Source organism: Schistocerca cancellata, chromosome 11 (assembly GCF_023864275.1).
Source record: "Schistocerca cancellata isolate TAMUIC-IGC-003103 chromosome 11, iqSchCanc2.1, whole genome shotgun sequence".
NCBI lineage: Eukaryota > Metazoa > Arthropoda > Insecta > Orthoptera > Acrididae > Schistocerca > Schistocerca cancellata.
Genome location: NC_064636.1, coordinates 146,036,524 through 146,305,437, shown reverse-complemented (window position 1 = coordinate 146,305,437; position 268,914 = coordinate 146,036,524). Strand labels below are relative to the sequence as shown.

General features: G+C 41.7%; 1 protein-coding gene across 1 annotated transcript; it reads right to left on the bottom strand.

The window, feature by feature from the left end:
- Window positions 1-40,583: 40,583 nt before the first annotated feature.
- LOC126108369 (piggyBac transposable element-derived protein 4-like) lies at window positions 40,584-220,261 on the bottom strand. The gene is made up of 2 exons (XM_049913583.1): window positions 218,949-220,261; window positions 40,584-40,860 (listed from the first exon to the last, which is right to left on the bottom strand). The coding sequence occupies exons 1-2, from the start codon at window positions 220,259-220,261 to the stop codon at window positions 40,584-40,586; spliced, it is 1,590 nt and encodes a 529-aa protein (XP_049769540.1).
- Window positions 220,262-268,914: the final 48,653 nt, after the last annotated feature.

Here is a 268,914-nt window from a genome sequence, read left to right as displayed (position 1 = left end):
TCCCTCATACTACGTCCTCTCAGCACATGTTGTGACATTTTAACTCATAAATGGGATTTGTAGTACACATTGCATAATTTCATTCAATACTGCACCATTATGGCACATTCTTATGTGGTCATGCAGCTAGGGTCGAACAATTGTTTATTCTACAGAAACGCGCAGTAAGAATATTGCGTAAAGTTGATAACTAAACACATTACAGAACACTGTTCGAGGACCTAGGGATACTTATGCATACATACCAAAACGTCTACTACATAATTATTTTACACACATCAAAAAAATTTTGCATCCACCCGGTTCCCAGAACTCTTGAAAAGATACGTAGACTGTGGATATTGTATCACAGACACAGTCCCTTTGACTGTTCAGAGATGTCACAAACATGCATGAGCAGTGCCTATCAGATGGACGGGGTCCGACATCCGATCAGTTCCAGTCATTCCACCAGGAGGCATGTGGCTCGTGTTGTCTGTAGTTCAGCCGTGCCTAGACAGTCAATACCACGATGTCCACATTGTTACTTTGTGCCAGGAAGGGCTCTCAACAAGAGAAGTGCCCAGGTGTCTCGGAGTGAACCAAAGCGATGTTGTTTGGACATGGAGGAGATACAGACAGACAGGAACTGTCGATGACATGCCTCGCTAAGGTCGCCTAAGGGCTACTATTGCAGCGGATGGCCACTACCTATGGATTATGGCTCGGAGGACCCCGACAGCAACGCCACCTTGTTCAATAATGCTTTTCATGCTGCCACAGGATGTCATTTTACGACTCAAACTGTGCACAATAGGCTGCATGATGGGCAACTTCACTCCCGCCGCCTGTGGCGAGGTCCACCTTTGCAACCACAACACTATGTAGTGCAGTACAGATGGGCCCGACAACATGCCAAATGGACTGCTCAGGATTGGCATCTCATTCTCATCACCGATGAGTGTCGCATATGCCTTCAACCAGACCATCGTAGGTGACGTGTTTGAAGGCAACCTGGTCAGGCTGAATGCCTTAGACACAGTGTCCAGCGAGTGCAGCAACATGGAGGTTCCCTGCTGTTTTGGGGTGGCATTATGTGGGGCTGACATATGCTGGTGGAGGTCATGGAAGGTTGCGTAACGGCTGTACGGTACAAGAGTGCCATCCTCTGACTGATAGTGTAACCGTATTGGCGAGGCATTCGTCTTCACGGATGATAATTCGCGCACTCCCCATCATGCAGATCTTGTGAATGACTTCCTTCAGGATAACGACATCGCTCGACTAGTGGCCAGCGTGTTCTCCAGACGTGAAGGCTATCTAAATTTCCCGGGATAGATTGAAGAGGGCTGTTTATGGACAACGTGATCCACCAACCACTCTGAGGGACTATGCCGAATCGCCATTGAGGAGTGGGACAATTTGGACCAACAGTGCCGTGATGAACTTGTGGAGAGTATGCCACAACCAATACAGGCATGCATCAATGCAAGAGGATGTGTTACTGGGTATTAGAGGTACCGATGTGTGCAGTAGTCTGGACCACCACCCGAAAGTCTCGCTGCATGGTGGTAGAAGATGCAATGTATGGTCTTCATGGGCAATAAAAAGGGCAGAAATGATGTTCGTGTCGATCTCCATTCCAATTTTCTGTGCAAGTTCCGGATCTCTCGGAATCGAGGTAATGGAAAACTTTTTTTGATGTGAGTATTTGTAGTTGATAGCAAGAATGAATTTAGGATGAACATAGCAATTCACAAGCACAATACTAGAGATAGGAACAATTTTGATATACTTGAAGGTGGCTCCTATAAGCTTCAGAAAGAATCTGAGTCCAATATAAGTACAAGAGGTGATCAGAAACTAAGGTTATGAGGCAACTATTCCTGAGTTTCGTGTGTTGTAGAGAAATTAGTAGTGTGTGGTAGTTGTGATACATGCGATTAGCGACCGTGCAGAGTTTTCAGCCACCCACGACCTACAGCACTAGTTGTAGGTAAACACCGCCTGTGGCAGCAGTTTACGGTGAGACTGTAATGAACACCAGCATGTCGTGGAACAGTGTGGAGAACTGCAAGGGGCCTAAACAGCACGGCATCGTATGATCTTAGCACAGCTTGCACAGAGGAGCTGCTTCGGGACAACAGGAGAATCACATTACGGCATACGACAGTAAAATTGGGAATGTTTTTCAGAAGCATTCGTCACGTTGTTCACGATATCCTGCTGTACTGGAGAGTTTGTTCACAATGTGTTCCACGATATCTGACCAACTGATGCAAGGACACAGGGGCAGGTCTGCAAATTTTGTGATCGTTCTCAGCGGAAGGGAACAATCTTCTTCGCTGCGTTGTCACGGAAGACAAAACATGGATCCACCACTACACCCCTCACCACACACCCCTGACACAAAAAAAAAAAAAAATCAGTACCCAGTCTTCAGTGGAGTTGAAATACCCCTCCTCTCCAAAGATGTTGGCAGATTTCTGCCAGGAAGCTGATGGCTACAGTGTTTTGCGACTTCGCAAATGTTATACTCGTGGAGGTTTCAGAAAGAGGAAATGCATCTTTTTCCAGCAGATGGCGAGAATCTTTAGGCTATTTTAGGTGATCTTGTATCTTCCGCATGGGTGTGTAAATTACTGCAATGTTCTGCTTTCTCAAGATTTTTCCTATGTGACCAAACATGTCCTTAATGAATGGCAGGATAACTTTTGATTTCACTGGCGTTGACTATCACTGTGATTTCTACGCGGTTGTCTTAACGCTGTCTTCATCTCAGTGTACGAATAACCAATTTTGAACAATGCACTGGTGAGAGGTTTCAGTTCTGCATCAAGCAGCTCTGGCTCATAGATATTCCTTGCTCTATCTGCAAATGTTTTTATCATGCCTCGCATTTGTTGTGGATGGTCGTTCGAATCGCAGTGTAGGTAAAGGTAGGTGTGTGTGTGTGAGTGTGTGTGTGTGTGTGTGTGTGTTTTGGTAAACTGTGTGGCCCAAGTTTCCATCTTTATTTCTTGAAATCTAGTACATGAAGGAAATTTAATCTTGCACCTGCCTCCTGAATCTTCGGACTGATCTCGTTCAGGTGTTTGTGAAAACGATCCAGTTCCTCCCTGCCATGCCGCCACAAAACAAGCATATCATCTACATAATGGAACCAAATATTCAGTTTCTTGTTCACAGTTTCCAATGCCTGCTTCTCGAATTTTTCCGTAAAGAAGTGTGCTATAACCAGGCTTAAGGGGCTCCCCACCTGTTCATGGGACTCTTAGTTCTATTTGAAATACTTTTCTCAGTGCTCTTTTCGACAGAGGACTTCTTTAGCAACTGCTTAACACTTCTAAGAACTTTGTCAGTAGTGTCTTTAGTTAGTTTCCTATATGTTTGCAGATCTAGTAAGTCATTACTCTTGTGACGATAGTCAGTCACATTCAAAATAAATGTTGCCTTTCCCTTGCCAGCAGGGAGAATGATAACACTATCATCCGCACTCACGCATTTTAAGGCATTCCTCTAACCCACAGTTAAATCCCTTTTTGGAGGCTTTGCACGAGACTATACTCTTACGGCTTCTATACGGATTTCTTCAGCTGTAAGCTTGTCCACACTATGAATGCCTGATTCTACACTGGCTATTATTTGTTCCGTGGGCACAACCCGTGGGCTAATGGCAAAATTTCCGTCCTTGGAAACTAAGTAAAGACCCCACTGACAAAGTTCTAAAAACTGTTACGCGGTTGATAAACAAGTCCTCTGTTGAACAGAGCATTGAGAAAATTCTGTTCAATTCAGTTGTGTGAGCACCGAGACTTTACGGATTGCGGAAGATGCACAAAGAACATGTTCCTCTAAGGCTTATAGTGAGTGCTGTTGGTTCGCCTACTTATTCGATTGCCAAGTTCTTCACAACATTACTATGACCGTATGTGGGCCAATGGGATTCGTATATCAAGAATTTGACACATTTTATTAGTAAGTGAAATGGCATAGTGGTACATCTGGAGGACATATTAATTTTGACGTGGTGTCGCTATTCACTGTGTTTCCACTCAGTGAAGTGTTGCAACAGCTGAATCGGATTTCTTCTCCCAATATTGGGAACTGTTTAAATATTGCCTCACAACCACGTACTTCAAATGGAACTGAGAGTTCTATGAATAGATGCATGATGTTGCTACGAGGAGCTCCTTAAGGTCAGTTGTAACTGTGGTGTCACTGCCAGACACCACACTTGCTAGGTGGTAGCCTTTAAAACGGCCGCGGTCCGTTAGTATATGTCGGACCCGCGTGTCACCACTGTCAGTGATTGCAGACCGAGCGCCGCCACACGGCAGGTCTAGAGAGACTTCCTAGCACTTGTACCCAGTTGTACAGCCGACTCTGCTAGCGATGGTTCACTGTCTACTTACGTTCTCATTTGCAGAGACAACAGTTTAGCATGGCCTTCAGCTACGTCATTTGCTACGACCCAGCAAGGCGCCATATTCAGTTACTATGAATGTATTCTGAAACAGATAATATTGTGAATCATGTACCGTCAAGAGCGACGTTCATCATTAAAGTTAAGTATCAAACTAATTACGTCCGCTTTCTGAATTCTAATTCCTTGTCATGTTCCAGACCACATGTCAGTATAGTTCTTCCCTCCTCACGCCAGCCTGCGTGAGCTAAAATGCGTGCATTTCGGCCTCCACTCATAACACAATGTTGACTCTTCAGCTAACAAAAAGTGACTAACTTCTTAATAGAAAAATCAGCGAAACAGGCACTGGAAACTGCGAACAAGAAACCGAATATTTGGTTTCGTTATGTGGATGATGCATTTGTATTGTGGTGGCATGACAGGGAGGAAGTAGTTTGTTTTCACACACATCTGAATGGAATCAATCTGAAGATTGAGTAGGCGGGCGGGAGATTAAATTTCCTTGAAGCACTAGTTTTCAAGAAATAAGATGGTAGCTTGAGCAACACAGTTTACTGAAAACCTACACACCCGTTACCTCACCAGGATTCAAAGCACCACCCACAAGAAAAGTGAGGCATAATAAAAACATTTGCAGATAGAGCAAGGAACATCTGTGAACCAGAGCTGCTTGACGTGGAACTGAAACATCTTACCAGCCCATTGCTCAAGAATTGTTATTCGTTCACTGAGGTGAAGACGCTGTTAAGACCACCACGTAGAAATCATAGTGATGCTCAATGCCAGTGAAATCGAAAGTTTTCCTGCCATTCATTGAGGACGTGACTTAACACATAGGGAAAATGTTGAGAAAGTGGAATATTGCAATAATTTACACACCCACACGGAAGATACGAGATCTCCTAAAATCGGCCAAGGATACTCGCCAACAGCTGGAAAAAGCTGGAGTTATAGGATTCCGTGTAGTTGTGGGGAGGTGCACGTGGGTACTACAAAAAGAACTGCCAAAAAAACGACTCTTTAGTGCACAAGGGCAATTGCAGAGGAGGGGAGACTGACAGATCAGCTGTTGCGTACATCCTTTACAGCCGGGAGACCGACACATTCATTTTGACCGGACTCGAGTACTGGCAGCCACAAGTGGGTACCACGAAAGACTACACAGAGAGGCCATAGAGATTGTGAAGCATCCCAGGAATTTTAATAGGAAGGAGGAGGGGTTGTAATTGAATGAAATTTGAATTCCGGTGCTGAAGAAGATGTGTAGCAGTCTCCCACCACGGAGTGATAGTAACAGTGGACGACAACACTTGACAACGGCCGGTTGCTCTCGCGTATTCGAAACGTGTGACGTCACGCCACTGCGCGGAAGCTCGCAGTAGTGGAATTTTGCTGCAGTCAGTAGCGAGCCAGGTTGTGAATTGGACATTTGAAAAAACTACTATCCCTGATGAAAGTGTCCTCTGCAGATAGGGACGAGTTGTTGGGTTTTGAAGTGGCATAATAGCCAGGAATATTTGATTAATTGTGACAATTCTGGCGATGAAAGTTTACATTTTAGAAGGAGAAGATGGTTTCCAGTGTTCAAACTCATTCCACAAAGCAATATGTGCCTAAACTGATATGAAGGCTATGTTGAAAAATAACCTAAAGTATGTACTATCAGTCAGCTGTGTTGGTTATATAAAATAAAACGTTCATGCTTCACTGCAGACCTTGTCTTACTAACCACTCCTTCTACACTTTATCTGAATTGTTGGACCAAGGCATACAAATTCTGCCTAAATCTAATATTTCTATCTGATATATCACGTTTTTGACAGCACCCATACAGCTAATATTGGGCTACGTCAAGTTAAAGCGATTTGTTTTAAGTATTAGAGATTAACAGCAGCTTAGCGGTATGAGAAGAGGGTCAGTAGTTTGCTTCAAAGTATGTGTTTTCCTCCCAACGCGTGAGGGGTGAATGAAAAGTTATCATTTGAGGGCGTCGCTGCAGCGTATATGCGACACAGTGTGGCCCTGGTGCGGGTATGTGAGCAGTGATGTGTAGGCAGAGGACTAGTGTGGCGTTTGTATCTTTCAGGCACGCATATGGTAAATGTAGAAACGTGAACTGTGGTGACGTTATTGCCAAATGCATCAGAACAGGATCGACGTGCTGTTATTCTTTTCTTGGCTGCCAAAGGACAAACACCGGGTTGAAGAATGTGTATGTGGGGCAGTTAAGGAGAATTACTGTAGCGAGGGACGCCGCTGCTTCACGATAACTCGAGATTATGTGTCACTAATGTCGTAATGAAGTAAGTCTGCCAACTCGAGTGGGATATACTCGATCACACGCCCTGAAGTCCCGATCTCTCTCTGTGCGACTGTCGCACCTCTGGTCTTTTAAAAGAGGCTTCGAAGGCTCGACGATTCCTGTCGGCCGAGGATATGCGGCGAGCAGTTACAGACTTCTTCACGCAGCGGTACACGGTGTGTTACCGAATGGGTATTGTGAACGTGATGCGTCGGTGGGGTAATTGCCTTAATGCTCACAGCGATTTTGTCCGATTGGCATACTGATTCTGGACTGTGCGGCCTTCAAACGGGAACTTTTTGATCGCCCATTATAGATATATAATGTAATCTAGGAGTAATTACCACAGTAATCAGTTTGAGTATATTTGGACTGGCCGTAGTTTGTTGTCAGTAGGATGTACAGGAATAGCCATCGGCGGTTATTTCTGCCTGGTAATGTATAGCTTGTCTTCTTGTCCATCCCCGAAGTCTCTTCTCCGTGATAGTATCGATTAAAGCTAGACTGCAAATGAATGACTGAGTTGCCTAAGAAAATACCTCACAATTGTCGAGTCGATAAGATGGTAATATCTGCTAGAACAAACCTTTAGGGGAGTGGAATAATGTTACAACGGGATTTAATTTAAATTCTGACCGTTCTAAATAGTATTTTTTTTTTTTTTTTTTTTTTTTTTTTTTTTTTTGGCAGTGGCATGGTTATGATATGGAGAATGGGAAAAAAATTGATTGGACACTAACAAAGTAGCGGCATGTTATCAATAACATAAAGCAAAGAAACACAGTAAACACTTATCAACAATAGCCTGGTATTTGCGAATTTGAGACGTTCAGAGAAACATGACACAACTCACAAAGCAGTTAAATTACTGAAACCTACATTTTGCCTAAAATATGCTATAGATAGAAACATAAAAAAGAAATACAACTTTTTCAAGATTATTGGCTTATGATGCAAATGAAATCAGTGCCCTTCTATAGCAAAAACAAATGGTTCAGATGGCTCGGATCACTATGGGACTTAACTTCTGAGGTCTTAACTTAGTGGTCGTGCGGTTCCAGACTGTAGCGCTTAGAACTGCTCCGCCACCCCGGCTGGCCCTTCTATAGCAAAGATCCAGTATACGGTAGAGAGTTAATTATTTGAACTAATTGGAGTATGTGGGTGTTAGGAAAACCAGTTTATCCAAATAATCCATCTGTATACTTTTATTTACCACTATGAATTACATATATTTGTAATAACATGAATCTCTCTCATCATTACAAAGACAACTATGGTGGGAATGTATGAGTGACAGCCCAGTAAACAAGAAATATGTAATACACATTCTTATTGCATGTACAGTACATACATATGTAATTAATGCTTAAAAGTATCCTTAATGTTGCTCTGTCTATCCAAGCCTACCAGTTTTCAAGCAGCCAAGTCACACACTTTCTTTCAGAACAGATATCTGATACTGTTCACTTTCTTCTTGACAGTCGAACCATTGCAAGGCAGTACCTAAACACTTACTAGCAGCGAGTATACTTTCAATTTTATTTGCTGGATCACTAGTTGATGAGACACTGGGGCATGAGTTTGATCAGTAACAAGGTTTACAATTTTGCTACCTTTCATGTATTGAATCATATTATTTTTTCGTTATTTTCTATTCTTATATATAATCTACATGTAAACTGAACGGGTTATATAGACACCTTCAAAAGTAAATTAATGAGCTATTTTGTAGGAAGGGCAAGGTTTTGATGCACCATTAAATATCTGTAGGAAACAAAATAGGAAATATGCTCTTCAGTTTATTAGTTCCTTTATCTTCACCCTTTTGTTTTGATAAGTGGTAGTGTACAGATGTATGCTTGGCTCCTTCATACCAGTATTGTAAAAAATGTGAATTTCAACTGTAAATTAAAAGTGTTACGAAAAATTATTAGAAGATCAAAATTTATTCACACACTTAAGACGTCCATTCCTATCTGTTCATCATTCCACTTGTTGCCGAGATCCTACATCAAGAGATTCGGAGGAGACAAGAAGAATTTACGTGATATCCGGAGGAGCGATCCTGCATCGACATTGCCACAATCGTGACTAAACACAGTGGAATTAGTGTGAATCGCTACATAATGCAAATTATGAATATTCTCTTTGAATGTACTGATATTGGAGATCTGTTCATATTGGTATCGGTTAAAGTTCACCCAGGACTGTGTGCAGATTCATAAATTACCTTCAAATCTCTTTCAACTATTCTCTCCAATCAATTTTTCCAATTTTTTCAAGCAATTATTATTAATCAATTACCATCATTTAACATACATATTCAATGGCAACTGTTTAAAGGATGGCACTGAGCGAAATATGAGGTAAAAATTTTTAGATAAAGGAGTCATATTATTGTTATAAGAAACTACTGAAACTTTCGTTGTATTTGTTATATGTTGGTGAGATTTGGAATCGTAAAAACATTGAAGGAGCAAACTAAAATTAAATGCTGCTTACAAAAGAGATGAGCTGGGAATGCTGATTTCAGCAGTAAAGGTTGGAAGGTGCCACACTGTATGCTTATACGGCCGCGCTTGGCGCCGTCTCTCTGGCAGCAGATAATATGTTTCCTTCCAATTAATATTCTTTATGGACAGTGCATTTCTACAGAAAAGACGAAAATTTGTACAAAGTCATCATTAAAGCAAAAGACAAGTCTTTCAAATTCTATAAAACTGTCAGATAATAATCAAGTTCATTAGTGAATATGCAGCTAAACCTACTTTAATTGAAAAGTACCGATAGAGACAAAATATCATTTATGAAAAAAAGAAAATTTTATTCATAATTTTGTTAAAAACTATTCACAATTCTGTCAAAGGAAATGGGCGTTGTTGAAAATTCATTAAAAAATGCAATATGCCAAAATGTCGGAAATCTGAGCTCGGCAACAGTTGAAGGTAATGCGCCAACTCGTGAACTGGCCGATGGCAACCAAAACAGTGAGGTTGGCATCTCACTATCAATAAATGATGACACCAGTAGTATAACTAATCGTGATGCCACTTTTATGACCCTCAATGAGACAATTTCTCAGTTCTCAACTGGAAACATTTTTTCAAATAGTGAAACTGAAGGACACAGCAGTGAAAATTCCTTTGCTTGCTCACGTCATTGCAAACGCAAGAACAGGGAACAGTTCATAAAAGCAATGTAATTACTAGTGACACACACAAATAACACAACAGTTTACAAAACAACAGGAATTTCAGGAAAGTGTAACGCAACAAACAACAGTTTGCACAGCAAAGTCAGGCTTTTAAAAGTTTCAAGAGTAATATTAGTCAACAGTTCAGTGATGTGAGCAAGACTATACGCACTGAATTATCTGATGAACTATCCGGGCAGTTGACAGAGCTAGTAAACAACTAAAACAGGAAATAATTACTGACATAACCCACAATAGAAATACGTTAACAGAAAGAGTATTGTCGATAGACTATAAACGGGAACAAGTAGCAGGTGAGTTACAAAATCTCATCGAAGCACATTCCAAAATTCAGGAGACGCAATCCCAAGTGGATGCATCGGTAAAAAAATGTGGCGAACGCAGTCAGTGAGCTGCAAGATATGTGCAAAAACTTACCTACAGAAGTAACAAAAGTTAAGAGTAGACCAGTTTAGAGTCAAATCTTGCAACAAACAGAGACATGAGATATGTCCAGATATAAAGGAAATAACTGAAAAAGCTGAAGCTGGGATGGTTGATAAGGGCAGCACCCTTGCTGAGAAGGTAGTGTCAGGGTGCAAAAGAGAAAGAAAGTCAATTTATAGCTAAAATAGATTCAGGTTTATAGGCAGCAGAGGAGAGATTATGAGGCAGTATTGCTAAAACTAATGACATTCCAATACAACACTTGACAGAAAACAAACCCAAGCTTTTAGAGAAGTTAGATAGTTTCACTGGTTACCCACAATACGTGGCTAGCCCATCGAAGGAAAACAGCAAAGGCTGCAGAATGCAGCAACACCTGCTGGCAACTGTACCTGTCGAGCAAGCGCAATTGCCATGCGTTATGCCACAAGCAAACACAAACACACCTGTCAGTGACAGTGTGGCATGTTTGTCAGCATTACTTAGGCATTGACAATTTCCGGTATTTACCTCTGAAGGGGAAAGAACAAACTCCGTGGTCTTTATCAGAGCATGTCGAAATGTTTTACTTCATACCTGGACCGAAGCCCAGGAAATTAGATTTGTTGTTCGATACACACAGGGTGACATTCTGCTGTGGGCTACGGACACGGCAGAACGTTGCCTGTACTACGAACAGTTTGAGAGGGCCTTTCGGGATAAATATTGGTCTGACGCCATACGAGAGGGGCTCAGATGTGAAATATTTAACCCAGCTCCATTCAGTAGCAAACATGGAAGCTTAAGGGGCTATTTTGAAAAATATGTGAATAAAACCAGATACGGGACAAACCTGGTATCTCAAGTTGACGTACTGAAAATTTTAAAAAGATTTCTTCCTGCCCTCATTAGGGAAAAACTCATTACCATTCCGGAACATGACGCTGAATACTTTCTATCTGTACTGGACTCGACAGATATGATATATGAAAGGAGACCAGTACAACCCAAGTCTGTTAGTATGCGGATAGTGCCATAGAGATTTATGGATAAACAAGTGAACATCGGATTTGTAGTACAACTTGGATGGCAACCTTATCCCACACAGACCTATGGTAATGGAAATAGTAATCAAATCGGCAATGGCAAAATCCGTAAATTCAAGGATAGATATAAAAGAAATGGGCAAAAACTTAACAAATCAACTACACCAGCAAGTAGAGTATGGCCAGCCTCTACAATATGTACAGAATCAAGCTACCAGCAATAATCAGCTGATCACTTGGCTAAAACAAAACAATATCAGACCACCAAATAATCCACAGACAGCGGAATTCGGCCAGCAAAGTGATGCATGTATGCTGATTAACACGCAAAGGCAAAGAGAGTTTCAGTCGAGAGACTCACGGGATACTAATTGGCGTAATCGGACATCGACAGCCCGTATAGTAGAAGCTACACATAGCCCAGAAACCGATGCCACCACGACATCAGAAAACTTGAACTGGTCGCCGTAGGCCCCCATTCTGTTACCTGGCAGGAGAGTGGGGGCAGGAGCTCGATCGACACTTACTTTACCAGATACTATCGAGGCAGTGATGTGAAAGATGATCTGTATCAAAGTAATGGGGGTACACAGGAAAACTTGACAAAGAGCAAGGTACGAGCTACTATTAAAGCCAAAGCATTTGACCTTGATGTACCCATTGTGCTTCACACAGATGCTACAACCCATTTGATGTCACAGGGATTCTTTTAAGAACTGAAGAAACGTGGGTGTATACCTACACTACCAGTGCAAAATTGCAAGGTACAAACTGTGACCTGTCAGAAATCGAAAGGAGTATAAATACAAGCATTAATTCCCATCTAATTAGGAAAATTTTCTGTTCAATGCAATTTTTTTAAAGTAGAGAAATTAATAGTTAGTTGTTTAATTGGTATGGATACATTTAGGACATACCAAGTACAAATTGATATAGGCAAGGGCCAATGTAATTTCACTGAAAATAACCAATTATTTGCAATAGACCTAAGAAGGGGAAGTAATGATAGATATAAAACTGAAGTTACTCAGAACTTTGAGGTCCAATTGGTAAATCCCATAAACAACACATACAATAACGAACAGTTGGCAGCAGAAGAGGTAAACGTGAACACAATAAACACAAAAGTAAGTGAATCAAAGTGCTTGTCTCAAGAACAGCTAGTGGAACTTAGGGAACTGATACTTACTTATATACATGTATTTGGAAAAAGACCAGGTATCATTAAGGATTTTGTGTACAAAATGGAAGTATATCCTCATGAAACTTTTTGTTCTACCTCATACCATGGACAAAGAGGGAAGCATAAGAAAAGAGATAAACAGGGTCCTTGAGTGGGGCATAATACAACTATCATTTTCTCTTATTTTAGTCCTATTTTGGTTGTGAGTAATCCAGATGGCAAGGTGCGCTTGGTACTCGATGCACGTAACATTAATAAGATTATTGTACCGGTTCAAACATGTCTAGACAGTTTAGAAGAACAGCTAATGAAATTCCATGATGTTAAATTTCTTACTAGAATCGATCTCTGGTCCTCATATTGGCAAATAAAACTACATGAAGAAAGTTGGAAGTATATCACCTTTGTATGTGGGGGCACGTGCTTCGAATTTCAAGCATTACTGTTTGGACTGAATGTAACTGGAGGAGTATTTATCTCTGTGCTGGGCAAAGTGCTAGGGCCCAAACTTTTGAGTAAGGTAACCGTATACACGGATGATCTTTTAGTCATCACATCCACTTGAGTAGAGCTCTTCAGATTAATTGAACAAGTATTGAATCACTTTTCTGAACATGGAGTAACAGAAAATCTCAAGAAATCTAGTTTCTGACAAAAAAAAAGGTAAAATTTTTAGGACACATAATCTCTTTGGAAGGCATGCTGCCAGATCCTAAAAATCTTGATGCCTTTAGGAACTGTACTGTTACTCACAAGGGAACCTCCCCATCGCACCCCCCTCAGATTTAGTTGTAAGTTGGCACAGTGGATAGGCCTTGAAAAACTGAAACACAGATCAATCGAGAAAACAGGAAGAAGTTGTATGGAACTATGAAAAAATAAGCAAAATATACAAACTGAATAGTCCATGTGCAAGATAGGCAACACCAAGGCTGCCCACCTGGCAACATGGGTGCCGCTCGCTATTGTGCGTCCCAGGTAGCCGAGGATTACCGGCCGCCGAGCCGTCGCCGCCCGACATCCTACCGCGCCCGCCGCCTGCCAGCTCCCGCGCCGCGCCAGCCGTAGCCGTTTCGCCGTAGGTGATCGTGTTTCGTGTTTCAACGATTTGGTGAGTGCTCTACGAAAACAATGACAATGTTCAATCGCTCAAGTACGATGATTCAGTGCGCGTTTGATCGTGAACACGAACGGCCGTCCTCTTTCGATATAGAGGAATGGATGTTTCACGAACTTAAAATTCAGGAGGACGAGTTAGAGGGGTTGCAGCTTGATTTCACGCTGCTTAGCCTCTTTCTGAAGTTGAAAACGGACGTGAGATGCGAGACGCTTGTAAACGTAAGTGGCGGTGTGAGAAAATTTAAAGACAGAGATGGCCGCGTCAGCGATGTAAAAATCACGTACGCCGGACACGGCGTGAGAAACATCAAAGTCTATAACCTCCTTTCGAGGTGCCAAATGAGGAAGTTGCACGCTACTTCAAGCTGTACGGTGAGGTTCTCTCTGTAACGAGAGACTTCTGGGGTACCGGGCTCCCTGCCGCCGTTGGATAAGCAGCTGCAGCAGCAAGGCGTATACTCCTAGCTCACTCATTTGTTACATAGTTTAATTCTTAATTTCTTTGCGTGTTTTTGGTACTTGCATTGTTTAATTCATAAATTTCGGGCGTATTATAGTATCTGAGAGTTGTAGCATCGCGTTTTAGTACCTGAATAGTGTAAATTCGCGTAGTCGTCTGTCATCTGTTTTCGTTTTGAACGGCCAATGTCGGTTGGTCACAGTCAGTGTGCTCCCTGCCGCCGTTGGATAAGCAGCTGCAGCAGCAAGTCGTATACTCCTAGCTCACTCATTTGTTACATAGTTTAATTCTTAATTTCTTTGCGTGTTTTTGGTACTTGCATTGTTTAATTCATAAATTTCGGGCGTATTATAGTATCTGAGAGTTGTAGCATCGCGTTTTAGTACCTGAATAGTGTAAATTCGCGTAGTCGTCTGTCATCTGTTTTCGTTTTGAACGGCCAGTGTCGGTTGGTCAGTCAGTGTGCTCCCTGCCGCCGTTGGATAAGCAGCTGCAGCAGCAAGTCGTATACTCCTAGCTCTACCACATAAATTTCGGGCGTATTATAGTATTTGAGAGTTGTAGCATCACGTTTTAGTACTCGAATAGTGTTAAATCGCGTAGTCTCCTTCCGCCGTCGAGCAGTGTGTCAGCAGTGCACAAGTGGCAGCATTACTGCATTTACTAGGCAATCTTGTATTTTAATAACCGCTTCAATTTTGTCGTTTTGTTTGAGCTCTCTGTAGATTAGTTCAGACGTTCTTTGCACAAGTTTTTAGCATGGATAGGGACTGCAACTGCTGTGTTCGGATGCAGGCTGAGTTGGCATCCCTTCGCTCCCAGCTTCAGGCAGTGTTGGCTTCGGTCACACAGCTTGAGGCTGTTGCCAATGGGCATCACTGTGGGGGTCCGGATGGGGGTTTGTCGGGGACGGCCTGCTCGTCCCACGCATCCCCCGATCGGACTACGACTGTGGTTGCCCGGGATACTGCCCGCATTGAGGCTGATCCCTCACCTGTGGTAGAGTGGGAGGTCGTCTCAAGGTGTGGCAGGGGGCGAAAGACATTCCGGAGGGCTGAACGGAAGGCCTCTCCAGTTTGTCTGACGAACCGGTTTCAGGCTCTGTCTCGGGCTGATACTGATCTTCAGCCTGACATGGCTGCTTGTCCTGTTCCAGAGGTTGCCCCTCAGTCTGCAAGATCCGGGCAGTCGCAGAGGGTGGGCTTACTGGTAGTTGGGAGCTCCAACGTGAGGCGCGTAATGGGGCCCCTTAGGGATATGGCAGCAAGGGAGGGGAAGAAAACCAAAGTGCACTCCGTGTGCATACCGGGGGGAGTCATTCCAGATGTGGAAAGGGTCCTTCCGGATGCCATGAAGGGTACAGGGTGCACCCATCTGCAGGTGGTCGCTCATGTCGGCACCAATGATGTGTGTCGCTATGGATCGGAGGAAATCCTCTCTGGCTTCCGGCGGCTATCTGATTTGGTGAAGACTGCCAGTCTCGCTAGCGGGATGAAAGCAGAGCTCACCATCTGCAGCATCGTCGACAGGACTGACTGCGGGCCTTTGGTACAGAGCCGAGTGGAGGGTCTGAATCAGAGGCTGAGACGGTTCTGCGACAATGTGGGCTGCAGATTCCTCGACTTGCGCCATAGGATGGTGGGGTTTCGGGTTCCGCTGGATAGGTCAGGAGTCCACTACACGCAACAAGCGGCTACACGGGTAGCAGGGGTTGTGTGGCGTGGGCTGGGCGGTTTTTTAGGTTAGATGGCCTCGGGCAAGTGCAGAAAGGGCAACAGCCTCAACGGGTGCGGGGCAAAGTCAGGACATGCGGGGACCAAGCAGCAATCGGTATTGTAATTGTAAACTGTCGAAGCTGCGTTGGTAAAGTACCGGAACTTCAAGCGCTGATAGAAAGCACCGAAGCTGAAATCGTTATAGGTACAGAAAGCTGGCTGAAGCCAGAGATAAATTCTGCCGAAATTTTTACAAAGGCACAGACGGTGTTTAGAAAGGATAGATTGCATGCAACCGGTGGTGGAGTGTTCGTCGCTGTTAGTAGTAGTTTATCCTGTAGTGAAGTAGAAGTGGATAGTTCCTGTGAATTATTATGGGTGGAGGTTACACTCAACAACCGAGCTAGGTTAATAATTGGCTCCTTTTACCGACCCCCCGACTCAGCAGCATTAGTGGCAGAACAACTGAGAGAAAATTTGGAATACATTTCACATAAATTTTCTCAGCATGTTATGGTCTTAGGTGGAGATTTCAATTTACCAGATATAGACTGGGACACTCAGATGTTTAGGACGGGTGGTAGGGACAGAGCATCGAGTGACATTATACTGAGTGCACTATCCGAAAATTACCTCGAGCAATTAAACAGAGAACCGACTCGTGGAGATAACATCTTGGACCTACTGATAACAAACAGACCCGAACTTTTCGACTCTGTAAGAGCAGAACAGGGAATCAGTGATCATAAGGCCGTTGCAGCATCCCTGAATATGGAAGTTAATAGGAATATAAAAAAAGGGAGGAAGGTTTATCTGTTTAGCAAGAGTAATAGAAGGCAGATTTCAGACTACCTAACAGATCAAAACGAAAATTTCTGTTCAGACACTGACAATGTTGAGTGTTTATGGAAAAAGTTCAAGGCAATCGTAAAATGCGTTTTAGACAGGTACGTGCCGAGCAAAACTGTGAGGGACGGGAAAAACCCACCGTGGTACAACAACAAAGTTAGGAAACTACTGCGAAAGCAAAGAGAGCTTCACTCAAAGTTTAAACGCAGCCAAAACCTCTCAGACAAACAGAAGCTAAACGATGTCAAAGTTAGCGTAAGGAGGGCTATGCGTGAAGCGTTCAGTGAATTCGAAAGTAAAATACTAGGTACCGACTTGACAGAAAATCCTAGGAAGTTCTGGTCTTACGTTAAATCAGTAAGTGGCTCGAAACATCATGTCCAGACACTCCGGGATGATGATGGCATTGAAACAGAGGATGACAAGCGTAAAGCTGAAATACTAAACACCTTTTTCCAAAGCTGTTTCACAGAGGAAGACCGCACTGCAGTTCCTTCTCTAAATCCTCGCACCAACGAAAAAATGGCTGACATTGAAATAAGTGTCCAAGGAATAGAAAAGCAACTGGAATCACTCAACAGAGGAAAGTCCACTGGACCTGACGGGATACCAATTCGATTCTACACAGAGTACGCGAAAGAACTTGCCCCCCTTCTAACAGCCGTGTACCGCAAGTCTCTAGAGGAACGGAAGGTTCCAAATGATTGGAAAAGAGCACAGGTAGTCCCAGTCTTCAAGAAGGGTCGTCGAGCAGATGCGCAAAACTATAGAGCTATCTCTCTGACGTCGATCTGTTGTAGAATTTTAGAACATGTCTTTTGCTCGAGTATCATGTCGTTTTTGGAAACTCAGAATCTACTATGTAGGAATCAACATGGATTCCGGAAACAGCGATCGTGTGAAACCCAACTCGCTTTATTTGTTCATGAGATCCAGAAAATATTAGATACAGGCTCCCAGGTAGATGCCATTTTCCTTGACTTCCGGAAGGCGTTCGATACAGTTCCGCACTGTCGCCTGATAAACAAAGTAAGAGCCTACGGAATATCAGACCAGCTGTGTGGCTGGATTGAAGAGTTTTTAGCAAACAGAACACAGCATGTTGTTCTCAATGGAGAGACATCTACAGACGTTAAAGTAACCTCTGGCGTGCCACAGGGGAGTGTTATGGGACCATTGCTTTTCACAATATATATAAATGACCTAGTAGATAGTGTCGGAAGTTCCATGCGGCTTTTCGCGGATGATGCTGTAGTATACAGAGAAGTTGCAGCATTAGAAAATTGTAGCGAAATGCAGGAAGATCTGCAGCGGATAGGCACTTGGTGCAGGGAGTGGCAACTGACCCTTAACATAGACAAATGTAATGTATTGCGAATACATAGAAAGAAGGATCCTTTATTGTATGATTATATGATAGCGGAACAAACACTGGTAGCAGTTACTTCTGTAAAATATCTGGGAGTATGCGTGCGGAACGATTTGAAGTGGAATGATCATATAAAATTAATTGTTGGTAAGGCGGGTACCAGGTTGAGATTCATTGGGAGAGTCCTTAGAAAATGTAGTCCATCAACAAAGGAGGTGGCTTACAAAACACTCGTTCGACCTATACTTGAGTATTGCTCATCAGTGTGGGATCCGTACCAGATCGGGTTGACGGAGGAGATAGAGAAGATCCAAAGAAGAGCGGCGCGTTTCGTCACAGGGTTATTTGGTAACCGTGATAGCGTTACGGAGATGTTTAACAAACTCAAGTGGCAGACTCTGCAAGAGAGGCGCTCTGCATCGCGGTGTAGCTTGCTCGCCAGGTTTCGAGAGGGTGCGTTTCTGGATGAGGTATCGAATATATTGCTTCCCCCTACTTATACCTCCCGAGGAGATCACGAATGTAAAATTAGAGAGATTAGAGCGCGCACAGAGGCTTTCAGACAGTCGTTCTTCCCGCGAACCATACGCGACTGGAACAGGAAAGGGAGATAATGACAGTGGCACGTAAAGTGCCCTCCGCCACACACCGTTGGGTGGCTTGCGGAGTATAAATGTAGAATGTAGATGTAGATGTATAAAGTGGACTCTGGTGTTAGGTCCCTCAGGATGGTCCTACGAAAACACGTGCCGTCGTTTATTGTAATAGGAGGACACAGAGGTGTTGTCCAATATAGCGGACAACCACCGACATGCTCCATCTGCAGTTCGACAGAACACACGAGGAGCAGCTGCCCCAAAAATAAAAGAGTGGCTCAGCTGCCGCGCGAAAACGCGGACAAGGCAGCGGAGCAGGCGGCTAGTTACGCCGGAATTTTGTCGGGCCAGAGCCCGCGCGCCAACGACGAGCCTGCCGTAGCGGAAGCAGCGGTGGCTGCCGCGCCAGCCGAGGCCGCCCAGTCGGCAACACCGGCCCCAGCGGTGGCCGCCGCGGTCAGCGCAGGGGAGAAGCGGCACCTGAGCTCCGACTCGGACGACGAGACCACAATGGAGGCCGAGCCGGCGGCCGCCCCCTCCCCCGCCGCCCGGCGGGTGAAGGTCACGCGCGCCGCCGCGCCCGCCCAGCCGTCAGCTGAGGCTGTCACTCATGGCAGCCAGCTGGCCGGGCCCACCGCAGAGTCCACGCCCACCTCGTACACCGAGGCGCGCGAGATCGCCATCGAGAAGCAGGTGACCAAACTCGCCCGCATCTTGAAGGAGTCCGACGACGAACCGAAGGAGTCTAACGAGCAGCCGCAACCGGCGTCCGAAGCCAAAAGGCGGCGTAACAGGCGGCGAAGCCGCAGCAGCAGCTCAAACGACGAGAGGATGGAGACCTCCGACGGGGAAGTGTCGGACATCTCGCCCGAAAATGCGCGGAAACGAGCCACCGAACCGGAGGACCTAGTCCTACGACCGGACCGCCCACAGCAAGTTCAACTCCCGCCTCCACATAGCGCTTAAATGCAGGAACGCTCTGGCTATAACGTCATCACGTGCAATGTAAATAAAATGAATTCGGTCGTAAAGATAGACGCCCTCACGGAGTTCCTGCAGCACCGAGCTGTCGATGTAGTGATATTACAAGAAGTCGTCACCACGGACTTGGATCAAGTACCGGGATTCGACGTCTTCACGAACATAGACGCAGAAACGAGAACTGGCACTGCTGTAATGGTGAGGAATGGAATCGACACAGAGGACATCGAGACCCTGACTGACGGCCGTGGAATAGCAATCAAAATAGCTGGGACTTACTTTGTCAACATCTATGCGCCGTCAGGCACAGAAAAGAAGAGGGCCAGAAGCCAGTTCTTCAATGAAGATATTTGTGCACTCCTTCCACGCAACAACAGCAATGTTGTGCTAGGAGGCGATTTCAACTGCGTGTCTGCTCCGGAAGATCAAGTCCCGGTACCTAATCTGTGCACGGAACTGCAGGAACTCAAGAAAACTGAATCTACGCGACTCTTGGCGTCTATTATACCCCAACACAACAGAATTCACGTACTTCCACAACCGTGGAAGAAGCAGGCTTGACAGGATTTATGTGACCAGAGAGCTGGCCGCCTCTGTGTCACGTGTGGAAGTCTGCCCTGTGATCTTCTCCGACCACTGTGCCTACATTTGCAAGCTCCAGCTGCCGACGAATAAAATATCAGGAGGAAGATCAGCGTGGAAACTTAACACGCAACATCTAAGTGACGCCAAACTACAGCAGGAGATAGCGCTCACACTAGAAGAAAGTCTACAGACGCGACAACAATATCCGTCCACCACCCAATGGTGGGTCGCTTGTGGGAAACCACACATAAGGAAGACGCTGATAAGGCAGAGTGCGGAAAAGGCTTTCTGGAGGAAGAGCACGGCAGACTTTTACACGCAGTGTCTGAAGGACGCGCTCAACTGTCCTCCAGACGACGACCTGCTTCTCACGCGAGTCAGAGGAATAAAGGCGCGACTACTGAATATCAGGCGCCAACAAATGAAAGGCGTCGTCGTCCGCAGCCAGACACACGGCGCCACTGAAGAAGAACGTGCCACACTGCACCACCTGCATAGAGAGAGGGAGAGGGCACAAAACAGAACTGTAAGGGAGCTTAGCGACGCAGCTGGCCGCAAAATAACAACTAGGAGGGACATGATGTGTCACATAGAAGAGCACTTCTCTGAACTCTTCAAGGGAGAGGTACCAGATGACGCAGAAACAGCAAAAATACTACAAGAAACGCGCAGACGGCTGAACGACACCGATCGCGCCTTGCTGACCGAGGCCGTGTCTGAGGACGAAGTCAGATCCGTCCTCAAAACCTGCGCCAACGGCAAAGCTCCAGGAGCGGACGGATTACCGTCAGAATTCTACGCCACCTGCTGGGACAAAGTAGGTGGAATAATAACAGCAATTGTTAACGAAATTCTGGACGGGAAGGAGATACCACCTCCGTTCCTGGAAGGGACCATCACTCTGATACCGAAAAATAAGGCGCCCAAAACGTTAACAGACTTCCGCCCAATTACCCTCCTAAATGCGGACTACAAGTTAGTAGCAAAATGCGTCGCGGAAAATATGAAGCTCGCCCTCAAAAAAGCAATCAGCCCATTGCAGACATGTGCAGTGTTAGGCAGAAACATATTTGACGCCGTCTGCACGTACAGAGACGTTATAGCCCACGCCGCATCCAACAGAGCGACTGCAGCGATCATCTCCGTAGACTTCCAAAAGGCCTTCGACAGGATCGGTCACCGGTACCTGCTGAAGACCTTGGCAAGACTAGGTTTTGGCTCCGAATTCATTCAAGTCATCAAAAACATGTTAACAAATGCCACGTCAAGAGTTACTGTAAATGGTTGGACATCTACGCCGATAAAACTGGGGAAATCTGTGAGGCAAGGGTGCCCACTGTCGATGGCACTATTCACAGTAGCCCTCGACCCAGTCCTCAGGAAACTCGCTGCCTCCATCAACGGCTACAAGCTGCAAGACACCAAAGTAAGATGCATGGCATATGCCGATGACTTGAGCATTTTCGTGGACAGTAAAGAGGATATCGACAAAGCCCTCCCAATAATTGAATCCTTTGGGAAGGCATCTGGGGCGAAAACCAACCCTAACAAAACAGTGCTGCTCCCGATAGGGAACGGGAAACTGAGAGAGGCCAGACCATGGTACCAGGTGACAGACAAATATAAAGTCCTAGGTGTTCAGCTGCAGGCGTGCCCACTCAAAATGGCCGCAGAGAACTGGCGGAACATCCTGTACACCACCAGAGGGCTCGTCAGGACCCACGCCAACAGACACCTAACGTTGGATCAGAAAACGCAGCTGATCAACGAAACGATCCTGGCGAAGGCTTGGTACATGGCACAAGTCATAAACGTACCAACAGAAATAGGGAAGTCTATAAGAAGCGCTGTATACTACCTGCTGTGGAGGCGGGAAATTCTCAGTGTCGCAAGCCACCAGCACTCTCCCTAGAGAAGAAGGGGGGCTGGGCCTGACAGATGTCACGACAAAATGCGCGGCACTATTGCTCCATCGAGCTCTACAAATGGAGGACAGAAGTGTAGACTGTACCACGTCGTCTCTACTGAAGGAACACAGACCCGATTCCGGGGAAGCGCCGGTAGACGTCAGTAGAATACCCTACAAGATGCGCTACTTGAAGCTAATAATAATGGACAGTAGCTACATCACATCCACTCTAGCAGTGAAGGAGATGAGAACTGCAGCGAAAATCTATCGCGCACTGAGAGGCAAACAAGGAAGAAACAGAACAGAGACGAATCTTCCAGACCACGACTAGCCACAAGTCTGGAAGAATCTCTCCGAGAAAGCCATACCTCCGGAAGCTAGAGACTCGTGGTACAAAGTCGTACACAACAAGATACCGACGAACGAGCGGCTAGCGCGCATCAGCATGCGCGAGTCGCCGCACTGCGAAGCGTGCAACGAGATCGACACCATGGAACACCGCTTCACGTGTCCGACAAGTCAGGTGATATGGGAGACATGCAGGAAAATGGTGGCACTCATGAACAGGGCGGACCACCGAACTATAGAAGCCACAGCCCTCACGATCCCGGCTGCAAAATGTTTCCCAGGACCCAAACGCGTCGCGACCATGTGGACGTTCGCAATGACAGCGCACGCCATAATCGCAAAAAAACAAACGGACGGAGTGCAGTTCCTCACCGATCTCTGGGAGGAACACAAGCGAGCCAAGCGGAAAAACAACTACAGGCAGACGTTCCAGAACTACCTACAGATAGCGCTGGACGCCGCCTTCAAGGACGCCCTCCGTCCCCACACGCCGCGACCGCCTCCGACGTCTCCGCCGCCGGCGCTGCCGCCGCCGCCATCACACCACGCCCCCCCCAAGTCCTCCACGCCTCCGTCGTCGCCGATGCAGACCCTCCAACACCCCCAAAGTGTTGTGTGTTAAAAGTGAGTGCGGTGAAAAATTTGTGCAGTGCAATCACAGTGTCCGCAACGGAAAAAAAAAGTGTAAATATTATTAGATGAGTGCTATGGCTACACATATAGCGCATATTCAGGTAGCGTTTCATACAAATGTGCAAAACATCACTCGATACGCCGAAGATGACTATGTGAGTAGACTAAAAAAAAAGAAACATCTCTCTGCAATTCCTATCTAATCATGTTAACCTTACCTAGAATATGTTTTGTCCACTTATAGAGTTTTTCTTTAATTATGTCTCAAATGTGTTCCATATCGCCCTCTCACTCTATTTCGCTCTCTCACTCTCTCTCACTCTCTCTCTCTCTCTCTCTCTCTCTCTCTCTCGCTCTCGCTCTCTTCCCCTCAACCACCATCTAGTGGACACTTCGCAATAATATTCATTCATACATATTTGTCACTGTCCTTTGCCTCCTAGATGTAAGCCATAGCCAGTAAGACAACTCTAATAATAGTTACATGCCACATAATGGCACCAGACCAATAACTCTACCTAAAGTCTAGAACTTAGAAGTATTTGAATCAAACCCATAAAATCAACAAAAATGCAAAATAAACAGGAAAAAACGAAATATTTTGCTCCACTGACTTACAAATCAGTGCAACAGTGTAAATCAACCTGCAAATGCACAAAATATAACGAAACAAACAATTGCAACCAAGTTACATATCAGAAAAGAAAATAAAAAGACTCGATAACTAACAGAAATAGAAATTGAAAATACCTTGGAATCTCATGACTGTATTTGTTATTTTGTAAATAAAAGTTTATTACGTTAAAAAAAAAAAAAGGAGCGAAAAGTTTACTTTCTTTATTTTCGCAAAGTTATGATCTGTCCGTTCGTGCATTGACGTCTCTTTCCACTGTAATAAGTTTAATGTCTGTGTTTTGCGACCGCACTGCAAAACCGTGCCTTTAGTAGACGAAAGAAGGTGCCTCTCCAATGGGAACCGAAAACATTTGATCGCAAGGTCATAGGTCAACCGTTTCCTCCACAGGAAAACACGTCTGATATATTCTATATGACACTGGTGATGGCATGTGCGTCACATGACAGGAATATGTTGTCCACCCACCTACCTTGTACACTTGGCAAATGGGTAAAAAGATTCTTCTAATCTGCCCGAGTTAGGTTTTCTTGTGGATGTGATAATCACTCCCAAAAAAGTGATGAAAACATAAGAGTTTGTCACATAAACTGAAAATAAAAAATTAAAATTTTCACACAAGGGAAGATTTGAACCAAGAACCTATCGCGCCGCTGCTGCTCATGCTAACCACGGGACCAGGGCTCTCCGGAGCTCATCTTATCCTCGTGTTGCCTATGATGCGCATGGAATACTCAGTTTGTATATTTTGCTTATTTTTTCATAGTTCCACACAACTTCTTCCTGTTTTCTCGATTGACCTGTGTTCAGTTTTTCAAGGTCTATCCACTATGCCAACTTATAACTAAATCTGAGGGGGGTGCGATGGGGAGGTTCCCTTGTCAGAACAAGAGGTAATTAAAGGCATACTTATGCCTAGTCTCATTTTTCAGGAAATTCATCCCTAACCAACTTATGAACAGTGGTGCTTTACTCAATCTTCTCCAGAAAAACAGACCTCGGTTATGGGACAAGCTCAGACTGATTTCGAGAACATTATTTTATTAACACGTTTGCTGCGATCACAAGTGCAGGCTCTAATGCTCTAGGTGAACACTTGTGAGCTGAGAGCTGAAATCATACCCGTGCGAAACCTGTAAGTTCATGTTTGTGCACGTACGTAATATTGACAGCGAATATAAGGTCCGCGCGAGAGGTGGTGCTAGATATAGTAATACAAGTACGGTTTAATTGCGTGCCGATCGTGTGATAAATGCTGCATGCTCTCTGGCACTTATAAGTGTCATATGCATTTATTGCAAACAATTCTAACAATGCCTCTGATTTATTGATTTTATTCTAAACTGTAAAGAAAATGCAATTCAAATAAGAGATAAATCCGCTCCATTGAGAAAGAATTAGTCTGAAAACACCAATAGATTTATCAAATGGAGGAAAAGGAACGGGACTCATCTGCAATGTGGTGCTATGGAAACCCAATCCCATATAACAAGTAAGTTTTCAAGGTGTAGAGGTGATGTTTTTTTATAGCAAACCACAAATAAGACCACATACTGTACAGAAACCTCATGTTCTGAGCAACCAATGTAATAATACTTTACTCGGCTATCAAAGAAAACAAATACAATCACTTTATAAATCAAACGCAAACAGATCTTCCTCTGAAGATACGACATCCCATTACATTATGGATGTGTAATTGTGCAGCAGTTCAAACAGTATCCAGGTTTTTTTGGACATGTTATGCACATGTATGGTGTATCCCTACAATTGCCCCGTTCTGCACACATTGTAAAGTGCTTCCTCGTAACTTGCTTCTTCCTTTCAGTTGTGTCCTTCTTCTGCACAATGTGTATCTTTACCATATTTATTACGCACACCTTTTGTAACGTCCATTGGTGGAAGTTCTCCCTTTATTATTTGTATACGGTAATCATACTACATCATTTTATGCCCTGAGTATTTATTATACAGGGTGTTACAAAAAGGTACGGCCAAACTTTCAGGAAACATTCCTCACACACAAAGGAAGAAAATATGTTATGTGGACATGTGTCCGGAAACGCTTACTTTCCATGTTAGAGCTCATTTTAATACTTCTCTTCAAATCACATTAATCCTGGAATGGAAACACACAGTAACAGAACATACCAGCGTGACTTGAAACACTTTGTTACAGGAAATGTTCAAAATGTCCTCCGTTAGCGAGGATACGTGCATCCACCCTCCGTCGCACGGAATCCCAGATGCGCTAATGCAGCCCTGGAGAATGGCGTATTGTATCACAGCCGTCCACAGTATGAGCACGAAGAGTCTCTACATTTGGTACTGGGGTTGCGTAGACGAGAGCTTTCAAATGCCCCCATAAATGAAAGTCAAGAGGGTTGAGGTCAGGAGAGTGTGGAGGCCATGGAATTGGGCCACCTCTACCAATCCGTCGGTCACCGAATCTGTTGTCGAGAAGCGTACGAACACTTCAACTGAAATGTGCAGGAGCTTCGTCGTGTGTGAACCACATGTTGTGTCATACTTGTAAAGGCACATGTTCTAGCAGCACAGGTAGAGTATCCCGTATGAAATCATGATAACGTGCTCTATTGAGCGTAGGTGGACGAAACTAAAATGAGCTCTAACATGGAAATTAAGCGTTTCCGGACACATGTCCACATAACATCTTTTCTTTATCTGAGTGTGAGGAATGTTTCCTTAAAGTTTGGCCGCACCTTTTTGTAACACCCTGCATAGGTAATGGGATTTGAACATTAGCATGTCAACTACATGGAAGAATAGTTTCTTTGGCCAGCGGATAGTCTTTCATTCACATAAATAATACATCATCTTCTCCTGCCTATTGGTCCCAGACATACAACTATTATATCTGATAACTGGCAGTAGTTTTGAGACTATTTGCTGGTGTGCATTCAGCACAGGTCCCATTATACTAGGATATTCTTTGGAAATATGGGAGACCTCTCATCTATCCTTCCATTTGCCGATCATTACGCTGTCCGAATATCGTGCAATAGTGTCTCCTTTCCCCAGTTTTGTGCATACCCCTATTTACCCTACAGTCCTGGTGCAATGTGTTTCTGCATTCAACAGGGTTTTAGCTAAAGCAAAGCTATTTTAAAAATTGTCCGTGTAAACGTAATAGCTAATATGCAGCTTCTCTTCCAAAAGATGTAATACTATCTTTTGAGCATTCCCCTTTTCCCCCATATCACCGTGCATCCCCGTGTACACGGTGTATTTATTTACAAAACTGTGTGGATTATTTAGCATGTACAATTTGATGCCATATTTATTTCTTTTCTTCTTTATATATTGTCTAAATGACAATTGTCCCCTCCAAAGAATCATTGATTCATCTAAAGATAGATCCCTACCTGTATAATACACCTGATTATTAAAATAATTCAATATAGGGCATACCTTATATAGTCGATCATCTGGTTTTGGGTCTCCTGACTCGGGATTTTTTGTAAAATGCAGTGAGCGTAAAATGGGCAAATATCTCTCTGTGCCCATACTCATTGCTATTCCTCTATTTTCGAACAGTGGGTCTTTCTTCCAGTAGTCTTCCAGTCGGGCATATTTGACATTACCCATTTGTAATGAAATACACAGGAAGACTAGTATTTCTCCTATGCTTACAGGTTTGCAATTACTAATCCTAGAACCCTCTTTTATATTTTCGCTCACAAATATGTTGCGCCAGTTACCGTTTGTTTCGTCAACTACGAGCTACAGTATGCCATCTGTAACCAGTAGCCTAAAGAAACCCATTGGCGTATTGCCAGCAGGATTTATCTGCAAACATTCTGGTTTTGTAAACGGATGATATTGCATCCCATGTGGTTCTTCATGCCAACTCCCACCTGGTTTGCTTACTTCTGTGAGCGCGAGTTCTTTATCGTTGGAGATTTCCTCGTCATTGTCATCCGTATCATCCGTTCCGAGCTGTTGCGAAACATATTTGACAGTTCTGCTTCCACACTGTCATCACTATGGTATGTTTCTGCAATCTCCAAATTCCAGCCACCCTCCTCTGGTCTGTCCGCTCTGAACTCAACATCACTATCTTCTAACACATTCAGTAACTCACGGTCAGTACTTTGTTCACTCTTCCTACTCTTTTTTTGGTTAGAAGGCCCCGGTGTCGGTTGATTTGCCGCCATTGTAGACAATGCACAACACAGACAGCTAAAGACAAAAACACACAACTGCAGACAGGAAAACTTTACGTGATATTTCGTTGGTTGCTTGTACTAATATGAGTGCACAGCCGTATAAGCATCAGCTGCAGCGAATGTGCTAAATGCTAATTTGATCTCAACCTGACATGAAGAAGGATTTTTGTTTATGCACCAATGTGTCTTGTCAAGGTCTGGTTCCATGCCTTTTTCTAATGGTAGAAGAAGAGGGAAAACTCATCCCTGAAGTAATTAGCTTTGCCACCTTATCCGAAGCTGAACGTTCATATTCAGTTATGGATTTGGAGGGTTTGGCTGTAATTTGGTCCTTTAAAAAGTTTGAATATTTCGTATGGGGTAAACGCACAAACGTATGCTGTGAACATGAGCCCCTATCGTTTTTGTTAACTTGCAAATTGCTACACCAATGGATATCCAGGTGGTGTAAGTATCTTCAAGAATTCGATTTTGAAATAGTGTTCATAAAAGGAAACCAGAACATAGTAGCTGAGACAGAACACTCCGCCCTTACTATTACCACACGTGTAAACACATGGAGCAAATACAGCAGGAAGAGATAAACTGGAGTAAGTTAAGAGTGAAACTTATGCAAAACGGTGATGAAAAGTTAGAAAGTTTTTTCACTGTTCACAAAGGTGTTCTCTTCCATAGAAACCACCGCGAACAAGAACAATGGCATGTGTGTTAGCCAGAGGAATATGTGGATGATTTTTCTTACACACACACACACACACACACGCAACACTAGGGGCCATTATGTCACTGCAAAGTGCACTGACAAAATAGGTAAATATTGTTATTTCCCCAACCTTTGATGAAGAGTACAACAGGTGGTAAGAAAGTATATTTTCTGCCAGAAAGCAAAAAATTCTAACATCTCCAAACAGATTGAACTACATCCCGTTGTGACTAAGAAAACCTCTAGAAAAAGGTATTGTTGGATATGGCTGGATCTTATCTCAGAGGTAAGGAGGGAGTGAAGTATGTTGTCGGTCTGTATGATATTTTCACCAAATACGTAAAACTGTATGCTGTACAGAATGTTACAGCCAATGCAACTATACGACAAATCAAAGAGGATTACTTTGCAAGAGTAGAAAAACAAAATGTCATGTTAACAGAAAGTGCCTTATATTTTGTTTGATGTTAATGGAAAGAGTTTGTAGATTCCAACCAAATCAAACAAATTTAAGTGTATCCAGATTTCATCACGAGGCATTCCCCATAGAAAGGGTGCTGAAGGAATTCAACAGGTTTGTTGAGGACCTATATACCTTGTAAACATACCAAGTAGATTGAATATGTCACTCCCTTCTTACAAGATGATGGCAACCTTCCTCATACATCAACTGGATTTACACCAAATGAGCTGATGTTCAATTGCAAACAAGTGGACGAGTGGGAGAAACCAAAATACTGATAACGGAGTTATCACTGGAGGATAAAATTCGACAAGCAGCAATCAACCTTGAAACCAGGACCAAATATAGGAAAGAAATTTATGGCAGAAAGCTGAAACGTACAACACAATTTTATATAGGGCAAAAGGTGTTACTTAGAACACATACAAAATCCACAAAAATTGGGAAACTGTGCCATAAGTGGCAACTACTAAACACTGGACCGTACATAATTACTAAAAATCCCCTATCCGGGAGCATACCGACTGGTACACGTGAAGGTGTGTAAAAAGACAAGGGTCTTTACCCACACAAAACTTGAACATTAATGTATTGAAAAAAGGCCGTATACCCTCTAAATTGTTTATATGTATAATAATATTAGATTTAGGATGCTGGAAAGTCACAGTCCAGAATTTATGTTTTTAGTTGTTAAGGAAAATTTTTGTTTGTGTTTTTTCTTGTATGTCAAATGTGTAAACGATGAGTGGTTGTAACAAGGAAGAATGTTACTTTTATGTGTCTAGAGACACATACTCTAAATACAATACTGTGCCTTGTGCATATCCCAGTTCTAAACAAATACGTGAATTTCTGAAATGCACACTAGTGTGCAATGCAATACACTGTGACACCAGTGGTATCAGAGCGATGCAGCCCGTGCGCTCTGGGGAGCCAGCTAGTAACAAACCGCACGCTTGTGTGTGCCAGACAGGCACAGCTGGAAGTGTTGGAGCGCCCAAAACAAACAAACCTTATGAGCTACAGCCCTCACTGGCATTTTTAAAGCCTATTGAAGCCTATTGAATGAACAGGGACTTGAAAATTAAGAGAGAGTCTACACTACAACTACAACTATCTACACACACCCACACACACACACACACACACACACACACACACACACACACACACACACACACACACACAAGATAAGCTAAGTGATTATATACACAGGAAATGGACACTTAACTAAGAGGTATTTACTTAAGCTATGCTACTATACAGGGTGTTACAAAAAGGTACGGCGAAACTTTCAGGAAATATTCCTCGCACACAAATAAAGAAAAGATGTTATGTGGATATGTGTCCGGAAACACTTAATTTCCATGTTAGAGCTCATTTTAGTTTCGTCAGTATGTACTGTACTTCTTCGATTCACCACCAGTTGGCCCAATCAAAGGAAGGTAATGTTGACTTCAGTGCTTGTGTTCACATGCGACTCATTGCTCTACAGTACTAGCATCGAGCACATCAGTACGTAGCATCAACAGGTTAGTGTTCATCACGAACGTGGTTTTGCAGTCAGTGCAATGTTTACAAATGCGGAGTTGGCAGATGCCCATTTGATGTACGGATTAGCACGGGGCAATAGACGTGGCGCGGTACGTTTATATCGAGACAGATTTCCAGAATGAAGGTGTCGTGACAGGAAGACGTTCAAAGCAATTGATCGGCGACTTATGGAGCACGGAATATTCCAGCCTATGACTCACAACTGGGGAAGACCTAGAACGACGAGGACACCTGCAATGGATGAGGCAATTCTTAGTGCAGTTGACGATAACCCTAATGTCAGCGTCAGAGAAGTTGCTGCTGTACAAGGTAACGTTGACCACGTCACTGTATGGAGAGTGCTACGGGAGAACCAGTTGTTTCCGTACCGCGTGCAGGCAGTATCAGCAGCTGATTGGCCTCCATGGGTACACTTCTGCGAATGGTTCATCCGACACTGTGTCAATCCTCATTTCAGTGCAAATGTTCTCTTTACAGATCAGGCTTCATTCCAACGTGATCAGATTGTAAATTTTCACAATCAACATGTGTGGGCTGACGAGACTGCGCGCGCAATTGTGCAATCACGTCATCAACGCAGATTTTCTGTGAACGTTTGGGCAGGCATTGTTGTTGATGTCTCGATTGGGCCCCATGTTCTTCCACCTATGCTCAATGGAGCACGTTATCATGATTTCATACGGGATACTCTACCTGTGCTGCTAGAACATGTGCCTTTACAAGTACGACACAACATGTGGTTCATGAACGATGGAGCTCCTGCACATTTCAGTCGAAGTGTTCGTACGCTTCTCGACAACAGATTCGGTGACCGATGGATTGGTAGAGGTGGACCAATTCCGTGGCCTCCACACCAATTGTATTGAATCACATTATTTTTTCATTGTTTTCATTTCTTATATATAAGCTATATGAATACTGAATGAGTTATAGACTCCAGCAAAGGTAAATTACCGAGCTCTTTTGTAACAAGGATTATGTTTTGATATATTGTTAAATATCTGTATGAAACAATATAAGAAATTCGCTCTTCAATTTATTAATTCCTGTATCTTCACCATTTTGTTTTGATAAGAGCTAGCATACGGAGTATGCTTGGATCTGTCATACCAGTATTGTTAAAAATATATATTTCAATCGAATATTAAAAGTGTTATGAAAAATTATGAGAAGAGCAAAATTTATTGGCACATTTAAGACATCCACTCCTATCTGTTCATCATCTCACTCACTGCTGAGATCCTGCATCAGAGGTTTGCAGCAGACAAGAATAATTTATGCAATATCCAGGAAGAATGATCCCTCACTAACATTGTCAAAATTGAGACTAAATGCAATGGAATTAATGTTAAGTAGTACGTTACCAGATTGTGTTTATTGATCTTGAATGTATTGATATTGAAGGTCTGTTGATATTGGTATCAGTCAAGGTTCACCCACGTTGTGTACAGATTCATAAATTGCCTTCAAATTTCTTTCAACTATTCTTTCCAATCAATTTTTCCAATTATTCAAGCAATTACTAATCAAGTTCCACCTCCCCACCCATCACTACTCATGCACGATTTGGTGCCTTGGATCTGCATAGTCGACACCTGTCCATTCATAAAGTCTTCTTCATCACATTTGCAGCAATTGAATTCTTTTAACATATGCAGCATTTAGGGCATATCTTCTGTTCATTACTTTTTTATTGGACTTTTGAGATCTTTCCACCATGTGCAAAATTTTATTCCAGGCTCTCTTAAAACTCTCCTCCTTTACACTAACCCATGCTGCTCCAATCATGTAGGGAATATTTTTCAGATCAACATTTTTATGATTTCTTAACATACTTTCTTCTCCCTCCTCTTCTCTTTGAAACAATAACTTCTGTAATAATTCTTTTTTGTAATACTGTTTGAAAGTCTCAATGATGCTTTGATCCATGGGTTGTAATAAGTAGGTTACGTTACTTGGAAGAAACATCACTTTATGAACTTGTCCTTTCCATTTATCATACCACATGATGGATGATCTGGTGCACTGCCAAGGAGCAGTAATATTTTTTCCCATTTGCCATTCTTTAAGTGATGAGCTTTTACAGATGGTACAAAAACTTCCATAAAGCCTCTAAGACTTACTAAATTCAACCGCCTTTTCACACAGAATGGCGCCAGAGATACGCTCTGTTTGTGAACTTTTCTATGTAAACCACTTGCGAACAGAATCATACTGATCTGTGTTTGTGGGGAGCTTTATAGTTTTATGACTTGGTCCATCAGTAGTCTCATGTTTGGATAGAAAATTTGTGATTCTTGTCTTTGCTATTTTTATATCTATAATTGTCAACTCACCATCCTTGTACTTACTGGACAACTTGGCTGCAGATTAACCTTCCTCTTACCTTTTATTAAGCTCATATTTGTTTTGCACAGAAACGGCAACAAATTTACATTTAGGCATATTATATCACGTGTTTGCTTTACGTGGTAGAGATGACACAGGTGATCATAGCAGAGAGCAAACGGTTACTGCTGTCGGCAACTTAGCTCGGTCTGGGAGGGGCCGAGAGGGGGCAAGTCCGTAGCAGGCGAGCGAGTAACAGTTCATTGAAGTGGTCGTTTGGTTGGCAGACATTTGGATAATTGACAGTGTATGGTATTTCAAAAATGTTCTTGATGATTTCACCCATGAACAAATGTCAAATAATAACTGCAATAAAGAGTAAATGGAGTTACCAATCACATAACCAATCCTATAAATTCAGTCAGTTGTGTGCACCAGTGCAGAAATACTTTTAAGGAAAGCCAGGATAAAGTTCTATGAAACAATCCACATCCAAACTCTGTAACATTGAAGCGAAACTTGCAACAAAAGGGAAGCTCAGTTTTCAGAACAGGAACTTCTGTAAAGCAGTCCCCTGAAGCCCTGCCTCGCATCATATTGTCTCATCTCCTGATAGTGCACTGATTTGGTTTGCAACCAGTGAAATCTGTATTCCCCAAAAGCTCATGTTTGGTCTATACAGAGCAGAGGTCTCCAGCCTCTTAGCTTACCTGTGCCACATTGGAAAAAGATTAGTATTTTTAGGCTGCACATAATATACGTAACACTAAGATTAACCACTGAAGAAAAATAAAGATGGGAGGATGATGAGAGGTAGATACTTCACACATTTAAGTAATATATAATTTATTAATTTATGATCTTTTAGTCTAATAAAAGATGGTATTTGTTTGACATTTTATATATGAGATTTCACTGATATTTTTGCATATAAAAGGTGGGCAACTCTGCTTCCGCCATTTGCCGATAGGTGGCGACAACGGTAAGTAGCGGTTGAAAGAAACAGATCGCAGATGTCAGGCAGTTAGCTTGGACCTCAGTCAACATAACCTGTTTCAAACATTAGTCTATTTGTGTCTGCATCATAAAGTTGTTCTTGATTGAAAATGTCAGTTTACAAGCCTAATTCTCATCATTTGCGGGAGGTATTACTGTTTTGTTTCAGTATGAAGAAAGCAGCACCTGAGTCTCATCGAATGCTCTCAAGTACATACAATAAGGACGCTATTAGTGAAAGAACATGTCGTGAGTGGTTTAAACACTTCAAGAATGGTTATTTTAATGTCATACACCGGCATTGAGATGGAAGAGAGAATGTTTTATAAGATGCAGAACTGGAGACATTGCTGAGTGAAGACTCGCGTCAGACTCAAGAAGAATTGGCACGATTAGTGGGAGTGACACAGCAATCCATTTCAAAACATCTCCAGGCTCTGGGCATGATTCAGAAAGAAGGAACTTTCTTCCCATGTGAGCTGAGGGTGTTCTCAAGGTGTTCATCTGAAATTTTGTGTGTTTGTGAACAGTTGCTTCGGAGGCAAAAACGGAAGGGATTTCTACATCGCATTGTGACCGGGGACGAAAAATGGGTTCATTACGATAACCCTAAATGCAAAAAATCATGGGAATATCCTGGTCAAGCTTTCATGTTGACGGCCAAATCGAATATTCGTGGCTCCGAGATCGTGCTCTACATTTGGTGGGACCAGCTCGACGTCGTGCACTATGAGGTGTTAACCCAAGTGAAACAATCACAGGTGCTCGTTATCGAATGCAATTAATGCGTTTGAGCAGAGCATTAAAATACAAACGGCCCCAATACAGCGAGAGGCACGATAAAGTGATTTTGTAGCATGACAATGCTCGACCCCGTGTTGCAGAAGAGGTCAAAACGTGCTCGGAAAGGTTAAAATGTGAAGCCCTACCCCACCTGTCGCATTTCCCAGACATTGCTCCCTCTGACTGTCACCTGTTTAGATCAGGGGTGCATGGCCTGGCTGACCAACACTTCCGATCTCATGAAGAAGTCACAAATTGGATTGATTCGTGGATCGCTTCAAAAGATGAATAATTTTTTCAACATGAGATTCATACACAGCCCAAGAAAGTAATGGCCAGCAATGGAATATACTTTGAATGATACATATGCAACCAATTTCTTTCATTAAGGCCTCAAATGTTGGGGAAAAAACGGCAGAAGCAAAGTTCTACACTTTGTAAGTAACTACAAATCATAGAACTAATCTGACATTTGCCTTTGAATTTGGGAAACTAAGTTTAGGTTCAATTGAAGTGGTTGCAATTCTCAGGGTGTTCTCAAGGTGTTCATCTGAAATTTCATTCTATTTTTACTGCTGTGTGCTTTACTCTAGAAAATAACTGTTCACAAGGATATGCACTTCCAAACAAAGATGAGATATATAATGCATGAATGTCCAGCAATGGATATTTGTTTCTGGACAGGTATGGTGAGTAAAATTGCAACAAAGATATGTGATAAAATTGTTTCTTTTAGTTGTATGTCAGATTATAGCTCTCCATCTGAAAATCATCTGGCAACATATCCATATTGTTTGTAAAATGTGTCACATAAATACAAAACTTTTGATAATTTTTTTAAAAATCCTGAAACCAGTTTTCAAATTCTTGCATCAAATTGAAAATTGTGGCTGTGTATTTTATCCTGTCTTTAGTATTATGTCTCTAAATCTCTAATTATGCAGTTGTAACTGAAGTAGTCAGAAGGTAACAGATTGGCCTTTTAAAAAAAACAGGTCATATGATAGACCACATTGATACTTGCTTTGGGCTGCAAGTGGACCATAGGTGGGACACCGTAGATCTAGAGGTAAAGAAATTTTGAGTGTCAAACATGCAAGGTTTCTCAGTGGTAAAAATAGAATAATAATAAGTGAAGAACATGTTAATAAGGGCAGTTCAAAACCGATAATGTTTTCCAGTGACACGAGGGTACAAATTAAGGGTCCAAACTCAACCGTAGCAAACACAGCTCAGATAGCAGTTGAAAACAGGCCTACAGGTGGTACACAGGGAACATTTTAGGGCTTCATCTCACAAAAACTCATGTTATGCAGTCTGAATCAAACATTAGCAACCTTCTATCACAAGAATCAGACATCAGTGGTTACACACTGAATGAAGCACAGTGTATAAAGTTCTGAGGGGAATCAGAGCATGGATAAACTAATCAACAAGCTCTTTTCAACAAGATATGCCCTTAGTGTCTCCTATCACTTTTTTAACTGAAGGTAAGTGTGTTGGCTTACTTTGTGTATTTTCACTCCCTGTTATCGAACAGAATTACTTCTGCTTACTATGTTAAAGCAAATACATTGTTTATTCAGTAGAAGCAAATGGTAAGAATATTGTATAAGGCAGATAACAGTACATCCTGCAAGACATCTAATAAGGATCTTGTAATTATTAAAACTTACTTCCTGCTACATGTAGTGGTAAATGGGTTTTGTTGTGGAGTATTAAAATCAGCGTCACGTGAATTTTGATATACACAGCCACAGTGCAAGACACAAAAATAATTTTTGTTTAAACTTTATCTCTTTGCCCACGATTGACAATGGATCTTTGCACTGTGGTGACAAGGTGTTCGACAAATTCCTGCTCTGACAAAGTAAGAGATTGAAAATCACTGCAAATTCAAATAAAAATTAAAAATGTACCTCATTAACTACTTTTTTTGCAATTTATCTGAATATCTACGTTCAGGTATTCAAATTTCTATTACAAACAGTATAATGAAGTGTTTTTCTGGTTGGTTTAAGGTTTTATGTAGCAGCTTCTAACGTAATTGATGACAAGAATGCCTAAAGTTAGATTGCAACCTTCCCACTTCTTTGACACACGTAGACTACTTGGTAGGCACAGCTGATCGTCTTCTCTGGACAGCTGGCTATGTCAGTCTCCAAAAGCTTCTTCTCCAGAGAATGGTGCTAGTTAAAGGAATATATACGACACACTCTCTTTCTCTCCCTACTTGTGAAATAAATAAGTACTGGAGGCATACTTTTGGTTCACTGTCTGTATATTTCAACTTTCATAAAGAACAAAATTATTACTTCTGACATAAACATTTGACTTCTTGTAAGTCACCCGTGTCATCTCACATTAGACACAAATTGAGATACATTTACCACACAGTTGGTTGAATAACAACAGAAATCGTGAACATGCCTTGCCTCTAGCAAGTCTGTGTTAAAAGTTAACAAAATCTTTGCAAATCAATTGTTCTTCCATCATTAACAATAGTCACAGTTACAAAACAGCACAGAATAACACAGAAGTTCCTCGGTTCTGCCGCGTGCTTTCATTACGACTTCCGTGGACCGACCGACAGGTACCTGTCGGTGCCGTTCGACCGCCGTGTCTACAGTCTTCTCACGACAAAGTTCAGACCTGCACACACAGACAGGTGAAGCGCAGTAGACGCGCTCTCTCACACTTATATGTAAAATATTGTGTGTTTGAGACGGTAGAAGGCCGAATGGTTCTAGAATTTGTGCAGAAATTCTCGAGTCACTACAAGCTGGCTCACTCTGTGCAGTTGAAGCTAAGTCAGGACGCTGCATGAGATCTGTCATCCCACGTAATTTCTGATGTATTTACTCTTTTTTTTTTTTTTTTAAATCCATTTGCTGTAGTTCATTCTCATGAGGACAATGTCCTGCTAATCACTGCCTCTGGAATCCTGTGCGTAGCCGAAGAAGAGCTTGAGATCGTCACATTTTGCAGCTCTTACTCGAGCAAAACAAGATAACTTCTACTCATATCATGAAAACGCGTGTCCGCTACTTTCCTTTTACAAACACGTATTTCCTTGAATGGGTGTACAGGTCATTAGAGTGACTCATGAATTAGAGTATAACACAACTTTTCATATTACATATGCCTCGAAGGCTCAACTTGGCATCTAGGATTGCAATATATTTTATTTGTCATAACACCATCTTGTCTTTTGTTTTCATACTTGGAGAGTGTGGTCGCTCCTTGACGGTCAAGCCAATGCCAATCCACGACACTAAAATGTAAAAGGCTGTGCATGCAGCAGGTGAAGCTGTTTATTTGCCATGACACGTGGCCACTTTCTCACATTCCACACTTCCTGTTTAATGTCTGCACATCGGAAAATGAACCCCCGTGCACAGTAAATGTTTTGCAACTTACTGCCCACTTAATATTATTCTGCCACGATCATCTTTCCTTGTACTACACGAGGAGTGTGAAATGTCGTTTGCCTAAACGGCATGTAACATTTCAGTAAGCAACAGTTTTCATTATAAAAATGTACAAGTAATAAAATGTTATAAAAAGGACACTATTAATAGATGTAAAAATACTTCCAAAAATGTGATTGTATTCAAGCAAATATGAAGAAACAACTGCAGATAAACAGAAGTCTCGTAATAAAACTGGAAAGGTAGCAGCATTTATTAAAGTGACAGCTGCCTTACTATTTTACTCAATTAAAATTAGATTGCATAAATGTGCATTAAGCAGTATAATGTAGATAATTGTGAATGCAATAGCCTACTCAGATCAAGTCTCCATGATTTTCCTGTGTTTAATGTATGTCTTGACTCATTCCACATCCTTTAACATTCTCTTTCTTGGCAGTATCCTCAGAATATGAGGAATGAAATGAATGCATGCATCCACGCATGGTAAAAGATCTTGTGTTCTTATTATCCCACAAGGAAACTGATAGGTAAGGTTGTTCAATGTTTATCACTGTATTATATGAGGTTAATCCCAAAAGTAAGGTCTCCTATTTTTTTTTATAAGTACATAGATCTGTTTTTTCTACAATGGTTTACATCAGTTTACAGCTTGAACATTAGCTATTTTTTGACGTAACCATCATTTCTGTCGATTCATTTTTGTAGATGCTGTGGCAGTTTTTGTATGCCCACGTCATACCAGCTCGCGGCCATGCTGTTCAGAAAGTTATGAACCTCTTCTTTCACCTAATCATTGGAGCTGAATTTCTGGGACCACAATTAACGCCAACAGCTACTGTGAGACTCTGAAAAAACTCAAATGGGCAGTTCAGAACCGGAGAAGAGGAATGTTGAGCAAGGGCATACACCTTCTCCGTGACAATGCTCGCCTACACGTTGCTCGGCAAATCGTTGCTCGGCAAATCGTTGCTCTCCTACAACAGTTTCAGTGGAACATAATCACCCACCCATCCACCCACCCTATAGTCCTGACTTGGAACCTGTTCTCTAGGTTAAAAGAACATTTGGCCAGAAAGCGATTCTATGTACTTATAAAAAAATAGGAGACCCTACTTTTGGGATTACCCTTGTATGTTTTGCACTCTTCTCACTACACAATACTTATTGTTTTCGAAGGCTACACAGTATCTGGTGTAATTCTCTTTGTAATGCAAAAATCCATATTAGGGGAGGCCGGTAACATGTTGTTGTTGTTGTTGCTGCTGCTGCTGTTGTAGACTGGTTTGATGCAGCTCTCCATGCTACTGTACCCTATGCAAGCCTTTTCATCTCTGTATAACTACTGTGACCTACATCCTTCTGATTCTGCTTACTGTATTCATCTCTTGATCCCCCTCTAGTTTTTACCCCCCATGCTTCCCCCCAGTACTAAATTGGTGATCCATTGATGTCTCAGAATGTGTCCTACCAATCGATCCCTTCTTTTAGTCAAGTTGTGCTACAAATTTCTTGTCTCCCTAATTCTGTGTAGTATCCCTCCTCATTAGTTACATGATCTACCCTTCTGATCTTTAGCATTCTTCTGTAGCATCACATTTTGAAAGCTTCTATTCTTTCTTTGTATAAACTGTTTAGTGTCCATGATCCACTTCTATATATGGCTACTCCCAATACAAATACTTTCAGAAAAGACTTCCTAACACATAAATCTATATTCTAAGTGTCTTTAATTGTGCCTGTGGGCAACTTAGTATGTCATCTTTACAGTAAATAACAATCTACCTTTTCCTACATCGTTGATATTCCAACCCGGAGTTTCCATTGTCTTATTCATAAATGCTTTTCTTGCCCTTGTTAGTTTACATTCTATATCCTCTCTACTGCAGCCATCATAAGTTATTTTGCTGGCCAAATAGAAAAACTCACCTATTGCTTTAAGTGTCTTGTTCCCTAATCCAATTCCCTCAGCATCACCTGATTTAATTCATTTACATTCCATTATCCTTCTTTTGCTTTTGTCGATGCTCATTTTGTATTCTCCTTTCAAGAATCTGCCCATTCAGTTCAACTGCTCATCCAAGTCCTATGCTGTCCCTGACAGAATTAAAAAATCATCGGCAAACCTCAAAGTTTTTATTCCTTTGTCCTGAACTTGTGGATCATTTTTCAGTACTTTTTGTACGGTGGAGACACATCTTTAGCCCCACGAATTCCTCTTCCCTCCTCAAAATTTACCCGACGTATAACTCGTCCACCTACAGGTGTTCGGTCATTCATTACGACAGCATCTGGAACGGTTCCTCCAAACAGATCAGTGTCATCTGTGCTGACATCACTCTTCAAAAGAATGTCTGAATCAGAATTGCAGCCTCCTCAGTTTCGTTTCTTTTCTGTTTCCTTGCCACAGCTGTGGTCAGTCACAGGTGTAGCCTTCTGGCTCTCCTGCTTTTGGCCTGCTTCTTTTTTATGTGGAGGCTTTTCTTTTTCAGCAACGAGTTTACTGCCGGTGATGTTGTCCCTGTCAGTGGCGTTACTGCCGCGTGGAAAGGATGGTGACTCGTGGTCCACCACTGAGGGGCTGGTGGCTGGGCAGAAGGCAACAGCGTATCGCTTTTTGAACTCGGGCTGTATCATATTTTTATTTCTATTTCTGCATGAACAAATTGTGGTTGCCATTAATATATGCACTTGGTAATATGCACACCTTTTTCTGCACCTTTCTTCTAACAGTATGAAATCAGATTGGTTTCTACGCTTATGCCGTGACGATTTCCCAGTGTCGATCTCCCTCCTGTGATTTTTGAAACAGGTATTTGCTACTACTAGCAGTCATTCCCTGCAGAAGTCAGTAAGCCATTCACCTCTGTCATTACCCATTCTGAGATCATGGCTGCCTACTATGGTTCTGTCCTTCACTTCTCCTACAATGGGACTCCACTCGCCCATTACTATTTTACAGCATCCTCGATTATCGGCCATCACTTTCTCTACTACAATGGATATTCCTCTGCAAGATGAGCATTGTATCCTGGTGTTGGCATACGTGCTTGTTAGTCAATATATCTTTTTGTATTCCCTTCAGCTTTATGCTAATAACCGTGTCACTTTCATAGTTTATATTTTCTACACACTTAGCCAACTCCTTTGTTGTAATCACTTATGCCGCATTACTTCCTTGTATTTGTCTTCTCAAGTAGTACATTACATTATTCATCTACAATATTTAGATTATCAAAATTGCAGAACTCCTACCTAGTTTTTGGACTAAGGATGTTTAACAGACTAAATGCTGATTTTAAAGAACTGCCTGTAAATATTTTTAAAGCTAAATTATACAAGCTACTAGGGAACAATCCGTTTTACACCACTGATGAATTTTTTGAAGCTTAAAATACTGCATTCTAATGTGTACCTATTTTATGTAAACCAGTTTACATAAATATTGTAGTTTATGTAGAAATATATGCTCTTGGCTTTGTCTATTGCTGTAATAAGCTGAATGACAATAAATTATTATTATTATTATTATTATTATTGTTGTTGTCTGACTGTAACTCTCCACATCCTTCCAGTGTTACCTCATCAACTTCCTGCAAGTTTATATTATTATTTTGCATCTTTCTTTTAAGGTTTTCTAGTTTTCCTGTAAGTGGCAGTGTTCTGACATTCCAGGTATCCAAAATCGTTTTCATATAGTGTCCCCTTTCGAGTTGCCTCCTCTCCCTGGAGACCCAAGCTGGGGATTATTTTATCTGTGGATGCTAACTGATCACGAGAGGAGGCAACATTCTGCATATAAAATGGGGACTGTGTCATGCCTTCTGGAACTCAGGTTAACTCCTATAACATGGGATACAGAAGTCTTTGGCAGCCACACATTTCTGGGACAGACACTGCATTGCAAAATGTGAACTTCCATGGCCAAAAATGCCACAGTTAATGAAATGTTCCAGGCTGTTATGCCGCAGTAGAATGGATTTCACGTTTAAACCCACCATTTCATCCCCATCTACGGAGGACATTTCTGAGGGTGATTGCAGCTTTGTTGAATGTCCGAATCACACCCTGGGTCACTACTCACTGCAGCAAAATTCTGTTTGTGTGTGTTTCCACACAGTGGCGTGATGCGACATTTTGAATACCAGATCGCAACTGGCCTTTGTCAACTGCGGTCGTCTACTGTTGCTATTACCACGTGATGGAAGACTGGTACACATCTTCTTCAGCACTGGAATCCAGATGTCCTTTAATTTGACACCCTTCTCCTTCCTATTGAAATTTCTGGAGTGTTTTACAACTCGCAGACTAATGGTGAAATTTGCCCGCAGAAGAAACAGTAGCCAGTGTAGCAGCAGGCATTTGTAACGTGGACACGGTTACAGCTGAAGAAATCTGTACAGAAGCTGTAACAGTATTGGCTCGTACGAAACTTCCAAAAAGTATTTTAACTATGAGTGAGAGGAATGCCATGAAATGTCTGAATGAGGATGATTGTATTATCATTCTCAGTGCTGCCAAGAGAATGTGACTGATTATCATAGTAAGTTTAATGACTATTAGATCTGCAAACATATAGGAAACTGGGTAAGGACCCTACTGACAAAGTTCTTAGAACTGGTAAGTAGTTGATAAAAAATGCGCTATTGAGCAGAGCATTTGGAAAAGTCTGCTCACTTGAGTTGCACGAGCACCAAGACTTTATGGATTGCTGAAGTGCACAAAGGACATGTTCCTCTATGGCCTATGTTTGTGAGTGCTACTGACAACATTATTATGAACATATGTAGGCCAATCAGGTTTATATATCAAGAATTTGGCACATCTTATCAGTAAATTAAACAGCATAGTGGTCTAGTTGGAGGACATTTTAGTTAGTTTGATGTGGTATCACTATTTATTGTGGTTCCTCTCAGTGAGGTGTTGCAACAGTTGAATCAGATTTTTCCTCCCAGTATTGCTGAACTGTTTAAATATTGCCCCACAACCACATATTTCAAATGGAATAATGAGTTCTATGAACAGATGGATGGCGTGACTGTGGGGAGCCCTTTAAGGTCAATTGTAGCGAATTTCTTTATGGAAAAATGTGAGGAGCAGCCAACAAGAAAATGAATATTTGGTTTCAGTACATGAATCATACACTTGTTTTGTGGAGGCATACCAGAGAGGAACTATCTTGTTTCCTCAAACTTCTCAGTACTTTGATAAGACTCAAGTACTGGCAGCCACAAGTGGATACCATGAAAAGCTGTACAGAGAGGCAATAGAGATTGTAAATCATCCCAGGAGTTTAAGTAGGAGGGCATGAAATGGAATGATGTCCAGATTCTGATGCTTAAGGCGTGTACCAGTTTCCCACCATGTGGTGATGACAACTGCAGGGAAGCATACACAAATGAAATTTTGCCACAGTCAATAGCGAGCCAGGGTGTGAATCTGACACTCGAAGACCCTACGATTCCCCTCGAAAATGTCCTTCGCAGATGGAGGCAAAACGGGTTTAAATGTGAAATACATTCGACTGTGGCATAATAGCCTGGGACATTTTATTAAATGAGATACTTCACTGCCTCTCAGCCTGTAGGGGCATTTCGTTTCCCTTGTATTACCCATACCTGGGAGGCATTCCTCAATTCACCTCCTGGCAGAATACCCTCTAGGGATTGCAGGCTGCCCAGAAGGGAGTTATATATCAGTTAGTAAATAGTGACTCTGTCAAAGACAGTGACTCTGGTTGGTGCAGTAAGTATGGTGCACACAGTAAATCTTGAGCATACGAAAAGTCTGTCACACATAGTTAGTTTGTTATACGCAGTTAATCTGGCGCACACAGCAAGTCTGACACACAGTACTTCTGGTGAGGGCAGTAAGTCTGGAGAGGACTGTAAGTCAGGCGCTGGTGCACATCTTAACTCTTCACACACAGTAACTATGAAGCATGAGTCCACTGAAAGCAGTAATCCAAGTAAAGTCCAGCAAAGACATTTAATTTTGCCAGAAATGGTAGCTCTGGCAAATGCTGTAACTCTTACGAAGACTGTCTGTCATAAGGAATGTTTATTGTACATGGTAATCCAATTAAAATGCGAACAATGACATTGAGGCATAATTCGCATGACTGTGTGTCTAGTGACACTGGAAGGAAAGTGGCTGTAGGTGAATGTGGAACTGGGCTTACGAGTTAATGCATTATGTGTAGTGGAACTGCTAGCAGATAATGAAGTTTTGTATGCAGCATGTTGTTTAGAGATGAAGTATTGTACGTGTACAAGAGATAGACAAAAGTAAAGTAGTACACATCAATGTAGTTGATTTTAATGCCAAAGAGGTTAAGTTAGTGGAAGGAACATTGCTGGCCACTTTAGAAATTCTGGGTGAATTAAGATTGCCACACTCAGGGTGTGGGCCATAAGAGGACACAGGATGCTATTAGGACTGCATTTTGTGACAAATTGAAGCATTTAGAAGAAACAGAGAGAGTGAAAATGGAAGGGTTATTGCGGGTATTCCAAGAGCTGTTTTTTCCACAAGGCTCGTTACACACAGTGCCAGTAACTCGACAAAGGGTTCTGATGGGGGAGCACTGGAATATTGGAGACTGTACAGTATTCCACGATCACTGCAACCAGTCTTGGAGGAATTTGTAAATCAACAATTCTCTGACAGGGTAATACGAGGAGAGTAATAGCCCCTGGAAACACAGAAATGTTGATCGTGGCCAAGAAGTTGACTAATGGCTCGATGAAGTATCACTTCTGTTGTGAATGTCACCATTTAAATAGTAACACCATAACAGATGCTTAGCTGATTCTGAATATCTCTCAAACAATAGATAATCTAGTACAATGCCAGTACTTCTCAATACAGGCATCAATTAAGAAATGCGTTTAAAGAGGTTATGGGAGCTCATTTAACACAGGCTACAGAAAATTGTCGTTTTGCATTGGAAGAGGGAAACTAGTTAGGTCCTGTCATTAGTAAGATGGTGTAAGGACTGATCCAAGATTAGTATGTGCAGTGCAGGATTTTCCAGTACCTGAAACAAGATATAGCGTGCCTACTCACACAATTATTAAGAAAGGGTGCCAAGCTTGCATGTTTGGAATAATTCCAGGGAGTATTTGCAGAGTTGAAAAAAATCTGGTGTTGGTTTTTCAAGACTTTCAAAAAGAATTTATATAATCATGTGATGCATCTAATTATGCTCTGGGGTGTCTCTTAAGTCAAGAGATAGAAGGTCAGTAACATTCAGTTGCTTTTGCATTGAGATAGTTAAATGAGGCTTAAAGAAATTTTCCACGGTAGAGAGAAAAAAAGTTGAGCTTTGTATATGGTATAAAAATATTTTCATTGTTACCTGGATGGTAGGAAATTCAAGGTGGTTACGGACCATGCTGCTTTGAAATGGTTGCTAGTTCTGAAAGACCCATCCCGTAGATTGACGAGATGGGCATTGAAATAAAGTGAATTTTAGTATGAAATAATCCTGAAACCAGTGAAGAGGCGAGGATATGCATATGGATGGAGAAGAAAAGTAGTAGTAAAATGCACACCAGGTCAGGTCCTTAAGACTGAAGACAGCACAGAGCACCAAAAGGAATGTAAACAGATTGGCAAACAGCAATAGTTCAGGATGCTCAAAATGTGTCTTCTAAGTAGAGAAAATTACACATAGGGAAAACCCTTCAGTTGAACAACATTAAAAAGATGTGAATAATTTAAAAGATCTAAGAAATTTTCAGTATCTCATAATTAAAAATGATATTCCTATTTCCATTCCCATTTATTTTGTTTGATAATTGGTGAATGACCAGACCAATGCATTGTGGATGGCAACCATAATTGTTCAGTGATTTCTGACTGTAAAACTTCCATACAATATCAGAAAAAAACTTTTACATACTTTGATAACAAATTGGCTAGTTCAGCACACTTAACTTCCTTTAAACACTTGGATTTCATAGTTTTTTTATGAGTCATTTTTTACATTGGCATATCAGTGTAACATGTTTAATTGTGAGGAATGAGACTGATCATAGTCAGCTCTTAACACTTTAATCTTTGCACCTTGACGGAATCACTAGACTCTAGCTACAGCGAAACACGGGAAGTGACGTAGTTCACAGAAGTTACCACATCCATTTTAACTTTGAACTTGCATCTAGGGGATGCCAAGGAATTGGGTCTGCTGATTGGTTGAGGGTCATGACGTCATCAGGGAGACAGAATGTGTGTAGCAGTGCCGCCTGGTGACAAGGTGTAATGTGCTCTATTGGCATTAGCGACGTCGCTCACCCGTTGTTTAAAAACATTACATGTAGATCTGCACACAGCTGTCACTTTGGAACGTCAGATAAGTCCAGATTATTCAATGGAGCTTAACTTTTGGGAATTAAATGTAAAAACCTGGTTCAAATGCGAATAATCGCGAATGCGGTGACAGACTAACCCGGTTGTAGCTGTGGCAAATGCGGAAAAGTTACAAATATATTTCTTTCATTTTCTGCAGTTTATGTATGATATTGTTCATCATATGTATCAAAATATCCTTTGAATGCTTATTCATTAACTATATTTTCCGATTTTACCTTGTTCTTTTAGGTTTTATTGCGAGAAGTGCGATAAATATGGTACGTACCTTCAAATATAACGCAAACGTAAATATTAGGCAATCCCATATGTCCGTTTGTCACCATAACAATAATCCCGCACTCAAACTTTACGAGTTCCACAACTAACGAAATTATCACCCTTCAACTAACCTAGGATTCAGACAACATCATAGAGAAGCCCATAGATTTCCAGGGGGGGGGGGGGGTCCTAATATTGTGCTCCTGGCAAACTATGCTTCAATTTTGGTCGTTGTTATGTAAACAAAGAATTGTATGACTGTGTTATGCAGAAACTGAATCTTCCTATACCTTATCTAGTTTTTCAGAATCTGGGTTATGTTCATATGGCATTGTGATAAACAATACTGAATGAGGAATTATTAATAGATTAATAGGTCTAGACAATGCTCACATCTCCAAATCGTGAGACTGTTATAGATGTAGGTCACTGGTAATCGCAGTTTATCAGTTACAGTGAAATGTGTAACAAAACAATTAAAATAAATCACAAAGTTTCAGAGTGATACCGTATGTTTTAATGTATTAGACATTCACCCATAGTTCTTTTCTGTATTCTGTATTACAAACAAAGGGCCTAGTCTGCTAGCTACAATACGGTATGTGGTGATGGGTACCTTGTATGACATTTCTCTAAATTTTCTCAATAGTGTTCCATGTAAAGAGCATGTTTGTCCAAGGTTTTCTCATTTGAGTTCCTGAAGCATCTCCATAATACTTTCTTATTGATTGAGGCTACCAGTAAGAAATCTAGAAGCCCACTTCTGAACTGCTTGGTTTCTTCCTTAAACTGACCTGGTGGGGATCCCAAAAATTCAAGTGGTACTCCAGAATGAATTGCATCAGTGTTCAATACAGGTGGGTTTCTCTCAACTTGTAGTCTGAGCGACACTCCCCCCATTGCCAGTCTTCCCAAATGTATCCATCTTCCCGGAGGAAGGAACTACGAGTACAGAAAGCTAGAAATAGTTTTTTTACTCAACTGTTGTTTCCTCTAATAGTTCATACAAACCATTTTATAATTTTTAGAGAGCACCATCAGCTGTTCATATAACTGTAAAGTTAAATATCTGTTTAATATGAACATTACCGTTATCCAGTACATGCATCCTTGAGTCCAAACATTATGATTAATTATAGGAGAGGAGGCTAATGAGATACTCTTTTACTTTATATTTATATCATTCTCAATCACAATTTGAATTTATTTGTGGTCACTGGTTTTGACCACTTATGTGGTCATCTTCAGACCCATTGGCAGTGGTTGTGTGTGGAGCATAACTCCATATGGCAGGAAATCACTGTTTCAGAAATAATTACATTTATCTATTATTGGGATTTCCAGTTTTCTGTCTGATGCCTGTGAGCAACCTGTTAGACTAGAGGGTGTTAAAAGGAACAGTCATGGAGATCAGCGCCATCCATCACAGATAAAATTCTGATTTTGCACCAGAATGTAAATTCCTATTCTGAATCCCAGGCAAAGAAACAGTCTATGCAAGTATTATGGCATTTAATTTCACAAATAATCCTGAATTCACACTTCTTATTAACACCAAATAAAATTAGACGGTTAATATATTGACATGAGAGTGTAAAACCCAAGGACAATGAGGAGGCTTCTGTAAGATGTGAAACTATCACTTTTACACAATAATTTTATTCACGTGGATAAAAAGTTCTCTCATAAGATTCCACATAAAATCTGAATAGAATCCCATGCTTTTGGTTACTGGCTCCATCACTATTGTCAGGGGCCAAGTCTGACTGTCATAAAATTAATGAGGTTCACACTTATGCGCAGTGGACACAATGCAGTTGGCTAAATTACATCATGGAGAAAGCATATGATAAAGCAACACCCTCTGCATCCATAGGTCACATTTTTGCAAGCTGTCCAGCATAGCTTGCAGTGCCATCACTTGTAATAGGTGGTGAACTATGTGAAGTTTTTCTCTGCAATTTTTCTTTCTTTCTTTGTGTAATTATACTAACTAATTTGAAATTGTGTGAAAATATTGTGTTATATTCATATATACTGCCTCATGTGCAACATGTGGTCTGTTCTTGTATTAGAAAATAGCAAATAAATAAACTGATAATTACATAGCCAGAGTGTGTATTGTTGTGATCATGCAGTCTAATTTCAGCTGCTTCCGTAATTACAGAGACCCAACAGCTAGAAATATGGGCCAGATCCTCATCTGCTTAAAGGCTATCTTGCATTTACTCACTAAACAGTTCTGAGAAACTGCTGATTTTCATTTTTTCATGCTTGAGGTGATGATCAACACAGCAATTAACGGTAGTTTGTATAGGCTGTCTCACATAACTGATACCATACTCACACGGAATATTATAAATCCCTGGTACACTGAGCCTGAGAGTGTGTTTGTCAGGTCACAACCTTTCTTTAATTTTCCTTGGTGACAAAAAGACTCTTCTGATTCCTTGTCTCTTTACACTCTAACTTACCCATTGTACCACAGAATGGAAGCCATGCTGTGTCTTTGTCCTCATGGCTTGGCTGATGATTTCTTCAACAGATTTGACTTAATTTCATATACAGAATGTTTGTGTGGAGGGAGAGGGGGTTGGATTGTGCAAGAGCAATGGGAAGGTGAGGAGGTATGGTCAAGGATATAAGTAAGATAAATAGTGACTAAATGGTCGTGGCAAGATGGCGGGGGGGGGGGGTTTGGAGTCGAACAAATACAAAACCAGAAGAGATTATGTCATAGCATTATGACAAGACTACAGACTACATGTCATAAGGCACGATCCCAATTTATACAGCAGTGTTCTATCTGAATTAATAGCAAACTCACTTCCAACTGGGAATATGCATAGATAGCCGAGACATATATTACATGCCTAATACTGCAAAGAATGCAAACATTATAAACAATATCATGCTTTGCTGAATATGCAAACACATACAACAATTCAATAATAATCATGAGGATAAAAAACATTGTTTGTACTATATATATACATCAAAACACGTGTAGAAGGAAAAATGCCTTCAGCTGATTCCAGAATCACAGGGCAGGCTAGTATCACAAAGGCCATCATACTACACCTAACGACCGCCAATATCAATCATTATAAGATGATATCCAAATTTACCTATTAGTGTTGACATTGATAGCCATCAAAACATATAGAGGGTATTTTCTGGAGTGTAGTTCCACAATCAAACAAAGATATTCCTCCCTTCTGCTCTTATTTTGTACACCTCCATGACCCAACCCTCCTTCCACCGTGTTCTGCTTACATCTTTCCTTGATCACGAATGCTCACTTTACCATGTGCAGTCCACCCCCCCCCCCCCCCCCCCCCCCCGCCCCCACTGTCCCAATGATCTGTCTCAACGTTGACCCTTTGCCTCAAGTGATGCAAATGTGTTACCGACCGCCACTCATCCTATGGTTTGGGCAGACCCACCACATCAGATACACTAGAAGGTGCCTCAACAGCAGAGCCTATGGTGAAACAAATGATACCTGAGCTGTTCCAAGCAATGCACCAGTTTCTCCGCCACTGTTACACTTGCATGCAGCAGCCTGAAGACAGCTTACTGTAGTTAAAAGCACTTTCAGCTGATCATGAACTGCAGTCAGCTCCTCTTGTGTCTAGCACACACCCTATCCATCCTACAATTTCTAACTTAAGAATTAAACTATGAAAACAAACAAAAAAAAAGCAAAATATGTGACTTACTACTGTTTCACAGAGGCTGACAGTTTCTCAGCACTCGAATAACATTGTATTGAATATATTGTGTGTTCTTACCTAAATGCTGGAATAATTAATAACCTGTTTAGGCACTTTAAAGAAATTTCACCTTCAACTTGTTACATGTATGCGCAATACCTAATAGACTTACAGTAAGCTTCTATTCCCTATTTTAAATTTATTAATACCAGAGATTGCTGGTTCTCATTTACATAAGCTGAGATTAATTTGGAAGCCTCTCACTACATCCCCCTTGTCCCTTCCCTTCCCTCCGTCTCTTGCCCATACCACCTGTTTTAATACTGTACTTTTGTTCCAATGTGAACTTTGCACTCTCAATTGTGATTATTAGTTTTCCTAAAGGAATAAAAAATCATTTAGCATGATGTACTGTTTTTATGGTTTTTCAGTTGATTTTTGTTAATTATCTATCAAAATGTGACAAATGATCTCAGCACTTCTATAACCAAGTCAATTAGTGGTATGTTATAACAGCTAATTATGTGATGGCAGAATGCTGTGAGTTGAGAGCTCGAAAGTTATGATAGATAACACTTGGCATGATACTCTGAAGTAAAGTTTTTTTCTCTGGTATGTTAACTTATTTGCCTACGAATCTAAGTACGCTTAATGTGTCATACATATTTTGTGATGTTTCTGGACAGATATTCTGATGATGGGCAATGTCTGAAATGCATTACTAATTAGTCGTCAAAAGTGGCTAATACATATACTGTTGTTTGCTTAATATTTTCTGGTGATTTACCCATAATTATTTAATCCTTGCACACTTTTCCCTTTTGCATTTATTTTAAAAAATAAAAGTAAGTTCCTATACAGATATAATGGTGCATTGTACATGGAAATTCAATCTGTATTTTTTGTTTCTTGGTCCTGCTAGTGTTTCAGCTTGTATTTATTTTTAATTGAATTATTATATTTTTTTCTGTTTTCAGTGTGTTCACTTAAATTATGAATAATTTAAAAGTACATAAAACATGAATCATATAACTTGCTGAAACACTAAGAAGAACTTCCAGAATTTCTGTAGAATGGGTTAACACTATTATTCCGATCACTTTACAGAAAATTATTGAAACAATCATTTTAACTCTTTCACTTTACAATTTATTACTGTATTTGGTGGGATGAATTTGTATAAGATACATTACTTCTCGAAAAGCTGCTGGCAACCAAAACTTTTTTATTGAAAATGTATGTACAATAAATATTATGCAAGTGTTTATTTAGGCAAATAGTAATATTATTTAAATAAACTGAAAGTTAGTTGTTTCTGTACGCTGCAAGATTTAGAAATATATTCCAATTAATTCGCAAAATTTACTTCTTTTATGCAATTTTCAAGTGCATCTTTACTTCAATGATACTCTTTACTTTCACTTGCCTCTTTTTTTCCCATCATCTCAGTTAACTACCTTCATTTCTTTCTTTTACAAATGTCTGCCAAGTCATCAGGCGTAGCCTATCTAACCCGTAACCAGTGTGGTGGGGTAATATGGATGCCAGGGAATTATGTTTAGACTGAATGCTTGTAAAATTTTAGTGCTGTAGGTCTGCTTACTTTGCACTCTGAACTGTAGAACCAAGTGGCTGTGTTTAGAGCAGCTAAGTCTGGGGCCAGACTGACCCCACCACACTGTTTGTGGGATTTCTCTAATGAACTGTTTCCTGTTCCTACAGATTGAAACGATGTTATATTCTCGTAAAGAAATGAAAATAAGTGATCAACTCGATGAAAGGCTACAGTCTATCCTATGCACACTGATTAACCAGAACATTTTGACCACCTACCTAATAGCTGGTACGTCTATCTCCAGCACGGATAACAGTGACGATGCGTTTTTGCACGGAATCGACGAAGCCTCGATAGGTCGCTGGAGGGAGCTGGCACCACGAGTCCCCTAATTCGTGTAAATTCTGGGGAGTGAGCTCTGATGCCACGTTCGAGTTCAATCACGTGCCAGTCTGTGTGATGGGCAAAATCAAGTACGTCTGTACGATCACCCTGTGTGAGCGAGTTCTTAAATGCACGAGGTAGAAAACGAAGAGGTGTGGGAAGAGGTCGTATTTTGATCTAGCACTTGCCAGGCATTGGTACTGCATAGGTCTCCAAAATTCTTGTTCTGAACGCAGCATCTGGTCATTCCACGTAATGGGTAATATTTTCAGAGAAATTCTAAGGGCAATGAATGATTTTTTCTTCTTTTTGTGAATCCATCAGAGGTGGGATATAGGACTGCAGCTGGCTTCAAATTCTTGTGAAAAACCTTGTACCAAACAGCTGTTTTTCTTTTTATAAATCCTTTACTATATGCAACTAGTTTTGGCATCCCATTAATCTTAAGGCTATACATAAACCACCAGATAAATATATCACATAGTTGGTCTGCATTATGCAGGTGCCACCATTTTTTTTTTTTTTTTTTACTAGATTCCACGGACTTCTTCAGACTGACGTGGACACCTCGGTCGTAAGTCAACTAGTTATATTTCTACAATTATATGCACGTAATCCATTCTTTGACATCTGAAAGAACAGTCACCGTGCATACAATTGTATCTATACATAGCCTAGCTTGGCATTGGGGAACTTTCTTCAGTTCAGATACACTCATACACTCAGAGCCATTTGCAGGAATATCTCACGGATGCGGCGAGTGAGATGGACTGCTGTAGTGAGGGTACTACTGCAGTAGTAGTGACATGGAATTTTGGGTCAGATAGGAGACTTGCTGAGGTAATCCACATAGTCGGGATGGGCACTGTGTCTGGGTGGTGAAGTAGTCAGTGCAACTGCCAAGAGAGCATGAGACACGGGTTCAAATCCCGATCCAGTAAAAATTTTCTTGTGTCACCATTGATATAGGTCAACACAGCAAGAAAGCATTTAATAAAATTATCATAGGCTAATACTTTTATGTCAGAGGCATCCACATGGAACTGAAGGAGACATTCACAGAATCTAATAAAAAACTGCTGGGACCTTCACAGTGCAGACCAACTATGTAGACATGTTTATCTGGTGGTTTGCGTACAGCCTTAAGATAGCTACCATTGGGTCACCAAAATTACATGCATGTAATAACGGATTGATCGTAGAAAAACAGCTGTTTGATACAAGGTTTTTCACAAGAACAAATGAAAAAATTCTGAAAAACCAGATTATTTCTCCAACAGAAAATACCTGATTGGTGATATGTGTCATGCAATTTAAGGCATCTTGAGATTATTATCCTATTCAGCTTTCTTGAAGTAAAAATGTATTTACAATGATGCCTACACAAGTTTATCTTGTTGTCCATCTTTTCTATAACTTTTGCAAGCTTTATAATAAAATTTATATGAACCGTTTTCTGTATATGTTTACTTATCCTGTAACTACAGCTAATTGATGCATAACATAGAGCTATTGTGATGGATTTACTCATATGTTAATTCAACCAACCGGTTTGGTTCTTAAGGTTTCAAGAAAACATAACATTTCCATATATTATGCACATGTCCCCCCCCATGAACCATGGACCTTGCCGTTGGTGGGGAGGCTTGCGTGCCTCAGCGATACAGATAGCCGTACCGCAGGTGCAACCACAATGGAGGGGTATCTGTTGAGAGGCCAGACAAACGTGTGGTTCCTGAAGAGGGGCAGCAGCCTTTTCAGTAGTTGCAAGGGCAACAGTCTGGATGATTGACTGATCTGGCCTTGTAACAATAACCAAAACGGCCTTGCTGTGCTGGTACTGCGAACGGCTGAAAGCAAGGGGAAACTACAGCCATAATTTTTCCCGAGGGCATGCAGCTTTACTGTATGATTACTTGATGAGGGCGTCCTCTTGGGTAAAATATTCCGGAGGTAAAATAGTCCCCCATTTGGATCTCCGGGCGGGGACTACTCAAGAGGATGTCGTTATCAGGAGAAAGAAAACTGGTGTTATACGGATCGGAGCGTGGAATGTCAGATCCCTTAATCGGGCAGGTAGGTTAGAAAATTTAAAAAGGGAAATGGATAGGTTGAAGTTAGATACAGTGGGAATTAGTGAAGTTCGGTGGCAGGAGGAACAAGACTTCTGGTCAGGTGACTACAGGGTTATAAACACAAAATCAAATAGGGGTAATGCAGGAGTAGGTTTAATAATGAATAGGAAAATAGGAATGCGGGTAAGCTACTACAAACAGCATAGTGAACGCATTATTGTTGCCAAGATAGATACAAAGCCCACACCTACTACAGTAGTACAAGTTTATATGCCAACTAGCTCTGCAGATGACGAAGAAATTGAAGAAATGTGTGATGAAATAAAAGAAATTATTCAGATTGTGAAGGGAGACGAAAATTTAATAGTCATGGGTGACTGGAATTCGAGTGTAGGAAAAGGGAGAGAAGGAAACATAGTAGGTGAATATGGATTGGGGCTAAGAAATGAAAGAGGAAGCCGCCTGGTAGAATTTTGCACAGAGCACAACATAATCACAACTAACACTTGGTTTAAGAATCATGAAAGAAGGTTGTATACATGGAAGAACCCTGGAGATACTAAAAGGTATCAGATAGATTATATAATGGTAAGACAGAGATTTAGGAACCAGGTTTTAAATTGTAAGACATTTCCAGGGGCAGATGTGGACTCTGACCACAATCTATTGGTTATGACCTGTAGATTAAAACTGAAGAAACTGCAGAAAGGTGGGAATTTAAGGAGATGGGACCTGGATAAACTAAAAGAACCACAGTTTGTACAGAGATTCAGGGAGAGCATAAGGGAGCAATTGACAGGAATGGGGGAAATAAATACAGTAGAAAAAGAATGGGTAGCTTTGAGGGATGAAGTAGAGAAGGCAGCAGAGGATGAAGTAGGTAAAAAGACGAGGGCTAGTAGAAATCCTTGGGTAACAGAAGAAATATTGAATTTAATTGATGAAAGGAGAAAATATAAAAATGCAGTAAATGAAGCAGGCAAAAAGGAATACAAACGTCTCAAAAATGAGATCGACAGGAAGTGCAAAATGGCTAAGCAGGGATGGCTAGAGGACAAATGTAAGGATGTAGAGGCCTATCTCACTAGGGGTAAGATAGATACTGCCTACAGGAAAATTAAAGAGACCTTTGGAGATAAGAGAACGACTTGTATGAATATCAAGAGCTCAGATGGAAACCCAGTTCTAAGCAAAGAAGAGAAAGCAGAAAGGTGGAAGGAGTATATAGAGGGTCTATACAAGGGCGATGTACTTGAGGACAATATTATGGAAATGGAAGAGGATGTAGATGAAGATGAAATGGGAGATATGATACTGCGTGAAGAGTTTGACAGAGCACTGAAAGACCTGAGTCGAAACAAGGCCCCGGGAGTAGACAACATTCCATTTGAACTACTGATGGCCTCGGGAGAGCCAGTCATGACAAAACTCTACCATCTGGTGAGCAAGATGTATGAAACAGGCAAAATACCATCAGACTTCAAGAAGAATATAATAATTCCAATCCCAAAGAAAGCAGGCGTTGACAGATGTGAAAATTACCGAACTATCAGTTTAATAAGTCACAGCTGCAAAATACTAACACAAATTCTTTACAGACGAATGGAAAAACTAGTAGAAGCCAACCTCGGGGAAGATCAGTTTGGATTCCATAGAAACACTGGAACACGTGAGGCAATACTGACCTTACGACTTATCTTAGAAGAAAGATTAAGGAAAGGCAAACCTACGTTTCTAGCATTTGTAGACTTAGACAAAGCTTTTGACAGTGTTGACTGGAATACTCTCTTTCAAATTCTAAAGGTGGCAGGGGTAAAATACAGGGAGCGAAAGGCTATTTACAATTTGTACAGAAACCAGATGGCAGTTATAAGAGTCGAGGGACATGAAAGGGAAGCAGTGGTTGGGAAGGGAGTAAGACAGGGTTGTAGCCTCTCCCTGATGTTGTTCAATCTGTATATTGAGCAAGCAGTAAAGGAAACAAAAGAAAAATTCGGAGTAGGTATTAAAATTCATGGAGAAGAAATAAAAACTTTGAGGTTCTCCGATGACATTGTAATTCTGTCAGAGACAGCAAAGGACTTGGAAGAGCAGTTGAATGGAATGGACAGTGTCTTGAAAGGAGGATATAAGATGAACATCAACAAAACAAGGATAATGGAATGTAGTCTAATTAAGTCGGGTGATGCTGAGGGAATTAGAGTAGGAAATGAGGCACTTAAAGTAGTAAAGGAGTTTTGCTATTTGGGGAGCAAAATAACTGATGATGGTCGAAGTAGAGAGGATATAAAATGTAGGCTGGCAATGGCAAGGAAAGTGTTTCTGAAGAAGAGAAATTTGTTAACATCCAGTATTAATTTAAGTGTCAGGAAGTCATTTCTGAAAGTATTTGTATGGAGTGTAGCCATGTATGGAAGTGAAACATGGACGATAAATAGTTTGGACAAGAAGAGAATAGAAGCTTTTGAAATGTGGTGCTACAGAACAATGCTGAAGATTAGATGGATAGATCACATAACTAATGAGGAAGTACTGAATAGGATTGGGGAGAAGAGAAGTTTGTGGCACAACTTGACCAGAAGAAGGGATCAGTTGGTAGGACATGTTCTGAGGCATCAAGGGATCACCAATTTAGTATTGGAGCGCAGCGTGGAGGGTAAAAATCGTAGAGGGAGACCAAGAGATGAATACACTAAGCAGATTCAGAAGGATGTAGGTTGCAGTAGGTACTGGGAGATGAAAAGGCTTGCATAGGATAGAGTAGTATGGAGAGCTGCATCAAACCAGTCTCAGGACTGAAGACCACAACAACAACAACATGCACATGTCAGAACCATTTCAATGTAAACATTTAAATTATAGTGAGGAGTATGTGGTTTTTAAGATGCTTCACAAGTTTGATTTTAATTGCTTTAATCAAAGAAAACTAGGTTGAACCCCTTGCGCAGCCCACTTTTGTATATTATCCCTAAATGTCACAAAGTTGCCAGCAGCAATGGCAGATGGCTAAGCTGTGGCTGGTGTTGGCCTCACAGCACTTTACCATGTTAAGTAATTACCAGGCATTAACTGAATTATTGGGAAAAAACATTCCATTAAAGGAAAATTCCTCAGACAGACATTAGAATTTTGGCAGCATTTTTTAAACAAGACTTCTAGATGCGTATACTTCACACTCGAGGTCCCGAAAAGCTGTTAACACGTCGACTGCAATATTGTCTCTAAAAGCCACTCATCTGATGCCATATGCCTGGTGACAAAACATCCATCACAAAGCATGTCGTAACCAACATGTTAAATACAGAAAATTAGACCGAGAAAGTCAGCAAAATAGATTCTCGGGGACTGTTTTAATATAAAGAATAATAACTAGAACTGAATAAACAATTTCCAGTTTGGCCAAGAAAATTTTGCTTTTTGACTTCATTCAGTTGTCAACTGGAAAACATTCGTACTGTAGGATTCTGGTGAATATTCATACTTTACCTGTGAAAAATAGCAAAAGCAATTGAAATGACTACGTACATGGTCCAATTAATGTAATAGTTTAGTAGATATTTCAGTTACATTTTGTTAACTATATGCAATAGGATAAATGACTAAAAAGAAACACACAAACAGTGACAATTTCTTTATTAAGTACACTCGGATTTCCACGTCACCCTGAGGTACCGAGTATGATGCGTTACTCATTTTTTTTACGTGGCGAGTTTCCCCAGTAGGCCTGTAAACCGTGATACACAAACGTGCACACACAACTGTAGGACAGATAAATTTAATTCTTAGAGTATGTGTGATCAAAGCCAACATGTACACTCAACACTTCACTGTCACGTCGCACCAAAGCACTAGCAAACATCTGACTTTTCAGCCAGGGTTGGTTTACCAAAGACACTTTTCAGACTGAAGGTCTCTTTCTTTGGTGTTCGTTGAACTGGCACCTTCTCATTGGTGGCACAGTGTTGACCTCCTTCCTTGGAGTGAGAGTTAACAAGTGACAGCAATTTATTCCCACAGCTTCAGAATTTGCTCACTATCTCCCGGTATGTCTAAACTGTTCCTTTTGCTAAGAGAAATCTGTTACACATGAAACTGGATTCAAAAAAATGGTTCAAATGGCTCTGAGCACTATGAGACTTAACATCTAAGGTCATCAGCCCCCTACAACTTAGAACTACTTAAACCTAACTAACCTAAGGACATCACACACATCCGTGCCCGAGGCAGGATTCGAACCTGCGACCGTAGCAGCAGTGCGGTCTTGGACTGAAGCGCCTAGAACCGCACGGCCACAACGGCCGGCAAACTGGATCCCAATCTGGGGTCCATGCGTTGAGTCATAGGAAAAAAAAAAAGTTTCTACACAATTTATGGACAGTAAAAATAAAGTTTATTAATTACCCATTGTGGATTACAATGATTGTGACTTTTATGTCTTCTAAGACTAGGCTGTTAATACAAATAATCCTTTCATGTGAACTGAAAGAAACTTTGTAGTACAACATTGCACCAGATTACTGAATGCACGAAGAACGAAATTCCATAGTTTTACCAGAAACATTCCTACTATCGAATAGTAAAAACTTGTTATTATGCGGTGTTTCTTACCGTCCATTGACTGAAATACAATCATTTCATCCGCAGTTCGAAACATGTGCTTTTTCTCCACATGTGCTCTCAAATTAGCCAATGTATTGAAGGAATAGCTGCAGTCGTCTTGTGGGTACTTAATCTTACCTTCTGTATTTGGCTCTACATCGTGCATTTTCCTGATGTGGGCGTATAAAGTCTTTCGAAGCTGGAATGCTTTATCGCACACAAAACATGTGTTGGAATAGGCCTAGAACACACAACAGTGAAGTACTATAACCAGTTAGCCACACAGTGTATCGACAGACGAATGGCCTCGTTTAAAGAACAGCGCGTTTCAGAAAGTAGCAACGATCTGGATTGGCTGGTGTGGGAGCGACGTCATGGCACGACGTGGCCAATCAGCAAACCCAATTCCTCGGCGTCACCTAGACGCAAGTGTAGTGCCAGGGCTTCTACTGCCTGTCAGCTCCACGTAGTGTACAGGAGTGACGCTAGATGGCAGTAGCGGCCAGTGGTAGCGAGCAGTTAGTTCCGCTTAGTACCGACTGCCGCCAACGGAGGGCAGGCGCGAGCTGCAGAACGGATTTCACTGCCAGTTCAGACATCACGACGACCGATGAGAGCTTTTTTGTCAGTGCGTTTTCTGTCTTGGTGGGCATGTAGCGTGTACCAATGTGTTACGTATTTGACGTTAGGCATGTAAGAGAGAAAAAGTTTAAGGCATAAGTTTGGAACTGTGTTTCAAGTTTGTTGCCAAGTACTGTCATTACGAGAGACTGGGTGACTACAGTCTAGATAATTTGTGCAACATTCGAAGAAAAAGGTAGGTTTTCACACATCTCAATGTTTATTACGACAGTAAAGAAGTAAATAAGAAAGTCACGCCTAATGCTGAGGTTTCGTTAATGAACAGCATAAAAAAAATATTCTTCGTATCACCATTTGTGGCGGCTACCAGGGAGGAAAAGTTTAGTGGGCTTTCATTCTCCAATACAGGATGAATCAAGTCGGAGTATTTGCACGCCGTGACTCAACACGTGCAACAAGGCGTTGCATTAGTCCCACAACCTCAAGAGAAACACGCGGTTTCTAACTGTAGTCGTTGTCTTATTGCGTTAAACTTTTAACGTAAGATTCGATCTATTAAATTCAGTCAACAATTAAGCGCAGTAACGAAAATGGAAATTTTTGTTCTTCCCAGGAGCCATTACAAAGGCAGCACACGACTAGTATTAGGTTCTAGGTCATTCGTTCTGGTGCTGTTTGCCATGTTTTTGATTTCACAACTCCTCCTCGGATAGGTAGATATCGCTCCAGTTTTGTGCAACAAATTTCTAGACAATTACGACGACATAATTTGGACAACAAATGCGCAGATCGATATATTTGAGCAACTGAATCGATCATTTCGAATGATGGACGACGAGGGGAAGAAATGAATATGAGAAGTCACTCAATGATGTTTTGTTGTACAATTTTCAAAACCTTGTTGAATGGAGTAATAACAGTCTTTCCAAAAATTATATTTTTAAAGACTGACAATATACAGAACCAGTTCAAGTCAGAAAGTAATCCATCATTGTTATGTGTATTATTTGCTGAAATTCCACCACACATCTGTCTAGCTGCTGGCGGTTATCAGTAATATATCTTACGTTTGAAAGCCGCCTCTTTCTCTGACAAAGTAATGCTAAACGACACGGGGTTTTACAACGCCTAAAGAAGAAACATGTTTCAAGCTCAAAGGGACTTGAAAAATTCTCTATTTGTTGTCCTATTCTAATTACTATTAGGGTATTACCCACCGAATTATGCTCATACAAATAGAAACCATAAGGCTTTGCCATACGCTGAAGTTGTATTTGTTTGATCGCGACATCCAATATTTCTATAAATTGAATAGATTCACTAAAGAACTTGTGCTTGCATAATAATAAACACTCTTCTGTTTAGGCGTCAACAAGTTACAAACGATAGCGCCCTCTCTTCCTGTTCCGTTTCGCGACAACAATAATGAAAAACCGCGAGAAAATCCGACTTCTTCACCCGGAGCGCGCCGATACACGCCTCAACAGAGCACTACTTAGAGTATCAATCCTACACGACATTGTTTGCCTGCGTACTAAAACAGTACGAGGCTTCAAAAATTCGATTATTGAATTTTGACAACGTTCGAGCATGTAACGCTCCTGCTTTGTTACATATAGTATGGCCTACCAATACTTAGAACGAGTACGAAACATTCTCGTCCTCAACAAAAAAATCTGTGTTCCTTTTAGCAACATCATTGTCGAACTACAAATATGTAGTAATAAAAGATGAGGTTTAGTTCAGTGTCCCGGAGACCTTCAAAATACGAAATGAATTCAACTGCCGCTTCATGTTACCGAAGAAGGTGGCACGCAGCTACGGCTCTGTTCCTTGTTGCCGCCAACAGATGGCACGGCAGTGGCCAGGCCGACACGCAGCCACCTTTTGCAGCATAAAGGGGCAGTTCATTTTATTTCACAACTATAATATTATAGCAAACTTGGCATTTCAATCGCTGGGAATTGTTTATATATATCGGCTGACGGATGTTACTTAAAATCTCGAAAATTTATTAATGGATTTACTTCACTAACGAACCTCCAGGCAAATATCTATACGTAAAACAAACATAAGAATTCATCATCAGAGGGTTGGATCCCCTCATTCGAAGGCGTCCGATTCCACGGCCTGGGCTACTCCCTGGTTGGAATCTTCGCTTTCGAAGGTTGTGTTCGTCTGTCTGTCTGTCTGTCTGCCCGTCTGCCCGCCGTTTACTGTTGTCGCTGTTCGTCCGTCCGTCCGTCCGCCTGCCTGCTCGCTGTCCGTCTCCGCTGCTGCCCGCTGTCCGGCCGTCCGTCCGTCTGATCGCCGCCGACGCCGCCTGCTAATCGTCCGTCTGTTCGCCGCCGCCGCCGCCGCCGCCGCCAGCCGGTGCTCGCCGCTGCCGTCGCCGTCCGCACTGGTCGTCCATCCCTGGTCTTCGTCCGTCTGCGTCTTCGCCTGTTCCCCGCTGTGACCTTTCCTTTTCGTGCTGTGCGTTTTTTCTTCCTGTCGTCATGTCCGCCCCCACCACCACCGCCACTACTACCACCACCGCCATCGTCTATACATCCCCCTCCGCCGCCTCCACCACTATAACATGGTGTGCCCAGTCCCCACCCCCTCCTTTCATCCCACCTCTCCTCACTCTCCCTTCTCCCTCTGTCTTTGTCGCCCCTCTCCCGCTTCTTCCTCTAGCTCGTCTCGTTCTGAGCCTTTCCCCCCACTCCCCCAGCCTGTCACTGCAGCTCCGGCTCGGGTGGTGGCCCGTCGGGCCACTGTCCACGCCCAGCTCTCGCCGTCACCTTCGCCATCACCACCGCCACTGCCACCGTCATCGTCATCGTCGCCTTCACCGTCACCATCACCATCTCCGGCGCCGACTCCAGCCCCGGGACCTGCCCCTCCCCGCCACATTCCCGTTGTTCCCATCCCCCACACCTCCTCCACCGCCGTCAAGCGCCCCAGTGGCACCCCTGCTTCCTCTGCTTCCAAAAAGGCTCCGCCTCGTCCTCGTTCCCCCACCCATGATGCCATGGATGTCTCCCCTCCTGTCCCTGCCCCCTCATCCTCCTCCTCTACCCCCTCCTCCTACCGCTACCTCCTCTCCCGTCCTGATCCCTCTCTCCTTGAAGCCCGGAACCTCACCCTCTTCCTTCGCCAGCATTGTCCTGGTGCCCCCATATCCCTCCTCACTCCTCGCCGTGATTCGGTCCTCATCTCCTCCCCCAGCCCAACCCTCCACACATACCTCCTTTCCCGCATCCCTGTCACCCGCTTTGGCCCTCATGCCTCTCTCACCCCTGCTCCCTCACCACCTCCCTTCCGCCAACCCCAACCTCCGCGTCGCCCGCCAACTCTCACCGCCGTGATCACTCGGCTTAGTCCAGTGATCACGGAGGAGGAGGTGTTGGCGGAGCTCTAGGCGCATCCCCATTTGGAGGTGCGTGCGGTTCGCCGCATACATAACGCTGCCGGCCCCACCCGCCTTATGCGGGTTTTTTCTGAGCACGCCCCCTCCATTGACCGTCTCCTGAAGGAGGGTGCCCTCCTTTTTAACCAGCGGTACAAGGTCGACCCCTCCCGTTCCCCTCCTCAATCCCTGCGCTGCCAGAGGTGTCTGCGCTATAACGCGCACCCCACAGCTGAGTGCCGCGAGGCCCCCACCTGCCCGCATTGTAAACAAGCCCACTTCCTCAGGCAGTGCCCTAACCTCCAATCCCCTCCTTCCTGCAATACCTGCAATCTCCCCCATCCCACCTACTCCCAAAAGTGTAAAGCCTGACCCCCTCCAACCACTCCTGAACTCACCGTCCCTGTCCGTCCCCTGGACGCCCCCACCCCTCCTGGCAATTCCCTTCGTCCCCCCCCACCGCTGAGGACATCATCAGGTTCCTTACCATCGTCCTCCAGAATGTTCATCCCTTTCAGCGCCCCCACACCCTCCAGCAGATCTCCCTTGCCGCCCGTTCCATATTCCAACTCAAGATGTACGCCACCTACTCCAGCAACCAGGCCCATTTCACCTTCTCCCGCCTTGACACCCTCGTCTAAATCCCTATCATGGCGCGACAGCATCGTATCCTTTTCAACAACATCCGCTCCCTCCCCACCAACAGGAACCTCTTCCTGCACACCCTTGCCACCCACCGCGTGGATGCCTTCCTTCTTAATGAAACCTTCTTCCAACCCCACCACACCATTCACACTTCGCCCTACCTCGTCCACCGCTCCGATAATCCCCTCCCAATTGCGCGTGGCGGAGTTGCCATTGGTCACCACCGCCAGATCCCCGTTCGGCTCCAACCTCTCCTTCCCGACCCCACCGAACACCTGATCCTTAGTCTCTTCTTCCCCGGCCTTACCGTTACCTGCGCCACCATCTATGTCCGCCCCAACGCTCCTCTTCCCTTCGACTTCCTCTCCCACGTCGATCGTACCTTTTCCTCCTACGTGATCGCCGCCGACCTCAACATCCATAGTCGTTCCGCTGCCCAGTTACGGCGGTGGCATCGGTTCCTCTCCACCCTTCAAGGCGACCTCGTCCCCATCCCCCAGCATACCCGTCCCGAATCCAACTCCACTCCTGATGTTATCCTCTCCTCCCCCAACCTCCTTGGCCGCATAACGGTGGATGTCCTGGACCCTATTGGTAGCGACCATCTCCCTGTCCTCCTCACCATTTCAGACGGTCGTCGCCCTCGCCCCGACCCTCGTACTGATCCTCCCCCTAAGTATGTCCACGACTATTCCCGAGCTGACTGGAATGCCTACCGGGATACCCTTTCCACCCAGGTCGATAGCCACCCTCTCGCCTACCGCCACCCTGACGATGTCACCCATGCCGCCTCCTTTCTCCAGCAGACCTTGTCTGCGGCCGTGGAGGCCCACGTTCCTACTGTCGCCATCCACCCCCACCGTCCTACCTTACCCCCACAGGCCGTTCTCCTCCTCCGTGAATCCCGCCGTCTCTACCGTGCCTTCCTCCACACACGTGACCCGGACACACTACGACGCCACCGGCAACTCCAGCGACACGTTCGTAATTTGCTCGCGGCTAAGAAACGCCGGGACTGGCGACAGACATGCACCCGTTTAAATGCAACCCTACCAATCAATTCGTCCAAGTTCTGGTCGGCCTTCCGTCGCCTTACCGGAACTAAACCCTCCCCCTACTATCCTCTTCTCCACGATGATCACCCCTTCCCTGACGCCCTTAGTAAGGCCAATCACTTTGCTTCCTACCTCACCGATGTTTTCTCCATCCCCGATGATCCCCAGTTTGATTACTCCCTCTTTCCGGATATCCGCGATCGAACTGACACCTCTGTCCCTCCCCTCGCTCCTGGTTTCCAGTACTTGGACAACATTACACACACGGAACTCAATGCCCCTATCACTACACAGGATCTCATTGATACACTCCGCGCAAAACGCAACACCGCTCCTGGTCACGATTGTGCCACCTACCGTCACCTTCGTGAAGCTCCTGTCTCTTTCCTCTCCACCCTGGCCAGGCTCTACAATGTAGTCCTGTCCACCGGTTACTACCCCGACCTGTGGAAAACCTCCCGTATCCTCATGTTCCTTAAACCTGGCAAACCGCCGTCCGCCGTCTCCTCTTACCGTCCTATCAGCCTTACCTCGGTCTTCAGCAAGGTCCTGGAATCTATCCTCACCCGCCGCATCCACCAGCATCTCCGCCAGAACCGCCTCCTTCCCGTCACCCAGTGTGGCTTTCGGCCATCCTTCTCTTCCGACGATCTTCTCCTTCACCTCACTCATCTCCTTTCCGAACAGCTTAATTCCCATCGCTCCGCAATCTTCCTCTCCCTTGACCTCGAACGCGCTTATGACCGCATCTGGCATTCCGGTCTCCTCTTCAAGCTCCAAACCTTTGCCCTTCCCATTAACTACGTCCGTCTGATCGGTTCCTTTCTCTCCCGCCGTCCTTCCTACGTCACCATCCATAACACAGATTCCTACACCTTTTTCCCCTCCGCTGGTGTGCCCCAAGGCTCCGTCCTCTCCCCCCTTCTGTACCTTTTGTACACGGCGGACATGCCGCCGCCGTCACCCCCCGTCCACCTTCTCCAGTTTGCCGATGACACTGCCTTCCTTGCTCTTGCCCCCACCCTGCAACGCTCCCAACGCCTTCTCCAATCCCATCTTGACCGCTTCACTGCTTGGTGCAACCAGTGGTTGCTTAAGGTCAATCCCTCCAAAACCCAGGCGATCATTGTAGGCAAAACCACCCCTTCCTTCCGCCTCCTTGATTTTTATCTCACCGTCTATGGCCGTCCTATCGCCCTCACTCCCACCCTTAAGTACCTTGGCGTCACCCTCGACCGTCGCCTCTCCTGGACTCCCCATCTCCGGACGATCCAAGCCAAGGCACGTTCCCGCCTCTGTCTCCTCAAGCTCCTTTCCGGCCGTACGTGGGGTTTGGACGCCTCCACCATCCTCCACATCTATAAATCCCTCATCCGCCCTATCCTTTGTTACGCCCATCCAGCCTGGATCTCCGCGCCCCCTACCTTTTATAAATCCCTCCAAATCCTAGAACGCCATGCTCTCCGCCTTGCCTATCGCATCCGTCTCCCCTCCCCCACGCGGATCCTGTATGATCTCATCCCCTTCCCCCACCTCCTCCTTTTCCTTGAAAGGATACGGATCCGGTACACCTCCCGTAAACTTGATCCTTCTCACCCGCTCGTGTTCCCGATCCTCTCCCACCCCCGCCCGCTGCCGCGCCTGTATTCCCACATCCCACCTGGTCTCCATCTCTCCAGCCTCCTTACCCTCTCCCAAGGTGGCTTCCGCCAGCTCCCCCTCCCTGATGATGTCCTCCTCCCCTGCATCTACCCCTCCTATCAACTTTGATCCTTCCCCCCCACCTCCTGTGTCCTTTCCTTTAGGCACCCTCCCTCCCCCCTTTCCCTTCCCTTCTCTTTCCTTTCCCCCTCCCTCCTACCCTCTCCTCTGGGCTTCCCCTCCCCCTTCCTCCCTCCCCCTCTCTCCTTTGCCCATGGCATCTCTGCTCTCCCCTCTCCCATCTCCCCTTCCTCCTCCTCCACCCCCCGTCTTGACAGGTCCCCGGACTCGTACACGCTGAGTGAACATTCGCGCGCCGGGGGTCATCGCCTTCAGTGTATCGTGTGTGCCGTCGTGTTTAGTGTTCAGTGTTGCCGTCGTACTCCATCGTTCACCTGTGCCATCGCCATCTTCAGTGTTCGTGCGTCGTGACAACAGTTTGTAGTGAATTATCGTCGAGTGTGAACGGCTCCGTGTTTGTCTTTATGTGTCTCCTTTTTATTAACCACCGTTATGTCGCATTTGTGTATTCTTTCTGTTTTTTCTTATCTCCTCTACGGCTGAAGAGCGGCGTACCATGCTGCTGACAGCCTGCCTGTTTTGTACGGGTTTTAAAATAACAATAAAGGAAAAAAAAAAAAAACATAAGAATTGTGTTTCGCTAAAGGTGTACCCCATTTATAAAAATACGAATGTATATATAACGCCTTATCGAGAATTTGGGTAACAATGTTAAAAATTGTCTGGTCTCGACATAATAGTATAGAGCTTAAATATATTTTAACATGACAAACACATTAAAAGTATGTAGCCTATGTCTGTTTGAATGTTTATTAAAGTATCGAGTTAAACTTTGAAGTCAGACAGTCAAGATCTTATCGAGATTTTATAGAAACAACTTTGCCTCTTTAAGACAGTATGTATATATTTTCACGCCACACACATTGAAAACACGTAGGCTCTTTTACCTGAATGAGCATTAGAATGTGAGGTAAAAATTTCAAGTAAATTGGTGAACTACTTTTACATGTATCTGGTAACATCGTTAAACAACGATTTGTCTTTTTTGTTTTGAGTCACCAGACTCCTGACTTATTTGATGGGGATTACCATGAATTACTGTCCTGTGCCAGTCCCTTCATCTCTACAATCTTGATGTATTCCAGTTTCTGTCTTCCTCTAAAATTTTTACGCACTACAGCTCCCTCTAGCACCACGGAAGTTATTCCCTGTTGTTTTACCTGATATCCTACTGCCCTATCCCTTCTTCTTGTCAGTGTTTTCCATATATTCCTTTCCTCACCAGTTCTGCTGAAAACCTTCTCATCGCATATCTTCTAAGTCCATTTAATTTTCAACATTCTTCTCTAGCACCACATCTGAAATGATTCACGTCTCTTCTAGTCCAGTTTCCCCACAGTTCATGTTTCATTATTGTACAATGCTGTGCTCCAAAAGTACAGTATCAGAAATTTCTACGTCAAATTAAGGTCTATGTTTGATACTAGTAGACTTCTCACGACCAGCAATGCCCTTCTCGCCAGTGCTAACCTGCTTTTTATGTCGTCCTTGCTCCATCCATTACAGGTTATTTTGCAGGCTGGCTAGCAGAATTCTTTAACTTCATCTACTATGTGATCACCAGCCCTAATGTTCAATTTCTCACTGTTCTAATTTCTGCCCAATTCTCATTATTTTCATCTTTCTTGAGTTTACTTTCAATCCATATTTTGTACTCATTAGATTGTTTATTCTATTCAACAGATTAAGCAATTCTTCTTCACTTTCTCTGGAGACAGAAATAGGGACCGATGACCTCAGCAGTTTGGTCCCTTAGGAATTCACGCACGTCTGAAGATAGAAATGTCATCACTGAATCTTATCATTGATATTCTTTCAACCTGAATTTTTATTCCACTCTTTAGTCTTTCTTTTATTTCCCTCATTGCTTCTTGAATGTACAGATTGAACAGTGTGGGCGATGGACTACATCCCTGTCATACATAATTATTTTTTTTAATCTGTGCACATTTTGTTTGGTCTTCCACTCTTATCTTCCCTCTTGGATCCTGTACATATTGTATATTACCTGTGTTTGCATATAGTGTACCGCTATTTATCTGAGAATTTCAAACACCTTGCATCATTTTACATTTCCAGTCGCTTTTTTCAGGTTGACAAATCTTATGAACATGTCTTGATTTTTCTTCAGTCTTGTTTCCAATATCAACCACAATGTCAGAATTACCTCTCTGGTGCCCTTTACCTTTGCTAAAGCCAAACTAATCGTCATCTAACACATCCTTAATTCTGCTCTTCAGTCTTCTGTATATTATTCTTGTCAGCATCTTGGATGGATGAGGTGTTAAGCTGATTGTGCGATAATTCTCACTCTTGTCTGCTCTTGAAGTCTCCGGAATTGTGTGAACGATGATTTTCCAAAAGTTATGTGGTATATCACCAGACTCATTTACTCTACACACCAACGTGAGTACTCATTTTGTTTCCACTTGTCCCAACGATGTCAGAAATTCTGATGGAACGTTATCTATCCCTTCTGCCTTATCTGAGAATCTCACGAGCCTCGCTGAAATACACTTGCCACCTATACGCCTCTTGGCACTAGGAGTTTGCAATGCTTTATCAGGACAGCTCAAGAAATTCATTAAACTAGACCACTGAGAGAACTGGGACGAGGAAATGTCTATGGCCAGAGCTATGGGATGTGAAAAGTAGCGTTTCAAAGCCTGTAACAATAAAAAGGAAAGGAGGAGGGTTGGCAACTTCCTGTTCATGAACACAGAAAAACATATGACGAACCTTAAAAGAACTTTGAATGTGTTAAGAGCCTTTGTACAATACAACTATGACTAGTTGCTACAGATCTTCTTCTACTGCAGCGACAATGTTGTCCAGATCACAGTCCTTGTACAATTATGTGGAATGTTATACAGTGGTACACAGAAGTAGCTTAAGATAGGGCTCATCAGATTCCTGTATGAATCACGAGCAGCCAAAAACTGAAAGGTTAACGCAAGTCTGTCTGTAACTGTTATAAAACCTTTCACACTTGTAATGGTAACCACTTTTCAGATCAGTTGCTTTTAACAGAAGTTTTCAAACTTGTGTTTCTGCACTTTTGTATCCAGTGTCGCTGGCCGATGTGGCCGAGCGGTTCTAGGCGCTTCACTCTGGAACTGCTACGGTCGCAGGTTCGAATCCTGCCTTGGGCATGCATGTGTGTGATGTCCTTAGGTCAGTTAGGTTTAAGTAGTTCTAAGTTCTAGGGGACTAATGACCTTTGATGTTAAGTTCCATAGTGCTCAGAGCCATTTCAACCATTTATCCAGCGTCAGTCCACGAGCTAAAATTTCGTAAGCGGTTTGATTATTTAAAAGAAAAGAAGTAATAGCATCCAGAATGGCTGGTTTCTAATTTTCTTGCTACGTTTTTCTTTCTCTCTTACACCAGCCCAAAGTTTGGCTCAAAATGACTTGTCTGCGCAGGCATATAGTTGTAAATACTTGGATGACAAAGTATCTGTGCTCATTTCTTCATGCATTTGATGTAATAGTTACAACTCTGACCGTGTGTGTACATATCGCACTTACGAAATTCCTGGTTGTCTCATTTGAACACCTCTACATTCCTGTATGCAGACAAAGAAACCAAGTGCCTCTACGTCTGCATGGGACAACTTCCGGGCTAAAGTGATATAATACTGATCCACGCATTTCAGCTCTGCAGTGCTGTTGTCGGGGAAACAGGAAGTATAATAATAATAACTGCTTGTGACGAGGGCCTCCCGTCGGGTAGACCGTTTGCCGAGTGCAATTCTTTCGATTTGATGCCACTTCAGCGAATTGCGCGTCGATGGGGATGAAATGATGACGAATAGGACAACACGACACCCAGACCCTGAGCAGAGAAAATCTCCGACCCAGCCGGGAATCGAACCCGGGCTCTTAAGATTGACAGTCCGTCGCGCTGACCACTCAGCTACTGGGGGTGGAACAATATGCTGGGCTACAACGCAACCCTGACGTATATCACATCCACATAGTAGCAATGTGAACTGCAACCCTGTTGCAACCACACTTTGCCATAAAATATGGCCTGCAAAACCGCACCGTGAGAGTGTTTGCAGGTGATGCTGTCATTCACTGCCAATTTGAGATTGATTTGTTTACCTGTAAACAGCTGTGGAAGACTCTATAAGTTATAAGGTTCGTACCCTCTTTCTTTAGCCATTTTATATCCTCCTTTCAATTCTGTGTCTTAAAACATTTTCACCTTTTATGAGACTGTAGGCATTCTTCGTAAGGGGCGAAGAAATTTGGAGAGAATATATATGAAGATAGTAACTGTTCTCGAAAGAACAGATACCATTGATGACCGTGCAGCTTCTCTAGAATAAATGATAATTAATTGAAATCCTCAGCTGCTGACAGGTGTTGTTGATATACCTCGATTGGGACAGCTGAAAATGTGTGCCCTGACCGGAACTCCAACCCGGGATATCCTGCTTACGTGGCAGACGCTCTATCCAGCTGAGCCACCGAGTACACAGATGAACAGCTCGACTGCAGGGACTTATCCCTATCACACTTCCCGTGAGGCTAACATTCCCAACTGTCTACAATCTACCTGATATTTGCAATTGCACTCATTACTTGCACATACTAAGGTTTCGATTTCCTTAAAAGTTCGAGCAACCTGTGCGAATTCGCACAGACGAAGGTCAATGGCTGGGTAGCCTGTAACTATATGCCAGTTGATCAAAAGACCACGGAATAATGTAGATAGAGAGGTAAAAATTGACACACATGCTTGGAATCAAGTGGGGTTTTATTGGAACCAAAAAACAAACCAAAGTTCACAAAATATCCGACAGATGGCGCTAGACAGTGACTGCACATGTCAATCGTGTATAAAAGTAGCTGTAATGAGAGAGACAATCTACGGCAGATATGCACAATCCACCCCCGCCAGTCCACCTTCTCCAGTATGCTGATGACACTGCCTTCCTGGCTCTCTATCCTACCCTTCAACGGTCCCAACGTACCCTGCAAACCCATCTTAACCAGTTCACCACTTGGTGTAACCAGTGGTTCCTCCATCGCCGTGGTTCCTCTGTCGCTCTATCCCTCCCTCTCTCCACCTCCACACCCTCCTTCATCAGGGCAATTTCCAGCGCCTCCCCCTGCCGGATGACGAACTTCGCTGTGACATCTACCCTTCCTTCCAACTATAACCTGGCCTTGTCCCCCCCCCTCCCCAGGGCCCCCCTTTTCCTCTCCCCTCCTTCTCCCAGAGCGGATTTCCCCCCCTGAGACCCTGCAACCCATACTTGCCTCTTTCCTTCCCACATCACTCCCTACCTGGCCCTCTTCAGGGCGCCCCCTGCCCATCCCCCCCACTTCCCCTCCCTCCCTTCTTCTGGTCTCCCTCATCTCCTTGCGCCTGGCAGATCCACCGTTTTGATCGTCGTCAGTGTGCCATGTCTGTGTTGTGTTTAGTGCTGTGTCAAGAGGTGTGATTTTAATTGTGTGCTGCCTTGAGGTTCGCCGTCAGTGTTTGTTATGTGCTACGCCATCTGTCGATACTTTTATGCTCCGCTCATACTGTGCCTTGTGTTCTTTTAATTGTCCCAGTGTGTGGTTTTTTTTGTGTGCGCTACTTCTTTACGGTTTTTATCTCCATTTTACAGTCGCCCCTTTGTTTGACTATTGCCTTCCAAGATGTTTCCCCTTTTTTATATCTATGTTCACCATATTCTCTCCTTTGTATATTTTTAGGTATCTTCTATTGTCTGTTCTATGTCTTTTGGCTGAAGAGCAGCGCATATGCTGCTGCCAGCCTGCCCCGATGTTGAATTAAAATACAATAAAGAAAAAAAAAAAAAGAGAGAGAATCAGATGCACCAGCAGTCACAGCATGTTGACGTTACCTGGAAAGGCGCTTTTAGTGAAGTTGTATTATCATAATGGGAAATGTGCTATCCTATCGCCATAGGAAGGGTATTCGAATGGGTAAAGGTCCATTGACAAATGCAGCTCTGGCGAGAATGATTTTGAAGTTCGAAGCCACAGGTTGTTTAGACGATAGACCCCATAGTGGCCGACCGAGCACATGGATGTGACCTATTAACCAACATCTTCTTTAGTGAAGCTGTGCCATAAATTTCTTTTCCACAGAATTCTATACAGTAGTGTCATTGATTCGTTATATGCTATATACGGTACTGGCCATTAAACTTGCTACACCGAGAAGAAATGCAGATGATAAACAGGTATTAATTGGACAAATATATTCTACTAGAACTGACATGTGATTACATTTTCACACAATTTGGGTGCATAGATCCCGAGAAATCCGTACCCACAACGACCACCTCTGGCCATAATAACAGCCTCGATATGCCTGGGCATTGAGTCAAACAGAGCTCGGATGGCGTGTTCAGGTACAGCTGCCCATGCAGGTTCAACACGATACCACAGTTCATCGAGAGTAGTGACTGGCATGTTGTGACGAGCCAGTTGCTCGGCCACCATTGACCAGACGTTTTCAATTGGTGAGATATCTGGAGAATGTGCTGGACAGGGCAGCAGTCGAACATTTCCTGTATCCAGAAAGGCCCGTTCAGGACTAGCAACATGCGGTCGTGCATTATCCTGCTGAAATGTAAGTTTTCGCAGGGATCGAATGAAGGGTGCAACCACGGGCCCTAATACATCTGAAATGTAACGTCCACTGTTCAAAGTGCCATAAATGCGAACAAGAGGTGACTGAGACGTGTAACCAATGGCACCCCATACCATCACACCGGGTGATACGCCAGTATGGTGATGACGAATACACGCTTCCAATGTGTGTTCACCGCGATGTCGCCAAACACGAATGCGACCATCATGATGCTGTAAACAAAACCTGGATTCATCCGAAAAAATGACGTTTTGCCATTCGCGCACCCAGGTTCGTCGTCGAGTACACCATCGCAGTCGCTCCCGTCTGTGATGCAGCGTCAAGGGTAACCGCAGCCACGGTCTCCGAGCTGATAGTCCGTGCTGCTGCAGACGTCGTCGAACTGTTCGTGCAGATGGTTGTTGTCTTGCAAACGTCCCCATCTGTTGACTCAGCGACCGAGACGTGGCTGCACGATCCGTTAAGCCATGCAAATAAGATGCTTGTCATCTCGACTGCTAGTGATACGAGGTAGTTGGTATCCAGCACGGCGTTCCGTATTACTCTCCTTAACCCATTGATTCCATATTGTGATAACAGTCATTGGATCTCGACCAACGCGAGCAGCAACGCCACGACACGATAAACCGCAATTGCGACCTTTATCAAAGTCGGAAATGTGATGGTACGCATTTCTCCTCCTTACACGAGGCATCACAACAACGTTTCACCAGGCAACGCCGGTCAACTGCTGTTTGTGTATGAGAAATCGTTTGGGAACTTTCCTCACGTCAGCACGTTGTAGGTGTCGCCACCGGCGCCACCCTTGTGTGAATGCTCTGAAAAGCTAATCTGTCAGTTAAATTTCACGTCTGTAGCACATCATCTTCATGATGCAGCAATTTTAATGGCCAGTAGTGTATGTAAGCCTTTATAGACTGGAAATAATAAATGTAGTGTCATTCAGGACATACATCTCTACTGAATTTTCATCATATTTCAAGACAAAACCGCCTTTATTCAAGAAAAATATGTAATATTACAATACACGCCTTATGAATTAAAGAAATTTGTACTGAATATCTTAATTTAAAGAAAACGTAAAAGAAAAGTATAAAATTAAAAGAGAGTTTCCAAAGTTATTTTAAATTTCACAGGGGAAAGGAGAATCAATGGTTGCATCTTTATGAAATATTAATGAATCAGTTTTATAATTTTAAAACAATTCTCAGCTATATAATACATTATTCAAAGACAAATGTATACAAATTCTATTGAGAATGTAAACAGAGATGAAATACAAATATTCTGGTCATTTCGTGGAGGAAGGTAGTCTTCTAAGTTAATAATCCTGAGTACAGTCACAAAAAGAAAAAATAATCTTCGGACATTGAGACATACTGCAACAACTGACATGTCAATATGACTTGTGTATTATGGCATGTCCAAAAAGGAACACAATCTTATGGGAAAATTGCCACTGTACAGAAATTTTATGAAACAATGTTCCACAGCTGCTGTATTATTTTTAACAGCAGAAATAATGTTTGCAACATCAGAACAAGTAAGATGCATGATCGTAGGTCGACAGAGGACAAAGACAATGAAGTCTGTGTGGAAATCTGTAACAGATCATATATTGCAAAGAAACTGTTACTGACAAAAGGTCGCTTAAGAATAGATTGCAAGTGAGAGATGGAGAAGAAGAAGAAGACGAAGAAGAAGACGATGACTTGGAACACTGGATGACGTTAAACACTGATGAGCTAGGTAGCAGATTAAGCAAGAGGCAGAAGACAGGGGAAACAGAGGAGCATGCAGGTGATATCTGTTCTGAGAAAGATATAGCAAAGAAGGCATTTCTTCCTTATTGAAACCAGAAGGTTAGATTCCTTAAAAGCCTTCACCAATTACATCAATGGCAATTCATCCATCCATCCAGCCATCCATTCAGTCATTCATTCAACTTTTCCACAGGAAGGAGAACTGGCGGGAATGTGAAACAAGTCAAATTATACCTTAGATCCAGACAAAGACACCGTAGAAATGTATTCTGCATAATAAAATAGCAATAGACTGTACTATGGTATTTAGTAGTAGTGACACTTATGGTAGGTAAATTTAACCAAGTAAATTAGAGAAGAATCTCGTACTTTGAGGATAGCTGATGTTCCCACAGTTTTACTACACAGCCACAGTTTATCCATTCTGAAACCTGGACAAGTCTGTCTCTGCTATTGTGAGAGTGTATAACACTCTTCAATTAAAACTAATATTTACTATCAGCAAGAAAAGCCATTAAGGAGTAAACGTATTGGGAAGTGAGTGTGGGAATTCCACGATTCTTAAAATGGTTTGTGCAATATGTTCGATCATCTACTTCACGCAATATTCTTCCCTCTCACTTCTGCTGAGCAAACACATTATTTACTGTAGGTGCGCTGCAACAGAAGATAATTCCACAAGAATGTGCGAAATAAGCCAACACTCCTCTATTCAGGTCAACAAAATGACAAATGTTGCTGAGGCACAACGCGCTATACTCGAACCTTTGATCCATTTTTGCCTGTATATCGCTGTCGAGATGGATGCTAAGGAATTTTATTTATTGTGCTTCATTCAGTGTGCGAGTGTCATGATTCGAATGGCTGTTGTCATTAAACTTACAAAAATATCTTAACTATCCATTATAATTACACTTTACAATTAAGAAAAAAACTTACGCCTTTAGAATGACATAACTTTGCACACAATATTGATAACACACAATGTGCACAAGAAGTCAGAGTAATGTGTTGTGACGCTCTCCAAACTGCCACATACTACTTACTTAATTTCTTGAAAGTGATTTAAATTTCAATTAAATAAAGAAGAAACCTGACGTATCCTCTAAAGTAACATTCATTTCTTGCCATTTAATTTCGTTAGGTAAGTTAGGTTTTATGTATAACAATAATTTTATGCAATTATTGTAACTATTATTTGCCTTTGATATCGTTTACTGTAGCTATAAATTACCAAGAAATTCCAAAATCCCCTGTACAATTCCCATGACATCTGCAAGTCTCTTGCGACTTTTTCATCCTGTCTCAGTTCTTTTTTTTTTTTCTTGAAATGATACATTGAAACACAAGTAAACAAATGACAAAAGCAAGCCTTCAAGAATTGCACACTAGAAATAACATCGAGAATCTGTTTCCTTGTCTTAGCCATATGTCATATTTTATGTGAGATTCCAATACCTGTGTGCAATTAAATATGTCAAGAATTTAACTTCAACTTTATGCAGCAATGTTCATCACAAAACTATTCACGTTAAAAGAAAGCAGTTCTTTGCTGGTTGATACCCTCATCGATGAATCTTAAATATTATAATTTACTTTAACACTTGAAAATTATACTTGCCGCACGCAATAGAGAGTCTCTTGTGGTCTGCCAGTTTGCTCTGCAGATTTCCACCAGCCAGGTTCTTCTCCTAACTGTGTACTTACCCTGCAAAATGGAACCCATAAATTTTCGCTTCCTTCTTGGCTTGAAAAGTACAGCAAAAGCAGAACACTGTGCCATTATTCAGATCCAGCCACAACCTCTCCTCAATGACCCCACAGAACACCTTATCCTCAGCATCTTCTTCCCCTCTCTCACCATTACCTGTGCGACCGTCTATGTCCGCTCCACTGCCTCTTTCATATGACTTCATCTCCCACATTGACTGCACCTTCACCACCTATGATTGCCGCCGACGTCAACATCCTTAGCCACTACCCTGCCACCCTTTGGCGGTGGCTTCAGTTCCTCTCCGTGATCCAAAGTGACCTTGTGCCCCTTCCCCAACCCACCTGTCCCAAAAGTGACACCACCCCTGATGTTGTCATTGCCTCCACCAACCTTCTTGGGCATATCGCCATTGCCATCCTTGACCACACAGGTCTCACCATAACACCTGCTCACCACTCCCTTCTGGCTCCCCTCCATGCACCCCACACCCAAGGTCATCCATGGCTACTGCCGTGCCAACTGGGATGCCTACCGGAAATCCATCGCCACCCATGTCAAAAGCCACCCTCTTACCTATCACCATCCTGACGACATCATCCACGCCTCGTCCTTCCTTCAGAAGGTAATTACTGATGCCGTGGAGGCCCATGTTCCTACTAAAACCATCCACCCCCACTGTCTCACTCTCCCTCTGCGGGCTGTCCTGCTTCTCCACAAATCCCACTGCCTCTATCGCTCCTTCCTGCGCACTTGTCACAGGGATACACTCCAACGCCACCAGCAAATACAGCCACACGTACGGAACCTTATTACGACAAAGAAATGCTGGGACTGGCGCCAGACCTGCACACGACTCAATGCCACTCTCCAAGTACTGGTCCACCTTCCATCGCCTTACTGGTTCCCATTCCGCTCCCCACTCCCCCTTTTCATTAATGATCGCCCCCTTCCTGACAAACTCAGTAATGCCAACCACCTCGCTTCCCACCTTTCTGAGGTCTTCTCCATCCCAGATGATCCCCACTTTGATTATTCTCTTTTCCCCAGCGTCATGGAGCATGTCGATACCTCAGTCACTCCACTTGCTCCTAAACTCCAGTACTTGGCAGTTGCCCCTCTCGGACAAAACACTCCAATCACAACACAAGACATTAAACTTATCCTCCAGTCCAAATGCAACCACCACCTTAGAGAAAGCCCCTTTTCCTTCCTGGCTGTCCTTGCCCATCTCTGTAAGGGAATCCTTTCTACTGGCTTCTACCCTCACCTGTGCAAGACTTCCTGTGTCCTCTTATTCCTCAAACCCAACAAACCCCATTCCGTCGCCTCTTCCTATCCTCCCATCTCCCTCACCTCCATCTTCAGTAAGGTCTTCGAATCCATCCTCTCCCATTGTATCCATCAGCACCTTAATCAACACCACCCATTACCCAGCATGGCTTCCGACCCTCCTTCTCCACTGAAGACCAACTCCTTAACAACCTTCACCTTCTCTCCCTCCAGCTTAACTCCCGTTGCTCCACCAGTTTTGTTTCACTCCAAACCTATGCCCTGCCTATCAATTTTGTCTGTCTTGTTGCTTCCTTCCACACGCACCATTCTTCCTATGTCACCCTCCACAACACCAGCTCCCTTATCTTTTATCCCACAGCTGGTGTCCCCCAGAGCTCTGTCCTTTCCCCTCGCCTTTACCTCTTGTATATGGCTGATATGCTCAAGCCACTTCTCCCCCCCCCCACCTGTCCACCTTCTCCAGTATGCTGATGACACCGCCTTCCTGGCTCTCTATCCTACCCTTCAATGGTCCCAATGCACTCTCCAAACCCATCTTGACCAGTTCACCACTTGGTGTAACCAGTAGTTCCTTCGTCTCAACTGCTCCAAAACCCAGCCAATCATATTAAGCCACACCACCCGTTCGTTCCTTCTGTCTCCATGATTTCTACCTCACCCTTTATGGTCGTCCTATCCAGCTCACTCCCACCCTGAGATACCTTGGCCTCACCCTCGACCAACACCTCACCTCAACCCTTCACCTCCTGACCATCCAGCAGGAAGCCCATTGCCACCTCTGCCTCCTGAAACTCCTGTCTGGCTGGACATCGGGATTGCATCCTTCCACCATCCTCCACACCTACAAATCCCTCATCCGTCCTATCCTCCATTATGCCTGCGTTGCCTGGATCTCCATACCCACCCAATTTTACAATGCCCTCCAAATCCTTGAACGCCATGTGCTCCACCTTGCCTTCTGTATCCGCCTTCCTTCCTCCGCACAGCTGCTGTATGACCTTACCCCCTTCCCCCACCTCCTCCTTTTCCTCCAACATCTCTGCATCCTTTACACTGTCCACAGGCTAGATCCCCCCACCCTATTGTTTCCTCTGTCCTCTCCACCCTCCACCCATTGGTGGGCCTCTATTGCTGTATTCCTCCTTCCACACCCTCCATCTTCATCAGGGCAATTTGCAGTGCCTCCCTCTCCCAGATGGTGAACTTCACCATGACATATACCCTTCCTTCCAACTATATCCTGGCCTTGTCCCTCCCCCCTCCAGGTCCCCCTTTTTCCTCACTTTTCCTTCTCCCAGAGCGGATTTTCCTCCTTCCCTCCCTGAGACCCTGCACCCCCTCCTCGGCTGTTTTCCTCTCCCCTCCCTTCCCTTCTCAGCCCTCCTTCGACGTGCCTCCACCTCATCCCCCTTTCTCTCCTCTCCTCCTTCCCCTTCTTCCCATTTCCCTTGTCCCCGCCTCCCATGCAGATCCTCCCAGGTTTTTATTTGGTATCAGTGTGCTTCATTAGTGTTGTGTTTTGGTGCCGTTCTACCGTGTCATCTAGTGATGTGGGTTTTAATTGTGTGCTCGACCTGTTTTTGTCCATGACAGTTCCTTCCTATGCCACCCATCATGTGGCTGTTTTACTTGTTCTACAGACTTTTATGCTCCAGCTGTACTTTGCCTGGTGCCTTTTAATGCAGTGTGTGGTTTTTTACATTTTTACCTTCGATTTACAGTTACCACTTTGTGTGTCTTATTTGCTTCTGTTCCACCTTTTTACTTCTGTATTCCGCCACGTTATCTCCTTTATATGGTTTTTAAATGTCTTCCTGTCTATGTATGTCTCTTGACTGAAGAGCTGCGCTTATGTTGCTGCCAGCCTGCCCCTGATGGGGAATGGAAATGACAATAAAGGGAAAAAAAGGCTTTGCAACAGTTGATACGAACCTAAACTTTTGGACTTTTACGCTGAAACCAAATATAATAAATAGTTAAGGGTGCAGAGCACCAGCGATAAACAAATTGTAAATGACAGCTGGGGAAATCCATCGTTGTGTGTGCTTTTTTTTTCTATCAATGTATATAACTTGGAATGCAGCAAAGAACTTCTTCGATCAGTCTACCTACCTCTCGCCTGACTACACATGACACCCACAACTGTAATCACAACCATCACTCGAATCTGCTCTTCTTCCCTGCCCACACTACCATCATCTTCAATTGCCACAAATTAACCAAAAACTCATCCTTAGGTTCTATGACATTCAACGATTTGTTGCTTGTACGTTACTTTAATCTTGTTGTAATTGGATTTCGAGCCCACTTTCGAATTTCCTGTCTTAGGTTCTTATCTCCACAAAAGCGGCAAGATCATCTTGTCAGAGGAACACAGTAATGACCTCCGTATAATAAATAATTCGAGTATTGCGTTTTATTAGTCTCGTAACGTAATTTTGTAGATAATCGGATCATGTTGTAGGCTGACATGTCAGTTTTTGTCTTGTGCTATACTCTCTCTCTGAACTCCCTCTGAACAGGTCTCGGAATGCCATAACGGTACTGACCGACTGCCGCGTCACCCACAGCTTACAGGCGTCACCGGATGCGTATACGGAGGGGCATGTGGTCAGCACACCGCTCTCCCCGACATTGTCAGTTTACGAGACCGGAGCCGCTACTCCTCAGTCGAGTAGCTCCTCAACTTCGCTCACAAGAACTGAGTGCGCCCCCACTTGCCAACAGTGCTCAGCAGACTGGGTTGTATACAGCCTGGTGTGAGTTGCAGTACTGTAGGTTTCTGCTCGGATTTCCTACCGGTGATCTGTTGCGGCGCGTTCGCAGGCAGGCGCAGGTAAAGGTCGAATGAAACCGCGCCGTCGCAGGTCGGTCACCCCTCCAAACCCGACAGAGCTTAACTTTGGTGATCTGCCAGGTGGTCACCCATCCGAGTGTCAGCCGAGCCGAACAGCTCTTAACTTTGGTGATCTCATGGGACCCGGTGTTATCAATGCAGCAAAACTGTTGGCGCTTGTGCTATACACATTTACTTAATTCTAACACCATTTTCAGTAGATAGATAACTCGTGAAAGCTTTCGAGATATGTTGTTTATGTGACTCTGCCAGGTTAATTTCATATCTAAGTATATGCCAAAAAGTTTGGTAGAAGTGTACTCAATATCAGCATTGGATAAGCTGAAAGATATATTTACAGTTTTTTCATAGTTAATAGCTAACTCATTGGCTTCGAACCACATATTGGATAATCTGAGAAACTCTTTACTTTGCTCCTTCAGTTTATTTATGTCATTCCCTGAATTGATGAAAGTTGTATCATCTGCATAAAGCACAGATTTGCATGGCATCCTTGGGGAACACCTCTAGTGACATTCAGTAACTGTGACTTTTGACCATTGTAGCTTACAGTTTGCTTTCTGTTACAGATATATGATTTAATGAGGGAGAGTTCCAGATCCCTAATGCCATAACACCATAGTTTTTCCAGCAATATTGTGTGGTTTACAGAATCAAATGCTTTGCTTAAGTCCCCTAGTGTGGCTTCAGCAGATAATTTGGATTCAAAAGAAGATTGCGCAATAGAAACAACATTTTCAACAGCATTAATTGTTAATAACTGGGCCCTAAAACCATATTGAGACTTAGTCAGTATATTGTTTTTTGACAAATGCATGTTAATTTGCTTTTGTATACAATGTTCGATAATTTTTGAATAAATAGGTATCAGAGAAATTGGACGATAATTATTAGTGCAAGATTTATTACCCTTTTTGTCTAATGGAATTACTACTGTCTTCTTGAGACATTCTGGAAAAATACCACTGTCAAATATCCAGTTTATGAGTGTGCAGAGAGGGAATGATATCAAGTCGATTATTTATTTAATCACAAAATTTGAGAGGCCATAAATATCTTCTGATCTGGAGTCACTTAACTCTGCCACTGATTTAATTACATCACTTATTCCCACGTGTCCCCAATTACAGGTTGGCACAGTATCAGCAAAGTTTTGTAAAAGCTGGTTTATATAAGTAGATTGTGAATTTGATTTTGAACTCCTCTTAAGAGGAGATGACGGATTAGGGTTTGCTGCATTGATAAAAAAGAGGTTAAATGCATCTGGGGTGACATTAGCATCAGTTGTAACTTTTACACTATGACTACCTGTACCTAATTCTGCTTTAATGACCCTCCAAGCAGCCTTACACTTATTATTGGAGTTTTTGATGTAGTTACCATTTGCTCTACATTTTGATAATCTGATTTGTGATCTATAGTGCCTCTTGAGGCTAACATATGTTGCATTGTCAACACTACCATTTTTTACCTTATCATAGCATATCAAAACCATTAATCTTAGCTTCTGTAAATATGGTGTGAACCACCTATGTGGAGTAGTTCGACCACACTTCCTTGCCATAGTTTTGTTTCGTTTGGTAACCATTGGACAGGAGGTATTGAAAATTTCAGATAGAGTACTAACAAACCTGCTACAAGTCTCCTCAACATTGTTGGAAGCATATATTATATTATTGCAGTTTAGTACCTTCAGCATATCACTGAAGCTATTTATGCTTTTATCATTTAATAACCTGACATACCGGGTTGGTTCACAACCCCCATTATTTCATTAATTGTTAGTTTTACCCATATACCTTTGTGATCTGTCAGATGGATGACATTAAGGAGTTCCAATTCAAAATCATCTTTTTGTATATTTGTGATAAAATTGTCGAAACAAGAAAGTTGTCATGTGGGACTATAATATGCACAGAAGAGATTATGGGATCTTAGCATGTTAAGCAAATTAGTATTTTGTGTGTTTTTTTTCCTTACATCAAAATTTAAATCTCCTAAAATTACTGTCTTGAGTTTGGTCTATTTTTCTGTATGGTGAATAAGTTTATCCAAACACTCTACAAATTAATTGGCATCACTATCAGGAGAATGGTATATTGAAATAACTGTGAGTTTTAATGTTGGTAGTAGCATGACAGCCTCTTCAAGAATGCCTTTAACATATATGTCGATAATGTCAAGCACAGTATATCTTAACCCTAGGTTGTCACTTATATATATATTGAGGAACCCCCATACCGGTAACCTTCATTGGGTCTGCAGTAACTTGTAATTAAATTAAAACATGCTGGTACATACAGTTTTATCTCTTCTTCTCTTAACCAGTGTTCATTAATAAATAATACTATTCTATTGTTTCCATTCAGTACAACACCAAGTTCATCAGTTTTATATTTCAGAGATCTAACATTTATGTACATGAATATTTACATGTCATCTTCAATAACAGAGACTGCATATGCTCCAACTTTTGAGATAGTTATTGTTTTTCTTATTTATAACTGAAATCAAGCATTAATTTTAACAATAAAAAGTCTTATCATACTGTCTTTACACATGTAGAGATACAGATAACGTAGTTACTGCAAAACTCCTTATATTAGTACGATAGTTACCGTTTTTACATGTGACCAGGTGAAACGTGTTGACAACTCTTTTATGAGCAACAAAATTACGAATCATCAGTCAATACCTGTTTTTCTTGCACCAACAGTCGTTTAGTTGTACAATTACTCAGGAGAAGAAGACAAAATATCTATTTGGCAACAGCTTTTTGACGATTTCTCAACCATACTAGTGAAATGTTTCGTTACGTTTTTATAAGAAGTGGATTGGTGTATTTTCTCACTGCAATTACTTTTGTGAAAAGTGGCAGGAAACATAACGTAGCCCACATTTTCACGCGAGTGTTTACCGTGCTGCAACATTCACGTATTGTGAAAATTCACTGATATTTTTGTAATTTGTAGCACTTACTTTAATGAATATCTGTCTTGACAAACTTTGTTGCTTGCTACAATTATGTGTCTATTTTATCGTTAAATGATCATTTTTATTATAAAGAAAATGGCAGTTTATATGCCGTGAAAATATCACGTAAAGCTGGTAGAAAAAGAATTTTTAACTTTGCAATGTAAAATTCCTTTGAAAGTTTCAGTTTAGTTTCTTGTGGATATATTCAAAGCCATCCACTTCTGCAACTTTTTATTCAATATCCCTCCAAATTAATAATAAAGAGTTATTCCTTTGATAAACTTAAATCATTATGTTGTATTCAGTGTCAGTACATATCACAATAAACAACTTTGTACACAACAGAGAATGAACATTGAGATTAAGGTGTTCGACTATGGTTTTTTCCGTAATTTTCGCACTCTAGCCATGTTTTAAATCTCATTACATTTGGGCCTAGCGAATGTGGTTAAGATTTTACACATAAAGGGTGTACAGCAAAGTTGTCCTGTTCCCTACATGTGAAAAGGCAATATGACAAGACTTTTTATTGTTAAAATTAATGCTTGATTTCAGTTATAAATAAGAAAAACAATAACTATCTCAAAAGATTGGAGCGTATGTAGCCTATGTTATTGAAGATGACATGTAAACACCAAAGATAAAAATGTCCACGTTTCGAGTCGAGCTGTCCCCAACGGCAAGTTGCAACTGGCTATGGTAACTTCTGTGAATTACGTCACTTCTCATGTTTCGCTGTTGCTAGTCTTGTTCTCCTGATAGTTCTGCTCTACCAAACAATGTCTAATGAGACCTTAAATATCCATGTGTATTCTGTGCTGGTGCATACGTTAAGTGTACCTATGTGTTATGTATTTGAAATTAGGCATGTAAGAGAGATAAAGCTTAGGAAACATTTGGAATAATACATCAAGTTTTTTGGAAGTCACTAAGTGCTCTGGCTATATAATCTTGTGATACGTTCTATGCTGAAGCTAGTTTTCCTCACATCTCAATGTTTATGACATGATATCTCCTGAATTAGGTATCTTACAATGATATAATACTGCATGTACATTTGCTGATGTATGTCGATACTGCCTACAAACTATGTTGCAGACAAAGTCGCTAGTAAAGAAGTAATAAATTAAAATGTTGTGCCTGATGCTCAGGTGTGATCATATAAATAGCGAAACTATGATAAAATAATAAACGTATTATGAACTATGTTTGTTTAATCATTTTGAGGGAGCTGTGAACAAGAAATAGTTTCGTAAGTGTTTGAAATTGTATGTAATGTTGCTGGAAGTCACTAAGTGGTCCAATTCTCAAATAATGGATCAATAAAGATAAGGTATATGTGTGACATCAGTCAACATGACCAAGATGGTGTTGCATGTGTTCCATAACCTCGAGACAAACATGCAATTCCTAGTTGTAGTAGCTGTCTTATATTGTTAAATGTTTAACGTAAGATTACACCTCCAAGTGAGTAGTTAGATAATGACAGATTTTTTAATTTTTTAATTCAGTGAACAATATACCGAAATCTTGAATATCAATTTTCATTGGGCCCAGGGGCTACACACATCAAAACAGGTTTTGCATCACCCCGGCCCCAGAACTCCTGAAGATAAACATTGTCTGTGGATATTGTATCACAGACAAAGTTCCTTGATGTGACTAAACCCCCTCAAAGATGTAAACAACCAATCACGAGCAGCATCTATTAGACAGAGGGGGTCCGACGGGCGATCAGTTCCAGTCATTCCAACAGGAAGGAGGTACACGACTTATGTTGTCTGTAGTTCAGACGTGCCCTGACAGTCAATACCGAGTTTCGATCACATCCGCATTGCTACTCTGTGCAAGGAAGGGCTCTCAACAAGGGAAGTGTCCAGGTGTCTCTGAGTGATTGAAAGCAATGTTGCTCAGACATGGAGGAGATACAGAGAGACAGGAGCTGTCAATGATATGCCTTGCGCAGGCTGCCCAAGGGCAACTACTGCAGTGGATGACCACTACCTATGGATTATGCCTTGGAGGAATGCTGACAGCAACGCCACCATGTTGAATGATGCTTTTCGTGCAGCCACAGGACGTCGTGTTACAAGTCAAACTGAGCGCAAATAGGCTGCATGATGCGCTACTTCACTTCTGACGTCCATGGCGATCCATCTTTGCAACCGTGACACCAAGCAGCATGGTACAGATGGGCCCAACAACATGCCAAATGGACTGCTCAGGGTTGGCATCACATTCTCTGGGTCGACAGAAGCGTCCAATCTCACGTGTCTGCTTTGACCTGTGACGTAAGGGTGTTGTCGTGTGTGTCATCATGACGGCTCACAGTTAGGTTTGTGAGTGTGGCGTGTTAGTAGATGTTGTCGAGTTGTCGTTTGTTGTGCTATCTGGTGGTATGTTCAGGGTTTTCGTTTGTGTGGTGTAATGGGCTCAATTTGCTGTTGCTCATTATTGAGAACTGTTCGAGTGTCGGCTGTGTTTGTAGTGTAATTCATTTCAGTGAGTTAACAATTTTGTGTGAAGGTTAATTTAGTGTTGTTCGCTGTACATCGTGTGGTAATTTTAATAAAATTAATCTGTTGCTGTTTATGTTCACGAATGGATATGACGGATAAAATTAACAGTGCGCAGGTCAAGGGATGTGTTCGATCCCAATGTGTGGCTGTGTATGTTGATATTGGTATCGAGAGATGTTTTTGAGCTATATAGGCCAAGGGAATAGTTTGATCCTAACTTATGGGATCGGGAGCTGCTGTTGAGCTATATAGGTCAAGGGAAGTGTCCGATTCCAGATGATATTTTGTTTAGTGGTATTTGTGGAGTTTTGTGATGATGGTTTTTATTGTCATTTTGTGTGGTTTGTATGGGGGTGGGTGTCTAAATTTGTTTATATTTAGTTTGCCCCCACCCAAAAACACCCCATTTCCCGCGCTTGTCCCATTAGTGTCATTAGGCTTTTTGTGGAAAGTGTGTGTGTTCGTTTATCAATCTATTTTCGTTCTCATAATGTGTACATACCGACTTTATATGCGCCATATTGGAATCGTGGTTTATGGTCGTTTCCGCCATATTTGTGACGTCATGGGACGGGCGGGATCGGACGCTTCCGTATTTCCCATTCTCTTCACTGATGAGTGTCGCATATGCCTTCAACCAGACAATCGTTGGAGACGTGTTTGGAGGCAACCCGGTCAGGCTGAATGCCTTAGACACACTGTCCAGCGACTGCAGCAAGCTGGAGGTTGTGTGCTGTTTTGGGGTGGCATTATGTGGCGCCGATGTACACCACTGATGGTCATGGAAGGTGCTGCAACAGCTGTGCGATTCGTGATTGCCATTCTCCAACCGATAGTGCAACTATATTGGCAGCATAGTGGCAAGGCATTCGTCTTGATGGAAGACAATCGTGCACATCTTGTGAATGGCTTCCTTCAGGATTACGACATCACTTGACTAGAGTGACCAGCTTGTTCTCCAGACATTAACCCTATCGAACATGCCTGGGATAGATTGAAAAGGGCTGTTTATGGACGACGTGACACACCAACCACTCTGAGGGATCCACGCCAGTGTCCATTGAGGAGTGGGACAAGCTGCACCAACAGTGCCTTGATGAACTTGTGGATAGTATGCCACGACGATTACAAGCATGCATCAATGCGACAGGGCGTGCTACTGGGTATAGTGTGGAGAGCAATCTGGACAACCACCTCTGAAGGTCTCGCCATATGGTGGTACAACATGCAATGTGTGGTTTTCATGAGCAATAAAAAGAGCAGAAATGATGTGTATGTTGATCTCTATTCCAATTTTCTGTACACGTTCCGGAACTGTCGGAATTGAGGTGATGCAAAACTTTTTTTGATGTGTATATCAGATAGGCAACACACAACTAGTATTAGGTTCCAGGTCATTCATTCTAATATTATCTGCCTTTGTTTTTTGTTTCGGGACTTATTCTCATATGCTTAGGCATGGCATGTAAAATGGACACAGAGTGATTAATTTCTGCAGCTAAAACACGGTCAGTTCTTTCGGACAGTTCTCAAGAGAATTACAAGGACAGGACTGAGGCAAAAAGTGTGTGGATTGATGTATTAGTGGAACTGAGTCGATCATTTCGAATGATGAATGACTAGGGACAGATCTGAATACCGTAAGTCATTCAATCACTTCACGATGTTTTATTGTATCATTTTCAAAAACAAGTTGAATAACACTCTTTCCAAAAATTATATTTTAGAAAACTGGCAGTTCACAGAACCAACGGTAGTCAAAAAGTAATCCATCATTATGCTATCCATATTATTTGCTCAAATTCCACCACATGTCTGTCTAGCTGCTGCCACTCATTTGAATCAAACTATGGATAATGTATACTGGACTATGAAGTGATGAGTACAAAATATTAAAACTTCACCTTATTCTGAAGTAATATTGTTGTTTCATTTATCTGATCATAACAGTCAACATTTCTATAAGTAGAACAGATTACCTGAAGGATGTGTTTTCACACAGTAATGAATCCTTTAGTCACCCACGTAGTTCCATGGTGTTGATATACTCTTTCCAACATACTGGAAAAATTTATCGCATTCAATAGGAGATCTTGAAATATATCATGGAATGATGACGTTAGATCCTTTTCAAATTTATTGGATAACTGCAGGGTATTCTGTTTCTCCTTCTTTCTAACCATTGGTAAGCTACAACCCGCACTAACATCTTTTCACATTTCATTCTGCTGGGACTCTGCTGCAAGACTGAGAAGGAATAAAATGAAGGCACCTGCTGAGTACAACAGTAGGTGCACAGACCTCACATCAGGGAGGCAGTATTAAGATCTTAGCCACAGATCTCATACATGTTTGAAGCTTTCAAAAATTGAGATATATCATAAGAATTCCAATGTTCACAATTGTTTTTTCTTCTTTATTGTTATTTCATGCCCCTGCCCCATGTAGTTATTGGGTGGGCTCTCAGCGGATACAATTTGCCATCCTTCAGCCACATGAGAGAAAAATTAAAAAAAAAAAAAACATAATAATAAAAGATGGACATGGTAGTTGACAAAGAAACATCTTGTACAGCAAAAAGACAGATATTCAGTTTCATAAATTAAAATATAAAAGGTTGATTAGGCAATTAATTAAAATATAGGCACAAATGAATGGAAAATAAGTGTCACAGATGAAGATATAAAAACAGATAAGCAGTTGCATTTGGTAAAATGGAAAGGCCAATGTGTGACTGATTAAAAGAGATAGATAGATGACTGATGACTAGTGGATGTAGACTGTCAGGGAGAAGGGTATTATGGAAGTATAGCACGGAGAGGTAGTGTGTAGGGGAGATTTGTGTGTGTGGATGTTTGGAAGAGGGATGGAGGAAGAGTGGAAGGAGATCTGGTTCCAAACCCAGACTTAGGAAATGGGTGGAGAAGACTGGAAGGGGAAGGGAGCCCTGACAAGGGGTGGATGGTAGGGATCTCCTAGATCTGGTAGGATGGGTTTAAGTTAGGGCAGATTTCATTGTCAGGTAAGAGTAGGCGATTAAAGTTTCATTGGGAGAGGATGAGGAGAGTATGGAGATGTAGTGTCGGTGTGGGGGAATGTGGTGATAGGGACGCAGCAGAGTAACACAATTTGTGAACATTTGGGAAACCGTGGGGTGAGTAGCCTCGAATTTACAGGTAATGTGGGATATTTGGATGAGTCCAAGATGAAAGAGGAGGCTTAGGAGTTTGACAAACAGACAGAGGATGTGGGTGGGAGAGAGTAACCATATCCAAAATGCTAGGAAGAGTGCATGGCTTGAACATTATATTATTAAACACTTCTTCTTAATAGTAAGAGTTCTAAATTTGCTGGACATGATTTATAAAAACAATGTTACATACGAGGCTATGATATTAAGTAGACACATTCTAAATGACCATCTCTTGTCTTGTAATTTCTCCCACTAAGTGAGTAACTAGAATTTTCCCACCAGGACAGCATGTAGTTTTTCCTAACACTCGGTTCTGTTCCATTTTGCTATGGGGGTGGGACCAGTGCTGCAAAAATCTGCAGGATGTGTACTGGCAGACACTCCACGCTCAGCCAGCTCCGTGTAGAGTACGGGAGGTACGTGAGGGGGGCAGCAGCTGCCGGCCACGGCGATTAGCCGGCCCCAGGTAGTACGGACTGCCACCGACAGAGGGCAGGTGGCCACCTCCTGTGAGTCCCAATGACGACCGTGACGACTAATGATATCTTTTTTGTCCACGCGTATACTGCCTCGGTGGATGTGTAAAGTGTACCATTGTGCAAAATCCTTTATGTTACACACGTAAAGGAGCAGTAGTTTAGAAAAGATTTGGAATTTTGCTTCAAGATTTCTGGAAGTCACTAAGAGTTGTCATCATGAGACAATGGGTGACCACAGTCGGAGTAATTTGGTATGTATGGTATGGTACGGTAATGTGGTATTAAACTAGGCACCTAGAAACGACAGAGAGGCTTCGACTTGCAGTAGCCCTCAGTGGTTCACAACAGGCCACAGTAGTCTACCCACCACACAGCCACCTCACACAGAACCCGGGGTTATCTCGTACCAGACGAGTGTAACCCCAAAAGCTTGCACGGTAGAGTAATTATGGTGTACACGTATGTGGAAATGGTGCTCGCTCAGCAATCGCTGACACAGGGTAACTGAGGTGGAATAAGGGAACCGGCTCACATTTGCCAAGGTAGATGGAAAGCTGCCTTAAAAACCATCCAAAGGCTGGCCAACACGTCGGACCTCGACTCTAATCCGCTGGGTGGATTTGTGCCAGCCGATATTACCAAACTGCCAGTAAGAACTGCAACTGAGCAGTCTGGATTCGTAGCTTCAAAACAGCAAATGGAGAATACAACCCACTTGAGAAATAGTAACAAATGCTATTAACTATTTAACTCTTTCTTTCGTTTGCTTACAGCATTATCATTCAAAGTAATGAATTTAAACTTTAAGTTCAGAAAATTGATACGAATGCAGTACCTAAAAATACTTCAGTCTTTCGCTCATCCACAACACTATCTTCGAACGAAATCATTTTTAAAATAGAGTGCTAGGACAGGAGTGATGCGGGACACACTCACGAAGACAGAATTGGCATGTGGCAGGTGCACATCACTTTCTCATTGGTAGTCGTCTGGTGGCTCCTTATCAGTCGCTAGATTAGTGCTCAGATGGTGTGGAGGGGAGATGGCAAGACCCCCGGTCAAGTCAGTACTTGCCTGCCCACACTGTCACCCGTGCTGCCCCCCGCCAGTCAGCTCACATGCAATTCGTTTCTTTCATCAGCCGACTCTACTGAATCGAGTTATCGAGTAGTTGTACTTTCCTATGTAGCGCACGCGTCCTTGTCATTGTATTTTATACATTTCTGTCTGGCACATAGGGATCAACTTAATGGCTAAGCTCTGTTGAACACTCACCCTAACATTGATTGTTCTATTGATGATGTAATTAAATTTGCTAGGAAGAATAGGCACACAGAATTCGTCATTTAAGTAAGAGAACCACAATTGTAACTTTTTTTCATCATAAGATGGCATTCTCTTGATGTGTGTATAATCAGTTTAAATAAAACTTTCTTAAACTTTGCATGTGACTTGATTATTTTTTATTACAGTAAAAGTAAAGGTAGCTCAAGATATCTTTAGCACCCCCTCCTTGAGGTTTTTCTGTATCTGCCACTGCGACAAAGTCCTCGAGTACCACAAAGACAAATGGTGCGAAACATAATTTTTTGAGCTCAAAATCTGTGTGAACTTTGGTCAATTGCAGGACATTAATGATGTCTGCACTGAAGGAGAAACCAAGAAATAATGGGAATGTTGCAACAACATGACACTGCCAGAAAGAGTCTTGCTTGCCAGAACACAGCTGTGAGCAAGAGAATGTGATAACTTGATAAATCCAGGAAAGTGAAGTCATTAAATGTTGAGGACAAGTTGTGGCAAAAGGTGGGTTGGTGGAGAAAGCACAACTCTGGAACTGGAGGCAAACTGTGAGGTCAGCATGTGAAGGTAAAGGTCAACAAACACCTTGAAGTATACTGTGCAGAGGAAAGGACCATCTGGCTTTGTGCATAGAGGCTACTGCTGTGTTACACAGAATGAAATTGTAGGTATGTGTGTTGGTAGCATAGCTGCTAAGCAAATTGTTTTTTTTAAATTTTTTATGCATGAGTGATAAAAATCACCAAGAAGTTCAATGATGTTCATAAAAAAGACATTGAGACTCATGTCATATGTACAGAAGTATACAAGCAGTTTTAATTTTGACAGATTATTTTCTTATTTTTCAGTTTCTTGAAGATCCTTTGGGAATCTCTTGGTCCACTAATTTTATAAAGGACGATTCTGAACTAAATTTGGAAGAGGATGAAGCTGAGACTACCGTAAACATTTGCACTTCCATTTTATGGCATGTAGAGTGTGAAAATATATTTGCCAAATTGTTGAATGTAAAACATGAATGGCAGTACAGTTAGCACATATCATGTGTTTTCTGAAACTTTGTGGTTTTCTCACTTTTCCACTGTTCTCTTACTATTCAGTTTCACTTGGATTATCATCCATTATTTGCTGAATGTTCTAAATATAACATGAACAGGACTATTAACAGTATTAATAATCCTATTTTCAGTGATACATCTTGATATCAAACATTTTGTGTAAAACATATGTGTGATAAATGCGTTAAATCCATATTTAGTAGAAGCATAAACTGTGGTAGTGTAGGTCATTTGAGAAATGTACCTTGTTTCATTAACTTCTGATTTACTATCTTTTCAGTGAAGCATTTACACTTGTGAATTTGTGCTAAAAATTTTAAAGGGTAAGAAAGCTATTAAATGTAATAATACTTCTATTTGATAGATTGCCCATAGAACTTAGCCACAACGTACGTGAACTTGTCTACTTCTGAGTACCTTTTCTTTTAGGTACAGATTAGTAATGTACAGAAAACTCTGAGTACTACTATGCAGATAAAGCCATATGTAACCTCAACGTAGAGGTCTTCATAGGGCTAAACAAAGAAAATTACCTTTGTAGTCCCCTATGGCTTTGTTGTCTGCAGCTCGTGGTCTTTCGGTAGCGTTCTCGCTTCCCGAGCACAGAGTCCCAGGTTCGATTCCCGGCGGGGTCAGGGATTTTCACCTGTCTCGAGATGATTGGGTGTTGTTGTGTTGTCTTCATCATCATCATTCATCCCCATTACGGTCAGAGGAAGGCAATGGCAAACCACCTCCACTAGGACCTTGCCTAGTAAGGTGGTACGGGTCTCCTGTATTGTTACCCTACGCTCTGTCAAGGAGTATGGGACTTCATCATCATCATGGGGTTGTTAAGGTTCTTGTTTGAGTGAAGTGTAAAACTATGCTTCATAAACAAAAATGTTTTAGTATTGCTGTTGTGCCTCTTCTGTAAGAGAAAGTGGATAGTCACACTGATAAACTTCTCATAGGAATAAAATGAAACTAAGATTGGGAAACATAAACCACAGAACTGCACAGAGTTACATACTGAGTTAACTCTTGTTCTCAGTGTTAATAAATAAGCTTCCAGTGCCTATAAAGCACTCTATACACACACAAATTTTTGGTGATTGTATGGCCATACAAATCGAGGGACCGAATTCTCTGATACTACAGTCATCCTGTTTTGTGTATAAAGGAATGCATCTGATTGACTGCACAGGCCAAGTCTTAAGTTCACAGTGACCAACTCACGGTCTTGTAGTTGGTATTGGTGAGCCTCAGTCCCGGGGCCCTGTGTTTGATTCCTTTTTCCACTGTGTGTGTGCATGGATACAGGTGTGAGTGTTTTGTTGTCATTATTTTTTTATATCATCAACAGACAAGTCATTTCCAGTAGGACACAACTACTAATTACAAGGAAATTAAATAAAGAGCTTGGATCAAGCAGCCAAACACCCGAGAAGGGGTATCCTGGCCAAAAATGCCATATGCACATTAATCATTGATGTCCAACAGACTCATATTATGCCATTTTAATTAAACAAAATGATTGTAAATTTTAGCTGTTAATTGCTCAAGTATTGGACCAATGAATAGAAATATTCGTCACCTTACAGCCTGATTTCTGATGACCATCTTGAATCTTTCAAGAAAATTTTATTGAACTGATTCGTGCCTCACATTGGCACATCCTGCACTAAGCATTTGTTTGTCAGGCTTTATTTTGTTGTGCATTCGTGGTATAACACAGACATCAAAAAAGTTTTGCATCACCCCAGTTCCCATAACACTAGAAGATAGAAGTTGACTGTGGATATTGTATTACAGACACAGCCCCTATGACTGTTCAGAAATGTCACTAAACCTGCCCAAAAATGTAAACAACTGTGCATGAGCAGTGCCTATTAGATGCAGGGGGCCTTCAGCTGATCAGTTACAACCATTCCACCAGGAAGGAGGTTCACGGCTTGTGTTGTCTGTAGTTCAACCATGCCTAGACGGTCAATACTGTGGTCATTACTTTGTGTCAGGAAGGGCTCTCAACGAGAGAAGTGTCCAGACATCTCGGAGTGAACCACAGCGATGTTGTTCAGACATGGAGGAGACACAGAGAGACAGGAACTCTCGATGACATTCCTTGCTTAGGCTGCCCGAGGGCTACTACTGCAGTGGATGACTGATACCTACGGATTATGGTTTGGAGAAACTCTCACAGAAACGCCGCCTTGTTGAATAATGCTTTTCGTGCAGCCACAGGACATCATGTTATGACTCAAACTGTGCACCACAGGCCGCACGATGTGCAAGTTCATTCCCGACGTCCACGGCGAAGGCCATATTTTTAACCGTGACACCGTGCAGCGCGGTACGGATGGGCCCAACAATGTGTTGAATGGACCGTTCAGTATTGGCATCACATTCTCTTCACTGATGAGTGTTGCACATGCCTTCAACCAGACAATCGATGTAGATGTGTTTGGAGGCAACCCAGTCAGGCTGAACACCTTAGACACAACTGTCCAGCGAGTGCAGCAAAGTGGAGGTTCCCTGATTTTGTGCAGTGGCATAATGTCGGCTCAACATATGTCACTGGCGGTCACGGAAGGAGCTGTAACGGCTGTACGATACGTGAATGCCATCCTCCGACCAATAGTGCAACCGTAGCAGCAGCATGTTGGCGAGGCAGTCATCTTCGTGGACCACAATTCGCGCCCCCCTCGTGCGAATCTTGTGAATGACTTCCTTCGGGATAACGATGTCGCTTGACTAGAGTGGCCAGCATGTTCTCCATGCATGAATCCTATTGAACATGCCTGGGATAGATTGAAAAGGGCAGTTTATGGACAATGTGACCCACCAACCACTCTATGGGATCTACGCCGAATCGCCGTTGAGGAGTGGGACGTTCTGTACCGACAGTGCCTTGATGAACTTGTGGATAGTATGCCACTATGTGTACAGGCATGCATCAGTGCAAGAGGACGTGCTACTGGATATTAGAGGCACCTTTGTACGTGTGCAGCAATCTGGGCCACCACCTCTGAGGGTCTCGGTACAACATGCAAATATGTGGTTTTCATGAGCAATAAAAAGGGCGGAAATGATGTTTGTGTTGCTCTCTATTCCAGTTTTCTGTATTGGTTCCAGAACTCTCGGAACTGAGGTGATGCAAAACTTTTTTTGATGTGTGTATTATTTTTTTGTGATCGTTTGTGATTTTATTGATGGTAATTGTTGTTTTGTGGAAAGCTGAGCTTAGTGAGGAGAGTCTTGGTGAAAGAGACTCTCACTTTCATCCCATGAATGAAATGAAGAGCTTAAATGTTGGACTCAATAAGTCCATTGACTTTTGACTTGTGTTTAACTCTGCATGGTAATTCTCAGTTGTTTGACTTGATCTTGCAGGCAAAACCATGTGTGCAGCCAGCTGGAAGCCCACGTCCTGAGCTAATGTTCCAAGGTCTAGATGTGATTATGGGCTGATGTGATATTAGCTCGAAGATGGAATGCGCAAGTTGGTTCAGGAGGAATATTGTTGTTCTAACTCCAAACCTTACAGGAAACACGGTTATAGGAAACAAGCTACTATTTATTTCATCATGGCATGACAGCATCATATAGGCTGTTCGATAGAGTTAATGACAGATACAAAAGAGACTGGCCAGAACCAGTGCATGACAATAGTGGAGGTGCCTGGAGACGCTGAGCAGCATGGTACTCAAATACTCAAATATAAGGCGCACCAGAGCAATGTCAACGTTGGTGTACTAAGGCGTGGCTACCACAGTTATTTTGTTGAGACAGTTTCAGTTGTTGCTTGACTGTTGACAATTGGTTTTCTACATCTACATTTACATGTACATGGTTACTCTGCAATTCATACTTAAGTGCCTGGCAGAGGGTTCATCGAGCCATTTTCATACTACATCTCTACCATTCCACTCTAGAATGGCACATGCGAAAAAGGAACACCTAAATCTTTCCGTTTGAGCTCTGATTTCTCTTATTTTATTATGATGATCATTTCTCCCTGCATAGGTGGGTGTCAAAAAATATTTTTGCATTCAGAAGAGAAAGTTGGTGACTGAAATTTCGTAAATAGATCTCACCGCAAAGAAAACCACCTTTGTTTCAGTGACTGCCACCCCAACTTGCGTATAATATCAGTGACACTCTTACCCCTATTGCATGATAACACGAAACGAGCTGCCCTTCTTTGCACTTTTTCGATGACCTTCGTCAATCCTACCTGGTAAGGATCTCACACCACGCAGCAATATTCCAGCAGAGGACGGACAAGTGTAATGTAGGCTGTCTCCTTAGTGGGTTTGTCGCATCCTCTAAGTGTTCTGTCAACAAAGCACAGTCTTTGTTTTGCCTTCCCCACAATATTATCTATGTGGTCTGTCTAATTTAAGTTGCTCGTAATTGTAATTCCTAGGTATTTAGTCGAATTGACAGCCCATAGATTTGTGCAATTTATCATATATCCAAAATTTATCGAGTTTCTTTTAGTACCCACGTGGATGACCTCGCACTTTTCTTTGTTTAGTGCCAATTGCCACTTTTCGCACCTTACAGAAATTCTCTCTAGATCATTTTGTAATTGGAATTGACTGTCTGATGATTTTACTAGATGGTAGATTACAGCGTCGTCTCCATCTCTAATGGGGCTGCTCATAAATCAGGAACAGCAGAGGGCCTATGACACTACCTTGCAGAACGCCAGATATCACTTCTGTTCTACTCGATGATTTACCATCTATCACTATGAACTGTGACCTCTCTGAGAGGAAATCATGAATCCAGTAACACAATTGAGATGATACTCAATATACATGCAATTTGATTATCAGTCCCTTGTGAGGAATGGTATCAAAAGCCTTATGGAAATCTAGGAATATAGAATCGATCAGAGATCCCTTGTCAACAGCACTCATTACTTCATAGGAATAAAGAGCTAGCTGCGTTGCACAAGAATGATATTTTCTGAATCTGTGTTGGTGATTCATGATATTTGAGTACAGTATATGCTCCAAAATCCTACTGCAAATTGAGGTCAGTGCTTTGGTTCTGTAATTCAATGGGTTACTCCTATTTTCTTTCTTGAATATTGGTGTGACCTGTACTACTTTCCAATCTTTAGGAACAGACCTTTTTTCAAGTGAGCGGTTGTATGTGATTGCTAAGAAAGGCGCTATTGTGTCTGCATACTCTGAAAGGAACCTGATTGGTATACCATCTGGACCGCAAGACTTGCTTTTCTTAAGTGATTTGAGTTGTTTCGCAACACCTAAAGTATCTACTTTTATGCACTCATGCTAACAGCTGTTCTGGTTTCGAATCCTGAAATATTTACTTCATCTTCTTTCGTGAAGGAATTATGGAAAACTGTATTTAGTAACTCCGGTTTAGTGGCACCATCAACGGTAACATTTCAATCGCTATCGAACAGTGACGGTATTGACTGTTTTTAGCCACCGGTGTACTTTACATACGACCACAATCTCTTTGGGTTTTCTACCATATTTTGAGATAACCTTTGATTGTGGAAACTATTAAAAGCATCTCGCATTGACGTCCACACTAAATTTCGAGCTCCTGTGAAACTTAGCCAGTCTTGGGGATTTTGCATTTTTCTGGATTTAGCATACTTTTTTCGTTGCTTCTGCAACAGTGTTCTGACGTGTTTTGTGTACCATGGTGGATCAGTCGTGTCCCTTATTAACTTTGTCATACAGAGAAATTTGTTCAGCTGTGGTGGAGCTAGGATAAATGGGGATTACCAGGTGTTTAAATTAAGATAGGGAACATCATCTTTCAGATGTGTCAAGTATCATGAGGGAAAGTGAATAGCAGAAATTTGGTTCTGCAGAGCAGCCATTTTTGGGAAAGAACCCAATAGATTGGCTATGAAGAGCAATTGTATGTTCAGGTAAATGAGGTAGTTATGAGCTGAACCTTCAGGCATTTCCAGTAGAACACAAGTACTAATTACAAAATAATTTTACTGGTACTTATGGAACGATATTGGAAAGAAATAGAGTATTTTGGAGTGAGGTTAGAGAAAGAATAGGGTTTTTCAGTGTTTGGTTGAATAGATATGGGACGGAAATATAATTGTGCAAGAGTTTATTTTTCATTCTCTTTTACATTGAACTGAAGCTCTTAGTGTTCCCTGTGTAGAGTATTAGGAAGTGCTTTAAGTCTTGGATTGATTGTGGATGGGATGCAGAGGAAAATTTAATTCCCATTATCCATTGGGTATTCGAAACCAAAGTAAAAGAAAACATAAACTCCACTTATAATTTATTAAAATATTTAAGCTCAGTGGTGTATGTTCCACTTATATCTAATGTTTGCGCTAGCGTAAGTAACTTTTGTCTTTGGTAGTTTATTGACAGTTGAGAAATTTTCTGTGTGTACATTAACCTTTTGTTTGAAGTACTAGATAAAAGAAGTACCTTCCTATGGTAGAAGGAGAATAATGATACTTTTCAAAGTGTCTTATTTTTCTATAGTATACTTTTACACACACACACACACACACACACACAGAGAGAGAGAGAGAGAGAGAGAGAGAGAGAGAGAGAGAGAGAGAGAGAGAGAAATAGAGAGAGAGAGAAAGAACACATAAATGAAAAATTCAAAAAATTCATGAATATATTCAAGTTCAGATTTGAGGAAACATTTCCTAAAGTAGTACATTCTGTTGGGGGATCTAGTAGGAAGTCTTGGGTAACAAAAGGTATCAGAAAATCCTCCGAAAGACTCAAATATCTGAGATCTGTGAAAAATGATAATGGAGACCCAGCCTTCTTACTGTTTTTTCTCAGGTACAAGAGGACATACAAAAAACTGTTGCAGGAAGCAAAGAGAATCCAAAATGAAAAGACCATACAGAACTCAAACAATAAAAGCAGAGCCATTTGGAATATAGTAAAACAAGAAACTGGTAACTCAAAATCAAAGCAGATGAACATAAAAATTAGAAATAAAGGTAGTTTAATAGATAATCTTAAGGACCTGGCAAACTTTATAAACAACTACTTTAGTAATAGAGCAACAAAACTGCAAGAAAAGCTTTCTAAAACACAACACACAATGGCAGCAACAAAGCTGCAAGAAAAGCTTTCGAAAACACTATGGCAAAGAACTATGTATCTCACACAATGCTACTGCTACCCACCAATGGAGAGGAAATCAGTAGCATTGTATATAAATTCAAGAGTAATCATTCACAGGCTTAGATGAAGTTCCAATGTGTATACTAAAAGACTGCATTAGCAGCATAAAAGAACCCTTAACAAACATTATAAAATGAGTCGTTCTCATCAGGTTGCTTCCCTAATTATCTAAAGCACGCAAAAATTCTTCACATACACAAAAAATGTGATCAGAAGATATAGAGAATTACAGATCAGTTTCATTGCTGTCTTCTTATTCAAAAATAATGGAAACTGTTATGAAAAAAAGACTTATGGACTACTTAAATAAATACCAACTCCTATGCAAATAACAGTTTGACTTCAGGACTGGAAAGGGAACAGAAGCAGCTATAGAAAAATTTACAAGAGTAGTTCTAGAAGCCCTAGATGAAGGAGAACAAGTACAGGCATTTTCCTAGATCTCAGTAAAGCATTTGATACAGTTGACCATGAAATACTACTAGGTAAACTTGAAGCCCTAGGAATCAAGGGGGTTGTAAATAAATGGTTTAGAACTTACCTTGCGGACAGAGTGCAGAGTGTGGAGATATCTCAAATTTCAAGTAGCTCAAATTATTTAGTGAAACATCTTTCAGATGAAGAATAATTGAACATTTGAGCACCTAAGGGAGTGTGTTAGGCCCAGTACTATTTCGTATTTATATTAATGACTTCCCACAGTCGGTAACACGAGATGAAACAGTGTTATTTGCTGATGACAGCAATATAATAATTACAGACAGGACACCAGAAATGTTAAATGTAAAAGCTGAAAAGCCACTTATGGCAGTTCACTACTGGTCAAATAACAACAAACTAACCCTTAATGTAAAAAAGACTAATAACATAAACTTCTATATAAAGAAAATACCGAATATGACGAAGCTTAATGTTAAAAATGAAACCATAGAGTGTGTAGCCAGCACAACATTTTTGGGTATGTATGTTGATCAACAATTAGAATGGGATGAATATATTAGGATGCTTGGGAAAAAATTAGCACAGCATGCTATGCCTTACAAATATTAGTCACTGTGTGCAATAGTTCATGCCAGAGAATGACATACTTTGCACACATACATTCTATAATGAGTTACGGCATAACATTTTTGGGTGCAAATGCCCAAAATGTGAAATATGTGTTCAGATGGCAAAAATGAGCTATCAGAATAATGAGCAAGAATCACAAAAGAGCACACTGCAGTGAGATATTTAAAAAATGAGGTATTCTGACAATCCTAAGTGAATATACCTTGCAAACTACAGTTTTTATTCACAAAAATATCCTAAGTGAATATACCTTGCAAACTACAGTTTTTATTCACAAAAATATTGAGCAATAGTTAGCAAACAGCTGCATACAGGACCACCAAACCAGAAACAGTAATTGCTTGTACCTAGACAGAATGAATAAAACTAAAACCCAAATCACTATGTTTTACCAAGGTGTCAAGATATACAATAATGTGCCAAAAGAAATAAAAAACATAAAGGAACTCTAAATTTAAAGCATTCCTTAAAGAATATTGATTAAAAACTAGTTTTTACGTGATTAGAGAATTCATGCAACATAAAATTGGCATAGATAAATAATCAGGTTAATCAATTATAAAGTGGATATTCTAGATTGTAATTTGCCCATACAAGTATTAGAGGAGTCTTGTGATCTATTATTATGATTGAAGCAGGTTCTTCTGCATCATTATGTAATTCAATGATAAATTGTGTGTGTAATATATATATATATATATATACCTAAAAACAAAGATGATGTGACTTACCAAATGAAAGTGCTGGCAGGTCGACAGACACACAAACGAACACAAACATACACACAAAATTCAAGCTTTCGCAACAAAATGTTGCCTCATCAGGAAAGAGGGAAGGAGAGGGAAAGACGAAAGGATGTGGGTTTTAAGGGAGAGGGTAAGGAGTCATTCCAGTCCCGGGAGCGGAAAGACTTACCTTAGGGGGAAAAAAGGACGGGTATACACTCGCGCACACACACATATCCATCCACACATGGAATGTTTCCCTCTATTATATATATATATATATATAGAGGGAAACATTCCACGTGGGAAAAATATATTTAAAAAGGAAGATGATGAGACTTACCAAACAAAAGCGCTGGCAGGTCGATAGACACACAAACAAACACAAACATACACACAAAATCTAGCTTTCGCAACCAACGGTTGCCTCGTCAGGAAAGAGGGAAGGAGAAGGAAAGACAAAAGGATATGGGTTTTAAGGGAGAGGGTAAGGAGTCATTCCAATCCCGGGAGCGGAAAGACTTACCTTAGGGGGAAAAAAGGACAGGTATACACTCGCACACACACACATATCCATCCATACATACAAGACACAAGCAGACATTTGTAAAGGCAAAGAGTTTGAGCAGAGATGTCAGTCGGGACGGAAGTATAGAGACAAAGATGATGTTGAAAGACAGGTGAGGTATGAGCGGCGGCAGATTGAAATTAGGAATTAGCGGAGATTGAGGCCTGGCGGATAGCGAGAAGAGAGGATATGCTGAAGGGCAAGTTCCCATCTCCGGAGTTCTGACAGGTTGGTGTTAGTGGGAAGTATCCAGATGACCCGGACAGTGTAACACTGTGCCAAGATGTGCTGGCCGTGCACCAAGGCATGTTTAGCCACAGGGTGATCCTCATTACCAACAAACACTGTCTGCCTGTGTCCATTCATGCGAATGGACAGTTTGTTGCTGGTCATTCCCACATAGAACGCTTCACAGTGTAGGCAGGTCAGTTGGTAAATCACATGGGTGCTTTCACACGTGGCTCTGCCTTTGATCGTGTACACCTTCCGGGTTACAGGACTGGAATAGGTGGTGGTGGGAGGGTGCATGCACAGAAGAGAGTTATCAGGATTATGAGTAGAGTGCATCCTAGATCTTCTTGCAGAAATTTATTCAAACAGCTGGGGATCCTCACCATGCCTTGTCAATATAAAAAGGGAGATATGGACTCACCTTCCAGTTACAGACCAATCTCCATAGTCCCAGCTTTTTCTAAAATACTGGAATGTGTAATTTACCAACAGCTATCTGTCTATTTTGAAAAATTAGGAATAATTAGTGAATCTCAGTATGGTTTTAGGAAAAAGTTGTCTACTTTGTAGTCAAATACTTACATCAAGTGTTTGAGGATAAGGGCTATGCTCAACTCACATTTTGTGATCCAAGCAAAGCTTTTGACTGTGTAAAGCATAAGCCACTCCTAGAAAAACTGGAATTCTATGGCATTAGACATAACAGCCTTAAATTAATAAAATCATATCTTCAGAATTGTAAGCAAGTTGTTTGTGTAGGGAGAGAAATGTCGAATATAGAGCAAGTCAAGGTAGGTGTTCCGCAGGGATCTGTGCTGGGCCCCTTTTTGTTCCTGATAATGATAAATGATCTGCCGTCATTTATCAAGTCCACCACTGTGTTGTATGCAGATGATACAACATTTCTTCATGCTAGTGAGGATTTCAATAGCCTTAAAACTTGTGCAGAAAAGACAATTGACCAAGCATCCTATTGGTTCAAGGCAAATGGATTCCTGCTGAATGAAAACAAAACACAGCAGATGGTCTGTAGTCTTAGAGACAAGCTTCTGTCAGATGATCCAAGTTATGTCAAATTTTTGGGGGTATACATTGATGATAAATTATCTTGCGGTCAACACGTACAATATATTAGTGGTAAATTGTCAAGAGTTATTTACCTGTTAAGGTGACTTATGGATTGTGTTCCTGAAAAATATGTTAGAACATCCTATTTTTCATTCTTTCAAAGTATAATAACATATGGAATTATTTTGTGGGGGAACTCTAGCTGTGTACATGACATATTAATACTGCAAAAAAAAGCTATTAGGATAATTACTGGTTCTGCATATAAGGCACACTGTAAACCATTGTTCTGTGAACAGAAAATCATGACTGTTATAAACTTGTACATATACTATGTTCTAATTTATACGAAGAAGAAATTACCAGAAACATAAACCAGAGAAAATGTACACAGCCACAATACAAGAAGGAATAGGTGCCTCTATATTCCTTACCACAGATTGTCAAAGTCACTCAACAGCTACGAAATCATGGGGTACAAATTATGTAATAATCTTCCTCAATCTGTTCAAGAATTACCTGAACAATTATTCAAACAAACAATTCATGACTGGCTAGTCCTCCACCCATTCTATGACATAAGAGAATTTATCAACTGTAATATAATACTGTAATGTTAACAAGAAACCTGTTGTTTCTTTCAAACTATTAATTGTATTTTAGTATGTATATGACGTTGTCTATTGCTGTAATGGCCGAATGACAATAAAATTATTATTATTATTATTATTATTATTATACATCTTGTCACTAATGTGTTTCATGAACAAAAATTATGCAATTTACAAAATGAATAGTGCATACCATGATCACAATACAAGAAGAAAACATGATCTTCACAAAGATTTAAAAAATCTCAGCTTGGTACAGAAAGGAGTTCATTATTCAAGTATAAAAGTGATCAATAAGCATCCTCTCCATATCAAATCAGTCATTGGGGATATTACTAAAAACAAAGCAGAGCTAAAACTTTATCTTTTGGATAATTCTTTCTATTCTTTACAGGAATTCTTTGATAATGTGTAATACTTCTTGAATTTGTGTTTAATTTCATGCATTTCTAATAGAACTGGTTATGTAGATTAGTATATCACTTGTTGGCAGAATATTTTTTTGAGGAATTACTTTAAATTCGTTTACATAATCATCTATGTCATTACTGCACTATTATTTATGCTATCATCTATGTCATTACTGTACTATTATCTGTGTTGTTATCTGAATGTTTGTGTGTAATTATTTGACACGTGGATGTCCTTTTTCATGTATTTGCTTATATATGTTAAATTGGTTGCCCCATGATCATCAGCATGTGGCTATTACGGTAATAATCTGACATGTTCTACATCTTAGCGATACATTCGCGTCAAGGATCCACGGAACTCGAAAATAAATAAATAAAATAAATAAAAATAAAAAGATAGCATCTTTCAGCTTCTTCCACAGAAAAAAGTCTTAAATCTATGGAACAGCCCAGCCAAGGTACAGATCCAATCCAACGATCAGGAAACAATTTGTAAAGACATGCTATAGTACTTCATGCACTATGGGTGAGGCTGCCATCATGTTCATGCCACAGGTTCCTGCTAGTCTGCAGAAGAATTCTTCTATACTTCAGTCATCATAAGAACAAACCTGATGTAAGCAAACACAAGTGTGATGATTGGTCAGCAAATGTAACTCTCGTACACTGGTGGTATTCCACTCTTGGAAGTAGATACAACTTATTTATTAGATATCTTATTACTTTGTCATTGTAAATGAAACATTGATACATTCTGGTGTATTAAGAGCAATCAACGTTTTTCTTAATCACACTTTAGCTATGTACTTTTCATTTCAGAAAACATGTACAGTCATTGTCTCCACAAATTCTATAGTGCTCCAATAATGTTGCTGTTAACACAGGCTGTGGAAAGGGATCGCATGGCTTCCTATTTTGTAGTGAACGTGTGCACGGAACACCATTAATGGTGAGAAATGAGTTGTTATTAATGTTTTTCACAAGTGTACAGAGAAAAATCAGCTCTGACGTTTTCCAAGAAAGTTTGCAATAAATAGTACGTATTTTACAAACTATATGCGTGATGTAATTTGTAGTGTAGTAACATATTACTCACGTATGCTTTGGAGCAGCAGTTCAAATATCGTCATGGACTATAACTTTTTTTGGTTTGAATACCTATCTCATGTAAATATGAAAGTCATTAAGTATATGTTAATTAACTTATACTTAACCATAATATTTCGAGAAAATTGATGTCTTCCAGTTCCTATGATTGGTAAATGTGGCTTCAACACTAAACAAGATAATGATACACCTGGAGTGTCCTGTCTCAATTCCCATGTACAGAAGTTAACACAATTCTCATAATTGTGTCCCTGCAGCTCTTGATTGAGAGAGATGTGACAGGGGTGGAACATATGTCAATGGAGAATGCATAGGATACTTGCCTGACTCGTATAACTTCCTCATGTGATTGCACAGAAGCTAACATGCTGATCAACTGCAACAGCAGCAAGAACATTTATTTCTCCCTCTTTTGTAATTACTTGTTTCCTTCTGTTACATTGTCTAGGTCTTACACTACCATTTTGAAGTACTGTAACTCATTGCAGAGGTTTATAGGTAACTGTTTGATATCTTTCTGCATACACACCATACAACAGCAAATTGCATTCTTCTAACACCAAGAGCATGTTGACTTTTTCTGCATTGGTAAATCCCATCATCCACTTATGATCTACTGCTTGGACTCTCACACACTGACACACAATGCACTCAAGGAACACACAAGCACACTGTAAACAAATGTAACAACATGCCATAAAGGTAAGAGTATATACTCCCTGTTGAGGGATTCATGAGATCTATGTGCCATTGATTCTCAGAAAATTTGACAAAGAGTGTGAAGTTCAGCTGTGTGCCTTGAGACAGTTACACTGCAAAAGGGCAGTTTCTCTTTTTCTGAGATAAAAAAAGTCTCCTTTATTATTCTCGTCAGATAATTTTACCAAATGACTCAGATTGTGCATTAAAATATCATGTGAGTTAACAACAAATGAGAGATGCATTCAAAAGCCCTTTTGTATAAAGAAAGAGGCATGAAAGAACTGAGAGGACCTGTAAATCAGGTAACAAATTTATTTATTTTATTGTAGAAATCAAGGAAGGACTTAAGAATACTCACCAGTTTATGTTTAAATTGCAATTTGTCATCAACAGACCTAGTTATGAAAGTGGATGTGTATAAAAAGATTTCTTAATGGAATAAGAGTGTAGAATTCAATTGTATCAAAAGGAAAATTCACTCGAGTAATGAGCCATTACAAAGCTCATAAGGATACTCATCCTGACTTTGCATTGGGTTAATTACTCAGGTGTGACAAGATATTAGGTTAATTTTGACTTTATGTTGTTGCCACAAGAATAGTATGATTGTTCAGAGCAGAAAATAATGGCTTAGTGTAATGTGAGAACTGAGTGTAACATTAACTGAAGTCATATTAAGAGTTGGATCTTCAGAAAGTACCTACTTTTTGTACTGAAAAACATGCTTGTTGATTGAATCTAAGTTCTTGCACATTCTGAAATATCTAGCACAGCCAACATGCCATTTTTTGTATTTCACCTGGCTCCACAACCTTGTCTTTAGTTCACCATCAAAAGCACCCACCTCGCCTTTGAGATGTGGAAAAGAATAACCACTGCAAATCCACTTCACAAACTTTCTTCACTTAATGAAAATTGATTAAAATACATTTGTTTTAAATTGGGAAGTACAGTCATCTGAATGTATTGTCACCTTGAGGAGGCATGGGATGGTTGGCTTTCGATCAGCTATAATTTCACATAAGAACACAGCAATGGAAACCTTTTCATGCAGTATATAATCACTAATAATAGGATAAGAACAATTTTTATCAGTAGTTCAAGCACAAGCTCTAAAAAGTAATTTGCTTGTTTGAGTATTTAGCACTCTGTTTGGTCTTGATTTTCTGTGCAGTCTGTAGCACTGTAGTTTCATGAGATCCATGTTGCTCTCTTGTATAAAGTTCAGCATGTCATAAACTTTTAATGATACAATAAATATAAATAGTCACGTGACTACGGCCTCCCGTCGGGTAGACCGTTTGCCGAGTGCAAGTCTTTCGATTTGACGCCACGTCGGTGACTCGCGTGTTGATGGGGATGAAATGATGATGATTAGGACACCGCAACACCCAGTCCCTGAGTGGAGAAAATCTGTAACCCAGCTGGGAATGAAACCCGGGTCCTTAGGATTGACATTCTGTCATGCTGACCACTCAGCTACTGGTGGTGGACAATGATGCAATCAAATTTATAGTTAATAATTTGATTCTCAGTTTCTAACAGGACATAAACAGTGGCATCCTTAACGTCTGCAGGATTTCCTTTTTTAATGACACCAATCTATTATTTCCATTTCACTTCTATATCATACTTGACTTTCATCATTTAACCTGGACTGTAGCTGAGGCCCACAAGTTTTACACATTGCATGTGTAGCATTCACCTTTCAAATTTTAAACTCCATACCCCCTGAAAAAATTCTTTTTTCACTGTTATTTTTCAGTACATTTATGATGTAATCAAAGTTAGCATGATACTTACAGGCAAATAACATTTTAAGATGTTTCAGAAACCAACAAAATATGTTAAGATTTACATATAAAATATTCTTTTTATGTGTTCCATTTTAAATGCTGCCAAAAACTGTGTATAAGCTTCCTTAGTTGAGAGTACTATGTAATTTTTCTGCAAAACTGCCATCTTTGTCTCAGGGTCCTCAACTGTTTTTGCATCACTTTTGCCAGGTTTGCCACTTTGCTTATGGCATATCTGTTGTAAAAAGGAAAGAAAAAATCTGTTCCTTTATTAGAAACTTTGATATTCAATTCTCTTTTTTGTGTTTCCTTAAACATTTCGGCATTGTAGCAGTTAATTTCTTCACTACAGCATAGCTATTAATTGAACTGTCTGCAGGTAGTTTCTTTGCTCGTTTCACTGCCTTTCCTACAGTTTCTGGAAGTTTGTATGGCCCTAAATAAGGTTCTGATATACTCTTGGATTTTCACCCACAAACTTAATGGTGCACAATACCTCTCTTATAGTATCAGTCACTAGTTTTCTGAGCACCTTCATAAAGCTCTCCTGCTTACTAAGTGATTCTGTGATAAAATGCACTGCTCTTCTTTGGATGTTGACTACCCGTTATCCTAATAAAACTGGACAATGCTACATGACTACTGTGCTGTACTCAGGAATAGGTCAAATATGTGGTTTGTAAACCTACTTCTTTTTTGATGAATTACATTCCTTAACATTATTGCAATAAATCTGCCCGTAATATGCCTTTTATGTTATTTTAGCTGTTAGTTCTACTTTAGATCACTGTGTGTGGTTATTCTAACGAGTTTTGTGGTTGTTTCTGTTTACAATGTTGTTCTGGTGGACGTGTGTATAGGGTGCTCAACAGCAATTACTGATAGTGTAATCAGGTAGTAATTGATCTTTGTATGTTTTTGTGAATGACAGTACTGTTAGGTATGTTCAGGTTGAACTGAGAGCCCCTGCACCAACCATAAATTCTCTGCAGATCTGTGATGATGAGCATAGACAGTTCATATTTAAAGATGTTGCATACACAGAAGTTGGTGGTATAAGAGAGGCACTCTCAGCAAACATTACATCGCCGAGCATTTTAGAGGATGGGAAGCATCCTAAAACATAGGGGAGTGCGAAGTGGTTAACATGTTTCTACCATGGAATTCACTTGGATGAACGTGGTATACCTTATAAAGTTATGGTGACATCGCTTCAATTATTTGACCACACAGATACCATAATTTAGGTCAAAGGTGAGGAGAAGATCACATGGATGCACTGAATCTTCAAGTTTGCTGCTACTCAAGACCCGAAATTCTATGGGACTCCCGTCCTTCATCGACTTGAGAAGATGTGTGAAAATAGTGTCGTGCCTGCTTATGAGAATGTAAAAATTACTTTTAAGCCGAATGAAAAATAAATAAATTTTTACCTGACAATCTGTGTACTTTTCTGTCACACTTTGTTAGCATATAACTTTACTCACGTGTCACATTGTGGTTCTCCTAACCCAAATTAGATATGATTTTACACATGCATGCTATGTCTCTGGAAGCAGACATGGTCACTTGTTACCTGCTTCCATAATGAAATACATGTGCAATCCCATGCAGCCATTACATATATTTTTTTTAGTCTCCATCTTAAACTTCACCTCCTTAATACTGTCATTTGTGTCTTGCATATCTTTTACACACACACACACACACACACAACTGGGATAGGACTTCTGTAAACAACAACAAAGATGTAAGGTAATGAATTTTTCATTTATTCCATTATCACAGATACACTTGCTTTTTGAGACAGTTGCTATTTGAAATACAATTTAGCTCTTGAAGTACAAATTAGTTCTTGAGGTACAAGATAGTTCTTGAGCTAAAATTTGATTCTTGAGATACAATTTGGTTCTAATATTTTCAATGCAGAGATACTTTAAACTTGTGCACTATTACTATTATTAATAACTATTATTAAGAAAAACAGCTTCTATAGTTCACGCAACAGTACAAGCACTGCTTCAAAGTATTTACAGTTTTCAATTGCACTGGCTCAGAATACTTTTTACAATTTTCCAGGGTGCAGACGCACTGATTGATAGTATTTGCAATTGAAACTCCCTGGCAGATTAAAACTGTGTGCCCGACCTTGACGGGTTCTCCATTCAAAGTAATATTCCCATTGATCCCTTTGTTTCTTCCAAATACCATTACTTCACTCTTATCTTTATTTGTTTTTAATCCATACCTTCTCATTATTTCCTTCCACGCATCAATTTATAATTGCACGTTGACCTCTTTAATGCCCCATATTACCATATCATCTGCACAAATCATCTTTTTGTCTTTTTCTTGTACTATATCTTTAACTGTCCAATTCATTCCCTCCATCACAACATTAAAAAGTGCAGGAGATAGAATACTTCCTTGTTTTAAGTCCTTGTCTTATTCTGAAGTATCAGGGTTCCCCAATGGTGTTCTAATTCTACAATTGTGTCCTCTGCACACTGTCTTTATTACATTAATGTATCCATCTTCTGTACCTATCTTCTTCATTTCTTCCCAGAGTCTTTCCCTGTTAACTGAGTCATATGCCTTTTCTATGTCTCTAAAAACCATTATCACCCTTTTCTTATACTCCCAACTTTTTTCCATCAGTTGATGGATGGAAAATATCAGGACAATCATGCTTCTTCCTTTCCTAAACCCATGCTGTTCTTCACTCAGCCCCTTTTCTGTCTTTTCACTTATTCAATTTAGTAAAATTCTTTCAAAAATCTTGGCTGTATGATTCATAAGAGTTATTCCTCTGTGGTTTTTACAAAGTCTTTTACTGCCTTTTTGGAAGATGGGAACAATGTTTTCTCTTTTCCAATCATCAGCTATTGTACTATTTGTCCACACACTTTACAGTATGCTATACAGCCATTGCATTCCCACTGGACCTGCTGCTCTTATCATGTCCACTGATACCTTATCAGGTCAGGGGCTTTCCCCCCATCCACCTTCTTCACAGCTATTTCCATTTCTTCTCATGTAATTTGTCCTAATTCTGCTTCCCAACTTCTCTCAATTTCTCCATTATTTGTCGTTTCCTCGTGTACCTGCTACTCAGCACTTAACAGTTTCTGAAATGTTCTCTCCAGAGATCTTTTATATTCCCTGGATCTTCAATCACAGTAACATCCCCTTTTTCCATTTTTACTGGTACTTCAGAAGCCTTCCTTTTATTTTTCATCATTTTATAGAACATTTTCTTATTGCTCCCCACATCTTCTTCATTTTTTTTTTTTTTTTTTTTTTTTTTTTTTTTTTTTTTTTTTTGCCTTGTTGTTTTTAGTTTTCCACCACTTTCTCCACGCTCCATTTTTTCTTCTAACTGCTTCGATTGTGGTACCATCCTACCAACTTGTCTGCCTTACTTTTTCCTTTCCAGATGTTCTACTACATACTTTTTGTGCTGCTTCAACTAAAGTGTCTTGAATATATTCCATTCTTTTTCTACATTTCAGAAAACTTCTTTTGGAAATTTTTGTGTGATTAGTTCTCTATACTTCTCAGCACTTTCACTCTCCTTCAGTTTCTAATCCTGTATCCTCATCACTTTCTTCTATTTTGTATTTTGCACACACTGATTCATTTTCCATTGGCCCACCAGTAATCTATGGTCTCCCTCTGTACTCATACTTTCAATTATCTTCACACTTGTTACTTTCTCCCCCCAGTCCCTATCTACTAGAATATAATACATTACACTCTTGGTTCTTCCATCCCAACTGTATTGGGTGATAACATGAGTTTCTATCTTCATAAACCAGTTGTTTTCTGTTTTCATTCCATTCCTCTAGCACAAATCTAGGAGTCTTTCCCCTTCTTCATTTCAGCCTCCATATCCAAAACATTCCAATACTTGCTCAAATCCCTTTCTGTCTTTGCCTACCTGTTCATTAAAATCTCCCATCACTATATTAGCACTCTCTATATGGTTCTCGAACTCCTTTTCAAAGTCCATCGTCTCTTCTTCACTACATTCGACTTGAGGTGCATAAATCTGGATAACTTTTAGTGTTACTTTTTGGAATCTCAGGTTTAAATTTATGAACCTGTCTGATATATATCTCACACTTTCAATACAGCTTTGCTCATTCTTATTCACCATCACTGCCACACCATTTCTTCCAAACCTGTTATTCCCACTCCAGTACAGCTTTACTCCTCCTCTCAAATTCTTCTCACCTTTTCCCTTCCACTTCATTTCACTTAATCCCAAAATATCTGACTTTCTCTCCATTAGTACATCTGTCATTTCTTCCATTTTTCCATTGAGGTTAATATATTAAGGGTGCCAATATTTTGGTTATTTTTAAGTCCATTTGGTTTCATCTTTTTAGTAATTTGCATTTTTGTTCAGTACTGTTAAAGAAGATTATGATTATTCTGTTGTTATGTCTATCTTGTATCTTCTGTACATACCTGTACAGTAATTTGCTGTAGGTAGGCGAAAATCTGCTTATGGACAACTACTGTATAGCAGGCAGTTATTCCCAGACAAACCATAACCTTTTCACTGGATGTTTGGTTTTCATTTCTCAGCATCATAGAACACGAACAGATGAAGCTGCTGAGGTACTGTGCTCACTGCCGTAGCCGTGAATCCTCAAGTAAGCACACAACTAATACAACAAAAAGTTGGTACTTCAAAAACAAGCGCACATCACATTCTGCAACATTATAAATTCTATTCTCACCACGTTCATTTACACCAAGAACTTCCTGGGAATGACTTCAACAACCGAAGTTGATAGTTGCTGGTTGGAGAGACAGCATCACTGTTATGGGTAGTCTGCAAGAACCAGTTGTAGATGCTGTCCACAGATGGATTGTCTAAATGGAGCCTTGGGAGAGCCAGTCCTCACAAAACTCTACCATCTGGTGAGCAAAATGTATGAGACAGGAGAAATACCCTCAGACTACAAGAAGAATATAACAATTCCAATCCCAAAGAAAGCAGGTGTTGACATCCACTCAGCATCAGCTAAGGCCTGAAGGTGGTGCCCTGAAGCACCAAAACTGACAGCCATATAATATATGCCATCATAAGGATGGCTATAGGAGTTCCATTTTATTGTGTAAGTGAACAGCCAAAGTCCCTCAGACCTCCAATGCAAGGATAGACACACAAAAATGTGGATTACTGGCCCATCAAATTTCATGATGGCTACAACAGTTAAACCATCAATGTCTGTTGAATGTTAATATTTATATTATTCTTTGCAAGTGTCAACTAAAACTGCAGACAATATTCCCAATTTGTAAGACACACACTTCCCATTCTCTTAGACACCGTACTCTGAATCAGAGGATGTTCATGTGGTATCAGCATGATGGAGTCCCTGCTCATAATGCCATACAAGTACTAATTCTGGACCATAAATAGAAGAAGATGAATTGGGAGATATGATACTGCATGAAGAGTTTGATAGAGCGCTGAAAGACCTAAGTCAAAACAAGGCCCTGGGAGTAGACAACATTCCATTAGAACTACTGACAGCCTTGGGAGAGCCAGTCCTCACAAAACTCTACCATCTGGTGAGCAAAATGTATGAGACAGGCGAAATACCCTCAGACTTCAAGAAGAATATAACAATTCCAATCCCAAAGAAAGCAGGTGTTGACAGATGTGAAAATTACCGAACTATCAGTTTAATAAGTCACAGCTGCAAAATACTAACACAAATTATTTACAGATGAATGGAAAAACTGGTAGAAGCCGACCTCGGGGAAAATCAGTTTGGATTCCGTAGAAATGTTGGAACACATGAGGCAGTACTGACCTTATGACTTATCTTAGAAGAAAGATTAAGGAAAGGCAAATCTATGTTTCTAGCATTTCTAGACTTAGAGAAAGCTTTTGACAATGTTGATTGGAATACTCTCTTTCAAATTCTGAAGGTGGCAGGGATAAAATACAGGGAGCAAATTTACAATTTGTACAGAAACCAGATGGCAGTTATAAGAGTCGAGGGGCACGAAAGGGAAGCAGTGGTTGAGAAGGGAGTGAGACAGGGTTGTAGCCTATCTCTGATGTTATTGAATCTGTATATTGAGCAAGCAGTAAAGGAAACAAAAGAAAAATTCGGAGTAGGTATTAAAGTCCATGGAGAAGAAATAAAAACTTTGAAGTTTGCCGATGACATTGTAATTCTGTCAGAGACAGCAAAGGACTTGGAAGAGCAGTTGAACAGAATGGATAGTGTCTTGAAAGGAGGATATGAGATGGACATCAACAAAAGCAAAGCAAGGATAATGGAATGTAGTCAAATTAAGTCAGGTGTTGCTGAGGGAATTAGATTAGGAAATGAGACACTTAAAGTAGTAAAGGAGTTTTGCTATTTGTGGAGCAAAATAACTGACGATGGTCAAAGTAGAGAGGATATAAAATGTAGACTGGCAATGGCAAGGAAAGCGTTTCTGAAGAAGAGAAATTTGTTAACATCGAGTGTAGATTTTAGTGTCAGGAAGTCGTTTCTGAAAGTATTTGTATGGAGTGTAGCCATGTATAGAAGTGAAACATGGGCAATAAATAGTTTGGACAAGAAGAGAATAGAAGATTTCGAAATGTGGTGCTACAGAAGAATGCTGAAGATTAGATGGGTAGATCACATAACTAATGAGGAAGTACTGAATAGGATTGGGGAGAAGAGGAGTTTGTGACACAACTTGATTAGAAGAAGGGATCGGTTGGTAGGACATGTTCTGAGGCATCAAGGGATCACCAATTTAGTATTGGAGGGCTGCGTGCAGGGTAAAAATTGTAGAGGGAGACCAAGAGATGAATACACTAAGCAGATTCAGAGGGATGTAGGTTGCAGTAGGTACTGGGAGATGAAGGAGCTTGCACAGGATAGAGTAGCATGGAGAGCTGCATCAAACCAGTCTCAGGACTGAAGACCACAACAACAACAAATACCCTGGTAGGTGGGCTGGACACAGTGGGCCAGTTAGCTGGCCTGCCTGATCTCTGGACTTTACACCACTGGACTTTTTTTCTGTGGGGATCAGTTGAGGATGCTGTCTACAAAAATGTTCCAATGAAACAAGAGGACATGCAGCAACACATTACTAAAGCTTTTACAGCCATAAAAGACAAATAAACAGTGCTATATAGGGCATTATTCTTCCACAGGCAGACCCCATGTCTGAATGCCAGTGGTCACCATTTTGAGCATGCAATGTAAATGCTCTCTTTTTCATGTAGTGGTAATATCACAGTAAAAGTTACTACAAAGGGCCATGTTACTTCTGCATCATCATAAGTACTGTAATATAGTACCATACAATGACAAGATCCAGTTGTTGTGCAGTGCAGTGTTGCTTCATTCAAAGTTTAACACTCATTGAAGAGGTTAAATCATTTAGTTAATGAAATGCACTGAAGTGATGTATCATTTACTCATTTATCATTTCCGTAGCTATTCGTTTCATCAGTAAGATAGTACAGTGTGATATATTTCTGACTAGCTCTTGGAGAGTGTACATGGATCCATTTAAAAAATTTAACCTCTACTCTGTATCTCCTACTTCTGTGGGGATACATAAAATGTTTATCCTTGGCAAGAACTACCCAATAATGTTAAAAATCATTGGTTGAAACAATTTTTCATTTAACATCTCAGGAAGAATTTTTCTGGATGAGCAAGATAAATTGGGCACTATATACATAATGAACACTTAGTACACAATAAATCACACATGTTATGCAGATATATTCACATGTGCACATAGCACACAACCAACTACACACAGTGTAGATATGTACATTTTTTCACACACACACACACACACAGAGAGAGAGAGAGAGAGAGAGAGAGAGAGAGAGAAGAGAAATATATTTATACTATGACAAACAAGCGATACTATTCTACATACATACATGCTCTCAGTCTCATTCACACACCACTCTCATCAAGCGAATCATGCAAACACAGGTGAGTTTTAATGCAGTCATCACAAATGACTCATTTATCATCATGATCCAACAGACCGATTCTTGACTGCAGCACAATGTACACCTCATGTCCTTGAGACCAAATACTAGTTCGCTACACTATGTGCAGTGCCTGTAGTGGAGTACCACTGATGTTGCAATTTGCAAAGTGCAAATAGCCTTTAATTTCGAGAGCACTTAATGCTGCAAGAAACACACCCTTTTCCTGCCTCTGGGTTGCAATTTCCAAAGAACAATATGCCTACATCTTGTATTCTAGACCCACAAACTCCACAACTGGCTCCCATTTGCCTCGTCTTTTGTTAGGCCAATGACTTTGTTCCATGGAACAATAACATAAGAATTATGGAGCACATATGATGATGTGTCGAATTCTTCTCTGTGGCAACTCATTACTTTATATGGATCCCAGTTCTTCACCCAATAGATAAAGCTATCTATATCCATATAAAGTAACTTAGGATCAGCAAAACGAAGTTTCATAAACTCATAATGGAGTCAGTAAATATGGAATTTTGAACAGGTGTAGTATGGACATCCTCACATAAACAGGTTTCATGAACTATACTGCAGTCTTCAACATGTCCACAGCAACTGAGTTCGTGTTGAAGATAATGATCCATTTGAAATTTGTTTTGGCAGTATACTTCTTATGCCAGAATGCCAGGAGTTTACAGCGACATGTGCAGCAATCTCCACTGTAACATTGACTGATGTAGTTGTGGGGACCACTTGTCATTCTGTTATGTGTATAACTGACAATGGTGAACATTTTAAACATTTAAAGTAACCATGTGCTAAAATGAAGGTTTTACAGCATATGTGATCAATTATTAAATGTAAAATAAACACATAAGTAATACTTTTAGTTCCTTAAAGTGCATTTTTCTGGTGGGCTCTGTATGTCATGCATTGTTTTTGCACATCCCAGTAGATATTAACAACTGTATCAATAACCTATGCTGGAATCTTAAAAGGTGGTTTATTGTGCTGTAAGATCTGTTTTATTAAATTTTGTTTTATTAAATTGCTCAGTTTTTAGGCCTATGCTATAGGTTCACTGCCTTGCAAATTTTTTTGTGAACACATAAAATTCTGCTAACTAGTCACTGACATTCTTTAAGAAATTATGTCTACTGGATCTTGAGAGGTATTTGAATCTTCGAGATGTGGTATTTACTGGTTCTAAGGAAAACGTAGATGGTAACACAGCCTATTTACTTAACAATATGGTTTTCTTTACAAATTAACAAATTTGTGAAATGAATAAGCTTTTAGAAGAGAAATCAAAATAAGAACCACATGACAATAATTACAAGGGCCCAGAACTGCAGGTGAAACAGCAGTGTTTACTGCCACACTGGACACAGTTTCTCTTATTAAATGCCCTTCTGCGACACATGAAAACATATAGGTAATATTGATGAATCTTATTCTGACTAAAGCCCTGGTGACAGTGCCAGTTGGCTGTTAATATGCCAAAAGTTGAATTGCTTCTCATTTATGAAGGCTGCTCTGAAGGAACACTTTAAAACATTACGTGTGAGCACTTATTACAAGAGAACTCATTCGGCAGAACCACATAATCCAGTTAAAAATACACCAATAATGACCCAGTCTTTCAAAAACAGGAATGCACAGCTTATTACAACAGATAGTTCAGGTTATCTCAAATACAATTACAATCAAGGAATTGAACCAGTTAACATCTAAATCTAACCACAAGACCCCTGTTTGTATAATGGCAAACTGTCCCTTGGTACAATTGTTCCGACTGTATTTATGACCAGGAATTGATTCATTAAAACATTAATGATTTATAAACTAGAAATGAAGGGCAATATAATATAAGATCAAATTTTCAAATGACAGCTAGTGTCTAGTACAACTCTACGGTCTATATTTACAACCAAAGAGCTGACCGAGTAAAACTCTGAGGGTCAGGTACAAACCAGAAAATAATAAAGAGGTCGGGTAGACAATGACACCAATCACTACAAGGATTACATAATGTTACTCCCCTTTATCAGCAAGCAGCTACACGGTTCCATGGTGCATCACGGCGGCTACCGAGTGGTGTCGAGGACAGCGAGGTAGAAGGGGTCAGCCAGGCCGTGAGCAGTCATCTGACAAAAATGTTGCCAACTAACTGACTGGTGAAGTACTCTGGTATCTTTACTCTGCACAGGCACTCCTTGCGTAGGTTACAGCTTCAGCTGCTTGGACTTCGTGACCGCTTCTTATCACCAATCCCCAAGCTTGGTGCCTCCACTCACCTGGGCCAGCGCACCCATATACAGGGGTGTTTCAAAAATGACCGGTATATTTGAAACGGCAATAAAAACTAAACAAGCAGCGATAGAAATACACCGTTTGTTGCAATATGCTTGAACAGTACATTTTCAGGCAGACAAACTTTTGAAATCACAGTAGTTACAATTTTCAACAACAGATGGCGCTGCGGTCTGGGAAACTCCATAGTATGATATTTTCCACATATCCACCATGCGTAGCAATAATATGGCGTAGTCTCTGAATGAAATTACCCGAAACCTTTGACAACGTGTCTGGCGGAATGGCTTCACATGCAGATGAGATGTACTGCTTCAGCTGTTCAATTGTTTCTGGATTCTGGCGGTACACCTGGTCTTTCAAGTGTCCCCACAGAAAGAAGTCACAGGGGTTCATGTCTGGCGAATAGGGAGGCCAATCCACGCCGCCTCCTGTATGTTTCGGATAGCCCAAAGCAATCACACGATCATCGAAATATTCATTCAGGAAATTAAAGACGTCGGCCGTGCGATGTGGCCGGGCACCATCTTGCATAAACCACGAAATGTTCGCAGTGTCGTCTAAGGCAGTTTGTACCACCACAAATTCACGAAGAATGTCCAGATAGCGTGATGCAGTAATCGTTTCGGATCTGCTAAATGGGCCAATGATTCCTTTGGAAGAAATGGCGGCCCAGACCAGTACTTTTTGAGGATGCAGGGACGATGGGACTGCAACATGGGGCTTTTTGGTTCCCCATATGCGCCAGTTCTGTTTATTGACGAAGCCGTCCAGGTAAAAATAAGCTTCGTCAGTAAACCAAATGCTGCCCACATACATATCGCCGTCATCAATCCTGTGCACTATATCGTTAGCGAATGTCTCTCGTGCAGTAATGGTAGTGGCGCTGAGGGGTTGCCACGTTTGAATTTTGTATGGATAGAGGTGTAAACTCTGGTGCATGAGACGATACGTGGATGTTGGCGTCATTTGGACCGCAGCTGCAATACGGTGAATGGAAACCCGAGGCCGCTGTTGGATCACCTGCTGCACTAGCTGCGCGTGGCCCTCTGTGGTTGCTGTACGCGGTCGCCCTACCTTTCCAGCATGTTCATCCGTCACGTTCCAAGTCCGTTGAAATTTTTCAAACAGATCCTTTATTGTATCGCTTTTCGGTCCTTTGGTTACATTAAACCCCCGTTGAAAACTTCGTCTTGTTGCATCAACACTGTGTTCTAGGTGGTGGAATTCCAACACCAGAAAAATCCTCTGTTCTAAGGAATAAACCATGTTGTCTACAGCACACTTGCACGTTGTGAACAGCACACGCTTACAGCAGAAAGACGACGTACAGAATGGCGCACCCACAGACTGCATTGTCTTCTATATCTTTCATATCACTTGCAGCGCCATCTGTTGCTGAAAATTGTAACTACTGTAATTTCGAAAGTTTGTCCACCTGAAAATGTACTGTTGTCTTGCCGTTTCAAATATACCGGTCATTTTTGAAACACCCTGTATATATCTGCAAGCAAAGAGCATCTGAGAACACAACCCACAGATACAAACTCTTCCTCATAGATACTGGCAATGGGGCCACAAGAGGGATAGTCGATACTAACCTTGAGCTAGTGGCGCCACACAGAAAAGTCTACTAACTTAATGGTGACATGACTCAACCTTAATTGTTTATAACTTATGGGGGTGAGAGCCGGTGCTTTTGTTTAGTTATTCTAATGGGAACGAGCCCATTAGTTTTTTGTAAACAATTTTAAGCGTTTTAAAGTAGGCTATAGTCCACACATAAGAAATGTAAATTGTAAATCAAGTTCTCAGCTACTTTACTGTCAGAAGCCGGTTAACTTCTCTTAAAATTAGACATCATCGATGAATGTAATCTAAATGTTTGTGGGCTGAGGCAGAGATGTTTTTGTAAGAGTCTATTTTGCTGAATCTTAAAGTGATAGTGGCTGGTAGTTCTAAGGAGCAGAAGCTCACTGCATGTGTGTAACTCTCTGGACAGACATTGTAATGGTACTTGAATTATGCAACCATTACGGCACCTCACCTGAACCTCTCGATACCAGCTATATCCTACTGTGTTTCTGCAAAGTAGTTGACATATTTCTGAGACAACATTCAGATTTGATTTCATTTGTGATACATCGATATGTTTATATTGCAATGATATTATTCTTATGTGTATTCTTTCTTTTGTCGCTATGATCTTTGACATACTTGTAACTCTGATTTTTGGGTGCGTAAGCGATTATTAGTTAGTTGTTAACTTGTTAGAGAGTCGGAGCTTGAAAAGGTCAAGTGTTGGACATCATGTTGGAAAGATGCATATTGTAGTTGACTTATAAAATGTGAGGAAGATGTTTTCAAGTATGTTTTGTATTGTGAAGTGATGTTTAGTGTGTCGCGTGATATTGCAATAAAAGCAATTAAAAGGAAGTGTAACTTAAATTCGGAGTGCTGATTGCTTTTTTTACATCACCATTGTCCTGCAAAAGTGTAATCTTCAAGAATAATTTGTGAAGCGCATCTACAAAACTTTTGAATATAGCAGAATAAAACCTAGGCCTTTTTGCATCAGAGCTTGGAATCATAACCACCTAGATTTTCAATGATTGAGCCATGATTTTACGACGAGACCAGCGTGGGAAACTCAAAAAGATGAGTGCCTAGTTTTTCGATTATTACACGAAATGACTTTATTAACTGTGCTCTAATGACACCTGCCACATAATATGCCCAAAATTGCAGTATTTAGCAGTGTGAGCAACACCACAATCGTTATTAAATGCTGGCCTTTGTTGTGGTAGGGTTGTTAGAACATCCACCGAATATCTAAAATTAGTTGTTATACAATTGTCATAACTAATGGAGTCATGAACCCAAGTATATGCTCAGGTAGCAAAGAATGTGAAATATGTATTTAGTTATTTCCCCTGCAAATAAAATTTTGTGAATAAATATTTGAGAAAAAGATTTTAAGGAAAATTTATGGCCCAATATACAACATAGAAACTGCAAGATGGGAAAGAAAGCACACTGAAGATCTGTATTGGCGGTTTAAGACATTTGTATTGGGACAGTGATTGCAAGAAGAAGGCAACAGTGGCCAGGACATGTTCTACAAGCAGAGGGCACTCTTCCTAACAGAATATTGCTACGTCACCCAACTGGTAGACATCCAAGAGGTCACCCACGATCAAGGTGGGGAGACAGGACCTTAGTGACCCCGGATGAAGCAGACACGATGTTCAATATCGAAGATTCGAGAGACAGAAATAAATGGGCAAATATATGTAATAAATTTCTGTGATGTTACAGCTATTTTGTCATGATTTGTGGACTTATGTTAATCATTTCATTATGTTCTATGTATGTCTCGTATTTGTACATTTTTGTCTTCTGCCACGGGCCTAAATGGCTTGTGTATGTGCAGTGAATGACAATAATGGTGACGAAATAAATGTTCAGTGGCTTACCACTTAAGCACCTATATCAAAGCAAACCTGCTCTGTTGTTAAACTATTACCAACTCCATATCAGTGGTAGAAGTGAGCATAGTTCTTCCTCGTGTGTATGCATACATAGGGACTGAGCAATTAAGAGAAATTAGTAGCAGGTGGGTTAGGTATTTGTATGATTTTTACCTCTTCATTGTAACATCTTCCTTTGTGTTTGGATCATCCTCTAGCATGGGAGTAAGAACCATTTTTGGTGTGAAATACCTAAGGAAAGACAAGATCAAACAATACAAAATCGAGTATGGAATAACGACAATATTATGAATAGGGTAACAGCTACTCACAATGTAAAGGAGTTGCTGAGTTGCAGAAAAGCATAACAAAAAGATTGCAAACAAAGCTTTCAGCCAAAGCTGGAGACTGTGGTCATGTGCGTGTGTGAGTTGCTTTTGTGTGACTGTGTGCATATGTTGTCTAATTATGATGAAGGCCTGTCTGACAGTCTTTTTTGTGCCAATCCACAACCCAACAACTCTGCTATGTGGTGAGACATAACTTGCAATATAAGCCATAACTTCTAGGGGAGATGGACAAGGGCAGCATGGCTGAGTTGTGCTGTAACATACCCTCTCTGTTACGTTATCGTTGTTTTGTGTTATTTAGTTGTAGAGATATGAAATTATTGTAGCGGTTTGCTTAGTCAGCTGTACTTCGGAATTTTTGACATTAAATGGAGCCTGAAACTTGCGTAATAAATACTTTGTGTGAAATGCGATTTGCAGCTTAAACAAAAATTAATTGTGGAGATGTAATCCACTGAATATTAACAGAAAAGCTTTAGAACAATGCGCACAACTGACTAGACACATTCAGAGGGTACGTACATTCACGTGCGAGTGGTTGCGATCTGATGAGAAAGACCTATCTTAATTCTTTTTTGTAAAACAATTATGTTGTAACACACTCGGAGATTTCGAATGTACAATCAGGGTAGAGGCACGTACATTCTATCATTCCCTGTGGCCTCGGTAAAAGAATTGCAATTATTTAAACTTAAGAATATTTCTTTTTCAATCAGACTCCTATTTGTATACAAAAAGCAAGATTGCAGGTTCTGAACGTCTCGGCAGAAGCGCATCAAAATTAATCTTCACATTGAAATTAATCGCAGCGGCCACCAAAGGAGAGTAGTGAGCACAATCACGTAACTCTATTGTTGAGCAGCGCCGTTGTAAAGATCGTCGCCTCCATCAAAAATTCGCCTTCTCGAATTAACAGAATAATTTGTACTCCATTGGTATGGGATGTAGGCTTGATCTTGACAGAAGTCATAAAACACATTTTTCATCATTTAACACCTTCATTTAACACACACATAGACATGAAATTATACAGTACGTCTTTACGCCAGCACATCAGAATGAAAAGTAGTTAATACTAGAAGTAATAAAAGAATCTCGAAATTAGTCCTTTGTCTATCAAGGATAAAACAGTTTTTCAGAGTATTCCTCTGGTATGACAGACAAACAAATTTTCTTCTTGTGTCTTTGAGATTAAATTACAACATTTTTAGTTCCTTTTCAGTGCCAATAGCTACGGCACATGTCAGATTTGCTGGTTACCACAAGAGAGGTGATGGATTGCTCGCAGTGCTCCATGAAAGTGTTCTCAGTGAGGCCTTGGTGACATGTGGACAAAAGGATCTAACTGATCATTATTTTTATAAGGTGCAAGGCTGCCAATGAGACATTGGCTGATTATGTTGACTGGATGTGGATAGTAATGGTTGCCCTACATGCAGACATCCCAGAAAGCGAAGCACTGGTGAGCTTTCTGGCAGGCATTCGACTACAACACCAATTGCAGGTAATGTTTACTGACAAGGAGCATTCATTTTCTGACCTGGATCTAATGGCAATCAGTGTGAAGAATGTTAAGCATGAGCATGAGAAATGGACAGATGGATGGCTACCCGAGAAAGATAGAGTGAATTGCGAGCTAGAGGTTGTGAAACCCAGGGAATGTGGGACATTGCAGCACGTGTGGTTTTGATGCGGGAGGGAACGACATTAGAGACTGCACGGAACTGTGGCAATGGAGCACAAACAGCTGATGCCAGAGGAGGACACGTGCTACACAGCTGCTATGTGTGTGTGGTTAGCATAACATGTTTGCCACTTGTGTATGTGGCTTTAGGTTCAGAATCAGTATGTCAATTGGTCGATTCAGGTTGCAGCATATCCTTGTTCGAACATGAGTCGTATAGTACGAATACGTGTATTGGCAGTTTGCCACAGCTACAGCTGGTAAGGAGAATTGCGAGTCCATTTTGAATGGGACCTTAGAGATCACTGGGCAGGTTTGCTGCAAAATCAGATTAGGAAAGTGAGCACAGCTGTAGGGGTATACACCTGACAAAGAAAATGTTACTGGGGTGTGATTTCTTGATTTCTTCTCAGTGTGTACTTGATTACATCCAAAATGAGTCCTGATTTAAATTTTGTTTAAGTTTTGTCCTACCAAAAGGTTTAAGCTCTGTGGGCATCAAGGTCCCCCCCCCCAAATGTGTGTCACGAGCGAGGTGAGGGGCTGGTGTTTGAAGGTGGGCATTTCCTGGAATCTCAGACAAAGCAGCTGATGGAACCGCTGTGCCCGTTGCAGGACCGCCCAGCACGCCATGTCATGCTGGGTGGCTTCAGTGCCCGCAACACATTGATGTCACCAGCAGTTGCCACAAGCTGCTCTCCCTACTGTCGATAAGGAGTGATGTTTGTCCTCAGTACCTCATAAACTGAAGTAATTGGGATGTATGCATTACGTATTCTTCACTATGCTGGCTGCGTGACCATGTAATACCGTAGTACTGGGGAAAACTACAATGGACAGTTCATTAATAATGCACAGGTTGGTATTAATGTTGCATCAGATGTAGTTGGAAGATTGAGGAAAAGCACGTGTTTTTGTTTTCTTGCTGGATACTCTAACATAAATCTGGGGTCGGGGATACTGTGACTGTTGAAGACCAGAGATCGTACATCAAGATCGAAACTTCATGCAGCAAAAGCCCAACAGAAATCCACACATGAAGTTTGTGGTGGGTTTACAGCGGACAATAGTACAGTTTCACATTGGGTTAATCATTTTTGTGGTGGTTGTATGGGCACAGACGATAATCCAAGACCCACAAGGAAAAAGATGCAAATGAATGAATGAAATATGAAACTTGTGGCAAATGCTCTTTAGGAAGATCAGATTGTGATTTGTGAAGTACTCTCTGAAGCCACAGGAAACCTCAAAACGCCAATATTCCATATTCTGACAAATAATTTGAAGAAGAGAAAAACTTATGTGAGACAGGTGCCAAACTGTTTGACTGCTGAAGACAAGCAGAAACACCTGGATGTTGCAACATTGCTCAAACAACAATATGGCTGTCAGCGTTCTGATGTCGATTTGTTGCTACTGATGAAAAGTCAATTACAGACTTTGAACTGGAGCTGAAATAATTATTGTTTCAGTGACAATTGCAGAAAGAAGCCACCTTACCAGGGCTATGAGCGACAGTGCACCTGCACGCATCGAGCAGCTGCAAGCCTTCCGCACTGTACTTACAGACTTTCCATCACCAAAGACATCCTCTTCAGTTTCCTTACTACTAATGCATACAAATTATAAAAATGTATGTTTTTATGTTCTGCATATCTTCCTGAAACACTGGGTCCATTCCAACCCAATTGAACACACATATCATGCGCCGTCTGGTAAGAAGCATTATGAAGATAAGAACTACCCATAGATCAATAGTTCAGGTGTGGGGTTAAAAGCAGAGCATGGGCAGCTCCAGACATTCTGAAATGTATTAATGGGTGTTCCATCACTTAAGACAACCTCTTCCCTTTCCTTACCACTAAAACATACAAATTATAAATATGTATGTTTGTATGTTCCACATGTCCTCATAAAACATAGGATCCACTAACACCTAACTTGTTATGGATATTATTTTCCACGAGAAGGAATCACTGCTAGGGTAAGTACTACACACCAATCACTGCTGTTGGACTCAGGATAAAAAATCATGATAACCTGAGCGACTGCTTGCCATCTGCACTGGTATGCAGACATGTCATGACATAAGACATCCTATTCACTTTTCTTCCAACTAATCCATGCAAATTATAAAAATCTACATTTGTATGTTCTCCATATCCTCCTGAAACAGTGGGTCCATGACAACCCAACTGGACACACATATCATGTATCGTAGGGTAAGAAGCACTGTGAATGTGAGAACTACCCATCTATCAATGGGTCAGGTGTGGGGATAAAAACAGAGTCCAAGCAGCTCCACACATTCTGAACTGCATTAGTGAGTGTGCCATCACATAAGGCCTCCTCTTAACTTTCCTTACTACTAATCCATACAAATTATAAAAATTAAAATTAAAAGGAAGGTCAGCGTTGGCCATAATATTAATGTTTTATTGATAGCAAAATCGATTTTCAATCACATAGTGATCATCTTCAGTGCTGTGGTGTACAAATTAAACTCAGACACTGGTGTCAATTCATCAGTAACCAAAACTGAGAAGCGATCACAATAGCACATCTGAAGATGATCACTATATGATTGAAAATCAATTTTGCTATCAATAAAACATCAATATTACGGCCAATGCTGACCTTCCTTTTAATTTAACATATCTGGTCGTTCTGCACACAGCACTCCATGGAGTCACCAATCAATAAATTATAAAAATGTATGTTTGTATGTTCTCCATAACGTAGTGAAACAGTGGGTTCATTACAACAGAACTAGACACACATATCATGTACCATCTGGTAAAAAGTGCTGTGCAGGTATTTTTTTTAGACAACATAGTTGTATGGAGATAAAGAGGGATTAATTTACGTATAATCAATCATTCAAACTGACAGTCACAATCACATTATTTATTTTGCCACCAACTGGTTTCAACCTACGATGGGGTCAATTTCAGGGCAATTTACACCATTTGGTCACTCGCTGGAGTCGTCACCCTGCCAGTGCATGGTTGATATATATATATATATATATATATATATATATATATATATATATATAAAACAAAGATAATGTGACTTACCGAACGAAAGCGCTGGCAGGTCGATAGACACACAAACAAACACAAACATACACACAAAATTCAAGCTTTCGCAACAAACCGTTGCCTCATCAGGAAAGAGGGAAGGAGAGGGAAAGACGAAAGGATGCAGGTTTTAAGGGAGAGGGTAAGGAGTCATTCCAATCCTGGGAGCGGAAAGACTTACCCTAGGGCGAAAAAAGGACGGGTATACACTCGCGCACACACACACATATCCATCCACACATATACAGACACAAGCAGAAATATTTAAAGACAAAGAGTTTGGGCAGAGATGTCAGTTGAGGCGGAAGTGAAGAGGCAAAGATGATGTTGAATGACAGGTGAGGTATGAGTGGCGGCAACTTGAAATTAGCGGAGATTGAGGCCTGGTGGGTAACGGGAAGAGAGGATATATTGAAGAGCAAGTTCCCATCTCCGGAGGTTGGATAGGTTGGTGTTGGTGGGAAGTATCCAGATAACCTGGACGGTGTAACACTGTGCCAAGATGTGCTGGCCGTGCACCGAGGCATGTTTAGCCACAGGGTGATCCTCATTACCAACAAACACTGTCTGCCTGTGTCCATTCATGCGAATGGACAGTTTGTTGCTGGTCATTCCCACATAGAATGCATCACAGTGTAGGCAGGTCAGTTGGTAAATCACGTGGGTGCTTTCACATGTGGCTCTGCCTTTGATCGTGTACACCTTCCGGGTTAAAGGACTGGAGTAGGTGGTGGTGGGAGGGTGCACGGGACAGGTTTTACACCGGGGGCGGTTACAAGGATAGGAGCCAGAGGGTAGGGAAGATGGTTTCGGGATTTCATGGGAATGAAACCTTCGTAACCTGTTAGTTACAAATGTCTGCTTGTGTCTGTGTATGTGCGGATGGATATGTGTGTAAGATGTAACCATCTATCGGTGGGGTGGGGGTTATTTTAGCCCATTATGAGAGAATGGCTGTACTTTAGTTATTCAATATTTGAGAATGGGAGCACTTAGAGGCCTGCAACAAACTTTATACATACTTTCTTACCTTTATCACACTTTTTCTCTCTGATGCCCCCTATCAAATGTGGGTTACTGCATTTTCACTGTTCATTCAGTAAACTGCCATAGGAAACATGAACATTTATTAGTTCTTTATTTCTTACTAACTTTTTTCGTGACACATTTTGCAGACAGTACTCACACATGCAGCTGATCACATGTAGAAAACATATCATCATTCTACACACATTTCAGGAGTTATGTATGGCTTCTGTCAGGAACTGCCGCATTGTACATAATGTTTTAATTTATTACTTCTTCACTACTGACTCTTTTCTAATACCTTTTGCAGACAGTAGCCACATATACCACTGATTGTACCTGCAAAATTATGTCATTGTACAGCATATACAGGGTGTTTCGCAATTCATGTTACAAACTTCTGGAGATTGTAAAGGGTAGTTAGTAGATCAAGTTTACATAGAAAGTCATGTCCAGAAACGTCATCTAACAACATTACAGAGCATCTAAGGTATAGGTACAGTGCCTATAAATGTATGAATACATAAGGTGATTTTGTGATGATGTTACAGACCTTCAGGGATGACAGAGAATGATAAATATATGAGTTTGAGGTAACGGTCCATATACCGGAAATGAACGAGTTGAAAGTTATCTCTGACGGTGGAATACATTTGCCGGGACAGTTGTTGCTAAGATTGTAGTTCAGGAAACTTTCAGAGGTGGCAGCATAGACCAAAACAAGAAACATGTCTAGTATGTCTAGTAAACATGGCTCTAAAATGCATACCTTAACGTCTATGAGCACCTGTTCAATAGAGGAGATGTGTTTAACACTATAAAAGATGATCAAGTGCTCCTAGTTCATCAGGTATGCATTTCTGAGCCCATGTTTGACAGACTTTCTTTTCTTGTCTACCACCTCTGAAAGTTGCTTACCCTCCTTTCTTAACAACAAGAGTATTGGTTCATTCCACTGTCAGAGGTATTAAAATGACTTTCACCTGTAATTTTCAAGTAGTTTGATTTGAAACATAACAGTCTAATTGAAGTCCATTTAAACATTAACCATAAACAGTAATTTCTGACATAGAGATGTATGCAAATAGGTACTTGTGCAAAAGTTACAAAGAAAATAATTATGGAAACTTAATTACATTAATCTGTAAAAGTTCATTAATTGGTAGGAACATTTTATATGGTATGATATTTTGTAGCAAGGAAATTATCTATCTTAAACGAAACAGTTAATACAAATCATAGAATTGTAAGGTTGTAAATACGATATTGGACAGGTCGAGAGAATATATTTGCAAGTAATTTTTAATAAATTAATTTTACATTGTTTTGTAATGAGGAAGTTAGCTATCTTTAACAAAACAGTAAATACAAATGTTTTATGGTAAAATACAAACAACCAATACAAATGTAATAGTAAAGTAGTCCAGTGTATTTCATAGGCATGCACAGTATATAATAATCCAGTATATTTCATAGGCATGCACAATATATAATTTTCAGACCTAATTGAACATTTATCATAAAATTGTTTACAATTTTAACCCCTTTCAAAAAAAATGATCAACTGCATAAAAGCATTGGTCCAAGAGATATTTTTTTAACTTGTGTGTGAAGGCTCTTGGGTTCTTTGTTGCTTTGATTTCATTTGGTAAATTATTATACATTTGTATTCCAATATTTAAAACACTCTTTTGGTAGCAGGTAGTTCTAGACTGAATCATATGTAGGTCGTTACAGCAAATCGCTGCTTTTCAATGTATATATGTAAATCGATCAGGTTTCTAAGCATTGTAACTTGAGATTTCCATAGACAAATGTTAGCTTACAATCTGATTCTTAATGAAAACTGGTTAAATTTCTCCATTATCTTATTGAAAATACTCTGATGACCACTAACAGTTCATATGTAATGGGTAGCAAAGGAAAAACTAAAGATTGAGGATTTGTATTCATGGTATAGTTATGGTTCTTGCAGACATCTACTATAAATTGAAGTCTAGTTGATTCATTAATACGTAACTGATGAGGAAATTTATATTTATCATAGCTTTAGAATGGCTGAGCTAACCATTTTATTCCTATTTTGACCCATTCATATGTATCAGTGGTACTTTACCCATTGCCTTAAGCTGTGTTGGAATTTACCTTACCTATGCCCAGTTTTTTAAGCTGTCAGATCTGATGATCCTGCATTACGTCAAATGTGATGATGATCAATGGGGAATTTGTCAAGTAGTTGTTGAGCAGTATGTGTTCTGGAAGTAACCTGCTGATACTCAATTTACCAATGTAAATTGAACTCTACAGTTACATGTGACCATGTTGACTAACAGTTACCACTGAAAAAGCGTGAAAATTTGGAATGACTACATCTAAGCTATGAGAACATGATGCCTTTGACAGTTGTTGTGGGCAAATCTTTCTGTTCATCCTTGTGGTTTCCTGACCTGAAATGTTCATGTCAATTCAGTTACTCTGAGATCCGAGTTTGACTTATAAATAAGTAAGAACTTTTGATCCTGCAAATGGTACAGTCATTAAGTCTTGATGTATTTCAGCAGTTGAAAACTGACTTAATTTTTCTGAAAGACTAACAATTACTCTTTCTTGTAAGTTACCTGACAATCACTTTCACCTGATACGATGCACACTGCAGTCATTTTGATTAATCTGATCTATCTAGACTTAATATAATCAAATACGATTACATGCAATATAATTCTTTTCAACCACCCATTGTCAATGCGTTCTCGAGCTGCTGCTCGTAGTATCTTCCACCTATACTTAATACAATGTTATACTCTTCCGTGCAACATCATGGTTCTCAGTAACCACTCATTATCAAATGCTCTTTTTCCTTTCGAAAGAAAAATATTTACTTTAATTATATCTTTTACTTATGAGAACGAAGTTAGAACTAGCAATGTACTGACATATATTATACCATGATGTGCTGTCACATGGAACCTAATTCTCTGTAATTATTCATTATCCGAGAGGTAAACTGCTTTCTTGTGGCATACAGCCTACCCCAGCTATTATTAAAAGCAATATAATAACTATAATTCATTCTATCACTCTGCTAATGACTGTTTATTTATACATAATGCCACATGAAAAACATAAAAATCTTTTATCTTTGCTTTATATAAAAAATTTTAACATTATAAAGACATGAAATATGTCCTTGAACTTAAAGTAAGACATATATGCCTTCTCAATTGGAAAGGGAACTTATATATCACTTGGCTGAGATTCCAGTAACTTTAATTTTATATCTCAGACCTGCCTCCTGCTTAATTTTGAAAGTGTAACAAAAATTTCTTTTGTAATTATCACACTTGACTTTGTGGTGTTTAATAAATATATTAAATGAAAGCGCTGGCAGGTTGATAGATACACAAACATACACACAAAATTCAAGCTTTCGCAACCAACGGTTGCTTCGTCAGGAAAGAGGGAAGGAGAGGGAAAGACGAAAGGATGTGGGTTTTAAGGGAGAGGGTATTTATTTATTTATTTATTTATTTATTTTATCCATCTTTCAGCATTAACATGCAATCGATGTCGTCAGAAAGGAGTCATTCCAATCCCGGGAGCGGAAAGACTTACCTAAGCGGGACAAAAGGACAGGTATACACTTGCACACACACACATATCCATCCGCACACACACAGACACAAGCAGAAATGTTTCCCTCTATTATATTTAACAAATATATTGATGCATAAGAAAGTACTTCGCCTAATGTGAACATTGTAACACTTGGATGATCTGTCCAATGAGGCAGTCAACTTTGTTTATTTATTGATATGAGATATGCTGTAATTCGATGCATTTGGCTACCTTATTTCTATATTTTCATGTTTATGTACTAATTTATGTTATTGCAGCAACAGATATCAGTACACAGTAATTCTGTACCTTACTTTAGTATTTTCATGTTTATGTCTCAGATATGTCACAGATTTCAATATTTCATGTTTATGTAATTGATTATGTTTGGGCATACCCAGATACTAGAGGTACTGCTTGTAAGTAAGCTGGTAGTAATTAGCATTTGTTACACGAATTAACCAATACAGCATTTTATATGTCATTTACTCTGTCCTGCAGAATGCTAATTGTTCACCCTTCGTTCATCAGTCAGTAGGAAGTGTTGGGGTTAATTTTTGGGGACTGGGAAGGTGAAGCTGTGGCAAGTTCATTCTGCAGGGAATGCCGAACACTCTTCTCCCTCTGCTGCCACAGTGAAGTACTAGATCAGCGGGGGTCATGTGTAGGGAGGTAGGGGGGTTTCCTGTCTTTGGGGACTGTCATCTTTTCTTCTTCAACTCCAACATTCCAAATCTTCTATTTCATTTCTTACTTCTCATAAGAGTACCAAGCTATCCTTCCCTTTGTCCATATGCAAATGTGTCTATTGCTGAGACCCATCTAATTTACCATGTCAGCTTTATTAAGTGACTAAAGCCTACTGGGGAACAAGCTAGCATTTCTGTATTAATAAATGTAACTATACACTGCCATACTACATTATTTATCTATGTCTGACTTTCTGACTTGGTTGTGTATTGTCACCAAAATGTTGAACATCTACTTATGCATTTTTTTTTCTTTTTCCTTTTTGCTATATACCAGCACTCAAAGTTGTGAACACTTTCTTATATGCAAGTATGGTCTGTAATGTTGTTAATTATTGCGAGGAATGACTCACTTACTATACTCTGTACTACCATGCATAATGTTTGTTAATCATCGTGGGGATGGCTCACTTACACTACTCTCTATCACATAACTATATTTCATGACTGTTGTGGGGTACGATACCACTATACGTTAACACTTACTGTGAAGGAAGAGGCAATTATTGTAATTGCATAAATATTCATAAAAATAGTTATTATATGTTTTGTAAAGATGGAAATGAAGCATCGGAAGTGTCTCGACAAATGAAAAATGGAAAGATTGGACAATGTTCAGACATTTCATTCTATGCATGTAGGGTGAATTATGCTAACTGTTGAGGAACTATGCTCCAAGAATTTAACTGTACTATATGATAATAATGTATTTTGTTATTCAATACTATATGTAAATTTCAATATAAATTGCTGAGAATAGTGCCATAGCACTTAAAAATTTTGTACTAATATTAGTGATATGTTATCAAAGAACAAGTTAAAATTGCAATATGAGATTTAAGACAGTAAATCCATCCTTCCCACCCCTCCACAGTGGTATTTTGTTCCCCACTGAATGTTAACCATATACTCATCCATCCCTACACAACCCCCGCTCCCAACCATTTACCTAATGGCCCATATCCCTGTAGTAGACCTAGATGCAAGACCTGTTCCACCACCACCTACTTCAGTACAGTCACACACAGCAGCTGTCCCACCAAAGGCAAGGCTACCTGTGAAACCAGTGATGTAATCTACAAGGTAAGCTGCAACCACTGTGCTGCATTCAACGTGGGCATGACAACCGACAAGCTGTCTGTCCACATGAATGGCCACCGACCAACTGTGCCCGAGAAACAACTGGACCACCCTGTTGCAGAGTTCGTTGCTCAACACAACACCCTTAATTTCAGTGACTGTTTCACAGCCTGTACCATACAGATCCTTCCTAAAAACGCCAGCTTCTCTGAATTGCATAGGTGGAAACACTCACTGCAATATATCCTACATTCCCATAATCCTCCTATCCTTAGCATTCGTTGGTCATTTTTCTCACCCATCCAGCCCTTTCCTTGTTCCCATTCCAGCATTACACAGATCCCATTCCACCAAAGCACCCAGTCTGTTTACTTCTCTCCTTTTCCGCTACCCTCCATCCCCCACCCCTCCCCTGCCCACCATGTAACCTCCAAACTGCACCTAGCTGCCCTACCCTCGTGTGTGTGTGTGTGTGTCACATCTATTTTTGACAAAGGCTTTTTTGACTGAAAGCTTACACTGTGACAGCCTTTTTTTGTTGTATCTATCTGCAAATCAACATGTCCACTAAATGGTGAGTAGCAACTTTCTTTTCATAATCCTGTTACAGCCCAGCCTGGATTTTCCATTGTTTAAATATGTGTGAAATACATCTGACGTGTGTACGCAAGCAAAGCCACACGTGAAACTTTCATCCTATACCCCTGGAACAATTTCAATCGAATTTGGTGCGGTTATTAGTTAGCATCTGGAATGAAATACAGTAGTGGTAAGAACCACCAGGCCCTCATTGGGGTGAGAGTGATAATGTGAAAAGAGAAAGAAAGATGAGGAGATGGACAAACAGCAATGGGAAAGGAAGAGATGGGCAGAGAGAGGAAGAGGAGATAGGCAGAGATAGGGGATGGGGAGTGGACAGACAGAGAAGCAGAAGGAGATGGACAGAGAGTTGGGGTGGAGGATATTTTCTACATTTTCAGTTATTAAGTTGTGTATTTTGAATTCATCAAAATCATTGTCATTAATCTCCTCTCCCACTAACATTTCTTTGCTTTATATACAGTAAAGATTTGCTGAATATTATGGATCCAGTTCTATTTCCATCGCATGAGTAGCCTTTCTTTGATATTTTTTGAACATATTTACATTCACAGCTCTCCAAAATTCCCAATCAATATGTAATCGATTAGTCCCATACACATTTTTTATTCTAATTATATTCTGTTGCCAGTATGGGTTAAAATTTTCTCTTCTCTCAAAATTACTGTTAAAATAGTTTGTCTGACTTCTCCTGTTCCTTCTCACCCCAAATGGATAAGGTCCCATTAGCATATCCATTAGTTTACCAGATGATTACCTCTATTTTTAAATCTATTATAGTTAAATAGTCTGTTATTTCCTTTCCAAGGTCTGGGCTTTACTGTCTTGTGGCCTGTTATCATTCCTTTTCCTGTTATTCCATTGTTGTTTTCTGTGGTTACCCTCGTTCATGAAAATTCACTCCCTATCTTCTTACAATGGTAACAGTGTCATAGTTTTGATTCCACCTGCCATTCTGATTGGTGCTAAATACATACTGATTGGATTTATATCTGCCATTTCTTTCCAGTGCTCTAATTTATCAGCATATTTAAAAACAGTTCTATTGAATGATCTAGTCCATAAACAAAACACCACTGCATTTATCTGGTAAAACTCTCTTTGATTCATCTCTTTGCATAATCGTATCAAACAGTTTGTCTAAATGCAATAATTCCCTTAGTTTGCTTTTCACAAAAACTTTTCTACCTCCACCTGTTTTGTTAACACATACACCATTTACGAAATCATTTTTAATTCTAGATTATTCCGTTCCTGATCAAAATTTATTCAAAAAGCTTTTCTCAAAGGCAATGAAAGTCTCGTTTACATTAAAATACCAAAAAAAGTGCTGCCCCACCCAAAAACATATTTTACAAACTTAATCATAAGCAAAGCATTCACGCCATTAATGAAATTATCTAGACAGTGTTATAGAAAATCGTCACAGTGAGTCAGAATCAGAATTTTTATTATCCCATAACATGCAATGTCAAATCACAGATCTGATGTACTGGGGACTCTTCAACAGTACATGAAGTTTATGGGTCAACAGGAAAACTTCTGACTGGTACTTTAGCCGATATTCCACTGCAGTTACTGTTAAAATTTTTAGTAGCAAACTATTCCTCTAATTCAGCTGACTTTTGGAAAAATTTCTCACGTTATTCTTTCATGCACTGACATTACAAGTTACAACTTTTTCTACTTCAACCACTTTGTTATCAGTTGCTACTAACTGGCTTTCTGTTTTGTTTTCCAAACGGTACCTGTTTGTGCATTGATTCATTTGTGTTCTGATTTTATAACTGATTTACAATTATTGAAATCTGCTTCTGCTTTGTTAACTTTAATGTTAGTGTTTGAATTTCCAACCTTAATTCTTTTATTTCAGTATTTTTAGCCTCGATTTCAGTGCTCAGTTGTTTGTTGATTCTTCAATTGTATTGCCTGAGTTGTTGCTCAGTTCACTATTCGGTATTTCGATTCTTGTTTCTTAAACTGCTGCTGCATAAATGTCAGTATTGGTATGTGTTGCACAAGATTTTTATAAATATTAATATTTGGTCACAAACGTTCCCTGTGATCAAAACCCCTATGAACAGACTGCAAGCACTGTTAGCATCATTGTCTACTGTTTCTGTTGAATCCTGCCTAGTTGTCTATTGTGGATCATCTAGGAAACCTGCTTTCTTGGACTGCTAGACAAACAATTCAAAGTAATTGTATTAATGAGTTTTATTACAAAAGGAAAAAAAATACAATACTTAACTTTAAGTTAAAAAGATGTGTCGCAAGCAAAAGTTGACAGATAAAATAAGAAATCTCTTCAGCATACAATTTCAAGTTTGAGCTACATAAATGTACAAGCAACATTATGAACTGTGACACTTCTATTCAGGTTGCTTGTCTTTTGTGGCAGAGCAGATGGATTTTCTGCACACACATGACACTGTGACATCACCTGTTCTGTTTGGGTGTCCACACCCTGCCAAATACAGCATTGACACACTAACTGTTTCATACAAACAAACCCCCAGTGTCCTTGGTGAAGTAACTGCAATACTTCATTTTGCAAAGCTTTAGGGATCAACACACTTTCTTGTGTTCTTCTGCACAGTTAATGTTTGCTTCTTATTGTGAAGGATGTCCATTTGTTTTCATTTAGGAATCTGAAATTTAGCATTCTGTGATGTGTACATGCCTGAAACTCAGAAGTAATTAACAAGATTGTCCATGCTCAGTCCAGCATATTGTAGCATAACTGCGTTGCTGAACAATGAAAGTTAAGACTCACCTTAGATTCTTGGTACTGAAATCAGATGTATCTCTTCCCAGCAAATATCTTCAAATTTAAGAAAGTCTAGATTCGCCATAAATTCAGAATCTCTGTGTTTTAATTAATAAATTCTATGAAATGATGTAGTAAAACAGTTAATTACTTTAGAGTAGTTGTTTATTCACATCAAAAAGTTACGTAGGTTTCATGTCCGAATGAGGATACAACACTGACTCTCTACAGCTATTAGTGCCATTGCTTATATACTTCACAATCATGTAAATCTGAGTACAAGCATTGCTTACAATGCTATTTTCGTATTTTACAATTAAAAGTTGAATATTTTCCATGAAAATTTGCAGATTTTTAGTTGTAAATCATGACAGTTACTTTACAATAATAAATGTGATAAAATAAAACATTTATCATTGTCAAAATGTTTATAATACCTCTTTACAATATGCAATAGCCTACTTAATTTGCAAAATGTAATACATATTTAACTACATGTTGGATTTTCTTGCTAGCATATTTGCTAGGTCATTTGATTAAGTTGAATAGTATATAGCTTCAAAAAGAATCTACATTTCAGTACATTTTAGCTATAAATCATCATACTTGTGTTTTGTGTATGCAGAAAACGTTAAATGATCCATTCAGCCCAAGTACAATATGTGCTCATAGAGTTTTCCTACTATGCATGTAAAATGGAAAGAATAGTCAAATGGTTCGGTTGACTGGGGATCATGGTTTTCATTCAGAGTTTGCCCTTGTGCTACTTTACAAGGGATAAAATACAGGAAATAAAGGTTTTCTATAATGGAAACCAGACTGCATTTAAAGGCCAAACAACATGAAAGATAGAAAGTATTTGAGATTAAATGATAAAGATTTTATGTAAATAAAGCAGTAAAACAAACCAAGGAAAAGTACGAAAAGTGAATTTAAGCTTAGAGAGAAGAAATAAAAACTTAGAGTTTTGCAAGTGATGTATTTATGTTGGAGATTGCAAAGTACTTCAAACACTAGTTATTTAAAAACAGTAGAAAGTTGAATGTGAACAAGACTAAAATGTGGGTAATACATTACACTCAAATAAAGTCCAGTGATGCTGGGAATGAGAGTAAACAAATAATTGTAAAGATAGAAGTCAGACTTTGCACTTTACATAATAAAATAACTGTTGATGGCTAAAGCAAAGATGATGTATAATGCAGACCAGCAACATCAAAAACAAGGAACTTGTTAATACTGAATGTAGATGTAGGAGTTGGGGAGACTTTTCAGGAAGTATTTCTTTGGAATGTAATACTGGATGAAAGTGAAATATAAAGACATATACTTGGGATGAGAAGAGAATTGCTTTTGAAACATGATGGCTACTGCGGAACACTGACTATTCTATGGGTAGTTCAGATATTTAATGAAGAGATAGTGAATCAAGTTAGGAAGAATAGCATTTGTTGCACAAGTTGGCTAAGTAAAGAGATAGGTTAGTAGGACACACCCCGAGATATCTAAGAATAGTTTATTTGGTAATGGAGGGAAGTGTGTATGATAAGAATTGTAGGAGAAAACCTAGGCATGATTAAAGTGATCAGGTTCAAGTAGGTATGGGCTGCATTAATTACACGGAGATGACTAGACTTATAGAGAATAACTGTTGTTTAGAGCTGCATCAACCTAGTCTTTGGACTGGAAACAACAACAAAATTGCCACATGGTGTGGTAAGGGGGGAAGGGGTGTAGCATGTCGTTATGACTTCTGTAGTCCCTTCAGGGATGTACAAAGAGAGTGGCATGTAAAAATAAGTTATTTATTTGAAATCAACACTCTTGATTTCATTAGACTGATTGGTTCTAATGCTGGTGACACATAAAACCTAATGTTGGAGATGCCATTTACATAACTGTGAAGCACATGGAGCAGCCTCAGTATACCTTGGTACACAAATGTGTTACTATTCTCGGCTGGGGGAACACTCTGATACTAAGGCACCTGAAACATTCTGAATGGGGTTACTGGTAGGACGGAATGAAAGCATAACTCTGTACAAATATCCGCCAAAATTAGTACGTATACGACAGTCTGTTAAGTACTGTGGAACATATTTTAGATTGCCATATTTCTACTAAAGATAAATTTTTATTTGCTCAATAGTGGGTTCACACGGAACTACATTTATGTTTGCAACCTGGAGAGGGTACTGTAAATATTGTTTATAGTCTAGTTTTTTGTTGAATTATTATGAATTTGTAGAAGACTTACTTTTATACTGGATTTACACTTTAAAAAACATGCAGGCTAATTATTCAGCTCTGTATTTTTTAGGGTGTGATGAGTGAGAAGGTAACATTCCTTAAATCTACAGTTATTTGGGATGAAACTTGATTGGCTAACACAATGAGTGCAATGGCAGTGTACTGAATGCTTGTTGCGAAAACACCTGAAAATACAGTCTGTGAAAGAATAGTCATCATGTTTGCTGGGAATAATGTACGGTGTCCGTAACAGACTTTCTGACTCCAGACAAGCCTGTGAACACCGACCATACTGAGTGTTACATAGAGAAGATTTGTGCAGTTACTCAAAACGAGGACAATCAAAGGGGACATTTTTGTTGCGTAATGCTAGTGCATAAGCCTCTGTGTGATAAATAATTTCATTATTGCAGAAGGTATAAAATGCCATTTGCACAAGTTCGAGAGAGTTTTTGTTAACCACGTATATAGCATACCTACAAAATATGATACACTTCCATGCAAAATATTTGGAAAAAAAGGTGTTCTGAAGTGAAGTGATGTGTTTGGAAAGGATACACAAGATTAAAATGTTACCACATTTGCCGCATCCACTCACATTTCGTAAATGTGAACATCATTGTGGAAGTGAAGTAGCCCAGTACATTTTTTACTTAAATAAGGCACACTGTAAGATAAATTTGAAAATAACACAGAGGAGGCTGGGGCAGGGAGGGGGAGGGACAGTAGGGCAGGGGTGGCAGACAGTGAAGTGCTTCAGGTTACACAAAGGACATGGGAGAGGTGGGGAGGGGGGTGGGGGATAGCCTCCTCCTTTTCCCAACCCAGTCACCACTCACATCATGCACTGGTGCTGTTGCTCACAGTGTGGCTACAGTTGCCTAAGACTGCAGTCATGTGTGTGTGTGTGTGTGTGTGTGTGTGTGTGTGTGTGTGTCATCTGTCTTTGACAAAGGCCTTACTGACCTAAAGCTTTATTTGTGACAGTCTTTTTGTTGCGCCTATCTACGACTCAGCATCTCAGCTATAGAGTGAGTAGCAACTTTACTTTCCATAAAAATAAAGGAAAGTTCTATGTATAATGTGTAAGCATAAAAGTTGAACCCTGTTGTCCTCTTTTTTTTCCAGACACAGAATATTCAGGCTTACAAATTATACTTATAGGTGTCAGTGCTCTATAATATTTCAGAATTTGCTGCTAGGGGAGAAAATCCCAAACACAACACCAGAGCTAAAGCTAATTTACATATACCAAGGAGCATGTTAACAACAACGGGAAAGAAACTTCCTGGAAGATTAAAACTGTGTGCTGGACCGAGACTCGAACTCAGGACCCTTGCCTTTCGCAGACAAGTGCTCTACCATCTGAGCTACCCAAGCATGCCTCACACCCCGTCCTCACAGCTTTACATCCACCAGTACTTCGTCTCCTACTTTCCAAACTTCACAGGAGTACTAGTTCTGCAAGGTTTGCAGGAGATCTTCTGTGAAGTTTGGAAAGTAGGAGACGAGGTACTGGTGGAAGTAAAGCTGCGAGGATGGGGTGTGAGTCGTGCTTGGGTAGCTCAGATGATAGAGCACTTTCCCCCCCAAAGGCATAGGTCCCGAGTTCGAGTCTCGGCCTGGGACACAGTTTTAATCTGCCAGGAGGTTTCATATCAGAGCAGACTCTGCTGCAGAGTGAAAATCTCATTCTGGAAACATCCCCCAGCTTGTGGCTAAGCCATGTCTCCGCTATATCCTTTCTTTCAGGAGTGCTAGTTCTGCAAGGTTCGCAGGAGAGCTTCTGTAAAGTTTGGAAAGTATAAAAAAACAACCCACTCACCCATAAACAGTCAGCCACTAGATTCTCCACATGTGATAGCACTTCGCCACTAATTACAATGTTGACTTGTGCTTCAGTCTTCACTGGACTCATTTGGTTACCTACAGTGCCCAAGATCTTGATGTTGCACGAGCATCATTAGAATTTCTCTGTCCTCCTTCCACTGATTACTGTTTCCACAGGAAATCAAACTCATATCTGAACCACTGTTATTTGCCTTCAATTAAGCTATTGTATGAATTGCTTTCCCTATAGCTGCTATGGCGACAACTTCCCCACTGCTAGCAAAGGCAGTGACAACAGTTGGTATGCAATTTTTTTCTCTGCATATGCTATACAAACCAGTACCTCTGCTCCCTACCACTGATATCGGTCAATCACAAAGCTATTTTAATCGAACTGCATGTAATGTGTATCAGGTCACTATATCGTGTACCAGCCTCTGGACTAATATTGGACATTTTGGTGCACCAAATGTAAAAAACCTTTCGCCAGTGCTTTCAAATAATAATAGTGCTATTCTTTGACATTGTCAGTGGGGAAACATGTGGTTTGTTGATTTAAAATGTGTGCGGAAAAAAATATTTTTTACTGATCACAAGATTTGGCTCGTTATCAAGCCATCTTCAGATTAATCTACAATGTCATTCATGCATAACCCTTATTACAGGATACTATATTTTTCACAGCTAAGTCTCCCTAGTTAAATAAAGAATCATAAAGTGAAAAATCTTTATTGGTTATTTAAAGTGACAACATTAATCACTAATCAAATTTTGTTATAGTGGTCATTTTTCTACAAATATGTACAAACTACTGATGGCAATGATAGTTGAATTGCCCATGAGTTTATGCAAACAAGATATCATTTCTAAGATCCATATCAGGAACAAGGACACTTACAACTGTAAACCACACGTCTTATAAATGTAGTGGTTGACGAGTGTGATCAGGTGTACTGCCGTGGCATATCGCCATTGTGACAACTATTCTCCGTCCGTCGTAAGAATAAATCTCGTGTAAGTAAACATTACACTATGTCTTCTTCTCTGTTTGCTGGAACCTCATTGGATTTCGTTTCATGTGGAGCGGAAGCTGAGCTGTCTTGAATACACTCGAGTGCGATAATACGTATTTGTTTTGTGCTCTGCATCATGCATACGTCGGCTCAGCGATGATATGGGGTGACAGGTTTCAGTGCGTTTAACTTGGACAGCACTGACCAGACAAGTGATCCATCTAACCCGCAGTGAAGTAACAGTTGCAGTAAAGACATAAAGAGAGATGAGCAAAGAAACAATATAGCTTTGAATGTCATTTAATTTTTAAACAAAAGGAAGTAATATATGGCAAAACTCAGGTGATACGCTTCTTAGGTGAGCAGACGGAAAACGTGACATGCTCTCGATGTTAGCTAACATAGACACGGGTTCCCAGGTAGGTGCCGTGTTTCTCGACTTCCGCAAGGCGTTCGATACAGTTCCCCACAGTCGTTTAATGAACAAAGTAAGAGCGTATGGACTATCAGACCAATTGTGTGATTGGACTGAAGAGTTCGTAGATAACAGAACGCAGCATGTCATTCTCAATGGAGAGAAGTCTTCTGAAGTAAGAGTGATTTCAGCTGTGCCGCAGGGGAGTGTCGTAGGACCGTTGCTATTCACAATATACATAAATGACCTTGTGGATGACATCAGAAGTTCACTGAGGCCTTTTGCAGATGATGCTGTGGTGTATCGAGAGGTTGTAACGTTGGAAAATTGTACTGAAATGCAGGAGGATCTGCAGTGAATTGCCGCATGGTGCAGGGAATGGCAATTTAATCTCAATGTAGACAAGTGTAATGTGCTGCGAATACATAGAAAGAAAGATCCCTTATCATTTAGCTACAATATAGCAGGTCAGCAACTGGAAGCAGTTAATTCCATAAATTATCTGGGGGTACGCATTAGGAGTGATTTAAAATGGAATGATCATATAAAGTTGATCGTTGGTAAAGCAGCGCCAGACTGAGATTCATTGGAAGAATCCTAAGGAAATGCAATCCGAAAACAAAGGAAGTAGGTTACAGTACACTTGTTCGCCCACTACTTGAGTATTGCTCGGCAGTGTGGGATCCGTACCAGATAGGGCTGATAGAAGAGAGAGAGAAGATCCAACGGAGAGCAGCGCGCTTCGTTACAGGATCATTTAGTAATCGCGAAAGCGTTACGGAGATGATAGATAAACTCCAGTGGAAGACTCTGCAAGAGAGACGCTCAGTAGCTCGGTACGGGCTTTTGTTGAAGTTTCGAGAACATACCTTCACCGAGGAGTCGAGCAGTAGATTTCTCCCTCCTACGTATATCTCGCAAAGAGACTGTGAGGATAAAATCAGAGATATTAGAGCCCACACAGAGGCATACCGACAATCCTTCTTTCCACGAACAATACGAGACTGGAATAGAAGGGAGAACTGATAGAGGTACTCAAGGTACCCTCCGCCACACACCATCAGGTGGCTTGCGGAGTATGAATGTAGATGTAGAACATAACGTTGTAATTAAAAACAAGAGTGATGAAAATTACTGACTTCAACAAGTGTAATTTTTTTTCACGAGCTATGTGTGGCATAAAAGCGCACTGGTAATTTCCCATGTAGTTAAATATTGATGCCACCGAGGGTATTACAGTCAGTCATCTGGTAATCTCTGGACTCCTTCCACATTGTACTCCGAGCAATACGGTACATTTTGGAAGTTTACGTTGATAACGAGATGATCAGCAACAGAATCCCAAGCCACCAAAAACACATTTCTTCCTCCTCCTCTTTTATGACGTACTGTTCTGCATTTCGCCATTGTTCTGCAGTGATGTGTTTCAAAGCTTCGTGCATTATTTCCAGGACATTTGGCAGTTTGTTATTTCTCTCGACAAATCACTTAACTTGGCTCCAGATCAATTCTGTTGGGTTCAGTTGCAGTATTATGTGAAAACAGTAAAAATGCCGCATTTGCAGTGTGCTTGACGCTGTGAACATTATAGTTCTCCATTTTTCTACATTCTTATTACTCTGGCTCATATGAGACCACATCTGTCCTACAAAACAATGTGCATATTCAAATAAAGAGTATTTGATTTTTAAGTTTTCTCCAAAAAATTTAGCTGTGTAATGTTTTCTTAACTTCAACAATCTCTGATAATCCTTTATGAAATATTAATAATTAAGAATATGTAATTGCAATGAAAACCAGAATTTTGCTTGCAATATGTAGTTAGAAACTAGCAGACGTGAATTTTTCTTGAAAAGTATGCCTTAATTAACATATATTTGATGAATATCACATTTAAACGATTTAGGTATTCAAACAGGAAAAAATCATAGACAACAACGTGTTTTGAACCGCCGCCTGCCAGCATACACAATTGTCGTTCAGTGACACTATTGTTTATGCCATGCATGTAATTGGAATTCTTTCCCTTATATTTATTTCTTAGGTTTTCTCAAAAATATAAAAGCTGCTTTTTCTGTACAATCTTGTGAAAAACATTAAGAACAACTTGTTTCTCACCATTAATGGCGTTACACGAGAATTTCACTACGAAGCAGTGTCATCAATTTTCACAGTACATATGAACAATAAGACAATCAGAGCACAAGTAGCATTTACAGAGATTTGTGACAGTACACGATTTTTTAAATAAAAATTATGTAACGAAAGTATGATTAAGAAAAACTTTGATGGCTGTTAATACGTCAGAAATTCTTAAAGGTTCTTTTACAGTAACATAGTAGTATCGGGCCACGGAGTACGTCCGGCGACACGGCCTGTTCGATTGTGTCCTCTTCTCGGATCCGGTCGGTGCCCTTCAAAGTCTCTCTGCACCGTACACTGCCCATCCCTCAGTGCAGCGGGTCCAGGAAAACTGTCACTGGCTCACTCTCGGTGGACCACTGTGACTTTTCTGTGGGTCCCCGGTCACGTCGGTCTGCCAGGACGCGAGGTTGCCGACGCTGCTGGCGAGGCTGCAGTCCTCGTACCTACGCCCGCTAATTCCCGTATTCCCTCCGACGATCTCTGTGTTGCCGTCTGTCAGGAGGTGGTGCCCCTTTGGCATTGCCAACAGTCCTCTCTACACGGGAATAAGGTCCGGCTCACGAAACCTCTCACAGCGGCTCGGACGACCTCCTCTCGGCCCTCTCGCCGGGAGGAGGTCATTTTAACTGGGCTACGTATTGGGCACTCCCTTCTTAGCTATCGTCTTTTGGTAAGTGGTGCTACCTCACCATTTTGTAAACATTGCGCTCAAGTTTTATTTGTTCGCCACTTCCTGACCGAATGCCCGTTTTTTTAACTGTCTATTTTCCCACTCGGGTTTGCTGTCTGCCGTTTCAGCAAATGATGTGCGACTGTGCTTTACTTTTTATCTGCCGAAACAATATGGCAGAGGCCATTTAATTTTTGGTTTTGGACTCCTATTTATGTATGGTGTCTTTTTCAACCCTTCCTCCACTTGCCTGTTTTTAGCTGCCTTCTCTTATGTCAATTGGGACTGACATATAGTTGTTTTTTAGCTCCTCTGTTTCTTCATGTTCTGTAGTTTTGACTTGGGTGCGTACGATCCCAGTTGTTTTTTCTGCCTTAAAGTAAAACAAAACAAAAACCGATGCCTCCCTCCTCAATCTGAATTGCCGTCACTCCTCTGCCCACTCGGTACTACCTGTAAACTCGAGCAGTGCTGCGGAGACCGCCCGACTCTGTCGGAATAGCGCCTCGGCGTTGAACGAAATGGGGGATCTCGCCAGTACCCCAGATGTGGGTGCATTAATAAAATGAAACTATTTGCTTCCAGAGATAGTTTCACGTGTCAAACACCTGTAATGTATATATGCAGACTGCAGTGCTGTTAAAGTTTAGGAGAATACCAAATGCGCTGAGGCACGAATGGAAATTTGAATTGGGGACGGACGGTGTCCTGGGTCAGTCAGTGTTGTCGTGCAAACCCACTGTGCCAGATTGGCGTATCGGTCGGCACGACTGCCTAGTGAGCGGAAGACACGGGTCGGAATTCCGGCCTCGGTACAAATTTTCATTTGTAACTTCAGTTTGCGTATAAAATTTTTATTAGTTGTGGCAAATTCGTCTCGAGTTCTCAGTGACTCGGTACAATATGGAAAGTCGTATTCCTGCCACTCGGAGAATTTTCGTAACTGGTGGCGGAGTGAGGCCACAGTGTAATGCAGCTGGCTACAGTCTCGTAAGGTAAAACACGTTTCCGAGTAACGAGGGCTGACTGCAGAATGAATGTCACGTTACAGTAAACATACAAGTACAGCACATTAACAAGTGTTCTTTCCAAAATAAATTATTCAGTTTTCGAAATGCAGTTCCGTCGAGGTCGATATTGGTGTGGTCTGTGATAAGAGTCAAGTGTATCAGCATTTCATCTGCGTAATGCACTGAGCAGAAAGTAATGTGCCAGGATTACAGAAGTGCTTTCGCTAAGTGGGCACAAAAAATGCAGACGTGTGAAAATCGTAATCCGAATAATAATGGAGATACACTGTAGCCGTTGTAGTGCTAAGAAAGGACTGTGGTGGCATTTAGATTCAAATTGATGTTCTAGTGGCTGATCCTCAGATGAGGACACCACGTGCTGGTTGTTAGGCAGTGTAGGCTTCGGGCTCACGAGGAGCAGGTATGCGAATACGAGTCAGTAATTTTCCGAATAAAGATTACGATAATGTGCACAGTGTGCAGACCCGGTGTCACTGCCTCTGTCACACTAGCCCGAATAATTACGGTCTTTTCGAGATTCGTCAGTGTGAGCCGAGGAAGACTGACATTCGGTGCAGTTGTCGGCGTCGGCCGGTGAAACACGTTTTCCGTTGACAGTTCACCACGTGCCGGCGGAATCCTGTGGTGGGTGTCAGCTCAGCTACATGTATGTGTGCACCAGTTAGTGTGTGCTTGCCTTTAGCTTTTACAGTATTGTATCGCTTATGTTAAGTGGAAGCAGTGATCCTTTAGAATGACTTTCAGTGCCGACCGGTAAACACCCAATTCTTCAAAGAATTGCACTGAAATGTATAAAACAGCTTCAAAAACCTTATTACTTTACAAATGAGTTAATGTGTTAAATATTTGCTTCTTAGCATGTAAGCGAGAAAAAGTTTAGGAAAGGTTTGAAATTATGCTTAAAGTCTGTTTTGTCTCCTGAACTTGGTGTCGTACAATGATGTAACATTAAAGGTACTTTCATTGTTATATTTGGACACTGTCTGCAAACTGTGTAGCGAATAAGTCCATAGTAAAGAAGTAATAAATTAAAACGTCATGTTTGCACCTGAATTTTGACCACACAAACAGTGAATGTGTAGTGAGTGATAAACTTCTTCTACTTTCATCTTTTTGCAGGGAGTGAAAGTGAGTTGGTTAGTGTTGTTTAACGTCCCGTCGACAACGAGGTCATTAGAGACGGAGCGCAAGCTCGGGTTAGGGAAGGATGGGGAAGGAAATCGGCCGTGCCCTTTCAAAGGAACCATCCCGGCATTTGCCTGAAACGATTTAGGGAAATCACGGAAAACCTAAATCAGGATGGCTGGAGACGGGATTGAACCGTCGTCCTCCCGAATGCGAGTCCAGTGTGCTAACCACTGCGCCACCTCGCTCGGTGTGAAAGTGAGAACACGCTTCATAAAGTTTTGAAATTGTGCGTAAACTTTACAGCAAGTCCCTAGGTGCTCTCCTTGTCAAACACTGGACGAATGAAGTTGTGGGATCTGCACACTGTCAGTTTGACTGCCTCGAGACGGCCTCACAGTTTGAAACTGTAATATTTGTCTTAAAACTTACTGCACCTCTTACTGAGTGGATTATGACAGCAATTTGATCAATAATAATGTGAAATATTGTATATCGAATGTTTGTTGCCCCTAGGCTGTAGCTGATAACTGGCTCATGTGTAGCATTTTAGTAATATTGATAGTTGTAATGCAGTAGCAGACCCCGAGAGTTTCTACTCAGAGTTCTTGTCTACTGTTTTGCAAAGTATAATCAAGTTTCAACACTTTGAGCCTCCTATTTTAACTACATACCCGTCAATTAATTCAACGCGAACTCCCTCTACTCAAAACTCTGATCAATTTTAGCCACTTTCACTGGAAGAGCATTCTTTTTGTAAAATAATGTTGCTATCTGTTTGTCTATAATGAGACTGTTCATTACGATTTACCCTGTGACAGTAAATTGTCTTCCTCCGTTACGAATTGTGCGATCTCTCATTTTTTTCCTGTAAAATTATAGACTGAAACGGAAGGTGTCAACTACTTAGAAGGAAATTCAGGAATCCCAGTACCTTTTAGTGATGTATTCATCTACATTTACATCTACATACATACTGTACAAACCGTTACAACGTCTGTTACGGAGGGAACTCGGTGTGGTATCACGTGAGACTGTCTCTGTCAGGTCCAGTCAAATGTGGAGTGCTGGAAGAATGAGTGCTTAAATGCCTCAGTGACTGCTTCAGTGAGTCCAATCTTCTCTTTGCGGTCCCCGTGTCAGCTGTATGTAGGGGGTAGAACGATATCTGGAAATTCTTCATTACTACTGATTCTGGAAATATTGTGGGAAGGCTTCCGTAGGATAACTTGAGCGTATCTCGGAGTGTCCGCCACTCTGTTTTATGTGAGGCTCTCCTGTCAGTCTGACAAACATTCATCCAATTGTGCTGCCCTTCCTTATAACTCCAGTGTCCAATGTTAGTCCTTTATAGCACGGTTCGTACACACATTTGAGCAATGTTCTGGGACGGGTTGCACGAGTGTTTTGTAGACAAGTTCCTTTGTATGGTGCATTAGGAAAGTTACTATGCACCGAACTACAGACTATAGATGTAGATTATGCTGGAAATTCAAAACAAATTTGATGGAACTGTCTTTTCATGTGCTTTTTAATTATAAAATAATTTAACTTTTTTAACTTAATGTCTTTATTTAAAAAAAACTTTTTGGTAACCACGTTAGCTGTTAGCAGTTCCTTTATTACAGGATCACACACAACCGGTTTCAGAACTATTCAGTCGGATCCTCAGGTGCATACATCATACAGAAAAATATAATATGAACTAGAAGATACAATAATGGTAAAAAATAAGGCAATTAACCAGAAACTAATTTATATTTGGTTTGTTAAAGTATACAGTCTCACATTATTCGGACGGCATTCGAATTGCCAGAACTGCCTAAATTGGATAGTTACAAGATGAAACATCAGAAATTCCAGTGGGTAGCAGGTGCGGGCAGTGTATACGAGCTCTGTGAGCTGCGGGTACGGACCTAAAAAAGGAGTCGAAATAAGATGCCGGAGGAGAACTGTATGGAACAAACCCTTGTGTGGATAGAAAAATACACTCCTGGAAATTGAAATAAGAACACCGTGAATTCATTGTCCCAGGAAGGGGAAACTTTATTGACACATTCCTGGGGTCAGATACATCACATGATCACACTGACAGAACCACAGGCACATAGACACAGGCAACAGAGCATGCACAATGTCGGCACTAGTACAGTGTATCCACCTTTCGCAGCAATGCAGGCTGCTATTCCCCAATGGAGACGATCGTAGAGATGCTGGATGTAGTCCTGTGGAACGGCTTGCCATGCCATTTCCACCTGGCGCCTCAGTTGGACCAGCGTTCGTGCTGGACGTGCAGACCACGTGAGACGACGCTTCATCCAGTCCCAAACATGCTCAATGGGGGACAGATCCGGAGATCTTGCTGGCCAGGGTAGTTGACTTACACCTTCTAGAGCACGTTGGGTGGCACGGGATACATGCGGACGTGCATTGTCCTGTTGGAACAGCAAGTTCCCTTGCCGGTCTAGGAATGGTAGAACGATGGGTTCGATGACGGTTTGGATGTACCGTGCACTATTCAGTGTCCCCTCGACGATCACCAGTGGTGTACGGCCAGTGTAGGAGATCACTCCCCACACCATGATGCCGGGTGTTGGCCCTGTGTGCCTCGGTCGTATGCAGTCCTGATTGTGGCGCTCACCTGCACGGCGCCAAACACGCATACGACCATCATTGGCACCAAGGCAGAAGCGACTCTCATCGCTGAAGACGACACGTCTCCATTCGTCCCTCCATTCACGCCTGTCGCGACACCACTGGAGGCGGGCTGCACGATGTTGGGGCATGAGTGGAAGATGGCCTAACGGTGTGCGGGACCATAGCCCAGCTTCATGGAGACGGTTGCGAATGGTCCTCGCCGATCCCCCAGGAGCAACAGTGTCCCTAATTTGCTGGGAAGTGGCGGTGCGGTCCCCTACGGCACTGCGTAGGATCCTACAGTCTTGGCGTGCATCCGTGCGTCGCTGCGGTCCGGTCCCAGGTCGACAGGTACGTGCACCTTCCGCCGACCACTGGCGACAACATCGATGTACTGTGGAGACCTCACGCCCCACGTGTTGAGCAATTCGGCGGTATGTCCACCCGGCCTCCCGCATGCCCACTATACGCCCTCGCTCAAAGTCCGTCAACTGCACATATGGTTCACGTCCACGCTGTCGCAGCATGCTACCAGTGTTAAAGACTGCGATGGAGCTCCGTATGCCACGGCAAACTGGCTGACACTGACGGCGGCGGTGCACAAATGCTGCGCAGCTAGCGCCATTCGATGGGCAACACCGCGGTTCCCGGTGTGTCCGCTGCGCCGTGCGTGTGATCATTGCTTGTACAGCACTCTCGCAGTGTCCGGAGCAAGTATGGTGGGTCTGACACACCGGTGTCAATGTGTTCTTTTTTCCATTTCCAGGAGTGTATATTCACGTTGCTGAGCGTGCTCACACAGCCAGCCTCTTCGTTTGTATCTTTAATATTCATTGGTCTGCAAGCGCTGCCAACGGCAGGATACCCGTAAACGCGAAGTTTAACTGCACAAATAGTCACGGGTAATGACGTCAGCACTGCAGGAAGCATCTGACGCTGCCTTCCACTCGCCCCACACCGCCCCATCCCCTCGTAAACCTTTCGTTTCCCACAAACACCGTGCGATTCGTCGACAGGCAGTAGAGGGAGGACTGAAGCGAAGGGAGGATGAGTGACGTAGCGCCGATGTGATGGGAGAGGGAGAGGGGAAGAGAGTGAGTGAACTAGAAAAAAGTGTGGAGTGTGCTATCTGTGAAGACTTTGAAGTACCAGTTCACTGGAGTGAAGCGTTCATTTGAACGACTCATTCACGAGCTCCCCATCACTAAGTGCAGTGCATACAGAGAGGCGCTGAAGCGTAAGCAAGACAAGAGCAGGGCACAGCACGACATCCCACACCTGAGGCCAGCGCCGAAGCCAGTAAGGAGGAGGATGCTAAGTTCACCCAACCTGGATATGATGTGACGTCATTATGACGTATATACACTTTAGTCGATTAACACACCTATCGACTTTTACGAACGTTCGAGATTCTAAACTGTCGTCAGTTAGTGGTTTGTTTTGACACGTTCGATTCTGATAACAGCTCAGTGTGGCAGCGTATATGTATTTCGCCAAAATAAAAGTAAAAGAGCTGGATATTAATAGAAATATTCCTGACCGTGGCCTTGAAAACACCACAGACAACACGTGTCGTAAAAAAGTGTAGTCTTCTTATGTCCCGACCAGATTAGATTGTGTGATTGTTGTATTGAACGCTTACGCCGAAAATAATATTTATTTATTATCAATACTTTAGTATGGTTTCATACAATTGGTCTTGTCAGTACATATTAGATTGTGGCAGCATACTCTTGCTGACTTTTTTTCTTAATTTATATAGCTGAAAGAGAACTCGTGCAAGTTTGATAGCTAAGTAATTTATATGTCCATCCCAAGATAGTCTTTTATCAACTATAATTCAAAGTAATTTTACACTCCGACCGCAGAGACATGTACCTTAGTGTCCAGTAATGACTGGTGTGTAGAATGATTGAATTTCGAACTTAAAAAGAAAAATATGAGGCATTGTTGAAGAAAAATCGTCAACCGGAGATGAAATACGAGGGGAAGTGGATTTCTCAATGTAATCTTAATGAAAGGTTAGTGTCTTGACGCATCTAAAGATTTTGGCTGCTGAGTGCTTCTTCTCACCGAGTACGAATAACCGACGCACTTCAGCTGGGTCAGAAGTACATCAATTTCTGCTTGAGATTCACAATAACCACGCAATTGCCCGTCGTCATCGATGCTGAACTCTTTTCAGCTTTTCTCTCATTAGTCTCTCGAATGCCGAACACATAATTAGAGACGAGCAACGAAAAACAACGCACAGGACACACACACAGTACAATACACGATTTAAACGCAAGGAACGCAAAACACATCTAAACGAATGGCCCAGAGCACAGCGCTACCCTGTCACAACCTCTCGAAAGTTCACAAAAGTCGAATAGTCGATATACGGTTTCTATCGTTTTCGATGTAGCGTGTATACGTCATAATGACGTCACATCGTATCCAAGTCCGGTGAACTCAGCATCCTCCCAGTAAGGAGCGGCGTGACGTCTGCCACGGTCGCACGGCCTGGCGGAACGGCACAGGCCGAGCAACCTCGGCGCCCTTCGCACGCACGCGAAACAACCGCTGCAGCAGCTACACAACAGCCACAGGCAACACCTGAAAACCAACAAGCATCGGTGCCGACACCTACGACCCCAAACAACACGACCCCACTCCCGGAAATCACGTGCTGCAAAGAAACGCACGATATACAGGAAAACACATCCACACAAGAACCCCCCGAACTCCAAGCCCAGAGGAGGAATAGACATACACGTAAACACAGGGCGGGGAACACGAAATCACCACAACAGGCCACGCAGCAACAACAGAACAGCAACACACAGGAAAACAGTCAACAAGACACCGAGACTGTAACTCACACTACCGTCCCCCTCACCACAGAAGTAATACAGGCGCCACAACCTCTGTCACAAAACATAAACACAAATGCCACTCCTAACAACACACCAAATGAAGCAGGCAAAAAGGAATACAAACGTCTCAAAAATGAGATCGACAGGAAGTGCAAAATGGCTAAGCAGGGATGGCTAGAGGACAAATGTAAGGATGTAGAGGCTTATCTCACTAGGGGTAAGATAGATATTGCCTACAGGAAAATTAACGAGACCTTTGGAGATAAGAGAACCACATGTATGAACATCAAGAGCTCAGATGGAAACCCAGTTCTAAGCAAAGAAGGGAAAGCAGAAAGGTGGAAGGAGTATATAGAGGGTCTATACAAGGGCGATGTACTTGAGGACAATATTATGGAAATGGAAGAAGATGTAGATGAAGATGAAATGGGAGATACGATACTGCGTGAAGAGTTTGACAGAGCACTGAAAGACCTCAGCCAAAACAAGGCCCCCGGAGTAGACAACATTCCACTGGAACTACGGATGGCCTTGGGAGAGCCAGTCCTGACAAAACTCTACCATCTGGTGAGCAAAATGTATGAAACAGGCGAAATACCCTCAGACTTCAAGAAGAATATAATAATTCCAATCCCAAAGAAAGCAGATGTTGACAGATGTGAAAATTACCGAACAATCAGTTTAATAAGCCACAGCTGCAAAATACTAACACGTATTCTTTACAGACGAATAGAAAAACTAGTAGAAGCCGACCTCGGGGAAGATCAGTTTGGATTCCGTAGAAATACTGGAACACGTGAGGCAATACTGACCTTACGACTTATCTTAGAAGAAACATTAAGGAAACGCAAACCTACGTTTCTAGCATTTGTAGACTTAGAGAAAGCTTTTGACAATGTTGACTGGAATATTCTCTTTCAAATTCTAAAGGTGGCAGGGGTAAAATACAGGGAGCGAAAGGCTATTTACAATTTGTGTAGAAAGCAGATGGCAGTTATAAGAGTCGAGGGACATGAAAGGGAAGCAGCGGTTGGGAAGGGAGTAAGACAGGGTTGTAGCCTCTCCCCGATGTTATTCAATCTGTATATTGAGCAAGCAGTAAAGGAAACAAAAGAAAAATTCGGAGTAGGTATTAAAATCCATGGAGAAGAAATAAAAACTTTGAGGTTCGCCGATGACATTGTAATTCTGTCAGAGACAGCAAAGGACTTGGAAGAGCAGTTGAATGGAATAGATGGTGTCTTGAAGGGAGGATATAAGATGAACATCAACAAAAGCAAAACGAGGATAATGGAATGTAGTCGAATTAAGTCGGGTGATGTTGAGGGTATTAGATTAGGAAATGAGACACTTAAAGTAGTAAAGGAGTTTTGCTATTTCGGGAGCAAAATAACTGATGATGGTCGAAGTAGAGAGGATATAAAATGTAGACTGGCAATGGCAACGAAAGCGTTTCTGAAGAAGAGCAATTTGTTAACATCGAGTATAGATTTAAGTGTCAGGAAGTCATTTCTGAAAGTATTTGTATGGAGTGCAGCCATGTATGGAAGTGAAACATGGACGGTAAATAGTTTGGACAAGAAGAGAATAGAAGCTTTCGAAATGTGGTGCTACAGAAGAATGCTGAAGAATAGATGGGTAGATCACATAACTAATGAGGAAGTATCGAATAGGATTGGGGAGAAGAGACGTTTGTGGCACAACTTGACCAGAAGAAGGGATCGGCTGGTAGGACATGTTCTGAGGCATCAAGGGATCACCAATTTAGTATTGGAGGGCAGCGTGGAGGGTAAAAATCGTAGGGGGAGACCAAGAGATGAATACACTAAGCAGATTCAAAAGGATGTAGGTTGCAGTAGGTACTGGGAGATGAAGAAGCTTGCACAGGGTAGAGTAGCACGGAGAGCTGCATCAAACCAGTCTCAGGACTGAAGACCACAACAACAACAACAACAACAACACACCAATACCCGCGCAAGCGGCCGCTAACTCCACAACAGCACCTTAGGCTGCCACACCCAACACCAACACATCACCTGGGGGAGTACTGGAAACACTATTACCTCGACACACGCCCGTTCAAATCCTTACCGAGGTGCTGACGGCCGTCACTACACTCATCACCCAGCTCATGAGCGCCGAACCCGGGCAATACTGGGCTGTCATACACACTGCCATCGCAACACTGCTTCACACTCTTACATGAATAATATGCCACACCCGGCCCGTAACGCAGACCCGCACACACTATCACAGATCCTGTTCCGGAATGCAGACTCGATCCGCAACAAAAGGGCAGATGGAGCGCATGGAGCGCAAGGGAATCCTTGTCGCGCTACTGAGCGAGACTAAAGCCGTCGGCACATGGACCGTGCAGTCGAGCGTTAACGTTGAGCGTGCCAAGTTCAACGTGCTGCTGAACGCTCAGGAACGATGGGACTTGTGCGTACGGTACTTGGGCCCCAACGTGGTATACGCGATCGCAACGCACTCCAGCGATAGTTTAGGGATGTTTCTAGTTCGTAAATCACACTGTTTACTCAACGGTTGCGCGTAATTCCCACGTTAGCTCTAATAAAACGCACATTTCTTCCATCGTCCACGAAAAGGAAAGTACCATGTCCAATCAGTAAGGACACAGGCTTATAAAAGTTCCGTTACAGACAGTGCCTTACAAATTTGGAATACTTCTCCGCATAAGATAAACGTTATTTCATGATTCCCACATTTTAGTTAAACCCCAAGGTCAGTCTTACTTGATCACTGTTGCTACCCAGTAGCAGAATCTTTGCAACATGTGAATTACGAAGCGTAAAGAAGAAGGAGTAAAATAGTTTTAAACAAGTAGCGCAAGCTGTCCTTTAGATTAAGCCAATCGAAGAAAGTCACCCCCCAAAGAAAGGTGAACTTGTATTTACATAACATCAAATATTATAGTCTACACTTGTATTAAACTAATAATAAAGTATCGGAACCTAATAAAAACGTGAATGTTAAGAAAAAAAAAATTCGTTGTGTCAGGACGCGAACCACCGCCCCAACAAAAAGAACTCTTTACAGATCACTGACGCTCTTCATTACGCTATCCAACATCTCACATTTTGGCACTAATCATAGTGTCTTACCGCACGCTAAACATATTAATCGTAGATATGTTACTAACTGAAATTTAATTATAACAAATTGTACCAAGAACAATGCGTTTTTGGTGGATCTTCAGTGTGTCGCTGCCTTCAAATAGCCTACTCTCATTATACGCAAGTTACAATAATTCTTTTGCCGCGAATATGATGTTTCTCATTATTTTATTGGAATGAATCACACAGTTAACAACGGGTTTTGCAGTGATTCTCAATTTGCTGGTGCTCGGAACGGCATATATACATATAGACTTGAAATGAATGCCAATATGGCGCTTCACAACTCTGTACTGAAGGGAAACGGCGGGCTTGTGACGTAGGCGGCGTTGGCCCATCTCATTGGTCAACGCTCAGACGCACGCTCAGAATATCTGACATGCCAAATATTCCTCTGCACGTTCAGAAAGACTCCCGAGCGTGCTATTCCATGCTGTGACGTCAGAAACTCGGCACGCTCAACGCTCAACGTTCGGATGCACGGTCTGTGTGCCGACAGCTTAAGCTTAAACCGCACAAACAATTAAACTTTCCTGGCTACTGCGTCTATCGTACCGACCGACCGGGCGACGCCGTGGCAGGTGGAACTGCAATCGGCATACACAAAGACACTGAGCACACAAACTTAGAGCTCCCTGAACTGGAAAAAATCGAGGCTACGGGCGTCACAGTCAAGTTCGATGGAGCCTACACCACACTGATATCGATATACAACAGCCCTGTAGGCATTGAGAGAATTATCGCACAATCAGCTTAACAACTCATGCATCGAAGCTGCTTACAAGAATAATATACAGAAGAATGGAAAAGAAAATTGAGAATGCGCTAGGTGACGATCAGTTTGGCTTTAGGAAAAGTAAAGGGACGAGAGAGGCAATTCTGACGTTACGGCTAATAATGGAAGCGAGGCTAAAGAAAAATCAAGACACTTTCATAGGGTTTGTCGACCTGGAAAAAGCGTTCGACAATATAAAATGGTGCAAGCTGTTCGAGATTCTGAAAAAAGTAGGGGTACGCTATAGGGAGAGACGGGTCATATACAATATGTACAACAACCAAGAGGGAATAATAAGAGTGGACGATCAAGAACGAAGTGCTCGTATTAAGAAGGGTGTAAGACAAGGCTGTAGCCTTTCGCCCCTAGTCTTCAATCTGTACATCGAGGAAGCAATGATGGAAATAAAAGAAAGGTTCAGGAGTGGAATTAAAATACAAGCTGAAAGGATATCAATGATACGATTCGCTGATGACATTGCTATCCTGAGTGAAAGTGAAGAAGAATTAAATGATCTGCTGAACGGAATGAACAGTCTAATGAGTACACAGTATGGTTTGAGAGTAAATAGGAGAAAGACAAAGGTAGTGAGAAGTAGTAGAAGTGAGAACAGCGACAAACTTAACATCAGGATTGATGGTCACGAAGTCAAAGAAGTTAAGGAATTCTGCTACCTAGGCAGTAAAATAACCAATGACGGACGGAGCAACGAGGACATCAAAAGCAGTCTCGCTATGGCAAAAAAGGCATTTCTGGCCAAGAGAAGTCTACTAATATCAAATACCGGCCTTAATTTGAGGAAGAAATTTTTGAGGATGTACATCTGCAGTACAGCATTGTATGGTAGTGAAACGTGGACTGTGGGAAAACCGGAACAGAAGAGAATCGAAGCATTTGAGATGTGATGCTATAGACGAATGTTGAAAATTAGGTGGACTGATAAGGTAAGGAATGAGGAGGTTCTACGCAGAATCGGAGAGGAAAGGAATATGTGGAAAACACTGATAAGGAGAATGGACAGGATGATAGGACATCTGCTGAGACATGAGGGAATGACTTCCATGGTACTAGAGGGAGCTGTAGAGGGCAAAAATTGTGGAGGAAGACAGAGATTGGAATACGTCAAGCAAATAATTGAGGACGTAGGTTGCAAGTGCTACTCTGAGATGAAGAGGTTAGCACAGGAAAGGAATTCGTGGTGGGCCGCATCAAACCAGTCAGTAGACCGATGATTTAAAAAAAAAAAAAAAAAAAAAAACATTTCGACATTTCGATACGCGATATCAGCACATTACTCAACATTTCACCGCGAGTAATAGTCGCTGGAGATCTGAACACAAAACACCCAGAATGGAATTCACGCATACGAAATCCCAACGGCAAAAAACTGTACGAACACTCACTATGCAGAAACTACATCACACTAGCGGTGACTGAACTGACACACATTCCCTATCAGAGGGGACACAGGCCAGGCGTGTTAGGCATGGCCCTCATCAAGGGCATCACATCGACACTCAACGTTGCCGTTGAAAACGATCTGCCCTCAAACCACCAACCTCCTGTAATACTATACATTGAGGAAACACTGCAGCACATGGAGCAACGCAAGATGTTGGACTACGGGCGTGCGAATTGGACATTGTTCAAGGAAACGCTTGGTAGCCACATCCCAACCGTACACGAAATTAATGAAACAGCACAAATTGACGAGGCGGTAGAAACCCTCACTAACGCCGTCCAGGACGCAATGGCGGGCACCATACCTGATCGCACCTCACAACAACACAGTGCGGCCCTGTCCCAGGAAATCCTGGGCCCAATCTCAATGAGGAATCGCCTCAGGAGACAATGGCAGCGCATCAGGCGTCCGTACTTCAAACGGCACATTAACAGACTACAGGACATCATACACAACAAAATACGAACACATAGAACACAACAGTGGAACCAAAAACTCGAAGGGCTGGATACCACGCGACCTGGCGTGTGGCAACTAGCCCGACACTTCACCTGGGAGAAAATGTACACCCCAACGCTTCAAGGGCCTGACAGACCTGCACACTCAGCGGAAGAGAAAGCAGAACTAATGGCCCGAACACTCGCAGCGTCATTCACAACGAACCTGGTACCATCAGATCCAGTGTTCACACTTGCTACTGACCAAGAGGTTACACGCATTCTAGCCCAACCATCGCGCGACGACATTCGACATGCTAGTATAGCCAAAGTCTCCTGGGCTATAATGCATTCCGCTGCTAGGAAAGCCCCTGGTTATGATGGCATTCAAAACCGTGTCGTCCAGGAGTTCACGGATAAAGCAACTGAGTACCTAACACACATAACGAATGCCATACTAAAACACCAACACTTTCTACCGTATCTTCCTTCACCGTCGGCGTTGTCGTTGTTACCGTGAGACACCGTTATACCAAGAGAAAAGGCGCGTCGATCTTAGAGCATGAGATATGATGACCTTAAGCCATTGACAACACACAACGGTCATGGTAGCACCTGATTCCAGAATATCTGCAGTAGTTAAGATCTACGAACTATCCCCTGTTGACCAGGTCCCCAAAACTTAACTCGTAACGAGATCCCTTCAAAGCAAATGGTCATAACGATCGTCTATAAGAGCTTCGCACAACGAGAAGAAATGTTACGGTTTATGGAATAATAACAGATACGACCAAACTGTCTTGTCTCTTCTGCTTTATTTAACATAACTTCGTTCACAGTTTCATTTCGCATTCACCACTCATTCACCGAAACCCTTTGTAGAACAGTTTTGGTTGCTTAACACCAACAGTCAATGATAATTATACAGCTTTTCTCCTTTTTATAAATTGAAACCCGCTCTTCGTGATATAATTAAAAAAAAAAAAAAAAAAAAAACGGTCTCAAATACCGCGTCCCTCGTGAGATGCGAATAGACTTATCCCGGAATTGACCGCCCTGTAGGTGTACTCAATTTAATGACCACACTTCGCTGTCCGCTATTTCGTGTAACTGAATGTCCATTTGTTAGTCTGATTATACACTGTAGCTATTTAAAATTCGCCCCTATATTTTTCACAACGCACAATTAGCACTTCGTTACTTGTCTTTTTTTTAATTTTTTTTTCTAAGAGTAAACGAAAAAAAAGACGCCGTATCATCGGCTTAGTCAACATAAAGCAAAACACTTTAATATGCCCAATTTCACCTCTTCTTATAGGATCGGCTACCTTACTCATTAATTTACTACATATTATTTCCAGTAACACTAAACAGGAATCGTCGTTATATTTTAATTGTATTCAAAAGCATGTTACTACTATTATGACCAACCAAATCGTCACAAATCGCGCGGCGTGCGTTTTTAATGATAACTTTACGCTATTCAATTTCCGTTACAGCTATCTTGACTAGTAATGTTACAACTTCCCCGCCTTTTGGAAGATGGCCAAGGTCCTGATGTTGAGGGAGCCGTGGAAAGACCACAGCCTCCCACAAAATTACCGACCCATCAGCCTTCTGAGCTCGCTCAGTAAGATTATTGAGAAGGTGATTCTCAAACGCATCACTAGGCACTGCATAACAAATGACATCCTGAGGCCGGAGCAATTCGGCTTCAGGAATCACCACTCCACAACACAACAACTCCTACGGGTCGTTGAACATATAACACATGGCTTCAACATAAACAAAGCTACAGGGGCAGTGTTCCTGGACATCGAAAAGGCTTTCGACCGTCTACGGCACAACGGCCTCATCCGCAAACTCAGCGACGCCGGATTCCCCGACTGGCTGCTGCGTCTAATACACTCATACCTCAAAGACATGAGTTTCAACACTGACGTGCAGGGAAAACAATCAACACGACACGGTATACACGCGGGAGTACCCCAGGGAAGCATCCTAGGGCCCCTACTGTTTAACCTCTACATAAACGATCTCCCAACCACACACAACAAAACGATGGCAATCTACGTGGATGACACAGCCATCCTCGCGCAAGACTGGAAACCATCAAACATTACGTCACGCCTGCAGACTGCACTCAGAGTGGCCGAGCCTTGGTTGGAGAAATGGCGTGTTAGAGTAAACGTCGACAAGTGCGAAGCCGTTCTGTTCACTAGAAGACCGAAGCAACTGCGCAAACACCGCTACTGCAGACCAATAACTCTACATGCACGCCCAATGCGTTTCCGCGAGAAAGTCAAATACCTCGGTGTCTGGCTGGACCGGAAATTAGTCTGGGGGGACCACATACAACACGTGACCAACCAAGCTAGCGCGAGGCTCAAACAGCTCTATCCTATACTCAACAGGCGTAGCACACTGAACAGAAGGGTGTCGAGGTCCATGTACGTGACACTTATCTGACCCCTGATGACGTACGCAGCTCCTGTCTGGGGATACGCTGCGCCGTCTGCAGCTCATACAGAACAAAATACTCAAAAATCATAAGCAATGCTCCACGATACACACGCATCGCGGACCTACACCGGGAATACCGACTTGAGACTCTCACGGAGGTAATCCACAAACTCACCACAAGACTATACAGAAACTCCAGACATTCGCAGAACCCGTTTATTCTGAATCTGGGGAACTACGACCACAACCATAGATGGAAACATAAAAGACCAAAAGATATACTTGTAAGGACCTAACACCTATGGCCAAGCATACGCAAACATAACGGTACAGGCGAGCCCCTGTTAATCAGACGCCATTACTGGATATCCAGCTGGAATACACTGCCGAATAACTGGCACCACGCAGGGAAGCTGTACCGTACACTGCATGCAGACAAGCTCCACACACACCCCACACAGTGAGATGATCTATGGCCGATCTCCCACTACTGTATAACGATCTCGATTGTTCCAGGAATGTGGTAGCTGCAGCAACCGGGATATATCGCCATCGCTTGCCACGGTAATGATGTATGATACTATACTAACAAATCCAACCTTGCATGAACTATCGCAGCTAGTAAGCCACTACTGCTCTTACTACCCATCTCACTGTGCCAGAGGTTTTTTTCCCACGGCACGAGCCATTGTACTTTTTTCCCTCTGCTCTTCAAATAGCTACCTTCACTCGCGTTTCTTCCACTATCTGTCACCTGATGGACCGTGTTAATGCGTAGTCTTACCCAGACGCACGGATAACATCACAGCCCAGCATCCTGTGATCCACTTACTAGATAACTAACATGTTGATGGAGGTGACAGTAGAACTTTTGGTTTGGTCACCACGTTGGTGTGGGTGTGGAGGGGCCTCATCTCTTTTTTAAATGGTAAATGCCAAACGACGCCTTGCTCGGTGAAAGGAGCGTAAACATTCGACGATTAAACAGTGGAAAAACGTTGTGTGAACTGACGGATACGGTACCAAATGAGGCGATCCAGCGGTTTGGTGCGGGTATTGCAAATGCCCAGTGAACGTCATCTGCCAGGGTGTGTAGTGCCGACAGTAAAATTCGGAAGCGGTGGTGTTGTGGTGTGGTCGTGTTTTTCATGCAAAGGGCTTGCACCCCTTGTTGTTTTGCGTGGCACTATCACAGCACAGGCCTAAATTGATGTTTTAAGCACCTTCTTGCTTCCCACTGTTGAAAAGCAATTCGGGGATGGCGACTGGATCTTTCAACACGATCGAGCACCTGTTGATAATGCACGGCCCGTGGCAAAGTGGTTACACGACAATAACACCCCTGTAATGGACTGGCCTGCACAGAGTCCTGACCTGAATTCTATAGAACACTTTTGGGATGTTTAGGAACGCCGACTCCGTGCCAGCTTTGACCGACCGACATCGATGTCTCTCCTCAGTGCAGCACTCCGTGAAGAATGGGCTGCCATTCCCCAAGAAACCTTGCAGCACCTCGTTGAACTTATGCCTGTGTCAGTGGAAGCTTCCGTGAAGGGAGACAAGAACTTGTAAGTCATTTTCAGCCAAATGTGTGGATACTTTTGATCACATAGTGTACCTATTCCGGTGCTCCTGGTGGTCGTGTCGAGGTCAGGAACTGTCGCAGTAGACACCTGACCTCCTCGGCACTTTCGTGCACAACTTTGGCCGAGTGCAGCAGTGGCAGAAGGCCAAAGTCGCCGTGCTGGTCCGGTAGCAGGTGGAAGGACCAGCAGGTCAGCACCAGTGATGGGCTCAGACACATCTTCTACATCTACATCTACATTTATACTCCGCAAGCCACCCAACGGTGTGTGGCGGAGGGCACTGTACGTGCCACTGTCATTACCTCCCTTTCCTGTTCCAGTCGCGTACGGTTCGCGGGAAGAACGACTGTCTGAAAGCCTCCGTGCGCGCTCTAATCTCTCTAATTTTACATTCGTGATCTCCTCGGGAGGTATAAGTAGGGGGAAGCAATATATTCGATACCTCATCCAGAAACGCACCCTCTCGAAACCTGGCGAGCAAGCTACAACGCGATGCAGAGCGCCTCTCTTGCAGAATCTGCCACTCGAGTTTGTTAAACATCTCCGTAACGCTATCACGGTTACCAAATAACCCTGTGACGAGACGTGCCGCTCTTCTTTGGATCTTCTCTATCTCCTCCGTCAACCGCATCTGGTACGGATCCCACACTGATGAGCAATACTCGAGTATAGGTCGAACAAGTGTTTTGTAAGCCACCTCCTTTGTTGATGGACTACATTTTCTAAGGACTCTCCCAATGAATCTCAACCTGGTACCCGCCTTACCGACAATTAATTTTATATGATCATTCTACTTCAAATTGTTCCGCACGCATACTCCCAGATATTTTACAGAAGTAACTGCTACCAGTGTTTGTTCCGCTATCATATAATCGTACAATAAAGGATCCTTCTTCCTATGTATTCGCAATACATTACATTTGTCTATGTTAAGGGTCAGTTGCCACTCCCTGCACCAAGTGCCATTCCGCTGCAGGTCTTCCTGCATTTTGCTACACTTTTCTAATGCTGCAACTTCTCTGTATACTACAGCATCATCCGCGAAACTTCGGACACTATCTACTAGGTCATTTATATATATATTGTGAAAAGCAATGGTCCCATAACACTCCCCTGTGGCACGCCAGAGGTTACTTTAACGTCTGTAGACGTCTCTCCATTGATAACAACATGCTGTGTTCTGTTTGCTAAAAACTCTTCAATCCAGCCACACAGCTGGTCTGATATTCCGTAGGCTCTTACTTTGTTTATGAGGCGGCAGTGCGGAACTGTATCGAACGCCTTCCGGAAGTCAAGAAAAATAGCATCTACCTGGGAGCCTGTATCTAATATTTTCTGGGTCTCATGAACAAATAAAGCGAGTTGGGTCTCACACGATCGCTGTTTCCGGAATCCATGTTGATTTGTACATACACTCCTGGAAATGGAAAAAAGAACACATTGACACCGGTGTGTCAGACCCACCATACTTGCTCCAGACACTGCGAGAGGGCTATACAAGCAATGATCACACGCACGGCACAGCGGACACACCAGAAACCGCGGTGTTGGCCGTCGAATGGCGCTAGCTGCGCAGCATTTGTGCACCACCGCCGTCAGTGTCATCCAGTTTGCCGTCGCATACGGAGCTCCATCGCAGTCTTTAACACTGGTAGCATGCCGCGACAGCGTGGACGTGAACCGTATGTGCAGTTGATGGACTTTGAGCGAGGGCATATAGTGGGCATGCGGGAGGCCGGGTGGACCTACCGCCGAATTGCTCAACACGTGGGGCGTGAGGTCTCCACAGTACATCGATGTTGTCGCCAGTGGTCGGCGGAAGGTGCACGTGCCCGTCGACCTGGGACCGGACCGCAGCAACGCACGGATGCACGCCAGGACCGTAGGATCCTAAGCAGTGCCGTAGGGGACCGCACCGCCACTTCCCAGCAAATTAGGGACACTGTTGCTCCTGGGGTATCAGCAAGGACCATTCGCAACCGTCTCCATGAAGCTGGGCTACGGTCCCGCACACCGTTAGGCCGTCTTCCGCTCACGCCCCAACATCGTGCAGCCCGCCTCCAGTGGTGTCGCGACAGGCGTGAATGGAGGGACGAATGGAGACGTGTCGTCTTCAGCGATGAGAGTCGCTTCTGCCTTGGTGCCAATGATGGTCGTATGCGTGTTTGGCGCCATGCAGGTGAGCGCCACAATCAGGACTGCATACGACCGAGGCACACAGGGCCAACACCCGGCATCATGGTGTGGGGAGCGATCTCCTACACTGGCCGTACACCACTGGTGATCGTCGAGGGGACACTGAATAGTGCATGGTACATCCAAACCGTCATCGAACCCATCGTTCTACCATTCCTAGACCGGCAAGGGAACTTGCTGTTCCAACAGGACAATGCACGTCCGCATGTATCCCGTGCCACCCAACGTGCTCTAGAAGGTGTAAGTCAACTACCCTGGCCAGCAAGATCTCCGGATCTGTCCCCCATTGAGCATGTTTGGGACTGGATGAAGCGTCGTCTCACGCGGTCTGCACGTCCAGCACGAACGCTGGTCCAACTGAGGCGCCAGGTGGAAATGGCATGGCAAGCCGTTCCACAGGACTACATCCAGCATCTCTACGATCGTCTCCATGGGAGAATAGCAGCCTGCATTGCTGCGAAAGGTGGATATACACTGTACTAGTGCCGACATTGTGCATGCTCTGTTGCCTGTGTCTATGTGCCTGTGGTTCTGTCAGTGTGATCATGTGATGTATCTGACCCCAGGAATGTGTCAATAAAGTTTCCCCTTCCTGGGACAATGAATTCACGGTGTTCTTATTTCAATTTCCAGGAGTGTAGTAGATTCTGGGTTTCCAAAAACGACATGATACTCGAGCAAAAAACATGTTGTAAAATTCTACAACAGATCGACGTCAGAGATACAGGTCTATAGTTTTGCGCATCTGCTCGACGACCCCCCCTGAAGACTGGGACCACCTGCGCTCCCTTCCAATCACTCGGGACCTTCCTTTCCTCTAGAGACTTGCGGTACACGGCTGTTAGAAGGGGGGCAAGTTCTTTCGCGTACTATGTGTAGAATCGAATTGGTATCCCGTCAGGTCCAGTGGACTTTCCTCTGTTGAGTGATTCCAGTTGCTTTTCTATTCTTCAATTGTAAGACCCCTTACAAACACTTGGCGCAGCTCCAGATCTAATTTCGAGTGTCGGTTGTCACGGGTCAGTACTGAAGACTTGTTCAGAGCAGACAGATGGAATTGGGTTGCCGGTTTATGACAATGTAGCAGTCTTTGGGGAAAAATACACACGTCCGACTGGATATCCACCATATATTCATAGCCCCACTTCCAATCACCGATATAAAGGTGCCGAGACAATGCTCGGCAACTGGAGGCCGCACCCACTTCTGACTGCTGCTGGCATTTAAATACGTGCACGGCGATGTGCACTCGTGTGCCCGGTCTCTGAATCTTTTGTGATACTGGCAGACCGAGTACTGTTCTCGTGCGGACGTTTACGAGGTACGGGAGGAACGACTTCCGGACCTCCTGCACTACCAGTTTCTGCCACCGCCGCTGTTGTGCCGGGATAGGAATCGCCGGTTTGCTCGGTGGGAGGCTCGATCTCCACTGCCGGGTTGTGACAGTCTGTCCTCGCGACCCATGTCGGCAGCTGGTGTCCCAGTCGGGGTGGAGAACATTGTCGACCGTACCGGATCACTCGACATCGTCAGCAACTTGTTACACACGGTGACCGACGCACCGACTGGCGCCGGAACTGCGGTGGCTGCCATCCTGTCGGCCACCGCATCCGCAACACGTTGTCCGGCAGGGTTCCAGTGCCCACCTTGTAGCACAAATGCCATAAAAATTGCGAATGTCTTTGGTCCCCTATATCCTCCTCTGTTGACACTTGCCAGAGGTGTTCCCATTGTGACATCCGCTAAATTTGAATGTTTGTTACAGTACCAGAGGACTGTTATACCACCTGAGTGTAAGATACGATCACCACACCACCTGTCCGCCCCCGGTAGCTGAGTGGCCAGCGCGACAGACTGTCAATCCTAAAGGCCCGGGTTCGATTCCCGGCTGGGTCGGAGATTTTCTCCGCTCAGGGACTGGGTGTCGTGTTGTCCTAATCTTCATCATTTCATCCCCATCGACGCGCGAGTCGCCGAAGTGGCGTCAAATCGAAAGACCTGCACCAGGCGAGCGGTCTACCTGACAGGAGGCCCTCGTCACACTACGTTATTATTATCACCCCACCACCTGGAGCTGATATGTATGAAAAGCTAAAATCAGAAGTGAAACGTTCAATTTCCGGCACATACAGGCTAGACGACAAGTTGGCGGATAGCGAATCTAGCAGTACGACCGCGGTGGTGGCCGTTACACCACATCTGTCGCAGTCACACCTCCCGTCGTTTCGCAGGTTAGATCACATCGGGGTCACCGCCGTGGTCGTACTGCTAGATTCGCTATCCGCCGACTCGTCGTCTAGACTGTATGTGCTTGAGATGACTTATCACTTCGTATGTAAATGGTCTCTTTATTGCATTTGCCTAAGTAGTTATGCTCTTTACAAGGAAATTGTAAGTTTACGGGTGGATGACATACAGTCTTAGTACAGAAAAAAATGAAATGTATCTGAAGTAAAATCATTTCTTGTTGCTAAGGAACAGAAAAGCAGAAACAAGATATAAAAACCGTAAAACTCTCTGACAGCTCAGAATAAATTCACCATCAATTCCAGCGCTCCCGCTGGCTGACACATTCTCACACACACAACACAGCTCGACACTGCTATGCATTAAATTGCGACAGAAGTGAAGCTCGGTCACTACATCCACTGATAGGTGTGCAGATTCTTTGGCTCACGTAGTGTACTTGGCAGAGGTCCCACACATATGAACAGCATTCTAGTTTGGGTCACACAAGTGATCTGTAAACAGCCTCCAGTCAGTCTACAAAACAGACTGTTTGCAAATAACCAGTGTGACCCAACCTAGAATACTGCTCAAATGTGGGTGACTCATACCAAGTAAGATAACAGAGGCTATTGAACGTACGCAGAGGAGGGCTCCTCGAATAGTCACAGATGTGTCTGGACTGTGGGAGTGTAATATGGAGATAATGAACAAAAAGAACTGACAGATCCTTGAAAAGAGATGCAAACTATCACAAGAAATCCTACTTACAAAATTTCAGAAACCAGGTTTTAGTGATCAATCTATGAACATGAGGACGATTACTGGGTTGGTTGCACCAATAATCACACCCATTTAGCAATAGTCATTTATTAACCTTAACATATACAAGGATAACAAAGAACTGAACTGAACATGGCAGAACAGTCAATGCTTAGAGTCCAAAGACGAATGCATATTGCTGTTGGTGTCGATTTCATCGGCGCCACAACTATGTTATGACCCCCTGTGTATGACTCCTGTAGGGGTCCCACGGACAATCATTCTTCTCCGGATTCCTTGTGTGAATGAAACGGGATCGAGCTCTAATATCTGATACAGTGGGAAGTACCTGCTGCCATGCACTTCACAGTCATTTCCCGTGCACAGGTGTAGATAATACTTCCATCAAAATCAAGGAACAATCATTGTGGTGCAAAAAAATTGCACAAAATGTAAAACAGAAGAGTTTTTTTTATGTTTATGAAGAGGTAACTCCAGTACCATACTTGGCATACTTTCTTTTACATAAAACTGCTTTTACAGGAACTAAATTGGACAAGTCATTTCTAGCTGCTTGATCTATCGTGTAGCCAGAACAGAATGTCAAAAATAACCTTGGTACAGAGCAGTTTGAACTATAGTTTGAAACTGCTCTATAATAGTCCAGTGAATTCAAATGCCATGCAGAGGCAACAGAACACTTGTTTGGCAACTGTATGTTCCATATGTCAATTAGTTTGACAGATTAATGATATGAATATAATAGAGGGAAACATTCCACGTGGGAAAAATATATCTAAAAACAAAGATGATGTGACTTACCAAACGAAAGCGCTGGCATGTTGATAGACACAGAATAATATTTAGTATAGTATTGAAATATGGCTAAAATGTATAAGGGCAGTCTTATGTAACATACGGTATTCAGTACATCTCTGCAAAAGGAACTGTTCCTGATAGACTAAAACCAGCTGTAGTGTCTATCAACATTCCAGCGCTTTCGTTTGGTAAGTCACATCATCTTTGTTTTTAGGTATAGTTTGACAGATTTGTTAGATTTTGTTCAGTTAAACTCTAAAGTTAAACTGTGATCTGACATGAATGGAGAGATTAGTTCTATTTTATAATGACTCATGAAACAGAAACTAAGAAATCAAGATACAAAATAAAAACATCTGGAATATAATAACGAAGGAAAGCAGCAGAAAAAAACATAACATACATAGAAATTTAAAACGGTAACAGTTTTGTAGAGAACCCTTAAAAGAGTTGCAGAAATATTAGACACACATTTTTTGACAGCAGAAAAGAGGACTGGCTGTAAAGGATCTCTGGATGAAGCACTGGTCCTTTACAGAAAGCTATTAGCAAAAGGTGTTACAGTAATGAGACTGAAAGAGTAATTATGGCAATTAAAAATAAAAATCTGTCAATGTGAATAATATTTAGTATAGTATTGAAATATGGCTAAAATGTATAAGGGCAGTCTTATGTAACATACGGTATTCAGTACGTCTCTGCAAAAGGAACTGTTCCTGATAGACTAAAACCAGCTGTAGTAATAGCACTGTTTAAAAAAAGTAATAAATGTAATGTCACAAACTATTGCCCAGCCTCTATTTTAACTATCTTTCCAAAATTTCTTGAAAGACTTGTGTACAGAATAATTTTTGACCATCTATACTTACACAATATCCTCAGCAATAATCCGTTTGGGTTTCTTGTTGGTCTTTCAATCAAACAAGCATTTTTTTTTAACAGTCAAGTTTTGGAAGCCATCTACAAAACATGTCACCAGTAGGTATTTTTTGTGATCTCTCAAAAGCTCTATTTTAGGTCCACAGCTATTTCTTATTTTCGTGAATGACTTTCCTCTTTGTTCCAAAACAAAGACTGAATTTATCCTTTACTACAATCCTTATTGATGAAGTGTCAGAAAATAGCTTTGAACAAACTGCCAACAAAGCTTTCACTGAAATCTTAAAATGGTTTTCTCCAAATTGTCTCTCACTCAATGCAGTTAAAACCCATTATACACATATTAAAAAAAAATGTATTGCATCATCCCAGTTCCCAGAACTCCTGAAGATAGGCATTAACTGTGGGTACTGTATCACAGACACGTTCCCTTTGACTGTTCAGAAACTAAACTCGCCCAAAGATGTAAACAGCCATAAATGAGCAGCGCCTGTTATACGGAGGAGGTCCGACAGCCGATCAGTTCCAGACATTCCACCATGAAGAAGGTACACGGCTCGTGTTGTCTGTAGTTCAACAATGCCTAGACGGTCAATACCGTGGTTCGACCGTGTCCGCATTGTTACTTTGTGCCAGGAAGGGCTCTCAACAAGGGAAGTGTCCAGGCGTCTCGGAGTGAAGCAAAGTGATGTTGTTCGGACATGGAGGAGATACAGAGAGACAGGAACTGTCGATGACATTCCTCGCTCAGGCTGCCCAAGGGCTACTACTGCAGTGGATGACCACTACCTACAGATTTTAGTTTGGAGGAACCCTGACATCAATGCCACCATGTTGAATAACGCTTTTCGTGCAGCCACAGGACGTTCTGTTATGACTCAAACTGTGCGCAATAGGCTGCATTATGTGCAACTTCACTCTCTATGTCCATGCGAGGTCCATCTTGGCAACCACAACACCATGCAGTGCAGTACAGATGGGCCCAACAACATGCCGAATGGATCGCTCAGGATTGGCATCACATTCTCTTCACCAATGACTGTCGCATATTCCTTCAACCAGACAACACTCGGAGACGTGTTTGGAGGCAACCCATTCTAGCTGAACACCTTAAACACACTGTCCAGCGAGTGGAGGTTCCCTGCTGTTTTGGGTGGCGTTATGTGGGGCCAACGTATACAGCTGTAGGTTGTGGAAGGTGCCGTAACTGCTGTACGATACATGAATTCCATCCTCCAATAGATAGTGCAATCATATCGGCAGCATATTGGGGAGGCATTCATTTTCATGGACGACAATTCACGCTCCCATTGTGCACATCTTGTGAATGACTTCCTTCGGGATAATGACATCGCTAGACTAGAGTGACCAGCATGTTCTCCAGACATGAATCCAGCAAACATGCCTGGGATGGCATGTATAGTATGCTACGATGAATACAGGCATGCATCAATGCAAGAGGACATACTACTGGGTATTAGAGGTCCAGTGTCTCCAGCATTTCGCGCCCCCATCATGCACATCTTGCACCACATCTGAAGGTCTCGCTGTATGGTGGTGTAACATGCAATGTGCGGTTTTCGTGAGCAATAAAAAGGGCAGCAATGATGTTTATGTTGATCTCTATTCCAGTTTTCTGTACAGGTTCCAAAACTCTCAGAACTGAGGTATGCAAACCTTTTTTTTATGTGTGTATGAGTGTCCACACATCACAAAGAAAGTATGAAGAAACTGGAATAAAGTGTAGAGATTAAAATTCCTTGGCGTTTATATAGAAAGCAAATACAACTGGTGAACCTACAGCTTTCATCTTTTTAAAAGACTTAGCTGACCAACATTTGCACTAAAGATTATCACTTCAGTGGCTGAATCAAATACCATAAAGGCTTTCTACTCTGGCTACTTTGTATGTACTAATGTTTTGAAGTATGGGGTCCTTACCACCGCTTGACAGTACATTTTTTCCATGTTGACTCTTGACTGTAATAACTTTTCTCTGTATATAAACAACAGCAAATATTATGACTACAACACAAAACCAGAAACAGTCTGCATCTTCTTCTTCTTTATTGTTGCCTTGTCCCACGTCACGTAGGGTCAGCGTTGCTCTTCTGGATCCTTCTCCTCCATGATACTCTATTCATTGCCTCTTCCTTCTTCCATCCTTTCTCCCTTAAGTCCCCAGATATCTTACCCTTCCACCTCATCTTCGATCTTCATCTTCTTCTCGCTCCTGCAATCTTTATATCTTCAACTCTGTTTCCGATATTCTCTTCCCCTTTTCTCTGTAAGTGTCCGTACCAACTTAGTCTGCTCTCTTGTATCTTTTTCCCCGTGGGTCTCATTTTCACAGCTCCTCTAACAAATTCATTTCTAATCCTGTCCTTCCTTGTTACCCTACACATCCACCTCAGCATCCTTATTTCTGCCATCTTCCTTTCCTGGGCTACTGTGATTGGCCATGTCTCCCCCTGTATATCATAGCAGGTCTTACCACCAACTTGTACACTTTCCCTTTCAACCCAATGCTCACCTTCTTGTCACGCAACACTCCACTCATTTTCCTCCAGTTGTTCCAACTGCAACTTATTCGGTGTTGTATCTCGCTTTGCAGTCCTCCGTCCCTCTGTATGTATGACCCCAGGTATTTAAATTTGCAGACCAATTTCAGCTCATCATCCTGGATCTTGCAAGACCTCATCTGCACATGCTTCAGTGCTAAATATTCTGACTTTGTCCCGCTAATTTCCATCCCTCTTTCTTCTAGTGCCTTCCTCCAATCCTCCAGCTTTTCCTCAAGACTGTCGATGCTATGCTCACAAAGAACCACATCATCCGCAAACATCATATTCAACGGCGCTTCCTTCTTCACACCTTTCACCAGCACATCCATAATCAGGTCGAAAAGGTAGGGACTAAGTGCAGACCCTTGATGTAACTCTACTTTTACTGGAAACTCCTTTGTCATATTGGACCAAAAATCCTTGATCAGGTTCAAGAACGAGTTTATTTGTCCAGCATTAAGCTCTTTACGTGCTCCCATTACATAGTATGTGTCTTCATAAACAACTGCCAATATTCAAATAATTCTCAAAGAGTACCTAACACTCCCCATGAACCATGGACCTTGCCGTTGGTGGGGAGGCTTGTGTGCCTCAGCGATACAGATGGCTGTACCGTAGGTACAACCACAACGGAGGGGTATCTGTTGAGAGGCCAGACAAACGTGTGGTTCCTGAAGAGGGGCAGCAGCCTTTTCAGTAGTTGCAGGGGCAACAGTCTTGATGATTGACTGATCTGGCCTTGTAACAATAACCAAAACGGCCTTGCTGTGCTGGTACTGCGAACGGCTGAAAGCAAGGGGAAACTACAGCCGTAATTTTTCCCCAGGGCATGCAGTTTTTCTGTATGATTACTTGATGAGGGCGTCCTCTTGTGTAAAATATTCCAGAGGTAAAATAGTCCCCCACTCGGATCTCCGGGCGGGGACTACTCAAGAGGATGTCGTTATCAGGAGAAAGAAAACTGGCGTTATACGGATCGGAGCGTGGAATGTCAGATCCCTTAATCAGGCAGGCAGGTTAGAAAATTTAAAAAGGGAAATGGATAGGTTGAAGTTAGATACAGTGGGAATTAGTGAAGTTCGGTGGCAGGAGGAACAAGACTTCTGGTCAGGTGACTACAGGGTTATAAACACAAAATCAAATAGGGGTAATGCAGGAGTAGGTTTAATAATGAATAGGAAAATAGGAATGCGGGTAAGCTACTACAAACAGCATAGTGAACGCATTATTGTTGCCAAGATAGATACAAAGCCCACACCTACTACAGTAGTACAAGTTTATATGCCAACTAGCTCTGCAGATGACGAAGAAATTGAAGAAATGTATGAGGAAATAAAAGAAATTATTCAGATTATGAAGGGAGACGAAAATTTAATAGTCATGGGTGACTGGAATTCGAGTGTAGGAAAAGGGAGAGAAGGAAACATAGTAGGTGAATATGGATTGGGGCTAAGAAATGAAAGAGGAAGCCGCCTGGTAGAATTTTGCACAGAGCACAACATAATCACAACTAACACTTGGTTTAAGAATCATGAAAGAAGGTTGTATACATGGAAGAATCCTGGAGATACTTAAAGGTATCAGATAGATTATATAATGGTAAGACAGAGATTTAGGAACCAGGTTTTAAATTGTAAGACATTTCCAGGGGCAGATGTGGACTCTGACCACAATCTATTGGTTATGACCTGTAGATTAAAACTGAAGAAACTGCAAAAAGGTGGGAATTTAAGGAGATGGGACCTGGATAAACTAGAAGAACCACAGGTTGTACAGAGATTCAGGGAGAGCATAAGGGAGCAATTGACAGGAATGGGGGAAATAAATACAGTAGAAAAAGAATGGGTAGCTTTGAGGGATGAAGTAGTGAAGGCAGCAGAGGATCAAGTAGGTAAAAAGACAAGGGCTAGTAGAAATCCTTGGGTAACAGAAGAAATATTGAATTTAATTGATGAAAGGAGAAAATATAAAAATGCAGTAAATGAAGCAGGCAAAAAGGAATACAAACGTCTCAAAAATGAGATCGACAGGAAGTGCAAAATGGCTAAGCAGGGATGGCTAGAGGACAAATGTAAGGATGTAGAGGCCTATCTCACTAGGGGTAAGATAGATACTGCCTACAGGAAAATTAAAGAGACCTTTGGAGATAAGAGAACGACTTGTATGAATATCAAGAGCTCAGATGGAAACCCAGTTCTAAGCAAAGAAGGGAAAGCAGAAAGGTGGAAGGAGTATATAGAGGGTCTATACAAGGGTGATGTACTTGAGGACAATATTATGGAAATGGAAGAGGATGTAGATGAAGATGAAATGGGAGATACGATACTGCGTGAAGAGTTTGACAGAGCACTGAAAGACCTGAGTCGAAACAACGCCCCCGGAGTAGACAACATTCCAGTAGAACTACTGACGGCCTTGGGAGAGCCAGTCCTGACAAAACTCTACCATCTGGTGAGCAAGATGTATGAAACAGGCGAAATACCCTCAGACTTCAAGAAGAATGTAATAATTCCAATCCCAAAGAAAGCAGGTGTTGACAGATGTGAAAATTACCGAACAATCAGTTTAATAAGCCACAGCTGCAAAATACTAACACGAATTCTTTACAGACGAATGGAAAAACTAGTAGAAGCCGACCTCGGGGAAGATCAGTTTGGATTCCGTAGAAATACTGGAACACATGAGGCAATACTGACCTTACGACTTATCTTAGAAGAAAGATTAAGGAAAGGCAAACCTACGTTTCTAGCATTTCTAGACTTAGAGAAAGCTTTTGACAATGTTGACTGGAATACTCTCTTTCAAATTCTAAAGGTGGCAGGGGTAAAATACAGCGAGCGAAAGGCTATTTACAATTTGTACAGAAACCAGATGGCAGTTATAAGAGTCGAGGGACATGAAAGGGAAGCAGTGGTTGGGAAGGGAGTAAGACAGGGTTGTAGCCTCTCCCTGATGTTGTTCGATCTGTATATTGAGCAAGCAGTAAAGGAAACAAAAGAAAAATTCGGAGTAGGTATTAAAATTCATGGTGAAGAAATAAAAACTTTGAGGTTCTCTGATGACATTGTAATTCTGTCAGAGACAGCAAAGGACTTGGAAGAGCAGTTGAATGGAATGGACAGTGTCTTGAAAGGAGGATATAAGATGAACATCAACAAAAGCAAAACAAGGATAATGGAATGTAGTCTAATTAAGTCGGGTGATGCTGAGGGAATTAGATTAGGAAATGAGGCACTTAAAGTAGTAAAGGAGTTTTGCTATTTGGGGAGTAAAATACCTGATGATGGTCGAAATAGAGAGGATATAAAATGTAGGCTGGCAATGGCAAGGAAAGCGTTTCTGAAGAAGAGATATTTGTTAACATCGAGTATAGATTTAAGTGTCAGGAAGTCATTTCTGAAAGTATTTGTATGGAGTGTAGCCATGTATGGAAGTGAAACATGGACGATAAATAGTTTGGACAAGAAGAGAATAGAAGCTTTCGAAATGTGGTGCTACAGAAGAATGCTGAAGATTAGATGGGTAGATCACATAACTAATGAGGAAGTACTGAATAGGATTGGGGAGAAGAGAAGTTTGTGGCACAACTTGACCAGAAGAAGGGATCGGTTGGTAGGACATGTTCTGAGGCATCAAGGGATCACCAATTTAGTATTGGAGGGCAGCATGGAGGGTAAAAATCGTAGGGGGAGACCATGAGATGAATACACTAAGCAGATTCAGAAGGATGTAGGTTGCAGTAGGTACTGGGAGATGAAAAAGCTTGCACAGGATAGAGTAGTATGGAGAGCTGCATCAAACCAGTCTCAGGACTGAAGACCACAACAACAACAACATGCACATGTCAGAACCATTTCAATGTAAACATTTAAATTGTAGTGAGGAGTATGTGGTTTTTAAGATGCTTCACAAGTTTGAATTTAATTGCTTTAATCAAAGAAAACTAGGTTGAACCTCTTGCACAGCCCACTTTTGTATATTATCCCTAAATGTCACAAAGTTGCCAGCAGCCATGGCAGACGGCTCTGCTGTGGCTGGTGTTGGCCTCACAGCACTTTACCATGTTAAGTAATTACTAGGCATTAACTGAATTATTGGGAAAAAACATTCCGTTAAAGGTTAATTCCTCAGACAGACATTAGAATTTTGGCGGACTTTTTAAACAAGACTTCTAGATGCGTATACTTCACACTCGAGGTCCCGAAAAGCTGTTAACACGTCGACTGCAATATTGTCTCTAAAAGCCACACATCTGATGCCATATGCCTGGTGACAAAACATCCATCACAAAGCATGTCGTAACCGACATGTTAAATACAGAAAATTAGACCGAGAAAGTCAGCAAAATAGACTCTCGGGGACTGTTTTAATATAAAGAATAATAACTAGAACTGAATAAACAATTTTCAGCTTGGCCAAGAAAATTTTGCTTTTTGACTTCATTCAGTTGTCAACTGGAAAACATTTGTACTGTAGGATTCTGGTGAATATTCATACTTTACCTGTGAAAAAATAGCAAAACCAATTGAAATGACTATGTACATGGTCCAATTAATGTAATAGTTTAGTAGATATTTCAGTTACATTTTGTTAACTATATGCAATAGGATAAATGACTAAAAAGAAACACACAAACAGTGACAATTTCTTTATTAAGTACACTCGGATTTCCACGTCACCCTGAGGTACCGAGTATGATGCGTTACTCTTTTTTTTTTTTACATGGCGAGTTTCCCCAGTAGGCCTGTAAACCGTGATACACAAACGCGCACACACAACTGTAGGACAGATAAATTTAATTCTTAGAGTATGTGTGATCAAAGCCAACATGTACACTCAACACTTCACTGTCAGGTCGCACCAAAGCACTAGCAACATTTGACTTTTCAGCCAGGGTTGGTTTACCAAAGACACTTTTCAGACTGAAGGTCTCTTTCTTTGGTGTTCGTTGAACTGGCACCTTCTCATTGGTGGCACAGTGTTGACCTCCTTTCTTGGAGTGAGAGTTAACAAGTGACAGCAATTTATTCCCACAGCTTCAGAATTTGCTCACTGTCTCCCGGTATGTCTAAATTGTTCCTTTTACTAAGAGAAATCTGTTACACATGAAACTGGATTCAAAAAAATGGTTCAAATGGCTCTGAGCACTATGAGACTTAACATCTAAGGTCATCAGCCCCCTACAACTTAGAACTACTTAAACCTAACTAACCTAAGGACATCACACACATCCGTGCCCGAGGCAGGATTCGAACCTGCGACCGTAGCAGCAGCGCGGTTTTGGACTGAAGCGCCTACAACCGCACGGCCACAACGGCCGGCAAACTGGATCCCAATCTGGGGTCCATGCGTTGAGTCATACAAAAAAAAAAGTTTCTACACAATTTATGGACAGTAAAAATAAAGTTTATTAATTACCCATTGTGGATTACAATGATTGTGACTTTTATGTCTTCTAAGACTAGGCTGTTAATACAAATAATCCTTTCATGTGAACTGAAAGAAACTTTGTAGTACAACATTGCACCAGATTACTGAATGCACGAAGAACGAAATTCCATAGTTTTACCAGAAACATTCCTACTATCGAATAGTAAAAACTTGTTATTATGCGGTGTTTCTTACCGTCCATTGACTGAAATACAATCATTTCATCCGCAGCTTTTTCTCCACATGTGCTCTCAAATTAGCCAATTTATTGAAGGAATAGCTGCAGTCGTCTTGTGGGTACTTAATCTTACCTTCTGTATTTGGCTCTACATCGAACATTTTCCTGATGTGGGCGTATAAAGTCTTTCGAAGCTGGAATGCTTTATCGCACACAAAACATGTGTTGGAATAGGCCTAGAACACACAACAGTGAAGTACTATAACGAGTTAGCCACACAATGTATCGACAGACGAATGACCTCGTTTAAAGAACAGCGCCTTTCAGAAAGTAGCAACGATCTGGATTGGCTGGTGTGGGAGCGACGTCATGGCACAACATGGCCAATCAGCAAACCCAATTCCTCGGCGTCACCTAGACGCAAGTGTAGTGCCAGGGTGCCAGGGCTTCTACAGCCTGTCAGCTCCACGTAGTGTACAGGAGTGACGCTAGATAGCAGTAGCGGCCAGTGGTAGCGAGCAGTTAGTTCCGCTTAGTACCGACTGCCGCCAACGGAGGGCAGGCGCGAGCTGCAGAACGGATTTCACTGCCAGTTCAGACATCACGACGACCGATGAGACCTTTTTTGTCAGTGCGTTTTCTGTCTTGGTGGGCATGTAGCGTGTACCAATGTGTTACGTATTTGACGTTAGGCATGTAAGAGAGAAAAAGTTTAAGGCATAAGTTTGGAACTGTGTTTCAAGTTTGTTGCCAAGTACTGTCATTACGAGAGACTGGGTGACTACAGTCTAGATAATTTGTGCAACATTCGAAGAAAAAGTTAGGTTTTCACACATCTCAATGTTTATTACGACAGTAAAGAAGTAAATAAGAAAGTCGCGCCTAATGCTGAGGTTTCGTTAATGAACAGCATAAAAAAAAATATTCTTCGTATCACCATTTGTGGCGGCTACCAGGGAGGAAAAGTTTAGTGGGCTTTCATTCTTCAATACAGGATGAATCAAGTCGGAGTATTTGCACGCCGTGACTCAACACGTGCAACAAGGCGTTGCATTAGTTCCACAGCCTCAAGAGAAACACGCGGTTTCTAACTGTAGTCGTTGTCTTATTGCGTTAAACTTTTAACGTAAGATTCGATCTATTAAATTCAGTCAACAATTAAGCGCAGTAACGAAAATGGAAATTTTTGTTCTTCCCAGGAGCCATTACAAAGGCAGCACACGACTAGTATTAGGTTCTAGGTCATTCGTTCTGGGGCTGTTTGCCATGTTTTTGATTTCACAACTCCTCCTCGGATAGGTAGATATCGCTCCAGTTTTGTGCAACAAATTTCTAGACAATTACGACGACATAATTTGGACAACAAATGCACAGATCGATATATTTGAGCAACTGAATCGATCATTTCGAATGATGGACGACGAGGGGAAGAAATGAATATGATAAGTCACTCAATGATGTTTCGTCGTACTATTTTCAAAACCTTGTTGAATGGAGTAATAACAGTCTTTCCAAAAATTATATTTTTAAAGACTGACAATATACAGAACCAGTTCAAGTCAGAAAGTAATCCATCATTGTTATGTGTATTATTTGCTGAAATTCCACCACACATCTGTCTAGCTGCTGGCAGTTATCGGTAATATATCTTACGTTTGAAAGCCGCCTCTTTGTCTGACAAAGTAATGCAAAACGACACGGGGTTTTACAACGCCTAAAGAAGAAACATGTTTCAAGCTCAAAGGGACTTGAAAAATTCTCTATTTGTTGTCGTATTCTAATTACTATTAGGGTATTACCCACCGAATTATGCTCATACAAATAGAAACCATAAGGCTTTGCCATACGCTGACGTTGTATTTTTATTGTATTTGTTTGATCGCGACATCCAATATTTCTATAAATTGAATAGATTCACTAAAGGACTTGTGCTTGCACAATGATAGACACTCTTCTGTTTAGGCGTCCGATAGCGCCCTCTCTTCCTGTTCCGTTTCGCGACGACACTAATGAAGAACCGCGAGATAACCCAACTTCTTCACACAGAGCACTGCTAAGATTATCAATCCTACACGACATTGCTTGCCTACGTACAAACACAGTACGAGGCTCCAAAACTTTGATTAGTGAATTCTTACGGCGTTCGCAGATTTATGGTTTTTTTTTTTTTTTTACTTTATTGTAATTTTGAAACCTGAACAAACAGGTAGGCTGGCAGCAGCACAATACGCCGCTCTTCAGCCGAAGAGAGTACATGGAGAGAAACAAAGAAGAGACATTACATAGAAAAACGGCGGGAAAAAACAGGAGACACAAGAATATAAAAGCACAAGAAGCCGTTCACACATGATGACAATCCACACTAGGAACTGGAGACCCGACGCACAAACACTGAAGAAGACGATGTCACAGGTGAACAATGGAGCGTGACGGCGAAACGGAACACTAAACATGACGGCACACACGATACACTGATGGCGGTGATCTCCGGCGCGCGAATGTCCACTTAGCGTGTGCGAGTCCGGGGACCTGCCAAGAGGGCAACAGGGATGAGGAAGGGGAGAGGGGAGGAAAAGAGGATGCCACGGCTGAGGAGACGGGGACAGGAGGATAGGGACAGGGGAGGGGGGGCCCGGGGGACGAGGGACGAGAAAAGGAGGAGGGAGGGAAAAGGGAGAGAAGGGAGGGAGGGTGCCCTGAGGAGCAAGCACAGGAGGAGGGCGGGAGGATCAAAGTTGGTAGGAGGGGTAGATGGAGAGGAGGAGGGCATCATCAGGGAGGGGGAGCTGGCGGAAGCCACCTTGGGAGAGGGTAAGGAGGGTGGAGAGATGGAGACCGGGTGGGACATGGGAGTACAGGCGCGGCAGCGGGCGGGGTTGGGAGAGGATCGGGGAGACGAGCGGGTGAGGAGGATCGAGTTTACGGGAGGTGTATAGGATTCGTATCCTTTCGAGGAAGAGGAGGAGGTGGGGGAAGGGGATAAGGTCATACAGGATCCACGTGGGGGAAGGGAGACGGATGCGATAGGCAAGGCGGAGAGCATGGCGTTCAAGGATTTGGAGGGATTTATAAAAGGAAGGGGGGGGCGGAGATCCAGGCTGGATGGGCGTAACAGAGGATAGGGCGGATGAGGGACTTATAGGTGTGGAGGATGGTGGAGGGGTCCAGACCCCACGTTCGGCCGGAAAGGAGCTTGAGGAGACGGAGTCGGGAACGTGCCTTGGCTTGGATTGTCTGGAGATGGGGAGTCCAGGAGAGGCGACGGTCGAGGGTGACGCCAAGGTACTTAAGGGTGGGGGTGAGAGCGATGGGACGGCCATAAACGGTGAGATAGAAATCAAGGAGGCGGAAGGAGGGAGTGGTTTTGCCTGCAATGATCGCCTGGGTTTTGGAAGGATTGACCTTGAGCAACCACTGGTTGCACCAAGCGGTGAACCGGTCAAGATGGGATTGGAGAAGGTGTTGGGAGCGTCGCAGGGCAAGGAAGGCGGTGTCATCGGCAAACTGGAGAAGGTGGATGGGGGGTGATGGCGGCGGCATGTCCGCCGTGTACAACAAGTACAGAAGGGGGGAGAGGACGGAGCCTTGGGGCACACCGGCGGAGGGGAAAAAGGTGTAGGAATCGGTGTTATGGATGGTGACATGGGAAGGACGGCGGGAGAGAAAGGACCCGATCAGACGAACGTAGTTAATGGGAAGGGCGAAGGTTTGGAGCTTGAAGAGGAGACCGGAATGCCATATGCGGTCATATGCGCGTTCGAGGTCAAGAGAGAGGAAGATTGCGGAGCGACGGGAATTGAGCTGTTCGGAAAGGAGATGAGTGAGGTGAAGGAGAAGATCGTCGGAAGAGAAGGACGGCCGAAAGCCACACTGGGTAACGGGGAGGAGGCGGTGCTGGCGGAGATGCTGGTGGATGCGGCGGGTGAGGATAGATTCCAGGACCTTGCTGAAGACCGAGGTAAGGCTGATGGGACGGTAGGAGGAGACGGCGGACGGCGGTTTGCCAGGTTTGAGGAACATGAGGATACGGGAGGTTTTCCACAGGTCGGGGTAGTAACCGGTGGACAGGACTACATTGTAGAGCCTGGCCAGGGTGGAGAGAAAAGAGACAGGAGCTTCACGAAGGTGACGATAGGTGATACGATCGTGACCAGGAGCGGTGTTGCGTTTGGTGCGGAGTGTAGTGATGAGATCCTGTGTGGTGATGGGGGCATTAAGGTCCGTGTGGGGAATGTTGTCCAAGTACTGGAAACCAGGAGCGAGGGGAGGGACAGAGGTGTCAGTTCGATCGCGGATATCTGGGAAGAGGGAGTAATCGAACTGGGGATCATCAGGGATGGAAAACACATCGGACAGGTAGGAGGCAAAGTGATTGGCCTTACTAAGGGCGTCAGGGAAGGGGTGATCATCGTGGAGAAGAGGATAGTAGGGGGAGGGTTTAGTTCCGGTAAGGCGACGGAAGGCGGTCCAGAACTTGGACGAGTTGATTGGTAGGGTTTCATTTAAACGGGTGCATGTCTGTCGCCAGTCCCGGCGTTTCTTAGCCGCGAGCAAATTTCGAATGTGTCGCTGTAGTTGCCGGTGGCGTCGTAGGGTGTCCGGGTCACGCGTGCGGAGGAAGGCACGGTAGAGACGACGGGATTCACGGAGGAGGAGGACGGCCTGTGGTGGTAAGGTAGGACGGTGGGGGTGGATTGCAACAGTAGGGACGTGGGCCTCCACGGCCTCAGACAAGGTCTGCTGGAGAAAGGAGGCGGCATGGGTGACATCATCGGGACGGCGGTAGGCGAGAGGGTGGCTATCGACCTGAGTGGAGAGGGTATCCCGGTAGGCATTCCAGTCGGCACGGGAGTAGTCATGGATGTACTTAGGGGGAGGGTCATGACGAGGGTCGGGGCGGGGGTGACGGCCGTCTGAAACGGTGAGGAGGACAGGGAGATGGTCGCTACCAATAGGCTCCAGGACATCCACCGTAATGCGACCAAGGAGGTTGGGGGAGGAGAGAATAACATCGGGAGTGGAGTTGGATTCGGGACGGGTGTGCTGGGGGATGGGGATGAGGTCGCCTTGAAGGGAGGAGAGGAACCGATGCCACCGCCGTAACTGAGCAGCGGAGCGACTATGGATGTTGAGGTCGGCGGCGATCACATAGGAGGAGAAGGTACGGTCGATGTGGGAGAGGAAGTCGAAAGGAAGAGGGGCGTTGGGGCGGACATAGATGGTGGCACAGGTAATGGTAAGGCCGGGGAAGAAGAGACTAAGGATCAGGTGTTCGGTGGGGTCGGGAAGGAGAGGTTGGAGCCGAACGGGGATCTGGCGGTGGTGGCCAATGGCAACGCCGCCACGCGCAACCGGGAGGGGATTATCGGAGCGGTGGAGGAGATAGGGGGAGGTGTGGATGGAGTGGTGGGGTTGGAGGAAGGTTTCATTAAGGAGGAAGGCATCCACATGGTGGGTAGCAAGGGTGTGCAGGAAGAGGTTCTTGTTGGCGGGAAGGGAGTGGATATTGTTGAAAAGGATACGATGCTGTCGCGCCATGATAAGGACTTATACGAGGGTGTCAAGGCGGGAGAAGGTGAAATGGGCCTGGTTATTGGAAAAGGTGGCGTACATTTTAAGGTGGAATATGGAACGGGCGGCGAGGGAGATCTGTTGTAAGGTGTGGGGGCGCTGAAAGGGATGGACGTTTTGGAGGACAATGGTGAGGAACCTGATGATGTCCTCAGCAGTGGGGGGGGGACGAAGGGAATTGCCAGGAGGGGTGGGGGCGTCCAGGGGACGGACAGGGACGGTGAGTTCAGGAGTGGCGGGAGGGGGTCGGGCTTTACACTTTTGGGAGTAGGTGGGGTGGGGGAGGCTGCAGGTATTACAGGAGGGAGGGGATTGGAGGTTGGGGCACTGGCGGAGGAAGTGCGCTTGCCGACAATGCGGGCAGGTTGGGGCCTCGCGGCACTCTGCTGTTGGATGTGCATTGTAGCGCAGACATCTCTGGCAGCGCAGGGATTGAGGGGGGGAACGGGAGGGGTCGACCTTGAACCGCTGATTGAAGAGGAGGGCACCCTCCTTCAGGAGACGGTCAATGGAGGGGGCGTCCTCTGAGAAAACCCGCATAAGTCGGGTGGGGCCGGTCGCGTTGAAGATGCGGCGGACTGCCCGCACCTCCAGGGTGGGATGGGCCTTCAGCTCCGCCAGCACCTCCTCCTCCGTGATCGACGGGCTAAGCCGAGTGATCACGGCGGTGAGGGTCGGCGGGCGACGCGGGGGTTGGGGTTGGCGGGTAGGAGATGGGGAGGGAGCAGGGGTGAGGGAGCAGGGGTGAGGACCAAAACGGGTGATGGGGAGGCGGGAGAGGATGTCAGTATGGAGGGTTGGGCTGGGGGAGGAGATAAGAACAGAATCCCGTCTGGGAGTAAGGAGAGAGATGGGGGCGCCTGGGAAATGTTGGCGGAGGAGGAGGGAGAGATTCCGGGCCTCGAGGAAGGAAGGATCGGGACGGGACAGGAGATATTTGTAGAGACCGGGGGGGGGAGGAGGAGGAGGAGGAGGAGGAGGAGGAGGGAGCGGGGCCTGGTGGGGAGACGTCCATGGCATGTTGGGGTGGGGATGGGGGGCGGGGTGGAGCCTTTTTAGGAGCAGATGAAGTGGAGGCGCCACTATGGCGTTTGACAGCGGCAGATGGGCGGGTGGTGACAAGAGGGACGGGAACGATGGGGAGGTGGTGGGAAGGGACAGGTACCGGCACGGACGCAGCAGTCGGCGCCGGAGAAAGTGACTGTGACGGTGCAGGCGAATGTGGCAGCGATGGCGATGGCGACGATGATGATGATGACGGCGGTGGCGGTGGCGGAGGCGGCGGCGGCGGTGAGGGCGATGGCGACGGGGAGAGCTGGGCGTGGGCAGTGGCCCGACGGGCCACCACCCTAGCCGGAGCTGCAGTGACAGGCTGGGGGAGTGGGGGGAAAGGATCAGAACGAGAGGAGGAAGCGGGAGAGGGGGCGACAAAGAGCGAGGGCGAAGGGATAGAGAGGAGGGGAGGGATGGAAGGAGGGGGGTGGGACTGGGCACACCAAGTGATAGTGGTGGAGGCGGCGGAAGGGGACGTATACACGATGGCGGTGGTGGTAGTAGTGACGGTGGTGGTGGGGGCGGACATGACGACAAGAAGAAGAAAGAAAAAACACAACACTAATAGGACAGGACACACACTCGGAGACGACGGACGGCGGACGGACGGCCGGACGGCGGACGGACGGACGGCGACGGCGACGGCGAGAGGCAGGGACGCTGCTGCCGCGGACGGGGCCGGGGCGGCGGCGGCGGCTGCTGCTGCTGCTGCTGCTGCTGCTGCTGCTGGCTGGCTGGCTGGCTGGCACCTGTAATCCCTAACACTTCGATTAGCGCGAAAATTGCACTATCGAAGGGCGGTAACCTTTCGGTGTACCGCCGGAGATCGCAGATTTATGGTTTTTTTTTTTTTTACTTTATTGTCATTTTAATGCCTATACAATAAGCAGGCTGGCAGCAGCACACTACGCTGCTCTTCAGCCAAATGAGACATAAGCACAAAAAACAGGAGAAAAACAGAAAAGTCACAAAATGGTGGGCGATAAAATAGGAGACACAGAGAGACAAACACGGAGCCGTTCACACTTGACGATAAACCACACTGCAAACTGTTGAGACGACGCACAGACACTGAAGAAGACGATGGCACTGGTGAACAACGGAGCGTGACGGGAAACACTGAACACGAAACACGACGGCACACACAAGACACTGAAGGCGGCGATCTCCGGCGCGCGAAAGTCCACGTAGCGTGTGCGAGTCCGGGGACCTGCCAAGAGTGGAACAGGGGGGAGATGGGGGGAGAGGGGAGAATAGGATGCCAACGGCGGGGGAGACGGGGGAAAGAGGGAGAGGGACAGGGGAGGGGGGGCCCGGGGGAGAAGGGGAGAGAAAAGGAGGAGGGAGGGAAAAAGGGAGAGAAGGGAGGGAGGGTGCCCGGAGGAGCAAGCACGGGAGGAGGGCGGGAGGATCAAAGTTGGTAGGAGGGGTAGATGGAGGGGAGGAGGGCATCATCAGGGAGGGGGAGCTGGCGGAAGCCACCTTGGGAGAGGGTACGGAGGGTGGAGAGATGGAGACCGGGTGGGACATGAGAGTACAGGCGCGGCAGCGGGCGGGGGTGGGAGAGGATCGGGGAGACGAGCGGGTGGGGAGGATCGAGTTTACGGGAGGTGTAGAGGATTCGTATCCTTTCGAGGAAGAGGAGGAGGTGAGGGAAGGGGATAAGATCATACAGGATCCGCGTGGGGGAGGGGAGACGGATGCGATAGGCAAGGCGGAGAGCATGGCGTTCAAGGATTTGGAGGGATTTATAAAAGGAAGGGGGGGCGGAGATCCAGGCGGGATGGGCGTAACAGAGGATAGGGCGGATGAGGGACTTATAAGTGTGTAGGATGGTGGAGGGGTCCAGACCCCACGTACGGCCGGAAAGGAGCTTGAGGAGACGGAGTCGGGATCGTGCCTTGGCTTGGATTGTCTGGAGATGGGGAGTCCAGGAGAGGCTACGGTCGAGGGTGACGCCAAGGTACTTAAGGGTGGGGGTGAGAGCGATGGGACGGCCATAAACGGTGAGATAGAAATCAAGGAGGCGGAAGGAAGGGGTGGTTTTGCCTACAATGATCGCCTGGGTTTTGGAAGGATTGACCGTGAGCAACCACTGGTTGCACCAAGCGGTGAACCGGTCAAGATGGGATTGGAGAAGGTGTTGGGAGCGTTGCAGGGTGGGGGCAAGGGCAAGGAAGGCGGTGTCATCGGCAAACTGGAGAAGGTGGACGGGGGGTGGCGGCGGCGGCATGTCCGCCGTGTACAACAAGTACAGAAGGGGGGAGAGGACGGAGCCTTGGGGCACACCGGCGGAGGGGAAAAAGGTGTAGGAATCGGAGTTATGGATGGTGACATAGGAAGGACGGCGGGAGAGAAAGGAACCGATCAGACGAACGTAGTTAATGGGAAGGGCGAAGGTTTGGAGCTTGAAGAGGAGACCGGAGTGCCATACGCGGTCATAGGCGCGTTCGAGGTCAAGAGAGAGGAAGATGGCGGAGCGACGGGAATTGAGCTGTTCGGAAAGGAGATGAGTGAGGTGAAGGAGAAGATCGTCGGAAGAGAAGGACGGCCGAAAGCCACACTGGGTAACGGGGAGGAGGCGGTGCTGGCGGAGATGCTGGTGGATGCGGCGGGTGAGGATAGATTCCAGGACCTTGCTGAAGACCGAGGTAAGGCTGATGGGACGGTAGGAGGAGACGGCGGACGGCGGTTTGCCAGGTTTGAGGAACATGAGGATACGAGAGGTTTTCCACAGGTCGGGGTAGTAACCAGTGGACAGGACTACATTGTAGAGCCTGGCCAGGGTGGAGAGGAAAGAGACAGGAGCTTCACGAAGGTGACGGTAGGTGACACGATCGTGACCAGGAGCGGTGTTGCGTTTGGTGCGGAGTGTAGTAATGAGATCCTGTGTAGTGATGGGGGCGTTAAGTTACGTGTGTGGAATGTTGTCCAAGTACTGGAAACCAGGAGCGAGGGGAGGGACAGAGGTGTCAGTTCGATCGCGGATATCTGGGAAGAGGGAGTAATCGAACCGGGGATCATCAGGGATGGAAAACACATCGGACAGGTAGGAGGCAAAGTGGTTGGCCTTACTAAGGGCGTCAGGGAAGGGGTGGTCATCGTGGAGAAGAGGATAGTAGGGGGAGGGCTTAGTTCCGGTAAGGCGACGGAAGGCGGTCCAGAACTTGGACGAGTTGATGGGGAGTGTAGCATTTAAACGGGTGCATATCTGTCGCCAGTCCCGGCGTTTCTTAGCCGCGAGCAAATTTCGAATGTGTCGCTGTAGTTGCCGGTGGCGTCGTAGGGTGTCCGGGTCACGCGTGCGGAGGAAGGCACGGTAGAGACGACGGGATTCACGGAGGAGGAGGACGGCCTGTGGTGGTAAGGTAGGACGGTGGGGGTGGATGGCAACAGTAGGGACGTGGGCCTCCACGGCCTCAGACAAGGTCTGCTGGAGAAAGGAGGCGGCATGGGAGATATCATCGGGATGGCGGTAGGCGAGAGGGTGGCTGTCGACCTGAGTGGAGAGGGTATCCCGGTAGGCATCCCAGTTGGCACGGGAATAGTCATGGATGTACTTGGGGGGAGGGTCATGACGAGGGTCGGGGCGGGGGCGACGACCGTCTGAAACGGTGAGGAGGACAGGGAGATGGTCACTACCAATAGGCTCCAGGACATCCACTGTAATGCGACCAAGGAGGTTGGGGGAGGAAAGAATAACATCGGGAGTGGAATTGGATTCGGGGCGGGTGTGCTGGGGGATGGGGACGAGGTCGCCTTGAAGGGAGGAGAGGAACCGATGCCACCGCCGCAACTGGGCAGCGGAGCGACTATGGACGTTGAGGTCGGCGGCGATCACATAGGAGGAGAAGGTACGGTCGATGTGGGAGAGGAAGTCGAAAGGAAGAGGGGCGTTGGGGCGGACATAGATGGTGGCACAGGTAATGGTAAGGCCGGGGAAGAAGAGACTAAGGATCAGGTGTTCGGTGGGGTCGGGAAGGAGAGGTTGGAGCCGAACGGGGATCTGGCGGTGGTGGCCAATGGCAACTCCGCCACGCGCAACTGGGAGGGGATTATCGGAGCGGTGGAGGAGATAGGGGGAGGTGTGGATGGAGTGGTGGGGTTGGAGGAAGGTTTCATTGAGGAGGAAGGCATCCACACGGTGGGTAGCAAGGGTGTGCAGGAAGAGGTTCTTGTTGGCGGGAAGGGAGCGGATATTGTTGAAAAGGATACGATGCTGTCGCGCCATGATAAGGATTTAGACGAGGGTGTCAAGGCGGGAGAAGGTGAAATGGGCCTGGTTATTGGAATAGGTGGCGTACATTTTAAGGTGGAATATGGAACGGGCGGCGAGGGAGATCTGTTGGAGGGTGTGGGGGCGCTGAAAGGGATGGACGTTTTGGAGGACAATGGTGAGGAACCTGATGATGTCCTCAGCAGTGGGGGGGGGACGAAGGGAATTGCCAGGAGGGGTGGGGGCGTCCAGGGGACGGACAGGGACGGTGAGTTCAGGGGTGGTGGGAGGGGGCCGGGCTTTACACTTTTGGGAGTAGGTAGGGTGGGGGAGGCTGCAGGTATTACAGGAGGGAGGGGATTGGAGGTTGGGGCACTGCCGGAGGAAGTGCGCTTGGCGACAATGCGGGCATGTGGGGGCCTCGCGGCACTCTGCTGTCGTGTGTGCATTGTAGCGCAGACATCTCTGGCAGCGCAGGGATTGAGGGGGGGAACGGGAGGGGTCGACTTTGTACCGCTGATTGAAGAGGAGGGCACCCTCCTTCAGGAGACGGTCAATGGAGGGGGCGTCCTCAGAGAACACCCGCATAAGGCGGGTGGGGCCGGTCGCGTTAAAAATGCGGCGGACTGCCCGCACCTCCAGGGTGGGATGGGCCTTCAGCTCCGCCAACACCTCCTCCTCCGTGATCAACGGGCTAAGCCGAGTGATCACGGCGGTGAGGGTCGGCGGGCGACGCGGGGGTTGGGGTTGGCGGGTAGGAGATGGGGAGGGAGCAGGGGTGAGGGAGGCGTTAGGGCCAAAACGGGTGATGGGGAGGCGGGAGAGGATGTCAGTATGGAGGGTGGGGCTGGGGGAGGAGATAAGAACGGAATCCCGTCTGGGAGTAAGGAAAGAGATGGGGGCGCCAGGGAAATGTTGGCGGAGGAGGAGGGAGAGATTCCGGGCCTCGAGGAATGAAGGATCGGGACGGGACAGGAGATATTTGTAGAGACCGGGTGGGGAGGAGGAGGAGGAGGAGGAGGAGGGAGCGGGGCCTGGTGGGGAGACGTCCATGGCATTTTGGGGTGGGGATGGGGGGCGGGGTGGAGCCTTTTTAGGAGTAGAGGAAGTGGAGGCGCCACTAGGGCGTTTGACAGCGGCAGATGGGCGGGTGGTGACAGGAGGGACGGGAACGATGGGGAGGTGGTGGGAAGGGACAGGTCCCGGCACGGACGCAGCAGTCGGCGCCGGAGGAAGTGACTGTGACGGTGCAGGCGAATGTGGCAGTGATGGCGATGGCGACGATGATGATGACGGCGGTGGCGATGGCGATGGCGATGGCGACGGGGAGAGCTGGGCGTGGGCAGTGGCCCGACGGGCCACCACCCGAGCCGGAGCTGCAGTGACAGGCTGGGGGAGTGGGGGGAAGGGATCAGAACGAGAGGAGGAAGCGGGAGAGGGGGCGACAAAGAGCGATGGCGAAGGGATAGAGAGGAGGGGAGGGATGGAAGGAGGGGGGTGGGACTGGGCACACCAAGTGATTGTGGTGGAGGCGGCGGATGGGGACGTATACACGATGGCGGTGGTGGTAGTAGTGACGGTGGTGGTGGGGGCGGACATGACGACAAGAAGAAGAAGAAGAAAGAAAAAACACAGCACTAAAAGGACAGGACACACACTGGGAGACGACGAACGGCGGACGGCGGACGGACGGCGGACGGACGGCGGACGGACGGCGGACGGACGGACGGCGACGGCGGACGGACGGACGGCGACGGCGGCGACGGCGACGGCGACGGCGGCGACGGCGACGGCGGCGACGGCGACGGCGGCGACGGCGACGGCGGCGACGGCGACGGCGGCGACGGCGACGGCGGCGAGAGGCAGGGACGCTGCTGCCGCGGACGGGGCCGGGGCGGCGGCGGCTGCTGCTGCTGCTGCTGCTGCTGCTGCTGGCTGGACTGCTGCTGGCGGGACTGCTGCTGCTGCCACCGGAGGGCTGGCTGGCTGGCTGGCTGGCTGGCTGGCTGGCTGGCTGGCTGGCTGGCGGGCTGGCGGGCTGGCTGACCACTGCTGCAGGCCGGGACCACGAACTGCTGCTACTGCTGCTGCTGCTGCTGCTGCTGTTGCTGGCTGCTGGCACCTGAAACCCCTAACACTTCGATTAGCGCGAAGGTGCACTATCGAAGGGCGGTAACCTTTCGGTGTACCGCCGGAGATGGAGATTTATGGCTCCTGCTGTGGTACATATAGTATGGGCTACGAATAGTTAGAACGAGTACGAAATATTCTCGTCCTCAACAAAAAAAAAAAAAAAATTTGTGTTCCCTTTAGCAACATCATTGACGAATTATGAATATGTAGTAATAAAAGATGAGGTTTAGTTCATGTAGTGTCCCGGACACCTTCAAAATACGAAATGAATTCAACTGCCGCTTTATGTTACCGAAGAAGGTGCCACGCAGCTACGGCTCTGTTCCTTGTTGCCGCCAACAGATGGCACGGCAGAGGCCAGGCCGACACGCAGCCACCTTTTGCAGCATAAAGAGGCAGTTCATTTTATTTCACAACTATAATATTATAGCAAACTTGGCATTACAATCGCTGGGAATTGTTTATATATACCGGCTGACGGATGTTACTTAAAATCTCGAAAATTTATTAATGGATTTACTTCACTAACGAACTTCCAGGCAAATATCTATACGTAAAACAAACATAAGAATTGTGTTTCGCTAAAGGTGTATCCCATCTATAAAAATACGAATGTATATATAACGCCTTATCGAGAATTTTGGTAACAATGTTAAAAATTGTCTGGTCTCGACATAATAGGATAGAGCTTAAATATATTTTAACATGACAAACTACATTAAAAATATGTAGCCTATGTCTGTTTGAATGTTTATTAAAGTATCGTGTTAAACTTTGAAGTCAGACAGTCAAGATCTTATCGAGATTTTATAGAAACTACTTTGCCTCATTAAGACAGTATGTATATATTTTCACGCCACACACATTAAAAACACGTAGGCTCTTTTACCTGAATGAGCATTAGAATGTGAGGTAAAAATATCAAGTAAATTGGTGAACTACTTTTACATGTATCTGGTAACATCGTTAAACAACGATTTGTCTTTTTTGTTTTGAGTCATCAGACTCCTGACTTATTTGATGGGGATTACCATGAATTACTGTCCTGTGCCAGTCCCTTCATCTCTACAATCTTGATGTATTCCAGTCTCTGTCTTCCTCTAAAATTTTTACGCACTACAGCTCCCTCTAGCACCACGGAAGTTATTCCCTGTTGTTTTACCTGATATCCTACTGCCCTATCCCTTCTTCTTGTCAGTGTTTTCCATATATTCCTTTCCTCACCAGTTCTGCTGAAAACCTTCTCATCGCATATCTTCTAAGTCCATTTAATTTTCAACATTCTTCTCTAGCACCACATCTGAAATGATTCACGTCTCTTCTAGTCCAGTTTCCCCACAGTTCATGTTTCACTATCGTACAATGCTGTGCTCCAAAAGTACAGTTTCAGAAATTTCTACGTCAAATTAAGGTCTATGTTTGATACTAGTAGACTTCTCACGACCAGCAATGCCCTTCTCGCCAGTGCTAACCTGCTTTTTATGTCGTCCTTGCTCCATCCATTACAGGTTATTTTGCAGGCTGGCTAGCAGAATTCTTTAACTTCATCTACTATGTGATCACCAGCCCTAATGTTCAATTTCTCACTGTTCTAATTTCTGCCCAATTCTCATTATTTTCATCTTTCTTGAGTTTACTTTCAATCCATATTTTGTACTCATTAGATTGTTTATTCTATTCAACAGATTAAGCAATTCTTCTTCACTTTCTCTGGAGACAGAAATAGGGACCGATGACCTCAGCAGTTTGGTCCCTTAGGAATTCACGCACGTCTGAAGCTAGAAATGTCATCAATGAATCTTATCATTGATATTCTTTCAACCTGAATTTTTATTCCACTCTTTAGTCTTTCTCTTATTTCCCTCATTGCTTCTTGAATGTACAGTGTGGGTGATGGACTACATCCCTGTCATACATAATTTTTTTTTTTTTAACTGTGCACATTGTGTTTGGTCTTCCACTCTTATCTTCCCTCTTGGTTCCTGTACATATCGTATATTACCTGTGTTTGCATATAGTGTACCCCTATTTATCTCAGAATTTCAAACACCTTGCATCATTTTACATTTCCAGTCGCTTTTTTCAGGTTGACAAATCCTATGAACATGTCTTGATGTTTCTTCAGTCTTGTTTCCAATATCAACCACAATGTCAGAATTACCTCTCTGGTGCCCTTTACCTTTGCTAAAGCCAAACTAATCGTCATCTAACACATCCTTAATTCTGCTCTTCAGTCTTCTGTATATTATTCTTGTCAGCATCTTGGATGGATGAGGTGTTAAGCTGATTGTGCGATAATTCTCACTCTTGTGTGCTCTTGAAGTCTCCGGAATTGTGTGAACGATGATTTTCCAAAAGTTATGTGGTATATCACCAGACTCATATACTCTACACACCAACGTGAGTACTCATTTTGTTTCCACTTGTCCCAACGATGTCAGAAATTCTGATGGAACGTTATCTATCCCTTCTGCCTTATCTGAGAATCTCATGAGCCTCGCTGAAATACACTTGCCACCTATACGCCTCTTGGCACTAGGAGTTTGCAATGCTTTATCAGGACGGCTCAAGAAATTCATTAAACTAGACCACTGAGAGAACTGGGAACAAGGAAATGTCTATGACCAGAGCTATGGGATATGAAAAGTAGCGTTTACAAAGACTGTAACAATAAAAAGGAAAGGAGGAGGGTTGGCAACTTCCTGTTCATGAACACAGAAAAACATATGACGAACCTTAAAAGAACTATGAATGTGTTAAGAGCCTTTGTACAATACAACTGTGACTAGTTGCTACAGATCTTCTTCTACTGCAGCGACAATGTTGTCCAGATCACAGTCCGTGTATAATTATGTGGAATGTTATACAGTGGTACACAGAAGTAGCTTAAGATAGGGCTCATCAGATTCCTGTATGAATCACGAGCAGCCAAAAACTGAAAGGTTAACGCAAGTCTGTCTATAACTGTTATAAAACCTTTCACACTTGTAATGGTAACCACTTTTCAGATCAGTTGCTTTTAACAGAAGTTTTCAAACTTGTGTTTCTGCACTTTTGTATCCAGTGTCGCTGGACGATGTGGCCGAGCGGTTCTAGGCGCTTCACTCTGGAACTGCTACGGACGCAGGTTCGAATCCTGCCTTGGGCATGCATGTGTGTGATGTCCTTAGGTCAGTTAGGTTTAAGTAGTTCTAAGTTCTAGGGGACTAATGACCTTTGATGTTAAGTTGCATAGTGCTCAGAGCCATTTCAACCATTTATCCAGCGTCAGTCCACGAGCTAAAATTTCGTAAGCGGTTTGATTATTTAAAAGAAAAGAAGTAATAGCATCCAGAATGGCTGGTTTCTAATTTTCTTGCTACGTTTTTCTTTCTGTCTTACACCAGCCCAAAGTTTGGCTCAAAATGACTTCTCTGCGCAGGCATATAGTTGTAAATACTTGGATGACAAAGTATCTGTGCTCATTTCTTCATGCATTTGATGTAATAGTTACAACTCTGACCGTGCCTGTACATATCGCACTTACGAAATTCCTGGTTGTCTCGTTTGAACACCTCTACATTCCTGTATGCAGACAAACAAACCAAGTGCCTCTACGTCTGCATGGGACAACTTCTGGGCTAAAGTGATATAATACTGATCCGTGCATTTCAGCTCTGAAGTGCTGTTGTCGGGGAAACAGGAAGTATAATAATAATAACTGCTTGTGACGAGGGCCTCCCGTCGGGTAGACCGTTCGCCGAGTGCAATTCTTTCGATTTGACGCCACTTCAGCGACTTGCGCGTCGATGGGGATGAAATGATGACGAATAGGACAACACGACACCCAGACCCTGAGCAGAGAAAATCTCCGACTCAGCCGGGAATCGAACCCGGGCTCTTAAGATTGACAGTCTGTCGCGCTGACCACTCAGCTACTGAGGGTGGAACAATATGCTGGGCTACAACGCAACACTGACGTATATCACATCCACATAGTGGCAATGTGGACTGCAACCCTGTTGCAACCACACTTTGCCATAAAATATGGCCTGCAAAACCGCACCATGAGAGTGTTTGCAGGTGATGCTGTCGTTCACTGCCAATTTGAGATTGATTTGTTTACCTGTAAACAGCTGTGGAAGACTCTTATAAGTTATAAGGTTCGTACCTTCTTTCTTTAGCCATTTTATATCCTCCTTTCAATTCTGTGTCTTAAAACATTTTCACCTTTTATGAGACTGTAGGCATTCTTCGTAAGGGGCGAAGAAAATTGGAGAGAATATATATGAAGATAGTAACTGTTCTCGAAAGAACAGATACCATTGATGACCGTGCAGCTTCTGTAGAATAAATGATAATTAATTGAAACCCTCAGCTGCCGACAGGTGTTGTTGATATACCTCGATTGGGACAGCTGAAAATGTGTGCCCTGACCGGAACTCCAACCTGGGATATCCTGCTTACGTGGCAGACGCTCTATCCAGCTGAGCCACCGAGTACACAGATGAACAGCTCGACTGCAGGGACTTATCCCTATCACACTTCCCGTGAGGCTAACATTCCCAACTGTCTACAATCTACCTGATATTTGCAATTGCACTCATTACTCGCACATACTAAAGTTTCGATTTCCTTAAAAGTTCGAGCAACCTGTGCGAATTCGCACAGACGAAGGTCAATGGCTGGGTAGCCTGTAACTATACGCCAGGTGATCAAAACACCACGGAATAATGTAGATAGAGAGGTAAAAATTGACACACATGCTTGGAATCAAGTGGGGATTTATTGGAACCAAAAAACAAACCAAAGTTCACAAAATATCCGACAGATGGCGCTGGACAGTGACTGCACATGTCAATCGTGTATAAAAGGAGCTGTAATGAGAGAGACAATCTACGGCAGATATGCACAATCCACCCCCACCAGTCCACCTTCTCCAGTATGCTGATGACACTGCCTTCCTGGCTCTCTATCCTACCCTTCAACGGTCCCAACGTACCCTGCGAACCCATCTTAACCAGTTCACCACTTGGTGTAACCAGTGGTTCCTCCATCGCCGTGGTTCCTCTGTCGCTCTATCCCTCCCTCTCTCCACCTCCACACCCTCCTTCATCAGGGCAATTTCCAGCGCCTCCCCCTGCCGGATGACGATCTTCGCTGTGACATCTACCCTTCCTTCCAACTATAACCTGGCCTTGTCCCCCCCCCTCCCCAGGGCCCCGTTTTCCTCTCCCCTCCTTCTCCCAGAGCGGATTTCCCCCCCCTGAGATCCTGCACCCCATACTTGCCTCTTTCCTTCCCACATCACTCCCTACCTGGCCCTCTTCAGGGCGCCCCCTGCCCATCCCCTCCCTCTTCCCCTCCCTCCCTTCTTCTGGTCTCCCTCATCTCCTTGCGCCTGGCAGATCCACCGTTTTGATCGTCATCAGTGTGCCACGTCTGTGTTGTGTTTAGTGCTGTTTCTCCTGTGTGTCAAGAGGTGTGATTTTAATTGTGTGCTGCCTTGAGGTTCGCCGTCAGTGTTTGTTATGTGCTATGCCATCTGTCGATACTTTTATGCTCCGCTCATACTGTGCCTTGTGTTCTTTTAATTGTCCCAGTGTGTGGTTTTCTTTGTGTGCACTACTTCTTTACAGTTTTTATCTCCATTTTACAGTCGCCCCTTTTTTTGACTATTGCCTTCCAAGATGTTTCCCCTTTTTATATCTATGTTCACCATATTCTCTCCTTTGTATATTTTTAGGTGTATTCTATTGTCTGTTCTACGTCTTTTGGCTGAAGAGCAGTGCATATGCTGCTGCCAGCCTGCCCCGATGGTGAATTGAAAAAAAAAAAAAAAGAGAGAGAGAGAGAGAGAGAGAGAGAGAGAGAGAGAGAGAATCAGATGCACCAGCAGTCGCAGCATGTTGACGTTACCTGGAAAGGCGCTTTTAGTGAAGTTGTATTATCATAATGGGAAATGTGCTATCCTATCGCCATAGGAAGGGGATTCGAATGGGTAAAGGTCCATTGACAAATGCAGCTCTGGCGAGAATGATTTTGAAGTTCGAAGCCACAGGTTGTTTAGACGATAGACCCCGTAGTGGCCGACCGAGCACATGGATGTGACCTATTAACCAACATCTTCTTTAGTGAAGCTGTGCCATAAATTTCTTTTCCACAGAATTATATACAGTAGTGTCATTGATTCGTTATATGCTATATATGCTACTGGCCATTAAACTTGCTACACCGAGAAGAAAAGTAGAAGATAAACGGGTATTAATTGGACAAATATATTATACTAGAACTGACATGTGATTACATTTTCACACAATTTGGGTGCATAGATCCCGAGAAATCCGTACCCACAACGACCACCTCTGGCCATAATAACAGCCTCGATATGCCTGGGCATTGAGTCAAACAGAGCTCGGATGGCGTGTTCAGGTACAGCTGCCCATGCAGGTTCAACACAATACCACAGTTCATCGAGAGTAGTGACTGGCATGTTGTGACGAGCCAGTTGCTCGGCCACCATTGACCAGACGTTTTCAATTGGTGAGATATCTGGAGAATGTGCTGGCCAGGGCAGCAGTCGAACATTTCCTGTATCCAGAAAGGCCCGTTCAGGACTAGCAACATGCGGTCGTGCATTATCCTGCTGTAATGTAGGTTTTCACAGGGATCGAATGAAGGGTGCAACCACGGGCCCTAATACATCTGAAATGTAACGTCCACTGTTCAAAGTGCCATAAATGCGAACAAGAGGTGACTGAGACGTGTAACCAATGGCACCCCGTACCATCACACCGGGTGATACGCCAGTATGGTGATGACGAATACACGCTTCCAATGTGTGTTCACCGCGATGTCGCCAAACACGAATGCGACCATCATGATGCTGTAAACAAAACCTGGATTCATCCGAAAAAATGACGTTTTGCCATTCGCGCACCCAGGTTCGTCGTCGAGTACACCATCGCAGTCGCTCCCGTCTGTGATGCAGCGTCAAGGGTAACCACAGCCACGGTCTCTGAGCTGATAGTCCGTGCTGCTGCAGACGTCGTCGAACTGTTCGTGCAGATGGTTGTTGTCTTGCAAACGTCCCCATCTGTTGACTCAGCGACCGAGACGTGGCTGCACAATCCGTTACAGCCATGCAAATAAGATGCTTGTCATCTCGACTACTAGTGATACGAGGTAGTTGGTATCCAGTACGGCGTTCTGTATTACTCTCCTTAACCCATTGAATCCATATTGTGATAACAGTCATTGGATCTCGACCAACGCGAGCAGCAACACCGCGATACGATAAACCGCAATTGCGACCTTTATCAAAGTCGGAAATGTGATGGTACGCATTTCTCCTCCTTACACGAAACATCACAACAACGTTTCACCAGGCAACGCCGGTCAACTGCTGTTTGTGTATGAGAAATCGTTTGGGAACTTTCCTCACGTCAGCACGTTGTAGGTGTCGGCACCAGCGCCAACCTTGTGTGAATGCTCTGAAAAGCTAATCTGTCAGTTAAATTTCACGTCTGTAGCACATCATCTTCATGATGTAGCAATTTTAATGCCCAGTAGTGTATGTAAGCCTTTATAGACTGGAAATAATAAATGTAGTGTCATTCAGGACATACATCTCTACTGAATTTTCATCATATTTCAAGACAAAACCGCCTTTATTCAAGAAAAATATGTAATATTACAATACACGCCTTATGAATTGAAGAAATTTGTACTGAATATCTTAATTTAAAGAAAACGTAAAAGAAAAGTATAAAATTAAAAGAGAGTTTCCAAAGTTATTTTAAATTTCACAGAGGAAAGGAGAATCAATGGTTGCATCTTTATGAAATATTAATGAATCAGTTTTATAATTTTAAAACAATTCTCAGCTATATAATACATTATTCAAAGACAAATGTATACAAATTCTATTGAGAATGTAAACAGAGATGAAATACAAATATTGTGGTCATTTCATGGTGGAAGGTAGTCTTCTAAGTTAATAATCCTGAGTACAGTCACAAAAAGAAAAAATATTCTTCGGACGTTGAGACATACTGCAACAACTGACATGTCAATATGACTTGTGTATTATGGCATGTCCAAAAAGGAACACAATCTTATGGGAAAATTGCCACTGTAGAGAAATTTTATGAAACAATGTTCCACAGCTGCTGTATTATTTTTAACAGCAGAAATAATGTTTGCAACATCAGAACAAGTAAGATGCATGACCGTAGGTCGACAGAGGACAAAGACAATGAAGTCTGTGTGGAAATCTGTAACAGATCATATATTGCAAAGAAACTGTTACTGACAAAAGGTCGCTTAAGAATAGATTGCAAGTGAGAGATGGAGAAGAAGAAGAAGACGAAGAAGAAGACGATGACTTGGAACACTGGATGACGTTAAACACTGATGAGTTAGGTAGCAGATTAAGCAAGAGGCAGAAGACAGGGGAAACAGAGGAGCATGCAGGTGATATCTGTTCTGAGAAAGATATAGCAAAGAAGGCATTTCTTCCTTATTGAAACCAGAAGGTTAGATTCCTTAAAAGCCTTCACCAATTACATCAATGGCAATTCATCCATCCATCCAGCCATCCATTCAGTCATTCATTCAACTTTTCCACGGGAAGGAGAACTGGCGGGAATGTGAAACAAGTCAAATTATACCTTAGATCCAGACAAAGACACCGTAGAAATGTATTCTGCATAATAAAATAGCAATAGACTGTACTATGGTATTTAGTAGTAGTGACACTTATGCTAGGTAAATTTAACCAAGTAAATTAGTGAAGAATCTCGTACTTTGAGGATAGCTGATGTTCCCACAGTTTTACTACACAGCGACAGTTTATCCATTCTGAAACCTGGACATGTCTGTCTCTGCTATTGTGAGAGTGTATAACACTCTTCAATTAAAACTAATATTTACTATCAGCAACAAAAGCCATTAAGGAGTAAACGTATTGGGAAGTGAGTGTGGGAATTCCACGATTCTTAAAATGGTTTGTGCAAGATGTTTGATCATCTACTTTACGCAATATTCTTCCCTCTCACTTCTGCTGAAAACACACGTTATTTACTGTAGGTGCGCTGCAACAGAAGATAATTCCACAAGAATATGCGAAATAAGCCAACACTCCTCTGTTCAGGTCAACAAAATGACAAATGTTGCTGAGGCACAACGCGCTATACTCGAACCTTTGATTCATAACAGTGTTGCCAACTCTAAAAAACCCGAGTCGCTATATTCAATATCAAAAGTCGCTAGAAAGTCGCTAAAACTGATTTTACTAGGGGTGTACTGAAAATTTCGTGCTGTGAATGGTGCAATAAGCTAGTGGGGAGGGGGAGGGGGTAATAAAATATTAATAAAAATTGTCTCATACGTAATTGCTATATTGTCTTAATTAAATGATGCATCACTTGCAACAATATACATATAAAATACGGTAACGTTTAATTAAACATGTTATCATAATTAATGCAACACATAAATTGTTGTTCCGATCACAGTAGTCAAATATACTAGAAATATACAACTATATTTGTAACAAAAGTAAGCAAGAACTCAAATTAGGTTACAAAATATATTCATACCGGTATGTGAGCTATTCACTTTCGTCACTCAGAAGCTCGAATAACTCTTCTGTTTCATGCTCTGACAGAACTGTAGTTGATGTAGGGGGTTGAACGTCGCTCAAAAGATGATGTTGCGGTTCGACTGGTTTTGTCGCAAAAGAGTAACTTTTGTTCGTTTCAATAAGCTCCAATACGTCTGACGGTATGTCAAAAGATGCACAATCTTTATTTTGTTTCTTCAGCTGGTCTCTCAATATGATCAAAGCATTAATTCTTTAACGATAATCTGTTACGTTGTTTAGTTCTTATAGTGTTCACAGAACTGAATATTCTTTCCACTGCATCATTTGAATGCGGTAGGCATAGAACAGTCATTGCTAGCTGTGAAATCAAAGAAAAAGGATTCTCCCCTGCGGCATTTTTACACTGCAAAACCTCACTCCAAAATCGAACAGTGTTAGTAGTGTTATTCCACCTAATGAGGTTGGTATTACGCCATTCTTGCAGCATACCGTCTATGAAATCGCCAGTAAAACCCAATTCTTTGGTTACATCCGTTACAGAATTATTTTTATTCACTTTTAGTGCTTCTTCAACATTCAGCATTGACATTTTTTTCAGGATCGTAACGTTACTTGGCAGTCTTTGTTGTATTTGTTTTATGATTTTCAGACTAAACTGAATGCATCTCTTCTTCAAATAAACTTTATTTTCTTCAGACAAACTTGACTCAGACAATTTCTGTTCAAACATAAAGCCAAGGTTCGGATTTGCGTACATACGTTCGCTTGGAACTGGTGTTGTCAACAAATCAATAGTTGGAAAAACTATGTTTTGTCCGAGTGACTGCATGAGAAATACAAGTGTATCTAGTAATTTAGTGGGGTCATTGTCTTCTCATTCAAAAGCTTTTATTGCTATTTGTACGTCTTTTAAAGCATGTTTAAGGTAAAACATGTAAAGATGATTTGAGTCATCACAATACATCTTGTACAAAAGATCGGCAGTGTAACAATTGTCTTGAACCATGGCAAGTGAAAAATGTAGCTTTAGTTCTTCCCACTGCTCCAGAATTCTTCGTATTGCTGGTTCAATTGAAAGCCAACGTGTTGCACAGACCTTCAAAAATTTTAGCGGCTGTTTTCCACACTTTATTGTCTCATGAACCTTTTTATATTCCTCTTGTCTTTTGGGTGAAATGGAGAACCAATTGTACGTTTCCCGTACAAGAAACTCTATGTTTCTAGGTACGGTATTCACTGACGTGTGCGAAACTGCAAGTTGAAGAGAGTAACAAATGCAACCGATCAATACCAAATGCTTCAAACCATATTCTCTCTTGAGTTGTTCGAAAAGCCCATTGTTTATTCCAACCATTGCAGAAGCATTATCTGTGCCAATTCCTACCATATTAGCGATTGGAAGTTTGAGATCTTTCAAAGAATTCACAAGAACAGCAGCCAGAATTCTTGCATCTGCAGTTTCTACTACAGCGAGTTTGAGAAATGCTGATCTAATGGTTTGGTTGTTTAAACTATAGTACCGTATAACGATACCTAGCATTTTATATATTGATACATCTGTGGATTCATCTATTAGTACACTGTATTTTTGGTTACCTATATCTTCAACCAATGATTGTGTAAAACATGGAGCCAAAACTTCAGTCATAATGTTAGTGCACTTTGTACGATGTAATTGCATGTTTTTAGCGCCCTCATCACCGGAAAACACCTTCTTGCACAGTATTCTTAAATGATCTACAGCTAAAATAGAACAATGTTCAGCAATAAATTAAGAAAGGCTGCCTTCCACTCTGCTTGCTATTTTAACTGTAGTTTTCGAAACAATTTTTACTGGTAAGGTGGTTTGTGTTTTTTTTAAAATCAATTTTTTTGTTTATGCGTAATAGTTTTCGAATGCTTTCTAATATCACACAATTCAGCATAAAACTCTGTTACACATACTTGACATCTTGCCTTCGATAAGTCTCCAACGACTGGTTTCAGCCACCCATTGAGTTCAGGTTCTGCTTCCCACGCATCCCGATATTTTTGAGCGTACTGCTTCTTCTTCTGTGGTAAATCCATTATGTAAGCCACCACAACATAAGTTTCGCCAATTTATAATCACTGAAAATACATTAAAACTCAGGCGAACTAGAGGTCATGAAACAATTTACTTACTCGGTAACTCAATATCAGTCCTATTGTTCATTGTTTAAAACGTAATAATGTCTGAGATACCCCCATCGAATTGTTCTTGCGTTACCACTGTGCATGTGGTAATAATTTGACTGCAAGTTAACATTTAGAAAAATTAGATGTTGCTGGACAGAAATGTATTTTATTATAGTTAATATTAATTATTATATTTGTCAATTCGAAAAATAAAGGTTCAAAAGTTTAAGAATTATAGATCGATACGCTGTCGATGATAACAGGCTAGTGGGTAATAAATAATGAATTGTTCTACAGTCAAGGTTTTCTTACTCTGTAGGCAATTCCCACATTCAGGTTTACTAAATGCTGAACAGTGCTACATAATCTGCTAAGATCTTAATTTAACATAGTAAATCTAGAACAATGTCTGCGTAGTACCCATTCGATAGTTAAAATCTTGGTTTTGTTAATGAAAATACTGGCCCAAAATAGTTTTGATTTGTGCTTCAAAAGTCGTCAGTGCTCCAAAAGTCGCCAGATAAGTCGCTAAATAATTTTTGTCGCTAAAAAGTTTTTTTTGTCGCTAAGACGAAGGCAAAAGTCGCCATTTCTAGCGACAAAGTCGCTAAATTGGCAACACTGGATCCATTTTTGCCCTCCCCCGACCTTCACTCGACTGTATATCGCTGTCGAGATGGATGCTAAGGAATTTTATTTATTGTGCTTCATTCAGTGTGCGAGCGTCATGATTCGAATGGCTGTTGTCATTAAAGTTACAAAAATTTATTAACTATCCATTATAATTACACTTTACAATTAAGAAAAATACTTTCGCCTCTAGAATGACATAACTTTGCACACAATATTGATAACACACAATGTGCACAAGAAGTCAGAGTAATGTGTTGTGACGCTCTCCAAACTGCCACATACTACTTACTTAATTTCTTGAAAGTGATTTAAATTTCAATTAAATAAAAAAGAAACCTGACGTATCCTCTAAAGTAACATTCATTTCTTGCCATTTAATTTCGTTAAGTAAGTTAGGTTTTATGTATAACAATAACTTTATGCAATTATTGTAACTATTATTTGCCTTTGATATCGTTTGCTGTAGCTATAAATTACCAAGAAATTCCAAAATCCCCAGTACAATTCCCATGACATCTGCAAGTCTCTTGCGACTTTTTCATCTTGTTTCAGTTCTTTTTTTTTTTCTTGAAATGATACATTGAAACACAAGTAAACAAATGACAAAAGCAAGCCTTTAAGAATTTCACACTAGAAATAAGATCGAGAATCTGCTTCCTTGTCTTAGTCATATGTCATATTTTATGTGAGATTCCAATATCTGTGTGCAATTAAATATGTCAAGAATTTAACTTCAACTTTATGCAGCAATGTTCATCACAAAACTATTCACGTTAAAAGAAAGCAGTTCTTTGCTGGTTGATACCCTCATCGATGAATCTTAAATATTATAATTTACTTTAACACTTGAAAATTATACTTGCCGCACACAATAGAGAGTCTCTTGTGGTCTGCCAGTTTGCTCTGCAGATTTCCACCAGCCAGGTTCTTCTCCTAACTGTGTACTTACCCTGCAGAATGGAACCCATAAATTTTCGCTTCCTTCTTGGCTTGAAAAGTACAGCAAAAGCATAACACTGTGGCATTATTCAGATCCGGCCACAACCTCTCCTCAATGACCCCACAGAACACCTTATCCTCAGCATCTTCTTCCCCTCTCTCACCATTACCTGTGCGACCGTCTATGTCCGCTCCACTGCTCCTCTTTCATATGACTTCATCTCCCACATTGACTGCACCTTCACCACCTATGATTGCCGCCGACGTCAACATCCTTAGCCACTCCCCTGCCACCCTTCGGAGGTGGCATCAGTTCCTCTCCGTGATCCAAAGTGACCTTGTGCCCCTTCCCCAACCCACCTGTCCCAAAAGTGACACCACCCCTGATGTTGTCATTGCCTCCACCAACCTTCTTGGACATATCGCCATTGCCATCCTTGACCACACAGGTCTCACCATAACATTTGCTCACCACTCCCCTCTGGCTCCCCTCCCTGCACCCCCCACCCAAGGTCATCCACGGCTACTGCCGTGCCAACTGGGATGCCTACCGGAAATCCATTGCCACCCATGTCAAAAGCCACCCTCTTACCTATCACCATCCTGACGACATCATCCACACCTCGTCCTTCCTTCAGAAGGTAATTACTGATGCCGTGGAGGCCCGTGTTCCTACTAAAACCATCCACCCCCACTGTCTCACTCTCCCTCTCCGGGCTGTCCTGCTTCTCCACAAATCCCACTGCCTCTATCGCTCCTTCCTGCGCACTCGTCACAGCGATACACTCCAACGCCACCAGCAAATACAGCGACACGTACGGAACCTTATTACGACAAAGAAATGCTGGGACTGGCGCCAGACCTGCACACGACTCAATGCCACTCTCCAAGTACTGGTCCACCTTCCATCGCCTTACTGGTTCCCATTCCGCTCCCCACTCCCCCTTCTCATTAATGATCGCCCCCTTCCTGACAAACTCAGTAACGCCAACCACCTCGCTTCCCACCTTTCTGAGGTCTTCTCCATCCCAGATGATCCCCACTTTGATTATGCTCTTTTCCCCAGCGTCATGGAGCGTGTCGATACCTCAGTCGCTCCACTTGCTCCTAGTCTCCAGTACTTGTGCAGTTGCCCCTCTCCGACAAAACACTCCAATCACAACACAAGACATTAAACTTATCCTCCAGTCCAAATGCAACCACCACCTTAGAGGAAGCCCCTTTTCCTTCCTGGCTGTCCTTGCCCATCTCTGTAAGGGCATCCTTTCTACTGGCTTCTACCCTCACCTGTGCAAGACTTCCTGTGTCCTCTTATTCCTCAAACCCAACAAACCCCCTTCCGTCGCCTCTTCCTATCCTCCCATCTCCCTCACCTCCATCTTCAGTAAGGTCTTCGAATCCATCCTCTCCCATGGTATCCATCAGCACCTTAATCAACACCACCCATTACCCAGCATGGCTTCCGACCCTCCTTCTCCACTGAAGACCAACTCCTTAACCACCTTCACCTTCTCTCCCTCCAGCTTAACTCCCGTTGCTCCACCAGTTTTGTTTCACTCCAAACCTATGCCCTGCCTATCAATTTTGTCTGTCTGGTTGCTTCCTTCCACACGCACCGTCCTTCCTATGTCACCCTCCACAACACCAACTCCCTTATCTTTTATCCCACAGCTGGTGTCCCCCAGAGCTCTGTCCTTTCCCCTCGCCTTTACCTCTTGTATATGGCTGATATGCTCAAGCCACTTCTCCCCCCCCCCCACCTGTCCACCTTCTCCAGTATGCTGATGACACCGCCTTCCTGGCTCTCTATCCTACCCTTCAACGGTCCCAATGCACTCTCCAAACCCATCTTGACCAGTTCACCACTTGGTGTAACCAGTGGTTCCTTCGTCTCAACTGCTCCAAAACCCAGCCAATCATATTAGGCCACACCACCCGTTCGTTCCTTCTGTCTCCATGATTTCTACCTCACCCTTTATGATCGTCCTATCCAGATCACTCCCACCCTGAGATACCTTGGCCTCACCCTCGACCAACACCTCACCTCAACCCTTCACCTCCTGACCATCCAGCAGAAAGCCCATTGCCACCTCTGCCTCCTGAAACTCCTGTCTGGCTGGACATCGGGATTGCATCCTTCCACCATCCTCCACACCTACAAATCCCTCATCCGTCCTATCCTCCGTTATGCCTGCGTTGCCTGGATCTCCGTACCCACCCAATTTTACAATGCCCTCCAAATCCTTGAACGCCATGTGCTCCACCTTGCCTTCTGTATCCGCCTTCCTTCCTCCACACAGCTGCTGTATGACCTTACCCCCTTCCCCCACCTCCTCCTTTTCCTCCAACATCTCTGCATCCTTTACACTGTCCACAGGCTAGATCCCCCCACCGTATTGTTTCCTCTGTCCTCTCCACCCTCCACCCATTGGTGCGCCTCTATTGCTGTATTCCTCCCTCCACACCCTCCAACTACATCAGGGCAATTTGCAGCGCCTCCCCCTCCCAGATGGTGAACTTCACCATGACATATACCCTTCCTTCCAACTATATCCTGGCCTTGTCTCCCTCCCCCCCCACTCCAGGTCCCCCTTTTTCCTCACTTTTCCTTCTCCCAGAGCGGATTTTCCTCCTTCCCTCCCTGAGACCCTGCACCCCCTCCTCGGCTGTTTTCCTCTCCCATCCCTTCCCTTCCCAGCCCTCCTTCGACGTGCCTCCACCTCATCCCCCTTTCTCTCCTCTCCTCCTTCCCCTTCTTCCCATTTCCCTTGTCCCTACCTCCCATGCAGATCCTCCCAGGTTTTTATTTGGTATCAGTGTGCTTCATTAGTGTTGTGTTTTGGTGCCGTTCTACCGTGTCATGTAGTGATGTGGGTTTTAATTGTGTGCTCGACCTGTTTTTGTCCATGACAGTTCCTTGCTATGCCACCCATCATGTGGCTGTTTTACTTGTTCTACAGACTTTTATGCTCCAGCTGTACTTTGCCTGGTGCCTTTTAATGTAGTGTGTGGTTTTTTACATTTTTACCTTCGATTTACAGTTACCACTTTGTGTGTCTTATTTGCTTCTGTTCTGCCTTTTTTACTTCTGTATTCTGCCACGTTATCTCCTTTATATGGTTTTTAAATGTCTTCCTGTCTATGTATGTCTCTTGACTGAAGAGCTGCGCTTATGTTGCTGCCAGCCTGCCCCTGACGGGGAATGGAAATGACAATAAAGGGAAAAAAAGGCTTTGTAACAGTTGATACGAACCTAAATTTTTGTACTTTTACGCTGAAACCAAATATAATAAGTAGTTAAGGGTGCAGAGCACCAGCGATAAACAATTTGTAAATGACAGCTGGGGATAATCCACCGTTGTGTGTGCGTTTTTTTCTATCAATGTATATAACTTGGAATGCAGCAAAGAACTTCTTCGATCAGTCTACCTACCTCTCGCCTGACTACACATGACACCCACAACTGTAATCACAACCATCACTCGAATCTGCTCTTCTTCCCTGCCCACACTACCATCGTCTTCAATTGCCACAAATTAACCAAAAACTCATCCTTAGGTTCTATGACATTCAACGATTTGTTGCTTGTACGTTACTTTAATCTTGTTGTAATTGGATTTCGAGCCCACTTTCGAATTTCCTGTCTTAGGTTCTTATCTCCACAAAAGCGGCAAGATCATCTTGTCAGAGGAACACTGTAATGACATCCATATAATAAATAATTCAAGTATTGCGTTTTATTAGTCTCGTAACATAATTTTGTAGATAATCGGATCATGTTGTAGGTTGACATGTCAGTTTTTGTCTTGTGCTATACTCTCTCTCTGAACTCCCTCTGAACAGGTCTCGGAATGCCATAACGGTACTGACCGACTGCCGCGTCACCCACAGCTTATAGGCGTCACCGGATGCGTATACGGAGGGGCACGTCGTCAGCACACCGCTCTCCCCGCCGTTGTCAGTTTACGAGACCGGAGCCGCTACTCCTCAGTCGAGTAGCTCCTCAACTTCGCTCACAAGAACTGAGTGCGCCCCCACTGGCCAACAGTGCTCAGCAGATTGGATTGTATACAGCCTGGTGTGAGTTGCAGTACTGTAGGTTTCTGCTCGGATTTCCTACCGGTGATCTGTTGCGGCGCGTTCGCAGGCAGGCGCAGGTAAAGGTCGAATGAAACCGCGCCGTCGCAGGTTGGTCACCCGTCCCAGCCCGACAGAGCTTAACTTCGGTGATCTGCCAGGTGGTCATCCATCCGAGTGTCAGCCGAGCCGAACAGCTCTTAACTTTGGTGATCTGATGGGACCCGGTGTTATCAATGCAGCAAAACTGTTGGCGCTTGTGCTATACACAGTTACTTAATTCTAACACCATTTTTATAAGGACAGTTTTATGTTGAACATGATATTATTATCTTGTTTCTCTTATGACCTACTGCTCAGTACTTAGTGTCTAAATTACCCAGACATTATTGTATAAACACAATAGTGTATGATACTACATAGTCATACATTTCAAATGAGCATTTCACCATTCGAGGGTTGGGTTCGGTTGTTTGGGGAAGGAGACCAGACAGCGAGGTCATCGGTCTCATCGGATTACGGAAGGATGGGGAAGGAAGTCGGCCGTGCCCTTTCAAAGGAACCACCCCGGCATTTACCTGGAGCAATTTAGGGAAATCACAGAAAACCTAAATCAGGATGGCCGAACGCGGGATTGAACCGTCGTCCTCCCGAATGCGAGTCCAGTGTGCTAGCCATCACCATTCGAAAATTACTCCATTGGGAAAGTAATATTTTTCCACCAGAAACTCGTGTCACTCTTTTTCTTATCCACGGCCTCCATTAATCTGTTCCGTCGCGTTTCACAATATGAGGACCAGTGCTGCAGCGTTCTTTATGCGATATAGTGTAGTGTCTGGGGTTCCAAACTCGTGCGGCTCCACATAGTGTAAGAAAGCGAAGCAACAGGACAGCAGCTGCCGGCGGTGGTGAGCAGCCGGCGCCACACAGTACGGGCTGCTACCGAGAGAGGGTAGGTGCCGGCTGCAAAGCGAAACACTTGCCGTTAGGGACAGCTCGGTTCGAAACGAGAGCAACCGATAGCATTTCGTGGTGGCTAGAGCCAATAGAATTGCATTGCTTCAGATGAACCTGGCGTGGACATTTTTATCTTTGGTGTTTACATTTATTTATTTATTTATCCATCATTAAGCATTTACATGCAATCGATGTCGTCATGAGTAATGTACAATTTACATATTAAGAAATATAACTATTGTGAGGTATCACAAAAAACTAAAGTATACACTTTAAAAGAACATACATAATAAAGGAATACAATTTACATATTAAGAAATATAACTATTGTGAGGTATCACACAGGGCTAAAGTACACACTTTAAAAGAATATATATAATAAAGGAATACATTTGATACATAAAGATATCCCACATTTTAAAGAATGCATTTTAAAGAATGTGCATAATAACAGAATAAATTTCATACATAAGGATTACTCCACATGTTTAACAGTTAAATGTGGAACTACAGAGACAAAAAAAAGCTTAGGAAGAGGTACAAACAGAGTTTCAAGTTGTTTCGTAAGTCAGGTCTATTTCTGAAGAGTTTTCAAATTCTTTAACACTGTAAAAAGCTTTGTCTTTCAGCCATTTTTTAGTCTTACTTTTAAATATATTGAAAGAGACACAATGTGCCTGCACAGGTAATGTGTTGAAAAGCCTTATTCCCATATATTCAAAACTGTCTTGTGTTTTCTTGAGTTGAGTTGTTGATATGTCTGTCTTAGATGTTTGACGAGTGTTATGATTATGAACGAACTGCCTAAGGTTTTAACTGTTAAAGTTTTCTTTTATGTACAAAAGGCAGCTGTATATAAAACGAGAAGGGACTGTCATTATCTGTAATTCTTTGAAGTATGACCTACATGATATGTTATTTTTGGTAATCCCAGAGATGCTCCTGATGGCTTTCTTCTGACAAATAAAAATTTTCCTGGACCATGGAGAATTACCCCATAGAAGAATACCATAGCTAATATGACAATGAAAGAATGCATAATAGGAATTAATCAGCAGGCTTTCAGAAACACAGGTGCGTAATTTTTTCAGTAGATAGATAACTCGCAAAAGCTTTCGAGATATGTTGTCTATGTGACTCTGCCAGGTTAATTTCATATCTAAGTATATGCCAAAAAGTTTGGTAGAAGTGTACTCAATATCAGCATTGGATAAGCTGAAAGATATATTTACAGTCTTTTCATAGTTAATAGCTAACTCATTGGCTTCGAACCACATATTGGATAATCTGAGAAACTCTTTACTTTGCTCCTTCAGTTTATTTATGTCATTCCCTGAATTGATGAAAGTTGTATCATCTGCATAAAGCACAGATTTGCATGGCATATTGCGGAGTAGGTCATTTATAAATATTACAAACAATAATGGCCCAAGCACTGATCCTTGGGGAACACCTCTAGTGACATTCAGTAACTGTGACTTTTGACCATTGTAGCTTACAGTTAGCTTTCTGTTACATATATATGATTTAATGAGGGAGAGTTCCAGATCCCTAATGCCATAACACCATTTCCAGCAATATTGTGTGGTTTACAGAATCAAATGCTTTGCTTAAGTCCCCTAGTGTGGCTTCAGCAGATAATTTGGATTCAAAAGAAGATTGCACAATAGAAACAACATTTTCAACAGCATTAATTGTTAATAACTGGGCCCTAAAACCATATTGAGACTTAGTCAGTATATTGTTTTTTGACAAATGCATGTTAATTTGCTTTTGTATACAATGTTCGATGATTTTTGAATAAATAGGTATAAGAGAAATTGGACGATAATTATTAGTGCAAGATTTATTACCCTTTTTGTCTAATGGAATTACTACTGTCTTCTTGAGACATTCTGGAAAAAATACCACTGTCAAATATCCAGTTTATGAGTGTGCAGAGAGGGAATGATATCAAGTCGATTATTTATTTAATCACAAAATTTGAGAGGCCATAAATATCTTCTGATCTGGAGTCACTTAACTCTGCCACTGATTTAATTACATCACTTATTCCCACATGTCCCCAATTACAGGTTGGCACGGTATCAGCAAAGTTTTGTAAAAACTGGTTTATATAAGTAGATTGTGAATTTGATTTTGAACTTCTCTTATGAGGAGATGATGGATTAGGGTTAAAAAAGAGGTTAAATGCATCTGGGGTGACATTAGCATCAGTTGTGACTTTAATCTTAGCTTCTGTAAATATGGTGTGAACCATCTATGTGGAGTAGTTCGACCACACTTCCTTGCCATAGTTTTGTTTCGTTTGGTAACCATTGGACAGGAGGTATTGAAAATTTCAGATAGAGTACTAACAAACCTGCTACAAGTCTCCTCAACATTGTTGGAAGCATATATTATATTATTGCAGTTTAGTACCTTCAGCTTATCACTGAAGCTATTTATGCTTTTATCATTTAATAACCTGACATACCGGGTTGGTTCACAACCCCCATTGTTTCATTAATTGTTAGTTTTACCCATATACCTTTGAGATCTGTCAGATGGATGACATTAAGGAGTCCCAATTCAAAATCATCTTTTTGTATATTTATGATAAAATTGTTGAGACAAGAAAGTTGTCATGTGGGACTATAATATGCACAGAAGAGATTATGGGATCTTAGCATGTTAAGCAAATTAGTATTTTTGTGTGTTTTTTTCCTTACATCAAAATTTAAATCTCCTAAAATTACTGTCTTGAGTTTGGTCTATTTTTCTGTATGGTGAATAAGTTTATCTAAACACTCTACAAATTGATTGGCCTCACTATCAGGAGAATGGTATATTGAAATAACTGTGAGTTTTAATGTTGGTAGTAGCATGACAGCCTCTTCAAGAATGCCTTTAACACATATGTCCATAATGTCAAGCACAGTATATCTTAACCCTAGGTTGTCACTTATATATATATTGAGGAACCCCCATACCGGTAACCTTCATTGGGTCTGCAGTAACTTGTAATTAAATTAAAACATGCTGGTACATACAGTTTTATCTCTTCTTCTCTTAACCAGTGTTCATTAATACATAATACTATTCTATTGTTTCCATTCAGTACAACACCAAGTTCATCAGTTTTATATTTCAGAGATCTAACATTTGTGTACATGAATATTTACATGTCATCTTCAATAACAGAGACTGCATATGCTCCAACTTTTGATATAGTTATTGTTTTTCTTATTTATAACTGAAATCAAGCATTAATTTTAACAATAAAAAGTCTTATCATATTGTCTTTACACATGTAGAGATACAGATAACGTAGTTACTGCAAAACTCCTTATATTAGTACGATAGCTACCATTTTTACATGTGACTAGGTGAAACGTGTTGACAACTCTTTTATGAGCAACAAAATTACGCATCATCAGTCAATACCTGTTTTTCTTGCACCAACAGTCGTTTAGTTGTACAATTACTCAGGAGAAGAAGACAAAATATCTATTTGGCAACAGCTTTTTGACGATTTCTCAACCATACTAGTGAAATGTTTCGTTACGTTTTTATAAGAAGTGGATTGGTGTATTTTGTCACTGCAATTACTTTTGTGAAAAGTGGCAGGAAACATAACGTAGCCCATATTTTCACGCGAGTGCTTACCATGCTGCAACATTCACGTATTGTGAAAATCCACTGATATTTTTGTAATTTGTAGCACTTACTTTAATGAATATCTGCCTTGACGAACTTTGTTGCTTGCTACAATTATGTGTCTATTTCATCGTTAAATGATCATTTTTATTATAAAGAAAATGGCAGTTTATATGCCGTGAAAATATCACGTAAAGCTGGTAGAAAAAGAATTTGTAACTTTGCAATGTAAAATTCCTTTGAAAGTTTCAGTTTAGTTTCGTGTGGATATATTCAAAGCCATCCACTTCTGCAACTTTTTATTCAATATCCCTCCAAATTAATAATAAAGAGTTATTCCTTTGATAAACTTAAATCATTATGTTGTATTCAGTGTCAGTACATATCACAATAAACAACTTTGTACACAACAGAGAATGAACATTGAGATTAAGGTGTTCGACTATGGTTTTTTCCATAATTTTCGCACTTTAGCCATGTTTTAAATCTCATTACATTTGGGCCTAGCGAATGTGGTTAAGATTTTACACATAAAGGGTGTTCAGCAAAGTTGTCCCGTTCCCTACACGTGAAAAGGCAATATGACAAGGCTTTTTATTGTTAAAATTAATGCTTGATTTCAGTTATAAATAAGAAAAACAATAACTATCTCAAAAGATTGGAGCGTATGTAGCCTATGTTATTGAAGATGACATGTAAACACCAAAGATAAAAATGTCCACGTTTCGAGTCGAGCTGTCCCCAATGGCAAGTTGCAACTGGCTATGGTAACTTCTGTAAATTACGTCACTTCTCGTGTTTCGCTGTTGCTAGTCTTGTTCTCCTGATAGTTCTGCTCTACCAAACAATGTCCAATGAGACCTTAAATATCCATGTGTATTCTGTGCTGGTGCATACGTTAAGTGTACCTATGTGTTATGTATTTGAAATTAGGCATGTAAGAGAGATAAAGCTTAGGAAACATTTGGAATAATACATCAAGTTTTTTGGAAGTCACTAAGTGCTCTGGCTATATAATCTTGTGATACGTTCTATGCTGAAGCTAGTTTTCCTCACATCTCAATGTTTATGAGATGATATCTCCTGAATTAGGTATCTTACGATGATATAATACTGCATGTACATTTGCTGATGTATGTCGATACTGCCTGCAAACTGTGTTGCAAACAAAGTCGCTAGTAAAGAAGTAATAAATTAAAATGTTGTGCCTAATGCTCAGGTGTGATCGTATAAATAGCGAAACTATGATAAAATAATAAACGCGGTATGAACTATGTTTGCTTAATCATTTTGAGGGAGCTGTGAACAAGAAATAGTTACATAAGTGTTTGAAATTGTATGTAATGTTGCTGGAAGTCACTAAGTGGTCTAATTCTCAAATACTGGATCAATAAAGATCAGGTATATGTGTGACATCAGTCAACACGACCAAGATGGTGTTGCATGTGTTCCATAACCTCGAGACAAACATGCAATTCCTAGTTGTAGTAGCTGTCTTATATTGTTAAATGTTTAACATAAGATTACACCTCCAAGTGAGTAGTTAGATAATGACAGATTTTTTAATTCAGTGAACAATTTACCGAAATCTTGAATATCAAATTTTCATTGGGCCCAGGGGCTACACACATCAAAACAGGTTTTGCATCACCCCGGCCCCAGAACTCCTGAAGATAAACGTTGTCTGTGGATATTGTATCACAGACAAAGTTCCTTGATGTGACTAAACCCCCTCAAAGATGTAAACAACCAATCACGAGCAGCATCTATTAGACAGAGGGGGTCCGACGGGCGATCAGTTCCAGTCATTCCAACAGGAAGGAGGTACACGACTTATGTTGTCTGTAGTTCAGACGTGCCCTGACAGTCAATACCGAGTTTCGATCGCATCCGCATTGGTACTCTGTGCAAGGAAGGGCTCTCAACAAGGGAAGTGTCCAGGTGTATCTGAGTGATTGAAAGCAATGTTGCTCAGACATGGAGGAGCTACAGAGAGACAGGAGCTGTCGATGACATGCCTTGCTCAGGCCGCCCAAGGGCAACTACTGCAGTGGATGACCGCTACCTATGGATTATGCCTTGGAGGAATGCTGACAGCAACGCCACCATGTTGAATGATGCTTTTCGTGCAGCCACAGGACGTCGTGTTACGGCTCAAACTGAGCGCAATAGGCTGCATGATGCGCTACTTCACTTCTGACGTCCATGGCGATCCATCTTTGCAACCGTGACACCAAGCAGCATGGTACAGATTGGCCCAACAACATGCCAAATGGACTGCTCAGGGTTGGCGTCACATCTCTGGGTTGACAGAAGCGTCCAATCCCACGCGTCTGCTTTGACCTGTGACGTAAGGGTGTTGTGACGTCATGACGGCGTGCAGTTAGGTTTGTGAGTGTGGTGTGTTAGTAGATGTTGTCGTGTTGTCGTTTGTTGTGCTATCTGGTGGTATGTTCAGGGTTTTTGTTTGTGTGGTGTAATGGGCTCAATTTGCTGTTGCTCATTATTGAGAACTGTTCGAGTGTCGGCTGTGTTTGTAGTGTAATTCATTTCAGTGAGTTAACGATTTTGTGTGAAGGTTAATTTAGTGTTGTTCGCTGTACATCGTGTGGTAATTTTAATAAAATTAATCTGTTGCTGTTTATGTTCACGAATGGATATGACGGATAAAATTAACAGTGCGCAGGTCAAGGGATGTGTTCGATCCCAATGTGTGGCTGTGTATGTTGATATTGGTATCGAGAGATGATTTTGAGCTATATAGGCCAAGGGAATAGTTTGATCCTAACTTATGGGATCGGGAGCTGCTGTTGAGCTATATAGGTCAAGGGAAGTGTCCGATTCCAGATGATATTTTGTTTAGTGGTATTTGTGGAGTTTTGTGATGATGGTTTTTATTGTCATTTTGTGTGGTTTGTATGGGGGTGGGTGTCTAAATTTGTTTATCTTTAGTTTGCCCCCACCCAAAAACACCCCATTTCCCGCGCTTGTCCCATTAGTGTCATTAGGCTTTTTGTGGAAAGTGTGTGTGTTCGTTTATCGATCTATTTTCGTTCTCATAATGTGTACGTACCGACTTTATATGCGCCATATTGGAATCGTGGTTTATGGTCGTTTCCGCCATATTTGTGACGTCATGGGACGGGCGGGATCGGACGCTTCCGTATTTCTCATTCTCTTCACTGATGAGTGTCGCATATGCCTTCAACCAGACAATCGTTGGAGACGTGTTTGGAGGCAACCCGGTCAGGCTGAATGCCTTAGACACACTGTCCAGCGACTGCAGCAAGCTGGAGGTTGTGTGCTGTTTTGGGGTGGCACTATGTGGCGCCGATGTACACCACTGATGGTCATGGAAGGTGCTGCAACAGCTGTGCGATTCGTGATTGCCATTCTCCAACCAATAGTGCAACTATATTGGCAGCATAGTGGCAAGGCATTCGTCTTCATGGAAGACAATCGTGCACATCTTGTGAATGGCTTCCTTCAGGATTACGACATCACTTGACTAGAGTGACCAGCTTGTTCTCCAGACATTAACCCTATCGAACATGCCTGGGATAGATTGAAAAGGGCTGTTTATGGACGACGTGACACACCAACCACTCTGAGGGATCTACGCCGAGTGTCCATTGAGGAGTGGGACAATCTGCACCAACAGTGCCTTGATGAACTTGTGGATAGTATGCCACGACGATTACAAGCATGCATCAATGCGACAGGGCGTGCTACTGGGTATAGTGTGGAGAGCTATCTGGACAACCACCTCTGAAGGTCTCGCCGTATGGTGGTACAACATGCAATGTGTGGTTTTCATGAGCAATAAAAAGAGCAGAAATGATGTGTATGTTGATCTCTATTCCAATTTTCTGTACACGTTCCGGAACTGTTGGAATTGAGGTGATGCAAAACTTTTTTTGATGTGTATATCAGATAGGCAACACACAACTAGTATTATGTTCCAGGTCATTCATTCTAATATTATCTGCCTTTGTTTTTTGTTTCGGGACTTACTCTCGTATGCTTAGACATGGCATGTAAAATGGACACAGAGTGATTAATTTCTGTAGCTAAAACACGGTCAGTTCTTTCGGACAGTTCTCAAGAGAATTACGAGGACAGGACTGAGGCAAAAAGTGTTTGGATTGATGTATTAGTGGAACTGAGTCGATCATTTCGAATGATGAATGACTAGGGACAGATCTGAATACCGTAAGTCATTCAATCACTTCACGATGTTTTATTGTATCATTTTCAAAAACAAGTTGAATAACACTCTTTCCAAAAATTATATTTTAGAAAACTGGCAGTTCACAGAACCAACGGTAGTCAAAAAGTAATCCATCATTATGCTATCCATATTATTTGCTCAAATTCCACCACATGTCTGTCTAGCTGCCACCACTCATTTGAATCAAACTATGGATAATGTATACTGGACTATGAAGTGATGAGTACAAAATATTAAAACTTCACCTTATTCTGAAGTAATATTGTTGTTTCATTTATCTGATCGTAATAGTCAACATTTCTATAGGTAGAACAGATTACCTGAAGGATGTGTTTTCACACAGTAATGAATCGTTTAGTCACCCATGTAATTCCATGGTGTTGATATACTCTTTCCAACATACTGGAAAAATTTATCGCATTCAATAGGAGCTCTTGAAATATATCATGGAATGATGACGTTAGTTCCTTTTCAAATTTATTGGATAACTGTAGGGTATTCTGTTTCTCCTTCTTTCTAACCATTGGTAAGCTACAACCCGCACTAACATCTTTTCACATTTCATTCTGCTGGGACTCTGTTGCAAGACTGAGAAGGAATAAAATGAAGGCACCTGCTGAGTACAACAGCAGGTGCACAGACCTCACATCAGGGAGGCAGTATTAAGATCTTAGCCACAGATCTCATACATGTTTGAAGCTTTCAAAAATTGAGCTATATCATAAGAATTCCAATGTTCACAATTGTTTTTTCTTCTTTATTGTTATTTCATGCCCCTGCCCCATGTAGTTATTGGGTGGGCTCTCAGCGGATATGATTTGCCATCCTTCAGCCACATGAGAGAAAAATTAAAAAAAAAAAAAAACATAATAATAAAAGATGGACGTGGTAGTTGACAAAGAAACATCTTGTACAGCAAAAAGACAGATAGTCAGTTTCATAAATTAAAATATAAAAGGTTGATTAGGCAATTAATTAAAATATAGGCACAAATGAATGGAAAATAAGTGTCACAGATGAAGATATAAAAACAGATAAGCAGTTGCATTAGGTAAAATGGAAAGGCCAATTTGTGACTGATTAAAAGAGATACATAGATGACTGATGACTAGTGGATGTAGACTGTCAGGGAGAAGGGTATTATGGAAGCATAGCATGGAGAGGTAGTGTGTAGGGGAGATTTGTGTGTGTGGATGTTTGGAAGAGGGATGGAGGAAGAGTGGAAGGAGATCTGGTTCCAAAGCCAGACTTAGGAAATGGGTGGAGAATACTGGAAGAGGAAGGGAGCCCTGACAAGGGGTGGATGGTAGGGATCTCATAGATCTGGTAGGATGGGTTTAACCCTTAAATGCATGATTTTTTATTTCAAGCTGTAAAAATTACCATGTTTAGTTTATAGTGCCTACATTTCGAAAAAAATATTGAAAATTTTTTAAAATTAAATTAACAAAGCACTATTGTTGAAAATCGCTTTGTAGCTGATCAGCTACATTTTGAGTTAACACCTTACGAGCCACAATAAATGTGCTTATTTTGCTCCCTCAATTTTGACCAAATCTCTCGTAATTTAATTGTTGATTATGATTAAATACTTTGTATAGGAAGGGAAAAATCCTAAAATAATAAATAGGACATTAATGTTGTAAATATTGAGCATTTATTGTATATTTTATACACTTTTATATATGAACATAAGGTATCTAGTTCCAACAGGTTTGTACCCAAGCATGTGATAATCACTTTACATGAAAAGTTTGAAAACAGTTCTTTTGTTTGTGCAAACACAATGCAACTGCACATTTATTACACTGAACCCAGGAAAATCCCTTGCATCCTGGCATTTTGCACCTCCGTCTCACTTGCAAGTACGAAGGCAGGTGACCTACTTGATCCAGCCTTACATCTTGTGGAGGTACATGTGCTGTGGGCCCCTTTGTCTTCTTAGCTTGTATTTGGTTTTCGAGTTCATTACTTGGCCTTCCACGTTTTGCTGAAGTTTGACCTGAGCGACACAAACAGTGAGCAATTTCCATTCGAAATTCGGAGAGTTTCATAGTTCTCCTAATCCCTTTGGTTTCTGCTACTCTCCTATACAACAGCCAGGAATTGACTACTCCCATGTCCAGGAGATGGTAAAACAATCTTATATACCATTTTCGACTTTTCACAAGAATTTTATGTCGACCCATTATGCTGTCAAGAAGGTCAACACCTCCCATATGTTTATTGTAGAGCTTAATTATTTGTGGACAAGGTATTGTTATTCTTGACTTTGTTTTTTTGTCATACCTCCCTGCTTCATGAATAGGCTGCTGTCCAGCAAGTGTAGAAAGCAACATCACACTCTTGTTATCTTTCCACACTACATTTGATATGTCGACACCATCCACTGTTGCGACGCGCTCTACTGATGCACCTTGTGCCATTTTCTTCAGCTCAGCTTCTGAAGGGAGCTTGCAGTCTGGCACTCTGTTTCTTCTGACTGTCCCAAGTGAGTAAATTCCTTGTTTATGTAACCATACAAGCAGTGGCAGACTTGTGTAACAATTGTCACAGTACAGTTTGTGGTTCATATTTCTTGGTAGTATCCTACTGAGTCGAACTACAACATTTGCACTTGCTCCCAAGTCTTCCTCCCCAGTCACTCTTTTTTCTGGTTCATTTTCATCTCCAGTGAAAATCTCAAAATCGTAGGCATAACCAGATATGCCACTAATAACAAATAATTTGTATCCATATTTATGAGGCTTGTTTGGCATGTATTGTTTCAAATAATTTCTAGCCTTTGTTGAACATATCTGTTCATCAACAGAAACACACTCCTCAACAGGTATTGTTTGAAACCGAGATCTCATCAATTCTATTATGGGCCTTATCTTGAAGAGTCTATCATGACCTTTTTCACCCCTGGGTATCATTGCACTGTTGTCATTGAAGTGAAGAAACTTACGTATTTGCTCATACTGATTCACTGTCATTGTTGTCTTGATCAGATGAGTACCAGTAACTTCTCCCCAGTAATCCCTCGTATTAGGTACATGAACTATTGACATTACGAGATAGATGCCTATAAATTTTTTTATGTCATCACAGGATAAATCTTTTGGTCTATCAGGATTACACTGCACACTGTATCTATGAGACTCTTCGACAATTAGATCAAACAATTTAGATGGAAATATATGTTTGAAGAATTGGTATGGAGTATTTAAGTTTATTACTTCTTCTGGTAACGAAGTATTGCCATGAAATTTTGACTGCAGTTCGGGAATAATCAACTGTTTATCTTTCCAAACCACACTCCTGCTGTTTTTGGTAACATTTTTGCTGCTGCATGGCAGTTTCAGAGCATTATCAGACAACTGTGACGTCGATTCCTTCATTATAACATCAGATTGTCTTGTTCCAGAAACATCTTCAGTCCTAATTACTGGTACTTGACTCTCTTCGTCACTACTGTCACTATCACAATCAACAGATTCTGGAGCAACATATGTCTCATCTTGAATGGAATCGTCAGAGAAACACTCAAGATCGTCATCACTGCTTAGTGGAATCTCTAACCATTCCATAAGCATTTCTTCTTGACTCTTTCGAGACATTTTTACGTCAGCGCCTGAAATGCAGTAAATGAAAAATGTAGCTGATAAGCTACATACACAAAAACAGGCCTCATTTCAAATCTATCGCAAAGACACTCGAATTAACTGTTTACACCATATCTACTTACGTTTTCAAAATGAAAAAGTAATTTTCAAACCCAGAAATCAGTGCACAAACACCAAAAACACACCTCAACTTTCCGCCAAAACACACACTTGGCAGTATGTCCACACAGCTCACTGTCGAACTGCTTCAGCTCGTCCTGCCATCTATGATCGCTATGAAGAACTACTAGAAACTGCAGCGGAGTGTATACACTTAGCTACATAACGAATTTGATCGAAAATGTTTCTCCATATGGAATAAATCGAAGAAATGAGGTCTGTAGCTTATCAGCTACAGTATGCATTAAAGGGTTAAGTTAGGGCAGATTTCATTGTCAGGTAAGAGTAGGCGATTAAAGTTTCATTGGGAGAGGATGAGGAGAGTATGGAGATGTAGTGTCGGTGTGGGGGAATGTGGTGGTAGGGACGCAGCAGAGTAACAGAATTTGTGAACATTTGGGAAACCGTGGGGTGAGTAGTCTCGAATTTACAGGTAATGTGGGATATTTGGATGTGTCCAAGATGAAAGAGGAGGCTTGGGAATTTGACAAACAGATAGAGGATGTGGGTGGGAGAGGGTAACCATATCCAAAATGCTAGGAAGAGTGCATGACTTGAACATTATATTATTAAACACTTCTTAATAGTAAGAGTTCTAAATTTGCTGGACATGATTTATAAAAACAATGTTACATACAAGGCTATGATATTAAGTACACACATTCTAAATGACCATCTCTTGTCTTGTAATTTCTCCCACTAAGTGAGTAACTAGAATTTTCCCACCAGGACAGCATGTAGTTTTTCCTAACACTCGGTTCTGTTCCATTTTGCTATGGGGGTGGGACCAGTGCTGCAAAAATCTGCAGGACGTGTACTGGCAGACACTCCACGCTAAGCCAGCTCCGTGTAGAGTACGGGAGGGACGTGAGGGGGGCAGCAGCTGCCGGCCACGGCGATTAGCCGGCCCCAGGTAGTACGGACTGCCACCGACAGAGGGCAGGTGGCCACCTCCTGTGAGTCCCAATGACGACCGTGATGACTAATGATATCTTTTTTTGTCCACGCGTATACTGCCTCAGTGGATGTGTAAAGTGTACCATTGTGCAAAATCCTTTATGTTACACACGTAAAGGAGCAGTAGCTTAGAAAAGATTTGGAATTTTGCTTCAAGATTTCTGGAAGTCACTAAGAGTTGTCATCATGAGACAATGGGTGACCACAGTCGGAGTACTTTGGTATGTACGGTATGGTACGGTGGTGTGGTATTAAACTAGGCACCTAGAAACGACAGAGAGGCTTCGTGTTGCAGTAGCCCTCAGTGGTTCACAACAGGCCACAGTAGTCTACCCACCCCACATCCGCCTCACACAGAACCCGGGGTTATCTCGTACCAGACGAGTGTAACCCCAAAAGCTTGCACGGTAGAGTAATTATGGTGTACACGTATGTGGAAATGGTGCTCGCTCAGCAATCGCTGACACAGGGTAACTGAGGTGGAAGAAGGGAACCGGCTTGCATTCGCCAAGGTAGATGGAAAGCTGCCTTAAAAACCTTCCAAAGGCTGGCCGACACGCCGGACCTCAACTCTAATCCGCTGGGTGGATTTGTGCCAGCCGATATTACCAAACTGCCAGTAAGAACTGCAACTGAGCAGTCTGGATTCGTAGCTTCAAAAAAGCAAACAGAGAATACAACCCACTTGAGAAATAGTAACAAATGCTATTAACTATTTAACTCTTTCTTTCGTTTGCTTACAGCATTATCATTGAAAGCAATGAATTTAAACTTGAAGTTCAGAAAATTGATATGAATGCAGTACCTAAAAATACTTCAGTCTTTCGCTCATCCACAACACTATCTTCGAACGAAATCATTTTTAAAATAGAGTGCTAGGACAGGAGTGATGCAGGACACACTCACGAAGACAGGATTGGCACGTGGCAGGTGCACATCACTTTCTCATTGGTAGTCATCTGGTGGCTCCTTATCAGTCGCTAGCTTAGTGCTCAGATGGTGTGGAGGGGAGATGGTGAGACCCCCGGTCAAGTCAGTACTCGCCTGCCCACACTGTCACCCGTGCTGCCCCCCGCCAGTCAGCCCACGTGCAATTCGTTTCTTTCATCAGCCGACTCTACTGAATCGAGTTATCGAGTAGTTGTACTTTCCTATGTAGCACACACGTCCTTGTCATTGTATTTTATACATTTCTGTCTGGCACATAGTGATCGACTTAATGGCTAAGCTCTGTTGAACACTCACCCTAACATTGATTGTTCTATTGATGATGTAATTAAATTTGCTAGGAAGAATAGGCACACAGAATTCGTCATTTAAGTAAGAGAACCACAATTCTAACTTTTTTTCATCATAAGATGGCATTCTCTTGACGTGTGTATAATCAGTTTAAATAAAACTTTCTTAAACTTTGCATGTGACTTGATTATTTTTTATTACAGTAAAAGTAAAGGTAGCTCAAGATATCTTTAGCACCCCCTCCTTGAGGTTTTTCTGTATCTGCCACTGCGACAAAGTCCTCGAGTACCACAAAGACAAATGGTGCGAAACATAATTTTTTGAGCTCAAAATCTGTGTGAACTTTGGTCGATTGCAGCACATTAATGATGTCTGCACTGAAGGAGAAACCAAGAAATAATGGGAATGTTGCAACAACATGACACTGCGAGAAAGAGTCTTACTTGCCAGAACACAGCTGTGAGCAAGAGAATGTGATAACTTGATAAATCCAGGAAAGTGAAGTCATTAAATGTTGAGGACAAGTTGTGGCAAAAGGTGGGTTGGTGGAGAAAGCACAACTCTGGAACTGGAGGCAAACTGTGAGGTCAGCATGTGAAGGTAAAGGTCAACAAACACCTTGAAGTATACTGTGCAGAGGAAAGGACCATCTGGCTTTGTGCATAGAGGCTACTGCTGTGTTACACAGAATGAAATTGTAGGTATGTGTGTTGGTAGCACAGCTGCTAAGCAAATTGTTTTTTTAAATTTTTTATGCATGAGTGATAAAATCACCAAGAAGTTCAATGATGTTCATAAAAAAGACATTGAGACTCATGTCATATGTACAGAAGTATACAAGCAGTTTTAATTTTGACAGATTATTTTCTTATTTTTCAGTTTCTTGAAGATCCTTTGGGAATCTCTTGGTCCACTAATTTTATAAAGGACGATTCTGAACTAAATTTGGAAGAGGATGAAGCTGAGACTACCGTAAACATTTGCACTTCCATTTTATGGCATGTAGAGTGTGAAAATATATTTGCCAAATTGTTGAATGTAAAACATGAATGGCAGTACAGTTAGCACATATCATGTGTTTTCTGAAACTTTGTGGTTTTCTCACTTTTCCACTGTTCTCTTACTATTCAGTTTCACTTGGATTATCATCCATTATTTGCTGAATGTTCTAAATATAACATGAACAGGACTATTAACAGTATTAATAATCCTATTTTCAGTGATACATCTTGATATCAAACATTTTGTGTAAAACATATGTGTGATAAATGCGTTAAATCCATATTTAGTAGAAGCATAAACTGTGGTAGTGTAGGTCATTTGAGAAATGTACCTTGTTTCATTAACTTCTGATTTACTATCTTTTCAGTGAAGCATTTACACTTGTGAATTTGTGCTAAAAATTTTAAAGGGTAAGAAAGCTATTAAATGTAATAATACTTCTATTTGATAGATTGCCCATAGAACTTAGCCACAACGTACGTGAACTTGTCTACTTCTGAGTACCTTTTCTTTTAGGTACAGATTAGTAATGTACAGAAAACTCTGAGTACTACTATGCAGATAAAGCCATATGTAACCTCAACGTAGAGGTCTTCATAGGGCTAAACAAAGAAAATTACCTTTGTAGTCCCCTATGGCTTTGTTGTCTGCAGCTCGTGGTCTTTCGGTAGCGTTCTCGCTTCCCGAGCACAGAGTCCCAGGTTCGATTCCCGGCGGGGTCAGGGATTTTCACCTGTCTCGAGATGATTGGGTGTTGTTGTGTTGTCTTCATCATCATCATTCATCCCCATTACGGTCAGAGGAAGGCAATGGCAAACCACCTCCACTAGGACCTTGCCTAGTAAGGTGGTACGGGTCTCCTGTATTGTTACCCTACGCTCTGTCAAGGAGTATGGGACTTCATCATCATCATGGGGTTGTTAAGGTTCTTGTTTGAGTGAAGTGTAAAACTATGCTTCATAAACAAAAATGTTTTAGTATTGCTGTTGTGCCTCTTCTGTAAGAGAAAGTGGATAGTCACACTGATAAACTTCTCATAGGAATAAAATGAAACTAAGATTGGGAAACATAAACCACAGAACTGCACAGAGTTACATACTGAGTTAACTCTTGTTCTCAGTGTTAATAAATAAGCTTCCAGTGCCTATAAAGCACTCTATACACACACAAATTTTTGGTGATTGTATGGCCATACAAATCGAGGGACCGAATTCTCTGATACTACAGTCATCCTGTTTTGTGTATAAAGGAATGCATCTGATTGACTGCACAGGCCAAGTCTTAAGTTCACAGTGACCAACTCACGGTCTTGTAGTTGGTATTGGTGAGCCTCAGTCCCGGGGCCCTGTGTTTGATTCCTTTTTCCACTGTGTGTGTGCATGGATACAGGTGTGAGTGTTTTGTTGTCATTATTTTTTTATATCATCAACAGACAAGTCATTTCCAGTAGGACACAACTACTAATTACAAGGAAATTAAATAAAGAGCTTGGATCAAGCAGCCAAACACCCGAGAAGGGGTATCCTGGCCAAAAATGCCATATGCACATTAATCATTGATGTCCAACAGACTCATATTATGCCATTTTAATTAAACAAAATGATTGTAAATTTTAGCTGTTAATTGCTCAAGTATTGGACCAATGAATAGAAATATTCGTCACCTTACAGCCTGATTTCTGATGACCATCTTGAATCTTTCAAGAAAATTTTATTGAACTGATTCGTGCCTCACATTGGCACATCCTGCACTAAGCATTTGTTTGTCAGGCTTTATTTTGTTGTGCATTCGTGGTATAACACAGACATCAAAAAAGTTTTGCATCACCCCAGTTCCCATAACACTAGAAGATAGAAGTTGACTGTGGATATTGTATTACAGACACAGCCCCTATGACTGTTCAGAAATGTCACTAAACCTGCCCAAAAATGTAAACAACTGTGCATGAGCAGTGCCTATTAGATGCAGGGGGCCTTCAGCTGATCAGTTACAACCATTCCACCAGGAAGGAGGTTCACGGCTTGTGTTGTCTGTAGTTCAACCATGCCTAGACGGTCAATACTGTGGTCATTACTTTGTGTCAGGAAGGGCTCTCAACGAGAGAAGTGTCCAGACATCTCGGAGTGAACCACAGCGATGTTGTTCAGACATGGAGGAGACACAGAGAGACAGGAACTCTCGATGACATTCCTTGCTTAGGCTGCCCGAGGGCTACTACTGCAGTGGATGACTGATACCTACGGATTATGGTTTGGAGAAACTCTCACAGAAACGCCGCCTTGTTGAATAATGCTTTTCGTGCAGCCACAGGACATCATGTTATGACTCAAACTGTGCACCACAGGCCGCACGATGTGCAAGTTCATTCCCGACGTCCACGGCGAAGGCCATATTTTTAACCGTGACACCGTGCAGCGCGGTACGGATGGGCCCAACAATGTGTTGAATGGACCGTTCAGTATTGGCATCACATTCTCTTCACTGATGAGTGTTGCACATGCCTTCAACCAGACAATCGATGTAGATGTGTTTGGAGGCAACCCAGTCAGGCTGAACACCTTAGACACAACTGTCCAGCGAGTGCAGCAAAGTGGAGGTTCCCTGATTTTGTGCAGTGGCATAATGTCGGCTCAACATATGTCACTGGCGGTCACGGAAGGAGCTGTAACGGCTGTACGATACGTGAATGCCATCCTCCGACCAATAGTGCAACCGTAGCAGCAGCATGTTGGCGAGGCAGTCATCTTCGTGGACCACAATTCGCGCCCCCATCGTGCGAATCTTGTGAATGACTTCCTTCAGGATAACGATGTCGCTTGACTAGAGTGGCCAGCATGTTCTCCATGCATGAATCCTATTGAACATGCCTGGGATAGATTGAAAAGGGCAGTTTATGGACAATGTGACCCACCAACCACTCTGAGGGATCTACGCCGAATCGCCATTGAGGAGTGGGACGTTCTGTACCGACAGTGCCTTGATGGACTTGTGGATAGTATGGCACTATGTGTACAGGCATGCATCAGTGCAAGAGGACGTGCTACTGGATATTAGAGGCACCTGTGTACGCGTGCAGCAATCTGGGCCACCACCTCTGAGGGTCTCGGTACAACATGCAAATATGTGGTTTTCGTGAGCAATAAAAAGGGCGGAAATGATGTTTGTGTTGCTCTCTATTCCAGTTTTCTGTATTGGTTCCAGAACTCTCGGAACTGAGGTGATGCAAAACTTTTTTTGATGTGTGTATTATTTTTTTGTGATCGGTTGTGATTTTATTGATGGTAATTGTTGTCTTATGGAAAGCTGAGCTTAGTGAGGAGAGTCTTGGTGAAAGAGACTCTCACTTTCATCCCACGAATGAAATGAAGAGCTTAAATGTTGGACTCAATAAGTCCATTGACTTTTGACTTGTGTTTAACTCTGCATGGTAATTCTCAGTTGTTTGACTTGATCTTGCAGGCAAAACCATGTGTGCAGCCAGCTGGAAGCCCACGTCCTGAGCTAATGTTCCAAGGTCTAGATGTGATTATGGGCTGATGTGATATTAGCTCGAAGATGGAATGCGCAAGTTGGTTCAGGAGGAATATTGTTGTTCTAACTCCAAACCTTACAGGAAACACGGTTATAGGAAACAAGCTACTATTTATTTCATCATGGCATGACAGCATCATATAGGCTGTTCGATAGAGTTAATGACAGATACAAAAGAGACTGGCCAGAACCATTGCATGACAATAGTGGAGGTGCCTGGAGACGCTGAGCAGCATGGTACTCAAATACTCAAATATAAGGCGCACCAGAGCAATGTTAACGTTGGTGTACTAAGGCGTGGCTACCACAGTTATTTTGTTGAGACAGTTTCAGTTGTTCCTTGACTGTTGACAATTGGTTTTCTACATCTACATTTACATGTACATGGTTACTCTGCAATTCATACTTAAGTGCCTGGCAGAGGGTTCATCGAGCCATTTTCATACTACTTCTCTACCATTCCACTCTAGAATAGCACATGGGAAAAAGGAACACCTAAATCTTTCCGTTTGAGCTCTGATTTCTCTTATTTTGTTATGATGAGCATTTCTCCCTACATAGGTGGGTGTCAAAAAATATTTTCGCATTCGGAAGAGGAAGTTGGTGACAAATTTTGTAAATAGATCTCACCGCAAAGAAAACCGCCTTTGTTTCAGTGACTGCCACCCCAACTCGCGTATAATATCAGTGACACTCTTACCCCTATTGCGTGATAACACAAAACGAGCTGCCCTTCTTTGCACTTTTTCGATGTCCTTCGTCAACCTACCTGGTAAGGATCTCACACCACGCAGCAATATTCCAGCAGAGGACGGACAAGTGTAATGTAGGCTGTCTCCTTAGTGGGTTTGTCGCATCCTCTAAGTGTTCTGTCAACAAAGCACAGTCTTTGTTTTGCCTTCCCCACAATATTATCTATGTGGTCTGTCTAATTTAAGTTGCTTGTATTTGTAATTCCTCGGTATTTAGTCGAATTGACAGCCCATAGATTTGTGCAATTTATCATATATCCAAAATTTCTCGGGTTTCTTTTAGTACCCACGTGGATGACCTCGCACTTTTCTTTGTTTAGTACCAATTGCCACTTTTCGCACCTTACAGAAATTCTCTCTAGATCATTTTGTAATTGGAATTGACCGTCTGATGATTTTACTAGATGGTAGATTACAGTGTCATCTCCATCTCTAATGGGGCTGCTCATAAATCAGGAACAGCAGAGGGCCTATGACACTACCTTGCAGAACGCCAGATATCACTTCTGTTCTACTCTATGATTTACCGTCTATCACTATGAACTGTGATCTCTCTGAGAGGAAATCATGAATCCAGTAACACAATTGAGATGATACTCCATATACATGCAATTTGATTAACAGTCGCTTGTGAGGAATGGTATCAAAAGCCTTATGGAAATCTAGGAATATAGAATCGATCAGAGATCCCTTGTCAACAGCACTCATTACTTCGTGGGAATAAAGAGCTAACTGCGTTGCACAAGAATGATATTTTCTGAATCTGTGTTGGTGATTCATGATATTTGAGTACAGTATATGCTCCAAAATCCTACTGCAAATTGAGGTCAGTGCTTTGGGTCTGTAATTCAATGGGTTACTCCTATTTCCTTTCTTGAATATTGGTGTGACCTGTACTACTTTCCAATCTTTAGGAACAGACCTTTCGTCAAGTGAGCGGTTGTATGTGATTGCTAAGAAAGGCGCTATTGTGTCTGCATACTCTGAAAGGAACCTGATTGGTATACCATCTGGACCGCAAGACTTGCCTTTCTTAAGTGATTTGAGTTGTTTTGCAACACCTACAGTATCTACTTTTATGCACTCATGCTAACAGCTGTTCTGGTTTCGAATCCTGAAATATTTACTTCGCCTTCTTTCGTGAAGGAATTATGGAAAACTGTATTTAGTAATTCCGGTTTAGTGGCACCATCAACGGTAACATTTCAATCGCTATCGAACCTTCAGGCATTTCCAGTAGAACACAAGTACTAATTACAAAATAATTTTACTGGTACTTATGGAACGATATTGGAAAGAAATAGAGTATTTTGGAGTGAGGTTAGAGAAAGAACAGGGTTTTTCAGTGTTTGGTTGAATAGATATGGGATGGAAATATAATTGTGCAAGAGTTTATTTTTCATTCTCTTTTACATTGAACTGAAGCTCTTAGTGTTCCATGTGTAGAGTATTAGGAAGTGCTTTAAGTCTTGGATTGATTATGGATGGGATGCAGAGGAAAATTTAATTTCCATTATCCATTGGGTATTCGAAACCAAAGTAAAAGAAAACATAAACTCCACTTATAATTTATTAAAATATTTAAGCTCAGTGGTGTATGTTCCACTTAAATCTAATGTTTGCGCTAGCGTAAGTAACTTTTGTCTTTGGTAGTGTATTGACAGCTGAGAAATTTCCTGTGTGTACATTAACCTTTTGTTTGAAGTACTAGATAAAAGAAGTACCTTCCTATGGTAGAAGGAGAATAATGATACTTTTCAAAGTGTCTTATTTCTCTATAGTATACTTTTACACACACACACACACACACACACACACAGAGAGAGAGAGAGAGAGAGAGAGAACACATAAATGAAAAATTCAAATAATTCATGAATATATTCAAGTTCAGATTTGAGGAAACATTTCCTAAAGTAGTACATTCTGTTGGGGGATCTAGTAGGAAGTCTTGGGTAACAAAAGGTATCAGAAAATCCTCTGAAAGACTCAAATATCTGAGATCTGTGAAAAATGATAATGGAGACCCAGCCTTCTTACAGTTTTTTCTCAGGTACAATAGGACATACAAAAAACTGTTGCAGGAAGCAAAGAGAATCGAAAATGAAAAGACCATACAGAACTCAAACAATAAAAGCAGAGCCATTTGGAATATAGTAAAACACGAAACTGGTAACTCAAAATCAAAGCAGATGAACATAAAAATTATAAATAAAGGTAGTTTAATAGATAATCTTAAGGACCTGGCAAACTTTATAAACAACTACTTTAGTAATAGAGCGACAAAACTGCAAGAAAAGCTTTCTAAAACACAACACACAATGGCAGCAACAAAGCTGCAAGAAAAGCTTTCAAAAACACTATGGCAAAGAACTATGTATCTCACACAATGCTACTGCTACCCATTAATGGAGAGGAAATCAGTAGCATTGTACATAAATTCAAGAGTAAATCATTCACAGGCTTAGATGAAGTTCCAATGTGTATACTAAAAGACTGCATTAGCAGCATAAAAGAACCCTTAATAAACATTATAAAATGAGTCGTTCTCATCAGGTTGCTTCCCTAATTATCTAAAGCACAGAAAAATTCTTCCCATACACAAAAAACGTGATACAGAAGATATAGAGAATTACAGATCAGTTTCATTGCTGTCTTCTTATTCAAAAATAATGGAAACTGTTATGAAAAAAAGACTTATGGACTACTTAAATAAATACCAACTCCTATGCAAATAACAGTTTGATTTCAGGACTGGAAAGGGAACAGAAGCAGCTATAGAAAGATTTACAAAAGTAGTTCTAGAAGCCCAGGATGAAGGAGAACAAGTACAGGCATTTTCCTAGATCTCAGTAAAGCATTTGATACAGTTGACCATGAAATACTACTAGGTAAACTTGAAGCCCTAGGAATCAGAGGGGTTGTAAATAAATGGTTTAGAACTTACCTTGCGGACAGAGTGCAGAGTGTGGAGATATCTCAAATTTCACGTAGCTCAAATTATTTAGTGAAACATCTTTCAGATGAAGAATATTTGAACATTTGAGCACCTCAAGGGAGTGTGTTAGGCCCAGTACTATTTCGTATTTATATTAATGACTTCCCACAGTCGGTAACACAAGATGAAACAGTGTTATTTGCTGATGACAGCAATATAATAATTACAGACAGGACACCAGAAATGTTAAATGTAAAAGCTGAAAAGCCACTTATGGCAGTTCACTACTGGTCAAATAACAACAAACTAACCCTTAATGTAAAAAAGACAAATAACATAAACTTCTATATAAAGAAAAAACCGAATATGACAAAGCTTAATGTTCAAAATGAAACCATAGAGTGTGTAGCCAGCACAACATTTTTGGGTATGTATGTTGATCAACAATTAGAATGGGATGAACATATTAGGATGCTTGGAAAAAAATTAGCACAGCATGCTATGCCTTACAAATATTAGTCACTGTGTGCAATAGTTCATGCCAGAGAATGACATACTTTGTACACATACATTCTATAATGAGTTACGGCATAACATTTTTGGGTGCAAATGCCCAAAATGTGAAATATGTGTTCAGATGGCAAAATTGAGCTATCAGAATAATGAGCAAGAATCACAAAAGAGCACATTGCAGTGAGCTATTTAAAAAATGAGGTATTCTGACAATCCTAAGTGAATGTACCTTGCAAACTACAGTTTTTATTCACAAAAATATTGAGCAATAGTTAGCAAACAGCTGCATACAGGATCACCAAACCAGAAACAGTAATTGCTTGTACCTAGACAGAATGAATAAAACTAAAACGCAAATCACTATGTTTTACCAAGGTGTCAAGATATACAATAATGTGCCAAAAGAATTCAAAAACATAAAGGAACTCTGTAAATTTAAAGCATTCCTTAAAGAATATTGATTAAAAACTAGTTTTTACTTGATTAGAGAATTCATGCAATATAAAATTGACATAAATAAATAATCAGGTTAATCAATTATAAAGTGGACATTCTAGATTGTAATTTGCCCATACAAGTATTAGAGGTGTATTGTGATCTATTATTATGATTGAAGCAGGTTCTTCTGCATCATTATGTAATTCAATGATAAATTGTGTGTGTAATATACATATATATATTATGAATTTATTATATATAGCTTGTATTTCATTATATTATGTGACAAAATAATGTACATATGTATGTATAATGACAACATCCATACAGAGAAATTTGTTTACGAATGAATAAATAAATAAATAAAGAGAGAGAGATTGATTTTACTCTACATTATGGCTTTATCTTATTAATTTCCCATTAAGTTCTTTTGCAAAGTTAAAAAAGCGTGTGATATTGCCTGCTAACATGGGCATACTAATCAAATGTCTGTCCTTAAACTTAAGAAAACAAGATCGAATAGCAGGCTATCAGGCCTGCAACTGGTTCACAGCTAACAGCCATAATCCCTCAAGTACTCATATTATACAACTTCAGACAAGCAAAAAAAGACCTGCTACCACTTGATGAAACACGGTGTGTTGTAAGACCGCGAACAGAGACAGCTGAACCGAATTCCACGAAACAGACCATTTACAGCAATACGCAGACCCAGCTTTGCTCCAGGTTACTACCGGGCTTTGCTGTCTGTGTGCCAGTCAGTTACTAGAAGCAGGGACACTTTGGCATACAACATAACTGACTACTGCAGCTACAACACCACAACAAACCCATTTTGGCACAAATAAACACAGGCTGTCTGGCCAGGCTGCACACGTGTTGAAGTAGCATATCATCGAGTAGTCAACTGCCACAGTTCTGGCGTCCACTGTGAGGTCCTGGCAGGACCTCCAAAAGGGTCCAGACACCACATAATGGTTAGAGAATCGAACTGAGGCCCTTTCAGCTGCCGAGCTACTGGGGCATCTGCTAGTCTAGCGTTTACTCCCTAGAGGTCTACATATGTTACTTGTTACCGAGATCGAGCACTCGGGGAGCCCTGTGAGCCTGCTGCCTATGCCCTGGCATTGCTCAGCTCTGAGTGGGGTCAATTACGGTGCAACATTGCATCCTGCCTGGACCAGCCTAAGCATAGATGTGGCTGGAGTCGTACTACAGTACTTCATTGGCAGGGTCCGTGTGTCCAGGCCCATCCCCCAGCATCACCTGTTGTGGACCTTAGTTGTACTATGAAGTACTGGGTGACATAAAGGATTATACGGCTCCCAATTAGTTTCTGACTCTCACCAATCCAGCATCCTCTACCAGAGCATGCCCAGACCTCCTTCAAGCACGGTCTGAAGTGCTGATAGAGACTGGAGTGGTGGTCTGATGTCTGCATCAGTGAAGGTCAACGCAGGTAGCAGCACGTGCATTCTACATGGTTTCTGAGGAAGAATGATCAATATTCACGACAGAACAGTAATGCTCATTTGAAGCAAAAACTTCATATGGACGTACAACCTATTCCAAACGGTTTCCCAGATAAAACACATTTAATCTAAATGTTTCTGGGCTAGTGGTGTACATGTATACATCTTACCCAACGTATCCCATTGCTTTCAAGCTACTGACCCAGGATGTCTTTCTGCCGTTGAACTGGCATGTTTATTGTGCAGTTATCCATGGTGTGTTCTAAATGGAGTAGTGAAGAGACTGAAAGTGTATCAGAGAGAAGCACTGGTTAACTGTATTTATGCATCTGCTAGCTAAAATACCACACATATACACTAATAAAGAATATCCAGATATGGTGTATGTTTACAGCTTCTGCAATGGTAGTTGCCTTGCTACTGCCAAAGAATACTATTGGTGTTTTCTGACAAACTGAATACCTGATTGTAAAACACTTACCAGAGTTTGCAGCACACTCCACGAAACAGGTGTTCTTCCACGTTCCCATTTTTCTTCTGAACATTTATCAAAGCTGACGTGGATATTGGTACTTACATTGTGAATTGAACAACAGCTGTAATGTGATGTGCATGATGGTGCATAAAGGTGAATGTGCTAAAAATACCTATTTTTCAATTAATACATTGTAAAATGAATGTTGTAATGTTTACAAGCTGTTGTACATTTAAAACCGACAGTGAACTGAATAACAAAAAATAAATAACAATGTATATTGAATATAATATATCTCTCAAACCTTTCAGAAAAGAGCGTACATCCATGTATAGTTTTTTGCTTATTTTCTGTTACATACCAGAATATTGACACACTGTCCTTATATTTGTTGTTCCTAGATATGGCCTCTTCCTGCTGTTTTATTTCCTATTATGTCACATATAGATTTGTTTGTGCCACTTGCAATGTGCCCCCCCCCCCCCCCCCTCTCTCAAGGAATGAAACAATGATACCAGTTGTGTGTGCACAGTGTAATCTACCAGGTCATACGGCCCTGTGTACTGAATTGCACAATGCACTATGGTGAGTATGCCAGCAAAATTGCATTGTGCCAGTAAGGGTAGGGAGAGTGTTTGGTTGAGACCAGGAGGGCTATGGGTACCAGGCAAGTCTATGTCATTGCAGATAATAGGCCATTGAAGGCATTGTTGATGAAAATAGTGCTGATACATGAATTACAAGAATCTACACTAGTATACTTGCTGAACCACCTAAAACTTACACCACACACATCGTGGAAGTGGAGAGTGCTATTCACATGTGGTTTTCACTGAATGGGTCACAAAAAATTGGAAAATATTGAAATAAAATGTGGAGGCAAAGAAATAGTGAAAGTTGCATCTTCCAAATTTCTGGGTTTACATATTGATAACAAACTAAACGGGTCTGTCCACATCACTGACCTACATTAAAGACTGAATTCAGCAGCATTTGCCATTCGCTCAATTGCATCTGTTTGTGACATGGAAACAATCAAAATTGCATATGGTGGTTATTTCCATTCACATATGACATCATATTCTGGGGAAATCAACCACAAGCAAATAAAATCTTTATTGCACAGAAGAGAGTTATCAGGATTATGAGTAGAGTGCATCCTAGATCTTCTTGCAGAAATTTATTCAAACAGCTGGGGATCCTCACCATGCCTTGTCAATACATCTTGTCACTAATGTGCTTCATGAACAAAAATTATGCAATTTACAAAATGAATAGTGCATACCATGATCACAATACAAGAAGAAAACATGATCTTCACAAAGATTAAAAAATCTCAGCTTGGTACTGAAAGGAGTTCATTATTCAAGTATAAATGTGGTCAATAAGCATCCTGTCCATATCAAATCAGTCATTGGGGATATTACTAAAAACAAAACAGAGCTAAAACTTTATCTTTTGGATAATTCTTTCTATTCTTTACAGGAATTCTTTGATAATGTGTAATACTTCTTGAATTTGTGCTTAATTTCATGCATTTCTAATAGAACTTCTTATGTAGATTAGTATATCACTTGTTGGCAGAATATTTTTTAGAGGAATTACTTTAAATTCGTTTACATAATCATCTATGTCATTACTGCACTATTATTTATGCAATCATCTATGTCATTACTGTACTATTATCTGTGTTGTTATCTGAATTTTTGTGTGTAATTATTTGACATGTGGATGTCCTTTTTAATGTATTTGCTTATATATTTTAAATTGGTTGCCCCATGATCATCAGCATGTGGCTATTACACTAATAATCTGACATGTTCTACATCTTAGCGAGACATTCGCGTCAAGGATCCACGGAACTCGAAAATAAATAAATAAAATAAATAAAAATAAAAAGATAGCATCTTTCAGCTTCTTCCACAGAAAAAAGTGTTAAATCTATGGAACAGCCCAGCCAAGGTACAGATCCAATCCAACAATCAGGAAACAATTTGTAAAGACATGCTATAGTACTTCATGCACTATGGGTGAGGCTGCCATCATGTTCATGCCACAGGTTCCTGCTAGTCTGCAGAAGAATTCTTCTATACTTCAGTCATCATAAGAACAAACCTGATGTAAGAAAACACAAGTGTGATGATTGGTCAGCAAATGTAACTCTCGTACACTGGTGGTATTCCACTCTTGGAAGTAGACACAAGTTATTTATTAGATATCTTATTACTTTGTCATTGTAAATGAAACATTGATACATTCTGGTGTATTAACAGCAATCAACGTTTTTCTTAATCACACTTTAGCTATGTACTTTTCATTTCAGAAAACGTGTACAGTCATTGTCTCCACAAATGCTATAGTGCTCCAATAATGTTGCTGTTGACACAGGCTGTGGAAAGGGATCGCATGGCTTCCTATTTTGTAGTGAACGTGTGCACGGAACACCATTAATGGTGAGAAATGAGTTGTTCTTAATGTTTTTCACAAGTGTACAGAGAAAAATCAGCTCTGACGTTTTCCAAGAAACACTTTGCAATAAATAGTACGTATTTTACAAACTATATGTGTGGTGTAATTTGTAGTGTAGTAACATATTACTCATGTATGCTTTGGAGCAGCAGTTCGAAGATCGTCGTGGTCTATAACTTTTTTTGGTTTGAATACCTATCTCATGTAAATATGAAAGTCATTAAGTATATGTTAATTAACTTATACTTAACCATAATATTTCGAGAAAATTCATGTCGTCCAGTTCCTATGATTGGTAAATGTGGCTTCAACACTAAACAAGATAATGATACACCTGGAGTGTCCTGTCTTAATTACCGTGTAGAGAAGTTAACGCAATTCTCATAATTGTGTCCCTGCAGCTCTTGGTCGAGAGAGATGTGACAGGGGTGGAACATATGTCAATGGAGAATGCATAGGATACTAGCCTGACTTGTATAACTTCCTCATGTGATTGCACAGAAGCTAACATGCAGATCAACTGCAACAGCAGCAAGAACATTTATTTCTCCCTCTTTTGTAATTACTTGTTTCCTTCTGTTACATTGTCTAGGTCTTACACTACCATTTTGAAGTACTGTAACTCATTGCAGAGGTTTATAGGTAACTGTTTGATATCTTTCTGCATACAACAGCAAATTGCATTCTTCTAACACCAAGAGCATGTTGGCTTTTTCTGCATTGGTAAATCCCATCATCCACTTATGATCTACTGCTTGGACTCTCACACATTGACACACAATGTACTCAAGGAACATGCAAGCACACTGTAAACAAATGTAACAACATGCCATAAAGGTAAGAGTATATACTCCCTGTTGAGGGATTCTTGAGATCTATGTGCCATTGATTCTCAGGAAATTTGACAAGGAGTGTGAAGTTGGTTTCTCTTTTTCTATGATAAAAAAAAGTCTCCTTTATTATTGTCGTCAGATAATTTTACCGAATGACTCAGATTGTGCATTAAAATATCATGTGAGTTAACAACAAATGAGGGATGCATTCAAAAGCCCTTTTGTATAAAGAAAGAGGCATGAAAGAACTGAGAGGACCTGTAAATCAGTTAAAAAATTCATTCATTTTATTGTAGAAATCAAGGAAGGACCTAAGAATACTCACCAGTTTATGTTTAAATTGCAATTTGTCATCAACAGACCTAGTTATGAAAGTGGATGTGAATAAAAAGATTTCTTAATGGAATAAGAGTGTTGAATTCAATTATATCAAAAGGAAAATTCACTCGAGTAATGAGTCATTACAAAGCTCATAAGGATACTCATCCTGACTTTGCATTAGGTTAATTACTCAGGTGTGACAAGATATTAGGTTAATTTTGACTTTATGTTGTTGCCACAAGAATAGTATGATTGTTTGGAGCAGAAAATAATGGCTTAGCGTAATGTGAGGACTGAGTGTAACATTAACTGAAGTCATATTAAGAGTTGGATCTTCAGAAAGTACCTACTTTTTGTACTGCAAAACATGCTTGTTGATTGAATCTAAGTTCTTGTACATTCTGAAATATCTAGCACAGCCAATATGCCATTTTTTGTATTTCACCTGGCTCCACAACCTTGTCTTTAGTTCACCATCAAAAGCACCCACCTCACCTTTGAGATGTGGAAAAGAATAACCACTGCAAATCCACTTCACATACTTTCTTCAGTAAATGAAAATTGATTAAAATGCATTTGTTTTAAATTGGGAAGTACAGTCATCTGAATGTATTGTCACCTTGTGGAGGCATGGGATGGTTAGCTTTTGATCAGCTATAATTTCACGTAAGAACACAGCAATGGAAACCTTTTCATGCAGTATATAATCACTAATAATAGGATAAGAACAATTTTTATCAGTAGTTCAAGTACAAGCTCTAAAAAGTAATTTGCTTGTTTGAGTATTTAGCACTCTGTTTGGTCCTGATTTTCTCTGCAGTCTGTAGCACTGTAGTTTCATGAGATCCATGTTGCTCTCTTGTATAAAGTTCAGCATGTCATAAACTTTTAATGATGCAATAAATATAAATAGTCACGTGACTACGGCCTCCCGTCGGGTAGACCGTTTGCCGAGTGCAAGTCTTTCGATTTGACGCCACGTCGGTGACTCGCGTGTTGATGGGGATGAAATGATGATGATTAGGATAACACAACACCCAGTCCCTGAGTGGAGAAAATCTGTAACCCAGTTGGGAATCGAACCCGGGCCCTTAGGATTGACATTCTGTCATGCTGACCACTCAGCTACTGGTGGTGGACAATGATGCAATCAAATTTATAGTTAATAATTTGATTCTCAGTTTCTGACAGGACATAAACAGTGGCATCCTTAACGTCTGCAGGTTTTCCTTTTCTAATGACACCAATCTATTATTTCCATTTCACTTCTGTATCATACTTGACTTTCATCATTTAACCTGGACTGAAGCTGAGGCCCACAATTTTTACACTTTGCATGTGCAGCATTCACCTTTCAAATTTTAAACTCCATACCCCCTGAAAAAAATTCTTTTTTCACTGTTATTTTTCAGTACATTTATGAGGTAATCAAAGTTAGCATGATACTTACAGGCAAATAACATTTTAAGATGTTTCAGAAACCAACAAAATACGTTAAGATTTACATATAAAATATTCTTTTTATGTGTTCCATTTTAATTGCTGCCAAAAATTGTGTATAAGCTTCCTTAGTTGAGAGTACCATGTAATTTTTCTGCAAAACTGCCATCTTTGTCTCAGGGTCCTCAACTGTTTTTGCATCACTTTTGCCAGGTTTGCCACTTTGCTTATGGCATATCTGTTGTAAAAAGGAAAGAAAAAATCTGTTCCTTTATTAGAAACTTTGATATTCAATTCTCTTTTTTGTGTTTCCTTAAACATTTCGGCATTGTAGCAGTTAATTTTTTCACTACAGCATAGCTATTAATTGAACTGTCTGCAGGTAGTTTCTTTGCTTATTTCACTGCCTTTCCTACAGTTTCTGGAAGTTTGTATGGCCCTAAATAAGGTTCTGATATACTCTTGGATTTTCACCCACAAACTTCATGGTGCACAATGCCTCTCTTATTGTATCAGTCACTAGTTTGCTGAGCACCTTCATAAAGCTCTCCTGCTTACTAAGTGATTCTGTGATAAAATGCACTGCTCTTCTTTGGATGTTGACTACCCGTTATGCTAATAAAATTGGACAATGCTACATGACTATTGTGCTGTACTCAGGAATAGGTCAAATATGTGGTTTGTAAACCTACTTCTTTCTTGATGAATTACATTCCTTAACATTATTGCAATAAATCTGCCTGTAATATGCCTTTTATGTTATTTTAGCTGTTAGTTCTACTTTAGATCACTGTGTGTGGTTATTCCAACGAGTTTTTGTGGTTGTTTCTGTTTACAATGTTGTTCTGGTGGACGTGTGTATAGGGTGCTCAACAGCAATTACTGATAGTGTAATCAGGTAGTAATTGATCTTTGTATGTTTTTGTGAATGACAGTACTGTTAGGTATGTTCAGGTTGAACTGAGAGCCCCTGCACCAACCATAAATTCTCTGCAGATCTGTGATGATGAGCATAGACAGTTCATATTTAAAGATGTTGCATACACAGAAGTTGGTGGTATAAGAGAGGCACTCTCAGCAAACATTACATCGCCGAGCATTTTAGAGGATGGGAAGCATCCTAAAACATAGGGGAGTGCGAAGTGGTTAACATGTTTCTACCATGGAATTCACTTGGATGAATGTGGTATACCTTATAAAGTTATGGTGACATCGCTTCAATTATTTGACCACACAGATACCATAATTTAGGTCAAAGGCGAGGAGAAGATCACATGGATGCACTGAATTTTCAAGTTTGCTGCTACTCAAGACCCGAAATTCTATGGGACTCCCGTCCTTCATCGACTCGAGAAGATGTGTGAAAATAGTGTTGTGCCTGCTTATGAGAATGTAAAAATTACTTTTAAGCCGAATGAAAAATAAATAAATTTTTACCTGACAATCTGTGTACTTTTCTGTCACACTTTGTTAGCATATAACTTTACTCACGTATCACATTGTGGTTCTCCTAACCCAAAGGAGATATGATTTTACACATGCATGCTATGTCTCTGGAAGCAGACATAGTCACTTGTTACCTGCTTCCATAATGAAATACATGTGCAATCCCATGCAGCCATTACATATATTTTTTTAGTCTCCATCTTAAACTTCACCTCCTTAATACTGTCATTTGTGTCTTGCATATCTTTTACACACACACACACACACACACACACACAACTGGGATAGGACTTCTGTAAACAACAACAAAGATGTAAGGTAATGAATTTTTCATTTATTCCATTATCACAGATACACTTGCTTTTTGAGACAGTTGCTATTTGAAATACAATTTAGCTCTTGAAGTACAAATTAGTTTTTGAGGTACAAGATAGTTCTTGAGCTACAATTTGATTCTTGAGATACAATTTGGTTCTAATATTTTCAATGCAGAGATACTTTAAACTTGTGCACTATTACTATTATTAAGAAAAACAGCTTCTATAGTTCACGCAACAGTACAAGCACTGCTTCAAAGTATTTACAGTTTTCAATTGCACTGGCTCAGAATACTTTTTACAATTTTCCAGGGCGCAGAAGCACTGATTGATAGTATTTGCAATTGAAACTTCCTGGCAGATTAAAACTGTGTGCCCGACCTTGAGGGGTTCTCCATTCAAAGTAATATTCCCATTGATCCCTTTGTTTCTTCCAAATACCATTACTTCACTCTTATCTTTATTTATTTTTAATCCATACCTTCTCATTATTTCCTTCCACGCATCAATTTATAATTGCACGTCAACCTCTTTAATGCCCCATATTACCATATCATCTGCACAAATCATCTTTTTGTCTTTTTCTTGTACTATATCTTTAACTGTCCAATTCATTCCCTCCATCACAACATTAAAAAGTGCAGGAGATAGAATACTTCCTTGTTTTAAGTCCTTGTCTTATTCTGAAGTATCAGAGTTCCCCAATGTTGTTCTAATTCTACAATTGTGTCCTCTGCACACTGTCTTTATTACATTAATGTATCCATCTTCTGTACCTATCTTCTTCATTTCTTCCCAGAGTCTTTCCCTGTTAACTGAGCCATATGCCTTTTCTACGTCTCTAAAAACCATTATCACCCTTTTCTTATACTCCCAACTTTTTTCCATCAGTTGATGGATGGAAAATATCAGGTCAATCATGCTTCTTCCTTTCCTAAACCCATGCTGTTCTTCACTCAGCCCCTTTTCTGTCTTTTCACTTATTCAATTTAGTAAAATTCTTTCAAAAATCTTGGCTGTATGATTCATAAGAGTTATTCCTCTGTGGTTTTTACAAAGTCTTTTACTGCCTTTTTGGAAGATGGGAACAATGTCTTCTCTTCTCCAATCATCAGCTATTGTACTATTTGTCCACACACTTTACAGTATGCTATACAGCCATTGCATTCCCACTGGACCTGCTGCTCTTATCATGTCCACTGATACTTCATCAGGTCAGGGGCTTTCCCCCCATTCATCTTCTTCACAGCTATTTCCATTTCTTCTCATGTAATTTGTCCTAATTCTGCTTCCCAACTTCTCTCAATTTCTCCATTATTTGTCGTTTCCTCGTGTACCTGCTACTCAGCACTTAACAGTTTCTGAAATGTTCTCTCCAGAGATCTTTTATATTCCCTGTATCTGCAATCACAGTAACATCCCCTTTTTCCATCTTTACTGGTACTTCAGAAGCCTTCCTTTTATTTTTCATCATTTTATAGAACATTTTCTTATTGCTCCCCACATCTTCTTCAAGTTTTTTTTTTTTTTTTTGGCCTTGTTGTTCTTAGTTTTCCACCACTTTCTCCACGCTCCATTTTTTCTTCCAACTGCTTCGATTGTGGTACCATCCTACCAACTTGTCTGCCTTACTTTTTCCTTTCCAGATGTTCTACTACATACTTTTTGTGCTGCTTCAACTAAAGTGTCTTGAATATATTCCATTCTTTTTCTACATTTCAGAAAACTTCTTTTGGAAATTTTTGTGTAATTAGTTCTCTATACTTCTCAGCACTTTCACTCCCCTTCAGTTTCTAATCCTGTATCCTCATCACTTTCTTCTATTTTGTATTTTGCACACACTGATTCATTTTCCATTGGCCCACCAGTAATCTATGGTCTCCCTCTGTACTCACACTTTCAATTATCTTCACACTTGTTACTTTCTCTCCCCAGTCCCTATCTACTAGAATATAATACATTACACTCTTGGTTCTTCCATCCCAACTGTATTGGGTGATAACATCAGTTTCTCTCTTCATAAACCAGCTGTTTTCTGTTTTCATTCCATTCCTCTAGCACAAATCTAGGAGTCTTTCCCCTTCTTCATTTCTGCCTCCATATCCAAAACATTCCAATACTTGCTCAAATCCCTTTCTGTCTTTGCCTACCTGTTCATTAAAATCTCCCATCACTATATTAGCACTCTCTATATGGTTCTCGAACTCCTTTTCAAAGTCCATCGTCTCTTCTTCACTACATTCGACTTGAGTTGCATAAATCTGGATAACTTTTAGTGTTACTTTTTGGAATCTCAGGTTTAAATTTATGAACCTGTATGATATATATCTCAATACAGCTTTGCTCATTCTTATTCACCATCACTGCCACACCATTTCTTCCAAACCTGTTATTCCCACTCCAGTACAGCTTTCCTCCTCCTCTCAAATTCTTCTCACTTTTCCCCTTCCACTTCATTTCACTTAATCCCAAAATATCTAACTTTCTCTCCATTAGTACATCTGTCATTTCTTCCATTTTTCCATTGAGGTTAATATATTAAGGGTGCCAATATTTTGGTTATTTTTAAGTCCATTTGGTTTCATCTTTTTAGTAATTTGCATTTTTGTTCAATACTGTTAAAGAAGATTATGATTATTCTGTTGTTATGTCTATCTTGTATCTTCTGTACATACCTGTACAGTAATTTGCTGTAGGTAGGCGAAAATCTGTTTATGAACAACAACTGTATAGCAGGCAGTTAATCCCAGACAAACCACCACCTTTTCACTGGATGTTTGGTTTTCATTTCTCAGCATCATAGAACACGAACAGATGTAGCTGCTGAGGTACTGTGCTCACTGCCGTAGCCGTGAATCCTCAAGTAAGCACGCAACTAATACAACAAAAAGTTGGTACTTCGAAAACAAGCGCACATCACATTCTGCAACATTATAAATTCTATTCTCACCACGTTCATTTACACCAAGAACTTCCTGGGAATGACTTCAACAACAGAAGTTGATAGTTGCTGGTTGGAGAGACAGCATCACTGTTATGGGTAGTCTGCAAGAACCAGTTGTAGATGCTGTCCACAGATGAATTGTCTAAATGGAGCCTTGGGAGAGCCAGTCCTCACAAAACTCTACCATCTGGTGAGCAAAATGTATGAGACAGGCGAAATACCCTCAGACTACAAGAAGAATATAACAATTCCAATCCCAAAGAAAGCAGGTGTTGACAGATGTGAAAATTACCGAACTATCAGTTTAATAAGTCACAGCTGCAAAATACTAACACAAATTATTTACAGATGAATGGAAATCCGGTAGAAGCCGACCTCGGGGAAAATCAGTTTGGATTCCGTAGAAATGTTGGAACACATGAGGCAGTACTGACCTTATGACTTATCTTAGAAGAAAGATTAAGGAAAGGCAAATCTATGTTTCTAGCATTTCTAGACTTAGAGAAAGCTTTTGACAATATTGATTGGAATACTCTCTTTCAAATTCTGAAGGTGGCAGGGGTAAAATACAGGGAGCAAATTTACAATTTGTACAGAAACCAGATGGCAGTTATAAGAGTCGAGGGGCACGAAAGGGAAGCAGTGGTTGAGAAGGGAGTGAGACAGGGTTGTAGCCTGTCCCAGATGTTATTGAATCTGTATATTGAGCAAGCAGTAAAGGAAACAAAAGAAAAATTCGGAGTAGGTATTAAAGTCCATGGAGAAGAAATAAAAACTTTGAAGTTTGCCGATGACATTGTAATTCTGTCAGAGACAGCAAAGGACTTGGAAGAGCAGTTGAACAGAATGGACAGTGTCTTGAAAGGAGGATATAAGATGGACATCAACAAAAGCAAAACAAGGATAATGGAATGTAGTCAAATTAAGTCAGGTGTTGCTGAGGGAATTAGATTAGGAAATGAGACACTTAAAGTAGTAAAGGAGTTTTGCTATTTGTGGAGCAAAATAACTGACGATGGTCGAAGTAGAGAGGATATAAAATGTAGACTGGCAATGGCAAGGAAAGCGTTTCTGAAGAAGAGAAATTTGTTAACATCGAGTGTAGATTTTAGTGTCAGGAAGTCGTTTCTGAAAGTATTTGTATGGAGTGTAGTCATGTATGGAAGTGAAACATGGGCAATAAATAGTTTGGACAAGAAGAGAATAGAAGATTTCGAAATGTGGTGCTACAGAAGAATGCTGAAGATTAGATGGGTAGGTCACATAACTAATGAGGAAGTACTGAATAGGATTGGGGAGAAGAGGAGTTTGTGGCACAACTTGATTAGAAGAAGGGATCGGTTGGTAGGACATGTTCTGAGGCATCAAGGGATCACCAATTTAGTATTGGAGGGCTGCGTGCAGGGTAAAAATTGTAGAGGGAGACCAAGAGATGAATACGCTAAGCAGATTCAGAGGGATGTAGGCTGCAGTAGGTACTGGGAGATGAAGGAGCTTGCACAGGATAGAGTAGGATGGAGAGCTGCATCAAACCAGTCTCAGGACTGAAGACCACAACAACAACAAATACCCTGGTAGGTGGGCTGGACATAGTGGGCCAGTTAGCTGGCCTGCCTGATCTCTGGACTTTACACCACTGGACTTTTTTTCTGTGGGGATCAGTTGAGGATGCTGTCTACAAAAATGTTCCAATGAAACAAGAGGACATGCAGCAACACATTACTAAAGCTTGTACAGCCATCAAAGACAAATAAACAGTGCTATATAGGGCATTATTCTTCCACAGACAGACCCCATGTCTGAATGCCAGTGGTCACCATTTTGAGCATGCAATGTAAATGCTCTCTTTTTCATCTAGTGGTAATATCACAGTAAAAGTTACTACAAAGGGCCATGTTACTTCTGCATCATCATAAGTACTGTAATATAGTACCGTACAATGACAAGATCCAGTTGTTGTGCAGTGCAGTGTTGCTTCATTCAAAGTTTAACACTCATTGAAGAGGTTAAATCATTTAGTTAATGAAATGCACTGAAGTGATGTATCATTTACTCATTTATCATTTCCATAGCTATTCGTTTCATCAGTAAGATAGTACAGTGTGATATATTTCTGACTAGCTCTTGGAGAGTGTACATGGATCCATTTAAAAAATTTAACCTCTACTCTGTATCTCCTACTTCTGTGGGGATACATAAAATGTTTATCCTTGGCAAGAACTACCCAATAATGTTAAAAATCATTGGTTGAAACAATTTTTCATTTAACATCTCAGGAAGAATTTTTCTGGATGAGCAAGATAAATTGGCCACTATATACATAATGAACACTTAGTACACAATAAATCACACATGTTATGCAGATATATTCACATGTGCACATAGCACACAACCAACTACACACAGTGTAGATATGTACATTTTTCACACACACACACACACACACACACACACACACAGAGAGAGAGAGAGAGAGAGAGAGAGAGAGAGAGAGAAGAGAAATATATTTATACTATGACAAACAAGCGATACTATTCTACATACATACATGCTCTCAGTCTCATTCACAAACCACTCTCATCAAGTGAATCGTGCAAACACAGGTGAGTTTTAATGCAGTCATCACAAATGACTCATTTATCATCATGATCCAACAAACCGATTCTTGCAGCACAATGTACACCTCATGTCCTTGAGACCAAATACTAGTTCGCTACACTATGTGCACTGCCTGTAATGGAGTACCACTGATGTTGCAATTTGCAAAGTGCAAATATCCTTTAATTTCGAGAGCACTTAATGCTGCAAGAAACACACCCTTTTCCTGCCTCCGGGTTGCAATTTCCAAAGAACAATATGCCTACATCTTGTATTCTAGACCCACAAACTCCACAACTGGCTCCCATTTGCCTCGTCTTTTGTTAGGCCAATGACTTTGTTCCATGGAACAATAACATAAGAATTATGGAGCACATATGATGATGTGTCGAATTCTTCTCTGTGGCAACTCATTACTTTATATGGATCCCAGTTCTTCACCCAATAGATAAAGCTATCTATATCCATATAAAGTAACTTAGGATCAGCAAAACGAAGTTTCATAAACTCATAATGGAGTCAGTAAATATGGAATTTTGGACAGGTGTAGTATGGACATCCTCACATAAACAGGTTTCATGAACTATACTGCAGTCTTCAACATGTCCACAGCAACTGAGTTCGTGTTGAAGATAATGATCCATTTGAAATTTGTTTTGGCAGTATACTTCTTATGCCAGAATGCCAGGAGTTTGCAGCGGCATGTGCAGCGATCTCCACTGTAACATTGACTGATGTAGTTGTGGGGACCACTTGTCATTCTGTTATGTGTATGACTGACAATGGTGAACATTTTAAACATTTAAAGTAACCTTGTGCTAAAATGAAGGTTTTACGGCATATGTGATCAATTATTAAATGTAAAATAAACACATAAGTAATACTTTTTGTTCCTTAAAGTGCATTTTTCTGGTGGGCTCTGTATGTCATGCATTGTTTTTGCACATCCCAGTAGATATTAACAACTGTATCAATAACCTATGCTGGAATCTTAAAAGGTGGTTTATTGTGCTGTAAGATCTGTTTTATTAAATTTTTTTTATTAAATTGCTCAGTTTTTAGGCCTATGCTATAGGTTCACTGCCTTGCAAATTTTTTGTGAACACATAAAATTCTGCTAACTAGTCACTGACATTCTTTAAGAAATTATGTCTACTGGATCTTGAGAGGTATTTGAATCTTCGAGATGTGGTATTTACTGGTTCTAAGGAAAACGTAGATGGTAACACAGCCTATTTACTTAACAATATGGTTTTCTTTACAAATTAACAAATTTGTGAAATGAATAAGCTTTTAGAAGAGAAATCAAAATAAGAACCACATGACAATAATTACAAGGGCCCAGAACTGCAGGTGAAACAGCAGTGTTTACTGCCACACTGGACACAGTTTCTCTTATTAAATGCCCTTCTGCGACACATGAAAACATATAGATAACATTGATGAATCTTATTCTGACTAAAGCCCTGGTGACAGTGCCAGTTGGCTGTTAATATGCCAAAAGTTGAATTGCTTCTCATTTATGAAGGCTGCTCTGAAGGAACACTTTAAAACATTACGTGTGAGCACTTATTACAAGAGAACTCATTCGGCAGAACCACATAATCCAGTTAAAAATACACCAATAATGACCCAGTCTTTCAAAAACAGGAATGCACAGCTTATTACAACAGATAGTTCAGGTTATCTCAAATACAATTACAATCAAGGAATTGAACCAGTTAACATCTAAATCTAACCACAAGACCCCTGTTTGTATAATGGCAAACTGTCCCTTGGTACAATTGTTCCGACTGTATTTATGACCAGGAATTGATTCATTAAAACATTAATGATTTATAAACTAGAAATGAAGGGCAATATAATATAAGATCAAATTTTCAAATGACAGCTAGTGTCTAGTACAACTCTACGGTCTATATTTACAACCAAAGAGCTGACCGAGTAAAACTCTGAGGGTCAGGTACAAACCAGAAAATAATAAAGAGGTTGGGTAGACAATGACACCAGTCACTACAAGGATTACAGAATGTTACTCCCCTTTATCAGCAAGCAGCTACACGGTTCAACGGTGCATCACGGCGGCTACTGAGTGGTGTCGAGGACAGCGAGGTAGAAGGGGTCAGCCAGGCCGTGAGCAGTCATCTGACAAAAATGTTGCCAACTAACTGACTGGTGAAGTACTCTGGTATCTTTACTCTGCACAGGCACTCCTTGCGTAGGTTACGGCTTCAGCTGCTTGGACCTCGTGACCGCTTCTTATCACCAATCCCCAAGCTTGGTGCCTCCACTCACCTGGGCCAGCGCACCCATATACAGGGGTGTTTCAAAAATGACCGGTATATTTGAAACGGCAATAAAAACTAAACAAGCAGCGATAGAAATACACCGTTTGTTGCAATATGCTTGAACAGTACATTTTCAGGCAGACAAACTTTTGAAATCACAGTAGTTACAATTTTCAACAACAGATGGCGCTGCAGTCTGGGAAACTCCATAGTACGATATTTTCCACATATCCACCATGCGTAGCAATAATATGGCATAGTCTCTGAATGAAATTACCCGAAACCTTTGACAACGTGTCTGGCGGAATGGCTTCACATGCAGATGAGATGTACTGCTTCAGCTGTTCAATTGTTTCTGGATTCTGGCGGTACACCTGGTCTTTCAAGTGTCCCCACAGAAAGAAGTCACAGGGGTTCATGTCTGGCGAATAGGGAGGCCAATCCACGCCGCCTCCTGTATGTTTCGGATAGCCCAAAGCAATCACACGATCATCGAAATATTCATTCAGGAAATTAAAGACGTCGGCCGTGCGATGTGGCCGGGCACCATCTTGCATAAACCACGAGATGTTCGCAGTGTCGTCTAAGGCAGTTTGTACCACCACAAATTCACGAAGAATGTCCAGATAGCGTGATGCAGTAATCGTTTCAGATCTGCTAAATGGGCCAATGATTCCTTTGGAAGAAATGGCGGCCCAGACCAGTACTTTTTGAGGATGCAGGGACGATGGGACTGCAACATGGGGCTTTTTGGTTCCCCATATGCGCCAGTTCTGTTTATTGACGAAGCCGTCCAGGTAAAAATAAGCTTCGTCAGTAAACCAAATGCTGCCCACATACATATCGCCGTCATCAATCCTGTGCACTATATCGTTAGCGAATGTCTCTCGTGCAGTAATGGTAGTGGTGCTGAGGGGTTGCCACGTTTGAATTTTGTATGGATAGAGGTGTAAACTCTGGTGCATGAGACGATACGTGGACGTTGGCGTCATTTGGACCACAGCTGCAATACGGCGAATGGAAACCTGAGGCCGCTGTTGGATCACCTGCTGCACTAGCTGCGCGTGGCCCTCTGTGGTTGCTGTACGCGGTCGCCCTACCTTTCCAGCATGTTCATCCGTCACGTTCCAAGTCCGTTGAAATTTTTCAAACAGATCCTTTATTGTATCGCTTTTCGGTCCTTTGGTTACATTAAACCCCCGTTGAAAACTTCGTCTTGTTGCATCAACACTGTGTTCTAGGCGGTGGAATTCCAACACCAGAAAAATCCTCTGTTCTAAGGAATAAACCATGTTGTCTACAGCACACTTGCACGTTGTGAACAGCACACGCTTACAGCAGAAAGACGACGTACAGAATGGCGCACCCACAGACTGCGTTGTCTTCTATACCTTTCATATCACTTGCAGCGCCATCTGTTGCTGAAAATTGTAACTACTGTAATTTCGAAAGTTTGTCCACCTGAAAATGTACTGTTGTCTTGCCGTTTCAAATATACCGGTCATTTTTGAAACACCCTGTATATATCTGCAAGCAAAGAGCATCTGAGAACACAACCCACAGATACAAACTCTTCCTCATAGATACTGGCAATGGGGCCACAAGAGGGATAGTCGATACTAACCTTGAGCTAGTGGCGCCACACAGAAAAGTCTACTAACTTAATGGTGACATGACTCAACCTTAATTGTTTATAACTTATGGGGGTGAGAGCCGGTGCTTTTGTTTAGTTATTCTAATGGGAACGAGCCCATTAGTTTTTTGTAAACAATTTTAAGCGTTTTAAAGTAGGCTATAGTCCACACATAAGAAATGTAAATTGTAAATCAAGTTCTCAGCTACTTTACTGTCAGAAGCCGGTTAACTTCTCTTAAAATTAGACATCATCGATGAATGTAATCTAAATGTTTGTGGGCTGAGGCAGGGATGTTTTTGTAAGAGTCTATTTTGCTGAATCTTAAAGTGATAGTGGCTGGTAGTTCTAAGGAGCAGAAGCTCACTGCATGTGTGTAACTCTCTGGACAGACATTGTAATGGTACTTGAATTATGCAACCATTACGGCACCTCACCTGAACCTCTCGATACCAGCTATATCCTACTGTGTTTCTGCAAAGTAGTTGACATATTTCTGAGACAACATTCAGATTTGATTTCATTTGTGATACATCGATATGTTTATATTGCAATGATATTATTCTTATGTGTATTCTTTCTTTTGTCGCTATGATCTTTGACATACTTGTAACTCTGATTTTTGGGTGCGTAAGCGATTATTAGTTAGTTGTTAACTTGTTAGAGAGTCGGAGCTTGAAAAGGTCAAGTGTTGGACATCATGTTGGAAAGATGCATATTGTAGTTGACTTATAAAATGTGAGGAAGATGTTTTCAAGTATGTTTTGTATTGTGAAGTGATGTTTAGTGTGTCGCGTGATATTGCAATAAAAGCAATTAAAAGGAAGTGTAACTTAAATTCGGAGTGCTGATTGCTTTTTTTACATCACCATTGTCCTGCAAAAGTGTAATCTTCAAGAATAATTTGTGAAGTGCATCTACAAAACTTTTGAATATAGCAGAATAAAACCTAGGCCTTTTTGCATCAGAGCTTGGAATCATAACCACCTAGATTTTCAATGATTGAGCCATGATTTTACGACGAGACCAGTGTGGGAAACTCAAAAAGATGAGTGCCTAGTTTTTCGATTATTACACGAAATGACTTTATTAACTGTGCTCTAATGACACCTGCCACATAATATGCCCAAAATTGCAGTATTTAGCAGTGTGAGCAACACCACAATCGTTATTAAATGCTGGCCTTTGTTGTGGTAGGGTTGTTAGAACATCCACCGAATATCTAAAATTAGTTGTTATACAATTGTCATAACTAATGGAGTCATGAACCCAAGTATATGCTCAGGTAGCAAAGAATGTGAAATATGTATTTAGTTATTTCCCCTGCAAATAAAATTTTGTGAATAAATATTTGAGAAAAAGATTTTAAGGAAAATTTATGGCCCAATATACAACATAGAAACTGCAAGATGGGAAAGAAAGCACACTGAAGATCTGTATTGGCGGTTTAAGACATTTGTATTGGGACAGTGATTGCAAGAAGAAGGCAACAGTGGCCAGGACATGTTCTACAAGCAGAGGGCACTCTTCCTAACAGAATATTGCTACGTCACCCAACTGGTAGACATCCAAGAGGTTACCCACGATCAAGGTGGGGAGACAGGACCTTAGTGACCCCGGATGAAGCAGACACGATGTTCAATATCGAAGATTCGAGAGACAGAAATAAATGGGCAAATATATGTAATAAATTTCTGTGATGTTACAGCTATTTTGTCATGATTTGTGGACTTATGTTAATCATTTCATTATGTTCTATGTATGTCTCGTATTTGTACATTTTTGTCTTCTGCCACGGGCCTAAATGGCTTGTGTATGTGCAGTGAATGACAATAATGGTGACGAAATAAATGTTCAGTGGCTTACCACTTAAGCACCTATATCAAAGCAAACCTGCTCTGTTGTTAAACTATTACCAACTCCATATCAGTGGTAGAAGTGAGCATAGTTCTTCCTCGTGTGTATGCATACATAGGGACTGAGCAATTAAGAGAAATTAGTAGCAGGTGGGTTAGGTATTTGTATGATTTTTACCTCTTCATTGTAACATCTTCCTTTGTGTTTGGATCATCCTCTAGCATGGGAGTAAGAACCATTTTTGGTGTGAAATACCTAAGGAAAGACAAGATCAAACAATACAAAATCGAGTATGGAATAACGACAATATTATGAATAGGGTAACAGCTACTCACAATGTAAAGGAGTTGCTGAGTTGCAGAAAAGCATAACAAAAAGATTGCAAACAAAGCTTTCAGCCAAAGCTGGAGACTGTGGTCATGTGCGTGTGTGAGTTGCTTTTGTGTGACTGTGTGCATATGTTGTCTAATTATGATGAAGGCCTGTCTGACAGTCTTTTTTGTGCCAATCCACAACCCAACAACTCTGCTATGTGGTGAGACATAACTTGCAATATAAGCCATAACTTCTAGGGGAGATGGACAAGGGCAGCATGACTGAGTTGTGCTGTAACATACCCTCTCTGTTACGTTATCGTTGTTTTGTGTTATTTAGTTGTAGAGATATGAAATTATTGTAGCGGTTTGCTTAGTCAGCTGTACTTCGGAATTTTTGACATTAAATGGAGCCTGAAACTTGCGTAATAAATACTTTGTGTGAAATGCGATTTGCAGCTTAAACAAAAATTAATTGTGGAGATGTAATCCACTGAATATTAACAGAAAAGCTTTAGAACAATGCGCACAACTGACTAGACACATTCAGAGGGTACGTACATTCGCGTGCGAGTGGTTGCGATCTGATGAGAAAGACCTATCTTAATTCTTTTTTGTAAAACAATTATGTTGTAACACACTCGGAGATTTCGAATGTACAATCAGGGTAGAGGCACGTACATTCTATCATTCCCTGTGGCCTCGGTAAAAGAATTGCAATTATTTAAACTTAAGAATATTTCTTTTTCAATCAGACTCCTATTTGTATACAAAAAGCAAGATTGCAGGTTCTGAACGTCTCGGCAGAAGCGCATCAAAATTAATCTTCACATTGAAATTAATCGCAGCGGCCACCAAAGGAGAGTAGTGAGCATAATCACGTAACTCTATTGTTGAGCAGCGCCGTTGTAAAGATCGTCGCCTCCATCAAAAATTCGCCTTCTCGAATTAACAGAATAATTTGTACTCCATTGGTATGGGATGTAGGCTTGATCTTGACAGAAGTCATAAAACACATTTTTCATCATTTAACACCTTCATTTAACACACACATAGACATGAAATTATACAGTACGTCTTTACGCCAGCACATCAGAATGAAAAGTAGTTAATACTAGAAGTAATAAAAGAATCTCGAAATTAGTCCTTTGTCTATCAAGGATAAAACAGTTTTTCAGAGTATTCCTCTGGTATGACAGACAAACAAATTTTCTTCTTGTGTCTTTGAGATTAAATTACAACATTTTTAGTTCCTTTTCAGTGCCAATAGCTACGGCACATGTCAGATTTGCTGGTTACCACAAGAGAGGTGATGGATTGCTCGCAGTGCTCCATGAAAGTGTTCTCAGTGAGGCCTTGGTGACATGTGGACAAAAGGATCTAACTGATCATTATTTTTATAAGGTGCAAGGCTGCCAATGAGACATTGGCTGATTATGTTGACTGGATGTGGATAGTAATGGTTGCCCTACATGCAGACATCCCAGAAAGCGAAGCACTGGTGAGCTTTCTGGCAGGCATTCGACTACAACACCAATTGCAGGTAATGTTTACTGACAAGGAGCATTCATTTTCTGACCTGGATCTAATGGCAATCAGTGTGAAGAATGTTAAGCATGAGCATGAGAAATGGACAGATGGATGGCTACCCGAGAAAGATAGAGTGAATTGCGAGCTAGAGGTTGTGAAACCCAGGGAATGTGGGACATTGCAGCACGTGTGGTTTTGATGCGGGAGGGAACGACATTAGAGACTGCACGGAACTGTGGCAATGGAGCACAAACAGCTGATGCCAGAGGAGGACACGTGCTACACAGCTGCTATGTGTGTGTGGTTAGCATAACATGTTTGCCACTTGTGTATGTGGCTTTAGGTTCAGAATCAGTATGTCAATTGGTCGATTCAGGTTGCAGCATATCCTTGTTCGAACATGAGTCGTATAGTACGAATACGTGTATTGGCAGTTTGCCACAGCTACAGCTGGTAAGGAGAATTGCGAGTCCATTTTGAATGGGACCTTAGAGATCACTGGGCAGGTTTGCTGCAAAATCAGATTAGGAAAGTGAGCACAGCTGTAGGGGTATACACCTGACAAAGAAAATGTTACTGGGGTGTGATTTCTTGATTTCTTCTCAGTGTGTACTTGATTACATCCAAAATGAGTCCTGATTTAAATTTTGTTTAAGTTTTGTCCTACCAAAAGGTTTAAGCTCTGTGGGCATCAAGGTCCCCCCCCCCAAATGTGTGTCACGAGCGAGGTGAGGGGCTGGTGTTTGAAGGTGGGCATTTCCTGGAATCTCAGACAAAGCAGCTGATGGAACCGCTGTGCCCGTTGCAGGACCGCCCAGCACGCCATGTCATGCTGGGTGGCTTCAGTGCCCGCAACACATTGATGTCACCAGCAGTTGCCACAAGCTGCTCTCCCTACTGTCGATAAGGAGTGATGTTTGTCCTCAGTACCTCATAAACTGAAGTAATTGGGATGTATGCATTACGTATTCTTCACTATGCTGGCTGCGTGACCATGTAATACCGTAGTACTGGGGAAAACTACAATGGACAGTTCATTAATAATGCACAGGTTGGTATTAATGTTGCATCAGATGTAGTTGGAAGATTGAGGAAAAGCACGTGTTTTTGTTTTCTTGCTGGATACTCTAACATAAATCTGGGGTCGGGGATACTGTGACTGTTGAAGACCAGAGATCGTACATCAAGATCGAAACTTCATGCAGCAAAAGCCCAACAGAAATCCACACATGAAGTTTGTGGTGGGTTTACAGCGGACAATAGTACAGTTTCACATTGGGTTAATCATTTTTGTGGTGGTTGTATGGGCACAGACGATAATCCAAGACCCACAAGGAAAAAGATGCAAATGAATGAATGAAATATGAAACTTGTGGCAAATGCTCTTTAGGAAGATCAGATTGTGATTTGTGAAGTACTCTCTGAAGCCACAGGAAACCTCAAAACGCCAATATTCCATATTCTGACAAATAATTTGAAGAAGAGAAAAACTTATGTGAGACAGGTGCCAAACTGTTTGACTGCTGAAGACAAGCAGAAACACCTGGATGTTGCAACATTGCTCAAACAACAATATGGCTGTCAGCGTTCTGATGTCGATTTGTTGCTACTGATGAAAAGTCAATTACAGACTTTGAACTGGAGCTGAAATAATTATTGTTTCAGTGACAATTGCAGAAAGAAGTCACCTTACCAGGGCTATGAGCGACAGTGCACCTGCACGCATCGAGCAGCTGCGTGCCTTCCGCACTGTACTTACAGATTTTCCATCACCAAAGACATCCTCTTCAGTTTCCTTACTACTAATGCATACAAATTATAAAAATGTATGTTTTTATGTTCTGCATATCTTCCTGAAACACTGGGTAGATTATAACCCAACTGGACACACATATCACATACTGTCTGGAAACAAGCACTGTGAAGGTAAGAACTACCCAACTATCAACGGGTCAGGTGCAGGGGCAAAAACAGATCGTGAACAACTGCATGCATTGTGCGTTGAATTTGTGGATGTGCTACCACCTAAAACATCCTCTTCATTTTCCTTACTGTTAATCCATACAAAATATAAAAATGTCTGTACATGTGGTCGACATGTCCTCATAAAACACTGCACTCACCACCACGAACTAGTTATACATATCATTTACCACCAGGAAAGAATCCTGCTGGGGTAAGAACTATCCACCAACCAATGGTGTGGGTGTGGCAGTAAAAGATCATTATAACCTGAGCAGCTGCTTGCCTTCTGCACTGAACTACAGATGTGTCATCATCTAATAACTCCACTTCACTTTTGTTACTACTAATCCATACAAATAATAAAAATGTATATTTTTATGTACTGCATATCTACCTGAATCACTGAGTCCATTACAACCAAACTAGACACACATCTCACGTACCGTCTGGAAACAAGCACTGTGAATGTAACAAACACCCCTATCTGTAGGTCAGGTGCAGTGGTAAAAATTGAGCCTAAACAACAGCACATATTCAGAAATAAATTTGTGGATGTGCCACCACCTAAGACATCCTCTTCACTTTCCTTACCACTAATCCATATAAAATATAATAATCTCTGTATGTATGTTCCACATGTCTTCATAAGACACAGTACCCACTACCACCAAACCTGTTATGCATATCTTTTAACATCAGGAAAGAATCACTGTTGGTGTAAGAACTACCCACCTATAAATGGTGTGGGTGTGGGGCTTAACAATCATTGTAACTTGAGCAACAGCTTCCCTTCTGCACCATACTTCAGAAGTGTCATCAACTAACAAGCCCTCTTCAAATTCCTTACTATTAATAGGTACAAATTATTAAAATGTATCCTTTTATGTCCTACATATTTTCTGAAATACTCAGTCATGTAAATCCCAACTGGACACACATCTCATGTAGCGTCTATAAAGAAGCACTGTCAAGGTAAGAACTACCCACGTATCAATGGGCCAGGTACAGTGGTAAAAACGGAGCATGGTAAACTATACGCATTCTGAACTGAATTTGTGGATGTGCTACCACCTAAGACATCCTCTTCACTTTCCTTATTGCTCATCACCAAAACATGAAAATTTCTGTATGTGTGATCCACATGTCCTCATAAAACGCTGGACCCACTACCAACAAACTAGTTACGCATATAATAAACCGATAAGAAAGAGACACTGTTGGGATGACAACCACCCACCTATATAAGTGTTATGGGTGGGGGGTAAGAAATCATTGTAACATGAGCAACTGCTCCCTTCTCCACTGTACATCATATGTGTCATCACCTAAGAAGCCCTCTTTGCTTTCCTTACTACCAAACTATACAAACTATAAAAATGTGTGTTTGTATATACTGCATCTCTTCCTGAAACAGTTGGCCCATTGCAACCCATTGGTACACACATATCATGTATAGTCTGGTAAGAAGCACGGTGCAGGTTTGAACTAACCATCTATCAGTTGCTGAGATGTGGGGGTAAAAACAGAGCCCAAGCAGCTCCACACATTCTGAACTGCATTAATAGGTGTGCCATCACCTGAGGCCACCTCTTCACTTTCTGTACTACTAATCCATACAATTTCTAAAAATGTATATTTATATGTTCTCCATATCTTCCTGAAACACTGGGTCCATTCCAACCCAATTGAACACACATATCATGCGCCGTCTGGTAAGAAGCATTATGAAGATAAGAACTACCCATAGATCAATAGTTCAGGTGTGGGGTTAAAAGCAGAGCATGGGCAGCTCCAGACATTCTGAAATGTATTAATGGGTGTTCCATCACTTAAGACAACCTCTTCCCTTTCCTTACCACTAAAACATACAAATTATAAATATGTATGTTTGTATGTTCCACATGTCCTCATAAAACATAGGATCCACTAACACCTAACTTGTTATGGATATTATTTTCCACGAGAAGGAATCACTGCTAGGGTAAGTACTACACACCAATCACTGCTGTTGGACTCAGGATAAAAAATCATGATAACCTGAGTGACTGCTTGCCATCTGCACTGGTATGCAGACATGTCATGACATAAGACATCCTATTCACTTTTCTTCCAACTAATCCATGCAAATTATAAAAATCTACATTTGTATGTTCTCCATATCCTCCTGAAACAGTGGGTCCATGACAACCCAACTGGACACACATATCATGTATCGTAGGGTAAGAAGCACTGTGAATGTGAGAACTACCCATCTATCAATGGGTCTGGTGTGGGGATAAAAACAGAGTCCAAGCAGCTCCACACATTCTGAACTGCATTAGTGAGTGTGCCATCACATAAGGCCTCCTCTTAACTTTCCTTACTACTAATCCATACAAATTATAAAAATTAAAATTAAAAGGAAGGTCAGCGTTGGCCATAATATTAATGTTTTATTGATAGCAAAATCGATTTTCAATCACATAGTGATCATCTTCAGTGCTGTGGTGTACAAATTAAACTCAGACACTGGTGTCAATTCATCAGTAACCAAAACTGAGAAGCGATCACAATAGCACATCTGAAGATGATCACTATATGATTGAAAATCAATTTTGCTATCAATGAAACATCAATATTATGGCCAATGCTGACCTTCCTTTTAATTTAACATGTCTGGTCGTTCTGCACACAGCACTCCATGGAGTCGCCAATCAATAAATTATAAAAATGTATGTTTGTATGTTCTCCATAACGTAGTGAAACAGTGGGTTCATTACAACAGAACTAGACACACATATCATGTACCATCTGGTAAAAAGTGCTGTGCAGGTATTTTTTTAGACAACATAGTTGTATGGAGATAAAGAGGGATTAATTTACGTATAATCAATCATTCAAACTGACAGTCACAATCACATTATTTATTTTGCCACCAACTGGTTTCAACCTGCGATGGGGTCAATTTCAGGGCAATTTACACCATTTGGTCACTCGCTGGAGTCGTCACCCTGCCGGTGCACGGTTGATATATATATATATCTAAAAACAAAGATGATGTGACTTACCAAATGAAAGTGCTGGCAGGTCGACAGACACACAAACGAACACAAACATACACACAAAATTCAAGCTTTCGCAACAAACTATTGCCTCATCAGGAAAGATGAGGCAACAGTTTGTTGTGAAAGCTTGAATTTTGTGTGTATGTTTGTGTTCGTTTGTGTGTCTGTCGACCTGCCAGCACTTTCATTTGGTAAGTCACATCATCTTTGTTTTTAGATATATTTTTCCTTCGTGGAATGTTTCCTTCTATTATAACCTTTTATATATAGTTATAATAGAAGGAAACATTCCACGAAGGAAAAATATATCTAAAAACAAAGATGATGTGACTTACCAAATGAAAGTGCTGGCAGGTCGACAGACACACAAACGAACACAAACATACACACAAAATTCAAGCTTTCGCAACAAACTGTTGCCTCATCAGGAAAGAGGGAAGGAGAGGGAAAGACGAAAGGATGTGGGTTTTAAGGGAGAGGGTAAGGAGTCATTCCAGTCCCGGGAGCGGAAAGACTTACCTTAGGGGGAAAAAAGGACGGGTACACACTCGCACACACACACATATCCATCCACACATATACAGACACAAGCAGACATATTCTGCTTGTGTCTGTATATGTGTGGATGGATATGTGTGTGTGTGCGAGTGTGTACCCGTCCTTTTTTCCCCCTAAGGTAAGTCTTTCCGCTCCCGGGACTGGAATGACTCCTTACCCTCTCCCTTAAAACCCACATCCTTTCGTCTTTCCCTCTCCTTCCCTCTTTCCTGATGAGGCAACAGTTTGTTGCGAAAGCTTGAATTTTGTGTGTATGTTTGTGTTCGTTTGTGTGTCTGTCGACCTGCCAGCACTTTCATTTGGTACGTCACATCATCTTTGTTTTTATATATATATATATATATATATATATATATATATATATATATATATATATATATATATATATAATTTTTTTTTCCACGTGGAATGTTTCCCTCTATTATATATATATATATATATATATATATATATATATATATATATATATATATATATATATATAAAAACAAAGATGATGTGACTTACCGAACGAAAGCGCTGGCAGGTCGAAAGACACACAAACAAACACAAACATACACACAAAATTCAAGCTTTCGTAACAAACTGTTGCCTCATCAGGAAAGAGGGAAGGAGAGGGAAAGACGAAAGGATGTGGGTTTTAAGGGAGAGGGTAAGGAGTCATTCAAATCCTGGGAGCGGAAAGACTTACCGTAGGGGGAAAAAAGGATGGGTATACACTCGCACACACACACACACATATCCATCCACACATATACAGACACAAGCAGAAATATTTAAGGACAAAGAGTTTGGGCAGAGATGTCAGTCGAGGCAAAAGTGAAGAGGGAAAGATGATACTGAATGACAGGTGAGGTATGAGTGGCGGCAACTTGAAATTAGCGGAGATTGAGGCCTGGTGGGTAACGGGTAGAGAGGATATATTGAAGAGCAAGTTCCCATATCCAGAGTTCGGATAGGTTGGTGTTGGTGGGAAGTATCCAGATAACCCGGACGGTGTAACACTGTGCCAAGATGTGCTGGCCGCTCACCAAGGCATGTTTAGCCACAGGGTGATCCTCATTACCAACAAACACTGTCTGCCTGTGTCCATTCATGCGAATGGACAGTTTGTTGCTGGTCATTCCCACATAGAATGCATCACAGTGTAGGCAGGTCAGTTGGTAAATCACGTGGGTGCTTTCACATGTGGCTCTGCCTTTGATCGTGTACACCTTCCGGGTTAAAGGACTGGAGTAGGTGGTGGTGGGAGGGTGCACGGGACAGGTTTTACACCGGGGGTGGTTACAAGGATGGGAGCCAGAGGGTAGGGAAGATGGTTTGGGGATTTCATAGGGATGAAACCTTCATAACCTGTTAGTTACAAATGTCTGCTTGTGTCTGTGTATGTGCGGATGGATATGTGTGTAAGATGTAACCATCTATCGGTGGGGTGGGGGTGGGGTTAAAAATTATTTTAGCCCATTATGAGAGAATGGCTGTACTTTAGTTATTCAATATTTGAGAATGGGAGCACTTAGAGGCCTGCAACAAACTTTATACATACTTTCTTACCTTTATCACACTTTTTCTCTCTGATGCCCCCTATCAAATGTGGGTTACTGCATTTTCACTGTTCATTCAGTAAACTGCCATAGGAAGCATGAACGTTTATTAGTTCTTTATTTCCTACTAACTTTTTTCGTGACACATTTCGCAGACAGTACTCACACATGCAGCTGATCACATCTAGAAAACATATCATCATTCTACACACAGTTCAGGAGTTATGGCTTCTGTCAGGAACTGCCGCATTGTACATAATGTTTTAATTTATTACTTCTTCACTACTGACTCTTTTCATTATACCTTTTGCAGACAGTAGCCACATATACCACTGGATGTACCTGCAAAATTATGTCATTGTACAGCATATACAGAGTGTTTCGCAATTCATGTTACAAACTTCTGGAGATTGTAAAGGGTAGTTAGTAGATCAAGTTTACATAGAAACTCATGTCCAGAAACGTCATCTAACAACATTACAGAGCATCTAAGGTATAGGTACAGTGCTATAAATGTATGAATACATAAGGTGATTTTGTGATGATGTTACAGACCTTCAGGGATGACAGAGAATGATAAATATATGAGTTTGAGGTAACGGTCCATATACCGGAAATGAACGAGTTGAAAGTTATCTCTGACGGTGGAATACATTTGCCGGGACAGTTGTTGCTAAGATTGTAGTTCAGGAAACTTTCAGAGGTGGCAGCATAGACCAAAACAAGAAACATGTCTAGTATGTCTAGTAAACATGGCTCTAAAATGCATACCTTAACGTCTATGAGCACCTGTTCAATAGAGGAGATGTGTTTAACACTATAAAAGATGAGCAAGTGCTCCTAGTTCATCAGGTATGCATTTCTGAGCCCATGTTTGACAGACTTTCTTTTCTTGTCTACCACCTCTGAAAGTTGCTTACCCTCCATTCTTAACAACAAGAGTATTGGTTCATTCCACTGTCAGAGGTATTAAAATGACTTTCACCTGTAATTTTCAAGTAGTTTGATTTGAAACATAACAGTCTAATTGAAGCCCATTTAAACATTAACCATAAACAGTAATTTCTGACAGAGATGTATGCAAATAGGTACTTGTGGAAAAGTTACAAAGAAAATAATTATGGAAACTTAATTACACTAATCTGTAAAAGTCCATTAATTGGTAGGAACATTTTATATGGTATGATATTTAGTAGGAAGGAAATTATCTATCGTAAACAAAACAGTTAATACAAATCATAGAATTGTAAGGTTGTAAATACGATATTGGACAGGTCGAGAGAACATATTTGCAAGTAATTTTTAATAAATTAATTTTACATTATTTTGTAATGAGGAAGTTAGCTATCTTTAACAAAACAGTAAATACAAATGTTTTATGGTAAAATACAAACAACCAATACAAATGTAATAGTAAAGTAGTCCAGTGTATTTCATAGACATGCACAGTATATAATAATCCAGTATATTTCATAGGCATGCACAATATATAATTTTCAGACCTAATTGAACATTTATCATAAAATTGTTTACAATTTTAACCCCTTTCAAAAAAATGAACAACTGCATAAAAGCATTGGTCCAAGAGAGATTTTTTTAACTTGTGTGTGAAGGCTCTTGGGTTCTTTGTTGCTTTGATTTCATTTGGTAAATTATTATACATTTGTATTCCAATATTTAAAACACTTTTTTGGTAGCAGGTAGTTCTAGACTGAATCATATGTAGGTCGTTACAGCAAATCGCTGCTTTTCAATGTATATATGTAAATCGATCAGGTTTCTAAGCATTGTAACTTGAGATTTCCATAGACAAATGTTAGCTTACAATCTGATTCTTAATGAAAACTGGTTAAATTTCTCCATTATCTTATTGAAAATACTCTGATGACCACTAACAATTCATATGTAATGGGTAGCAAAGGAAAAACTAAAGATTGAGGATTTGTATTCATGGTATAGTTATGGTTCTTGCAGACATCTACTATAAATTGAAGTCTAGTTGATTCATTAATATGTAACTGATGAGGAAATTTATATTTATCATAGCTTTAGAATGGCTGAGCTAACCATTTTATTCCTATTTTGACCCATTCATATGTATCAGTGGTACTTTACCCATTCCCTTAACCTGTGTTGGAATTTACCTTACCTATGCCCAGTTTTTTAAGCTGTCAGATCTGATGATCCTGCATTACGTCAAATGTGATGATGATCAATGGGGAATTTGTCAAGTAGTTGTTGAGCAGTATGTGTTCTGGAAGTAACCTGCTGATACTCAATTTACCAATGTAAATTGAACTCTACAGTTACATGTGACCATGTTGACTAACAGTTACCACTGAAAAAGCGTGAAAATTTGGAATGACTACATCTAAGCTATGAGAACATGATGCCTTTGACAGTTGTTGTGGGCAAATCTTTCTGTTCATCCTTGTGGTTTCCTGACCTGAAATGTTCATGTCAATTCAGTTACTCTGAGATCAGAGTTTGACTTATAAATAAGTAAGAACTTTTGATCCTGCAAATGGTACAGTCATTATGTCTTGATGTATTTCAGCAGTTGAAAACTGACTTAATTTTTCTGAAAGACTAACAATTACTCTTTCTTGTAAGTTACCTGACAATCACTTTCACCTGATACGATGCACACTGCAGTCATTTTGATTAATCTGATCTATCTAGACTTAATATAATCAAATACGATTACATGCAATATAATTCTTTTCAACCACCCATTGTCAATGCGTTCTTGAGCTGCTGCTCATAGTATCTTCCACCTATACTTAATACAATGTTATACTCTTCCATGCAACATCATGGTTCTCAGTAACCACTCATAATCAAATGCTCTTCTTCCTTTCGAAAGAAAAATATTTACTTTAATTAGATCTTTTACTTATGAGAACGAAGTTAGAACTAGCAATGTACTGACATATATTATACCATGATGTGCTGTCACATGGAACCTAATTCTCTGTAATTATTCATTATCTGAGAGGTAAACTGCTTTCTTGTGGCATACAGCTTACCCCAGCTATTATTAAAAGCAATATAATAACTATAATTCATTCTATCACTCTGCTAATGACTGTTTATTTATACATAATGCCACATGAAAAACATATATATCTTTTATCTTTGCTTTATATAAAAATTTTTAACATTATAAAGACATGAAATATGTCCTTGAACTTAAAGTAAGACATATATGCCTTCTCAATTGGAAAGGGAACTTATATATCACTTGGCTGAGATTCCAGTAACTTTAATTTTATATCTCAGACCTGCCTCCTGCTTAATTTTGAAAGTGTAACAAAAATTTCTTTTGTAATTATCACACTTGACTTTGTGGTGTTTAATAAATATATTAAATGAAAGCGCTGGCAGGTTGATAGATACACAAACAAACACAAACATACACACAAAATTCAAGCTTTCGCAACCAATGGTTGCTTCGTCAGGAAAGAGGGAAGGAGAGGGAAAGACAAAAGGATGTGGGTTTTAAGGGAGAGGGTATTTATTTATTTATTTATTTATTTTATCCATCTTTCAGCATTAACATGCAATCGATGTCGTCAGAAAGGAGTCATTCCAATCCCGGGAGCGGAAAAACTTACCTTAGCGGGACAAAAGGACAGGTATACACTTGCACACACACACGTATCCATCCGCACACACACAGACACAAGCAGAAATGTTTCCCTCTATTATATTTAACAAATATATTGATGCATAAGAAAGTACTTCGCCTAATGTGAACATTGTAACACTTTGATGATCTGTCCAATGAGGCAGTCAACTTTGTTTATTTATTGATATGAGATATCCTGTAATTCGATGCATTTGGCTACCTTATTTCTATATTTTCATGTTTATGTACTAATTTATGTTTGTGCAGCAACAGATATCAGTACACAGTAATTCTGTACCTTACTTTAGTATTTTCATGTTTATGTCTCAGATATGTCACAGGTTTCAATATTTCATGTTTATGTAATTGATTATGTTTGAGCATACCCAGATACTAGAGGTACTGCTTGTAAGTAAGCTGGTAGTAATTAGCATTTGTTACACGAATTAACCAATACAGCATTTTATATGTCATTTACTCTGTCCTGCAGAATGCTAATTGTTCACTCTTCGTTCATCAGTCAATAGGAAGTGTTGGGGTTAATTTTTGGGGACTGGGAAGGTGAAGCTGTGGCAAGTTCATTCTGCAGGGAATGCCGAACACTCTTCTCCCTCTGCTGCCACAGTGAAGTATTAGATCAGCGGGGGTCATGTGTAGGGAGGTAGGGGGGTTTCCTGTCTTTGGGGACTGTCATCTTTTCTTCTTCAACTCCAACATTCCGAATCTTCTATTTCATTTCTTACTTCTCATAAGAGTACCAAGCTATCCTTCCCTTTGTCCACATGCAAATGTGTCTATTGCTGAGACCCATCTAATTTACCATGTCAGCTTTATTAAGTGACTAAAGCCTACTGGGGAACAAGCTAGCATTTCTGTATTAATAAATGTAACTATACACTGCCATACTACATTATTTATCTATGTCTGACTTTCTGACTTGGTTGTGTATTGTCACCAAAATGTTGAACATCTACTTATGCATTTTTTTTTCTTTTTCCTTTTTGCTATATACCAGCACTCAAAGTTGTGAACACTTTCTTATATGCAAGTATGGTCTGTAATGTTGTTAATTATTGCGAGGAATGACTCACTTACTATACTCTGTACTACCATGCATAATGTTTGTTAATCATCGTGGGGATGGCTCACTTACACTACTCTCTATCACGTAACTATATTTCATGACTGTTGTGGGGTATGATACCACTATACGTTAACACTTACTGTGAAGGAAGAGGCAATTATTGTAATTGCATAAATATTCATAAAAATAGTTATTATATGTTTTGTAAAGATGGAAATGAAGCATCGGAAGTGTCTCGACAAATGAAAAATGGAAAGATTGGACAATGTTCAGACATTTCATTCTATGCTTGTAGGGTGAATTATGCTAACTGTTGAGGAACTATGCTCCAAGAATTTAACTGTACTATATGATAATAATGTATTTTGTTATTCAATACTATATGTAAATTTCAATATAAATTGCTGAGAATAGTGCCATAGCACTTAAAAATTTTGTACTAATATTAGTGATATGTTATCAAAGAACAAGTTAAAATTGCAATATGAGATTTAAGACAGGAAATCCATCCTTCCCACCCCTCCACAGTGGTATTTTGTTCCCCACTGAATGTTAACAATATACTCATCCATCCCTACACAACCCCTGCTCCCAACCATTTACCTAATGGCCCATATCCCTGTAGTAGACCTAGATGCAAGACCTGTTCCACCACCACCTACTTCAGTACAGTCACACACAGCAGCTGTCCCACCAAAGGCAAGGCTACCTGTGAAACCAGTGATGTAATCTACAAGGTAAGCTGCAACCACTGTGCTGCATTCTACGTGGGCATGACAACCGACAAGCTGTCTGTCCACATGAATGGCCACCGACCAACTGTGCCCGAGAAACAACTGGACCACCCTGTTGCAGAGTTCGTTGCTCAACACAACACCCTTAATTTCAGTGACTGTTTCACAGCCTGTACCATACAGATCCTTCCTAAAAACGCCAGCTTCTCTGAATTGCATAGGTGGGAACACTCACTGCAATATATCCTACATTCCCATAATCCTCCTATCCTTAGCCTTCGTTGGTCATTTTTCTCACCCATCCAGCCCTTTCCTTGTTCCCATTCCAGCGTTACACAACTCCCATTCCACCAAAGCACCCAGTCTGTTTACTTCTCTCCTTTTCCGCTACCCTCCATCCCCCACCCCTCGCCTGCCCACCATGTAACCTCCAAACTGCACCTAGCTGCCCTACCCTCGTGTGTGTGTGTGTGTGTGTGTGTGTGTGTGTGTGTGTGTGTGTGTGTGTGTGTGTGTGTGTGTGTGTGTGTCACATCTATTTTTGACAAAGGCTTTTTTGACTGAAAGCTTACTCTGTGACAGCCTTTTTTTGTTGTGTCTATCTGCAAATCAGCATGTCCACTAAATGGTGAGTAGCAACTTTCTTTTCATAATCCTGTTACAGGCCAGCCTGGATTTTCCATTGTTTAAATATGTGTGAAATACATCTGACGTGTGTATGCAAGCAAAGCCACACGTGAAACTTTCATCCTATACCCCTGGAACAATTTCAATCGAATTTGGTGCAGTTATTAGTTAGCATCTGGAATGAAACACAGTAGTGGTAAGAACCACCAGGCCCTCATTGGGGTGAGAGTGATAATGTGAAAAGAGAAAGAAAGATGAGGAGATGGACAAACAGCAATGGGAAAGGAAGAGATGGGCAGAGAGAGGAAGAGGAGATAGGCAGAGATAGGGGATGGGGAGTGGACAGACAAAGAAGCAGAAGGAGATGGACAGAGAGTTGGGGTGGAGGATATTTTCTACATTTTCAGTTATTAAGTTGTGTATTTTGAATTCATCAAAATCATTGTCATTAATCTCCTCTCCCACTAACATTTCTTTGCTTTATATACAGTAAAGATTTGCTGAATATTATGGATCCAGTTCTATTTCCATCGCATGAGTAGCCTTTCTTTGATATTTTTTGAACATATTTACATTCACAGCTCTCCAAAATTCCCAATCAATATGTAATCGATTAGTCCCATGCACATTTTTTATTCTAATTATATTCTGTTGCCAGTATGGGTTAAAATTTTCTCTTCTCTCAAAATTACTGTTAAAATAGTTTGTCTGACTTCTCCTGTTCCTTCTCACCCCAAATGGATAAGGTCCCATTAGCATATCCATTAGTTTACCAGATGATTACCTCTATTTTTAAATCTATTATAGTTAAATAGTCTGTTATTTCCTTTCCAAGGTCTGGGCTTTACTGTCTTGTGGCCTGTTATCATTCCTTTTCCTGTTATTCCATTGTTGTTTTCTGTGGTTACCCTCGTTCATGAAAATTCACTCCCTATCTTCTTACAATGGTAACAGTGTCATAGTTTTGATTCCACCTGCCATTCTGATTGGTGCTAAATACATACTGATTGGATTTATATCTGCCATTTCTTTCCAGTGCTCTAATTTATCAGCATATTTAAAAACAGTTCTATTGAATGATCTAGTCCATAAACAAAACACCACTGCATTTATCTGGTAAAACTCTCTTTGATTCATCTCTTTGCATAATCGTATCAAACAGTTTGTCTAAATGCAATAATTCCCTTAGTTTGCTTTTCACAAAAACTTTTCTACCTCCACCTGTTTTGTTAACACATACACCATTTATGAAATCATTTTTAATTCTAGATTATTCCGTTCCTGATCAAAATTTATTCAAAAAGCTTTTCTCAAAGGCAATGAAAGTCTCGTTTACATTAAAATACCAAAAAAAGTGCTGCCCCACCCAAAAACTTATTTTACAAACTTAATCTTAAGCAAAGCATTCACGCCATTAATGAAATTATCTAGACAGTGTTATAGAAAATCGTCACAGTGAGTCAGAATCAGAATTTTTATTATCCCATAACATGCAATGTCAAATCACAGATCTGATGTACTGGGGACTCTTCAACAGTACATGAAGTTTATGGGTCAACAGGAAAACTTCTGACTGGTACTTTAGCCGATATTCCACTGCAGTTACTGTTAAAATTTTTAGTAGCAAACTATTCCTCTAATTCACCTGACTTTTGGAAAAATTTCTCACGTTATTCTTTCATGCACTGACATTACAAGTTACAACTTTTTCTACTTCAACCACTTTGTTATCAGTTGCCACTAACTGGCTTTCTGTTTTGTTTTCCAAACGGTACCTGTTTGTGCATTGATTCATTTGTGTTCTGATTTTATAACTGATTTACAATTATTGAAATCTGCTTCTGCTTTGTTAACTTTAATGTTAGTGTTTGAATTTCCAACCTTAATTCTTTTATTTCAGTATTTTTAGCCTCGATTTCAGTGCTCAGTTGTTTGTTGATTCTTCAATTGTATTGCCTGAGTTGTTGCTCAGTTCACTATTCGGTATTTCGATTCTT

Excerpts from the sequence above, each read along its gene's own strand:
- LOC126108369 (XM_049913583.1), bottom strand. The coding sequence starts at position 220,261 with ATGTCTCGAAAGAGTCAAGAAGAAATGCTTATGGAATGGTTAGAGATT. Across the intron at positions 40,861-218,948 it reads CCTATTCATGAAGCAGGGAG|AAATAGAAATAAAAATATGA; the intron begins GTATGACAAAAA and ends TTGTTCATGCAG.